The 283,567-nt window shown below is 48.4% G+C and overlaps 6 protein-coding genes across 10 annotated transcripts; 3 read left to right on the top strand and 3 right to left on the bottom strand.

Moving 5' to 3' along the window:
• Nucleotides 1–13,699: 13,699 nt before the first annotated feature.
• On the top strand, nucleotides 13,700–20,934 carry C1QTNF8 (C1q and TNF related 8). Its single transcript, XM_033074400.1, is given in 5 exon segments — nucleotides 13,700–13,761; nucleotides 13,763–13,875; nucleotides 13,878–14,029; nucleotides 18,296–18,533; nucleotides 20,272–20,934. Coding segments are annotated over 5 exon segments (1,113 nt in total). The 3' UTR covers nucleotides 20,820–20,934.
• A 5,408-nt stretch (nucleotides 20,935–26,342) lies between these two features.
• On the bottom strand, nucleotides 26,343–39,281 carry SSTR5 (somatostatin receptor 5). Of its 2 annotated transcripts, XM_033074602.1 has the most exons (3): nucleotides 39,183–39,281; nucleotides 38,695–38,980; nucleotides 26,343–30,199 (listed from the first exon to the last, which is right to left on the bottom strand). In XM_033074602.1, exon 3 carries the CDS (start codon nucleotides 30,124–30,126, stop codon nucleotides 29,023–29,025), a length of 1,104 nt encoding a protein of 367 aa, XP_032930493.1. In that variant the 5' UTR covers nucleotides 30,127–30,199; nucleotides 38,695–38,980; nucleotides 39,183–39,281; the 3' UTR covers nucleotides 26,343–29,022. The 2 variants fall into 2 exon arrangements, with proteins under 2 accessions (XP_032930493.1, XP_032930492.1); XM_033074601.1 differs by lacking the exons at nucleotides 38,695–38,980; nucleotides 39,183–39,281 and adding an exon at nucleotides 37,681–37,750.
• Nucleotides 39,282–48,638: 9,357 nt separating this feature from the next.
• On the bottom strand, nucleotides 48,639–56,117 carry TEKT4 (tektin 4). The gene is made up of 6 exons (XM_033074253.1): nucleotides 55,582–56,117; nucleotides 54,001–54,071; nucleotides 52,036–52,179; nucleotides 50,889–51,111; nucleotides 49,804–49,958; nucleotides 48,639–48,976 (listed from the first exon to the last, which is right to left on the bottom strand). The coding sequence occupies exons 1-6, from the start codon at nucleotides 56,098–56,100 to the stop codon at nucleotides 48,757–48,759; spliced, it is 1,332 nt and encodes a 443-aa protein (XP_032930144.1). The 5' UTR covers nucleotides 56,101–56,117; the 3' UTR covers nucleotides 48,639–48,756.
• Nucleotides 56,118–66,817: 10,700 nt separating this feature from the next.
• Nucleotides 66,818–223,578, top strand: CACNA1H (calcium voltage-gated channel subunit alpha1 H). 2 transcript variants are annotated; one of them, XM_033074183.1, is made up of 35 exons: nucleotides 66,818–67,170; nucleotides 67,438–67,745; nucleotides 113,890–114,001; nucleotides 114,288–114,421; nucleotides 118,080–118,177; nucleotides 121,176–121,335; nucleotides 129,045–129,357; nucleotides 139,125–139,217; nucleotides 141,190–141,964; nucleotides 146,580–146,995; nucleotides 171,888–172,039; nucleotides 173,260–173,445; nucleotides 174,664–174,781; nucleotides 176,227–176,382; nucleotides 179,647–179,737; nucleotides 181,887–182,095; nucleotides 184,102–184,536; nucleotides 185,191–185,291; nucleotides 185,616–185,739; nucleotides 185,859–185,927; nucleotides 186,037–186,221; nucleotides 187,961–188,087; nucleotides 188,422–188,547; nucleotides 189,571–189,660; nucleotides 190,334–190,547; nucleotides 199,861–200,012; nucleotides 202,178–202,287; nucleotides 202,785–202,918; nucleotides 203,656–203,726; nucleotides 209,250–209,328; nucleotides 211,064–211,185; nucleotides 211,753–212,067; nucleotides 215,999–216,182; nucleotides 220,022–220,146; nucleotides 220,836–223,578. In XM_033074183.1, exons 2-35 carry the CDS (start codon nucleotides 67,456–67,458, stop codon nucleotides 221,922–221,924), a joined length of 7,155 nt encoding a protein of 2,384 aa, XP_032930074.1. In that variant the 5' UTR covers nucleotides 66,818–67,170; nucleotides 67,438–67,455; the 3' UTR covers nucleotides 221,925–223,578. The 2 variants fall into 2 exon arrangements, with proteins under 2 accessions (XP_032930074.1, XP_042635714.1); XM_042779780.1 differs by lacking the exon at nucleotides 66,818–67,170 and having other exon boundaries at nucleotides 67,578–67,745; nucleotides 190,334–190,526.
• Nucleotides 223,579–229,743: 6,165 nt separating this feature from the next.
• Nucleotides 229,744–232,965, top strand: B9D1 (B9 domain containing 1). The gene is made up of 7 exons (XM_033074217.1): nucleotides 229,744–229,823; nucleotides 230,691–230,759; nucleotides 230,840–230,951; nucleotides 231,016–231,112; nucleotides 231,475–231,537; nucleotides 232,243–232,310; nucleotides 232,395–232,965. The coding sequence occupies exons 1-7, from the start codon at nucleotides 229,767–229,769 to the stop codon at nucleotides 232,520–232,522; spliced, it is 594 nt and encodes a 197-aa protein (XP_032930108.1). The 5' UTR covers nucleotides 229,744–229,766; the 3' UTR covers nucleotides 232,523–232,965.
• Nucleotides 232,966–239,974: 7,009 nt separating this feature from the next.
• On the bottom strand, nucleotides 239,975–278,998 carry EPN2 (epsin 2). Of its 3 annotated transcripts, none has more exons than XM_033073899.1 (9): nucleotides 278,899–278,998; nucleotides 258,772–259,545; nucleotides 250,331–250,443; nucleotides 248,980–249,072; nucleotides 248,553–248,715; nucleotides 245,933–246,106; nucleotides 244,361–244,453; nucleotides 243,397–243,612; nucleotides 239,975–241,625 (listed from the first exon to the last, which is right to left on the bottom strand). In XM_033073899.1, the coding sequence occupies exons 2-9, from the start codon at nucleotides 259,364–259,366 to the stop codon at nucleotides 241,306–241,308; spliced, it is 1,767 nt and encodes a 588-aa protein (XP_032929790.1). In that variant the 5' UTR covers nucleotides 259,367–259,545; nucleotides 278,899–278,998; the 3' UTR covers nucleotides 239,975–241,305. The 3 variants fall into 3 exon arrangements, with proteins under 3 accessions (XP_032929790.1, XP_032929791.1, XP_032929792.1); XM_033073900.1 differs by lacking the exon at nucleotides 278,899–278,998 and adding an exon at nucleotides 272,611–272,694; XM_033073901.1 differs by lacking the exon at nucleotides 244,361–244,453.
• Nucleotides 278,999–283,567: the final 4,569 nt, after the last annotated feature.

Here is a 283,567-nt window from a genome sequence, read left to right as displayed (position 1 = left end):
TTTTTCTTCCCCAATCAGCCTCTCCTGGATCGTCATTACATTCTGGAAGTTTGGGGTGTGCTGGTTTTCATCTCCAGCCCCAAAGTGTGGCTCATCTTCCTTCATTTCAAACCCAAAGCCAAACTTAGGGGAAAATTCCCTGTTTTTCCCTTTTTTTCCAGACATGCACAATGCATTCCCCCTGTGGAAAAACAACAACACATCTGGAGAGTGTTTTCCAATGTCCTCAGCTTCATATTTTTATGTGCCACACACTAAAAATCACTGAGGAGAGGAGGAAACCCATGAGAAATATTAAAAAAAAAAAAAAACACATTAAAAAAAATTCTACATATATTATATCTAAAATTATTATAGAAATGAAATGAAATGAAATGAAATTAAATTTTAAAATAAAATAAAATAAAATAAAATAAAATAAAATAAAATAAAATAAAATAAAATAAAATAAAGCAAAGCAGAGTTTCCATTTGGGAAGGATGGGAACCAGATCTTATGGAGGAGTTTGAAAAAGTTGTGATTTGTTGATTTATTCCTAATTTTTTTCCCAGGGGGTGTCCTCAGGGAAGAGGGGAAACATCTGGGAGCAAAGGGAATCAATGTTTTAGGCTGGGCTGAGGATCCTGGGGAAAAGCAGAGCTTGGATGTGCAGGGATTGGGATTTTTCCTGGTGGAAAGAGCCCTGTGTGTCTCTACCCCTGAGATTCCCAGTTTTATAGATCCTCTGGGAACGGATCTTGGGAAGATCTTGGTGATTTCAGAGGTCTTTAAACTTCAAAAATGTTTGGGAATTGTGTAGAAGGGCTTTGACACTCAAAATGTGTTTTTTGGATCCCTGGTGTCCCTGGAAGGGACGTTCTGGATGCACGTGGGCACAGATATCCCTCATTTTGGGACACTCCAAGCACCAAGGTGCCGTTCCATACGGAAAAACAATTCCTGAAGAGCCCAAACAAGCAATAAACTCCCAAAAAATGCTCTCAGTAAATAAATCGTGGTCCCAAATCTGTTGCTTCCTGCCCTTCCTTTCCGTGCCTCCCTTGATGAGCTGCACTTGGCAGGTCCAAAAGCACCTGAATTCCTTTATTGGCTCGTTCCAAGGGGATATAAAGCATTCCCAGGAACCAATGGGAAGAAGGATCCTAAAAGCCATGGTGACAGCTGCATTCCAAAGGCAGAGAGACAAAGGAATGGTAGAATAATCTGGAGTGAAATAAAGATTTTAATAGGAAAACGAAATCTTCGGAGAGTGAACATGATCCAAAGCAAACCAGACCTTTATTTGGGAATGTGGGAGAAGGAGGGGGAAAAAAAAATCCTCTCTTTTTTCCCCCCTAAAGCGAATTATTCCTCATGGAGCAGTTTCAGATCTGCTGCTAAATTATTAAACTCCTTCTCCGGGGAAAAGAGATCAAATAAACATCCAGCATTCCATGGTTTTTGTATTTCATAACCAAAGGAGGTTTGGGTGAGTGGAAAAGCAGCTTGGCTGTGGATAACCAGGCTATTGGAACAAAATCATCAGATGTTTGGGAATGCTGAGGAGATGTGAAGCCTTCAGGAAATCAACAGCTTAAAACAACAGAAAAAAAATCATTTTATTGGGATCTGGAGGCCAAGGTTTTCCCAGTGTGGAGGAAGTTGTGTCCCAGCACATTGGATGGAGGAGGTGGGGAGTTTGTCTGTGCTGGAGCCAGGTTGAAAGGGACAAAAAGATGGGAATGGATCTGGGATTGTGTCATGGATCAGAGCAGGTTTGGTTGGACATGAGGGAAGGAAGAGCCAGGGAAGGAGAGTCCAGCAGGAGCAGGATCCTCCAGACCAGCTGTGAGGGATGGGCTGGAAAATGCCCCCAGAACCAGGAGTGGGAGGAAAACCCTCTGGCATTCAGGGAGGGGAGATATTCCATGGATGGGAGATATTCCATGGATGGAGATATTCCATGGATGGAGATATTCCATGGATGGAGATATTCCATGGATTGGAGATATTCCATGGATAGGAGATATTCCATGGATGGAGATATTCCATGGATGGGAGATATTTCATGGATGGGAGATATTTAATTCATGGTTATGAGATGTTCCATGGATGGGAGATATTTAATTCATGGATTTGAGATATTCCATGGGTGGGAGATATTCCATGGATGGAGATATTCCATGGATAGGAGATATTCCATGGATGGAGAAATTCCATGGATAGGAGATATTCCATGAGTAGGAGATATATACCTCATAGATTGGAGATATTCCATGGATAGGAGATATTCCATGAGTAGGAGATATATACCTCATAGATTGGAGATATTCCATGGATAGGAGATATTCCATGGATGGAGATATTCTGTGGGTGGGAGATGAGATATTCCATGGATAGGAGATATTCCATGGATGGAGATATTCCATGGATAGGAGATATTTATCTCATAGATGGGAGAGATTCCATGGATAGGAGATATTCCATGGGTGGGAGATATCTGAGATCTCAGTCTTGGCCAGTTTTCCTTATCCAAAGCCATCCCAAAGCAGAGATTCCCAAGGAAAGGAACCTGATTTCACAATCCCAGCATTTCCTTCCTGATGGTTCAACCAGATCTGGGCAAATCCATGGGAATTTGGGGTTCTCTGGGTGCCTTCCTGAAGGAAAATACAATCCCATTGTATAAATTTGCTTTTTCAAAGAGGGTTTGGACGTTCAGCTGAATTTCCACCAGCAATTTTTCATGGATCTTGATGGAATCTACCCCAAAAATAATGGGAATGGAATGTGGGAATTTCTGGTTTTTCTCTTCAAACAGAGAATTTCATCCCTTCTGCTGGTCCAGAGGATCCATCAATCTGTATCTTTTTAGGGAAAAGTTTTTCCAAGCTGTCCACACTCCAGGATTTTATGGTTTTACTCTCAGGTGAGTCAGGGTCAGCCCCAGCACTTGGCCAATTTGGAATAAATTTTCCCACAAATTTCCCTTTCTCCTTTATTTTCCACGATCAGGAAATTCTCTTTTCATGGATATTCTGCCTGGAAAAGGAAAAACAAATGGAAGATCCATTGATATGGAAGGAATACTTGAGTTTAAGTTTTGGCTCCCCAAATATTGAGATAAAAATCGGAGAAATGGGATGGAAAAGGAAATTTTCCATGGCTCGTAGGCTGAGTCGAACAGATTGTGTGAAAAGTGCTGGGATGAAGCAGCGCTTTTCGATCTGGAATCAATCCTGGCAGGAAGTGGAAACATTTGCCATGGAGTGGGAAACAACACATGGTTGTTGCATTATATTTACCCAATAAATTTTTTTTTTTTTTTTTCATATAGGATTGGAAAAAAAAAAAACCAAAAAATGGTATTTAATAAAAGAAGGATGCTGGGAATGCTTTTCCAGTTAAACAGGCAGAGATGAGGAATATTTTTTTCCCATTTTCTCAGGATTTTAGCAGGTAGGGAATGATCCCTCCATGACGTGTTGGAAAAATAAACAAACCTTTTTGATTTTTGCCTGATGACGTCGAGGATGAATATTCCTGCAGTATTTCAGATTCCAAATCATTTTGTTCATGTGCAGGAGAGAGCCCCTGGCCACCTTGGAGCTGAACGCGCCAGGCTGGGGGAGCAGCGCTCGCGGAGCCGGGCTGGATTCCCGGCGTTGATTGCCACGTGCGTGGGATGTCACAGGAGGAGCGTGGGCAGGCAGCGATGGAAGCAGCGCTCCCACCTCCGCACGGCATTTCAGGAGGAATCAGACCCTGCCTGCGAGGAGCAGGGACGAGGGCTGGGGTTGTGTAACGGGGTGGAAGCGCAGGGGGTGGGAGGGGGGATGTGTCACCCCTGTCCCCACGCAGGTGAGGATCCTGCTGGGTCCACCTGGGGTGACAGATTCCCGTGGGATGTGGTCACGGCACAGGGCCCGGCTGGTGAGCTGTTCCCTGGTGCAGGGAGGTTTTCCGTGCAAACCTCGGGAATTGCCTGCATGAAGGTGCCTTTGGGAGCGCAAAGCGTGGCTGGAGCTCTCCTTCCCTGGGTGGGGGGACAGCTGAGGAGCCCACTTGTCCAGGAGTTTAGAACCCCAGAATCCCAGAATCCCAAAATCCCAGAATTCCCAGAATCCTCAGAATCCAAAAATCCCAGAATCCCAGAACCCCAGAATCCTCGGAATCCTCAGAACCCCAAAACACCAGTATCCCAGAACCCCAGAATCCCCAGAATCCTCAGAATTGCTAAATCCCAGAAGCCCAGAATCCTCAGAATCTCAGAATCCCAGAATCCTCAGAATTGCAGAATCCCAGATTCCCCAGAATCCCTGAGGTTGGAAAAGCCCTCCAAGGTCATCGAGTCCCAGCTGTGCCTGATCCTCACCTTGTCCCCAGCCCAGAGTGCTCAGTGCCACATCCAGGAATTCCTTGGGCACCTCCAGGGATGGGCACTCCAGACCTCCCTGGGTAATTCCAATGCCTGGGCACCCTTTCCATGGAGAAATTCCTGCTGATGTTCACCCTGCCCTCCCCTGGCCCAGCCTGAATCCTTGGATTTCTCAGATGTGTCAATGGGTGAGAACCCTGCCAGGTCCTTCACACCTGGAGGAATTTCCCAGGATGGGGACTGGGGAATGGAGGGGCTGTGGGTGACCTCTGGCACGGCCATGGGAATGTCAAAACCATCCAGTGCCACCCCTGCCATGGCAGGGACACCTTCCACTGTCCCAGGCTGCTCCAACCTGGCCTTGGACACTTCCAGGAATCTGTGCTAGGGCTTCCCCACCCTCCCAGGGAACAATTCCTGCCCAAAATCCCATCCAGCCCTGCCCTCTGGCAGTGTGACGCCATTCCCTGTGTCCTGTCCCTCCATCCCCTGTGCCCAGTCCCTCCCCAGCTCTCCTGGAGCCCCTTTAGTCCCTGGAAGTCTCCCTGGATCCTTCCCTTCTCCATCCCCATTTTCCCAGCCTGGCTCCAATCCTCCCATCCCCTTCCCAGCTCCCACAGGGCTCTCCAGGGGAGTCCATTTCCAGGGAAACAGCACCAACTCCTTCGTTTTTGCTGCTCTGAGCTGGTTTCCACAGAAACATTTCAAACTCTGAACCTGGAGGATTTTCCTCCCTCAGTTCTTATCCCATTCCTGCTGGGAATTATCCCAACCCAGAGCAGCTCAGACCTTCCCAGGTAAATCAGGCTGGGAAAAGGCTCAGGATTTAAACCAAGAGGATAATTGTGTTTATTCCTGATCATTTTTAACCTTTGCCTGTTGGAAAACCTCTCCGTGGTTGTCTGGGAAGGGAGAGACAACTGGAGAGCAGGAAAAAAACAACTTTCCTTTTCTCGGAGTGCCTGCAGCTGTCAGCTGAACCCATTCCTGCCCTCTCCAGAAGAACAGCTGGAGCAGCCAAAAATGGGATGCTGGGCATGAAGCAGAGCTCCTGCAGGGATCGTTTACAGCCAGCACCTCGCAGATGCCACTTCCGTTAAAAAACATAAACTGGGCAGGGAAAAAACACCCCACAGATGGAAAAATTATTTGCCTGACATTGGGAATTCTTGTTGTTACATGACCCCCGCCATGTGTTGCGCTGGAAAAGGCGGGAGGGGGAGAAAAGGGAAACTGGAGGAAGGAAAAATTCTCCGTGAATTCGCTTTTCACCTGTTGTCTCAGGCTGGGGTGTCTGGGGATGTCTGTGCTGGTGAGGGCACGATGGGGCCACGGGTTTGACTCCAAGGATTCTCTTCCCCAGAAATATTTCCAAAAGGATGGAAATTTCTCGCCAGCAATTGGATTTTTTTATTTGCTGGCTTGTGGAGCGATGAAATTGGGGGTTCTTCCCTAGAAAATCCCACTCCAGACTGACTTGGAGTGAAGGAAAATTTGATAATGGGCTCTGATGTGTTTGCTGCTGGTTATCCAGGGAATGTCTGGGTGGAAAATGGGAAGGGAAGGGAAGGGAAGGGAAGGGAAGGGAAGGGAAGGGAAGGGAAGGGAAGGGAAGGGAAGGGAAGGGAAGGGAAGGGAAGGGAAGGGAAGGGAAGGGAAGGGAAGGGAAGGGAAGGGAAGGGAAGGGAAGGGAAGGGAAGGGAAGGGAAGGGAAGGGAAGGGAAGGGAAGGGAAGGGAAGGGAAGGGAAGGGAAGGGAAGGGAAGGGAAGGGAAGGATGGAACAGAAATCCTGGCACAGAGCTGGGGTGAGGATGTGGGGAACCTGCATGGATGAAACATCAGGAAAATCTTGGATATCAGGGAAAGGTTCTGTGGTGGGGCCTGAGCAGGATTCCAGGTGATGGTCACATTCCCAAGGCTCCAGGAGCCTTTGGACATCGCTCTCAGGCACAGGCTGGGATTTTTGGGATGTCCTGGACAGGGCCAGGAGTTGGATTTGATTATTCCAATCCCTCCCAGCTCAGGATATTCTGTGATTCCATGAAAACATCCCTTCCACCTAAGGAATCATCAGCCCTTTTCCCTGCTGTGGAGAGATCCTTAAAATCTGGGGAGGTATCAATGTTATTTGTGAAGATATCAATATAATCTGTGAAAAAATTAAATGTAATTTGTGAATATGTCAATGTGATTTGGCAGGATATCAATATAATCTGTGAAAAAATTCAATGTAATTTGTGATTATATAAATGTGATTTGTAAAAATATCAATGCAATCTGTCAAAACATTAAATGTAATTTGTGAATATATCAATATGATTTGTGAAGATATTAGTATAATCTGTGAAGAAATTCAATGTAATTTTTGAATATGTCAATGTGATTTGGGAGGATTTGGGCTGGATTAGGGAGCTGTGGGGTCTCTTCAGACCTGCCCTAGTGTGACACAGGGCTTTCCAATTTCCCACAACATTCCAAAAACCCAGAAGCTCCCAAAATGTGCGTCCAAGACACCAGGATGAGGATGACAACCCTAGAACGGGGGAGACTTCCCTCACCTCCCCTTCCATCCACAGGAGCCTGGCATTAATCCCCACTCCAATTTGGGGTTTTCTGGATGGAAATTTTGCCATCACAGACCTGGATTCACTTCCCAGATCCCAGCTCTGCCCATCCCATCCCATCCCCAAATCCCATCCCATCCCATCCCTGTATCCCATCCCATCCCATCCCATCCCATCCCATCCCATCCCATCCCATCCCATCCCATCCTCCACAGGAATTCGGGAATCTGCACAGCCCCACATCCCCTCCCTGCAGAGCTTTGGGAGAAGGCAGCAAGTGCGAGGGAGGAGGGAACTTTTGCTTGGAACTTCATCCTCCCCATTAGGAGCGAGCGGGAAGCGTTTGCTGGGTGGGAGAATGTTCCCGGTGACAGGTCCTAAAATAATTGTGGAGGTGACATGAGTGAGCGACACCGGTAATGAGCGCGAGTTGGTGGAGCTGCCACCGTTCCCTGCACAGCTCTGTGGTCCCCAGGGAGGCTCTGCCGCCCCCACTGCGCCTAATTTAGGAGAAAATTTGGGAGTTCGGCTTCACCCTGAGCGGAGCCGCCGCGCTCCAACTTTTCCCGTTCCTCTGGTGAGGGATGAGCGTTAACCCTTGGCTGCTCGAGGGTTGGGGTTGGGTTTCCAGCTGGGTTTGAGCTCTCTGGGGATGGGAAACTCCGTGGTGACTCTTGCAGCGTCCCAAAAATTGTGCCTAAGTGTGGTGTCCTCACCCATGGGGATGATCCCAAAGGAGCTCACCCCTTTTTTAGCAGATTTGGGATCATTTCCAGCAAATGTCACTTCCAAAGGGATTTTTTTTGCTTGTGGTTTTCAGGCAGTTATTGGTAAAAATGTTGGGAAAAGGATTTAGGATTGCAAAGCTGATCCACAGGGCTGGAGTTCTGTCAGGATTTGGAGGTGTGCTTGTATACCCTGGATTTTTTTCCAGCTCTGGAAATCCAGATTAAATGCTTTGGGAGGGACAAATCCCTCTGGATTTGGAGCAGAGCTGGACCCCCTCTGTGAATAAATGGAATAAATATATGGAATAAATAAATGGAATAAATAAATGGAATAAATAAATTGAATAAATGGAGACCTTTAGGGGGTGATGGTTTAGTTTAGAGGTGGCACCTGATGATGGGCTGAGATGATCCCAACCTTATGCAGTCTGGGAATCTCCCAGATTTTGGGCTGTGGGTCCAAACTTAACCCTGGAGCCTTTGGGAAGCTCAGGATACCAAGGGATGATTTTGCTGCTTTATCACAGGAATTCAGCTCCCAGTTCCTCTTGTACCAAATCCAGCTGATCATTCCTGTTCCAAACCCATTCCATGGGATGTATTCCATTCCCTCTCCATATCCAAAATCTTCCCACCACACCACTCAAATCCCTGCCAAATCCCAATTTCTGCTGGGATTACTCCTATTCCAACCCCTCCAGAAGTATTAAAAACTTCCCAACATTATAATTCCGGATAATTTACAGTTTTCCTCTAAATTAATTTAGTCACTGATTTTCTGACCCTTTCCTTTTCATCTGGGAACGGAGAGAATTCCAAACTCCCTCCTGCTTTTCTTTCCTGCACGTTTCCTCCAGAGCATCCTAATTAACGCTCGTCAGCTTCAACGCCTCCGGATTATCACAAATGAGCGATGCCTCCCTAATTAATAACGTCTTAATCACGTTATCAACCTTTGCCATTGCCAGACAAGCTGCAGGGAGAGGATTCCTCGGTTTGGGAAGCTCTCCACGGGAATGATGGATGGTTTGGAATGGATCCCTGTGTGTTTGACACGTGTTCTGCCCGTGTTTATCCCAAACACCCCATTCCGAGATAACGTTATCAGCAAAGGCCTTATCAGGGCAGATTCCCTTCTTTTATCACCTGCTGGAGGTGGCAGGGTTAACACAGCTTGGGAATCCTTGGATTTGCTCCCCTTCACCTGGGATAACTGCAATTAATAATGTTGATTGTTTTCCTGCTGCAGATAAGGAGCGACATCCACACAGGGCTGGCGTCTCCAGGCCTCACATTCCAGAAGGGTTTCAGTGCAAATCTGGGAAATATTACAGATCTTTATTCCCCTCTAGTGGCACATCCACAAAAATCCAGCTGAACATCCAAACTGCCTCTTCCTCTGGGAGTTTTTTTACTGCTTTGCTTCCCAGTCCAAACATCCAGGTGATATCTGATTATTTAATTTGATTAATTGATATGTTCAGTGTGGGAGAGGCATTTCCAGCTGCCAATATTTCCAGGATGGGAATGGGGGTCTCAACCTGTCCTAGAAGAGATTCACCTGTCCCTCAGCACAGGATAAAATCAGGAATAATTTGGAGTTTGAGAAGAGGAATTGATGGGAAGACAAGATCTTGGGAGAATCAGCATCACTTGCATGGAAGGTGCTGGGAGAGCAACCCAAAAATGGGATGGGAAAATGGGATGGACGGGTTCCCAGGGAAGAATTTGTTAGAGGGAACCTATTCTGGGATTGAAGTGACTTTTTATCCTGCAGGAGAAGGAGGCTGAGCCCATCTGAGCCTCCACGTGGTGGGACTGGGAATATCCCAAAATATCCAACTGGGCCAGACTGGGTGGGTTCACCCTCTAAAGCAAACCTGGAAAATGAGAGAGATGTGGAAACCCAGCAGAGATGGGAGAGAGGGAACAACATCAGTGGGGAAATCCTGGGAAATGTAAAATATTCCTCTTATTTCAAGATTTTGTGGCAAATTTGGTCAGCTGCAGAATTCCCCAATTTTCACCTTTGGCTTTGATTCCTCCAGGAAAAGAGGGAAACTCATGGCACCTCAATTCTCTTGGGAAGAAAAACAAATAAAAATCCAATTTTTTAGCTCCAGGGTCAGCACCTGCTGAAGACTTACTTTAAAAAAATTCATAAAGGATGGAATTAACAGCAGAATTTCCTTTGGAATTGTTTTCCTAAAATACAAGAGTGGCCTCTAGTGGTGTCATCTCCTGAGTTGTCCTTTCCAGGATATGAGAACCGTGATTGGATTTATTAATTAGTAATAAATAATTAGTATCAGACTTAATAATTAGAAATAAAACATAATTAGAAAATTTAAGAACTCTTTTGGGAACTCAAGCCACTTTTCCCAGTAGTATTTCTGTTCCTTATTAATCCTGATCTTCTCAACCTTACAATAAAAATTAGACTAAAACTAGGAGAATTTTAAATTGGAGTTGTTTGGGACATTTGATACTCTTACAATGGGAGATAAAGTTAATCCTGAATATTTTAAAAAATCTATAAAGACTTTGGTTTGGGGTCTGGTTTGGGGACAGGTCTGGAGCTTGTTTTGGGGTTTGGTTTTTGTCTGGTTTGGGGTCTGGTTTAGGACTTGGTTTGGGGCCTGGTTTAGGGATTGGTTTAGGACGAGATTTGGAGTCTGGTTTATGGCCAGATTTGGGGCCAGGTTTGGGGGCAGGTTTAGGGCCTGGTTTGGGGTCAGGTTTGGGGCCTGGTTTATGTCCAGATTTGGGGCCAGGTTTGTGGTCAGGTTTAGGGCCAGGTTTGTGGTCAGTTTTGTGGCCATGTCCAAGGCCCAGTGCAGAGTTTCCATGTAGCACTTTCACGGCACAGAGTAAAATCCCTTTTTCCCAGGTTAAATCCACACATCCACATTTTGTCCCCTCAGGAACTCTCCGAGCCGGATTCTCCTTCACTCCCCGGTGACTTTTGGTTGCCACCTGATCAGACAAATAAATGGCTGAATAAATGATTTTAAAAAGCACTTTTGGGAGAGGTGACCAGCGCCAGCTCTCTCCAAAGCTGTGCCAATCACTCCGAGGGTTTATTTGGATTATTCCTGGATTATTTCCCTTTTTTTGCTGCCAACTTCAGCCCCTGCTTTGTGCAACTGCCTGGCAATTCTCAGGTCCATCAGGAAGGGAAATGATGATAAATAACTGTGCCAAAAGCAGACAATGATTTGAGCTGCTGTGAGGGTTTGGCTAAAGCAGCAAATCCAACAAATTCCCTTTGAAAATGGAGGGAAAAGGGCTGGGTGAGGATGGTATTTCCTGGCAAGGGTTTATCAGGAATAGACATCACACAAAAAGCATAATTTATTTCTAGTGAGAGTCCTTAAAACACAGGGGGGAAATGTGGGAAGAGGAGTTGCCTAGAAATCCATCCTAGATTTATAGAAATGTTTGGATCTGGCTTTAGGGGTTGAAAACTGGAAGTTTTCTTCCTTGAAGATGGATCTGGAGAAAGGAGAATCCAATGGTTATGCTGTGCTGTTCCTTGTTCATCACATGTTGCTGTGTCACAGGGAATGACTCTGCCCAAAACAGGGCACACCCAACCCAGCCACCTGCAGGAGAATCTGGGAATGATGGCAAAAATTTCCTGGGAATGATCGTCAAAATCTCCTGAGAATGATGGCAAAATCCTCCTGGGAATTATGGCAAAATCCTCCTGGGAATAATGGTAAAACCTGATTGGAGTTATGGAAAATCCCTCTGGGAATTATGGCCAAAACATCCTGGGAATGATGGCAAAAACTTCCTGGGATTTACAGCAAAAACCTCCTGGGAATTATGGCAAAATCCTGGGAAGATGGCAAAATCCTCCTGGGAATGATGGTAAAACCTGATTGGAGTTATGGAAAAATCCCTCTGGGAATTATGGCCAAAACCTCCTGGGAATGATGGCAAAAACTTCCTGGGATTTACAGCAAAAACCTCCTGGGATTTACAGCAAAAACCTCCTGGGAATGATGGCAAAATCCTGGGAATGATGGTCAAAACCTTCTGGGAATGATGGCAAAAACCTGATCAGAATTATGGCAAAAACCTGATTGGAATTATGGTAAAATCCCTCTGGGAATTATGGCAAAAACCTCCTGGGAATTACAGTAAAATCCCCCTGGCAATTATGGCAAAGCCCCCTGAGAATTATGGCAAAAATCCCTGGGAATGATGTCCAAAATTCCCTGGGAACGATGGTAAAAGCCGATTGGAATTACAGTAAAATATGATATGGGTTGGGAGGGACCTTGAACTCCTCCAGCTCCCACCCCAACATCCCAGGCATGAAGCACCCACAGCTTTTCTGGGAATCTGTGCCAGGACCTCCCCACCTCAGTGTAAAAACTTCTTAATATTCCACCTAAATAAACACATTTTTAGGTCAAACCTATTGTTGTCCTCTCAAGAATTCCTATTTTTGGAGCTTGGCTGCCCAGCAAGGACAAGCTGTGCCCTCCTCGAGCTCCTCCAGGCGTGTCCCAGCTCCTGTTCCTCGGGAGCAAAATGATCTTCCCTGACCTTCCAGCTCAAGCTGTTCCCACAAAAACAGGAGCTCCAGCTGCTCCACAAAATTCCCTTTTTGCGCTGAGCCTTGCAGTTGGTTTGGGAAATTTGCCCGGGAAAATCTCCTTCATGAGATCGACTCAACCTCCAGGATTCTTGGTCCTCTCAGGAATTTCAAACAGCAAAAAATGAAAGGCAAAATCCTGAGATTCTGTTCCCCTCAGGAATTTCAAATAGTAAAAAATTAAATATAAAATCCTTGGGTTCTTGGTCCTCTGAGGAATTTCAAATTGGAAAAAAAACGAAATAGGAAATCCTTGGACTCATAATCCTCTCAGGAATTTCAAATAACTAAAAATTGAAAATCCTTGGATTCTTGGTCTTTCCCGATTTTTTCAGCCTCTTCTCTCCTACTTGGATATTTTAATTCCCTCTTTTTTGAACTCCCTGTTTCTCTTTTTTTCTTGCTCTGACTTTTTGTCTTTTTTTTCTCCCACATGGATAAAATCCAAGCTCTACAAATCCGCTGTGTAAACACAAACATCCTTCCCTGAATGGGATTATTATTCCCAAAAAGCAAGCTGTCATTCCAGGAGGCAGAAATCCTGTTTATTCTGGAGACACCAGCCCTAAAATCCAGACTGAATTAAAAGCTCCTGTTTGGACCATTCCTGGACAGTCTGGGACCAGTTTTCCAGGTTTTCACACCCTCAAATTCTCTTTTTTTCTTCAGTGAAGTCTCTGTTTTCCTCTCAAAAAAAACAGTGGAGAGGAAAAATTAAAAATAAAATTAAATTGTATTGGGTTTTAGTGAAAATATTTCCATTATTAAAAACATTTTCCTTAGAAAACCTTTCTTTATAAACCAGCTTTATTTATAAGGATATTTTACTTTACTCCAATATCCCTTGTCAGCTGGGATGAAGATTTCTGAATCACAAATTGAATTTTATTTTTTTAATAAAAATAGAAAAATAAAAAGAAGAAGAAAAAGAGAAAAAGGAAAGGAAAGGAGAAAGGCAAATGAATGGGAAAAATAAATTCCAAGCCCAAAGTGACTTTAAATAAATCCCCAGAGTGCTTTTCCCAAGGAAGTGACCAAGAATAAAAAAGTGTAGGCACGAAAATGATGGAATTGTGGGATGGTTTGGGATGGGAGGGACGTTCAGGCTGACCCAGGGACAATTCCACCATCCCAGGCTGCTCCAAACCCAGCCTGGCCTGGGACACTCCCAGGGATCCAGGGGCAGCCTCAGCTTCTCTGGGAATTCCATTGCAGCCCCTCCCAGGGAAGAATTTCTTCCCAAATCCCATCCACATCTCCCCTCTTTCACCTCAAAGCCATTCCTGCTTTTCCAGCTCATGCACAAATCCCGGAGTTTTTATTGCAGCTTCTTTTTTTTTCCTTTTTTTCCTTTCTCCTGCTTAAAAAGATGCCGAAATGTCCCAAAGAAAAATTCTTTCCATATGATCCCAGCACTTTCCCTCTTGGCTCGAACTCTGGATGTGGTTTTGGGTTCTGTAGTGGCGTTTCTTTTTTTTTAAATCCCAATTTTTTTTCACTTTGTATTTCCATCCCTGGGAGAGGCCCTGCGGAATTCCAGACTGGCAGCGAATCCTGAGGAAACCAGAGCGGGACAAAGGCGCAGGAGCCCGGCACAAGTTGGTGCAAGCAAAGAAAAACGGGGGGAAAAAAAATTCCATTTGCCAAGGTTTCCTAAGGATCCAGCACGACTTTCCGTGTTTCTCTTGGATCCCAGCACGGAAAAACTGCAGCAGCAGCTGAGGAATAGGGAAATAAGGGAAGGAAAATCCAGGGATTCTGAGGGACGAGGTGAGTTACAGGGATCGGGATACAGGGATAAAGGGATAAAATCCCCTGTGGGATCACGGCATTCCCACCCTGCTGAGCAGGGAAAAGCAGGAATGAGAACTTCTGGAAGTGCTGGGCACGCTTGAATTTGTCCCAGTTCAAATTCCCCATCCCATTATCTTGGGATAAGGGATCCTGGTGTCCCTGGACACCCCAGGCCGGAGCTTTCCCAGCGGGATGCTGCTCCCGGTGGGATGGGGATGGACCCGATGTGGCCGCAGGACTCAGGGCAGGAAGGAGCCGTTCCTGGGAGTCTCTACAGGCGTGGAAAATTCCAGGGAATTGCGCTTCTCCAGCCCTTTGGAATGTGCTGCTCGCTCCGGGATGGGAGCGGCATCCAGGCGGGATCCCGGTGGGAAAATCCCACCCGAGATTTTGTCTGCAGGGACAACCCCGATTCGGCTTCTCGCTGAATTCCCAGCCCTGGCAAATCCCGGGAAAGCTGCTTTTCCATCGGGAAGGGTGAGGGAGGGATCAGGGGGGTTTGTCCTGCGGGAGAAGCTGCCCTGGGAATGACTTTTACTGTAATTCCTGCTGAATCACCGACTGGGCTGGCTCGGGAGCCGGGAATTCTGCCAGGGAGCCGCCCAGACTGGAGCAGAGACAATTCCAGGACACTGCAGGAGTCAGAGGTGTGGTAGGGACACGGAGGAGAGAGGGGAGAGCTGATCCCTTGGGAATCGGGATGATCCTCCCTGTCCCGGGGCAGGGTGGAACGCTGGGATAAAGGAAAAAAGGGAATCATGAATATCATCCTGCTCCCTGTCCATGCAAGGCAAGGTGGAATCTTGGGATAAAAAGAAGGAAAAAAGGGAAAAGTTGTTCCCTTGGGAATCATGATTATCCTTCTGCTAGAGCAGGGTGGAACCTTGGGAATTTGCAGGAATCCAGGAGCACGGGAATGTTTCCATTCAGGCACAGCCTCTCCTCCCTCAGTACCCCTATGGAATCGTGTTAAATCCATGGAATTGTGTTAAATCCATGGAACTGTGTTCAATCCATGGAGTTGTGTTCAATCCGTGGAGTTGTGTTCAATCCATGGAATTTTGTTAAATCCATGGAATTGTGCTCAATCCACAGAGTTGTGTTCAATCCACCCAATCCCCCAGGTGTGCAGGGATATTTCCTCATCTCTTCCCATTCCCAGTGAATTCCCAGTGAATTCCCAGCAGGTGAGCACCCCAGTGGTTGCTGCTCAGGGCTGGCTTCTCCCAGGATTGAGGAATTCAGGGAATCACCCCCACTGGAAATGAAAAAAGCACCAGAAAATTAAAAATGAACCGGATAATTGGAGAAGGAGCTGCAAATTCCCAGATAAATATTCACCCAGGCACTGCAAATCCAGCTGCAGCTCCACTCCTGGATGTCTCCAGGCAGGATCTCTCCATGCTGGATCTCTCCAGGCTGGATCCCGGCTTTCCCTCCTTCCCTGCCTCTCCCACAGCTCCAGCAGCACTTCCAGCCCCTCTTCTCCATCATCCCAGGGCTGGATAAACACCCGGACAGGGACATCGCTCATCCTCCAACCATGACAGGCTCTGGGAATTCCTAACCCACTTCCTTTTTGGGATGTAAACATTCCTGCCTGGGAGTTCTCAAACCACTTCTGCCCCAGACCAGCCCCTGAAGGATCTCCGGGATATTTTGTCCGACAGGAGCTGCCAGAGCTCAGCACCGGAATCCAGCAGCATTTTCCTTGGAAAACGCACAAACTCCTCCAGTGTTTTGGGCTTTTCCACAAGGAGCTGCCCACTAAGAAATTTTAGATCCTCCTGAGGGAGAAAATAAAACAAATTCTGGAGAAATCCTTTCCGAGAGGAAGCGCAGTGTCTGGAAAATCCAGCCCTGAGGATGCCTCGTTTCCTACTGCTCCCGACCCAAGGAGCTCCGGAGCCCTGAGAAGTTTGTGAGAAGATAAAAAAGGTAAAAAAGGCACAACTGGAATATTTCCCACATCTGGAATGGTGCTGAGCTTCGGGGCTGGTGCATCCGTGAGTTTTCCATCAAGGTTTTGGGTTGAGCTGTGGGGTTTTAATCAAGATTTGTCCTGAATTAAAAGGAGCAGTGCTTGGTGTTGTCCATGAATTTAAAGCAAGGATAGTAATGGATTTTTTTTTCCAAGTGAACCCTTAGGAATAACGGGAAGGAAAATATCAGCAGGAATTCAGAGCGTGGCTCAGGGAATCCTGGAATTTCTGAGGTTGGAAAAGCCCTCCAAGACCATCCTGGGCTGGTTTTTTTAGGAATTTCTGCCCATTTAATCTTCCTGTGTTTCCATTCCTGGTTGGAAACTCCAAGATGGCTTTAAAAACTAATGGAAATTGAAAAATATTTAATTCCATGGAATTCAAGGCATGAATGCTGATGGAAAAGGGGGATTGATCCCTCCTCCAGCTACTACTGGGATGAGGCACAATTACAAATCCAAAGGTATTTCCAGTTCTGATGGATTTCAGGAAAGAACATTCCCTGCTCTCAGAGGGGAAGTCATTATTTTCCTGATAATAAGGATTTCTTGGATTTCCTGGAAACTGGAAAGGTGTGACTGACACTTCCTGTGGAGCAGGGAAGAAAGGGAAAAATACATTTCCCAGGAATGCTGGTCCAATCCCATTCCTGACAGGTTTTTCCTCCTTTTTCCCTCCCAGGCTCATTGTATTCCCACGGAAGAAGCTCCAAGGTTGGAAGTTCTCCCTCCTCCCCTCCTTTACCTCAGGGTGTCCATGGAATGAAATCCATGAAATCCATGCAACTTGGATTTCCAATGAAATACATAAATCCTGGATTTCCAATGAAATCCATGAAATCAAACCCATGAATCCTGGATTTCCAATGAAATCCGTGAAATCAAATCTATGAGTTCTGGATTTCCAATGAAATCCATGAAATCCATGAATCCTGGATTTCCGATAAAATCCATGAAATCCATGAACCCTGCATTTCCAATGAAATCCATTAAATCAAACTCAATGAAATCCAGGCCATCCAACCCCGCCTTCCTGACCCATTCCAGGAATTCCAGCTGGTGGGAGAGGAGCCATTCCCAGCCTGGGGTCAGCCTGAGTCCATCTCACTAATTGGACTTTGGAGAAGATCCACGGAGGCATCGACCCAAGAAATCTGTCCTGGATGAGGCTCCACTGCAATCAGTGGAATGACACTAATTACACATGGAATGGGGATGAGTGGCCAATCTCCAGCTCCAATCCTTCCCTGGGAACAGGTCAGAGAGGAGCCAGAGAAAATTCCTCTTTTTTCTCCATCTGAGGCATTTTTTTCCCTGGATTTCTCCCAGTGTCCATCTCCAATCCCTCCCAGGAACAGGTGAAAAAGAAAGGAATTTTCTCTGGCCTGTTCCTGAGAGAGGATTGAGCTGAATCTGGGAGAAATCCATAGAAAAAATGCCTCAGATGGAGAAAAAAGGAGGATTTTTCACCCTGGATTTCTCCCAGTATCAGCTCAAATTTTCTTTAGGAACAGGTCAGTGAGAAATTCCTCTTTTTCCCCCACCTGAGAGATTTTCTCCCTGGATTTTTCCCAGCATCCAGAACCTTTGGAGCTCACCAGCAGCAGATGGAAAAAAAAAAAAATTCATTTGGAGAGCAAATCCCACTTTGGTCCAGTTTGGTGCTGCTCTTTGGGTTTCCATTCCACACACGGGAAAATCAAACTGGAAAATACACTCAGGAATTCAGATTGGAAGAGAATATGGGAATGGATAAAGCATGGAAAGAAGTCACCAGCAAGAGGCTGGTGGAGAGCATTTAAAGAGAGAGATGCTTTTGATTTCTTCTTGTTTTGTTTTTCTTCTGGGATCTTTCCTCCCCCAACAAAATCAGGATTGGGGTCTATATTTAAATAAATATTTTGCCCTTAATTTTGAATTTTTTTTTTATATTGACACACCAAACAAACCAGCAGGGCATCGCTTTTGTCTTTCCTCCAGACATTTTCCCTAGGGGTTGTTCCAAGAGCTTTTCCAGCAGAGCTTCTGCTCCCAGCAGGTTTTGTTTGGCTTGGGATTTTTTGTTCCCCCCAGTTCCTTTGTTGACCTGGTGTCTCTTGGCAGCTGTCACGGGTAACGCCAGCCAGGAATTGCCTTTTGGGAAACCGTTCCCACCCGGAGTCTCCCGGGATCCGTTAATCATTAACCCCAAGGAAAGCACTGGCCAGGTGGCCCTGATTGGGATCTCCCCGTTAATGGTTTGTGTTCCCTCTCCTCTCCAGCTGCTCCCGAGGATGAGCTCCGTGCTCCTGCTGCTCCTGCTGCTCCCGTTTTCCGCCGGGAATGCCGGATCCCAGCCGGAGCAGGCGCTGCCCAGGCGGCGCCTGTCGTGCGTCAGGTGCTGCGGGCCCTCGGAGCAGCCCGTGTCCATCCTGTCCCAAAGATCCGCCAGGATGAGCGGAGAGCCCCGATATTCCCTGCCCAAAATCCAGCCCACCATCGACATCACCATCCTCAAAGGTGGGTGCAACTCGTTCCCGGCCTGTTCCTCCTTTGGGCCTTTCCTGCGGTGAAATCCGGCAAAAAAATCAGAGCAAAGGGCAAAATGTGCCCAAAAGTGTCCAAAATAAGGGTGCCCAAAATGTGGTTGTACGTGAAGGTGACAAAAATAAGGTCAAGAGGTGCCCAAAATATGATTGTGCCCAAAGGTGTCTAAAATAAGGACAAGGGATACCCAAAACATGGTGGTGATCAAAGGTGCCCAAAAATGAGGTTAAAGGGTGCCCAAATGTGCCCCAAAAATGCCAAAACAAGGTCAAGGGGTACCCAAAGGTGTCCAAAATAAGGTCAAAGGGTGCCCATAAGTGCCCAAAATAAGGTCAAGAGTTGCCCAAAATGGGGAGGTGCCCAAATATGCCCCCAAAAAGGGCAAGGGGTGCCCAATATGTGGTTGTGCCCAAAATGTGCCCGAAATAAAATCAAGGGATCCTCAAAATGTGGTGTTGCTCAAACATGACCCAAAGTTAATTTTTCTGGGAATTGTGGAAGGTACTAATATCTGATCAATATTCCCAGATTATTCCTTCTGGAAATTGGGAAACTGCTGATATCTGATCAATATTCTTGGGTTAATCCTTCAGAAGAATGGGGGACTAGCGATATCTGACAGATATTCCCAAATTAATCATTCTGGGAATTGGGAAGCTGCTGATATCTGACCAATATTCCCAGGTTGGGCACACAATGCACCAGCAGTTCCTCCACTGCTCATCCCCGGGCCATTCCCGGGATCTGGGATTCCCACCCTCATGTCTGACACACTTTTTATTCATGTTTGACAAACTTTTCCCTCATGTTTTACACTTTTCCCTCATGTCTGACACACTTTTCCCTCACGTCTCACACCCTTTTCCCTCGTTTTACACTTTTCCCCTTATGTCTCACACACTTTTCCCTCATGTCTCACATAATTTCCCCTCATGTTTACCACCCTTTTCCCTCATGTTTTACACTTTTCCCTCACGTCTCACACACTTTTCCCTTTATGTCTCACACACTTTTCCCTCATGTCTCACACACTTTTCCCTCATGTCTCACACACTTTCCTCTTACATTTTAAACATTTTTCCCTCATGTCTCACACACTTTTCCCTCATGTTTGCCACCCTTTTCCCTCATGTTTGACACTTTTCCCCCATGTCTCACACCCTTTTCCCTCCTGTTTTACCCTTCCCCCCATGTCTCACACCCTTTTCCCTCATGTTTTATCCCCCCATGTCTCACACCCTTTCCCCCATGTCTCACACCCTTTCCCCCATGTCTCACACCCTTTTTCCCCATGTCTCACACCCTTTCCCCTCATGTTTCACATACTTTCCCCTCACGTTTTAAACACTTTTCCCTCATGTCTCACACCCTTTCCCCTCATGTCTCACACCCTTTTTCCCCATGTCTCACACACTTTTCCCTCATGTTTTATCCCCCCATGTCTCACACACTTTCCCCCCATGTCTCACACACTTTCCCCCGTCTCACACCCTTTTCCCTCTTGTTTTACCCTCTCCCCCCATGTCTCACACCCTTTTCCCTCATGTTTTACCCTTTCCCCCATGTCTCACACCCTTTTCCCTCATGTTTTATCCCCTCATGTCTCACACCCTTTCCCCTATGTCTCACACCCTTTCCCCCCCATGTCTCACACCCTTTTCCCTCATGTTTTATCCCCTCATGTCTCACACCCTTTTCCCCCACCCTGCAGGCGAGAAGGGCGAGATGGGCGAGCGGGGCCTGCCGGGGGCCGTGGGCCAGGCCGGGCAGCGCGGCCTGCGGGGCCCGAGCGGCCGCAAGGGCCAGAAGGGCCAGGCCGGGCCCCAGGGCCACTCCTGCAAACAACAATTCGCCGCCTTCTCCGTGGGCCGCCGCAAGCCCCAGCACAGCTCCGACTACTTCCAGCACGTCACCTTCGACACCGAGTTCGTCAACCTCTACCAGCACTTCAACATGTTCTCCGGCAAGTTCTTCTGCTACGTGCCGGGGGTTTATTACTTCAGCCTCAACGTGCACACCTGGAATTTCAAGGAGACCTACGTGCACCTGATGAGGAACGAGCAGCCCGTGGCCATCCTGTACGCCCAGCCCAGCGACAGGAGCATCATGCAGAGCCAGAGCCTGATGCTGGATCTGCAGGAAGGGGATGAGGTTTGGGTCCGCATGTTCAAGAGGGAGAGGGAAAATGCTGTTTACAGCGAGGAGTCGGATGTTTACATCATCTTCAATGGGTACCTGATCAAACCCGCGCTGGAGTAGGAGCTGCTCAGCTCCAGGGAGAAGCTTTGGGCCATCCAGCAGTGTCTTCCCTCTAGAAGTGCGTCCCTGATTCCATCTGGAATGGTTGTAGCTCCTGGAAGAGTTGTTTTTCCACATCGGCGTGGATCCAAGCTGTGCAAGAATTCCAGACGGTTCCCAGCTCCCTTTTTGGCCCCTCAGGAACATCCCTGGAGTTTTTCTGATTGACAGCAAAAATTTTCCTTCTTTCTCTGCATCTCCCATTCCATTTGGAATATTTGGAAGGATGGTTTTTCTACTCATTTATGGATGGAAGGGACTGTTCCAACTGCACAAGATTCCAGAAGGTTCCCAGTTCACATTTTGGCCCCTCAGGAACATCCCAGGAGTTTTTCTGATTGACAGCAAAAATTTTCCTTCTTTCTCTACATCTCCCATTCAATTTGGAATATTTGGAAGGATGGTTTTTCTACTCATTTATAGATAGAGGGGATTGTTCTAACTGCACAGGAATTCCAGAGGTTTTCCAACTCTGTGTATCCCTTCAAGAACATCCCTGAAGAGTTGCCAAGTCAGCAGCAAAAATTTTCCCTTTTTTCACTGCATCTTCCATTCCATTTGGAATATTTCCAGCCCCTGGAGGGGTGGTTTTCCACTTCTGTGTGGACAAAGGTGACTGTTCCACCTGCACAAAAATTCCAGAAGGTTCCCAACTCCCTGTGTAGCTCCTCAGGAACATCCCCAAAAATTTGCCAAGTTGGCAGCAAAATCTCCCTCTTTTGCTGTGCTTTGGAGAAGAAATTGTAATAATTAGAATATAATTATGATTAAATAATTATCCTCAAGGACCAGAGTGGTTAACCAGGTGCTAATTAAGGAATTTCATTATTCCTGCAAAAATCTTGGCTACTTAGAGCCTCCCCTTAGCAGCTTTTCCAGGGAAACAGAGCTTGGTACAACCACAAACTCCAGAGAAAAACTAATCCTGGGAATTTGGAATTTGCCAAGCTGGGATTTCAGGCTGTGCTCCCATCTGGACATTCCCATTTTGGAGCAACAACATTTCTGGGAAATGGAGAAAAAACTGGAAAGAAAAATGGTTTGGGCTTTTTTTGTTTGGTTGGTTGGTTTGTTTTTTGTTTAGGTTTTTTTGTTTGGGGTTTCTTTTGTTTTGTTTTTAGGGATTTAGGGTTTTTTTTCCCAGAAATTACCATCTTGGAGCTCCATCATTTCTGGAAAATGGAGGAAAAACTGGAGAGGACAAGGAGTTTTTCTTCAAGCAGTGGTTTTTAGGGGTTTGGGTTCTTTTCCTAAAAATTATGGTGCATGCAGCAAAACCCCATCATTTTATCCCATTCCTTTTTTAACTTTCTCCCACTCTCTCCTTTGCTTCCCAAACCTTTTGTACAAAGAATCCAGGGAAATTCTTGCCAGGAAAATGCTTCCATGGATCTCACCTCCCCCAGCTTTGGGAAAAGTAGCTGAAATAAAGATTTTGCTTTCAGTACCTGGGGGTGTTTCTCTTTTTTCCATAAGTTTTTCTGCATTCCCTAGCTAAAAGCACCACACTGACCCTGGAAAAGTCTCTGAGGAGGATCCAGATGCCTGAGAACCACCAGGAATCTCAACCTGCTGAGGGTTTTTTGGGAATTAATTGGAATCTCTAAAAGCTGACTGTCTGAAGATTTTCCCACTGCCACCTTTTAAAATCCCTTTTCCAGAGTTGGAATCCCTAAAATCCAATTTGAATCCCCTCTGCTCTGTGTTGTTCCTCTCCCTCTATCCCAGGAATGGTACAATCCCTCATTCCCATCTCCTCCCAGCCTATTTTGGGGATAAAGAGCCTGTCTGGGTGTGGTTTCAACCCTCTGGATGGATTTTTCTCAGGAATAACAACAGGCACTGGTGCCTTGGGCAAACTCTTCCCTTCCTCTCCAGGAGGAAACTTTGGATTTACAACAGGAACAGCCAGATAACATCGAGGCCGATAAGGAAACCAGGCAACAAATCAGGCTAATGGATTGCCTCTGGATGAGTGGAATGGGATTTAATGACTCTGGCGAGGATCTATCCGCTCCCAAGGACTGGGAGAAAATGCGGGAGATGGGAGGGGAAAGTGGGAAAACAAACAGAGAGCGCTTCCAAGCCAGGGAGCAATCCCGGCTAAAAGCTTGGATGGAGACTTTGGCCTCCCACACCCTCCCTGCAGGCTGGGAATGGTGATTCCCAAGTCAAGAATGAGTTGGGAATGGTGATCCCCAAACCCTGGACAGACTGGGATTGGTGATTCCCAAATCCAGGACAGGCTGGGAATGGTGATTCCCAAAGCCAGGAGAGTCTGGTAAGGGTAATTCCCAAACCCTGGACAGACTGGAAATGGTGATTCCCAAATCCAGGAGAGGATGGGAATGGTGATTCCCAAATCCAGGACAGATGGGAATGGTGATTCCCAAAACCAGGAGAGTCTGGTAATGGTGATTCCCAAAACCAGGAGAGTCTGGTAATGGTGATTCCCAAACCCTGGACAGATGGGAATGGTGATTCCCAAATCTGGGACAGGCTGGGAATGGTAATTCCCAAACCCTGGACAGACTGGGAATGGAGATTCCCAAACTCAGGAGAGGATGGGAATGGGGATTCTCAAACCCAGGAGAGTCTGGGAATGGTGATTCCCAAACCTGGGACAGGCTGGAAATGGTGATTCCCAAATCCAGGAGAGCATGGGAATGGTGATTCCCAGACCCTGGACAGACTAGGAATGATGATTCCCAAATCCAGGAGAGTCTGGGAGTGGTAATTCCCCAACCCTGGACAGACTGGGAATGGTGATTCCCAAATCCAGGAGAGCATGGGAATGGTGATTCCCAGACCCTGGACAGACTAGGAATGATGATTCCCAAATCCAGGAGAGTCTGGGAGTGGTAATTCCCCAACCCTGGACAGACTGGGAATGGTGATTCCCAAATCCAGGAGAGCATGGGAATGGTGATTCCCAAACCCTGGACAGACTAGGAATGATGATTCCCAAATCCAGGAGAGTCTGGGAGTGGTAATTCCCAAACCTGGGGCAGGCTGGGAATGGTGATTCCCAAATCCAGGAGAGGATGGGAATGGTGATTCCCAAATCCAGGACAGGTTGGGAATGGTGATTCCCAAACCCAGGACGGGTTGGGAACGGTGATTCCTAAACCCAGGACAATCTGGGAATCTCCATCCTACCCAGGATGAGCAGAGGGATTTGTCTGGGGGGGTTCCCTGTTCTTGCTCCTGTGCTCTGTTCCTGTAAATCCTCAGATTCCTCGTTCTCCTCCTGATTTTCTGGAGTGCTTTTATTTTTCCTGGCAAGATCCAGGTAGCAGCTCCCAGAAAAGCCAAATCCATGTGGTGCTGTCTGCCCTCAGCACCTTCTCCTTGCTTCATTTTGGGAGATTTCCTGTTCTCTCCCAGGTTTTCCAGTAAAAATCTCTGGGATTCTGATAGGGTAGGATCCTCCTGTGGGTAAAACTCTGGATTTGTGTCCTTGCAGGGCTGGATTTGGCCCCAGCAGAGATTGATCCCCTCAGGAATGGGCAAACAGGGAGGATGAGCCAGATCCCTGGGATGAGGAGGAATTTCTTCCCTGTTCCCAAACCCATGGATGTTTCCTGCCCAGCTGCATTTGTATTCCAGCCAAAAGCTGCTGCAGAAATTTGGGCACCCAACAATTCCTGCCAGACATTGGGAATGACAGCCTAATGCTATTTCCAGGGAAAATCACATTAAAATCAGCTCTCCAAGGAATTGCTTCGTCTCCTGATGGTTCTGGAAACAAATCCCTCTCTGCTGGCTCAGGGCTGGAATGCTGCAACCTCAGCCACCCCAAGCCCATTTCAGGAGTGAAATTCCACATGCAGGAAACGGAGGAATTGCCACTGGATTTGGGGTTTTGCTGATCCAAATCCCTATGAATTCCCAGGGAACCACTCCCTTTTTCCACACAAGGAAGAATCCAAAACAATTCCTCCACCAGATCATTTTTCCCTGTTGTTCTGTGTTTTCATCCCTTTTAAGGCAGAATCCTGGATTTTTCCAGCATTGAAAAGACACCTGGGCAGGGATGGGCTCAGTGATCCCGTGATTCCAGGGATGCAGATCCCTCCATTCCCATTTCCTGCCTCTCTCTGTGTGGCCCAGCTCAGCTCTGGCTTTTTATCAGACCACAAATCCACGGATCTGCTTTTCCCTCCCTGAAAACGTGCTGGAAAAATCCAAACCCCATTGAGTGCCATGAATTAATTCCTTGGAAATGCCTCTGATTGCTGTCAGGAGCCAGGCACAGACACGTCGGGAAATGAAATAATTCCAAGTGTGGGATGCGGGGCCATCAGCCCTGTCTGGCACCCGGCATATGGGGCTGGAATCTGTGCAAAAATGGGACAGGGTTGCAAACAGGATGCTCTCATTAATTCTGGGAATGCATAATTAATTAATTACCCTGCCCAGGGGAGCTGCTGTCACCACGGCTCCCGGAGCCAGCGCTTCTCCTCTGCTGAAGCAGGAATTGTGCACGGGATTTGTGTTTTCTGGTTCTAGGAATCAGGAATTGTGCACGGGATTTGTGTTTTCTGGCTATTGGAGTCAGGAATTGTGCACGGGATTCGTGTGTTCTGGCTCCTGGAATCGGGAATTGTGCACAGGATTTGTGTTTTCTGGCTCCTGGAATCGGGAATTGTGCATAGGATTTGTGCTGCCTGGGAGTGGGGTGAGCTGAGACATTCCAGGTGAGCCAGGGACTGGAGAGGGACAAAATATAAAATATAAATAAAATAAAATGAAATAAAATGATAATAATGTATAAACAGAATAGATTAATAAAATAAAATATAATAATAATAACATAGAATAGAATAGAATAGAATAGAATAGAATAGAACGTAAAATATAAAATATAAAAAAAAAATATAATAATAAAATAAAATAAAACAACATGGGAATAGATAACAGGATTGGAATCAGCTGCTCCTGCCTGGCTGCAGCTCCAGGAGCAGGGAAAGGCTCTGGGAACTGGGATTTCAGGTTTTGAGGAATGTTTGGATCCCAGGGATAATCCCATCCCTGGAGCCTCAGGGAGCAGAGAGCTCTGTTTAACTGGGAGTTAAAGAGGAAAACTTTCCTGTGTGCCCTGCTCTTACCCTAACACCAACCCCGTGATAAACCCCAGGACAAATTCCACCCTTCAGGAACATTCTTGGGTTTTTCCTCCCCTGGAGAGACCCCAAAGCCTGAGGATTCCGTGGTGACCCTACTGCAACCCAGGAATTTCCCACCTGGACTCTGCCCTTTGGAGTTCTGTCTCCTAATTCCACTTTTCCAAATTGAATCCATGATTTCCCCCTCAATTAAACCCATTTGTCATGGAATAAAAAGTGAATCCCTGAAGGAAACTGCTCCTGTATCCCAAGGGTTGCTAAAGGTTCCTTCATATCCTTTAGTATCCAGCAGCTGGAATTCCCTTTATCCCATGGATCTCATTGAATATTCACAGCTGGAGCCTCAAACAGAAACTCCTGTTTGTTTTTTTAATTTATTATTTTATTGAATTTTTATTTTATCCAAATGATTTTTCCACCTCCTGAAGCTCGGGTGGGCACCAAGCAAATTTTCCACAATCCTCCGGTGGGTGGATTTTTATTTCAGCAGAGCCAACATTTGGAATCCTTGGATGAATCAAAGGAAAAGCTGAATAAGCTGGAATATGGGAGGATTGTCTGTCGAGGTATTAAAAATGTCACTCAATGCCTGGGGCTGAGGGATTGGGGTTGGAATGTGTGAAAAAAGAAAAAAGGGATTTGGGGAGTGTCGGTGCTGTCTGGAGCTCCCTGGGAAGGGCTGACTGGGAGGACAGATTTTCCCAGGAATTTGTCAGTCTTTGTGGAAGGATGACATGTTTTGATGGAATGTGTGCAGGGACGTTGGCAGCTCAGCTGGCTCCTCAAAATTCCACTGCCAAGCTGCCAGGAAAAGCCCAGGGGTGGTGTTTGGGATGCAGGGAAAAGCCAGAGGAGCTTCCAAGGGCACAGAGAGGGTCTGAGATTTTTTAGGATGGGGATGGAATCCTGTGGAGTTGTGTGGAACTGAGATGATCTGCAGGAGATGCTCCCAGAAAAAAATTCCTTTGGGCAGGAAAAAGAAAAAAAAAACAAAACACAAACTCCTCCAAAGCATCAATTCCCCAGGGAGCTGCTGGAATTTTCCAGGGAACTGGGATGCTGAGAGTTTTGCTAAATTTACACCTTAAATAAGATGGATTGTAGCATCATCAGTGGGAATATTGGGTGGGCAGGCTGGGATTTCTGTTTTCTGGGAATTGAGATCCCAATCCTGACCTGGGGGAGTGGGAAAAGAGGTGGGATCAGTCTGGAGAGTGTGGAAAACAATGCCCAGGTTTATCCACCTGGATAATCTTCCCTTGGTTAATTCCAAGGATCTGATCCAATTCCATGGATTTGGGGAGAAATGCTCTTTGCTCTGCCCAAGCCAGGGTTTAAGTCCCTCCCAGAAATCTGAATTGATTAAAATCCTTTCTCTTTCCAAGGCAGATTTTCCTGCCCCAGCCTTGAGCTGTTCAGTCATTTCCTCTCCCTTTTGCCACCCAGGCAACTTCAGCAGTCAGGAGGGATTGAGCTGGGTTTAATTTCTGAAAACGCAGTTTTGAGTCCAGACTTGCACTCAGAGGGGATTGAGCCTGGTCTGGAAATGCAGTTTTGAGTTCAAACTTACACTCAGAGGGGATTGAGCTGAGTTTAATTTCTGGAAACACAGTTTTGAGTCCAGATTTACACTCAGAACCAAGGAATGGACACAAAATCTCCCCTGGACCCCACGGCCATCAGCACTGACATCACAATAACAGGTTACAATTTCATTAGAGGGAAGGTGGAAATGTCTCAGGTACATTGATTTCTTTCCGAAATGTTTTCCTCATCCTGGTTTTTTTATCCTTTCTGGCTGTGTTTGAAGGGTCCCTGACAGTTCTGGCTCCCTGGCATGAGTTAATGACAGGAAAACAAAGCAAAGGCAGCACCCAGCACATCAGAACCCATTCCCAGAGCAGTGCTGGCGCCTTTTTTGCATGAAACTCTGAAGAAATCTCATTTTCCTTTCAGAAATCCCCTTGAGGAATTCGCAGAGATCCCACCTGAGCTGTTTGCTGCTCAGAGCAGTGCAAAGCAGCCTTAAACCCAGCTTAACAAGGGAATTAGAGCTGGCTCAGTGTCTGTTTGCACCTCTGAGGGTAACAAAGCCTGGGAATCATTCCCTGGAGGACCCAAAATGGTCCCAAATGTCAGATCCAGAAGGACACCACGAAATCTTGGCAGTTCCAGCTGGGAAAAGCAGGGAAGAGCCCTCTGGGTGTATTTGGAGCTTCTGGAGCTCCACATTTTCCTTTTGCATGAACTGAGCTCTCCTTGATGTCCCCAAGTCCTCCAGGCCACTCTGCAGTGCCAGGCCATGCCCTCATTGGTGTCCCCAAGTCCTCAGGGGACACTGCAGTGCCAGGCCGTGCCCTCATTGATGTCCCCGAGTCCTCCAGGGGACACTGCACTGCCAGGCCATGCCCTTCCTGATGTCCCCAAATCCTCCAGGGGACACTGCAGTTCCAGGCCATGCCCTCATTGACGTCCCCAAGTCCTCCAGGCCACTCTGCAGTGCCAGACCATGCCTTTATTGATGTCCCCAAATCCTCCAGGGGACACTACAGTGCCAGACCATGCCTTTATTGATGTCCCCAAATCCTCCAGGCCACTCTGCAGTGCCAGGCCATGCCCTCATTGATGTCCCCAAATCCTCCAGGGGACACTGCAGTGCCAGGCCATGCCTTTATTGATGTCCCCAAGTCCTCCAGGCCACTCTGCAGTGCCAGGCCATGCCCTCATTGATGTCCCCAAATCCTCCAGGGGACACTGCAGTGCCAGGCCACACCTTTATTGATGTCCCCAAATCCTCCAGGGGACACTGCAGTGCCAGGCCATGCCCTCATTGATGTCCCCAAATCCTCCAGGGGACACTGCAGTGCCAGACCATGCCCTCATTGATGTCCCCAAGTCCTCCAGGGGACACTGCAGTGCCAGACCATGCCCTCATTGATGTCCCCAAGTCCTCCAGGGGACACTGCAGTGCCAGGCCATGCCTTTATTGATGTCCCCAAGTCCTCCAGGCCACTCTGCAGTGCCAGGCCATGCCCTCAGACCTTGCTGGTCTGCATGTGCCCGTTGAACTCCACGTTCCTCTGGGTCAGCATGGACTCCTGCAGGCGGCTGCTGTTCTCCTGCCTGTGCTCCACGGGGTCTCCATCCTCCGCTCCATCGCCCTTCCGCAGGCAGAGAACCTTCTGGAAGCTCTGCTTGAAGTTGTCGGAGAGGAAGCCGTAGAGGATGGGGTTGGCGCAGCTGTTGGCGTAGGACAGCACCACCATGAAGAAGTAGAGCCCCTCCAGGACGGGGTCTGCGGGCAGGATGAAGATCAGGTTGACGATGTTCATGGTGTAGAAGGGCAGCCAGCAGAACACGAAGACCACCACGATGATCACCACCATCCTGGTGACCTTGCGCTCCGACCTGCGGCGCCGCGTGGAGCCCACGCGGATCCCCGAGGACTTGACCTTGACCACGATGAGCAGGTAGCACAGGCAGATGACCAGCAAAGGGCCGAAGAAGCCCAGCGCCGAGGTGTAGATGATGAACGCCGCCGACCAGACGTTGACCGGCTCCGGCCAGTTCATGTTGCACGTCTGGAAATCCTCCTGCACGTCCGAGAAGATGATCACGGGCAGCACCACCAAGAAGGAGAAGGTCCAGACCGTGGCGCTGATGAGCTTGGCCACCCTGGGCCGTCTCCACTTGGTGGATTTGATGGGGTGCACCACGGCCAGGTAGCGATCCATGCTCATCACCGTCAGGCAGAAGATGCTGGTGAACTGATTGATGCCGTCCACGGTCATCACCAGGCGGCACAGGAAGGATCCGAAGGGCCAGTAGGAGATGGCGTTTTGGGTGGCCAGGAAGGGCAGCCCCAGCATGAAGAGCACGTCGGCCACGGCCAGGTTGAGGATGTAGATGTTGGTGACGGTTTTCATCTTGGCGTGGCGCAGCACCACGTAGATGACCAGGGCGTTGCCGCTGAGCCCCACGGCGCACACCAGCAGGTAGCAGATGGGAATGAGCACCTTGTGGATGTACGGGAACGGCGCCGGCTCCGCCAGCGTCCCGTTCTCCGTTGCGTTGGGCAGCACGGAGGAGTTCGCCTCGCCCGGCGTCCACTCCGGGCTGGGGAAGTACAAAGGATCCATGGTTTGGGGTTTCTTCTCTCTCCGTGGTTCTTCCCCTTCTTAAAAGAGATCAAACTTCGTGGGCATCTTGTTCCTAGGAGGAAAATTCAAAATATGAAAATTTAAAATCTCAAAAGTTGAAATGGTTGGGGTTTTTTTGGCTGTCCATAATTTTTTTTCCTCTTAAGAGAGATTAAACTTCAAGGGCATCTTGTTCCTAGGAGGAAAATTCAAAATAAAAAACCTCAAAATTTTAAAATTTGGAATGGTTGTTTTTCTTTTTTTTTTCTCTCCATGGTTTTCCCCTATTAAGAGAGCTCAAACTTCATGGCCATCTTGTTCCTAAAAGGAAAATTCAAAACACAAAACTCAACATTTCAAAATTTGAAATGGTTGGTTCTGGGTTTTTTTCTCTCCATTTTTTTTTCCTCTTAAGAGAAATCAAACTTCACGGGCATTGTGCTCTTAGAAGAAAAATTCAAAATACAGAATCTCAGAATTTCAAAATTTGAAATGGTTGGCTTTGTATTTTTTTCTCTCTGTGGTTTTTCCCCTCTTAAGAAAGACCAAACTTCACGGGCATCTTGTTCCTAAAAGAAAAATTCAAAATACAAAAATTTAAAAGTTCAAGGAAAAGAGAGGCAGGAAGAGTTACAATCACTTTTACAATCACTTCCATTTTCTCTTTTGTTCGGGATTTGGGGTTGAATTATTCAGCCAGGTATGGGATGGGATGGGATGGGATGGGATGGGATGGGATGGGATGGGATGGGATGGGATGGGATGGGATGGGATGGGATGGGATGGGATGGGATCAATTCCCAAGGAAGGAATTGCGCAATGGGAGGATCCCAGTGCTCATCCCAGCAGATCCCAGGCTTGGTTTCATTTTCCCAGAATCCAGGGCTGGGTGTAACTGTGATGGATTTTTCCCTGGAAGGGTGGGGAGGCTCTGGGATGGAATTCTGTGGCTGCCCCTGGATCCCTGGAAGTGTCCAAGGCTGGGATAGTGGAAGGTGTTGGGATTGGAACTGGGATCAAGGAAGGAAATAAAACTTTCCATAAAAATGGAAAACTCTTGGGAAAAAATCCCTGAGCTCCAAGACAGAAATGATCATGCCTGAGACCTTCCCCAGCAGGTCAGGGTGTGTGCACAGAGAAGGGAAGGAATAAACTCCTTTTTGTCATCCCTCAAAAGTATTTTTTGTGTTCCTGCAGCCTCTCTTCTCATCCTGAGCTGTTTTTTATCCCAAAAATCCCTTTTTTCCTGCAGGAAATCCAGGTTGCAGTGGGCAGCTCCAGGACAGCTGAGTACATTTGAAGGTGGAATAAATTTTACCAGCTATTCTGAAAAAGGTGGAAAATTTCCAACACCCCTTTCCCGTGGTCTGCTTGATTCCCAGGAATATTTTCCCATATTTTTGTCAGAGTGGGCTTCAAAGTAGGTGTTTACCAGGTGGAGAAACTTAGAAAAATAGAGATTTATATAAAAATGGAGATTTAAAGCACCAAATCCTGCTGAGGGTGGAAGAAGCACCCAGCAATTTCTGCTCCCATCACCTGATGATCAGATCCCCACAACAAGCCGGGGGTTTGGATGTGGAATGACAAACACCCAGCCCACAGGGCTGGAAAAACTCCTTGTCTCCAGGAGAAATCCACCTCCATGGGTGGCTGGGCTTTCTCCTGGGGTGAGAAAACCTGGGGGAGAGGAGGAGTCCCGGGAGGAATCACAAATGAGCCGAGCTGCTTTGGGGATGGCAGATGGGGAGTGGGTGTCTCACGTGGCTGGGAGGGGATTGGGAAATCGGGGGTGCAGGGAGAGCTGAGGGAGCTGCAGGAGCTCCAGGTCCTGAGGATGGGGCAGGAGGAGCTGCAGGTGCTGCTGGAAAATTTGGGGTTTAGGTGTTGGGAGCATCCCTGCGATTCCCAATGTCCCACTGCAGGCAGAGCTCAGCCAAGCTGTTTGAAAATTAAACAGGAGTGGGTCAGAGATTGGATAAAATAAAAAAAAAAAAAGAAAGGAAAACTACAGTGCTTGGATAAAACAACAAAGGGAAACTCCAGAGCTTAGATAAAATTAAAACAAAACAAAACAAGCTAAAAAAAAAATTTTAAAAAGTAAAAATAAAATTAAAAAAAAGAATAATATAAAAAGAGGAACACTCCAGAGCTTGGCTAAAATAAAAAAGGAAATTTCAGAGCTTGGATAAAATTTATAAATAAATTTTAAAAAAATAAAAAAAATTAAAAAGGAAAATTCCAGTGCTTGGATAAAATAACAAAGGGAAACTCCAGAGCTTGGATAAATCAAAAATTTTAAAAAAAATTTAAAAATAAATTAAAAAGGGGACACTCACTCCAGAGCTTGGATAAAATAGATAATAATAATAATAATAATAATAATAATAATAATAGTAATAAAAATTTTAAAAATAAAAAAAGGGGAAACTCCAGTGCTTGGATAAAATAACAAAGGAAAACTCCAGTGCTTGGGTAAAATAATAAATGAAAATCCAGTTCTGGCTAAAAAAGTGGATTTTTAAATCCTGATCTTCCACTCATTTTGAAACGCTGAGTTGCAGCAAATCTCAGGTTATTTATGGGGGAATTCTGAGAGAAGCCAAAGCTGGGACCCCTCAGTGTTGGCTGGAAATTCCCATTTGCTGCTGTGACCCCACGGGATCCCTGAAGGGGATGCAGGATGGGGCACCCAGGGTTTATAAACCCAAATCCACGGAGCTGCCTCCTTGGGAAGGTGCTGGGATCGGGAATGTTCTGCCCAGACAAGCTCAGCTTACCCAGGTTGGGCCCAAAACCCCAATTTTCCACCTGAGCATGGAAAAGGGAATGGAAAGAATCTGGAGCTCAGCAGGGAAGCTCAGGAGGGGCAGTCGTGGATGGCTCAGCCTCTAAAAAAAGGGAAAGGACACATTTTCCAAAGTCCCTTTTCCCACAGGGACATCCTTGGATTCACAACAACTTCAGTCCTGGGCCTTGGAAAGAGGAGCTCTTCCCTTTGGATAATTCCAATTTCTCCTCCTGTTTGCAGAGGGCTCCCCAGCCACCCATGGGCATTCCAGAGGATTTCCATGGAGAACTTGGGTGAGTTTTCCATGCACAGGTTCCCTCAGCAGCCAGACTTTTCCTGGAGTCAGGGACACTTTGTCACCTCAGGGGTTTGGGGCTCTTCCAAAACCTTGTGGGAATTTTCACCTTTCCCTGGGGATTGTACAACATTCCCTGTCATCCCCAGGGGGTTGGGAAGGGAATCCCAGAACCTTGGGATGGTTTGGGTGGGAAGGAACCTTCGAGCTCATCCATGGGCACCTCCCATTATCCCAAACTTCTCCAAGTGTCCAGGCTGGGTGTGGGGAACTCCAGGGATGTCCCAGTGCATTTCCCAAGGGAAAATCCATTTCCAAAGGCTCTGATGTGAAACCTTCCAACTCTTCCCTGCTGTTTCCAGCACCAGGGAGGATTTTCATCCATCTGGACCTTCCCCATTCCCAGAATTTGACATCCTAAAATCCCCCCCAAATCTCCAAACCAAGCCCAGATCCTCACCCTCACCCTTTTTCCTTGCAGCCACCAGAATTCCAGGATTTTTCCTGGAAAAACCAGCCCTGCCCAGCTGTAAATCCATGTTTTCCTGGCCTGGAAGAGCACAGGGAATTTCCCCCCCATCCAGGTGACAATTTGTCCCTCACCAGCACAGTTTGGTCTCAGCTCCTTCTGTCACCACGACCCTGAAACTCCACACAGGGTGATTAAAGATGATGATTAGAGGTAATTAAGACGTGCTGATTGATCCCTCATAGCTTTGTTTGGTGTTCTTAATTAAGGGATTAATAACGAACACGCCTCCAGGGGATTTCTTCTCATTCAGCTTTTTTTTCCCCCTTTGATTTCCAAGCCCCCACCATGGGATTGTCCATAAATTCTGGGTTTTCTGCTTAAAACTGAGGAGCAATCCCTGACAGAATTCCAAGTTTTAACAGAGCAGCATCCAGGAAAAAAATCAACATCCACAGCAGCTGAATTTATCTCTGTCCCTGCTTCCCCAAAAAAAATATTCAGGGAATAAATAGCAGAGGTGTTATGGTGTTAAAATTTCACATTTGTGCAAATTCCTAAATAAACCTGGCTGAAAAAAAAAACCCCAGAAATTAACAGAACAGCGACTGAAAAACCATCCCAAACCTAAGGAAAAACAAACGTCTAAAATTGCATTAAAATTTTTAATTGAAAATTAAAAATGCCCAAACAGATCAAGGCTGAAGTTTCCCCTGGCTCTGGTCACAGCAGGAAAATAAAAATAACTCGGTGGGGAGCATTGCATGAGAGTGAGGCGGGGATCAGGCAGGAATTGCTGCAGGAAACCTGATTTTCCAAGGCTGGATTGGATCCCTCTGCCTGTTTCCCCCTGGAATCATCACTCTCTCATCCCTGATAATTGCTGGGAATGGAATTACAGCACCAGGATGGCAGATTGCTGCTTCCAGCCACAGGATAATTGAGGATAACACACCCAACGGGAATCCAGGCTTTTCAAACAGTCTTGGGAGGAAAAAAAAAAATCGGGAGAACTCTCCAGGAATTGTCTCCCTGCAGCTGAGCTCCCATCCCGTGGAGCTGGCTGCAATAAATTCCTGGTTTTTAACAATTTTTCCCTTTTGGAGCTGAGCGTTCATCACCTGCTGCTTCCCCTGGGGCCTCATTGCTGGGATTTGGAGCAGGCAGGGAAGGGAGGGAGTTGGGGAGCTCTGGGATAACTCAAAAATCCCGGGAAATCTGGGTGGGAGCAGCAGGGAAATGCAGCATCACCCTGAGAGCTGCTCCAGCTCCTGAGCGATACAAATGTTCTGTTCCAGCCCAGCAGCTCCCACACAGCAGGGACACCTCGGTTTTCCCTTTCCCAGCCCCATCCCAGCACCTGGAGTTTAAAAAAAAAAATCGAAGGAATCAGCTCAGATTCTACCTTTGATGCTTCTCAGAGGGAATTTGTTGCCCCAAAAAAACAAAGGATGGATTTTTTTTCCCTGCTGAAAACCAAACTTTCTCACATGAAATTGCTCCTCTTCTTCCACTCTCTGAACTGGGACTAAACACTGATCAGCTGAATTCCAAGTTCAACAACTCCTTCCCACTTTTAACCCTAAAAAAATCTTTCAGAATTGTATTTTCACCTTGGCACCGCCTTGTTCTGCTCATGCCAGGGTTTCCCAGAGCACCTGGGAAGCTGCTCCTATTTTTAGGAGCAAACAGCTCATAAAACATCCCATCAAATATTTGCTGAATTCTTTTTTTTTCCTCCCCAAACCCGTTGAAGTCTTACTCAGGGATTACTCACTCGGGCTGAGCTACTCCTGCCACACCAACACTCGAGGAAAGCAAAAAGCTGCTGGCTTTGGTCCCAGGTTTAAACTGGGTTTGTGCCTGGATTTAAGATGGGTTTAGATCTGATTTAAGGTGGGTTTGGTCCCAAATTTAAGATGGGTTTGCTCCTAGCTTTAAACTGGGTTTGTGCCTGGATTTATAATGAGATTGGTTCCAGATTTAAGATGTGTTTAGTCCCAGATTTAAGGTGAATTTGGTCCCAGATTTAAACAAGGTTTGCACCTGGATTTAAGAAGAGTTTACTCCCAGATTTAAACTGCATTTACCCCGGATTTAATCTGGGTTTGCTCCTGGATTTAAACTGGGTTTACTCACTGATTTAAACTGGGTTTGCTCACTGATTTAAAATGGATTTGCTCCTGGATTTAAACTGGATTTGCTCCTGGATTTAATCTGGGTTTGGTCCCAGATTAAAACTGAGTTTGTTCCCAGATTTAAACTGGGTTTTCTCTCTGATTTAAACTGAATTTGGGCCCAGATTTAAACTGGGTGTGCTCCCAGATTTAAACTGAAATTGGTCCCAGATTCAAACCATGTTTGATCCCAGAATTAAACTGGGTGTGCTCCCAGATTTAAGCCACCCCAGGTGAGGTCTGGAGCTCCATCTCTGCTCTCCCGAACGCGGCTCCATCTCCAGCCCATCCCCAATCCCAGGGGTTTCCCCAAGGTTTCATTTCCTCCCTTCCTCTGTGAGATCCAAGGACAGGGATGCTCCAGAGGGGTGAGGAGCTGGAATTCCAGCTGGGGGAGAGCAGGAACAGCCCCAACCCAGCAGGGAAGGAGCTCAGGAACAGCAACTCCCAAAAAGGAGCCTCAGAGGGGGGAAATTCCAGGATTTGGGGTGCCTGGTTTGGATCCATCCCACCCCAGAACTGCAGCTCCACTGCAGCCACCGAGCCCTGGGGACTGTCCCCAGCACCTGGGGGACCCTCAGGCACCCTGGGAGCAGCTTTGGGTTTTCACCCGGGGGTCTCCTCCTCTCCAGAGCTACAAAAAGTCTCTGTCTGAGCCCAAACCACCCGAGCCCGGCTGTTCTTTTCTTGTTCTTCCATGCCAAGCTCCGGGCACCGGGGCTGGGAGCTGCAGGTACCCAGCCCAGCCCCATCCTCATCCCCCCGATGTCACCTTGACCCGACCCCCCCGATGTCACCTTGACCTTGCCATCCCTGCTCGCTGAGCCCCCTGGAGCACCTCCCAGCCCCTGCACGCCCTGCCGAGTTTGATCCCAGAGCTCTGATCGCTCCCTGAGCCCCATCCAGGGCTCTGCCACATCCCCGCGGTGCCCGCACCTCCCTCCCGCAGGTCCCTGTCGTGTCCCTTTCGTGTCCCTTCCGAGCTGCTCCTGCTCCAAACGCGCCATCATCCCACGGCCAGGAGCACTTCCACCCAGGATGGGGCACCCCAAACCCAAAGGGACCCTCCAGGGTATCCCCAGCCAGGACGGGTCACCCCATTGTCCGGAGGGTCCCCCCTCGCCATCCCCCCATCAGGATGGGGTCTCTCCTCTCTCCAGCCCCAAATTCCCCCTCAGAAGCGCAAATCCGGCGTCTCCACCAGCAGGACCGACGGCTCCGGTGCCTCCTTCAGCCCAGCGACCCCCACTCCTGTCCCGTCCGCATCCGCTCCGCAGCGATCGCTCCGGTTTCCCGTTCCCCGCATCCCGGCTCCATCCCGGCTCCTTTCCCGGCTCCATCCCGGTTCCTTTCCCAGCTCCGTTCCCCCTCCATCCCCGGCTCCATCCCGGCTCCATCCCCGGCTCCATCCCGGCTCCATCCCCGGCTCCATCCCGGCTCCTTTCCCGGCTCCTTTCCCGGTTCCATCCCAGCTCCATCCCGGCTCCATCCCCGGCTCCATCCCGGCTCCTTTCCCGGCTCCTTTCCCGGTTCCATCCCAGCTCCATCCCGGCTCCATCCCCGGCTCCATCCCGGCTCCTTTCCCGGCTCCTTTCCCGGTTCCATCCCAGCTCCATCCCGGCTCCATCCCGGCTCCATCCCGGCTCCTTTCCCCGCTCCATCCCGGTTCCATCCTGACTGCATCCCCGGCTCCATCCCGACTCCATCCCAGCTCCATCCCGGCTCCATCCCGGCTCCATCCCCGACTTCATCCCCGGCTCCTTTCCCGGCTCCTTTCCCGGTTCCATCCCCGGCTCCGTTCCCGGCTCCCGGCCATGGTTACCTGCGGCTCCAGGGCTGCTCTCCGGCTGGAGCAGGATCCTCCCTCTCCCGCAGCCGCTCCGGGAGCGCTCCCCGCGCTGTGGCCGCTCCCCCGGGAGGAGCGATGGGGCTCGGCGGGGCCGGGGGTGCCGCAGCCCTGGGGCCGCCCCCTGCTCGCCAACTTGGGCTGGAGCAGCCGCTGCGGGGAGCGGGAGCGCCGAGCAGCGATGCTGTGCCCGCCGGTGCCCCCGCGTGTCTGTGCCACCTGCTCGTGTCTGTGCCACCTGCTCGCCTTTGTGCCCCCTCCTCATCGCTGAGCTCCCTCCCCCCGTCTGTGCCGCCTCCCCGTGTCGCTGCGTCCCCTCTTCGTCCCCTTTTCCATATCTCTGTCCCATCCTCTGTTCCCCGCTTTCCATCCCTGTGTTCTCTCCCCAAGCTCGGGGATGTCCTGACCTGTTCTGTCCCCTTCTTATCTGTGTCCCTCTCCCCTGCCTCTGCCACACTCCCCATCCCTGTTCCCAAATCCCTGTTCCCATCCCTGTTCCTCATCCCTGTCCCTGTGCCCCCATCCTTGTTCCCCATCCCTGTCCCTATCCCTGTTCCCATCCCTGTTCCCCACCCCAGTCCCCCATCCCTGTCCCCAATCCCTATCCCCCATCCCTGTTCCCATCTCTGTTCCCCATCTCTGTCCCCCACTCCCATCCCATCCCATCCCATCCCATCCCATCCCATCCCATCCCATCCCATCCCATCCCATCCCATCCCATCCCATCCCATCCCATCCCATCCCATCCCATCCCATCCCTGTCCCTTAGCCCTGTCCCCAATCCCTGTTCCCATTCCCATCCCTGTTCCCATTCCCATCCCTGTCCCCAATCCCTGTCCCTCATCCCTGTTCCCATTCCCATCCCTGTCCCACATCCCTGTCCCCAATCCCTGTTCCCATTCCCATCCCTGTCCCCATTCCCATCCCTGTTCCCATTCCCATCCCTGTCCCCATTCCCTGTTCCCATTCCCATCCCCGGGCTCTCCTTACCCGGCCCCGGCGTTTGAGCCCCTCCAGGTGCGGGCTCCTCTCCTCATTCCCCCGGCTCCAGCTCCTGTCCAGCCCCGAGAAATCCTTCCAGATCCTCCCTCAGGATGGCAGCGAGCCCTTTCCCGACCCCAAACACCGCAGCCGAGCCCGGGCTCGGTCCGGGGCCAGCGGGAGGGCTCTGACACCCCCGAGGGCCAAGGTCGCGTCCAGCCTGTCCCTGCAGAGCGGGACCCATGTGCGGGGCTTTTCCTCCGGCTGGCTCCGAGTCAGCCCCCAAAATCGCTCCCTGGAGGGGAGATGAGGATCCAGGCTGAGAGGGGAGCTGGGTCCGATCCCTCTGAACTCCCTGGGCAGGGAGGGGACGAGGTGTTTGGGGTTTGGAGCGATTTGCGATGCAACAGGTGCGACAAAAGCGAGGCAGAGCTCTGCCCCCTCCTCCCCGCACCCTCCCTGTGCTGTCACCCATTCAAACACCGCTCAGACATCACCTCAAGTGTTTTCACCCCAATTTCTGGGCAGGCTGGGGGGCTCAGAGCAGCTCCGAGCTCCTTGTGGCAGCCCCGTCCTCATCAGCATGCACAGAGCATCGCGCTGGCAATAATGGATCTGCTCTTAATCCTCTGTTGAGGCTTTTCAATTAGAGCTGGGTGCTTGAGTCAGACGTGTGAACGAGGGGGAAAAAAAATAAAAAATTAAAAAAAAAAAAGCGAGGCAGAGCTGCTGCTGGCATGTCAGGCTGGAATTCAATCTGCTGATGTATTTATGGGCATGGGTTGCTAAATGCGAGCGAGACTCCAGCCTGCTCTCGCCATGACAATGGGGACAGTCATCCGATAAAAATAGAGTTGGGGATGATAAACAGCCCAGGAGAGGAGCAGGATCACCTGCTCACCAAACACACCCGGAAAATGCCCACAATTTATTGCCGGGCAGGGATCCCGCCGGGAACGGCAGCTTGAAGCCGAACGGGGTTAATTTAAGGAATTACCTTGATTTTATTAGAATTTATTGGCGTTTTATGCTAGGGAAAAAAACGTTGCTGGATAATCACGGTGGTGCCTGAGTTGCCCTGAAGAAAGCAGCGTTTTTCCTGTAAATAAAAAGGAAATAAAAGGAGTTTTACCGGGATCTGTGCTGGGAGATGGGCAGGATTGCCAGAACCTCTCCAGGCTGGTTAAACCCTTTACCCCACCGTGGGGGCTGGATGGAGGGAACACAAATGGGAGAACATCCCTGAAATCCTGAATTTTGTGCCTGATTCCCCTGGGCAGAGGGCAAAGAGCAGCTCCAGAAACCTCGGGATAAACACGGGAGGGAAAAGAACTCCTGGCGCCCGTGGGTGGCACAAAGAGTTTGGTGGCACGGGGGACAGCACCCCACAGGGGTGGGAGAGTTTCCTTCCTTTTAATGCATTGAATTTGAATTGAATTGAATTAATTTAATTTTTATTTTCATCTTTCTTTTTATTACAAGTAAAATTCCAAATTTCTTTTTTCTTTTTTTTTCTTTGCATATTTTGTGACACTTTTTATGTTGACACTGAGGGGAGGAAGGAGAGCTGAGATGGAGATAAAAGCCTCAAAATGAGGAGGGTTGGGTTGGTTCTGCTCTCTGTGGTGTGAGGGTGTGAGGATGAGGAGGGGCTGGAGCCTTCCTCACTGCCCAGAGCAGGGGGTGAGGATGAGAGGGGCTCAGTCCTGGTGTCCCTGGATCTCTCTGTCTGCCCCTGGGTGTCCCCAGGTGTCCCTGTCTGTCCCTGTCTGTCTGTCTTTTCCCAGTGGAGATTGGCATTAAGGAGGAATGAGAAGTGTGGAATCATCTCCAGAAAGAATTCCAGTTCAAACCTGGATGGAAATTCTGGAATTGAATCCTTGGGGCTGCACTGACTCTGATTAAGGACAGGAGGAATTAAATCCAGATCCCTTCAAACCTCAGACCAGCAGAGGAGCAGAAGGTGCTGGGGCTGCTCCCAGGTTTTGGAGCTGCTGCTCCAGAAATGGAAGGGAAGGATTTGACAGGGAATTTTCACATCCAGCAGAGGAACCAGGTCAAACCCAACAGGATCAGTGTGGAAATGCAGGAAAATCTGCAAAGCTTGGCCAGGCTGGGAAACAACGAAATAAAAACTGTCCCAAGTGGTGAGGGAGCAGCTTTATTAAAAAAAATAATCGAGTTGGAGGCTCTGGAAAAAAGGGAAACATTTCCAGGTTAAAAAGAGGGTTGGAGCTGGAGATTTGTCCAGTCCTCATTCCTACAAAATCTCCCAAAGTGCAGGATGGCCTTGGGAAGATTCCAATCCCAGACAGACAGAGAGAGAATTTCAGTCAATCTGAGACTCAATCCCAGCTCCTGGGACTCAATCCTAGCCTGGGACTCAATCCCATCTCCTGAGGAATTAAATCCCAGGTTGAGACTCAATCCCAGCTCCTGAGGGATTCAATCCCAGCTCTGAAAGGTCCAATCCCAGCTCCTGAGACTCCCAGCCTAAGAATCAATCCCAATCTGAGATTCAATCCCAGCCTGGGACTCAATCCCAGCTCCTGAGGAATTCAATCCCAGTCTGAGGTTCAATCCCAGCTCCTGAAATGTCCAATCCCAGTTCCTGAGACTCAATCCCAGCTCCTGGGACTCCATCCCAACCTGTGCCTGGAATTCCCACCATGTTTTCCTCTAAGGATTTTAAACGTTGATTTTTAACTTGACCATCCCAGAGAAAAAGGAGACGAACAGGATAAGAGCTCCGAATATTGCTGGGAAAATCATGGATCAGAGTGGAAATCAGCACTTGGAGCTTCCAAAGGCAGCTGGGATTTGGGCTCTGGTGAGCCCTGAGTTATTCCTGTTGCCATAGAAATAAATGGATGTGTTTGCTGCTGCTCCGAGCTCTGGAGAAATCCACACATCTCCATCCCCACCTCCAGCCATGGCCTTTGCTTCCCAGTTTTTCCCTCTCCCAGGAATTCCACCTGCAGCAGGAAGGGTTATTTTTATTTTTATTCTGTTTTTTAGAGCTTTGGGAGCTCACAGCACCTGAGCTCAGCTCCCAGCTGGGAACAACTCCGTGACATTCCCGGTTTGCAGCCCAAGGTTGTCCCTGAGAAATTTGGGAATTGCAGAGAGGCTGAGGAGGTTTCACCTCCCTTTGTTCTGCTCCTGAGGGAGGGAGGGAGGGAGGGAGGGAAATCAAGGCCTGTCAAAGCCTCTCCAAGGGGTGGGAATTCCATCTGCTGTCAAATGGGGAATTTGATATTCCCAAAGTGAGGAATTTCGTATTCCCAGTGCCCAACTGCTGGGAATTCTCCTGCTGGGAGTTCTGAGCTTGGTTTCCTTGGAGGAGGAAACCAAAGGTTGGATTCACCACCTGGAGGGAGCCTGGGCTTGGGATTTGCAGCTTGGCTGGAAAATTGTTTTTGTTTCCATGATTTCCCAGCTGTTCCCAACAGAGCAAAAACGGGGATGAGCAGAGGGATGGAGGGAAAGGCTGGGAGGGCTGGGAATGTTCAGGAGGAGCTTTGGGCTGAGCCTTAAGTGAGAGCTCAAAGCCAGGCCTAAAACAAGAATTAAATCCTTCTAGGATGGATGAACCTCTAGAAAAGAGCTTCTCTTATCTGTGACCCTTATCAGCTTTATTTTCCTGTTCCTTCAGCCTCACATGAGTTAAACTCAGACTCAAGCCTTAAATGAGAGCTCAAAGCCAGGCCTTAAACAAGAATTAAATCCCTTTTAGGATGGATGAGCCTCTGGATTAAGATTTATTTTATCTGTGACCCTTTTCACCTTTATTTTCCTGCTCCTCCAGCCTCACATGAGTTAAAGTCAGAGTCAAGCTTTAAACATGAATTTAATCCACTTTAGGATGGATGAGCCTCTACATTAAGATTCATCTTGTGCTCAACCCTTATCAGCTTTATTTTCCTGTTCCCTCAGCCTTACACAAGTTAAATGTAAAGCTGAGCTTTCAATGAGAGCTCAAAGTTAAGCCTAAACCAAGAATTAAATCCTTTTAGGATGGATGAACCTCTAGAAAAGGATTTCTCTTATCTGTGAGCCTCATCAGTTTTATTTTCCTGTTCCTCCAGCCTCACATGAGTTAAACTCAGAGTTGAGCCTTAAAAGAATGCTCAAAGGTCAAGCCTTAAACAAGAATTAAATTCACTTTGGGATGGATGAGCCTCTAGAAAAGGATTTTTCTGGTGTTCAACCCTTACCAGTTTTATTTTCCTGTTCCTCCACCTTTATCAGTTAAAGTTGAGCTTTAAATGAGAGCTCAAAACCAGGCCTAAAACACGAATTAAATCCATTAAGGGATGGATGAAACTGTAGAAAAGGATTTCTCTGATCTGGGACCCTCATCAGTTTTATTTTCTGTTCGAATTTCCCCCTGGGAGAGGACGGTTCCTGTTCTGCCGCTCTCCGTGGTGCTGAGCGCACCCAAATTCCATTTTTTTGGCCTCATTTTCCCTCCCAGCTCCCACTCCCAGCAGGAATTTATTCCAGGCCTGAATTCCTTGTTTTCCAATCCCCAGAATTTCTCAGGAAAAGCTGATCTTGGAGCACAGCAGTGCTTTGTTCCTGCTCCATTCCCACAAAAGCAACTTGAATCCCCATCGAATTTTTCCACTTCCAAACAAGTCCAGAACTTGTAATTGCTTCCAGTGAGTCATTCCCGGGTGGGATTGTTCCCTAAAAATCGTGGATTGTGGCTGAGGTGCCAAGCACCAGCACTGAAATGATTTTTCACACGAGGTTTGAATAAATCCATTCAAATTCCCGAGATCCTTGGGTTGCCCTCTCAGACAAAGCCGAACTGGAACTTGTGAAAAATCCAATTATTTCTGCAATTCCTCCTTTCCAGCACCTCCAAAACGTGCTGAAATTCCTGGAAAACATTTTCTACCCTGCCAGACTCGGAATCAAATGAAGGAAAGGGTTTGGAAGGGAAAGGGGCAGCCAGAATTCCCTGGAGCAAAAGATTCCTGCTTTTCTCCTCAGGAATTGCAAGTGTTGATTTGTGGGAATATTTTCAAATTGTAGAGGGAATCTCTGGTAAAATTTCCTTGAGGAGATAATGACACCCAGCTCTTATCAATTCCCATTTATGGAAATTTAAAAAAAAAATTAAAAAATATTTGTGGTTTTATCCCTAAATTGGAATTGGAATTATGGGAATATCAGCTTTTTCCTAATGACCCCTTCTGGATTGGGAAAGATCTGCTGGAAGAAAGAATTCCAGGAGCAAAACCCTCTCCTGCTTCTTCCCAGGGAACAATAAAGAAGATTTTTAATAATTTGGGATTTTTGATATTTTGGGAGGCTCTGCCTCTCCCATTCCAATTTTCAGGAGCCATCCTTGAAATCCTTAATGGAAATAAATAAGGATGGAATTCTCCAGCCAAATCCACTCCTGAGTACTAAAAATAACATTTCAATGCTTCCTTTTTTCCCCAAAAATAAGGTTTTATCCCACATTTTGGAATTGAGGGGAGATTAAAATAGAACCAGAGTGAAGGCCCAGCTCAGCCTCTGGAATCTTGTGGAATTTGCTCCACTCTGCTGGCAAATCCCAGAATTTCCCCTCGTGTGAAGGAGTTTGGGCTGAGTGGAAGAATTTTTAGGGGAAGAAAAAAAAAAAAGGGTTTTTTGGGGGATGGAAATAACCCTGCAGTGGCTGCAGGAAGGGAAAAAAATCAAGGAAGCTTCTGGATATTCCTGACTTAAATTCCAGAAAATAAAGCAAAATTAGGACTGGCTTGGTGCAAAATTTGGGAAATGAGGCAGGAATTCTGCCTTAGTTTTTTTCTGGAAAATGGTTGATCCCAAAGCTGCAGCTCCAAGATTCTCCTGGTTCTGGAGAAATTTGGGATGGAGAAGGCAAAGCAGGGATGTGGGTGAGGAAAATTCCAGGAATAAATCCTTTGCCACCTGCTGGAAAAATCTGCTGAAGCTTGCAAACACCGAGATATTTAAGGAAAACACCAGAAATTCCTGCCCTGCCTGCGTGGGAATCCTTGGGAAAGCTGGCAGCTCCTTCCTGCCCTTTTTTATGGGGTGGGAATTCCAAAATCTGTTCAAAAATGGCACCAAAATGAAATTCTCAGACTGTGGTTCCTCCCAAAAATGCTGGGATGAAATTCCTGAATTAGGAATCTCAGATGAGTCCTGCTGGGCAGCAAATCCTAATTCCAAGAGGAATTTTGGTCTTTTCCAAGGAAAACTCCTTCACTTCTCCAGAGCAGCAGCTGAGCTTGCAGAGCAGCAAAACCTGCTGGAATTTTATTCTGGATTTTTTAAATCCTGAGATCAAAAAAGAGTTGGAAAATCGGGGATTTACGGCTCAGTTGGAGAATTTTGGGACTGGAATTGCATCATCCCAGCTTTCCTTTTGCTTTTCCTGTTCCTGCAAATAGGAAATCCATTCCTAGGAATGGGGTGATGGAATTCCACTCCTAAAATTTTCCAACTGAGCCATAAATCAGTTGGGATTGGAAACTCCAAACCCTTCCCATTTCCCTGCTCCTGTTTTAATAAAATAAGAGGAAAGTTTGATTTATGAGTGAATTGCTCTCTAAAATTATCACAGAAATTCCAATCCCTTTGTCCCTTTCTTTTCTCCTCAGTTCCCAATCCCACTGGAGGGAAATGGGATCCCTGATTTCCTGCATTTCCCAGATTTGGGATCGTTTTCCCTCTGGCAAATCCCAGCAGGAAAACAGGAACACCGTGTTTACCTCCCTGGCGGATTTCTGCCCTTCCATTTTTATTCATTCCCAAATGAGGTTTAATTTATTCCCAGCTCCTGGTGTTTATTTAATTCCCTCCTTTTTCCACCTGTGGAATAGCTCCATCCCAGCAGATGGTCCCTGAAATTTGAGGATGGAGAAGGGAGAGGTTGGGGTGGGTTGGGAAGGTGAGGGCTTGACTGGAGCTGGGAAAGGGAAAATGGAAAATGGAAAAGGGAAAATGGAAAAGGAAGGGCAAAGGAAAAAGGGGGAAGGAAAGGGGAAAGGAGGAATGAGGAGAAAGGAAAAAGGAAAAAAAGGGGGAGGAGGAGAAAGGGGGAAAGGAGAGAAAGGGAAAAGGGGAAAAGGAGAAAAGGGGAAAAGGGGAAAAAGGGAGAAGAGGAAAAGGGAAGGGGAGATTCATGGATACAAAATTTGGGGTGAAGAGAAGCCCCACAACCCCATCCCAAAGCTGCTCACCCCTGGGGTTGTGCAGCTTTCCCAGCCCAGCTCCTCGCTGCTTTTCCGGAATTTTTAATTTCCCAGCTCCCAGCCTCCCTCTGTCCAGCCGATCCAGTCTGAAATAATTACCATAATCTGACAAATTGGCTCTGTTTTCCCAGGAATGAAACATTTCCACTGCAGACAAATGGGCCCTGCAGTTCCTCGGGAACATCCGTGCACAGCGAGCTCGGTGGAGCCTGGGCAATAATCTCATTTCTGCCTACTCTGCTTTTCATTCCATTTTCCCTGCAGAGCAATTATCCCCAGGAATTGAATCACAGGGACTGACACCGCAGCTCCCTGTGGGAAAAGTGGGAAAATAACCAGAGGGAAAGCAGGGAAATGGTTTGGGATGGAGGGGAGGGAATTCTCTCTGTGGAGCACAACTGCTCTGGGATCCTTCTCCAGCTCTTCCCAACATTTTCCTGCCCTTGGCACGGTGGGAATGAGGTGAGCTCCACCCCAGCAGAAGTGATGCTCCTAAAAACCAGAATTCTTGTGGTTTTTAAAGTCCTTTCCAACCCAAAACATTCGGATTTTACGAAAAAATGAAGCGGTTCCACCGGAATTTCCCAACCCTTCCCCCTTCAATTTTCAAACAGGCTGGGAATGAAATCTCTCTTATCAGCAGAGGGTGATAAATGTTTTGATAATTGATAAACATGTCAGAGTATTTGATGAATGTTGGGATATTTGATAAACGTGTCAGGATATTTGATAAATGTCGGGAAATTTGATAAACGTTGGGATATTTGATTAATGTGTTGGGATATTTGATTAATGTGTTGGGATATTTGATAAATCTGTTGGGATATTTGTTTAAATGTGTTGGGATGTTTGGATTGTTTTTTTCCCCAGCCCATTTTTTCACTTTTTATGGATTAGAGGCTGAGGTTTCCCACCCTGAGGTTTCCCTTTTTCCAAGTGCTGTTTGGAATCCTGGGAAAAGTGGGATAAAGGCTGCTCCAGGTTCTTCCCTTCAGTCATAATCCTATAAAATAAAATAATTCTATATTATAAATATATTTAGTGGCTTTAAACAAGAAGAGGGAAGGTTTAAATGGAATTTTGGAAAGGGATTCTGGGCTGGGATGGAATTCCCAGAGAAGCTGTGGCTGCCCCATCCCTGGAATGTTCAAGGTTTGGAAAAATCTGGGATGGTGGAAAATGTTGGAGTTGGAACTGGACGGGCTTTAGGGTCTTTTCCAACCCCAGTCATTCCAGGATTTTGGGATTTCACCTCAGGATCCAACATCCAGGTTATGAAAGGGAATCATGAGGAGAAATCCATGAAAATCCCCAAAGGAAAACCCAAACTCTTGGATCCCAAAGGACTGGCATTCCCAAAGGAATGGGGGCAGCTTTCAGCAGGAACAGCAATTCCTGGATAATCCTGAATTCCCATAACACAAAATCCCAGGAATTTCCATAGCACACCCCATTAATTGGCTCTGCAAATATCCCTGGCCAGGATTTTTTTGGTGGTTTTTTTGGTGGGAATTTTGCCTTTAAGGAATTTTTTTCCCCCCATGGAGCAGCAGCTTTGTAAAGGTTAAAAATCCCAGTAAAGCAGGAAATGATAAAATTTTGGTCTGGTCATTTAGGACACGTCACATATTCAACAAGTGCCCGATAATGGCCCGGTGGCATTTGCTGGGGGAGCTGCTGTGGATAATTGTGGATAAAATGATGGATAAAATGATGGATAAAATGATGGGTAACAGCTCATCCACAGGCTTTGCTTCCAGGGAAAAGCCAGAACACAGCACCAGCTCCATCCTGGTGCTGAAGGGGAAATTCAGGATTGCCTTCCCAAGCTGGTCAAATTTTCTTTTTTTTCCCCTTGAAAAAAAAAATTAAAATTAATTACCTTGAAGGTTAAAAATCCTTGGATTCATCTTAACAGGTGCCATGGATTGGGAGTGGTTTTCCAAAGGGTACATTGGAAAAATTTGTGGAAAATTTGAGTGTTTTTATTAACAATGTCTGAGCTGCTTTAATTCCTTGCTGAGGGCGATCCTCAGTTTTATTGCTCTCATTTCAAGCTATAAATATTTTATTTCCACCTGGATATTGTGATTATTCCTAATAAATGTTCACTCCTATTTCTTATTATTCTTAATAAATATTCACTCCTATTTAATTATTAGGATGGAATCCCCCAAAATAGGCACACATGCTATGGATACATTGCAGATGGGATAAATTGATTTTAAGGTGGTTTAAATTCTGCTTTTATGGGGGAAAGGAAAGGAAAGGAAAGGAAAGGAAAGGAAAGGAAAGGAAAGGAAAGGAAAGGAAAGGAAAGGAAAGGAAAGGAAAGGAAAGGAAAGGAAAGGAAAGGAAAGGAAAGGAAAGGAAAGGAAAGGAAAGGAAAGGAAAGGAAAGGAAAGGAAAGGAAAGGAAAGGAAAGGAAAGGAAAGGAAAGGAAAGGAAAGGAAAGGAAAGGAAAGGAAAGGAAAGGAAAGGAAAGGAAAGGAAAGGAAAGGAAAGGAAAGGAAAGGAAAGGAAAGGAAAGGAAAGGAAAGGAAAGGAAAGGAAAGGAAAGGAAAGGAAAGGAAAGGAAAGGAAAGGAAAGGAAAGGAAAGGAAAGGAAAGGAAAGGAAAGGAAAGGAAAGGAAAGGAAAGGAAAGGAAAGGAAAGGAAAGGAAAGGAAAGGAAAGGAAAGGAAAGGAAAGGAATTTTAACCCCAGTAGAAGAGAATTGAGTGAACGCAAACACTTAAATGTATAATTTCTCCATTTATTCCATATGAAAGCTCACAGATTTTTTTTCCACACTTGCCAACGGCTCAATAGAAAAGAAGGAATTGTGTTTTTCCCCAGGCTGAGTACAGAAATCACTGCTTGTAACTCGCCACCTCCAGGTCCACGGGGTAGCGAATGCGGTTGCTCATGCACTTCTGCCTGTCAATAAAAATGCTGTTGGCTTTCACGGCGATTTCCTTCTCCAGCTTCATCCTGGTCTCCTCCAAATTCTTCAGGTTCTGCTCTGATTCCATCAGTCTTCTCTTCAGGGCCTCCAGGAATACTGCCAGTTCTTCCACTTCGCTCACCAACCTGGAAGGAATTGGGTAAAGTCATGAGAAATCAGGGGATGGTGATGCAAGGGATTGGATTTGGGATAAAGATCAACTGTGGATTCCCAAATTCATCAGGTAAAGACCTCAGAGAAATCCAAGATTGGATTTGGGATAAAGATCAGTCTGGAAGGAATTGGGTTAAGTCATGAGAAATCAGAGGATGGTGATACAAGGGATTGGATTTGGGATGAAGATCAACTATGGATTCCCAAATTCATCAGGAAAAGACCTCAGAGAAATCCAAGTAAAGATTGGATTTGGGATAAAGACCAACTATGGATTCCCAAATTCAACAGGCAAAGACTTCGAAGAAATCCAAGAAAAGATTGGATTTGGGATAAAGATCAACTGCAGAATCAAAAATTTATCAGGAAAAGACCTCAGAAAAATCCAAGTAAAGATTGGATTTAGGATGAAGATCAGCCTGGAAGGAATTGGGTTAAGTCAAGAAAAAGCAGGGAATGGTGATCCAAGAGATTGGATTTGGGATGAAGATCAACTACAGAATCAAAAATTCATCAAGAGAAACCTCAGATAAATCAAAGTGAAGACTGGATTTGGGATAAAGATCAATCACAGATTCTGAAATTCATCCAGAGAAACCTCAGAAAAATCCAGGAAAAGATTGGATCAGCTACAGAATCAAAAAGTTATTTCTGACTTTGAATAAAAAAACTCAAAGTTGTGAGGTGAAAAAATGCTTAAATCTGCCCCAAACCACACTGGGACGGAACAGGAGCCTTGGAGGAGTTGATTAATTATCTAAGCTGGGGTTAATTCCTAAATTGGGTTTGGTTTAAGGACCTGAACTGGGGCTCATCCCTGCAGAGCTCGACGTTGGGCCTGAAGGATCTGTCGTAGAGCCGGGTCTGAGCCACTTTCAGGTAAGCTTCCTTGTCCCTGATGGCTTTTTTCAGGTTCACGATGTTGGCTTCCTCCTCCCCAATATCCTTCAGGATCTGCAGAGGAAATTCCAAGGCAAAAATAAAATTCAACTCATAAATACCATCCCCAAAAATATCTGTTCTTGGTTGTTGTACGTAAATTTTTTTGGTGGATAAACTCCAGAACTCCACAAATCCCAGAAATCCCAGAAATCCCCCAAATCCCAAATCCCACTTGCTCCAGGTGCTGCTCCAGGCACAGTTTGGCCTCGTCCAGCTGCTGGCAGTGGCTGCCGAAAGCCTCGCTGCCCACGGTTAATCCAACACAAAACTATTCAACCCCGACGCGCACTAAACCAATTTTTTTGGCGGATAAACTCCAGAATTCCACAAATCCTACAAATCCCAAATCCCACCTGCTCCAGGTGCTGCTCCAGGTGCACTTTAGCCTCATCCAGCGGCTGGCAGTGGTTGTCCAAAGCCTCATTGCCCACGGTTAATCCAACACAAAACTATTCAACCCCGACGCGGAATAAACCAATTTTTTTGGCGGATAAACTCCAGAACTCCATGAATCCCACAAATCCCACAAATCCCACAAATCCCACAAATCCCAAATCCCACCTGCTGCAGGTGCTGCTCCAGGTGCAGCTTGGCCTCATCCAGTTGCTGGCAGTGGTTGCCCAACACATCGTTGCTTGTGGTTAATCCAACACAAAACTATTCAACCCCGACACGGACTAAACCAATTTTTTTGGCAAAAAAATCCCAGAATTCCACAAATCCCACAAATCCCAAATCCCACCTGCTCCAGGTGCCACTCCAGGTGCAGCTTGGCCTCATCCAGCTGCTGGCAGTGGCTGTCCAAAGCCTCATTGCCCACGGTTAATCCAACACAAAACTATTCAACCCCGACGCAGACTAAACCAATTTCTTTTGGCGGATAAACTCCAGAACTCCACGAATCCCACAAATCCCACAAATCCCACAAATCCCAAATCCCACCTGCTGCAGGTGCTGCTCCAGGCGCAGCTTGGCCTCGTCCAGCTGCCGGCAGTGGCTGTCGAAGGCCTCGTTGCCCGCGGATCGCTGCATGCGCAGGTCCTCGGACGCGTCGTGGATGACGTTGTTGATCAGCGAGCGCAGCTGCACCGACGCCAGCTTCTCCTGCTGCGCCCTGGAGATGTTGTCGTGGCTGAATTCCGCCCAGGATTTCGGGGTGGAGGCGCTGCAAGAACGAGGGGCGGGAGCAAAATGGGAATTTTGTCTTTAAAAAGACATTTGTCAAGGTATTTCTGCCTTGTTTTGGTTTCTGGTTGGTTCAGGTGTTGGTTGTGGTCAGGATTTCTCGTGAGGAACAGGGTTGAATAAATTAGTAAAAGTCCTCTAATAAATTCATAAAAATTCTTCAAGAAATCAATAAAAATCGTTAAATAAATTCATAAAAATTCTTCAAGAAATCAATAAAAATCCTTAAATAAATTCATAAAAATTCTTCAATAAATCAATAAAAATCCTTAAATAAATTCATAAAAAATCTTCAATAAATTAATAAAAATCCTTAAATAAATTCGTAAAAATTCTTCAATAAATCAATAAAAATCTTCTAATAAAATCAATAAAAATCTTCTAATAAATCAATAAAAATCCTTATATAAATTCATTAAAATGGAATGCAGTGGAATGGAAGTGGGGATAGGATAGAATGGAATAGAATAAGAATAGAATAGAATAGAATAGAATAGAATAGAATAGAATAGAATAGAATAGAATAGAATAGAATAGAATAGAATAGAATAGAATAGAATAGAATAGAATAGAATAGAATAGAATAGAATAGAATAGAATAGAATAGAAATTGAATAGGAATAGGAATAGGAATAGGAATAAGAATATTTCTGTAATAGAATTCCCAGAAAATCTGTGGCTGCCCCATCCCTGGAAGAACCCAAGGATGGAGTTTTGAGCACCCTAGGATGGTGGAAGATGTTGAGGTTGGAATTGGATGAGTTGGAAATTCCAGGAACTTCCAACCCAAATACTCCATGTAGAACATCCAACACAACCACAGATCCAACTCAAAGCTCTTCCCATGGCCAATCCCAGCTGGGCTGGAGCGTTCCAGGCGTGCAGGATCCTGGGAAGGACTCACTTCTCCTCGAATTTGACGGAGCTGGGGTGGGACTGGACGTTGGTGCTGTCGGCGCAGTAGCTGATGCATTTATCGTCGATGTGATACGTCTCCACCTTATCTGACCAGTCCACCTCGCAGTTCTCCTTCTGGATCCGGTTGGATCTGGAAAATTGGGATCACAGCTCAGCAGGAAGTGAGAGAATTCCCAAGGCATCTCTGCTTGGGAAGGGCGGCTCCACCCTTTGTGTCCCGCTGGGAAACAAAACCGCGAAATTCTTGTGGGCGGGAAAATCCCAAACGTTCCTGGAGAAGAGCCTGATTGGGATGGGATTTGGGGGGAAATTCCAGTGTGAGGGTACCTAAAAGAAAAGCTTGATTTAGATGGAATACTGGGAAAAAATTCTGGTGTATTGGGAGAAAAATTCAGTATATTGGAAAAAAAAATCCCGCTTGAGAATGCCTGGAATAGAATCCTGATTTTGTGGAAATGTGGGAGAAAATTCCAGTGTGAGGATGCCTGGAATAGAATCCTGATTTTGTGGGAATATGGAAGAAAATTCCAGTGTGAGGGTACCTGGAATAGAATCCTGATTTTGTGGGAATGTGGGAGAAAATTCCAGTGTGAGGGTGCCTGGAAGTGGAGCCTGATTGAGATGGAATATTGGGAAAAAAATCCATGTGAGGGTTGTTGGAAAATGAGCTTGATTTTGACGGAATATTGAGGGAAATTCCAGTGTGACAGTGGTTGGAAGTGGAGCCTGATTTTATTGGAATATTGGGGGAAAATTCTGGTGTATTGGGAAAAAATTCCAGTGTGAGGGTGGTTGGAAAAGGAGATTGATTTTGTTGGAATACTGGGAAAACCTCCGATGTGACGGTGTCTGGAAGAGAATCCTGATTTTTTTGGAATATTGGGAAAATTTCCAATCTGAGGGTGAGGAGGCTCTGGAATGGAATTCCCAGAAAAGTTGTGGCTGCCTCTGGATCTCTGGAAGTGTCCAAGGCCAGGTTGGAGCAGCCTGGGATTGTGGAAGGTCTCTGCCCATGGAACTGCATCATCCTGAATGATATTCAGATTAAAATTGCTGCTTTGTTTTTAGTTAGAATTATTCAAAAAATTCCAAATTCCAAAGAGCCTGTGGGTTGTTATCAGCTGGCAACAGCAGGTGTCACTGTCAGCCAAGGAATTGGGAATTCTCCTGGAAAATGGGAATAAAATGGGTTTAAAATGAGACCAAAATGGGACTAAATGGGGATTAAAACTGGGCCAAAACGGGACCAAAATGGGGTTAAAATTGGGGTAAAATGGGATTAAAATGGGGCTAAATGGGGTAAAATAGGAATAAAGGGGCTAAATTTGGACTAAAAGGGGGCTAAAATTATAATAAAACAATTAAAACCCCCTAATTAAACTCATTAGGTTTCTTTCGTGTTCTAATTAATATAACAGAGCTACTTTGTATTAATTGGAATTTACAGCCTTTTTTAAAGAAACAAGATTTCTTTTATCAAGCAGAACAGAAGCAGATTAAAGGAATTTTTTAAACTAAAATATGAACTTTCCAGCAGTTCATTCCTTTATAATGGTGGAGTTTTAGGATACAGTAACACCATTCCAAAGGGTTTGTTTGAAATTCCAAGCAAATAATCCTTTGGAACTACAAGGAACACTCAGAAATTTCAGATTGAAAGTTCACACTGACATCTGCTGGCAAAAAAATTCCCTCTTGGAGCTCCTTTGATCCCAAAAATCCTTTTAATAACACAAAGATATTCCCAAGAAGAAATCCAGAGAATATTTCTATAGCATTGGAATTTAGTGCTGGGAAATAAATCCAGCACAGTTCTGGAAAGCAGGGAAATTGAAATCTAGTGAAAATCCAGAGGTTTTAATGGAATTTCCACAGTTCCTGGCCTGGCTGAGATCTGCAGCCACCTTTATCCCAGGAATTCTTTGGTAAAAAATCCTGGGAAATGTTTTACCTGATCTGGGTGGTAGCTTGGATGATCATTCTTTTCAGAAGATCCCGAATATCCCGGATCAGATCTGCTTCCTAAAGAAAAACAGGGAGAATTCCCTGGAATTTTTCTGCATCCAGAGCAGGAAACACAATCCTGAGGAGCAATTTGTGGCTAAATCTTTAAATTTCCTTAGCTGTTCTCACTTTGTTATGGTAAAAATTGGGATTTTGGAGTCACCACATCCTGGGAGGCTGAAAAATCTGGGAATTTTCTGGATTCCATGGGAAATCTGCTGTCCTATTATGGAAGGAAGATTCCCAGAGAAGTTGTGGCTGCTTCATCCCTGGAATGTCCAAGGTCAGGTTGGAAAAACCTGGGATAGTGGGACAGGGTGGGAATAGTGGGAATTGATGATTTTTGGGTGGGAATAGTGGGAATTGATGATTTTTGGGTGGGAATTGATGATTTTTAAGGTCCCATCCATCCCAAACCATTCCAGGATTCCATGATCCAATCAGATTAAATGGAATAAATTAATTCCTTGTTGAGTTTTGAGATAGGGAACATCCCCATGCCTGGAACCAGATTAATCAGGATTCACAGCGGCAGTGCCAGGAGTGTCACCAAAATGGAACAGTGCCAGGAGTGTCACTGAAAGGGAACAGTGCCAGGGGTGTCACCAAAAGGGAACAGTGCCAGAGGTGTCACCAAAAGGGAGCAGTGCCAGGGCAGCAATGCCAGGAGTGTCACTGACAGGGAAGCAGTGCCAGGAATGTCACCAAAATGGAACAGTGCCAGGAGTGTCACCAATAGAGCAGCACTGCCAGGAGTGTCACCATCACAGCAGCAGTGCCAGGAGTGTCACCAAAAGGGAGTAGTGCCAGGTTAGCAGTGGCAGGGACGTCACCAAAAGGAGAGCAGTGCCAGGAGTGTCACCAAAAGACGAACAGTGCCAGGAGTGTCACAGACACAGCAGCACTGCCAGAGGTGTCACCAAAAGGGGAACAGTGCCCAGAGTGTCACCATCACAGCAGCAGTGGCAGGGCAGCAGTGGCAGGGCTGTCACCAAAAGGGGAACAGTGCCAGGGATGTCACCAAAAGGAGAGCAGTGCCAGGGCAGCAGTGGCAGGGCTGTCACCACCACAGCAGGAGTGCCAGGGCTGTCACTGACAGGGTAGCAGTGCCACGGATGTCACCGACAGGGCAGCAGTGGCAGGGATGTCACCAAAAGGGGAACAGTGGCAGGGCAGCAGTGCAGGGCTGTCCCCACCACAGTAGAAATGGCAGGGATGTCCCCACCACAGCAGCAGTGCCAGGGATGTCACCAACAGGGCAGCAGTGGCAGGGATGTCACCAAAAGGGGAACAGTGCCAGGGGTGTCATCAATAGAACAGCAGTGCCAGGAGTGTCACCATCACAGCAGCAGTGGCAAGGCAGCAATGGCAGGGCTGTCCTCACCACAGCAGCAGTGCCAGGGATGTCACTGACACGGTAGCAGTGCCAAGGATGTCACCAATAGGAGAGCAGTGGCAGGGCAGCAGTGGCAGGGATGTCACCAAAAGCGGAACAGTGGCAGGGCTGTGCGCTCCAGGCCCTGCTCACCTTCAGCAGCTGCGTCTCCACCTCATCGATGACCAGGTCCGGGGGCTGCCGCCGCTCCCGGCACTCCAGGTTATCGATCACAACCGCGTAGGGCACCTCGGTGGCATCGAGCGCCCGCTCCAGCCGCAGCTTCTGCGCCGCCAGCAGGTTGGTCTCGGCGTCCAGCTCCATGATCTCCTTCTGCAGCTCCATCCTCCAGAACTGGATGTCCCCCAGGCGCTGGCTCAGGGTGCTTTTGGAGTATTCCTGGGCTCGCTGCGCGCTGGCGGCCGCTTGTTTGACCAGGTGCTTGGACTCGGCGCGGCCGCGCTCCGCCTCCGCGCTGGCCGTGATCGCGCTGTAGTAGACGCCCGCGTTGCGGCGGTGCCACTCGGGCAGCTGGTACTTGGCCGTGCGGAAGCCGGCCATGGCCATGCCGCAGCAGGAGCGCGGCCTGTCGCTGCGGACCACATCGCAGATCCTGGTGGGCAGCGGGCGGGCGGAGACGACCGGGGGCAGCGGCTCGTCGGGCTGCGCCATGGCGGAGCGTCCGCCGCTCCCCGCTCCCGCCTGAGCGTCCTCCCGTCACCGCGGCAACCAGCGACCAGGCGGGCCGGCGGCTTGATGGACAGCGGCATGCACCAATCAGAGAGAGGATCTGCCACGGGAGCGGCGCTGATTGGTGGGTCGGATTCCTGCGCCCGCCCCCCACGCGGCTCGTTGCCGTGGTGACGGCGGCTCGTTGCTATGGTGACGGGGAAAGGCGGGAAGGAGGTGTCATGGCGGCTGGGGATGCTCCCATGGAACAGTAGGAAGGATGTTGAACTTGGCCAGAGATGGAGGGTTTGGAGCACAAATCCTTCGAAGAACGGCTGAGAGAGCTGGGGGTGTTTCCCCTGGGAAAAAGGAGGCTCCGAGATGCCGGGATTTCATCCCAATTCCAGCCCCTCTGGTTTTTCCTGGAGCCCAGAAAGCCCCTGATGGTTTTAGGCCTCTCAGCCGAACCCATTTGTGCTCCTTGTTCTGCTTTTATTGCCAAATATTCGTTGTTGAGGCAACATCTATGACTCTGGTCCTGTCGAGGAAAAGGGAAAAGGGAAAATAAAGGGGAAAAGGGGGACAAGGAAGGAGGAGAAGAAAAGAGGAAAGACAGGGAAAGGGAAAATAAATCTTGGTTTGGATATCTGGCAGGAGATGTGAGATTTGATGAGATTTGTGGAAGTCTGTGCCTTGGGAAAGGTGCTTTTTCCAACTGGCAGAACTTTGGGATGAACCTGGTAGGTATGGGCAGAATTCCTGGAATTCCAGGTGGATTTTAAAGCATCTCCCATCCCACAGCATTCCTGCAGAGCTTGGGGCATCACTCCCACTTTGGAAAACCAGGAATGTACCAAAAAAACCCAGGATTTGGAAGAAATTATTGCTCAGATTCCGATTTCTCCCAACATCTCAGAGCTTCTGGGGAATTTTTGGGAAGGATTATGGATATCCCTGCTGGATTAGAACAGTGCTGGGAGAATTCGGCCTCCAATCCTGTTTTCTCTGGATTTTCCTCATGCTCTGGAGCTGATTATCTCTCGGGATAATCCTCCTTGGATGGCATGTACTCAATGCCACAAGCCACAGATTTTATCCCATCTTTTTCCACGGATCCCAGGGATTTGTTCTTCCCTGTGCCTGTGCAAGGTTTGGGAATGATCTGTGTGCTTGGGAATGTGTTCTGTGCATCCAAACAAAGCCTGGAACGCGACTAATCCCAGTTCTGTCTGGGTTTAAGGATAAATGGGATCTGCTGGAATTTCTGGGATTTACCCTGAAGTGCTGATGTCATTGATGTCATTCTTTCAGGGAAAAGAGGGATACGGGATTTTCTGGGAAGGGTGGATGAGGGATCCAAAAAGTGATCCCTGGGATAGCTCAGGGAAAGGAAGAAGAGCCCGTCCCGTCTTTCCCAGTTTTCCAGCCTAACAAAAGGGTCAGGGATGGATTGATTGTCCTGGGGAGGGGACAGGGACACACGTGTTCCCTTATCCCGGTATCCCCCCATCCAGGAATTCCCGTCCTCATCCCGGTGTTCCCATCCTCATCCTGGTATCCCTTCATCCCGGTATTCCTGTCCCTCATCCCGCTTTTCCTGTGCCTGTTCCCGCTGTTCCCGCATCCCTTATCCCATTTTCCCATGCTCATTCCCGTTTTTCCCGTGTCCCTCATGCCGCTTTTCCCCTGTCCCTTATCCCCATTTTCCTGTGCCTGTTCCCGCTTTTCCCGTGCCCATTCCCGCTTTTCCTGTGTCTCTCATCCCTCTTTTCACCTGTCCCTCATCCCGCTTTCCCCGTGTCTCTTATACCACTTTTCCCATGTCCATTCCTCCTTTTCCCATGTTCCTCATCCCTCTTTTCCCGTGCCCATTCCCGCTTTTCCCGTGCCCATTCCCTCTTTCCCCGTCCCCATTCCTGTTTTTCCCGTCCCCATTCCCGTTTTCCCGTGCCCATTCCCTCTTTCCCCGTGCCCATTCCGTTTTTCCCGTTCCCATTCCCGTTTTTCCCGTCCCCATTCCCACTTTTCCCGTCCCCATTCCCGTTTTTCCCGTCCCCATTCGCTCTTTCCCCGTCCCCATTCCCGTTTTTCCAGTGCCCATTCCCTCATTTCCCGTGCCCATTCCCGTTTTTCCCGTCCTATTCCCGTTTTTCCCGTGCCCATTCCCGTTTTTCCCGTGCCCATTCCCTCTTTTCCCGGCTCTCGCTCCTCCCCGTGCAGGAGCCGCTCGCCCACGCAGCTCCAATTCCCCGTCTGGAGCAGGGAAAAAAAACCTGGAGGATTTTCCAAGCCCAGAGAATGTTCCATCCTAGCCAGGGAATTCTTTGGATCAGCCGGATTTTGGAGGATGCAAAAATCCCTTTCCTTGGAAGCTGCAGCTCCGGACTGAGCCCCTGGAGCTGCTCCATGCATGGATGCCCCCGGAAAAAAAAAAACAAAAAACCTTTGGAATGATTTTCCTTAACCTTCCTTTCAGAAGGAAGGATTTCCAAATGAATTTAATTTGGGGGGCTGGAATTTTCCCTCTTCCCTTTCTTCCCTCTTTGCCTTCATTTCTTTGGATTAAATTCCTTATTTTCCACTCAGGGAACACTCCTTGTTTTCCAAAGCAAATCCTTATTTCAGGAGATGCCACACAGAAAAGCAGGAAGGGAACAGGAGCTTCCCTATAAAATATTCACCAGCTGAGCTGCGCTGGAGCCTCCAGAGGAATTTTGGGATCTGGGATAAGGAGGCTCTGCTGCTTTTCCCACATTTCCTCCTCCTGGCTCATCCTTTATTCATGTGTCCTTTCCGTGACTTCTCGGGATGGCTCCTCCTGAAGGAGCCTTTGATCTTTTTGTTCCTGAGCCAGGAAGGGAAAACACCCCAGGAAAATGGGAGAAGGGGAATTCCCTTCATGGAATTTGTTAGGATTGATGGGGTTTTAAGAGAAAACACCACTGGAAAAAAAATGGGAGAAGGGAATTCCCTTCACGGAATTTGTTGAGATTAATGGGATTTTAGGGAGCATCCCATTCCAGCCCTGCCATGGACAGGGAATTCTTTCATCCCAGCCTTTCATTGAGTGCTGGAGAACATTTTTATGGCAAAGAAGGAATTATTTTCCTGCCAGGATGTTCCAGAGCACAGGAGGAGCCTCCTGGAAAAGCTTTCCCATTCCAGGAGGAACCTGGAGGCTCCTGCTTGGATCATTCCCAGGATGGCTCATATTCCCTTTTTCCATCTTTTTTTTTTTTTAATCCAAAAATCCCTATTTTTTTGTGGGATTGACTCTGGAATGGTAGGGCTGGGATGATCCTGGAACGGTTTGGATTGGAAAGGGGTTTTAAAGCTCATCCCATTCCAACCCCAACACTTCCCATTATCCCAACCCTCATCCATCTTTTCCTTGGGCACTTCCAGGGATCCAGGAGCAGCCACAGCTTCTCATCCCAGCCAGGAATTCCTTCCCAAAAATCCTATCCATCCCTACCTCTGCATGTTGGAAGAAATTCCCTCTTTTCCTGTCATTCCATACCCTTGGGAATATTCCCTCTGCATTTTTCCTGGAAATTCCAATCCTTCCCACCGAGCTGAGGGGATTTTCCTGGAAAAAAAACCCAGCCTTAGGTGGTTTTATTCTTTTTTTTGGGTTTTGTTTTTTTGGGTTTTTTTGGGGTTTTTTTCTCTGCTGGGAATTCTCCACCCTTGGAATGGGAAGAGGGAAATCCAGGAGAATTCAAACCGAGGGAAAACCGGGATAAGGCGAGCGGAGAGTGGGAGAGATTCCAGCGGAGTGAGGTCAGCGGGAATCCTCGGCAGGAAAACCCGCCTGGTTCCCATGGAAACGCCCAGCCAGGATTTCACACTCCAGCAGCTCCAAGTCAGCATTCCATAAAAAAAAAAAAAAAAAAAAAATAAAGGGAAAAACCCAGGGAGGGAATCCTGAGGGAACCCCTCCAGCCATTTTATTTTCCCTTCATGGAATGCACAGATAAATAGGAATATTTGGGATTGGAGCACGATTCCAGGTGATTTTCCAACATTTCAGAGGGTTTGGAATTATTTTGTCGTGGGATAATCAGTGGCACAAGGAGCTCATTGGAAATTAAAGGAATTTTAAGGATAAATGAAAAAAAAAATCAGGAAAAAAGGGAACAGGAGGAGCTTGGAGGTCAAGAATCCATAAAAATCCGGATTTTCCTCTTGGGAAGAGATGGAATTGCAGGATTTGGGAGGAAAAAGGAATTTTAAGGAGGATTTTCCATCAACAGTGAGAGGTTGCCATGGGCAACTGGAATTTGGGAGGTTGGAATTTGGGAATTCCTGAGTGGAGCAGGGATTCCCTTCCAGCAGCAGAGGGAAAATCAGGGAATGCAGCTGGGAAATCCAATGGAAAAGAATAAAAAAGGCAAAATTCCCAAGTTTGAGCTGTTGTAGGATCCTGAAGGGTTGGAATTGAGGGAGGAAACAAAAAAGGGGTTTTCTGGGATGAAGTGGGATTAGTAGGAATGGGAATCAACAAAATTATTCCATGATTGAGCCTCGAAAATTCAAATAATCTGGATTTTTGGGGATGATTACCAAACTCCATTGGCAGCTCTGGGTTGGACAAATTTGGGAATTCCAAAGGAATTCATGGATTTACCATAAACCAGGAGTCATGATGAAACTGGATTGTTCCCATCCTGGAAGTTCCTGAGGGAATTTGGGGTGGAGGCCAGGCTGGACATTGGGAAGAGGAGGAGAACAAAGCAGAGAGAAGGAAAATTCCCGAATTTTGGGGTGGGAATGGGAAGAACCCCCCAGGCCCTGGCAGGAGCTCATTCCCAATTTCCTCAATCCCACAGGAATCCCATTATCCTGATTTCCCAGGGCTGGAATTCCCTCTGGGGAGGCTCCTCTCAGCCTCTGGATCCTTCCCAAAGATTTGTTCTTATCCAGGCTTTTAGAGCCAAAGCCAGGCTTTACAAAGCCAGGCTTTTAGAGACAAATCGAGCTTTCCAAAGCCAGCCCTTAGAGACAAATCCGGACTTTACAAAGCTGGGCTTTTAGAGCCAAAGCCAGAGCCCTTAGAGAAATCGATATTTCCAAAGCCAGGCCTTTAGAGACAAATCCGGGCTTTACTAAGCGAGGCCTTTAGAGACAAATCTGGGCCCTTAGAGACAAAGCCAGGCTTTACAAAGCCAGGCTTTTAGAGCCAAAGCCAAGCTTTAGAAATCTAGGCTTTGAGAGCCTAAGCCTGGCTTTTAGAGGCCTCCCATGAATATTTCAGGCCGGAGCAGGGCAGGGATGAGGTTGTGAGGATGGGAGATGCTCCACAGGGAATTTTCTGGAATCTTCCAGCTGGGTTTGCTGGGATGAGCTCGGATCCTCTGGGGTCTCCTTCCCTCAGGGCCTGGAGCAGCCAGGGAAACCTCTGGAATGGGAAATGTTTTGTCTTCTGGAGCTGGGATCAGATGTGATTTCATTCCCATTTGGGATGGAGGATCCCGGTTTTCCTGGGATTTTGTGGATTTATGAGGGAATTCCCAGCTCTGCAGCCCCTCAGGAAGCTCAGGATGTCCCTGGTGATCCCACAAATCCTGAGTGATCCCAAAAATCCAGAGTGATCCCACAGTGATCATAGAAACCCAGAGTGATCCCACAAATCCTGAGTGATCCCAAAAATCCAGAGTGATCCCACAGTGATCCCACAGTGATCCCACAAATCCAGGGTGATCCCACAGTGATCACAGAAACCCAGAGTGATCCCACAAATCCAGAGTGATCCCACAAATCCTGAGTTATCCCACAAATCCTGATCCATCCCACAAATCCAGAGTGATCCCACAGTAATCCCACAAATCCTGAGTGATCCAACAAAACCTGAGTTATCCCACAAATCCTGATCCATCCCACAAATCCAGAGTGTTCTCCCAAATCCAGAGCCATCCCAAACTGCTCCCACCCGGATTTAAAATATTCCCAATCCACTCCAGCGTGTCCTGCTGCTCCTTCCTTCCAGGATCATCAGATCCCAGCAGAGTTTGGGATGGGAAGGATTTTAAAGCTGATCCAATTCCATGGGAATTCCATAGGACACTTTTCCCCATCCCCAATTTCTCCAAGCCCCATCCAACCTTGGACACTCTCAGGGAATTGGGAAGACAAATTTTTTTTTGTGATTTAAGGAAAAAAATCCCAAATAAATCTATTTTTAGGGAGATTCCAAGAAGGGAATGGGATGAAGATGGAGCAGAATCCATATCCCAGGAATGCTGGAGATTCCCAGCTGGATTTATCCAACCCTGCTGCTGCTCTGGGATGGGAAATCCCAAAATCCTCAAATTTCAGGGACATAAACCATGGAAATGCTGAAAAAACAGGAGGGAAAAGGCTGGAAAAATGAGTGTTCCCTAAAAACATCACTTTTCCTTCTTTTATCCCACCTGGGGATAACAATTGGAGCATTTGGAAGCTGCCAGGGGAATAAAATTTGGGAATTCCAGACAATTCCAGAGTGGGATGGGCAGGACTGGAGAGGGAAATCTGGGAATGGGAGATTATTAAATATTTAACCCTCAATATTAGGGATATTTAAGATTATTTGGGAATATTAGGAATTTTCTCTCCATGTTTCCATGAGACCACAGTGGGGAAAGTAAGGAGCCAGAAATCCCAGGAAAAAGGAAGAAGAAACCCCAAGAATTCGAGTGGTCCTTGGAGCTGAGGCTGCATCTCTTCATTTCTATCCCAAAAAAAAAAAAAAAAAAATCCAGGATAACTTGGCCAAGAACGGAGTTCCCAGAGCTCTCACCTCATTTTTTGGGATCACCAAATCATTTGGGTTCATTTGACCCCTCCTGCTCCCGGTTTTTAGAGGTCAGATAAGGAGCTCATCTCAATTATCTGTGGAAAAGATGATTTCCCTTTTTTCTGGCTTCATTCCCTCCTTGTTATCCCAAAAAAAATCATCACCCAGGCCAGGAGGCCAAGGAATTTCCTGGATAACAACAAGAAATGAAATTACTTTATTCCCCCCTGGCCCAAGGAGGTGAATTCCTCCCTGAACTCATCCCTGAAGAGTATCAGGAATAAACTCCAACTTTTCCAAGGTTTTTCACCCGGCCCAAAGGTTCCCTGACCTCATTCCAGGCTAAAAATTCTGACTGGAGAAATGCTGAGCTTCCCAAAAAATAATCATGGCTGAGTTTCCAAAAAAATAATCACAGCTTGGAAGTGGAACTCTGGGACTTGGAGATGCTGACCTGAATTTTGGGAATGCAAAGTTTGGATGAGGGAAGGAACTTTGGAGGGAATGTTTAAGGAGTTGGTTATTTACAATATCCAAAATTCCCTTTAAAAATGGATTTCCTGGAAAACACCAGTGTTTTAAATTTCCCTCTACTGGTTTTCCACATTTCATGAAATTCCTGGAATGTTTTAGGATAAAGCTGATCCCACGTTGTTCCAAATCCTGGCCTTGGATTTTTCCAGGGATGAGGCATCCCAGCTTCTCTGGAAAACAGGGAATTAGAACCATTCCTGTCGTGTTCTCACAGTGATGGGATAAATCCCATCAATCCCAATTTTCCCTCATTTTTTTTCAGGGATAGGGTGGTACTGAGGGCTCTTGGAAACACAGAATTCCAGAGATTTGGATGAGCAGGATCCAGGAGCTCCCGCAGCATCCAAAGGAAATCCATGAGCTCATTCCCTGCTCCTGGAAGAGCAGAAGGAAATTCCCGTGAGGGTCACATCGTATCCAAAGATTTTCCCATGTTTTATCCTTGTTTTTCCCTGGAAAAGAGGCTGCCAGCAGAGGGCACGCGGTCTATGGAGATGGATCCTGCTCCCAGCTCTTCCCCAACCCTTCCCCAGGAGGACAAATGGAGGCAGGAAGCGACAATCCCAAGGTTGGGGAGGGTCGGGAATGGGGTCTGGGATCCCCCAGAACTTCCAGGAGTTTGGGATGTGATTAAGGACCATAAATCCCTGGTTGTTCCTTCCCAGGGATTTGGATCTGAGATCCCTCAGAACTTCCAGATATTTGGATTTTAAGGATCATAAATCCCTGGATGTTTCTTCCCAGGGATTTGGGATCCCTTAGAATTTCCAGGAGTTTGGGATGTATTCAAGGACCATAAATCCTTGGTTGTCCTTCCCAGGGATTTGGATTTGGGGTCCCTTAGAATTTCCAGAGTTTGGGATGTGTTCAAGGACCATCAAACCCTGGATGTTCTCTCCAGGGATTTGGGATCCCTCAGAACGTCCAGGTGCTTGGATTTTAGGATCATAAATCCCTGGCTGCTCCTTCCCACAAATCTCAGAACCTCCAGGAGTTTGGGATGTGATAAAGAATCATCAATCCCTGGCTGTTCACTCCCAGGCCAGGTGGGAATGCCATAAATCCCAATAAAAACCAGCAGAGCATTAAAGGAGCCGGGAGTGATCCATAAAAAATCATGGAAAGAGCTGGAAGTGACTCCCAGAGCAGGAGCAATCCTGGCTGTTGTTTCCTGGCACCTTTGGAACATGTTTTGTCCTTCCTGATCCATCCTCAGCCAGAACATTCCCTGCTCCATCCCAAACTTTAGCAGGGATGCAAATTCCCCTCTGGATGCGCTCCCTGATCTTGGATTTGACTTTGAGGCTGGAAGGGAAAAGCCAACAACAATTTCTGGGCTGGAAAAGGGATCGGGAGGCTCCACAGATCCCAAATTCAATTATTCCTCCTGAAACATCCTGAATTTATCCATCCCGACTTTTCCTGGATGCATCCTGGGCTGGATGAACTCCTCCAACACATCCCAGAGAAAGAATTTCAGGAATTAGCAGCAATTTCAACGAGTTTGTCCCCTCTGATTTGGGATTTGGGGAAGGGAAGTTCCGGGAAGGGGAAGGAAAATCCTCAGATTGCACTGGAAATTCCACAGTTTTCTCCCAGCTAATTAGGACAAATCCTAAATTCCAAAGGGAAGATGTGGCTGGGAGCTGGGGGAGCTCTTCTGGATTTTCCCACTCCAGCTCAGGGAATGACTTTAAGAGGGAAACGAGGAGGAGGAAAAAGGGAATAGCAATAAAATCCCTGCCTTTCCAGCGGGGTGTCAGGAGAGCAGGATACTCATGGGAGTGCTGAATCCATCCTCAAATCCAGCCCCAAATCCATCCCTGGAGCTGCCGTGGTTATGGAAAGGAGCCCCCACTTTCCTGGCATGAGGATTTATTCCATCCCATAATTCCTGAGGATCCTACAAGGAATTGGGAGGAGCTGGGCAGATCCTACTCTGTGTATTCCAGAGATAATTCCATTGGGTTGGAATTAATTAATTCCTTGGAATCAATGATTTTTTTTTTTCCACCTTCAACTATTCGAGGATGGCCCAAGCCCCGTCCTTGAACAATTCCAGGGATGTGGCCAGAGCAAAGATTCTCCTCATCATTCTGGAATTCTCTTTCCCAGAGCCAGAAATCCCAAAACCTTGGGAAATAATGTGGCTGAGACCCCCACATGAGCTGGAAACCTCAAACCCTCCAGAATTCCCACAAACTCACTCAGGTTTTCATGGAAACCATGGGCAGAGAGGGCAGGAAACAGAGGGAATTCAACCCCAGGGAAGGAATTCAAGAGGGATTCAACTGGAAGGAGATCCTGGTGATTCCCTTCCCTTCGGATTTTCCCATGTGCCTCATCCCAGTCCTTCATCCCACACCCCTCCCATCCCCGTGGCTTTCCCACAAGCAGCCCCTGCAGACGGGCTGGATCATCCTGAGGAATTTTTGGGAATATTTGGATTCCATCCTTGGATCCCGTTCCGCTCTCTCCTGCTTGGGGCTTTTCCCTTTGTGTCCCACACTGAAATCGCCACGCGCTGTTCATCCCGACCCGGAACGTCCCATAAAACCTCGGAATTGCCGCTGATCCCGGTTCTTTCGGAGCCCCATTAGACTCAGCTTTGAAAGCTCTCCTCCCAATCAATTCCCAGTTATTAACCGGGAAGAACATCGGGAGCTGCGTTTGCAAATGGAATGTGCTGCTGGAAAATGAACTCGGCTCCTTCAAACATTCCAGGGGACGGGATCCCATCCACTCCCGATGGAAATCCCATCCCCGCACCCCCCGGCCTGGCATCATTCACGGAATTCCAAGGAATTCCAAGGAATAAAACTTCCCCAGGGGAGTTGAAGGGCTGGAGTCTGCGAGGACTTTCCCTGAGTTGTTTCTTGGGATCCTTGGGAGTTAAACCCTGGAGCAGCTGAGCTGCGAGCTTAGAGCCGAGTTCAGTTATTAAACCGCTCCTACCGCCACCCTGGGCTCACATAGAGGATGGAGGAGCGCCGGGAGGGGGATCTCCCTTTTTTGGGCTCTTTCCCATTTTTTTGGGGCTCATCCCCTCCTTTTTTGGGCTCCATCCCCCCCTTTTCTTGCCTCCATCCCCCTTTTTTGGGGTGTGCATCCCCCCTTTTTTGGGATCCACCCCTCTCGGAGGTGCCGGAGCCGCGCAGCCCTGGCAGGATGGAGCGGCACCGAGCGCGGTCCAAACCCTGCGCGCCCGCCCGGGGATGCTTTGGGAGGGCTCGCACCTGGCTGTCCCCCACCCTTGGGTGCCCTCCCGTCCCCCAGCTCCGCTCGGAGCCCGAACAAAGGCGGGGGAGGGGGCGATGCGGGGTTGCCCCGGCTCCTCCCGGCGCCCGCCCCCGCCGCCGCCGCTCTCCCCTCCCCTCGCTCTCCCTCCTCCCCCGGTAAATCCGAAGTTTCCTGTTGGGCACGGGCGAAGCTCGGCGGAGCTGCCTCCTCCTCGCTGCTTGGGATTTACCGTCGGGAGAGGCTCGGGAAAGGCCCCCGCCACCTCCTCTTCCTCCTCCTCCTCCTCCTGCCTCTCCTCCTCCTCCTCTCCCCAGCCTTCCTCCATCCTCCATCCCCGCGGGCGGGCGCCGCACGCCGAGCCCCAACCCCTCCCTCCCCCCGCCCCTCCCCGCTGGATTTTGGGGGTGCCACCGTGCCCGTGGGGGGCTCGGCCACCCCCGGGAGCCGCGATTGTCGCCGGTCCCATGTGAGCTGCAAGGCACGGCTATGCCCCTGGGGACACCGCGCTCCGCCCGACTGAGGTAGGACACCCCCCGAGAATCCACCAGCCCCCAAAATCAAAACCCGGGAGGCTCCTCCGGGGGGTCCCCAAGGGTGGGGGACACCCCCAGCTCGCCGGGGGGGGGCGGGAGCGGCCGCGCCCGGGCGGAGGCTCGACCTCCCCCCGCCCGCCTTTGTTGTGGCTGGAGCGCCGGGACCCGGCGGAGCATCCCCGGGAGCAGCGGGCGAGCGGCGGGCGAGCAGCAGGGGAGGGGGCCCGGCCCTGACCCGCTGCCCTCGCCCCGCAGGTGCCGCTGGCCGCGACCATGAGCGCCGGCGAGAGCCGCGAGCCGCCGCGCCCGGCCGAGGTGCGGGTGCCCATCACGGCTCTGCCGGCGCCGCGCCGCCCCGCCGAGCAGCCGCCCGAGGATGCCGGCAGCGGCTCCGGCTCCGGCTCCGGCTCCAGCAGCGGCTCCCCCGGCCGTGAGCCGCCCGCCGAGCTGGGCTCCGAGGAGGAGGAGCAGGTGCCTTACCCGGCGCTGGCACCCACCGCCTTCTTCTGCCTCAAGCAAACCACCCGCCCGCGCAGCTGGTGCCTCAGGCTGGTCTGTAATCCATATCCTTTCCATCGCGACACCCCCCGGGACACCGCGACACCCCCCGGGACACCGCGACACCCCCCGGGACACCGCGAGTCCCCCCGTGGCCGGAGCATCCCGGCGGAGCTGCGCGTCCCCGCTGCCGGCAGCGCCCGGGGATGCCACGGAGCCGGCGGCGCGTCCTCGGCGTGTCCCCAAAGCCAGCTCCGAGAGGGGGACACAGCAGGGAGAGTGTCCCCAGTGTCCCCCCAGTGTCCCCCGTGGTGGGGACACGCCAAGGTCCCGCAGCGGCTCCGTGCGAGTGTGCGGGACGGGCAGGACGGAGCGGCTCGGGGGGTGCGGGAGCCGCGACCCCCCGAAATTCCCACCGGGGAAAAAAGAAAAAAAAAAATCCCTCAACTCCACTCGCGGCTCGCTGGGACGGGGAACATCGGAATTGCAAAGGCGACCTTGATTTTATTGGAATGCCGGGGGGGATCAGCCCCTCCGGTGTTTATATAAGAGCCGCGAGTGCACGGGAGCTTTCCCGACGTGGAAAAATGGAGCTGGAGTTGCTTTGGGAAAGGCACATTCCCGAAAAGTCCCCTCCGCTTTTGTTCTGCTGCAACTTGCAGGGAAGGAAGGGAACAGTGAATCCCTTCAATCCCCGCCGTTCCCGGTGTCCTTTCCCGGCTTTAGGAATGTTAAATAATCACCCAGCAGCGTTTTCCTCTGGCTCGTGACATCCAGGAGATGGAATTTTCCCCGGAATGCTGGGTGCGAGCGGGAGTTGTCGGGTTGTGCCGGGAATCTTTGGGAAGTGAGCTTTTAGCACGGGCATTGTGTGGAGAATTCCTGCTTTTCCCTGCCCCCCATCCCTGCCTGCCTCTCTCTCCCCGTTATTTATTAATTAACCCCATGATTTATTAATAAGCTGATTATTGATCTGCCTCAGCTCCCCACACAAACCCCTGGTTCTCCCCAGCCCTGCAGGAATTTCAGATTCCTCCCGGAATGCTGCCTCGGGCTGGGAACTGTGGGAATAATCCCAGGGAAAATCCCACAGTTTTTATGGATTTGGGGCTCCTTTTGTTCTGCACGAAATTTTGACTAACTTTGCTTTCTGTGATGATTCCCAAAACCACTCAGGGATTCATTAGGGGTTGGATTTAGTCGGGAAAAATCCTTTTCCCAATTTCTTTGCTCTGGAAAATGGAGCTCCTTGGCCCCAGCTGATGGCTTGGCTCTGCTTGCAGCAAAGCTGGGCTTAAATTCCTCTTCCTGAAGTGCTCCTTGCTGGTTAAACCAGGCCTAACATCACCAGAGCCATGCTGGGTTCTCATTCCAACATTCCCCAGAAGCTGGATGCTGGAAAAACGGGATTTGGGACAACTGCTGTTAGGATTTACAGCCCTGAGGGGAAAACCTGGATGTGAGAGGATGGAAAAGAGGAGTTGATGCTTAAATATTCCATGGAATGATAATTCCCTAAGAGAAATGGGATGGAGCTGGCCTTGGGAAGGGCACTGTGTTGTCACAGCCAAGAGTGAGTCAGGATGGATTTATTCCCTAATCCAGGTGCTCGTGTTGGAAAACTTTGGGAGTCTGTGGGAGGAAAAGTTTCCTTTGGATTTGGGGGGGTCTCTGGGTTTGGCATTCCCAAAATCTCCTCTGGCAGGATCAGAATTCCAGGCTTTTTGGGAGAGGGTTCAGGTGTGCTCAGACTGGGCTTGGATTTTCCCGTTGGGAATTCCCAGCAGAGCCTTTCCTGAACTTCCCCATCCGACAAAACATCAACTGGAAATGGGGATGGGTTGTAAACAGCAGAGCAGGAATTCCATAAAATTCCAGCATTTCAGAGCTGGTGTGCTTGGATGGCAGCAGAGTGAAACTCCTGAGGTGTCACAGGAGGGATGAGCTCCTTGCTGGGATTTATTCCCGTTTTCCCAGTCTCCATAATCAATCCTTCAATTAAATTTTTTGGGAAGAGCTGCTTGATGTTTTTGGAGTCTCCACAATCCAATCCTTTGATTAAATTGTTCAGGTTGGGATTTTTGGAGCCACCTCAGAGCAGGATCTGGGTGTGTTGGACCAGAGGCACCTGAAACTGGGAGCTTGGGAAAAAATTCCCTGGAGTGGGACATTTGGGAAGCAACTGGATGAGGGGATGGGAGAAGGAGCACAGCTGGAATTCCTGAGAGATTTTCCCAGAGGAAATTTCTGGCTGTGCGGGTTTGCATTCTCTTCCCCCCCTTCCCGAAGCACAAATCCATAAACCAGGAAAAAGAGTGTTGGGTTTTCCTTAGGATTTATGGAAGGGAGGGATGGGACTGGGAATGCCCCAAAATCCTCGGATCTTCCCGAGGTGCCCTCCTTTTTTGTTGTTTATTCCAGGGAAGTTGTCCTTGCTCCCACTGGGATTTTTTTTTTTTGGTGAGAAGAGGTAAAGATCTCCCTCCGTGCCCTCCAATTCCCAGATCCCTCTTTTCCCTGTGTTTGCTGCTTTGGGGAATTCTCCCCCTGTGAAATTCCAGCTGCAGGAATTTCCATCAGCTCCTCGGGATGATCCAGGAATGGGATCTGCCTTTGGATCAGGCACCCAAAATTCCCACTGTGCTTCCACCTAATAAATCCCATGGGAATCTCAATTTCCAGATATTTGTGGGAATCTCAGCTATCCCAGATCCCCCCTCTCCCTGCGTTTGCTGCTTTGGGAATTCTCCTCCTGTGAAATTCCAGCTCCAGGCTCCAATTTCCAGCAGCTCCAATCCCATGGGATGCTCCTGGAATGGAGCTGCCTTTGGATGAGGCACCCAAAATTCCAACTGTGCTTCCACCTAATAAATCCCATGGGAATCTCCCTTTCCAACCCAGATTTCCCAAGAACCTCGCAGCTATTTGCAGGAATCGGAGCCATCCCAGCCCTGTGGCCCAGAGCAGGTGGGAATCTCCCCCAAAAAAACGTGGGAAGGGGTCACTGGGAGGCTTTGGGGATGGCTAAAAAAAGCTGGAGCCGGGTTCTGGAGGGGACAGGTGGGGCAGGATCGGCTTTCGGAGCCGGGAGCATTCCCGGGAAACATTCCCAGCCGGAGGCATCAGCGGGAAAAGGGGATGGGGCAGGGGGAGGAGCTGCCCTGCAGGGTCTGAGCCCTCGGGAACAACCTGGAAAAACCATCCTGGGAACGATCCTGAGCTGCCTCCCCCTCTGCTCCCAGAGGTTTGTGCTGCTGCCGTGTTCCAGGTGGGAATTCTTGAGGAAAAGCGCTGGTTTTGGGGGGTGGGAGCATTAATGAGAGTGTTAATTCAATTAATCCCAGCAGGGACACTCTGGTGTCACTTTTGTGACAGTGGCATTCCCTGGATTTATTCCTGAATTTTCTGAGGGCAGGAATCTCTTCCCGAGCTCCAGGGTCACCTCCAATCCCAAATCCCACCCCAAAATCACAGATAACAACAAACAAAAAACCCAAACATCATTTCTGGGATCAAGCCCTGCTCCAAATGGGATTTTCCCTCAAACCCAGCTGGATTTTCCCTGCTGTGCTTTGAATATCTCATTTATTTATTTTTTTAAAAATCCACATAAAATTGGGAGCAAACTTCCTTATTTTCCTTCAGATTGCATCTCCTACATCTGTTTATTCCTGGAGGGCTGTGGGTGATGTTTTGTGCTGTTCCCATTTGGGAATTTGGGATTTGTCACCCCTCAGGGTCATTCCCTGACTTTTCCTGGAAATATTTGGGATTAGCAAGGAAGGGGTGAATCTCTGGGTGTCCTTGGGAGGGGTTGGAATCATCTCCCGGATTTTTGGGTCCTGGATGTGACCCTGGATGGGCTCTGATGTGGAGGAAAGCTTGGAATCCATCCCAGGACACTTCCAAGATATTTTCCCTCTGGAAAACTGGGAAAATGAGATGGAGGGATGGGAGGCACAGCACTGGGAATCTGCTCCCAAGCCTGGTTTAGCTGGGATCCCTTTATCCTAATCCATGTTTTATTGCCAGTGGATTCTGGATTATCCATCCCTGCATCCCCAAATCCAGGGGTTTTCCTGGAAAATAGGAATTCAGTGATTCCAGGGTGGTTTTGGAACTGCTTTTTCCTCTTCTCCTGATTTATTGTAAGTTTTTCTGGGCTGGATATTCCTGGGAAAATTGCCTCCAGTGCATCCCATTGGATTTTCCTGAAGATCTCTCATAATCTCTGGGAAATATCCTCAATTTATTCCCAATTCCAGGCTAATTTGAGAACAGTCTAATTCCCATTTTCCATTTATTTATGGACACGTGGATCCATGGAAATCCCAGACTCCACTTGACTTTTCCAGTTGCCTTCAGTTCCTCCCCTCACATTTGCTGGGAATCAACAAATCCCATTCCAGTTTGGAGTTTGGTTTGGAATTTTGGGATGTGGATTGAGTCCAGGTGTGTTTTCCAGCTTTCCAGGATGGCAAATTCCTTGGAAATGTGGAGCAGTGTATCCCAGGAGTTGATCTGAGACTCCAGCCCATCCCCAGGGATGGATTCAGGGCAGTGGGATCCCAAATTTTCCGTGGATATTTCCTGAATGACCAACCAGCTTCTCTGGGGTGTTTTGCTGGTTTTTAGGGAATTTTTTAGTGGAAAAATGGGATTAGATTGATTTAAAGTCACCTTTCCCTTGGCTTTGTGTTTGGGGGCTGGGGCTGATCCCTTGGGAGCCAAATCCTGACTTTTCCAAGCTCCAGGTGGGATAATTCCATTGGAACAACTGGGATGGTTCTTGTTTGCAGTGGAGAAACTGGGATTTCCTGGGATTTTCTCCCTGGTTTTGCATGGATTTGGGATTTGTTTTCCAATCCCTGCTGCAGCCAAGAATTCCTGCTGCCCACTCAGAGTTTTCCCCCCTGATTCCCAGTCTGGGATCTCCTCAGGCTGCTGGAAATTCAGGAGGAATCCCAGGGACGCCCATCCCAAGCCATCCAGGTGTGTTTTCCTTTAATCCCTCAGAATTCCATCCTCTGGAATTCTCTTCCAAGGCTGGAATTCCTCCCACAAGGAAAATTTTCCGAATATTTACACAGATGTTGGAAACTCGGATTTTGCTCTTAATTCTTAAAGCAGCAGCTGCTGCTTGGGGCAAATCCCTAAATCCCCAATCCCTAAATCTTTGGGATTTTTTAAGGAAAAGCCATTTCAGAGGGAATATTTTGCTGCCTGGGATAGGAGGGAAGTTACTCCAGGGTTATTCCATGATCCCACCCAGGAGTTAATTCCAGAACTTCCAATCCTTTTCCTTGAAGGGGAATCAGAAGGGGATGAGCTTTGTGTCCAGTGCTCTTCCCGACCTCCCTGGAAATCTGGGAATGGTCACTCTGGAGCAGTCTGGAAAACTTTGACAAAAAACAGCTGGAAAAGACAATTTTCCCTCTTTAATTCTGGGATAAAAATTCGGTCTGGGCTCTGCAGCAGGAGCAGGGATTTGGCAGCGGATGAAACGCTCGGCTCCGGGATCTTTGCAGGGACAGATGGGAATTGGGAGAGCTCACAATGCTCCCAGTATTTGGCTGTTTTTCCCTGGAATTCCAGAGGAGTGGGATGGCTTTGTGTGTGTGTGTGGGGGGATTCCAGCAGGGTCACTGCTCCCAGTCCCTTCCCTCCACCCTGGCAGGGAGGATTTGCCTGGATATGAAAAATCCCGGGAGATTTTGCTGGAAGCAGGAGGTGCAGTGTGGATTTTTGGGATATCAGCCCCATTCCCTGGGGATGGATGTGACAAGCAGGGATGTTTTGGGAGGAGCATCCTGTGGGATTTGTGTACAGCTCGTTGTACCCAAACTCTTTGATCCTCTGTTTGTTTGGATTTTCCTGCTGTCCCAGGAATTCCTGGGAGATTTGGGATGAGAACACGGCTGCATCTGTGGATTTCTGCTCCTGTCTCCGAGGATTTGGACAGGAGAAGGAACTGACACCTCCTTCACTGGGAATGACAGGGAGGGAAGGATGGGAGACAAAGCAAAATGTGGGATTTGGTGAATTCTTTGGGAATTCTTTGGGATTGAGCTCATTCCAAGGGCTGCCAGCTCAGGTGGGATGGGGCTGTTTAATCCCAGGGATCCCAAATCCATCTCCAGCTTCCCTTGGGACACAGCAAGGCAGGATAATCCCTGCTGGAATCACCTCAGGCCTGAGTTTAAGCCAGGCTTAACCCTGTGTTTCCTGAGACTTGGGAACAAGGAGTTGGGAATCAGGAAAACTTGGGAATCAGGGAGTTGGGAACAGGGAAACTTGGGAGTCAGGGAGAGTCAGGAACAGGGAGATTCAAGAATCAGGGAAACTTGGGAATCCAGGAAACTCAGGATCAAGGAGACTCAGGAATCAGGGAATCAGGAAACATGGAGGTTCAGGAAACAGGGAATTGGGAATTAGGGAGATTCAGGAATCAGGGAAACTTGGGAGTCAGGGAGAGTCAGGAACAGGGAGGTTCAGGAATCAGGGACACTCAGGAATCAGAGAAACTTGGGAATAGGGGAGTTGGGAATCAGGGAGACTCAGGAATCAGGGATTCAGGAACAGAGAGGTTCAAGAATCAGGGAGTTGGGAGCAGGGGGGTTCAGGGAATCACAGAGATTCAGGAATCAGGAACATTCAGGAATTAGGGACTCAGGAACAGGGGGGTTCAGGAATCAGGGAGATTTGGGAATTAGGAACATTCAGGAATTAGGGAGTCAGAAACAGGGGTATTCAGCAATTAGGGAAATTTGGGAATCAGGGACACTCAGGAATCAGGGAGTTGGGAACAGGGGGGTTCAGGGAATCACAGAGATTCAGGAATCAGGAACATTCAGGAATTAGGGACTCAGGAACAGGGGGGTTCAGGAATCAGGAACATTGAGGAATCAGGGATTTGGGAACAGGGGGATTCAGGAATCAGGGAGATTTGGGAATTAGGAACATTCAGGAATTAGGGAGTCAGGAACAGGGGTATTCAGCAATTAGGGAAATTTGGGAATCAGGGACACTCAGGAATCAGGGAGTTGGGAACAGGGGGGTTCAGGGAATCACAGAGATTCAGGAATCAGGAACATTCAGGAATTAGGGACTCAGGAACAGGGGGGTTCAGGAATCAGGAACATTGAGGAATCAGGGATTTGGGAACAGGGGGATTCAGGAATCAGGGAGATTTGGGAATTAGGAACATTCAGGAATTAGGGAGTCAGGAACAGTGGGGTTCAGCAATTAGGGAAATTTGGGAGTCAGGGACACTCAGGAATCAGGGAGTTGGGAACAGGGGGGTTCAGGGAATCACAGAGATTCAGGAATCAGGAACATTCAGGAATTAGGGACTCAGGAACAGGGGGGTTCAGGAATCAGGAATGTTCAGGAATTAGGGAGTCAGGAAGAGGGGGGTTCAGCAATTGGGGAAATTTGGGAATCAGGGAGTTGGGAACAGGGGGTTCAGGAATCAGGAACATTCAGGAATTAGGGACTCAGGAACAGGGGGGTTCAGGAATCAGGGAGATTCAGGAATCAGAGAAGTTCAGGAATCAGGAACATTCAGCAGTCAGGGATTTGGGAACAGGGCGGGTTCAGCAGCCAGGGAGATTTGGGAATCAGGGAAGCACCAAGGAACGCTCCCGGCCTGGCGGCGTGTGCTGATCCCGGCTCCTGCTGGATGTTCTCCAGGATTTCTGCACCTTCCCATGGCTCCTGGAGCGCTCCAGTGCCAACAATTCCTGCTGCCCCAGACATCCCTGGGATTCTGTCTGCCTGGGAATGCTGGACCAGAATCCCTAAAGAGGCTCCAGGGCCGGGGCTGCCAAGAGGGATGAGCTGGAGCTGGCTGCGCATCCCTGGGGCTGGATCCTCCGGAATTCTGGGATGTGCTGCCCTGTCCAGAGGCTTGGGAAGCCAAGAGCTTTTCCCAAAGTTCTGTTTTATCACCAGGAGCCTGTTCTGAGCTCCTTTAGTCTGGATGTTGGGAAAAACTTGGGTTTTCCATGGAAGTTCTTACTGATCCATAAATATTACCAGGAATGGGATCTCTCCAGGCTGGAAGAAACCTGGATAAGTGTGGAATTATCTGGGATAGCCTCAATGCTTGGGATTTTACATCCTGGCAGGTCCATGAATTTCCAGATGCTGTTTGCAGAGGGCAGGAATGCTGGAATTCCCACCAAAGGGGCTTTGGAATGGCTGGAATTGCTCCATCCCAGTTCCCAAACTGGTGGATCCTGGAATATTCCCCTCCACTGCCACTGTTAGACCCAAATCTTTTGGATCCGATCCAGGTATCCCAGATTTTCCAGCAATGCTTTTTGGGATCAGTGTTTGGGATCTGAGCAGTTTCCACCTTCCTTCCTGTTGTCCTGGAGCATCCATTTTATTCCAGAGCACTTCTGGATTCCCAGAAAATCCCTTTTTATCCCAGAGCATTCCTGGTGTTCCAGATTGGAGCATCCATTTTATTCCAGAGCATTTCTGGATTCCCAGGAAATCCCATTAATCCCAGAACATTCCCAGTGTCCCAGGAAATCCTTTTTTATCCAAGAGCATTCCAGGTGTTCTAGACCAGGCTCAGAGAGAAATCCCAATTATTACAAAACTGCTCTGGAACACTTCACATTCCAAGCATTGGAATTCCTTGATTTCTGTAGGAAAAATCCTAGGAGTGGAGTTGGGCTTAGCTCTGATTTGGGAGACTGAAGGTTTGGGAAAGGTTTTGGAATTCCAGAGTTTTAATTTGGAGGGAAAACCTGTGGAATAGGAGGAAAAGGAAGTGAGGAAAAGACTCTTTTCCAGCTGAGCTCAGCACAAATTCCGTGGATTGAATCCTGCCTGGAATTTTGCGGATTAAAGAGGCATAAAAGTGTGGAAGGGACAGAATTTCATGGGAATTTTATAATTTGGGGATGAAGCTTTGCTGTCCCTTCAACTCCAAGGTGAGAATGGAGAGAAGTTCAGCTGGGGCTGGAAAAATGGGAATATTTTAATATTTTAATATTCCCTGTGCTGCCTGATCCCAGAGTGTGGAATTTCCAGGGAATTTCCCTTCAGCAGCTCCCAACAGAATTCCACTCCCTCATTCCCAGGAATTTTGCTGTTAGATCAATATTTTCCACATTTTTAAAATCAAAACCCATTTCCTTCCCTGTCTTTTCCAAGTCAGATTCCCACCATTCCTCTCCCAGCTGAACTGGGATATCCACAGGAGAGCTGGATTTCCTGGAAAAACTGGATTTCCAGCAGGGCTTTGCATTTCCTGGGAATGCCAGGAGGGAATTCCAGAGCAGATTTTGGATCTCATCCTCCTCCATCTCCCTTTCCCCATCTTTTCCACATCCTGCTCCTCTTGGAACACCTTTCCCAACCCAGCTTTTTTAGGATGAGGGAATTCCCAGTTTGAATCCAGGGAGAACAAATTTATCCAAGGGTTGGATGAGGGAGGAGGGGAGAAAACCACGGAATTTTCTATTTTTTCTCAGTTTTCATGCAAAAATCTCTTTTTTCCCTTTGGGAGCAGCTCTCAGGCCACAAAAAAAAAAATGGAAATTATCCCTAAAATCCTCATTTTATTTGAAACCCCAGTTGGCAAAGGCGATTTGGGGACACGAGTGGGAATTTCATTCCCTGTGAAATTCCCGAAGGCTTTTCCACCCCACGCCCAGGAAAAGTTGTTTTGGGATTTTTTTTTTTTGGGATGGGGGGGGGAAGGAAAGGAGGAATTAATGAGCTTGGAACCGTTGCCATGGCAACCTGTTGCTAATGGATCTCTGGGGTTTCCTCTCCACCTCCAGCCGCGTTTCCTGGGAATATCATTCCCATGGCAACGGATGGCACCGATCCCTCCCGGGCCACCGCCTTGCAAGGGCACAAAAAGCTCCTTTCTCCATCATCAAGTTGGGAATTTTTAGTGGGAAAACAATTCCTGCTACTCCAGAGAGTTTGTTTTTTTTTTTTTTTAAATGCTTGCAGAAAAAATTTCCAACTTGATCCTGTTTGTTTGGGTTTTTTTTTTTTTTTTTTGGAGTTTTTCATCCCAAATCCAGCCCTCACCTCCCGTGTGCTGTTTGCTGCTTTTTTCTTTTCTTGCCCTTCCTTGGCCCTGGAATTTTGGGAGAAAAGCCCAGGAAAAGTGGGAATTTAGTGACAGGATAATGAGGTGGAAGGGTTGGAATTTGGGAGAAAAGCCCAGGAGGAGTGGGAATTTTGTGATGTGGAATACTGAGGTAGAAGGGGATCTCCTTGACCTTGGAATTTGGGAGAAAAGCCCAGGAAAAGTGGGAATTTAGTGACGGGATACTGAGGCACGAGGGGATTAATGGTCCCCTTGACCTTGGAATTTGGAGAAAAGCCCAGGAAAAGTGGGAATTTTGTGGCATGGGATAATGAGGCACAAGGGGATTATTGGTCCCCTTGACCTTGGAATTTGGGAGAAAAGCCCAGGAAAAGTGGGAATTTTGGGGCAGGATAATGAGGCACGAGGGGAACTCCTTGGAACTGCTCATTCCTTCGAAAATGAATTTGAAAATTCCTTTGAAAAATTCCCCTTCTCTTCCCTGCCTTGCCTTTGATTGATAAAGATTCCATCAAATTCCTTCCTCCCAGCCTGAGCTCTTCCCTCTTCCCAATCCAAATGGATTTGGATCCAAAAGGATTTCTTTGGATGAGCAGCACTCCGAGGAGCTGCTTTTCCAAGGAAAGTTGGGTCCATTTCCCTTTCAATCCAGGGAAAGTCACTGGGAGTCACATCCAAAGTTTTCCTGCCCCGTAGATTCCTTGTTTTTAAAAGGCTTCTGCCAATGGATGGCTTTGCTAGGGAGCCTGGAATGTTTGGATCTTAATTTGGATTGTTTCTCTCCAGACATCCTGGAATTTGAACACTTTCCCGACTTTTCCAGAGCCTTTCCAGAGGTTCTGGCTCGATCCACCCTGGAATCCCGGGAGGATCAGCACCATTCCAACAGCAGGAGAAATTTTAGAGATTTCCACCCCAATCCAATGATTCTTGCTCTTCCTTTTCCCAAAATTATTCCTGGAACTGCCCTCCCAGCCGACGTGGTCTCGCCGTTTTCCGTGTCCGTTCGGTGCCGGATTCCCTGGAGAGGAAAGGTTGGATTTGAGGGAGATTTATGGATTCTGGCAGCTTTTCCAAGGATGTTCCGGCATCCTTGACCTTGGAGAAGAAGCTGGGCAGCACTGCTGGTTCCCACTTGGCTCCTTGGCGTGAATTCCCAGCCTGTCAATCCCAAAATGCTGATGTTGGGGTTTTAGCGGAGCGTTAAAAATCCGGGATAATTACCTTGGAATTGGATCATTCCATGGGAGACGTTCACAGCTGCTCCTTCCTAATCCGAGGGGCTGATTTAGGCTTTATTCCCTATTTCCTCTCGGATTGTTTGAAGGGAAAATAAATTGACTCCATTAAAAAAAAAAAAAATATGGAATTCTTGCTTTTCCAGCAAATCTAGGCCGTGATTAAATCCTTCCATGATAAAAAAATCATTCCAATTATTGGAGAAGGAATTTTTTCCGACCGAAGCTTAAGCGGTCACCCTCAGCTAAATTCCACCTTTTATCAATTTAATTGGAAAACATTCATTCCATGAAATAATCTGGGAATGCTGGGAAGGAATCGCCAGTTGCCAGGACAACCCTTTTCTCCCTGGCTCCCTTTTTAATCCTTATTTTTCCTCCCCCCTTTCTTTCTCCAATGTCACTTTGGATCATATCATCCTGACAGGAAATTTCATTATTTGGGAATTCAGGCAGCCTGGATTGAAAGGCAGAGGGATTTTTGGGAAGATAATGGAATTTAGGGAGCTCTTCTTGTATCCGTGCCTGTCCTCTATGGAAGGTCACGAGGAGAAGTGGGAAGGACAGGGAAAGCTGGAAAATCAGGGAAAGCAAATGAGAGGCATCTCCTCCCTTATTCCAACACCTCATTCCAGAAGATTCCAGCTGGGAATGTCCTTGAATCCAAGTTGGATTTGTGACATGGGATCTGTGAGATCCATGGGATCCATGAACTCCATAGGATCCATGGGATTCATGAGCTCCTACTCAGCAAAATTCCAGTGGCAGAATGAGGGTGGCTCAAAGTTTGCCAGATCCAGGATTTTCCTGGAAAACCACTTTTCTTTCTTTCTCCTCCCCACTGAAATAATCGGGATTTCAGGTTGGGGTCAAATTTTGGTTCATGAAGAAGGAAATAATTCCAGAGGAAGTCATGGACATGAGGCTGGAGCTCACCTCGAAGGGAAGAGTTGGTGGCAGGTCTGGAATGGATTGGGCATTGGGAAAAGGAGCCCTGGCAAAATCCTGACAAAGATCCAAATCCAGATCAAATCCCAGAAATTCCTGGATTTGGTCATTCCAAGGAAACCCTTGGCTCACTGTCCCAACGTCCTGGGATGAGGCGTGGCTGTGTTGAAAATCCAAGGACAGGATTCCACGTGCTTTGCTGGGAAAAATGGGAAAATCTCTAGAATCAATCCAGGAATGCTGCAGCAGTGATTTCCTGGGAGATCATTTTGGAGTTGGATTTGGGGGCTGTTCCCACATTCCACAACTGTCCCACGAATTCCAGAGCACTGCCGGGTTGGATGTGCCAGATTTTGTAATTATTATAATTATTATTTTGGAATTTTGGGATTATGTGGAATTTTTGGGAATAGACACCCAACTTCAGAAGTTAGTCTGAAAAAGAAAATCCTCAAAAAGAAGGTTATTCCTCAAAAAGCTTGGATTACTTAGAATCCTCTGACTGGGAGCTCCAGAGTAAACCCATTCATTCCACCCCGCTCCTGATCCATTATTTATGGCCCAACGTTTGCCCTGGAAAACATCTCTGTGTGTTCCCTGCCAGAACCTTTGGATCCCGTGGGATTTTCCCTGTTTAATGAGTCCTGGGGGCGGGAAGAGGGGTCAGGACAGGGGGGGCTCTGAACGTCTCCGCTCCGGCTTTTTCCCGCTCTGGGTTGCTCCAGTTTTGTCGGAATTCTCCTCCCAGCCAGCGAGATCAAAGGAAAAAAGGAAAATAAATTCATGGAGCCACTTGTTGGGATTTCCCTTTGGAGACACCTAAATTGCAGCTTTGCTTTTCCATCTGCTAATTATCCATTGTTGGGTTTTTCCATTTAATTTGTTGGTTGTTCCCTTTTTTTTTTTTTTCTCTTTGAATCCATTTTTTTTTCTGGGAGCGCTTGCTTCTGTGGGAAGCTGATCTGTCCCATCCCAAGGATGCTCTGGAATGATTCCACATAGGATCATTCCCGTTTTTCTGCCCCCTCCCTCACCCTCATGGCTCTGGCTCCAATGGGATGATTTATTTTCCATTTGCCAAAGGATGGAATAATCCATATCCGTGTGCCTCAGGCTCTAATCCCCTTTTTTTTTTTTTTTTCCCCTGGGACGATTGCATTCCGTGTGGGAGGGGCTTTAAAGCTTTTTTTTTTTTTTTTTTTTTTCCCCTCTGAGATTTGGAATTAAAAACCAGGCTGGAAATGCAGAATGGAATATTTTGATTAAATTTGTCCTTTCCCCTTGACTTCACTTGAATTCCAGGTAAATCTGGGAATTGCTCCCTGCTCCCAAACATCCTTGGCCAAGGATCAAAAATCCATATTCCTAAAAAAATCAGATCCATCCCCTCCCATCCTGGAGAACTTTTTCCATGAACTGTGTGGATTCCAATTTCCATTTCCTGCTAATTTTGAGGGAATGAAGGTCAGGCTCCTTTTCCACACTAAATAGAGGGGGAAAAGAGGATTTAGAGGAATTAGGGGGGATATTCCCAGGATTCCTGATCCATTCCATGGGAATGTGGCAGTGCTGTTCCATCTGTGCCTTGTTGATTCCCAATAAATTGGGAATTGATCCCATTCCATGTCCCCAGTCCAATGTCACCCACCCCACACATCAGTGCCAAACATCCCAGGCAGCTTCCAGCCCTTCCCAGATGTGGATGTGGACTCCCAAAACTCTTTTTTAATCCATCTATTTAATGGAAAAATCCATAATTTTTAATTTTTAATCTCAATTTCCTCGCCAGAATTTGTGATTTTGGTGTTTTTCCTTTTTTCCTGGATTTTTATTGGATGCTCCATTCTCCCTGTGTGAAGCAGGAATGTTGGGATAAGGAAAATAGGAAATCCATGGATTTGGCTTGGCACAGGGACAGTGACCACACTAATTACTCTGTGGGGATAATTAAAATCTCCATGTGGGCGTGAGAAACAACAGAGCCAATCCCATCTGGGATCCTCTGGATCAACCTTCTCCCTTTCCAGCTGATCCTGGGCGTCAGGAGCAGATCCAGAACATTCCACCATCCTCATTTCATCTCAATTAATGGCATTTTATCCTGAAAACACTTCCAGGCTTTTAATGGGAAAATGAAAACAGATCCACAGATCCTCTGGGAATAACAGGGAATTGTCTGAAGGAATCAATGGGAGAAATTCAGGGATAACAGGGATGGGATTCTTGGAAAGGAATTTTGGGATGGTCATTGCAGGAAACTCTGCTGGAATCCAGGGATTTGGTTTTGCTGGGGGAGACTCATGGATGGGTGCTCCTTCAAGATTTTGGGAAGAGTAGGATGTGGAACAGGATCTGGGAATGTCCTTGGGAACAAAGGGACAGCAAGGAGGATTTAACAGAGATCCTGGGGAAATTCCTGTTCAATTCCCAAATCCTGGAATGGGTTGGGCTGGAAGGGACCTTGAAGCTCCTCCATTGCCATTCCATGGGCAGGGACAGCTCCCACTATCCCAGGGTGCTCCAAACTCCATCCTTGGATAATTCCAGGGATCCAGGGGCAACCACAGCTTCTCTGGGAATTCCATCCCAGCTGGGAATTCCTTCCCAAATCCATTGAAAACTCCTCTCTTCCAATTTAAGCCATTCCCACTTCCTGCGAGGGAGGAAACTTTTAAAGGGAAAAAAAAAAAAACCTCCAGGAATGTTTAAATTTTTCCCTCTTTGAGCAAAATTCCTCCAAGATCTGATAAATCCCAGATAAAACCACCCAAACCTTGGCCTTTCCCCGTGCTGGGCAGGACAGGAGCGGGGTTGGCTCCAAGGAAAATTTGGGAAAAGCGTGGAGATGTCAGGGCTGATGGAAGGGGAAAAATGCTCATAACCCTTCGGTGTTCCCGAGGTTTGTCAGGAAATCTTTCCTAACGACTTCACTCCGCTTCCCCAGCCGGAATTCCGATGGGGCTCGGAGGGAAGGACGTCGGAAAAGACGGATAACAGCGGGAATTCAGCCGGGACTCGGGCCAATTCTCCTCTGCAATCCAATTTCCACAGGCACAACGTGCCACTGGAAATGCCAGGGCTATTTCTGGATCTTGGGATCAAAGGGAAATGTAGAAAACTTTGGAATTTTGGCAGATTTCTCGGGATTTGGGAGGAGGGAGAAGTTGAGAATGGTCTGGAGGGGACTGGGGGACTCATCCAGCCTCATTCCCTGCCTGAGGAATCCCAAATCCTGCTCCTTCCTCGCCTTTTGTTCTCCCTGGGTCATCCATATATGGGGCTTTTCCAGGAGAAACCTCCCAGCAGGGCTCCAATCTAAACAGTGGCAGCATCCCAGGATTTCTGCAGCTCCCAGCTCCCGGAACAGCCTCCAGCTGGAATCAGGAGCCGCCGGGAATTCGGAATCCCGAGCAGTGCTTTTGTCACGTCAAACTCCCACCTGGAATTTGTTTGGAAGTCGCTGTGGCTTTGTTGGAAAGCTGAAAGGAGAAACTTCAGGAATGCAGGAGTTCCTGGGATTGGAGCTTTTTTAGTTTTTCCCATTTTTCCATTTTTTTTTTTGTGGTGCAAAGCTCCCACCTCTGGTAATTGATCTCCCCATGGATCCATGATTTGTGCAATCCTAAACCCGGAATTCCTGCTGGCAGAGCCAGATCCTGCATCCAGAATTCCCTGATTTCCTGGGGTTGGATCACAAAGGAAGAGCAATATTCCCTCTGCTCCATAGTGTGTGAGCAGGGAAGGGCTGATCCATGAGGAAAACTGGCACAGATTCCCAGAAAAACTGGGGGAAAAAATCCCTGGAATTGTCCAAGTCCTGGGATAGTGGGAAGTGCTGGGATTGGAGCTGGATGAGCTTTAAGGAATTAAAGAATTAGGGATCTGTGGCAGCATCCAAAACTTCCCAATTCAGTGGGATCATCCCCTGGACTGTGATGGTGGATTTGGGATAATTAGGATAATTAGGATTAAAAATTTGGGATAATTAGGGCAGGATTTGATCCTGGATATGTTGGTTTTGTATCCATGGATATCAGCTCCTAAGGGAGAGGAGGAAAAGTGGGAAAACCAAAACATTCCCATCCTTCCTGTCCCTGTTTTCCCAGGATGGAAACATCCCTCTCCAACCATAAATCCCAATGCCTGGGGGGAGTTTTTTCCCCTCTGGAAATGGAATATTGTGCCAGCATAACCTGGCAACCCACCCACACTGGAGCTGAGTTTTCCAATAATTATTGGATATTGGACTGGGAGCAGCTTCCTCTGCATCCCTGGGTATCGATCCCTGGAGTGTCCCAGGAAATGCAGGGAAGGAAATGGGAATTGGCATTTCCCAGGGATAACAATGGCATCATTTCCTCTGGAGCAATGGGAAAACCAGGCTGATCCATCAGGGCTGGCTGGCACTGGAGAATTCCTGGGATCACAGAATGGTTGAAGGTGATTTTGTTCCAACCCCAACACTTCCCACTGTCCCAGGGTGCTCCAAGTGTCCAACCTGGCTTGGGTAATTCCAGGGATGAGGCAGCCACAGATTTTCTGGGAATTTGGGGTGTCACCACCCTCCCAGAGAGGAATTTTTTCCCAATATTCTATCTAAACTTTCCCCCTGGCACAGAAGCCCCATCCCATTCCCTGGAACTGCAGCATCCCATTCTCCAGGACCTCAGATCCCTTCCCAAATCCTTCTGAGATCCCAGTAATTCACTGCTTAAAACAATTTGGGAATTTCATCCCAGAGTTCAATTTCAGTCAAATTCCCATTTTCAGGAATTTTCTGGCTCGTTTGGAGAATGTAAAACATCTTAAAATCCAATTTTATTGACTCATCGTGCAAACCTGATTTTGGGAAAAACTGGAATTTTGGAATTTGGGAGGGATCCTTTGGGCTCATTCCAGGCTGGCTCCTGTCTCCCATGGGATGATGGTGCTGAGGATTTTGGGAATATTTGGGTTTGGATGCTCTGGAAATCCCCACTGCAGAACATGAGGAGCTGTTTGCAGTTTGGTATTGGAGCTTCCAACTGATCCTGGTTTTTCTTGGGGAAGCCAATTTCTTTTGGAATTGGATTCAGTTGGGTTTAAACGTCGGTAAAAGTCAAATTTTGGCTGTGGTGATGCTGGATTTGGATTTGGATTTTTCCTGGAAAATCCCTGAAAACAATGTGTGGTGTGGGATTTCTGCTTTTCCACGCTGCTGTCTCCATGAAATCCCAGAAAATCTCTTTGTCACTGCTCCTCTGTGACACTTCCACCCGATTTTTCCTTTCCCTTCATCCTTCCATCCCCTCTCCCCCCTTTCCCTGCTCCACTTTTCCCAGGAGTTCAACCTCTGGTCACAGCCAGGTCAGAGCAGGATTGAAACGAGGCCAGGCTTTGTCCCAGTTGGAAAAAAACAGGAATATTTTTGCTCTTGGAAAACATTCCCGATGTCACTTTGTGTTAGACACAACATTCCTGGTGTTTGCTGGAAAATCAGGGATTTCTGTGTTTTCTAAGGGAAATCAGGTGCTCAGGAATTTCTCCTCTGCTGCTTTTCCTGGTTATTTTTCCTGGGAGAAGGGATGGGATTGCTGGGAATGGGAGAGTTTGAAAAATGTTGGGACTGGAGGATTTGGCCACCCCCAAAATCCTGCTTTATTCCCACTGGGATTTGGGAATCACCTAAAATCCCATGGGATTTAAGGCTGGGCAGGGGGAATGGAGAGGGGAAAAGCATGGAATGGTTGGGATCAGCATAACCTGGGCTGCTCAGACCTTTGGGGACATCCCAGGGATCCCAAATCCCCCTTTCCCCATGGAGCACAGGCTGGGAATGCAGCTCTGCCAAGGGGTGCTGCTGCACCTTCCAGAATCCCACCCCAAAATCCAGAATTCCAGCCTGGGATTTCCCTGGATTTGTTGTTTCCAGCACATCCAGAGGGGTTGGAAAAGAGCAGAAAAATTCCTTTGATTCCCAAATCCAGGCCTGGATTCCCAGTTCCTCCAGGGATCTTTAGGAGGGAGCAGCAGGGCAGGACCAGGACAATTCCATAATTTCCACGATCCAAGGTTTCTTTGGGAATATTTTGGTGATAATTAATCCCCATTCCCAGCGTTTCCAGACTCTCCAGGAGTTGTTGGATCTGGGGAATTTCTCTCCAGCTGCTCCAGCCATAAATATGGAATTTGTGTCAGCTTTATCCCTTTGGATTGGTATCCAGAGGAGGGAAAATGCCTGATCCAGCATTTTTGTCCCAGATAAAAAATCCCAAAGCCAGCGATTTTTGGATGTCAGGACATCCTTTGATGTCCAAGGCTGTCATTTGGATCTCCTCTGGTTCTCCTTTCCCAGTGGAAAGAAAATGCTGGAAAAAATAAATTTTTTTATCAGAGAATTTTCTCTCAGAGAATTAAAAAAAAAATTAAAAAAATTCTGGGAATTTTGAGAATTGGATTTGAGGAATGTCCATGTCCCATCACTGGGAATATTGGGATGCACTGGGGCACTGTGGAATCCCTGGAAGTGGAGGGAGCAACAAATTCTTTCTTTTTCCTCCTGCACAGCTTAGAAGTGGTGAAGGAAGGAATTGGAAAAAGGGAGGAAAATCCAGATGAGAGCTCTGTTCATTCCCAAGCCACAAAATTCTGGAAAACAGGGACTTACAAGGCAGCACTTGGAAGGTTGTGCTGATCCCAACCATTCCATGCTTTTTCCCCTCTCCATTCCCCCTGCCCAGCCTTAAATCCCATGGGATTTTAGCAGATTCCCAAATCCCAGTGGGAATAAAGCAGGATTTTGGTGGTGGCCAAATCCTCGTGTCCCAACATGTTTCAAACTCTCCCTGATGGGAAAAGCTCTTCCTAAGCCTGCAGAGCACCTGGATTTGGGGTGGGATGGGATTTTGGGATGGGATGGGATGGGATGGGATCAATGGGATGGGATGGGATCAATGGGATTGGATGGGATTTTGGGATGGAATGGGATCAATGGGATTGGATGGGATTTTGGGATGGGATTTTAGGATTTTGGGATGGCATAATGGGATGGGATCAATGGGATCAATGGGATGGGATAATGGGATGGGATGGGATGAGATAATGGAATGGGATTTTGGGATGGGATGGGATCAATGGCATGGGATAATGGGATGGGATTTGGGGATTTTGTGATTTTGGGATTTTGGGATGGGATCAATGGGATCAATGGGATAGGATGGGATAATGGAATGGATAATGGGATTGGATAATGGGATGTAAATCCCAAGGGATCCATGCCTTGCCTCAGGGGGAGCAGCACCCTTTGGAACCGAGGATTTCTCCTCCTCCCAGCCATTCCCACCCTCTGGCTCAGCCTGGAGCCTCTGGAATTGTCCCAGGCTCAGAAATCCGAGCGGGCTCTTTAATCCTTGGCTGCACCAGGGAAAATCTCAAGGTCACAGCGAGGGTTTGGTTCCCCCCCTGCTCCTGGAATCTTTCCTTTTATGTGGGAAGTGTCGGGATGGCTCCAGGCCAGCTGCTGGTGTCCCTGTCCCCTCCTCCATCCCGGGAATCGCCGCTCCATGGGTGTCCCCAGAGGAATGTGCTGCAGGGGGGGATGAGCAGAGCCAGCCCAGGGTGCTCAGCTCTGTTTTATACAGAGATAAAAACTTTCTAGAAGACAGATTTTATAAAATTAGGCTTGATTATTTTAGCTGAGTTAATAGCTAACCTATTAAGTTCCCATAAGAAAAAGATTCTAAGAATGAAAATCAGTTTACATAACAATCTATTCTTGTAAGAAAAACAGTTTGCACCTCCAAAAATAAAAAAAATATATCCTGAAAATTCATGTTAAAAAAATATAAACTCTTTAAAAAGAGAAGATTTTAATAAAACATACACACTAGCTATTAACTAACCAATAAACTAAATTTTAGTAGATTGTTACCTAATTAAATCGAACACAGTACCTTCTAATATTCCTATAAATATAAGCTATGTAAATAAAAATTCAGCTTTTCTACATTAAAAAAACCCCAAATATCTCAACCATCTCCATATTCCAACACAACTCCCTTTTCCCATGACTTGGAAAATCTTGGGAGAGGCTGGAATTCTGCAATCCCATCCCAGGGGAAAACGTGGAGCGTGAGCAGAGCGGGAATGCTCGGCAGCCGAGGGCTGGGCAGGCTCAGAGCCCTGTCCTGAGGAGCATCCCAAACCCCCAGAGCTGATTCCAGGGAAGGGACAGGGGCAGGGACAGCTGCACTGGGGACAGGAGCCGCAGGAATGTGGCGCTGAGCTCCTGCTGGGAATGCCAGGCCCAGCCCAGCGGGATTCCCACCGGCCACACCCCAGCGTGGGACTGGGAGCAGCTGGATCCCAACCCCCTGGGCTGGGAATTCCTGCCTGGGAAGGAGCAGAGGAATTTGGGGTGTCACCACCTTCCCAGAGAGGAATTTTTTCACAATATTCCATCTAAACTTTCTCTCTAGCCCCATCCATATTCCCTGGACATGCAGCATCCCATTCTCCAGAACCTCGGATCCCTTCCCAAATCCTCCTGAGCCCCTGCTGGGGTTTCCCCTTTGAGCCTTTTTGGGGTCTCTGTTGGGCAGGGCCGTGGCCACCTCTGGATCCAGAATGTTGTTCCATAGGGAATGTTGTTATTATTCCATAGGGAATGTTGTTTTTCCATAGGGAATTATATTGTTATTCCATAGGGAATGTTTTTGTTATTCCACAAGGAATGTTGTTTTTCCATAGGGAATGTTGTTATTATTCCATAGGGAATGTTGGTTTTTTCATAGGGAATGATGCTGTTCCACAGGGAATGTTGTTTTTCCATAGGGAATGTTGTTGTTGTTCCATAGGGAATGTTGTTATTATTCCATAGGGAATGTTGGTTTTTTCATAGGGAATGATGTTGTTCCACAGGGAATGTTGTTTTTCCATAGGGAATATTGTTGTTCCATAGGGAATGTTGTTTTTTCCATAGGGAATACTGTTTTTCCTTAGGGAATGCTATTATTATTCCATAGGGAATGTTGTTCCATAGAGAATGTTGTTGTTCCATAAAGAATGTTGTTGTTTTTCCACAGGGAATGTTGTTATTATTCCATAGGGAATGTTGCTATTCCATTGGGAATGTTGGTTTTGTTCCATAGGGAATGATGTTCCATAGGGAATGTTGTTGTTATTCCACAGGGAATGTTGTTTTTCCACAGGGAATGTTGTTATTCCATAGGAAATGTTTTTGTTATTCCACAGGGAATGTTGTTATTCCATAGGGAATGTTGTTGTTCCACAGGGAATGTTGTTGTTATTCCACAGGGAATATTGTTTTTCTACAGGGAATGTTGTTATTCCATAGGGATCGATGCTGAGGCTGCTGTTGCAGTTTGCTCCCCGCTCCCATTTTCCCACCTGTGTTTTTCCACACCTTGGAGCCAGGATTTGCTGCTGAGCTTGGCTGGGGATGAGAACGACGGGAGCTCCGTCGGGAATCCTGGGACAGGCCCAGGCCCAGCTGTGCCGGCGATTCCCAACATCTGGCCTGGCCCAACAGAATCCCCTTGGGATGGGAAACTCCCACCCCTGGTGGTTCCTTCTTGAGCATTTTCCACTTCTGGATGTGGCTCTGGGCTGACAGGGTGGGATCAGAGATCCTGGAGGGCTTTTCCAACCCGAATAATTCCGGGATTTTATGGAAAGCACTGCTGGAGGTGTTTCAGTCCCTGTGTGCTCTGGGCTTTGCAGCAATCCCAATTTTTTTTTTTTTCTGGTGATATCCAGTAGCCAGCAGGTTTCATCCCCAGCCAATCTTCCCTCTGGATCTTGCAGAATCTCTCCTTCAGCCCGAATTCCAAATAAACATTGCCATGTTTGGAAATCTCCCTGCTGGGCCCCCCCTTCCTCCCGGCAGGAACTTTGGCTGGAGGGTGACTCATCACAATCCCTTCCCAAGCAGCAGAAATTCCCAAGGGAGCTGGGATCAGCCTTTGGATACCACAGAATCCCAGCCATTCCCACCCCTTTGGCCTCCAGATGGATTTTTCCCGTTTTCCCCCCATTTTTGGATTTTCTTGGCCGGTCAAAGCTCCTCTGGCAGCACCCTGGATGTGCCAATCCAAGGGGTGATCCCAAGTTTGGAAATGTCTTTTCCCACCTAAACCCTTCCCAAGGCTCATCCAGGCTGGGTTCATCCCTCTTTCATTCATTTTAATGGAAAAATCCACTTTTCTTGGAATCCTGCTGAGCAGGGGCTTGGAGAGGTGGCTGAGAATAACAATTAGTGCAGGTCGTTATTAGCCTGGCTCGTTAATTAAGTAATTAATTAATGCGCTGTAAATTACACTTAGATGAGGGCTAACCTTCGAGGTGTAATTAGAAGGGTGCAGTAATTATCCAGGCTGGGCTGGAGGGGAGAATTCCCAATCCAGGTTGGGATCCAAAGCTGCCTTTGGCAATCCACAGGGGACAGAATCGCTCAAATCCATTCTCAAAATTCCCGGTTTTCCAAAAATGGGAGAGGTGGAGGGATGGTGAAGCAGCAGTGATGAAGGCAAGGTGGATTTTTGGGATTTTGGGAAGGAATTCCTCCCTGGGAGGGTGGCTGCTCCTGATCCATGGGAGTGTCCAAGGCTGCTGTTCCATCCTTTTGGGTTGGGGTTTTCCTTAATCTGGGAATGCTGGGATGAGTCTGGCTTGCTCCTTTGGACACTTCCATGAAGTCCCAGAGGATTTGGGGGTTCCCTAAATCGTGGGGTGTTATGGAATCACAGAGCCATGGGATGTTTTGGGTGGGAAGGGACCTTGAGGCTCCTCCATTCCCATTCCATGGCAGGGACACCTCCCACATTTCCAGGCTGCTCCAAGCCCATCCAACCTGGCCTTGGACATTCCAGGGATCCAGGAGCAGCCACAGCTTCTCTGGGAATTCCATCCCAGCTCCTCCTCACTTTCACAGGGAAGAATTCCTTCCTCAAATCCAATTTAAATCTATTTATTCCCTCCTGTCCCCACCCTGGTAAAAGTCTCTTCCCATCATCCCCCCCCCCAGCTCCAAATCCATGATTTTGGAATATTCCTCACCAGAGCTGCCTCAGCAGGGGCTGCCAGGAGCTCCCATCCCTTTTATCCATGGCTATTCCTGGAAAACATGATTTTCCAAGGCTGGGGAGCTGCATTTGGGCAGTTCCTTTAAATAACCCTGATGAAAAAGCGTTATCCATGCAAAGGCCATCTGTTCCCTGTGCTCCCAGAGCAGCTCCTCCCTCCTCCCAGCATTCCCAAAGTTTCCAGCTCAGCCTCTCCTCCACCTGTCCCACCCATCCCAAAGTTTTTTATGTGCCCCAAATCCAGCTCTCCTTGGAGGAAAGGTTGGATCTGCACCTGAAGTGTTTCTCTTGGAATTCCTTAATGATTTCTTCCCATGTACTTTTTTCTCTCCAGCATTCCCAAAGTTTCCATTTAGGCTCTGCTACCTGTCCCAACCATCCAAGCCCTTCCAGGACATTTTTTCCCAGTTTTATGTGCCCAAAATCCAGCTCTCCTTGGAGGAAAGGCTGGATCTTCACCTGAAGTGCTTCTCATGAATTCCTTCCTCGTCCCACATGGCTCTGGAGGATCAGTTCACCTTCTGTGTTCCCAGATTGTGCAGGACAATGTTCCCACATCCTTCCTTCCCTCCAGCATTCCCAAAATTTCCATTTAGGCTTTCCCACCCATCCCACCTATCCAAGCTCTTCCAGGCCATTTTTTCCCAGTTTTATGTGCCTTTGGAGCAAAGATCACTCTCAAAGTTCCAGGAGCTGCTTCCCTTTGGGCTGGGCTGGAGCACTGGGACCAGTTAACCTTAACCAGGGCAGGCACAGGAAAGGTTGGGAAATAATTCTGTTGGAATGTTTGGATTCGGAGGGCTGACATTAGAGAGAGTAAATGTCACAGGGAGTTTAAACAAGGCAGCAGCTCTTGGAGGGCCACGTTTTCCTCTGGTGGATTGGGCTGCAAAGCAGAATTTCTAAGCAGGGTTTGTGTTCCCATTTGGAATTCTGGCCGTGATCCTGCTGCTCCTTTCCTCCCCTTCAGTCCAACTTTTCTTTGGATCTCATTTGTGTTTTCCCAGCTTTTTCCACCTTGCTGTGTCGGCTGGATCCCTCTCCAATGCGTTTTCCACTGATCCCACCAATCTGGATTTTGTGGAGTATTCCAAGGTCTCCAGAGCACATGGAATGGCTCGTTGAGGATGAGCTGGAAATGGAAATTCCCATTTTTGGGGCAGGCATCATTCCCTCTCCCTAAGGGACAGGCTGGGATTGGGATTGGGGTTGGGATTGGGATTGGAATTGGAATTGGGATTGTCCTGGGCAGGACCAGGAGTGAGATTTGCAGATCCCTGGGATCTCAGGAAATTCCCTGATTCTCACTGGGAGCAAAGAGCTGGAGCTGCAAGTCTTGGCAAAGTGCTGGCAGGGAATTTATGGAATGTGCAGACACTGGAAATCCATTAATATTTCTGGGAAAAGGAAGGGGTGGTGTGTGGGGACATGGGGAGGGGCTGAAGGTGCTGCTGGATGAGCTGTGACCGTCGGATAAACCACGGTCCTTGTCTGATAACCCATTCCTGGTGGGCTCCATGGCGTGATTTGGGATGAGAGAAGGATTGGCCTTGGAATAACCAGATCCAGTGGAAGGTTGGATCCAGATGGGATAAAAATCCCTGTCCAAAGCTGGAGCTGATCCAAACCACAACGGATTTTCAGGTGGTGCTTTTTGGGACAGGGTTGTTTTTCCAAGGGTTTTGTGTTGAGATTCCCTGAGGAATTTGAGGAATTAAATTTTGCACACGCTTCCCACCCCACCAGATGGATTCTCCATCCTCTGGCCTTTCCTGCAGGATCTGGGATGAGTCTTCTCCACCTGGTTTTAGCACAGAAGGGGAAATTTGGGCGGCATCAAGAGGAGACCACGGGGGTGGGAAGGGTTATCCCAGCAGGAACAGCCCCATCCCAGCATCCCATCACCCCTGGCTGCTTCCAGAGCCTGTGTTATCCTGGGATAACAGCACACCAGTCCAGCCAGTCCAACCAGTCCCTGAATTGGCTTCTCCCAGCTTAGGATTTGGGGGGATCAATACTCCAGGATTAGGATCCATCCTCTAGGATTAGGATCCATCCTCCAGGACCAGGATCCATCCTCCAGGATTAGGATCCATCCCCCAGGAGCAGGATCCATCCTCCAGCATTAGGATCAATACTCCAGGACTAGGATCCACCCTCCAGGATTAGGATCCATCCCCCAGGAGCAGGACCCAGCCCCCAGGAGCCGGATTCCCACTCCCAGCTCATCTTGCAGGGCTTCCCCGCTCCGTGGCTCCCATCCTCCATCCCTGCTCCCAGCAATTACTCAGCTGTTTCTCAGCTGTTCCCTGGAGCAGCAGGGATGAGAAGGCAGCAGAGATATTGCTCCCAGGGTTTCTTTCCCATATTTTATGGCTGGGATAAGCTGCTCCCGAGCCCTTGGAACAGCTGTGGGTCGGCAGAGCCGCGTGCCGGGCGTGGCAGCGCCGGCTCCAAGGGCTCCAGGTGCTGCTTTATGATCCCTGCTCCCTGCTCCTCGTGCTTGTGGGGCACTGACTGCCAGGATTTTCCAAACGAGCCTTTTGGGAGCTGTAGGACTGGGAAAACAGGACTGATTCCTCAGGTTCTGATCCTGACAATCCTCATGTTCCCTGGCAGTGTTGGTTTTCCTGCTGGGTTTTTCCCGATGCTGATGGATCACCTGCTTCCCTCCCTCGCTCTCTTCCATCTCCTGGGATTTGTTTGAAATCCTGTGGATTTGTTTTGATGGGATTTCCTGGTTTTCCGTGGTTCAGGGCATCCTGGCCATGCACTCACAGATCCTGCAGCTCCCACAGCCCAACTTTGGCTTTTCCTGACCAAAAGTTGAGAGAATCCTTTCCCCTGAGCTTTTCCAAACCCTGCAAGCTCCTCATCCTCTGGGATAAATCCGTGGCACAGAGGAGGAGAAGCCTGAGCAGGCTTGTTGGTGAAGAATTGCCATCCCGAATTTCCAGAGCTTGGCAAAATTCAAGCAAAACCTTCCCTGTCCCCTTCTGATATTCCGACTCCTTCTCATTTTCCAAACCCGATATTCCACAGAAAATCCCTTTGCACCCCACATCCTGCTCATCCCTCCCTGTGCCAGGCTGGAGCAGAAAGGAGAATCCAAGAGGGGAATCCAAGAGGGAGAAGCCCAGGATCCCAGAGCTGTTTTTGGGATGCTCGGAGCGCCGGGATCACCCCGAGGATGCTCAGGTGCAGCTCCCACCCACGCAGGACCCGCGCAGTCTCGCCCACATTCCCGGGTTGCCCTTTCCAACGTGGCAGCTGCCAGGACCTTGGGAAGCGCCTGAGCAGCGTTCCCTTGGCAACAGCGAGCTGGGAATGGCAAGGTGTGTGGGAGAAACACCAAACCCCTCATCCGGCCACTCCATCACGGGGACAGCCCCATCCCCAAGGATTTGTCCTGGTTTTATTCATGGTCAGGGGGTATTTTTAGCTGTGACACGTCCCAGGGATCAAATCTCCACCAGGATCAGGAATTCGCAGGGGGGAACCCTTGGGATTTACCCTGTAAGTGAAACCTGGCCCCGGCTGCCAGGGATGAGCTTGGGTTCCCCCGGCTGCTGCTCCGGCTGAACTCGGGGTTACCTCCAGCATTCCCCATCCCCAGGAATGACTGACACAGCAGGAAAAATGCCAAAGGTTTTCCAGCAAAGCGGGGAACAAATGAACTTGGGCTGGCTGCAGCTCCCTGCCAGCTCTGCTCTTCCTTCTCCTCCTCAATTTATTAATTTGTCCATCTGCTCCCAGGGAAGGTTTTTCTTCCCTTTCTCCATCCAGGAAAGCAGAGGGGGGAAAAAAGGAGCTGGGGAAGGAATCTAGGCCATCCCATTGTGGCTCTGTCTGGGGCTTAAATCCATCGAGCTGGGCTTGTTTGAAAGGGCCCATTTCTGTCTCAGGCTCGCTCGTTTGATTTTATTTGGATTTTCCTTTGTTCACTCAGCTGGAACAGGCGGGCGCAGAGGGAGGGGAAAGCAGAGGATTCCAATAATGGGCTTTTGGCAGCAAGTTGGGCATAAAACAGCTTTATTTGGGATTGTGGTCTTTTTTTTTTTTTTTTTTTTTTTTATTTTGCAGCAGATGAAAGGAACTCGTGGAGGGGCCGGGGTAGGGGCTGGTGATCCCCAGGCTGTGTTGTGTGAGTGTGTCCCACCCCTAGAGTTGGGAATTATTGGGAATTCCTGTCCCTTTCTACTGGGAATTATTGGGAATCCCTGTCCCTTTCTGCTGGGAATTATTTGGAATCCCTGTCCCTTTTCTGTTGGAATCCCTGTCCCTTTCTGTTGGGAATTATTTGGAATCCCTGTTCCTTTTTCCTGGGAATTTTTTTTAATCCCTGTCCCTTTCTGTTGGGAATTATTGGGAATCCCTGTCCCTTTTCTGTTGGGAATCCCTTTCCCTTTCTCTTGGGAATCATTGGGAATCTGTTGGTGATTGATCCTCAATGCATCCACCCCACTCCTGTGCCTGCTGCCCCCAGGGCACCCCAAATCCTGGGATAAACACAGCAGCAAGGTCAATCCTGGGCTGGGCTGGGTTGGAAGGGATCTGAAGGATCATCCAGACCCAGCTTGGAATCTTGTTCCCACTGTGGGATTTGGCTCCCAGCTGGAAGCCACCTGGACCTGGCTTTTCCCCCAGGGAGTTTCCTTTGGGTTTTGCTTCCTGCAAATCCACATTTTGCTGGTTTGGTGCTGTTTCCGTTCCCTGCTGATGGAAATCTCCTGTCTGCTCATTTTAATCATGTCAGGAGCCCGAAACTTCCCAGATCCCCGGGTGGGATTTTGGGATGTGTGTGCTGTGGGATCAGAGAATGGTTTGGGTTGGGAGGGAGTTTAGGGATCATCTCATGCCATGGGCAGGGACCATTCCCACTATCCCACGTTGTTCCATGGCCTTGGATCCATCCAGCAGGAACAGCCTCAGTTCCACCCCTCCCCTGACATTCCTGGTGGCTCTGGATGGGCTTTAAGGTCCCTTCCAACCCATTCCAGGATCCTGGGAAGCAAAGCTTTGCTGTCTGATAACTGCTCATCCCCAAGCAGCAGCCAGGGTGGGATTTGGATAAACTGAGCTTAGCCTGATGGGCTCAAGCCTAAACCCTTGTGCACGTGCTGAGAGCTCGGCTGAACTTCGGAGCGAGCAGGCACCGGAACGGTTTTGGGAGGAATCATCCCAAATGTCGAGCTGATCTCCAAATCCTGGTGGGAGTAAATGTCACTGGGATGGCTGAGCCTGTGCCAGCCGTGGGGGGAGTTTGGGAAAGGCTGGTGCTGGCTGGAGCAGCTCCAGCAGGCAGCAGGAGGAGGGGAACTCCGAGGATCCCATGGAAAGCAGCATTCCCGGGATGGGGACAGTGACAGAGCCACAGCTCGGGGCTCTCCAAGGGGTTCCTCCTTTTTGTGGTGTGGAACCACCTTTGGAAAGCTGGGATCTGGAACTGCAAACTCTGGGGAGCTTTTGGAGGAGATCTCTGAAGGGTGGGGAGTTTGGAGCCTTTGTTTTTCCAACCCTTTGGATTTGGAGCAGCCAATTCCTCGGAGCGACGTCCACACAAGGCGTGGATGGGGAAGTGCTGGATCCAAAGTTAAAATTCCCTCTGAGAGGCAGGAGTTGGATTCCTTGTGATGGTTTTAAACTCAAAGAGGGAAGGTTTGGATTGGATCTTGGGAAGGAATTCCTGGCTAGGAGGATGGGGAGGCCCTGGCACAGATTCCCAGAGAAGCTGTGGATCCCTGGAAGTGTCCAAGGCCGGGCTGGACAGGGCTTGGAGCACCCTGGGATTAGAACTGGATGAGCTTTAAAGCCTTCCCCTCACTGCTTTTTTATGGGAATTCTCTCCCTGGACATCCCTTACCTCCCCCTCAGCAGGGACAGCTCTTCCCAAATCCCAGGAGGGCTCTGAAGGAGCCTCCTCAGCATTCCCTGCATGGTGCTGGTGGCAGGAATGGCCTGGGGCTGCCTGGTGCTGCCTGCACTGCTCATCCCTGGGAGCAGCAGCTCCCAAAGTTCCCAGAGCAGCCCCAGCTCCAGGCAGGAGCAGCTCCAGCTCCGTGCTCAGAGCAGATGGAAGGAGCAGCATTTCCCTCCCACGCTCCTCCCCAGGAGCCCCTTTGGAGCGATGACATTTTTCCTTTAACCCCCTGATATTTTTCCGGGACCTGAACGAGCAGCCCACACACGAGGATGGTTTTTTTTTTTTTCCTTTCCTCCTTTCCTTTTCTTTTCTGTCTCTGCCTGGATTCAGGGGAAGGGATGCTCTGAGTGTTTCAGTTTGGATAAGCAGGAAAAGCCAACCTGGATGAATTCCTCATTAATTGGAATTCCAGGAAAAGATGAGAGATGAGGGGAGATCATTTTGGTGCTGGACATCACCTTCCCAAATCCCTCAGCATCCTCAAGCTCCCCTTTCCCAGGGAGCATCCCAAGGGATGAAGGATTCCATTTCCCCAGACTTCCCAGAGTGTAACTTTCCATGGAAGAGGAATATCCCTGGAAGTATTTAAACTTCTCCTGCTTATCCCTCGCTCACTAAGTCCCAAATCTCGTTAAATCCCAAGCTTTGGAGCAATGGTTTAATGTCTTAAGCCTTGACCTAAATTACCTGCTCTGTGTCCCAGGATTAGGAATGCTCTGCATTGGGAAGGGTCCTCTCCTCCTCCAGCTTTCCCATGTTCCAAACAGTTCTGCAATTGCTTTAAAGTGCATTTGGGAGCAGCAATTGGACTTTTCCTGATTGGAAGGCTTTTTTTTTTTGTAAGCAGATCGGGAGGGTTGGAGTCAGGCTTTAAAAGCCTTATTCATCCCTAATCCCGAATAATTCCGTCTCCGTGGCTTTTAACGTGATTAAATCAGGGCAGGCTGTGACGACACCCGGCAATTCCGCTTCCCAAAGAATATTGGATTTACCCCGGAGCGAGGCTGCCGGGCCACGGAACCGGGAGGAATTTGGTGCTTGGATTGGGCAGCCCCGAGTTCCAGGTGCTCTGGAATTCCAGGGTGGGAAAGCAGAGCCTTTTCCCCTCGGTTCCCTGTCTGTATTCCCTGCTTGTGCTGCTCTCCACATCCCAGAATTTCCTCGTGTGGAGCTTTGTTGATGGGTGGGATGGAAGCTGGGGTGGGGTCACCCAGATTGTCAGGGCCAGGGATTTGTCTGTCACCAAAATTGTTGGAATTGCATCCCCCTGGAGTTGCATCTCCCTGGAATTGCATCCTCCTGGAATTGCATCCCCCTGGAATTCCATCCCCTTGGAGTTGCATCCCACTGGAATTGCATCCTCCCTAGAATTGCATCCCCCTAGAATTGCATCCCATTGGAAATTGCATCTCCCTGGAGTTGCATCCCACTGGAATTGCATCCCACTGGAATTGCATCCCCCTGGAACTGCATCCCCCTGGAATTGCATCCCCTTGGAATTCCATCCCCCTGGAGCTGCACCCCTCTGGAACTGCATCCCCCTAGAATTGCATCCCCTTGGAATTGCATTTCCCTGGAACTGCATCCCCCCAGAATTCCATCCCCCTGGAATTCCATCCCCTTGGAATTGCATTCCCCTGGAGTTGCATCGCCCTAGAATTACATCCTCCTGGAATTGCAGCCCCCTGGAATTCCATCCCCTTAGAATTGCATCCCCCTGGAATTCCATCCCCTTGGATTTGCATCCCACTGGAACTTCATCCCTCCATCCCCCTCCTGCAGGTGCTCCCCTGTGAACCCCCAGGAATAATTCCCTGTGTATCCCAGTTCCTTGGTGTGGATAATCCTGGGCAGGAGCTTTCCAGAGGGTGCTCTGGGATAAAACAGCTCCGAGGTGCTGAGCCCCAGGGATGTGCCAGAATCCTGGGAGCACAGCAGGGAAAGGAAATCCTTGGGAAAAATGGGTTATTTAATTGTATCCCTGTGTCAGAGCTCCCAGTCAGTCACAATTCCCAGACCAGGAAAGCCCCAAGCCAGAATTCCCTGTTGGGGAGAGGCAATCCCAGGATGGGGTTTATGTCCAGAAATTCCCATTGCTCTGATACATTCCCAAAGCTCTGCAAGTCCAAATTCCTCATGGATGTAAAAACGTGTCATTTTCCAGGTCTTTTTTTTCCCCCAATCCCAAAAATCCTTTAAAAAAAAAAAAAAAAAAAAAAAGGGAGAGAGATTGAATGAATTGAATGGGATCAGGACTCAGCATTCCCAAAACTCCCAGGAACTTTGGGAAGGGACACACAACTCCCAAAGTGTCTCAGTGTTGTCACAGCTGCCACCAGCTCCCAAAATTTAAGCTGGGATGGATTTTTTTGAGCCAGGGTGTGCTCCATGTGGTTTTTTTGGAGTCTGGAAAGAGGGAGAACAGCTCAGAATTCCTCATTTCAGGCACAGCAGATTCCCACAGGGTTTAGTTTAAGAGTTTAAGCCTGGCTTTACTCTTTCAAATTATTTCTTCCCTGGCCATCCCACAGCAGCCACATCTCCTTTGGCACCACTTTCCCCAAAATCAAAATATTCCCTCTCCACTGTGGCCTCCATCCGAGATTTAATGTGCAGGGACCATTTGTGAGGGGAAAAAAACTTGGATTTTCCCTTGATTTTTCCTTCATTTTTAATCCTTCAAAGGGCTGTTTAGTCCTGATTCAAAGGGCCCTCGTGCTTCTGTGTTTTGGGGAAGATGCAAGTTTGTCGTGGCAAAACAGCTGCGAGGAGATGTGAAAATGGAATAAATGTGGGAACAGAGTAAATGGAGAACAGAGTAAATGGAGAACAGAGTAAATGGAGAACAGAATAAATGGGAGAACAGAATAAATCAGGAGCTGGAGAAAGGAAGGAGAGGGATGCTTTTATCTGTTCCAACACTGTCCCCAAATGTCCCCATTTTCTGTCACTCTCAGCTCCTTTCAGATCTGCCAGATGGGGACGTGGCACTGCAGGGATGAGGAGAGATAAGGCAGTGGGACTTGGTTAATTATTAATATTAATTAATTCCCAAAGAATCGATGGGAGCTGTGGAAGGCTCTGAACATCAGGGGGCAAAGCTCAGCTTTTGTCCCCATATTTAAAATTCTCTCATCTGGTGATTTAGGCTCGTCCTAAAAGCAAACTGCAAAACTCGAGTTTTACTGAGAGCTCGAGCTGCTTTTGGAATTTTCAGGGCAACAAATCCCTGGGAGGGGGAAAAGCTCTGAGCCAAAATTCCAAAATTCCCTTTCCATGGTGCAGCCACGTCCTCCCAGCACCTCCTTGCCAGGATTTGGGGACAAGCAGCTCCAGCCTGGTGGGGAGGAGATCTCCAGTTTGTCCTCCTGCTGCCCTTCCCTCCCTGCAGCATTTCTGGAAGCACAGGCAATATTTGGGTTTAATTGGAATCTCCCCTGAAGAAACCATCCCCAGAAAAGATGGAAAAGGGAGATCTGTGGGTACTGCACAGGAGATGGGAGCTGGATCTGGATCTGGATCTGCCCTTGCTGTCCCTGCTCTGCTGCAAACACAATTCCATCAAATCCTCATTTCCTTCCCGTCCCGCTGCTCTGATGGAGCTGGAACAGGAATTTGCACAGATAATGGAGATTTGGAGGGATAAGGAGGATTTGGAGGCAGCTCTGCCTCCTCTCTGAAGGGAGGGATGCTCCTCTCAGCATTCCCAGGAATCCCTTCCCAATTTGGGAATATTTTCACTGTGCTGGTGCAAAACCCCAAATGGGAACATTTGTCACCCTCGTCCTTCCAGGAGCAGAGCTGGAAACAGGGAAGCAGGAATTCCCACCTGAGCCTGGGCTGGATGGGAGAAATCCCAAAAATCCAGTGCAGGGAGGGGTTTGGAGTCTGGGCTTTTGTCTGATTTGTTATCAGGGGATTTCAAGGCATTCCCAGAATCCCAGAATGGGTTGGGAGGGATAAAAAATCATCCAGTGCCACCTGAACCAGGGCAGGGACACCTCCCACGCTCCAACCCAGCCTTGGACATTGCAGGGATGGAGCAGCCCCAACCTCTCCAGCCACATTTATCCCAGAATCCCATAAAATCCCATTCCAACAAACCCCAGCCACCAGGCTTAGGCGCTGCTTTGCCAAAAATCCTCAATTTTGGGAGGTGCTGTCCCAATTTGGGAGCATCTCCTTCCTCACACCCCCAAATCCAGGCTCCCCTACAAACCCAGCTGGACCCATAAACATTTGGGAAAACGAGGAAATCCATCAGCAGCCGCTTTGTTTCCCTGTTTGCACATGCAGGATTTGTGGAACAGGAGCAGGAGCAGCCCCGGGTGCTCCATCACAGGCGCTAATTGAGTGTCACCGCTTTTTTATTCCCGGTTTTTATTCCCATTATTCATCAGGCAGAGGGAGAAGAGGAGCTGACAGGCAGGCAGGGCAGAGCCAGAGCCTGGCAGTGCCCGGGGCCAGCGTGGGTGGCACCTCCTGAGCTGGCACAGGACACCCAGGGGACACCCAGGGGACACCCAGGGACTCCACAGCAGCACTGGGGACTGGCCCCATCCATATTTTCCAAAGGTTTCTTGGGAAACAAAAAGCAAATTTCCAAATTTAGCTCCGCTGCGATTAACGGGTTCTAATCCTCCAGGGAGTGTTTTTTTCCTTGCTGGGTTTTAATTTTCCCTTCCAAGTTAAATTATTCATCCATGTGCTTTGGAGCTGGAGAATCCAATGAATTTCCAGCTTTTGCCACCTTTTTTTTTCCCCATTTTCCCCCCAAATCCCTTTTCCCATCCCCATACAACCCCCTGGAAATGGTTTTTCTTCCTGTATTTTTTTTTCTTTCTAATTCAGTCAATTCCTCCACATGTCTTAGAGTTGGAACATCCAATGAACTTCCAGCCTTTGCCGACTTTTCTTTTCCCATTTTTCCCCCAAATCCTTTTTCCCATCCCTGTACAACCCCCCAGAAATGGATTTCTTTTCCTGGTTTGGTTTTTTTTTTCCTTCTAATTCAATTGATTCCTCCACATATCTTAGAGCTGGAGCATCCAAAGAACTTCCAGCCTTTTCCACCTTTTCCTTTCCCATTTTTTCCCCAAATCCCTTTTTCCATCCCTGTACAACCCCCTGGAAATGGGTTTTTCTTTCTGTTTGTTTTTTTTTTTCCCTTCCAAGTCCCTCTATTCCTCCATGTGTTTTAGAGCTGGAGAATCCAATGAACTTCCAGCCTTTGCCACCTTTTCCTTTCCCATTTTTCCTCCCAAATCCCTTTTCCCCATCCCTGTACAGCCCCCCTGGCTGTGCTTCTGTGGGATCTCTGCCTCCCAGAGATCATTTGAGGCAAGAAAGGCCCAATTAACTGCACATTCCAGCCCTCAACTAATTGAGAAGGGAATTGAGGGCTATTTTTACTCAGTCTGGAGACAGCAAAATATTTTCTTCGCTGGGGGAAGTTGTTTGGCTCAGTCAGAGAGGGACAATCCAGAAAATTCCAGCTGGGGAGCATCGGGTCACGGCAGGGATCCAGGGATTCAGGGGTGCCAGGATTGGAGTTACAGCTACTGCAACATCCTGGGTGGGAAAAAGGGGATTTGGGATTTAACTCACAGCTGGAAAAAGCACTGGCAAATTCCCAAGGAGGGCTGAGGGGTTTCTGCTGCTTGCAGCTGGATCTGAGGGATTTTTTTGGGGAAGAATTCTGGATTTCCTGGTGCTGGTGATGCTGTTATTGTAGGGTTTGGGATTTTGCTGCTGGATTCGTGGTGGGAATTTGGTTTCTGGATCCCATGGGGGAGGACTGGGCTGACAAATCCAAGGCCTGGACGGGCTTGGAAAAACCTGGGAATAGTGGAAGTTGTGGAAGGGGGTGGCACTGGATGAGTTCTTCCAACCCAAACCATCCTGGAATTCTCTGAGCTGGGGCTGAGCCCCTGGGGATGTGCAGGGGATGGGGAGGTTCCTGCTGGCCAAACTGGGATTTGGAAACAGGGAGAAGTGAGATCCTGCTGTTCACACCAGGACAGGAGGGGTCTGTGGCCGTTCCCACCTCGTCCAGGGCTTGGATCAGGACAGGGAATGTCCTGGGGAAGGTTGGGTTTGGTGTTGGATGCAGTGGGAGAGATTGGGATTGTCTTGTTCCATCCCACATCTCTGGAGCCAGAGCCAGGCTGGAATATCCAACCCCAAATCTGTGGGGACAGCAGTGAGCTCAAAACCCCAGTGAGGGCAGGGTCTGTGTTCTTTAGGGCTGCAATTAATGAATTTGGGGCTCCTCAGGGTTTCCAGAGCTCCCAGAAAATCCCAGAGGAGCCACGGAAAAGTTCCAAAGAACCTGAAGTGAGCCAAGGTCTGCACATCCAAATGGGGAAATCCAGATTTTGGGAAAATCCAGGCTGGAGAAACCCAGATTTGGGAGAATTCAGGCTGGGGAAATCCAGATTTGGGGAGAATCCAGACTGGGGAAATCCAGATTTTGGGAGATTCCAGGCTGGGGAAATTCAGATTTTGGGAAAATCCAGACTGGGGAAATCCAGATTTGGGGAGAATCCAGACTGGGGAAATCCAGATTTTGGGAGAATCCAGGCTGGGGAAATTCAGATTTTGGGAAAATCCAGACTGGGGAAATTCAGATTTTGGGAGAATCCAGGCTCAGGAAATCCAAATTTGGGGTGAATCGAGGCTGGGGAAATCCAGATTTGGGAGAATCCAGGCTGGGGAAAGCTCCTGGGGCAGCTCCAGCACTCGGGGCTGGAGGTGTTGGGAATTCCCTTGAGGAAAACTCAGGTGCTGTCTCTGCCACCAGCTCCAAACCTGTGATCCCTGCAGCTCAAACCTCCTGGAATTAACTCAAGGAAACAGGATGAGGTGTTCCCTGGATTTATTAATGACTGGAACGCGGGGTATTGTGTCGGAATTAAATCCCTGAGACGTGTTCTCCCCGAGGAGCAGCACAAAGCCTTCCCAAGGATTGCCCTGGCAGCTTCATCCTGCTGTCTGCTCGGATTTTCCCCAGCCTGGCTGTGCTTGGAAATGAATTTATACCTGACTTATGTTCGGATTTATATCTGAGAAAAGGAGCTTGGCACAGACAGCTCCAAAAAGTTCAGCCTGAGGTGGGAATTGCTGATTGGAGCTCGTGTTTGTTGCTGGCTGTGCTCAGCCCCGAGCTCTGGCAGTCCTGGGATTCCTTCAGCTTTGATTCCAAGCCTTGTTTTAGCTCTGCTCTGTTACTGAGAGGGGAAAAAAAATGATTTGGGTTTTTCTTCCTGCACACAGAATTCCCCAATTCCAGCTGAGAGCTTGGAGTGATTCCCCCTCAGAAATCTCCCCCAGAGGTGTTTTTTAGAAGGGGGAAATGGAGATAACAAAATCAGAAATTGAGAAATTCAGGTTCATCTCTGGTGGGCCAGCAGTTCCTGTCCTTCTCTGCTTCCTGGGAATTCCTCTCCTGCTCCATCACATCCTCCCCTCCTGCTGCTCCATCCTCACCTTCCATTCCCAGCCCTGCCCGCTCTAAACCTGGGCGAAATCCGCAGCTGAACGTTGGTTTGAGTGCTCTGCTGGATTTGGGCCAGCTCTGGTTGGATTTGCAGATGTGCTTGAGCCAGGACTAAACCCTAAATGCCATCACTCAGGGTTGCAGCTCAGCATTAAAATATCCATCAGTGCTCAGAGCAAAAATCTGCTCCTGCAGCACCCTCAGGATGCAAACACAGGGAGATGGGACAAAGCCCCAGGATTTCCATCCTGATTTAAAGCCTGGCTCATCCAGGCCTGGCTGGGACCTGTTGCTGTCCAGGGCAAACATTTCTGAATTTTATAACTGTTTGTAAATGATGTTTTGGGGTTTTTTTTCCCCAATTTCAGACACCAAGCTGTGATTCCTCACTAAGGAAACACCCCCAGCTCTCTGCAGCTCCCTGAGCCTCCTGCTAATGAACAGGGCATTAATTAGTGGCAGGGCCTTAACTGGCAGGAGGAGGGAGAAGTTATTCCCAAATTCCTGCTGGATTCACCTCTTTTTTCTTTGCTCATCCCCTGCTCTGCTCCTCCTGTGCTGTTTGTGGCAGCACCTGCCAGGGACAGGATCCTCCTGCCAGGGAATCCTGGTGATTCTGAGGGATCTGAGGTAGGAGAAAAGGGGAAAAAGGGGACAAAAGGGATTTTTGTTTCCTCTTTTCAGCTCCCACTCCTCACTCCTCGTGTGGCACCACAGCCTGCCTTGTTTGGGTTGCAAACGCTGCAGGGGGAGATTTTCAGGAGCTTGCTTTTGTTGCTGTGTGAAAAGAAAAAAAGGGGGAAAAAAAAAAAAAAGGCAGCCCAACAACTTTCCCATTAATTATTCCCATTAATCCCGAGCTGTAGGAGTCTTTTGTTTGGTGGGTTTGTTTACAAAACCTCGTGGAGCTGAGCTCTGGGAGAACTTCCCTTGGAATGAACGCTGCAGTGGAGCTCGGATCCGCTCCAGGATTTTTGGGGAGGATCTGGAGAATCCCAGCCTGGAGTGGGAATGGATGGGGCTGGGGCAGGGAGCAGCCCCTGTTGCTGCTCCTGGGGAGGATTTTAGATGGGAAAAAGGAGCCTGGGGTGATGGATGGAGTGTGTTGGGCACAGATATTTGGGAATTGTGGTGCAGGGAAGCTGGGAAGGAAATCCCATCTCCAGCAGCATTTTTTATCCCAGATTCCCCCCTCAGTTTGGGCTCCTGAGCCTCCTTGGTGGGATGTGCATCCCTCTTTCCCAGCTGGCTTTTCCTGGAGCTGCTTTCCAGCTGCAAACCTGGAAGTCTGGGCTGGAAACTGCTCGGCTGAGCCTGAAAAATCAGCTGGGAATTGGCTACTGTCCCTCAGCTCCAGAGGGGTGGCCAGCACTCCTTCCTCCCTGCCAGCTGCACCTGGACTGGGATCCTGCTGCTCCTTCTGGGGATGTTCCAGCTGGAGTTGGAGGCAGAGACAGCACAGGAGGAATCCAGGCAGGATTCCTGGACACCCAGGACAGCTCTGGGGGCACAGGAGGCTGCAAAAGGCACTTCAGGGATTTTCCTTCTTCCCACTGTGACATCCTGAGCCCAGAGCTGCTGGGGATCTGTCTGGAGGTGGGGCAGGATCCCAGGAGGGCCAGAAGCATTCCCAGAGGGGAATTTGGGGATGTCCAGGGAGCCCAAATGCTGCTGGAGGGACAGCAGAGGGATGGGGAGTTAAATCCAGAGTTAAATCCAGAGTTAAATCCAGAGTTAAATCCAGCAGTGATCCAGGCACAGCTGGGCTGGAGGAGCCTGGCTGGATGCTCTGTATCCCAGAACCTCCAGAGCTTTGGGATAAAACCATCCCAACACTGTCACCCTCTAGCAGTTTATCCTTCATCCACTTGGAATTTATTTACTTACTTGTTTTTCCAAGTCACTGGGAATCTATTTATTTATTTATTTATTTATTTAGCCTTCCAACCCACTTGGACTTTATTTATTTATTTATTCATTCATTCATTCATTTATTTATTTATTTATTTATACGATCCACTGGGAATTGATTGATTTCTTTATCTTTCCAATCCACTTGGAATTTATTCAATTATTTATTTATTTATCCACTTGGAATTTTTTTTTTTTTTCCTGACAACCTGCATGGAATTGATTGATTTATTTATTTGTCCTTCCAATCCACTTGGAGTCCATTTATTTATTTATTTATTTGTTTGTTTGTTTATTCATTCATTCATTTATCCTTCCAATCTACTTGGAATTTATTTATTCATTTATTTATTTATTTATTTACTTACTTACTTACTTATTTATCCTTCCAATCCACTGGGAATTTATCTATTTATTTATTTATTTATTTATTTATTTATTTACTTATTTATTTATCTATCCATCTATCCTTCCAACCCACTTGGAATTGATTGATTGACTGATTTATCCTTCCCATCCACTTGGAATAGATTTATTTATTTATTTTAAATTTTTTTCTATTTATTTATTTATTTATTTATGAGGAGAGGAGAGGGAGAGGGAGAGGGAGAGGGAGAGGGAGAGGGAGAGGAGAGCTCAGGGTGAGGAGCACTGTGACTCAGAGCCTGTCTGGGATCCCACAGCAGCCGGGAGTTCCCAGAAAAGCCACCCCGTGTGTGGGAATGTGTTTGTGTTGGGATCGAGCTGCTGCAGCTCAGGGATGTGTCACAGCTCCTGATTCAGCCACCCCAAACCCCGGCAGGAGGGAGAACCCGGGAATCCCTGGGACTCAGAGCGCCGGGATTTTCACCTTGGGATAAATGCATAATAACCCTTTCCCCTCCTTTTTCCGTCCCTTTTTCTTCCTTTTTTCAATCCCTTTTCCCTCCTTTTTCAATCCCATTTTCCTCCTTTTTTTCCCATCCCTTTTCGCCTCCTTTTTCCATCCCTTCTCTCCACTTTTTTCATCCATTTTTTCCCCTTTATTTCTCCTTTTTCCCCCATTTCCCCCCCTTTTCCCCCCTTTTCCCTCCTTTTCCCTTTTTATCCCCCTTTTCCTTTTTCCTGCTTTTCCCCTTTTTCATCTCTTTCCCCCCTTTTTTATCCCCTCCCCCTTTTTTCCCTCCTTCCTCACTTCCTCCTCCTTCCCCACTTCCCCCCTTTTTCCCCACTTTCCCCCCTCTTTTCCCTTTTTCCCCCCCTTTTCCCTTTTTCCCCCTTTCCCTTTTTTCCCCTTTTCCCTTCCCAAATTCCCACCCATCCCACTGGGATGTTCTGGAATTCCCAGAATTTTTGTGTGTGTTTATTCCATGCATCCCTCACACCTCAAACCACCCAAACTCAAACTTCCCTCGGCCACTCCTCCCATTCAAAATTTGCTTTTCCTTGGAACCAAACTGGCATTTAGAGCTTTGGGATTTTCCTCAGCCTCAGGATAGATCCATAATAACCAGGATCCGTCAAATCCCAGGGGTTAAAATCATGGGTTAAGTCTCCAAAATCCCCTGAGTGGCTTAAAAATAATAAGATTATGGGAAAACAGTGCTGAGATCTTGCTTCTGTTCAGCTCCTGGGTGTCAGTTTGTGGCTCCAGCCTCTCTCCAATGTGGAATGAGAATTTGGGAATTTTTAAGCAAAGCTGCTCCCTCTGGAGCACCTGGGAAATTTGGGAATTGTATCCTTCATTTCATGGGATGAAAACCCTGGATTTATCATAGTGGTGGTGCCATCCCAGATTTTTTTATTTTATTTTATTTTTTTGCTGTGTTTATTGCAGGAATATTTGTAGGATTTGGGAGAGGGATGGTGCAGATCCATAATAACCAGGATCCCACCAAATCCACTGGAAGATATCAGGTTAAAATCCCCTGAATGGCTTAAAAATAATAAGATTATGGGAAAAACAGTGCTGAGATCTTGCTTCTGTTCAGGCTTGTGGCTCCAGCCTCTCTCCAGGGTGGAATGATAATTTGGGAATTTTTAAACAAAGCTGCTCCCTGGGAATTTGAGCAGAATCCTTCTCTCCAAGGCACAGGATGAATTTGTGACATCTCAAAATTTCCTTTTTGCTGTGTTTATTGCAGGAATATTTGTAGGTTTTGAGGGATGAGTGGTGGTGATGATTTTCATGAAAACAAGGAAGGAACTGCTGGAGTTCTGAGCTGGACCCACATCCCAGGAGGTTCCACTGTTTTATTTGGAGTTGGGAAGTGTCTGGAACAAAGGGAAAAATCAGGGATGAGCCCTGGTCTGTACTGAGGGAATCCATAAAGGAATTTGAGGATGGAGCTTCCAGCCAAGCCAGGCTGGGAATTTTTCTCCCATTTTTCAATGAAAGAGAAATTCGAAATTTTAAATAAAAATCCTGACCTCCAGAGCAGGAAATCTCAGCATTGCAGGGATGTGGAAGGGTTGAACAAAGAAGCTGGGGAGAGAAACTCTCAGAAAAACTGGAAGTGGATCCCTGGAAGTGTCCAGGGCCAGGGCTTGGGATAGTGGGAAGTGTTTAAAACTTGAACTGGAAGAGCTTTAAAAATTCCAACCAATTCCATGCTGTGAACAGGAACGCTCTGAAATAAATTTATATAATTTATATAATTTATATAAAGTTATTTTCAGAGCGTTCCTGTTCCTGGGAGGGTTTCACAGCACAGAATTGGTTGGAAATTTTAAAACTCATCCAGTTCAGCAGGAGTAGAAGCAGGAGCAGCGCAGTTTTGTCCTCTTAGGCAGAGCTGGGGCTTCCATCCCTGTGGGAATCCCCAAAAAAAGAGAAATAGTTTTGTTGTCAGGGGGTGTCATTCTAACCGAGTGCTGTTGGGGTTGTGGTGATGGAACAAAGCAGCTCAGGATGATAAATTCATTTTCTGCACTGTTCTCCCAACCTGAGAACACAGTCTTCAGTTCCAGATGTTACTTGGGCTCGTTGTTTTAAGGGGTTTTAACTCCAAATTGTGTCCCAGTGTCCTTTGCACCCCTTCATTTGCATATGGATCGATGACATCACCCCCCCTTCCAGGCGCCATTTCAGGGGAGCAGCAGCAGCGTTACCCAATGGAAGGGAAAGGGCACAGAGGTGACAACTGGGGACAAAACCAGAGTGAGGCCAATAATTCAACATTAACAATTAACATGGAAACCGAACAAACTGAGGAACTCGACACTCTCCACTTTCCTGCCTAAAACGTGGGAAACTCCTCCAGCACATCCTTGATTTCCAACCTTTTCTCAAACCTCAAGGTCTGGCAGCTGAGCTGGGCTGAGGCATCTTCAAACCCTTCATCCTCCATCCCTGCTCAGGGATCCCACAAATCCCACATCAAACTGGCAGGGAGATTCTTGTGAAAAACACGTTTTACTGTTTTGGTAAAATGTAAAAGGTTTAATTAAAAAATAACAGGAGACACACATAAAGCAAAGAGTAAAATAATTGGCTGTTTGGTAAGTTGTTAAGACACACAATTGCTTTGGAAATGCTTTTTAAAATACATTTTACAATACATTAACTTGTATATTTATAGTTTTTATGTATAGTTTAATTTTTTTTGAGAATTATTTAGCATGGTTATTTTTTGGGTTTGCTTTTTTAGAGCATGCGTGTTTTTTGGTTTGTGGTTTTAAATTTTTTTAAATTATTTTTTAATTTTGGGTGGTGTTTTTGGCTTTTTGCAGCTGGTGAGTGTTGATAATTGTTGTGTTAGCTGCAGGGTTTTTACTACACATTTATGGGTTGTTATTTTAATTAAGTGGGTGGTTTAAGCATCCTATCTTTAAAAAACGTGTGTTTAACTTTGGCTATTAGAAAAAAAACTTGTATTTATACAGAAAAGCAATTTTAACATTATACATATAGCATTTATTCCAGTAGTTGTGAAAAGCCAGCAATATGTCATGCACTTAGAACATTGTCCAGGAGCAGCAGGGACGGAGCTGGCACCAACATTTGGGGGCGTTTTGTGACTTTTAAACCCGGGACTAAACCCCAGCCTAATCTCAGCTGTGGATCCCTCAGAGAAACCCAGAAGGGGATCTGGGAATTTGAGATCCTTCCCTGGAATTCCTGCCTGGGCAATGCTCCCCTTTAGGATCTTCCCCTTCCCCAGGATTTGGGATGTTGCCATGGGAACTGCCGAGTTCCCGCTTTTTAGGCGCGGTTTTAGGGGATTTGTGGGAGCATCCCCAAGGATGTTCTGTGGGAATTCCCTCTCCAGTCACATCCTTGTTCTTTCTGCTGCTCCAGGACTTTTTTTTCCACCTTTTCCTCCTTTTTTTTTTTTTCCTCCCATCCTACCAGAATCAGAATTTTCATTTTTGATGGATATTCCGAGCTGTTCCAGGCTCCCTAATCCCAGCATCACCCCCCACCCAGGGGATTTTCTGGGACATCTCCATGCTGGAAAAGCAGAAATCAGGAGTTCAATCCCACTTTTTGGGGCTAGGAAAGGGCTGAAGGAACTGAAATTCCCTGGGATTTTCCTCCACCTTTCTAGACTTTTCTTCAAAGGCACCACAACTTTACCCTTCCCCCCTTTTTTTTCCCTCCCTTTTTTCTCTCCCCCTTTTTTTTCCTTCCCCTTTGTTTCCCTCCCCCCTTTTTTTCTCCCCCTTTTCTTTTCTCCCCCCTTCCCCCCTTTTTTTCCCAGCTCTTTTTTTTCTCCCCCTTTTTTTCCCTCCCCTTTTTTCCTCCCTTTTTTCTCCCCATTTTTTCTTTCTTTTTTCTTCCTTTTTTCCCTCCCCCTTTCTTTTTTCTCCCCCTTTTTTTCTCCCCCTTTTTTCCCTCCCCTTTATTTTCTCCCCCTTGTATTTTCCTCTCCCCCTTATTTTCCCTCTTCCTCTTATTTTTCCTCTCCCCCTTTTTTCCTCCCCCTTTTTCCCTTTCCCCCTCATCCATAAGCACAAAGCTCTGTCAGAACCTTCCTTTTTCTCTTGGAAAAATCCAAACAACTCCTCCTCTGCCATCCTAAAATTTGGGCTCACAGGGATGGGGACCTGCCTGGTTTTAAGGAATTTAAGATCTGATTTCAACTCCAGGCACAATTCTTCTCCTGCTGGTGATTATTTAGCCATAAAAACACTTTTAGATCACTTAGAAGATGGAAAAAAAGGAATTTTTTGGGGGTGGGATGAGCAGAGCACCTGATCAAAGGTGCAGGGAGCTGCACAGAGCCTTTGAACTGTTCCAAATCCACAGGCTCTGATTTTTGGGACTTTAAAGAGAAAAAAAAATCTGCAACTATAATAAAGGAAATTTATGCAACTGCAGCTGCAGGAGCTTTGTTTGCAGGGAATTTCACGTGGATCCCATCACTCCATGGGAATATTGGGAATGGGATCTGGCTGTGCTTGAGGATTTTGGGTAGGATTTGGGTGTTGGGTTTGTGGGGTTGGATTATCCCAGTCAGGGAAAAGCTCCTAAAGATGGGAAAAATCAGGGAGAAATCATGGAAAGGAGGGAGAAATTAAACCAACCTTGGAATTTCAGTGGAAAAATCCTGTCAGGAGCTTCTGCTTCACTCCTGGGGTGACTGGGATTTTATTTCATTTATTTCTCAGATTTCCTACATTTATTTCCATTTTAGACAAGTGGGTTTCCAAGTCTGCCCCGTTGGTTCCCAGCTCTGAGGTGCTTCCAGTTTTAAATTTAATTTAATTTAATTTAATTAATTTTTATTAAATTAAATTATTTTTAATATATTCAATTGATTTTTTAATAAATTTAATCAATTTTCCAATTAAAGCCCCTCTAAAGCAAGAACTGGGCTGGGATCAGATTTTAGGGAAGTGCAAGATTTCACCCCACTGATTTTTGCCTTTTTCTTTTTCTACCTGGATAAATAAGAACGTGCAAAACCAGTTTGAGACTGAAGCCCTGATCTGCTGCAATAAATTTTATCCTGAAGGGATAAAATCCCAGATAAAATATTCCTAAGGAATCAACATGGAAGGGTTTTTATTCAGCTTCCCAAAGCGAATTATCTGCTTCTGAAATTCTGCAGTTATCAGAAATAATTCAGTGTCTGTGCCTCCCCCAGGTGTGGGTTTGGAAGCACAAAGGTTTATTCACATCCAGATGTTTCCAATTACTTTCCCCAGGAACAGTCCTCTCGTTCCTGCTTCATTTGTGGAATTATTCTGTGTTTTTGTGGGATTTTTAATTGTCCTGCCAGCAGCAAACAGCAACTTTGGGCCCATTTTGCACTGATGCAAATCACCACTTCCTACTCAGATCAATTAATTACGGGTTAATGGAGCACTAGCGGATCCTGTAAGGAATATTGGGGAATTTTGGAGACTGGAGAGTTCACCTGGGAGCCTTTTCCTTCTTTTTCATGCCTCAGGATCCTGCACCCCAAACATTCCCATCCTTGGCCCCACAGCTTGGCTCTGCTTTGTCTCTGTCAGGATGGGAAATCTGACGTTCCTTGGGATGTGGGAATGGGGCTGGAATGAGAGAAACTCATTCCCATCAGGATCTCAGAGTGGAATCTGACATTCTTTGGAATTTGGGAATGGGGTTGGAATGAGAGAATCTCATTCCCACAGGGATCTTAGAGTGGAATCTGTCATTCTTTGGGATTTGGGAATGGGGCTGGAATGAGAGAATCTCATTCCCACCAGGATATGGATCTTCTGGAATCTGTTATTCCTTGAGATGTAGAAATGGGATTGGAATGAGAGAACCTCATTCCCACAGGGATCTCAGAGTGGAATCTGTCATTCTTTGGGATTTGGGAACGAGGCTGGAATGAGAGAATCTCATTCCCATCAGGATGTGGATGTTGTGGAATCTGTTATTCCTTGAGATGTGGGAATGGGGTTGGAATGAGAGAATCTCATTCCCACCAGGATGTGGATCTCAGAGTGGAATTTGTCATTCCTTGAGATGTAGGGAATGAGAGAACTTCATTCTCATCAGGATCTCAGAGCGGAATGTCTCCCTTCCTGAGATGTGGGAATGGGATTGGAATAAGAGAACCTCATTCCTACTGGGATATGGATCTTGTTCAATCTGATATTCCTTGAGATGTGGGAATGGGACTGGAATAAGAGAACCTCATTCCCACCAGGATGTGGATCTCAGATTGGAATCTGTCCCTTTCTGAGGTGTTGGAATGAGAGAACCTCATTCCCACCAGGATCTCAGATTGGAATCTGTCCCTTCCTTGAGATACGGGAATGAGACAACCCCATTCCCATCAGGGTGTGGATCTTGTGGAATCTGTCCCTTCCTGAGGTGTGGGATGGGGCTGGAATGAGAGAACCCCATTCCCACAACTCCAGATGGAAACAAGGAGAGCAGGACTGGAGCAAGGAACTGGGCACAGCTCTGGCTGGTGGTGCCCTGGAGCTGCTTTCCTGCTGTGGGGTGAATTCCCTGCTGGAACTGGGGATTTGGAGCTGGGAATACCCCAGGGAAGGGGTTGGGGTGGGAGGAGGCTCTGGGTGTGTCCCCTCCCGAAGCTGTGCTGTCCTTAACCCGCTGGCACCTGGTTCGAGCACGTGAGCATGCTGGTGATCCTGCTCAACTGCGTCACCCTGGGCATGTTCCAGCCCTGCGAGGACGTGGAGTGCCAGTCGGAGCGCTGCACCATCCTGGAGGTGAGGAACCAGGTCCCAAAACCTGGGAGTGTGGGGTTTGTGGGGTGGCTGCTCTGGGATTTGTGGAGTGGATGCTCTGGGATTTGTGGGAATGGAGGGGTGGGGATGCCTTTGTGGGATTTGTTGGATCCATTTGTGGGGTGGCTGCTCTGGGATTTATGGGTGGAGTTTGCAGGTGGCACTTTGGTGACAGGAGCATGGAATGTCCCCGTGGTGGGAGCACTCAGGTCTCTCCTCCCCCTGAGCAGGGCAGGACTGACTGAAATCCTCTTTTCCTGCTCTCCAGGCATTTGATGACTTCATCTTCGCCTTCTTTGCCGTGGAAATGGTGATCAAGATGGTGGCCCTGGGCATCTTTGGGCAGAAGTGTTACCTTGGGGACACCTGGAACCGCCTGGACTTCTTCATTGTCATGGCAGGGTCAGTGCCAGCTCATCCCTTATCCTGGGAGCAGGAGAATCCCAGGGAGCCAAATCTTCCTGGCAGGGTTGGGAGGCAGAATCTCCCAGATCTGATTTTTTTGATCCTCACCCTAAAAGCACGCTGGGTTTGGGGGTGGGTTGTGAATACCAGGCAGAGCTGTGGGGGGGTTTGGAGCAATCCTTTGATCCTAACACATCCTGAGCTGATCCACAGCATCCCAGTGCTCCAAAATATAATTTTTATAAAACCAGTTCAGCCCCACTCCTGCCACCAGCAGAGTGAGGCAGGGCTGGGGCAAACAGAAGAACCCAAAAACCCCGTGAAGGAGGTTGAAATCTCAGTGGGAAAAGCTGGCTGGGAGTTCACCCAAATTCCAAACTCCTCCTGGTTTACAACTCAATTCCATCTCCCCCAGCTGCTGGTTTGTGCAGGATGTGTTAATAAACAGCTCCAAGGATGATCCTGCTGCTTTTGACACCACTTCCCTCACCCCCACGGGGAATAACTGAGTGGAGTAAAAGCTTGGCAAAGCTCAAACTTTTTTTTTTTTTCTCCCCTTCCAATAAATAAATAGCTTTGGGAAGCCCAGGCTCTCCTACCTGCTCAGTACATCCTGGGAAGGGGTGGAAAGCTTTAATTACAGCCTGACTTCTGAATTCCTGCGTTCCTAATGACCAGCCTGGGGTTAATTAAAACATCCTTGGAATATGTTGGGGCGTTTTTCCCTTTCCATTAATGCTGTGCCATCTCCCCTGCACTAATGGGGTTTTGTTGTGCTCGGTGTTGTTTGTCTGGAATACAATTAGGAACGGTTTTAGTGCTCTGAATAAAACATGAGCTCTCCTGAGCGGAGCTTCCTTGGAACTCGGGTGCAGTTCCAGCCCGAGAAGGAGCAACAGGGACAGCAAAAAAAAAAAAAAAACAACCTTATTATTAATTATTTTTTCCTTAATTATGTTTTCCCATAAAGCTGCTGCAGTGTTTAAGGGAGGAGTGGCAGGGGAAGAGCAGGGAAAACTCGGGATCAGGAGTTTGATCAAGGAGCTGAGGGGGTTTTTACACACTGGATAGTGAGGGCAAGCAGAAAATCCTCAACTCCTCAGAAATCCCCAAAACCCAGGACTGGGGGGACCCATGGAGCTGCAGGACTGAGCCTTCTCTCATCCTCAGGGGCAGGAATTTTGCTGTTGGAATGAGGGGCAAAGTGGCTGGGGAGGCCATTTGGGAGTTCCCCAAGGTTCTTCCACCCCATCCATGGCTGGAATATATTTGAGGAGGATGAAAACAGCAGGAGACCCCTCTGCAGGGATGGCATCACTCAGGCTGGAGATGAGGAGAAGGAAAATCCCTTCCCAGGCTGGTCCTGGGCTGTCTCCAGACAGTTTGAGTGGAGTTCAGCCATACCTGGGATATCCATTCCCACCTTCCCAGGTGGTTTGTGGATTTGAGCCACACCTGGGATATCCATTCCCACCTGCCCAGGGTTTTGGGTGAATTTCAGTCATACCTGGGATATGAATTCCCTCTTTCCCAGGTGGTTTGGGTGGATTTCAGTCATACCTGGGATATCCATTCCCACCTGCCCAGGTGGTTTGGGTGGATTTGAGCCATAGCTGGGATATGAATTCCCACCTGCCCAGGTGGTTTGGGTGGATTTGAGCCATAGCTGGGATATGAATTCCCACCTTCCCAGGGTTTTGGGTGGATTTGAGCCATACCTGGGATATCCATTCCCACCTGCCCAGGTGGTTTTGTGGATTTGAGCCATACCTGGGATATGAATTCCCATCTTCCCAGGTGGTTTTGTGGATTTGAGCCATACCTGGGATATGAATTCCCACCTTCCCAGGTGGTTTTGTGGATTTCAGCCCCACCTGGGATATGATTTCCCATCTCTCCAAAGAGAGGCTGGAGCTGGGAGTCACCCTGCTGGAGGAGAAGCTGTTCCAAGGGTTGGGATTCACCTCTCACCACCCCCCTTCAATCCAGCTCCTAAACCTAGAGCTGTTTTTAGCAGGGAACTCAGCACTGGAATAACAAAGCTGCTGTTTCCAGACAGGGGATGGATGTGCTGAAGTTATTCCGAGTTTTTTTTGTGGTAAGAAGGGAAACAAGTGATCGGCAGAGCTTCGTCTGCCCCGTTCTTTGCCTCAGCAGCAGCTCCAAAGGGAGCAGAGGAACTACAAAATAAACACAGCTCCTGCCTCCAGCACAGATCTGTCTGTGTCTGAAGTTCCTTCCAGCTCCCAGAGTCCTTTCATGTTTTCCCTGCCTGAGAAATGTTCCCTGGAACGTTTCAAGCCCCGTGGAACTCGTGGCCTCCCCGTCTGTCCCAGAGCTGAGTTGAAAGCGTTTCCCCAGGGGCAGGGATGTTCAGGAGAGCTGGAACTGAGAGGATCCAGCCCCTGGAGACATTCCAGGACTGGATTTGACAGCTGAAGGTTTGGAGCTGTTGATGGCTCAAGACATCCCAAAGATTTTTGTTTTTCAGGGTAGGGAATCGCCCACTGAGTGCCAACCCAGCCAAAATTCTCAGCTCCAGCAGGTTTCTGTGGGGACATTTCCAAGGGATTCCGGATTTACAACTTGGCATCCTGACCTTGCAGGTTCCCAGGATATGATTTGGATTTGACAGCTGAAGGTTTGGAAGCTTTTGATGGCACAAAACATCCCAAAGCTTTGTGTTTTTCGGGGTAGGGAATCACCTACCAAGTGCCAATCCATCCCAAATTCCCAGCTCCAACAGGTTTCTGTAGGGATTTCCAAGGGATTTGGGATTTAGAGATGGGATGTAAGGACACAACCCCACATTTGGCATCCTGGTGCATCCAGTCCCTGGAGATCTTGCAGGATTGGATTTAGATTTGGAGTTGTTGATGGCACAAGACATCCCAAAGTTTTGTGCCTCTCATTTTCCAGCGTAGGGAATCACCTACTGAGTGCCAACCCTGCCAAAATGTTTAGGGGGAATGAGAAGAAAATGTTCTTTATTCTTAATGATCAACTGGAAAGCAAATTACTTGTGCATTTTTGTTGGTTTGGGTCTTCAGGTTTGATCATGGGAGAAGAGAAAAGCTGGGATGCAGCTCCTTGTCCTGGAGAGTCAGGGAATCATGGAATGGGTTGGGTTGGGTTGGGTTGGAAAGACCATAAAGATCTCATGGGCAGGGACACCTCCCACCATCCCAGGCTGCTCCAAGCCCTGTCCAGCCTGGCCTTGGACACTTCAGGGATCCAGGGGCAGCCTCAGCTGCTCTGAGAATCTGTGCCAGAGCCTCCCCACCCTCCCTCAGGAATTCCTTCCCAATCTCCCATCTGAATTTCCAATCTTTCACTGTGAACCCCTTGTCCCATCACCACGATTCCTGCTGGAGTTTCCCTCTCCAGCTTCCTTCCCATCCTGGAAGGAAAATCCTCCTTTCCAAAGTGTTCCTTGTGCCAGCAAAGGCTGGGAAGGACCTTAAAGCTCATCCCACTCCTGCCATGAGCAGGGATGATTTCCAGGTTGCTCCAAACCTCTTCCATCCCGGCCTTGGATGCTTCCAGAACGAGTTGGAAGCACAGAATGGATGGATCTGCAATCCCTGGCCTTGCAGGCAGTGAATTTTCCCTGGCTGAGCACCCCATGCTGAGTGCTGTGCTGTTTTCCCTGCAGGATGATGGAATATTCCCTGGATGGACACAACGTGAGCCTCTCCGCCATCCGCACCGTGCGCGTGCTGCGGCCCCTGCGCGCCATCAACAGGGTCCCAAGTGAGTGACAGAGCTGGGGAAACTGGGAGAGACTGGGAATTACACCACCCAAACTGGGAGAGATTGGGAATCACACCACCCAAACTGGGAGAGCTTGGGAATCACCCCACTCGAACTGGGAGAGCTTGGGAATCACCCAACTGAAACTGGGAGAACTTGGGAACCACCCCATCCAAATTGGAAAAGTTTGGGAATAAATCCCATTCAAACTGGGAGAGCTTGGGAATCACCCAAACTGGGAGAGCTTGGGAATCACCCAACTCAAACTGGGAGAGCTTGGGAATCACCCAAACTGGGAGAGTTTGGGAATAAATCCCACTCAAACTGGGAGACCTTGGGAATAAATTCCCACTCAAACTGGGAGAGCTTGGGAATAAATTCCCACTCAAACTGGGAGAGCTTGGGAATAAATCCCACTCAAACTGGGAAAGTTTGGGAATAAATCCCACTCAAACTGGGAGAGCTTGGGAATAAATTCTCACTCAAACTGGGAAAACTGGGGAATAAATCCCATTCAAACTGGGAAAGTTTGGGAATCACCCCACTCAAACTGGGAGAGGTTGGGGATAAACCCCATTCAAACTGGGAGAGTTGGGAATCGCCCCACCCAAACTGGGAGAGCTTGGGAATCACCCCACACAAACTGGGAGAGCTGGGGAATCACCCCACACAAACTGGGAGAGCTTGGGAATAAATTCCCACTCAAACTGGGAAAACTGGGGAATAACCCCCACTCAAACTGGGAAAGTTTGGGAATAAATCCCACTCAAACTGGGAGAGCTTGGGAATCACCCCACTCAAACTGGGAAAGCTTGGGAATAACCCCCACTCAAACTGGGAAAACTGGGAATCCTTGGGAATAACTTCCCCTCACAGCTGGATTTCTGAGCTCAATCTGGGAAAACTGGAAAACCATGGGAATAAACCCCCATTCAGTCTGGGAAAACTGGAAATCCTTGTGAATAAACCCCCACTCAGTCTGGGAAAACTGGAAATCCTTGGGAATAACTTCCCCCTTTCCCCACACTTGGATTTCTGAGCTCACCCTAAGAAAACTGGAAATCCTTGGCAATAAACCCCACTCTGATTTCTGAGCTCAGTCTGGGAAAACTGGAAATCCTTGGGAATACCCCCCCACACCTGGCTGTGTGCAGCTAATCAGAAGAAATTAATTTAATTTTTAATGGCGAGTTAGGGATGATCATTATCATAATCGGGGCCAGCAAAGGGCAGGGAGCAGGGAATTGACCCTCAGAGCTCTTTCCTGAGGTTTTTGTGACTTTCCAAAGGAAAACAACTCTCTGGTGGTGCAAAGTAAACAGTGTTCCTCCAAAAGGTCACTTCCAAGAGGGATCTCCTTGCCCTGCTGGGTTTGTTTTCCCTCCTCAGCCACTCTCAAAGTCTTTCCAGGACTTTGTGTTCGGGATTAGCAGCTCAGGAGCCTCCCTTGCTGCTAAACCCCCATGGAGGGTTTGCTCCATGTGAAACAAAATTGGGATCATCCTCGATAGGAAGTTCAAGTGGCTCCTAAATCCATTTTCAAGTGGCTTCAGCTGCTTGGCTTCTAAATCCAATTTTAAATCCGAGCCACCGCGTTGGGATAATTCCCTGCTGGAATCAGCCAGCTGCTGCAAGGTGCTCGTGGCACAGCAATTCCATTTCCAGCCCAAATCCACTCCCATCATTGTATTGGAAATCATAGGGATCCTGGCAATTTAAAAAAATATAAATTTAAAAACAAAAAAAGGATTTTTTTTTGTTCTTTTGGAGTGAGCCAGCCCCACATCCTGCCTGGATCCAGCACAGCCAGGGAACAGATGGATGTTTACACCCAGCAGCCTCAGAAATTTCTCTCAGGGCTCTCAATTCCACAGGATTTTTTTTTTTTTTTCTGGGAAACAAGGAATGAAATCAGTAAATTCTGCAGTGAGGTCCTTAGTTAAAAACAAGACAAAAAAAAAAAAAAGACAAAGAGAGGCCAAAAAGGGCGGTGGAACCCTTTGGAGCTTTGTTTTGTTTTGTTGCCAGGGTTTTGCAAAGCACAACACAGTTTCCCTCTGGAATTTGGGGCTCCAGGGAATTTTCCCTCTGGGATTTGGGGCTCCAGGGAATTTTCCCCCTGGAATTTGGGGTTCTGGGGAAGTTTCCCTTTGAGATTTAGATCTCCAGGGAATTCCCCTCTGGAATTTGGGGTTCCAGGGAATTTCCCTCAGGAATTTGGGGCTCCAGGCAAGATTTCCTCAGGAATTTGGGGTTCCAGGCAAGTTTCCCTCAGGAATTTGAGGTTCCAGGGAAGTTTCTGTTGGAATTTGGGGGCTTTTGTTGGGAATAACCACCAGGAATTCCAACCCCTCCATTGGGAATAAACACACCAGGAATTCCAACTCCCATTGGAAATAACCACCAGGAATTCCAACCCTTGTTGGGAATAACCACCAAGAATTCCAATTCTGATTGGGAATATCCACCAGGAATACACACCATCATTGGGAATATCCACCAGGAATTCCAACCTCCATTGGGAATATCCACCAGGAATTCCAACCCTTATTGGGAACAACCACCAGGAATTCCAACCTCCACTGGGAATAACCACCAGGAATTTTGGGATAGAGGGGGCTCCCACCCCACCCCAGGCTCCGTGGATTTTAGGGGAACAATTTCTGTGAGCCACCAGAGGAGTCTGCAGTGTTTACAAATCCAAGTTTGAGCAATTCCTCCGGAGGCTGACGATTCCTGGGAGTTTTTTTCCCAGGCAAGAATTGTCCTGCAGTCCGTGTGTCCTTGAATGCTGCAGAAAACCCCTGGAAATCCCATCCTGGACCCACCCTCTGGAGATTTCTCTTTGTTCCCATTTCCTGCCGAGCTTTTGGCATCTGCACCTCCCTTTTCAGCCTCAGGGATTTGGGGGAAAACGCCACATCCCAATTTTTCTGCACATCCAGGGTGGGAATGGGGATTCCTGCCCGTGCTGAGGTGGTTTTCCCTTCTCCCCCAGGTATGAGGATCCTGGTCACGCTGCTGCTGGACACTCTGCCTATGTTAGGCAACGTCCTCCTCCTCTGCTTCTTCGTCTTCTTCATCTTTGGGATCGTGGGGGTGCAGCTCTGGGCAGGGCTGCTGAGGAACAGGTGCTTCCTAGACAGGAATTTTGCCATGTAAGTACAGCAAAAGGAGAAATTCTCCACCTTTTTCTTCCTTTTTTTTTTTTATTCCTCCACTTTTCATTTTTCTTCCTTTTCCAGCAGGGGGATTTTTCTGTCCCCTGCTGGAAAAATCCCAGCACTCAGCAGGGCTCTGGGTCCTGCTGGGAACTTTTTGTCTGGAAAAATAAAATCCCATTTGTCAGCAATTTCCTGAGGGGTTGGAGCAGCTCTTTTGTGGATTCCTGCTGCACCTGAAGGACGAGGAGGGAGTGGGATGGATTAACTCTGCCTGACATCCCTGATCTGGGAGCTGGAGGATTTAGAACAAATTCCAAACAGTTCAGGTCACCGAGCACACCCCAACCCCTGGCAGGGGCTGATGAGCTGGAGATGCTGCTGAAACCCAGAGATAAAAAAATCCTTGTCAGGGTTTAGAGATAAGAAACTCGATGTGAGAAGCGTTAAAATCATTTGGGCACAGCTCTGAGTGTGGGACAGGCTTTGGGGCTGGAATCATGGAATTGTTAAGGCTGGAAAACACCTCCATGATCATCAACCCCAACTTTAAAGAGGAAAATTTTCATTTTGGTTCTTCCAGGCTGGGTGGAGCAGCCCCTCTGATAATAAACCTTCATTAATAAACCTTCATTAATGAAACTTCATTAATAAACCTGCTGAGCCTCACCTGGACCCCCCAGCCCTGCCCAAGGAATCAATTTAAGCCCAGCTCAGGCTCTTAGTCCTGGTTTGGGCTGTGCTGCTGGTGGTTGTCTTTGCTCCTGAGCTCCCTGGATCAGTCCTGGATCAATCCTGGATCAATCCTGGATCAGTCCTGGCTCATCCTTTGGACCCTGCTGGGATCAGAGTGGGATTGTGGAGGTGCTGCTGGAGCTGGGGTGGCTCAGCCCAGGTTTTGGGGCATCCCTGAGCTGGGGCTGTGGTGTCCCTGTCCCTTCCCAGGGTTAGGACACACCTGAGCACCCCCAGCACAACACCAGGATAAAAACCAAGCGCAGCCAGCACAGAAAAAAAAGGGATTTTCCTGGAAAAAGCCTTGCAAAGGCTCCTGTCAGAGATGTCAGTGGCTGCGAGGTGAGGAAATGCCCCAGCCCAGCTCTCAGGGCAGCTCCAGCTCTGCGAGAGGAGATGGAGCCTGTAATTACATCTCGGGGTAATCATCTGCTGTCTGCGCTGGGATTGTCTGCGAGACAGGCAGGGATCATCCCTCAGCCCCTGCTCTGCCTCCCACTGCTCGCCCTGGGGCTCCCCCAGCCTTTCCCTGCTCTGCTGCCATTCATTCATCCCAGCAGAGTGGAAAATCAATGATGCTGCCCTGGCTGGGATTCCACTCCCAACTCCTCTGTACCCCCAACTGGAACCTGGGCTCACCAAACCCCAAATCTGCCATTCCCAACGCCAAATCTACCATTCCCAACCCCAAATCTGCCATTGCCAGCCCCAAATCTGCCATTGCCAGCCCCAAATCTGCCATTCCCAACCCCAAATCTACCATTCCCAACCCCAAATCTGCCACTCCCAACCCCAAATCTGCCATTCCCAACCCCAAATCTACCATTCCCAACCCCAAATCTACCATTCCCAACCCCAAATCTGCCATTCCCAACCCCAAATCTGCCATTGCCAACCCCAAATCTGCCACTCCCAACCCCAAATCTACCATTCCCAACCCCAAATCTGCCATTGCCAACCCCAAATCTGCCATTCCCAACCCCAAACCTGCTGCTCCAGCCCTGCTTGGGTGGCCCCGTTGCTGTAATTAACTCCAGCCAGCCCCTCTCTCTCTCTTTCTCTCCGAGTCAGGTTTTTAAACGCTCTGTGATTTTCTGCAAAGTGGAGCTTTCAAGATGAACCACAGGGGAAGCCTCGCTAAGCACAGACATTAAGCAGCAGTTATGTAATGGCCATTAGCAGCATCAAAGGCCTCGCAGGATTTTCTTATCAGGGCTTGCTCCTTGTCAGGGAGGGTTTGGGATGAGCTGGGTTTGTCTGGGATCTTCTCCTTCCCTCTGGGATGGGTTCTACCCCCCTACAGCAGCTGGGAGAGGTGAATTTGGTGAATTTGGGAAGCTCTGCCCATCTGTGGTTTATTGTGGTGGAAGTTGCTGAATTCCAGAGGAATTTGGGGGAAGGGGGACAGGAATATTCCAGTTTCCAGCTCAGTCTCCATGGGATTCGCTGGTGCCTTCACCCCAAGTGCTGCTGCTGGGTTGAGCTCTTGGTATTAATTTTAGACCTGAAAAACTCAGCAAAGATCCAGTCCCTGCACTTCAGCCATCCCAGGCTTCTTGGAGCTCACTCAGGAAGTTTTAGGGTTGGAAGATTTTCTTATCATTTGCTCCTTGTCAGGGAGGGTTTGGGATGAGCTGGGTTTGTCTGGGGTCTTCTCCTTCCCTCTGGGATGGGTTCTACCCCCCTACAGCATTTGGGAGAGGTGAACTTGGTGAATTTGGTGAATTTGGGAAGCTCTGCCCATCTGTGGTTTATTGTGATGGAAGTTGCTGAATTCCAGAGGAATCTGGGGAAAAGGGGTGTCCATGGGACAGGAATATTCCAGTTTCCAGCTCAGTGTCCATGGGGTTCTCTGGTGCTGGGTTGAGCTCTTGGTATTAATTTTAGACCTGAGAAACCCAGCAAAGATCCAATCCCTGCACTTCAGCCATCCCAGGAGCTCACTGGGGAAGTTTTAGGGTTGGAAGATTTTCTTATCAGGGCTTGCTCCTTGTCAGGGAGGGTTTGGGATGAGCTGTGTTTGTCTGGGATCTTCTCCTTCCCTCTGGATGGGTTCTACCCCCCTAGAGCAGCTGGGAGAGGTGAACTTGGGAAGCTCTGCCCATCTGTGGTTTATTGTGATGGAAGTTGCTGAATTCCAGAGGAATTTGGGGAAAGGGGGACAGGAATATTCCAGTTTCCAGCTCAGTGTCCATGGGATTTGCTGGTGCTGGGTTGAGCTCTGGGCATTAATTTTAGACCTGAGAAACCCAGCAAAGATCCAGTCCCTGCACTTCAGCCATCCCAGGAGCTCACTGAGGAAGTTTTAGGTTTGTAGGATTTTCTTATCAGGGTTTGCTCCTTGTCAGGGAGGGTTTGGGATGAGCTGGGTTTGTCTGGGATCTTCTCCTTCCCTCTGGGATGGGTTCTACCCCCCTACAGCAGCTGGGAGAGGTGAACTTGGTGAATTTGGGAAGCTCTGCCCATCTGTGGTTTATTGTGGTGGAAGTTGCTGAATTCCAGAGGAATTTGGGGGAAAATGGGTGTCCATGGGACAGGAATATTCCAGTTTCCAGCTCAGTGTCCATGGGATTCGCTGGTGCTGGGTTGAGCTCTTGGCATTAATTTTAGACCTGAAAAACTCAGCAAAGATCCAGTCCCTGCACTTCAGCCATCCCAGGCTTCTTGGAGCTCACTCAGGAAGTTTTAGGGTTGGAAGATTTTCTTATCATTTGCTCCTTGTCAGGGAGGGTTTGGGATAAGCTGTGTTTGTCTGGGATCTTCTCCTTCCCTCTGGGATGGGTTCTACCCCCCTACAGCATTTGGGAGAGGTGAATTTGGGAAGCTCTGCCCATCTGTGGTTTATTGTGGTGGAAGTTGCTGAATTCCAGAGGAATTTGGGGAAAGGGGGACAGGAATATTCCAGTTTCCAGCTCAGTGTCCATGGGGTTCTCTGGTGCCTTCACCCCGAGTGCTGCTGCTGGGTTGAGCTCTTGGTATTAATTTTAGACCTGAGAAACCCAGCAAAGATCCAATCCCTGCACTTCAGCCATCCCAGGAGCTCACTGAGGAAGTTTTAGGGTTGTAGGATTTTCTTATCAGGGTTTGCTCCTTGTCAGGGAGGGTTTGGGATGAGCTGGGTTTGTCTGGGATCTTCTCCTTCCCTCTGGGATGGGTTCTACCCCCCTACAGCAGCTGGGAGAGGTGGACTTGGTGAATTTGGGAAGCTCTGCCCATCTGTGGTTTATTGTGGTGGAATCTGCTGAATTCCAGAAGAATTTGGGGGAAGGGGGACAGGAATATTCCAGTTTCCAGCTCAGTGTCCATGGGATTCGCTGGTGCTGGGTTGAGCTCTGGCATTAATTTTAGACCTGAGAAACCCAGCAAAGATCCAGTCCCTGCACTTCAGCCATCCCAGGAGCTCACTGGGGAAGTTTTAGGGAATCCAGATGGAACTATTCCCGTTTTTTAAAATAATTTCTGACTCATTCTCTCAACCCAGGCGTCAGGGCATGGTTCACCCCTGCAGCACTCGTTAACACACCAGCAGCAAATTGTAAAGAGGAAAAAAAAAAGGCATGGAATGACCTGGAAAACACTTCAGGGTTACATCTTCCTGCCTTTGGGCAGATCATGGAATCCTGGAATGGGGTGGAAAGGACCCTAAAGGTTCTCTCAGGGACACCTTCCCCTATCCCAGGCTGCCTCAAGCAGATCCAGGGATGGGAAATCCAGAATTGCTCAGGACACAGAGGTTTCAGGGGGCTGGGAAGGGCTCAGATCCTGGCTCTGATTTCCTTCCTGGAGAGAGGGAAAACCTGAATTATTGGAGGGTCTCCCCTTGGTGCTGCTGCCAAACCCTCCCAGCTGAAAACAAAAACTGCTTTAAACAGAGGATCTGGACAAAATCCAGGGGCCAGCAAGGCAGGGTCCTAACCCCAAATTTTGTGGATGAAAGGAGGTGTAAGTGAGCTCCCCAACAGCTGCTTCAAATCCAGCTTTGCCCTGCTGTGCTCTGCCCCGAGCTTCCTGCGCCTTCAGCTTTTCCAGAGGCATCAGATGGAAGGGCTGACTTTGATTTTTGCCATCATTCTTCTTTCCCCATGGAAACCTTTTCTTTTCAATCCCCCTTGAAAGCTGCCAGCTCCGAGTACAGCGACTATTTTTAAGTGGAGAGCATTGTGAGAGAAATTTGGGGACTTTTTTTTGGAGGTGCATTGGGATTTTCTGCTTTTCTCTCTGTGTCTCTGAGAGCTGTGCTGTTACAGGGCTGGGATGAGGTTATTTGAGGATTTTTAGTCGAGATTCTGGAGGAATTTGCTGGGTTGTGGCAGGAGTGGGTTGGAATTGGGGCTTTGCTCGTTGGGACATGGGAGGATTTCTCTCTTCCCAAATGATCCTTCCAAACCTGGGATGGCTGGGACAGGATGGGCTGTGAGGGAGCTGGAAGAGAAATCCCCCCAGGGATTTTTTTTGGTGGGAAGGAGGAAGATTTGGAGCACTGGGATGGGAAGGACAAGCAGAACCAGCATCTCCTGGGTGACATTTCCAGGATGTTTTCCCTTCCCACCCTCCTGAGGTGGGGAGTGAAGGGATTCCCTGGTGGGAATGAAGGAATGGGGTCAGCCCAGCCTGTCTGGGCTCCTCTCCTGCCTCTGCTGGGATCCAGAGCAGCTTTTTCCACCCGGGAGCTTTTCAAGGAGCTGGGAAGCAGGGGAGGGAGGGAGCTGTGAAGTGCTCGGTGTGTGTGTGATGGGAGGGCTCAGCCTGGATTCACCCGCTGCTGCTGTGCCTCTGGAGAGGCTCAGGCACTCGGGATTTCTCTGGAGGTGTTTAATTGCTGCTCCTGGTTTTGCTCAGCAGGATTCCCTCGGAGAGCAGGGAATTCATCCTGCTGAGCTCCTGCCACCTCCTCCTTTCCTCCCCTGAGCTGGGGCAGGATGTGCCCAGCGCTGTTCCAGAGGCTGGGATGTTTGCAGGGGCAATTGTGTTAATTAGTGGCTTGTTTTTAATTTTTTTTTTTTATTTTTTTTTTTTTTAATGTAGAGTTAGGATTAAAAGCACGAAGGAGACTAATTTCTCATGTTCAGGCTTGTTGTTTATTAAATTTTATCTAAAGTTCAGAGAATTCTGCAACACTTCCAGCTACCAACTAAAAGTGAGCAAAATGGAGGCAAATTCAGCTGGTTACAAGGTTTTTTAAAACTAAACAGTCCAATAAGGAACTAATACCTATATATTTATTTTTTTTACTCAATAATCAAACTCCTGTGACCTGCAGTGCAGCACTGCCTGTCCAACCACAAACTACTGCCTGAAATCATGAAGAAGGCAGAGACAACACCCAAAAGCCTTGATTTTTGTCTCATTATGATATTTTAAAAATTTCAAATTCCAAACCCTTCACCGTGTGAAATTGCATTTCCATTCTGGAGGTGTGAGATGTGCCAGGAGGAGCTGCTGAACACAATTCCCAGCCCAAAATTCCCAATTTTGGAGATGTGCTCCTCTTCCCTTCCCATTCCTGCAGCTGATGAGCCCTCCACACCCATCTCAGCTCATTTGGAAAAGGGACCAGAACCAAATTCCCCCGAGGGCTGATTTCCCTCAGCTCTGCCCTGCAGCAATTGTTCTCTCCTCAAAGTGCAGCTGCAGCGATTCCTGCTCAGCTCCAGGGTTTTGGGGGGAGCAATTCCAAGTAATTGTCTGGAATAACATTTGTTAAAGCCAAATCTGTTCACCAGATAGGGAGATAAAAATAGAGCTGTCCTGGCTGGAAGAATTACCTGGTTATCTTCTGCCCACATCTTTTCCAATGTGTGGTGTCCTCTCCCTTATCTTAGGGAGCAGCTGAGGTCCCTGGAGCTTGGAAAATGGGATAAAGTTGGCTCTGGAGCATTGCAGCTCCTCAGCTGGAGCCCTGAGTGCTGCAGGTTCCCAGAAAATGCCAGATTGGGGACACAGCTCAGGGAAAAAAAGCAGCTCCTTCCCATCAATTTTTTCTCATGGAAGTCCAGAGGGAGTGGGAGATGCTGGGTCAGCTCAACCCCTCACCAGAGGTGTCCTGAGGGGCAAATTCATTGGGAAGCTGCTCTGCCACCAGAAAAGTTCTCTTCAAATCCAAGAGAGCCCAAAAGCTCCCTGGATTTTGGGGAAGAACCTGGGATTTTCTCTCCATCCCCTCTCATTTCATGCTTTGTTTGGTGAAACTCAGGCTGATCTTCACCAGATCAGGATTTGATTTTAGGGGCTGGAATTTTCATGGGATTTGCTGAAGGGATCACAACCAGCACCTTTTCCTGCTGCTGAAATCAGGGGTGAACCTGTCAGGAGAAATAATCCACAAACACCAGAGGTTTATGGCCAAAAAGGAGACAGAGGAGTCCTGTAATTTTATTCCAATAAAGGGAGAGGCCATGGGGCATCCCCTGGGATCTCTCAGATTTTTGGGGCATCCCCTGGGATCTCTCAGATTTTTGGGGCATCCCCTGAGATCTCTCAGATTTTTGGGGCATCCCCTGGGATCTCTCAGATTTTTGGAGGACTCACCTCCTTTTATCCCAATTTCCCTGCCACATTTCCTTCTCTCTTTCCCCACTGGCTGAGAGGCACAGACTTCTGATACCTGAGATTCCCCTCTAATGTCCAACACTCCGTTTTCATTTTTAATTCTTACAGAATTCATGATTTCCCCCGCTGCTTCTTTCATCTTCCAATATCCAATTTCATTTCTCAGCAAACCTACAGTTTGTTTATATAAAATACCTTTTTATTTATTTTTTATTCATCAATCAGTAGAATCCATCCCATTGTTTTTTTCACCTCTCAGTGCTGGTTTTATCCACCCACAACAAAGACAAATCCAACATTCCTCTCCAACCTTTTATATTTTTTTCCAGGATGTACAACCTGACTTTCCTCCACCTCTACACAATAAAGACAAATCCAACATTCCTCTCCAACCTTTTATAATTTTTTCCCCTTTTTTCCAGGACGTACAACCTGACTTTCCTCCACCCCTACTACCGGCCGGACGAGGGGGAGGAGAATCCCTTCATCTGCTCCTCCCACCGCGAGAACGGGATGCAGAGATGCTCCAACATCCCCAGCAGGAAGGAATCCAGGCTGGAGTGCACCCTGAGCATGGATTCATACAGCCCCAGCCTGGGTGGCCCCGAGCCCAGCAGGAATTCCTGCATCAACTGGAACCAGTACTACAACGTCTGCATGGCGGGGGAGCTCAACCCCCACAACGGGGCCATCAACTTTGACAACATTGGATATGCCTGGATTGCTATTTTTCAGGTAGGGTTCTCCCTAAGATGGGATTTTCCCCATTTTTCCTGGGTTTTTTCCCATTTTTTCCCCATTTCTCCCCAGTTTTGTTCCATCTTTTTCCCATTTTTTTCCATTTTTTCCCCTTTTTTTCCCATTTTCTCCCATTTTTTTCATTTTCTTCCCATTTTTCCCATTTATTCCCATTTTTTCCCATTCTTTCCCATTTTCCCCCATTTTTCCCCTTTTTTCCCATTTGTTCCCATTTTTTTCCATTTTTTCCCCAATTTTTTCCCATTTTCTCCCATTTTTTTCAATTTTTTCCCATTTTTCCCATTTTTTTCCATTTTTCCCCATTTTTCCCCATTTATTCCCATTTTTTCCCATTCTTTCCTATTTCCCCCATTTTTTTCTCATTTTTTTCCCATTTTTTTCCATTTATTCCCATTTTTTTCCCATTTTTCCCATTTTCCCCCATTTTTTTCTCGTTTTTTCCCCACCTCGTTCCTTTTCACAAGGAAAGGACATTGAGGAGGACAGGAGCTTCTCCAGAGCCTCCTGCTGCCTTTTCCCTCCCTGAACCATTTTCCAGGCTGCAAATTTCCCTCCCATCTCCACTTGATCCTTACAAAGCCCAGTTTAACTCAGGAAGGACCCCCAGCCCAGGAGAGGTTTCAGCTGATTTGAGCCTTACAAAGCCCAGTTTAACTCAGGAAGGACCCCAGCCCCAGGAGAGGTTTCAGCTGATTTAATCCTTACAAAGCTCAGTTTAACTCAGGAAGGACCCCAGCCCCAGGAGAGGTTTCCAAAGCTCAGTTTAACTCAGGAAGGACCCCCAGCCCCAGGAGAGGTTTCCAAAGCTCAGTTTAACTCAGGAAGGACCCCAGCCCCAGGAGAGGTTTCAGCTGGTTCCTTTGGGCAGGACAATGTCTGGCACTGCTGGATCTCAGATGGTTTTGGCAGCTGCCAGGAGGTTGATGATTCCATTTCATGCTGCTCAGGCCATCCAAAGCCCCCAGAGGATTTCCAGCCAAAATCTCTTCCCACGTGTTTATTCCTGTTGGAATTTTAGGAGCTGGGAATGATTTAATTCCAGGTGAAGAGGCAGCAAGGTGCTGGCTCAACCTGGATGTGGGAAGAGGAAATGATCAGTGCAGGAGGTGAGGCCCTAAATCCAAACAATTGCAGGAAGCAGAGAACATTGAGCACATAAATCCAGGGAATAAATCCATGGAATTGTGCTCTCATCCCTCCTGATAGCAGGAGCTGGACAGCACCAGGTCAGCACTTGGCTGAGGGCCCCAAGGCAGCGGTGCACAAAGTCCAAGTGATGGATTTGGGAACTCTGGAGCTTCCCTGGGGATTGCTGTTGAGTTACTGGGCTGGTTTTGAGCCATTATTCTGCAGGAGAACAAACCCAGGGCACTTTGCAGGAGCTGGGATGTGCAGAGGGCTGCAATCAGGGAATGTGGGGATCTGGGCAAGCTCAGAGGGCTGGGGGACAGAGATCCCTCAGGATTTATCCCAAATGAGCTGGGAATTTTGGGTTGTTCAGCCTGGCAGAGAGAGGGGTGACCTTGGGGAGGGGAGAGGCTGCTGGAAAGGGTCTGGAGGGTCAGGACAGAGGGGAACAGCTTCCCACTGCCAGGTGATGGATCAGGGGAGGATGGAGGGGTCTGGAAGGGGCTGGATCATGCCTGGAAGTGTCCAGGAGCACCCTGGAGCAGGGCAGGTGTCCCTGCTGATAACAGGGGAGATGTCCCTGCTGAAAACAGGGTGGGACTGGATGGGCTCCAGGGTCCCTTCCCACCCAACCCTTCATGATTCCATGACCTGGTGTGCTTTAGGAGCTGTCAGAATGGAGAGGGGTGAAATGAGCCCCACAGGGAGGATCCAGAAGGAATTTCCAAGCCAGGAGTTTCCAAGGGCACAGCTCAGACCACAAATAAACCAAACCAAAAGCAGAGTTTGCAGAAAGCTCTGAAGATTTCCACCCCAGAACCTCCAGCAAACGCTGCCCCAAGGATGGGTGAGCTCTTCCTGCTGCCAGAACTGGGATTTTAAAATTTCTTTGACCCTGAATTTCCCAGAGCCAGGACAGGTGACAGCAGGAAAACAGGGAAATGTGCTGTCAGCATTCCAAGGAGAAGTCAGAGAACCTGGTGCAAATTAAAAAAAAATTAAAAATAACAAAGGGAATGGCTGCATCCCTGAGTGCTGTAAAGGATGATAATTCCTTATGTAATCCTGCAAATGATTCATGTTTTGCTTCCCCTCATTTGTTGTGCAAGAGGCTAATTCGTGTCTGTATTTGTTACAAAGGCACGTTCTGTGGCAAATTAGGTGAACTAATTAGCTTATTACAGACTAAATGAAAGGAGATGGAACCTAAATTAACTGTGAGGTTTGGCCTGATATGAAGATCCCTTTATTGCACATGAATTCCAGCCCCAACAACCCGAGCAGTAATTACAGGTATTGTTGTCACACAGATGATGAATTACCCACCTCAACAAAGTCCAATTTAATTGGAATTTCTGACAGTCCCAGTGCAGCAACCAAAACCTTCCTGACCAACCTCCCTGCCCCACAGCCTCGGGGTGGCCAGGCCTGAGTGCAGAAATCCTGATAAAAAAATGAAAAATAAAAAAATGGATTGGGAAGCTGAAAGTTTGGGAAGAAGAGAAACTTTGAGAGGATGATTTCATAAAGGATTTGTAGGAAAGCAAGGCCTGGACTCACACCTCGCTCCAGGGGTGATGCTTCTGGCAAAAATTAAAGGAAAAATCAATGCCAGGCAGATCCAGAATGGTTTTCCAAAGGTGCTGTTAATCCCCTTGCTTGTCTCTGCTCTCCCACTTCCAGGGGTCCTGCAGATTTTGGGAAAGAGCCAAAAAGCCAAAAGGAAAAGCTCTGAGTTTTCCAGCTGTGCCCAAAGTCATTTTGGGGCTGTGTTTTCAGGACCAATTTGGGATTTGGGACCAAAAGGACTTTTTTTTTTTTTTATTTTCCTCCAATGGTTCAGCCTTTAAATTGGAGATCTGTGTCAACAACGCTTCTCTGTGCTGAATTTGGCAAGAAAAGAATTTTGGAGCTTTTCATTCCCACTGCTTGGAGATGATGCTTTGTCACTCAACTCAAATCTGTTTTGGATCACCGAAAATATTTCCCTGGAAATGACGGGGTTGGAGCTCTGTTGCTGTTGCTTTTTTTAATTTGGTCAGCCAAATAAACAGCACTTGCTGCATCTGAAGAGCTCTCAGGCTGAATACCCCAGCTAAAAATACCCAGCAGCTCGGAGCGTGCTTCCAAGAGGGATTTGTTGCCTTTGGAAAAAAAAAAAATCTTCATTTTGAAGGTTGGGAGGAATTGTCTGGTGCAGGGCAGGGCATAGAGAACACCCTGGTGCCAGGAGTGGTCCCAGAACCTGTGGGGGTGTTGGATGGAATTAAAACCTCCTGTAGATGAAGTTTGGACTTGCAGATTCACTTTTGGGAGAGTTTAATGCAACCTCAGTGATGGATTCTTGTGTTTGGAGTGGGAAGAGGGGTCCTGCAGCAGGCCTGGCCTAAAGTGGAGTTTAGTCAGGAGAGGAACAGCAACAACTGATCCAAGGGAAGGGCTGGAGCTGGGTCAGGTTGGATTTTAGGGAAAGGTTTTTCCCCCAGAGGCTGGAATAACTGCCCAGGGAATGGTGACATTCCCAAAGCTCCAGGAGTGTTTGGACAGCTCTGCCAGGGATTGCTGGGCTGTCAGGGCTGAGCTCTGCTCCTTCCAGCTCAGGATATTCCCAAAATCCACAATTCCCACAGGGGAATAACACCTTGCTCCCATTTCCCCAATCTGTGATTGTTCCCCTGAAGATGCAGCTCCTCCCTCCTGGTCCCTGTGCACCCTGATCCTCCTGGAGATGATTTGGAATCAGTTGGAAAATCCTGTTGTAAAATCCCCTCAGCTGGATCAAAGATCTCAGCCTGGCTTTGCTCCCCCTTCACCTCCCAGCTTGGCTCTGCCAGAAATTTGGGATTTCTGGGGCTCTCTGTGCTGGTGCTGAACACTTCAATCCCTTCCCTTTGCCAAGGATTTTTTACACAAACCTCACAAATCATCATCCCAGCAGGTCAAACCTCAGGAATAGGGGCTGGGATGGGGTTTGTTGGAGCAGCAGAGTGAAATCAGGGAGGTTTTGCTGTTGGATAAACCTTGCATTTAGTGTGAAACAACACCTCACCTTCCCTTTGGAGCCAGGCTGGGATTTGGGCTGGTTTTGGTCCCAGAGCTACAATTCCACGAAGTTTTGGGTGACAGCAGCATCACTGACCTGTCTGACTTCACCCCACACTTCATTTCCATTTTACTCCTCAAAACCCACCAAGAACTGCCAGGAATTGCATTTATGGGAACAGATTTGACAAGTCAGGAACCCAAGACATGGAAAAAAAGCTCAATTTTCTGTTTTTCCCATCATTTAGGGCCCCTTTTCAGAGCAGGTTCCTGCTTTGCAAGGCTCAGTTTATAAATGACAAACCGAGCAAGGCCTCGATGTGGAAGGAAAAGCATCTGTTCAAAGGATGTTGCTCAATGTAATAAACCTGTTTTTCTGGCCACAGAGGTTCCTTAACGAGATGTTTCGGGAGGAAATAATTAAAATTGTGACGTTGGCTTCAAAAATAGGGATTTGATTATCAGCCAAGCCCGCTCTGCCTGTGGAATATTCCCTGGAATATTCTCTGGGCAGTGCTCAGGAGCCAAATCCACGTTGCCCAAGAGGGTGGAATTCAGATAAGAGGCTTTCAGAAACGGAGGCTAAAGGCCTTATAAAACTTCCCTGAGGCCATCAGGGTAATTAATAGCCCTCACAATTTATGGCACTGGATCCCATCTTGATAAGTTTGATGAAAATAAAATATCCAAAAGCCTCGCAGCAGGGCCAGGGGAATCAGGAGATAAAAAGTAAATGACCCCAAATGTTCACAGCCGTGCTCAGAGTTGCTGTTGGGCTCAGGATAATTGATTTGGATGCAGATAATTCCCATTTTTTTCCCCCCAAAGGACTCAATTTAGGCTGAAGAAAAGGTGGCTGAGTGCAAATTAGAGATGTCAGTCAAGATGAAGACTTCAAGTGTGGGTTTCTCTGGATTTCCAGAGCATCTCCAACCTCAGCCACGCACTGAGCTCAGCCAGCAGCTGCACTCCTGGAATCAGAAGGAATTTCTGGTTGCCAGAGCTGTGTTTTATCAGGATTTTAATAAGGGAGAGGCGCTGGCTTTGGGAAGCTGTCACTCCAAATGAAGTTTGTTCAAGTAATCAGAGCAGGGAGATCTTGCCATGAGACAGCTCGGGGCTGCAGCTCTGTGTGCTCGGGGTTCTGATCCTCCCAGCTCGCTGCACACGATGATTTTCCACCCTCCCCTCCACTCATGGTGACACCTCGAGGTGGCTTTGGAGCTCTGGCACCAGCCCTTGGTGCTTTCTAACAGCCCTTGACTAATTGAAGTTGGGAGCGTGAACGAGTTTTTTCTCCCCCCGGATGATTCTTTTTGCTCTTTGTTATCTGACACTGAAGCAAAAAAAAAAAAAAATGTCCTGCTCTCGAGTCAGCTGCAGCCAAGGACTTGCAAAAATGTTGGCAGAGCTCAAAGGGAAGAGGGTTTATGATGAAAACTTCTTGACACAGTAAAAGAAATCGTTCTGTGCAACCTCTGCGGTGACCCCAGAAAAAGCAATGTAAACCTGCTGCCTCCCTGCGAGCACTGAGGAGGTCTGAGTTAATTGCCAGCATCTTTAATCTCCATTTCCCTCGTGATTTTCACTCTGGAGTTTTAGATTGACTCTGATTAGCTTGCCTAGAAGATCTGATTCTGTCCCCAATTACTCTCCTATAAATCAGACGAGCATCTTTATTACAGCTGATGAAATTACTGTGGCATGAGCGGAGCAGGGGGATGAGAATCAGCGAAGACCTAAGAAAATGAAATCTGATTGGGTTTTGTCCACTCTCATCCTGCCCCTGTGAGTGTTGAAGGGAAGGATCAGTGCAATCCAAACCTGTCTGTGTGCTCACCTGAGGGAGTTTTCTCTTAGAAGGAAGAGAGGATTGGACAAAACTCAGAGATTCACTGGTATTAATGGGAGAGAAATGATTTATCCCAGCCTTGGGGAAGGGGTAAAGAACTGGAGGAGCAGGGAAGGGCTTGAGCATCACCCAGGAGCTGGGTGGGGTGTGAGGACACCTCTGTTCTCCTGGCAAGGCAGAAATGTTTTCCCCAGGCACCTCCTGTGCCCCAGGTGTGGAGCAGGAGCAGCACCTCCAGCACCACCCTGCCAATCATCTTAATTGAATCTCCCAGCTCTGGCCCCGCAGCTGCTGATTTTCTTGTGCCTTGCACATCTTCCCCATCACAGCAGAATTAGGAGCGAGTTCTCACCCTCTTATCTCGCTGATAAATAATTGTGGGTTGCTGGTGGGAGGCTCTGAACTGGAGCCCTTGGAGAGGCTCTTTAATGGGGCTCTGTGTGAGCAGGCAGGGCTCGAGCAGGGTTTAATTACTGAGAGGGGATTGTGAGATTGGGAAGCACAGGAAGGTGCTCCAGGGCTTTGGGAGACGGGGCAGTTAAGTGGATTAATCGGAGTGGGGATGAAGGGAGGAGAAAAGTCCTTTCTCTCAGTGGAATAAGCAAAGCAGTGCTGAAAAAACATCCCTGTGCTCCTGGGGGAGCAGGGAGAGCTGCTGGCCTTCCCTCCATGGAATCCCACAGGGGTTTGGGCTGGGAAAAACCCATCCCAGTCTGGACAGGGACACCTTCCACCCCACCCCAGGATGCTCCAAACCCATCCAGCCCAGCCTGGAACCCTCCCAAGATCAAAACGTGCAGGTGCCCCTCTTTGGGTTCCAAAAGCTGATAAAGGCTTTAAAGGGGGTTCCTAAAGCAGCTCTTGGCAAATCCTGCTGCTCTGGTTCCCATTTCCACCAGGGCCTCTCTGGGGATGTGCAGGGAGCTCTTGGATTGGGGGAAATGACCTCAGAAAGTCCTTGGGAGTGCTTGAAATCCTTGGGGGAAGCCCAGCCCTTGCAGGTGGCTCTGCATGTGCTGCCCTGCATTTCCCCACAGCTCTGGGATTAAAAACCTCTTTTCCAGGAGGGCTGCAGCAGGAATCCTCCCCTGGGAGGCCAGGAATGAATCTCCCAACCCGAGGGATTCATTTTGTCGAGCACAAGGACAAACCCCAGAGGTCTCCTTGTCCCTCCTGCTTTACAAGCCAGCAGCAAACAACACAAATTCCAGTTACACCTGGAATATTCAGAGAGCTGGATGAGCATTTTCACCCTCCAAAGGAGGAATGGGGGTGTTGATTAATTCTTGTGGGAAATGCTGCCTCACAAAAATACCCTCCAAGGGTTGGCTGGCCCTCAGTGTCAAGCCCTCAGGTGACTCTTTTTTTATTTTTTTTTTTTATTCTCTTGTTTAATGGGTTTAATCCATTAGATTTGAGGATTTCCAGCTAAATCCAAATCCAGCATAGAGGTGCATCCCCTATTCTTGGGGTCTCTGGGCTGGTTTTTCATCCCTCAGTGGCTGGAGAATGTTCTGTGCATGCAGAGGGAACCTGGACAGCACAAGGGAAACAATTCCTGGGTGAGAGGCAGAGATTTGGTGTCAAAATCTTTGGTGTCACCTCCTGAGGATCCCTTTGTTCCCCTGACCCTACAAAGGCCTCCCAGACGAGGGAGCTGCCCCACAAGGACTTTGTTCTCTATAAATGTGCTCAGGGAGAGGCAGGAAGGGTTTGATTGCTTGGCTGCTCCTCGTGGGTGAACACCCAGGCAGCTTAACCCCTTCCCCTGGTGGGAATAACAGGGAAAAATGGGGATAAAACCTGCCTTGGGTTAATAAAGAATCCTCTGGGGTTTTGTTAAACCCACTTGTGGCAGGACAAGGGGCAGTGGTTTAAAGCTGGGCAGGGTTAGAAGGGATTTTGGGGAGAAATTCTTCCCTGTGAGGGTGGGGAGAGGCTGGAATGAAATTCCCAGAGGAGCTGTGGAGTGTCCCAGGCCAGGCTGGACAGGGCTTGGAGCCACCTGGGGTGGTGGGAGGTGTCCCTGTGGGAGGTGTCCCTGCCCTGGCAGGGCTGGCATGGATCAGCTTTAAGGTCCTTTCCAACATTAAACACCGTGGAATTCTGGAATTGTGGCAAGCAGAGCTTTGCTGAGTGCTCAGTGAGGGTGGGATGTGGAAGAAGAGCTGCTGGATGTGAGCAGGAGCAGCAGGGTGGGAGCAGTTGGTGGAAGCAGCCAAACGTGTCAGACCCGATTCCTGCGAGCCTGTAACAGCCCTGGCACCTGCAAACAGCTGCAAAGACAAATTTCAAAATTCAGATTTCACAAAAGATCTTCTCCTTTAACAGCCCTGGCACCTGAACAGCCACAGAGACAAAATGCAAAATTCAGATTTCACAAAAGATCTCCTCCTTTAATAGCCCTGGCACCTGCAAACAGCTCCAGAGACAAATTCCAAAATTCAGATTTCACAAAAGATCTCCTCCTTTAACAGCCCTGGCACCTGCAAACGGCTGCAGAGACAAATTCCAAAATTCAGATTTCACAAAAGATCTCCTCCTTGAGCCTGGCTGGTTTGAGCTGTGCTGCCTCCTCACCCAGTGAGGGTGAACCTCCACCAGGTTCCACATGGGAAGACGCTTGAAAAACTTGCTGGGAAAACATCAGCACTCTGAATTTAGGGTGAGAAATCCCAAAGAGGCAGCGTTTCCCTTCCAGCAGCCCTGAGCAGCTCTGTGGGTTCTGATCCATATCCAGGAGTTTAAATCATCCAGGGAATTTATGGATTCATGCCTGACTTCCCTGCAAGGTTTTGTTTTATTTTATTTAGGGGTTTGTGGAGCAGCTTTTGGGGCCACAGCACAAAGGAAATCCCCTACACCCACCAGGTCTGAGCCTTCTCTTCCCACAGCAATTCCTTCCCTGGTTTAAATCAGAATTTATGTCACTAAAACTGGGGGCAGGAGCAGTTGTGGGGTCTGTGGGATTTGCCAAAACCTCCCAGGCTCACAGGAGGTGCTGAGAGGGGAACATCCCTGGGAGTGAGCTCAGACAGGAGCTGGGATTCTGATGGGAATTGGAATTCCAGGGTGGAATTTCAGCTCTAGTAGCAAGCCAGCACTGGAAGTTTGGGGTGTTTTATCTAAATAAAAAGTGTAAATTACGTGGCAGAGCTGGCTTTGCTCTGCACACAGCCTGGGTGGTGTTAATTAAACCCTCAGCTGCTTTTTTTAGTGGAGGGAAGGCTGAGAAAACGAGCCTTAAATCAAGTCTACATTTAATTAAAGCCTCTCTTCCATTCAGATGCTCTCCCACTATGATAGTGGTGGTGCAGTTGGAATGCTGAGCCAGGAGGAATCACAAGGAGATTGGGTTTGCAGGAACAAAAATGAAGTTTAAAATGTGGGAATTTTCTGGGTTGCATTATAAATCCAGCAGCTTTAGGTAAAACTCCAGTTCTCTACAGTGAAAGGGTTTTTTGGGGGTTATAATCCCTCCTTGGGATTTCTTTGCTTCAGAACTTGTGGTTTATTTGAATAAAATGGTTTTAATTGTACCAGATTGCTGTAGGAACCTCAGGAAAGTCCTTTGGCCACACATTCCTTCTCTCCCAGAGTTCTGGATGGATCCCAAGAGTTTCTGTGCAGGGATGGGTACCTGGCACTGTGGGAAATTGATATTTAATAACTTTTTGGGTGACTTTTGTCCTCACACTCTTTTTTCTCTGTCTCCCTGCAGGTGATAACCCTGGAAGGATGGGTGGACATCATGTATTACGTGATGGATGCACACTCTTTTTACAATTTTATATATTTTATATTGCTTATCATAGTAAGTATGACCTGGAGATTCTCCTGTTCCTTGTCCTTGGGGGATGAAGTTGTTCCCTGTTTTTTGGGAACAGCCAGGCAGGATTCAGGATTTTCCCTCCCTCTTGCCCTCCAGCTCTTGGTCTTGTCACCTGGATGTGTCTGTGCCAAAAAATCAGGGCTTTTCCTCCTTTAACCTCCTCAGAGGGAGCCTCATTTCTTTGGAGAGCCCTCAAACTCTGAATTTCACCTGGAACCCTTTAAATAATAATAATTCTCATAGCAGCAGTGCACCTCTCTGAGCTCTCACATTCCCAAAAATCAAATTATCACCCACTGGAGGTGCTGGGGGTTGTCTCCAGAAGTTCCCAGTCCATCTCCTTTGGTTTTCCAAAGGGCACAAACTCCTCCAGGAAGTGGAAAAGTGGAATATTTAAGGCAGGAGGGGAAAGCAGCACGAAGATTTCAGGCAGGACATGGGATGGAGGTGTTTAAAAGTGATTTTGTGACTGGCCAGTCCTTACAGGTCGCCCTGTCCTTGTCAGGATGGGTCAGAGCAGCTCCCAGCAGCAATGAGAAAACCTGGCTGAGAGCAGGGTGAGAGTGCCCTGGGGCAGCCAGGGATTCCTGCAGCAATGAGCCATGAGCAGAGATTCAGCTCCACTCCACTGAGCTGCTCCCTCCAAGTGCATCCACGTGGAAAATCCGTGTGGTGGCTCCTGTCCAGCTCTCCTGGAGCTGGGAAAGGCACCTTTGCTGCTTCTCTGGAGAGCAGAACACCACAAACCATCCCCACAAGCTTCCCTGAGCATTCCCAGGCAGTTCCAGATGAAATCCATCCATGCCCAGGGCTGGCTCTGAGAGTGGCACCACCCTTTTCACCCTCCCTTTTCACCCTCCCTTTTCCCCTCAGGGTGAAGTTCCCTGCTGGCAATATTTGACATTTCCATTTGGCTGATTTAGGAACCTGGGTGGTGAAAAATCCCTTTGTGGGCTCCACAGCTGAGGGGAGGATGCAGCTTTAGGTGTTGTCCTTGGGACTTCACTTTGAGAATTTGGTGTTCCCCAAGAGCAAATCAGCTCACCCAGACACCAAATCAGCCCCTCAGGAGCACTGAGTGTCCTGCAGATGCTTTTCTGTGTCAGGGAGTCTCAGGAGCACAAGGTCACAGACCCATGGGCCCTGACTGTACCCCCAAAATGATTTCACATCTTTTGGGGTGTGAAATGAATGGAGAAGAGAAGAGGATGTTTCAAACCAGCCCAAATTGGACTTGAAATCATCTTTCCCTGCAGATTGGCCAAATTTCAGTAAATTTCTTCATTGAAAGAGTGATTGGGCACTGGAATCCTCTGCCCAGGAAGGGGCTGGAGTCACCATGCCTGGATGTGTTCAAAAAGCACTGGATGTGACACTCAGTGCTGGGGTTAATTGATGAGGAGATGTTGGGAAATGGGCTGGACTCCATGGTCTCAAAGCTCTTTCCCAGGCTGTGAATGTCCAAAGCACTGCTGTGCTAGAAATGAGGAGAGGAGGATTTATTTATTTGTCTATCTATCTTTCCAACCCACTTGGAATTGATTGATTGATTGACTGATTTGTCCTTCCGATCCACTTGGAATGAATTTATTTATTTATTTATTTATTTATCCTTCCGACCCCCTCGGAACCTCCCAAAGATTCAGCCCCAGCCAGGAACCCAGAGATTCACAGCTGCCACTGTGGATTCATCCCCAAATTCCATTCTCCACCTTTTGTGGGGCAGCTCCTGGAGGGAGAGGGGAGAGGGGAGAAGGAGAAGGAGAAGGAGAAGGAGAAGGAGGCTGTTGCTAAAATAATTGATGGTGGTTCAGAGCACATTCAGCAGCTCAGGCACACACTGACAGCACATTTGGCGAGCAGACCCCGGGATTTGGCACGCTTGGAAATCCCAGGGTTGCTCTGAAGTGCTGAGGAGCTTCCCTGCTGACTCCTTGCCCTGCTTGCTCCCCAGGTTGGCTCTTTCTTCATGATTAACCTGTGCCTGGTGGTGATTGCCACCCAGTTTTCGGAGACCAAGCAGCGGGAGAACCAGCTGATGCAGGAGCAGCGGGCGCGCTACCTGTCCAACGACAGCACCATCGCCAGCTTCTCGGAGCCGGGCAGCTGCTACGAGGAGCTGCTCAAGTACATCTCCCACATCTTCAGGAAGGTGAAGAGAAGGACAATCCGCCTCTACAACAACTGGCAGAGCAAACGCCGGAAAAAAGTCAACCCCAACAGCGGCGGCGGGCAGAGCCAGCGGAGCAGGAGGCGAATCACCTCCATCCACCACCTGATCCACCACCACCACCACCACCACCACCACCACTACCACATCAGCAACGGGAGCCCGCGGGGGCCCCGCGGCAGCCCCGAGCTCTGCGAGCTGGAGCTGCAGGTGATGAAGCCGGGCCGGCAGCTGATGCTGCCCCCGCCGGGCTCGCCCAGGCCGCCGGGCCCGGCCGAGGCCGCGCAGGCCGTGCACAGCATCTACCACGCCGACTGCCACGTGGAGGGGCCTCCCGGCGCCTGCAAGGCCTCCGGGGGTTCTGTGGGTGGCAAACTGGCCGGGCTGGGTGGCCACAGCAGCATGAACTACCCCACCATCCTGCCCTCCCCCGGCGGCAAGGGCGGCTCCCTGCCCAAAGCCAAGAGGAACGGCAATTCTCCGGTGGCCGTGGTGAACAGCCCTGGGAATTTGGGGCTGGATTCCTACGGGAAGCTGCAGCAGTTGGTGGGAGAGCATGGTAAGGCCAACCAAGCAGGTTTTTTTCTTCTTTTTTTGGGGTTTTTTTTTGTTTAGGGTAACTGGGTTAGCGTCTAATGGCGGCCCTGTGGGGTGGTGAGGGTTGGGATGGTTGTGAGCGTGCTGAATCCACAATCCTTGGATTTCCCATCATGGATGGTCCAGGGCTCTTTGCTGCGGTTACAAAATCAGGATTGGAGCTCTCGTGTGCTTTGTGGTGTCCTGGAGGTGCTCCCACTCTTGGCACACCTGCAGGGACTGCAGGGAGCCCCCAGGGCTGGGAGGTGCTGCCCTGAGCAGGATGAGCAGGTGGGAGCTGCGGGAGAAGCGCGAGATAAAGCAAACTCAGACATTTGAAACAGGCAGGCACCGCAAGAACTCGAAGCAGACACTTCCAGTTCTGCTCTGATGGGTCCTGGAGCCTCTGCATTTCTTTTTGGCAAGGAGGAGCAGCAGGTTCAGCGCTCAGAGGACGTGTGGAGGGCAGGACAGGAGCAGAGATGAAATCTCAAGCTTTCCCTGTGTGCAGAAGAAATGTGAGGCTGAGTTCTCCTCCAGATTTGGGGCTCCATTCAACCTGGGGAGCATTTTGGGGAACTGTTTTAGTGCCTCTGTCCCATCTTCTCTGCACAGATGCAGCCACCCCAGCACAGTCAGTGAGGTTTTATCTCCCCTCACATATAAATCACCCACTGGAGCAGTGATTACATGCAACACTTGGATTTCTATTTTATAAAATGTTTTTCCAGTCCTCGTGGCTGGAGCTAAAAGCTGCAAAATACTCTTAAGCCCTCCAACAGTGAAAAGTCACAAAGATCCAGCTTCTATTTTTTAATCTCTTTAAGCCAAACTCGTCATTTGGGTTTTTTTTCAATGCCTGTGTTTTCCAAAACTGTTTATTTGCGTCTGCATGGACACAAATATTTACCCTGGTGATGGATGTGCTGAAAAAATACCAAGTCTGGACTGGGGAGGAGGGGGGGAGCATAGGAAAGGTTACTTGACAGAGAGGTTGGGTGGCTTGCCTTTGTTAATTTTTGTTGTTTTTAAGGACCACACAAAAGGGTAAAAGTGGATTGTTTATAGAAACTGCCTCGGGCAGACGCTTCCGAACGCTCGGGAGCTTGGCACGGGGGGCAAGGTTACTGCCAAACAGTTCTGTTGTTCAGCAAGGACTTTTTATAAATCACTGCTTCATCCTTAGCTGAGTAAATTAATGAAGGTTTTTAGGAGAATGCGTTTTTACCTTGAGATAAAAAGGCAGGCTCTGCAGAAGGCTGGAATTGGGAAAGAAAGGAGCAGGAGAGCTGTTGAAGTCAGAGTTTGGATCCTCCTGCTTGCTGCTGGGGTCCTTTTTAGGAGAAGAAAGGCCCAAATCTCAGTCCCAGCTGTGACATCCCCGAGCCAATTCAGTGATTTAGGAGATCTTCCCTTAGCCTGGGGTGGTTCTTTGAAAGCTGGGATTAGATTGAGTTGTCATTAATAATGCAATTACAGTGTCCTCTTTCCACAGAGGGATTTCAGCCCAGAGGATGCCAAAATGCTTTAAACAAATCTCCTGGAATTGTTTTGTCTCTTGCAGAAGTGTGCTCACAGCTGGGAAGGGCTGGAAGGTGGGGAGAGGCTGCTCAACCATCCCCCTGGGCTGGGAAGGGATTCAGGGCAGACCTGGAGACCCTGCCCAGCTCTTCCCTTCCATGGATCTGGCTCTTTCCAGGCCCTTCTTCCCACTCAGCCACTCCTGCAGGGCTGAGTCAGGGTCATCCAGGAGTCCTGGATGTGATTTCCAGGAGTGCTGGAGGTGACTTTGAGGAGTTCTGGGTGTGACTTCCAGGAATTATGGGTGTGACTTCCATGTGTTCTGGATGTGACTTCCCGGAGTGCTGGAGGTGACTTTGAGGAGTTCTGCCTGTGACTTCCAGGTGTGCTGGAGGTGACTTTGAGGAGCTCTGGATGTGACTTCCAGGAGTTTTGGAGGTGACTTTGAGGAGTTCTGGATGTGACTTCCAGGCTTTGGGACGATCTTTAAGTGCCAGGGTGGAGCTCTGCCAGGCACAGCCCCCAATTCCCGTTTCTCCATCCCTAAAACTCAGCAAAGCAGCAGTGAGGAAGAACCCCAAGCTCTCCCTCAGCCTTTTTGCAGGGAACAAAGAGCTTTGAATTCTCTCTCTCCTCTCCCAAGTCAACCAGCAGAGCAAGACTTGTGCAAGGAGAGCACAGAAGTGATAACTGAGAGCTTTAAGGAGCACTCACAGCCCGGGCTCCCCCAGCCCCAGCTGGAGGCAAGGTTGGTGTCTGCTGGGAAGGATGCAGTGGTGGGAGAGAGCATTCTCCTGCCTCTTTTGTTGTGGATTTGAAGAGCTCTGAGTACAGCCTGTTCCCCGTGCTGCCGTGCCCTGCAATGCTGGAGGTTATTTTAGCAGGCAGCCAAGGAGACTCTGGTATTTTGAAGACATCTGCGGCGCCAGGGCTTCCCATATCGTTTTTAACACTTTGATAGCATTGAAAGCCATCTGGCAAACCCCCTCCCTGTGCTGCTCCTGGGGCTGGGCTGAACTTTCCCCCCTTGGCTCAGTCCTGAGCAGGGACAGCGAGCAAGGGGCAAAAATCCCCAAAGCTCACGGCGGCCGTGACGCAGCCCCGTCCCCCAAGGCCCTTCTGAAGGCCACTGATATCCCTGTGACATTCAGGCAAGGAAAACGTGTTCTGACTCTTGTCACATCCCAGTTTCCCAGCTTGGTTTGGTGCTGTGGCTGGGATCAGCATTCCTGCTGGGCGAGCTCCAAGCTCCAGGGCTCAGAGCCAGGAGCAGTCGCTGCTTTTAGCCTGGGCTCCCCAAAACTGATCCAAGTGGTCGCCATCCTCACCTCCAGACAGGGACCACGTGGATGTGGCACTTCTGGCTATGGTTTCATGGTGCTTGGTGAGCTTAGAGGTTTTTTCCATGGTTCTGTGAGAGGGGGAAATTATTCCTTTGCCTTACATCCCTGAATCTCAAGGAATTGATGCTTAAGTGGCATTTTGTGGGAAGGATCCCGTGCTCATGCTGCCATTAATATCTAGTTTCTAAATATAAGGACACTGAGAATAAATTCCTAAATATGATGAAACTTAAGGATTGGATTCCTAAATATGAGGAAATAAAATCTGTGTGCTGTTCCACCCCAATCATCCCCGTTCCTCTTGTCCCTGTCCTTCCATTCCCTGGCTCCAGGACAACCAGCATTTCTCCTCACACCACAAAACACGTGTTTGATTTTAAACCCCCCTGTGCCTCAGGGAGTGAATCCACCTGAGCTTTATTAAAGGCTGAAGGAGACTGAGGGGACTCTGTGACTCTCTGAGCTGTGATCCGTGGTCTGCAGCCTCCTTTGGTCCCTTCTCCCTCTCCCTGCTCATTAGGAACTAAATGGCAGCAGTGGCTAAATCGGGTGGAACAGCTTGAGAGCGCTCAGAGATCATTAATGATGGGAGCCTGCTCAGGAATAATCAGGAATAATGGGAAGGGAGGGATAGGCTGGTCACTCTTCCCTCAGCCCAGGACACAAAATGAGGGCCACGCTCCATGGAGGCCCCATGGAGGGGGTACAGGGTGGGAAAAGGGACAGAGAGGGGACATGAGGCCAAACCAGAGCTGCTTGGGAAGATGGATGGATGGATGGATGGATGGATGGATGGATGGATGGATGGATGGATGGATGGATGGATGGATGGATGATGGTTGGATGGATTTTTAGGGCCTGGAGAATAAATCCTGTGAGGAGCAGTTGTGGGGGCTCAGCCTGGAGGAAAGGAGGCTTGGGGGGACCTTGTGGCTCTGCACAACTCCCTGACAGGAAGGGACAGCCAGGGAACAGCAGGACAAAGGGGAACAGCCTCACGCTGGCTCATGGTGGCTCTCAGTGGTGTCTTGCAGTGGCTCATGGCCCACGGTGGCCCTTGGTGTGTGGTGGCTCTCATGGTGGCTCTCGGTGTCTGATGGCTCTCAGTGCTGTCTCTTGGTGTCTTGTGGTGGCTCTCAGTGCATGGTGACCCTCAGCACTGTCTCTCGGTGGCTCATGGTGGCTCTTGGTGTCCCTCAGTGTCCCTCAGTTTCTGTCAGTGTCCCTTGATGTCTCTGAGTGTCCCTCAATGTCCCTCAGTCTCTCACAGTGTCCCTCAGTGTCCCTCGGTGTCCCTCAGTGTCTCTGAGTGTCTCTCAGTCCCTCAATGTCCCCCAGTGTCCCTCAGTGTCCCTCAGTGTCTCTGAGTGTCCGTCAGTGTCTCTGAGTGTCCCTCAATGTCCCCCAGTGTCCCCCAGTGTCCCCCAGTCTCTCCCAGTGTCCCCCAGTGTCCCCCAGTGTCTTTCAATGTCCCTCAGTCTCTCCCAGTGTCCCTCAATGTCCCCCAGTGCCCCCCAGTGTCCCTCAATGTCCCCCAGTGTCCCCCAGTGTCCCTCGGTGTCTCTGAGTGTCCCTCGATGTCCCTTAGTGTCCCTCAGTGTCTCTGAGTGTCCCTCAGTGTCCCTCAATGTCCCTCAGTCTCTCTCAGTGTCTCTGAGTGTTCCTCGATGTCTCTGAGTGTCCCCCAGTGTCCCCCAGTGTCCCCCAGTGTCCCTCACTGCCCTCTCCCCGCAGGTCTCCGCCGCACCCCCAGCCGCGTGTCGGGGCTGAGCGCGGCCGGGGCCCTGCCCAGCCCCGCTGGCCCCGGGCTGAGCTGTGAGCTGCAGGACTGTCCCTTCTGTGCCAGCCTCCTGGACGACCCCGACTTCGCCCTCAGCGACTCCGACAGCAACGGCGACTCCGACAGCAACGGCGTCTACGAGTTCACGCAGGACCTGCGGCACGGCGACCACCGCGACCAGCTCCAGCAGCAGCGCGCCAGGAGGAGGAGGAGGAAGAAGAAGGCCAAGGAGAGGAACAAGGTGGTGAAGCTGTGGAAGACGTTCGGCACCAAGCTCAGGAGGATCGTGGAGAGCAAATATTTCAACCGCGGGATCATGATCGCCATCCTCATCAACACCCTGAGCATGGGCATCGAGTACCACGAGCAGGTGAGTGAGGTTTGGGGGGTCCTCAGGGTTTGGGGGCTCCTGGAGGGGGCTGGGGGTGATGGGAGGAGGAACAGGGATTTTTGGTGTTGGAAATGGGGCTGAAGATGTTCCCATGAGGAGCAGGAGAAGCATTTGGGGTGTGCAGAGCTGGAATGTTGGATGTGTCTGCTCAGTTGGCCAGGAATTATTGATCCCAACTTTTTTTGATCCCAACTTTTTTTGATCCCAACTTTTTTTGATACCAGCTTTTTTTTATACCAACTTTTTTTGATATCAACTTTTTTTTGATACCAACTTTTTTTGATGCCAACTTTTTTTGATATCAACTTTTTTGATATCAACTTTTTTTATACCAACTTTTTTGATATCAACATTTTTGGTATCAACTTTTGTGATATCAACTTTTTTTGATATCAACTTTTTTTTTAATTTTTGTGGTGGAAATACCTTTGGTCTGATGGTTGTGCTGGAGATAACCCAAGCAGAAATTTCTTCTTTGATCTGGATCTTCAAGTAAGACTTAAACTATCAGGCAATACTAAAAGCAACAAAGAAAAATAAATTATTGCATCCCTAAAGGCTCCAAACCCTTTAATTTGCTCTCACGGGGTGTGAGTAGGATTTTGCTGAAGTGTTTGGAGGGAGGGAAGAGGAATGGTGCCGTTCTTCCCAGTGCTGGGATGGCAGGAAGAGGTGCTGGAGCTGAGGACAGCTGGGACTGAGACATGGGAGCATCTCCACTTGGTCACCCTGGCAAAGTTCTGTTCTTCTGGACGTTGCTTTAGTGGAAAAATTGGGGATTTTCCGCTGTTTTCTTGAGTGTGCTTGGGAATTTCTTGTCCTCTCTGTGTCAGGTGCAGGGAACACATCCCAACAAAGCCAGGATCTGTTTTTGTAGGATCAAAGGCATCCAGTGCTCCCCCCAAAACCTTCCCTGCAGGGTCATGACCAGGTCAGGGTTATTTTTAAAGCTGCTTCTCCTCCCCTCCATGGTCTGTCCATTGGGGAATGAGGAGGAAAGGCAGAGCAGTGGAATCCACCCAAAGGTGCTGCAGCTCCTTCTCCATCATTTCCCAGGATTAAGCACTGCCAGGACCATGACAAACAACCCTCTGGAGTGCTGCTACTTCTGTGCTTTAACCACCCCCTTATTTTAGGCTGAGACTTATTTTCTTTCCCAAAAAAAAAGAAAAACCAAAACCCAGGACTCAGCTAAAACCACCTCAGCCATGCAACGACAAATCAGAATTACAGCAAAGTGTCCAAATCCAGCAGGGATTGAGCTGTCCCTGTCAGCTCCCTGTCGAATCCTGCTCAATTGTTCCACAAGAAGTTCTAAAATTGGGAAATACACCTTGTCAGTGCCTTCTGAACAGGCCATTCATCCCTCATTTCTGCATGGATACTCCTTTGTCAGGCGGATACAGCTTTGTCAGCCCTTGGAATCTGCCGTGATGGGAGCTGGGGGAAAACCTGAGGCAGGCAGCAGGGAGAAAATCCAGGGATCACATGGAGTGTGTCCCCAATCAGTCCCATAAAGGCAGATTGGGATAATTACAGCCTTGCTGCTAACAAAGGAGAGCTGTAGCTGGCTGGCTTTTATTGGATTTTACCTTGTAAAAGCTTGGCTTTAGGGCATCTCAAAGCCAGTGGCAATAAAGATTCCGAAGCTTTTTTGGCTGAGGAGAGTCAGATTCCTGCCAGCTCTGCTTGCAGGCACTGCCCAATAAAAAGGGAGGAATTTGGAAGTGAAACCTGGAAAAGTTCTTCCACGTGCCCAGGCACGGGGATAATGAAGCGTGGAGTGTCAGAGCCCAAACTGGTGACACCTCACCCCAGCAGAGTCCCAGGGGACAAGAAAAAAAACGGCTCTGGGCTCCCAGATTTGGCACAAAAATTTGTGGGCAAAGTGGGGTGATTGGGGAACCCCCCTCGTGTGAGAATTGGCTGTAAGGCTCGGGTGGGGCTGGAGGAAATGTCTGGGCAACGTGTCCCAGAGCTGCAGGGCAGTGTTGGAGGGAGACTGGCTCTGTTTGGGACCATGATCCTGACAGGAAAACCGGTGGGATCTCAATTTTCTGGGTGCCCAGAGTATTCCAGGGGGAAGTCCTGAGCCTCTCCAGGCTGTATCCAGGTGTGGGTGTTGCCAGTGTTGTCTTCTCCACACTCCCAAATCCCCAAGTTCAGAGGATTTAGGAGCTGCTCTGGGTCTCTCCTTTGTTTTTCTTGCTCCCACCACGCTGTTCCATGTTACTCCAAGAGCAGTTTTTAGGGAATTTGGGAAGTCTGTGCTCTGTGCCAGCTGGGCCCTGAGTCCCTGCAAAACACAACCACAGAATCCTGGAATGGTTTGGAATTTTAATTTTTAAAGTTCATCCAGTTCTAACACTTTGGCATGGGCAGGGACACCTTCCACTATCCCAGGTTGCTCCAAACTCCTTCCAGTTTGGCTTTGGACACTTCCAGGGATGGGACATCCACAACTTTTCTAGGAAACCTGTCCCACCAACACTTCCCACCATTTATTCAGAGTGAAACAGTTTCAGAGCTTCTCTGCTCTTGATTTTGACCACGTTTTTTAGGCCATTGTCTGGTTGTGTCAAACTGCAAACAAACCAGAGCAGCAGCCCCGGGAAATCCCATCCCAAACCTCACAGGGAAATTCCCAATCCCTTTTATCAAATTTATTCGTGGCTTCTTGCTTTTTTTCCCCCTCCAACTTCTCCATAGTCACTAGTGGCCTTGCAGACAGATGGACACAGAAAATAGATTTTTCTCGGAGCTGCTCAGAGCCCTGTGTGTGTGTGGGAAGGGTGGGGGGCTCTGCAGGGTGGGGAGGGAGGTGCAGCAGGGCTGGTGCTGCTGCTGTCGCTCCCCTCAGCCTGGGACACGCAGAGCTCTGCTGAGAAGTCTCACGGAGCCCTCTTGAGGCAGTGGAGCATCATTGTCCAGCTCTTGAGGATGAGGGAATCGTGGCTGGAAGGTGCCAGGCTGGAGGTAAAACCCACCAGGTTTCTGGGATTTGTCTTTTAGGAATTACAGAACATCCAGAGTTCGGAGGAACCCACAGGGATCAGCCAGTCCTGCACAGACACCCCAATAATCCCACCCAGGGCATCCCTGGAAATGCTGGCCAAACACTCCTGGAGCTCTGGAATGTCACCATGGCCAGCACCCTCTGGGGAAGAACCTTTCCCTAAAATCCAGCCTGAATCCCTCCTGTGAGAGCTCCATCCCAATCCCTGGATGCTGGCACGGGGAGCAGGGATTGGGAGGAGCTGAGGCTGTGCTGCCTCCAAAGACAGCCCTGTGCTCATCCAAATCATCCACAGAACTTCAGTCTGTTTTTATGGGAATGTGAAATTCCCACCTGGCTGCTCACCTGCCCAAATGGCACCACCCCCTTCAGAGCACGGAGCTTGGGTGGAGTCATGGAATCATGGAATGCTTTAGGTTGGAAGGGATTTAAAACATCATCATCATCATCATCATCTCATTCCCCCCCAGCCACGGGCAGGGACACCTTCCACAATCACAGGCTGCTCCAATCCTCATCCAGCCTGGCCTTGGACACTCCCAGGGGCAGCCACAGCTTCTCTGGAATCTGCTGCAGAGTCTCTTCCTGACACAGATTCCAAACCATCGCTCCAACCCGTGCCATTCCCTGGGGGATGCTGTGGGGAAGGTGAGGCGATGCCAGAGCTGCTCTGCAGAGCTGACCCTGCTTTTCTCACCTTGGTGGCAGCAGGAGACCCTGGCAGCTGCTGATGGGAAGCATTTCCTTGGCATTCCAGGTGCTGGGAGCAGTCAGATCGTGCCTGAAGGATCTGACAGGGTTCTGAAGGGTTCACAGCCAGCTCCACCTGGGAATTCAGAGGTTCCAGGGTGCTGCTCATTAGCAGCTTGGATTTCAAAGGTTAATTCCCTGCTATGGAGTCCCTGGTTTATTGGAGTTTTTTTCCCCTCCTGTGCAGTGTTTATTTATTAATTTATTAATTTATTAATTTATTAATTTATTAGTCCGTCCATCCCCAGCACAACGAGCGCTCCCACGGCTGAGGAGAGCCAAGTACAAAGCAGGAGGCGAACCTTGCATTAATCTCCCAGGCAATTTCAGAACATTGGATGAGTTTTGTTCTGCATTCATTGCAGCTGACAACTCTCCAGAGGATCTGAGAATGTGCCACGGCACTGCAGCACTGAGCAGGGAACAGGGCACTCCAAAGGCATCACCTTTGGGATGCTGGGCTGGGATACCTGCCACAGGGATCCTATTCCAGCATCTTTCTGCCACAGAAAAACGATTCCTTTTTGCCCCAGAGTAGCATCACTGAGTGCTCTGAGGAAATAATCAGCCTGCCTGCATTCCCAGCCCTGTGGCTCTCCAGGAGAAGGACAGAGCCCTTCATTTGCCCAGGGGAATGCTGGAGTTATCCCTGCAGAGGAAAACGATCCACGAGCCCCCCTCTTGGCTTCCCAGAAGAATTCTCTGAAGGAGCTGTTGATACTTGTAATGATTCCACATAAAAGGCTCCATTTACATCAAATGGCACTAGAAACGTCTTTTTTATATTCTCTCCTCAGCAGAGAAGTACAAATTAGTATTTGTTCCAAGCTATTGCTGTTCAAAGAGCTTTTAATTGCTTTTCTGATCCCTCATCCGTGGCGTGTTTCGTTGGGAGCAGCTCGGAGCTGACCTTGAGGGGCACCCAGTGGTCCGTGGCTTGTCAGAGGGAGAGGAGTGTTGGTTTTGAGTAGAACATTTTATTATTCTGGAGTCAGAGTCCTTCTGTGTGAGTGAAGGTAGCGCTCGCTTCAGCGGTGACGTCCTGTTCCAGCGTTTGCCAATTTTGGCTTGAAAAATTGGTTTGGCATGGGAAGCTCAGCACTTACTCAGAAAGCAGAGCAGAATTTTTTCAGCAGTGTTTGAAGCAAATTGCTGAAATTCCTTTTGAGTTGCGAGTCAATAAAATATTACCCTGAGCTGAGACTCGCGCTTTCAGCTGGCAAAACTTGCTCTCTCTTCCAGATTTTTTTTGCAGGATCCGATTTTAAACTCACACAGTGGCAGGATTTGAGGAAAACTGATTCCCCCAGCCCAGCCTGGGTGTGAAAATCCAGCCCAGTGTGTTTGTGGTTGTTGTGTAAATGGTGTGAGACCCGTCCTGCCCCAGGAGTGCTGGGGGTTGTTTTTGGGCTGTGCCAGCTGCACTCCGAGCTCTCCCTCCCCTGCTCCCTCTCCAAGGTCCCAGCAGGGAGAGGACAACTCTCCAAGCCTTGGTTGGATCAGTGAACACACCAGTGATGGAAATCCGGCTTTTTCCACAACTTGTGGATAACCTGAGTTGTGTCTCCACCTCAGGGAAGGGCTTTTCCTGGGGGACTTTGGGAAGAAAGGGATGTTCTCATCTTCTGTGCCCCAAGATGTTATTGCACATCCAGGCCCTCCTTCTGTCAGGTCAGCACCAGCTTGGGGATCCCCCTGAGCAGAGCCAGAGATTTCCAGCTGACAGATTCATTCCCAGCTCAGGGGGAATCAGGGATCAGAGGCAGGACAGGAGGAGGTGGTGGCAGGGAAAATCCAGGTGTCCTGGCTCGCTGTTGGATCATTGTCATGGATAAACCACACAGAGCCTCCTCTCTCCCCCTTTTCTCCAATTTAATGGCTCCTCCCCTGCTCTGTTTTCCTTCTCTTGGAATATTTTTTTTTACTATATAAGGGAAAGAGATCCCAGAGATCCTTCTATTCCTGGGCTTTGGAGCAGGCAGGAGCAGCACCTCAGCAGGGCAGGGCTGAGGTCATAACTCACCCAGTGCTGGCACAGCCAGAGCCCTGGGGGCTTCCAGCCAGGGCTGCTCCCTCTGGAAGTGCCCATGAGCCATGGCAATCCTGGATATTCCCTCTGGAGCTGTTTCCCTCAGCCTGCAGTGCTTGCTTCCCCTCACTTGGTTGTTCTGTCTGGTGAGGGATTGGGATTTAAATCCAGGTGACAGTGACAGCTTTGCCTGCTGCCTGCAGACTGGGGATGTGCTCAGTCCCAGATGTGCTTTTCCCATCCTGATCCCACACAAACCCCACTCCAAACCCCTGGGGTGGCAGCTGGTGGCTGTGCCAGGTTGTTTGAGTTTCAGCTCAAGGTAAAACAAACCCAGTCCAGCCTCCAGAATGAGAGCAGAGTGCTGCTGGCAGCTGCATCCCAGCAGGAAAGTGTGTAAATCCCAGCAGGAATGGGTGTAAATCCCAGAATCCCAACAGGAATGTGTGCAAATCCCAGAATCCCAGCAGGAAAGTGTGCAAATCCCAGAATCCCAGAAGGAAAGTGTGCAAATCCCAGAATCCCAGAAGGAAAGTGTGCAAATCCCAGAATCCCAGCAGGAATTGGTGTAAATATCAGCATCCCAGCAGGAATGTGTGCAAATCCCATTTCCACAGTGCCTGGTGCTGGGGCTGTGGCTCTGATGTGCTCCAGGTTGGGTGTTTTGTGCAGAGGGACACAGGGATGGACACAGGGATGGACACAGGGATTGACAGATGGACACAGGGCTGGGGTGGCTTCCACAGCCTCAGAGCAGGGTTTTGTTAAGCCTGGCCTTTCTGCTGCCAGCCAGATCTGTGCTTTTCATCTGGGACTGGGTTTGGGAGTTCTCTGGGGGCTTTGAGCAGCAGAGCAAATCCGTGTTCCAGCCCCTCAGTGGGGTGGTGACAAGGGGAGAGTTCCAGGAGCAGCTCCTGCCATCAGGGACCCCAGAGATGTCACCGTGCCCCAGCAGCTCCCAGGTGCCTCCAGGAAAAGCAGGGAGAGCAGACAGGGAATTGTGAAAGGCTGAGGCACAAACATTTTGGCACCTCAGGAAGCAAGGAGTGGTTTGGATTGACACAGACGGGGTGGAACTGCTGGTGAAGCATCAGCTGAGGATGTTTCTGCTTCCATCTTTTGTTGCCTGGGATTTTTGGTTCCCTGAGACAAGGATTGCAGTGTGCTGTGTGCCAGCCAGGTGTGTCAGGTGGGATTTTAGGAATATTTCCTTTCTGGAGGAGTGGTTAGACACTGGAAGGGGCTGCCCAGGGCAGTGGTGGGGTCACCATCCCTGGAAATGTTGGGAAAATCAGTGGATGTGGCATTTCATGATGTGGTGTTTTGATGATCTTAAAAATCTTTTCCAATTTTAGTGACTTTATTGCAAGTAATGATAAAATTGGGAATGGGAACAGAGCCTGGCACGTCTGAAGCAGATTTAACTGAGAAGAACCCTGTGAAGGCACAGAAAGAGCAGCCAGGTGTGGATTAAAGATGCTCAGGGTGGCAATGCAGCTCCTTCCCCCATTCCCCACTGCTGCCAGGTTTTCCCCAGGATTCTCCACCCAGGATAGTGAGATGTCCCAGAATTATGAATGGAGTTGAGAATGTCACCTTGAAAGCTCCTTCTGGGCTTTGTGTTCCAAGATGGGGATGCTTTTTTAGGAGTTGCTGATGTGAGAGGAGCGAGACTCTTGGAAATGAGGGAGCTTTGGCATCCCTGCTCACATTCTTTTTCAAGCTCTATTTTTGTTTGCACTGTCTGGTTTACAGCCCTAAAGACAGCCTGACTCCCAATTTGGGAAAAACGCTGTGCACAGGCCTCAGAGCATCAGTGCAAAGCTTTTTTAGAGCAGGGAGGATGGGCCAGGAGACCACTTTCCCAGGAGTTTTCACTCCTGCCTGATCCCTGTCCAGATTAACATCTCCTTTCTCCTTGTCCTTGTCCTGCTCTCAGACAATCCTGGAAGTTGTGACTGTAGTGAAAAAGAGAAAACATCCAAAGAGAAAACATCCAAAAAAATAAAAAAAAATAGTTAATTTTATATACTCCAGAGGGAATTGGCTTTGCTGCAGACAGATGGATCCTGTAATTCCCTGTCTCTCCACATGCCTATACATGGATTGCTCTGTGCTTCCCAGTTTTTTTTGGACTGGGGTGCTGGCAGCTCCCAGAACTGCACCTGGAGCACAAATCCCTGCCCCTCTATTCCCCAGGCACATCAGGCAGGAATTTCCCAGCTCTGAGCCACCTCAAATCCAGTCAATAGCCGGGAATAAATCAAACATCAGGGAGAGAATGAGCTAATGGGGCAGAATCATCATTTCCCTTCATTCCTGCAGGGTTCAGGGGCAAAACACCCACCCTGAGAGCATGGTTTGTCCGGGTCACTGCTGCTGGGAGGACAAAGAGTTGAAAGTCGTTTGTGGAGATGATTTTGAGGCAGAGAGGCAGAGAAGAGCGTGGGTTGCTGGGCAATTATCTCCTCACAGTGACCTGTGTGTGCTGCAGAGCCCTCCCTGGGGCTGCAGCTCCGGGAGCTGCCAGCAGCACAGATCAGCAGCTGGGATGGCTCTGGAGAGAGCTCCTGGTGCTGCTGGCAAATCCCAGTGCCACCAGTGCCACCAGTGCCACCAGTGCCACCAGTGCCACCAGTGCCAGAGGGGCTGGGCTGCACAGCCACAAATCCCAGTTTGTGCTGGGAAGTGCCAGAAATCCCAGTTTGTGTTTCTGAGTGTCAGAAATCCCAGTTTGTGTTTTGAGTGTCAGAAATCCCAGTTTGTGCTGGGAAATGCTATAAATCCCAGTTTGTGCCTCTGAGTGTCAGAAATCCCAGTTTGTGTTTCTGAGTGCCACAAATCCCAGTTTGTGTTTTGAGTCAGAAATCCCAGTTTGTTCCATGGAGAACCAGAAATCCCAGTTTGTGTTTCTGAGTGCCACAAATCCCAGTTTGTGACAGGGAGTGCCACAAATCCCAGTTTGTGTTTCTGAGTGTCAGAAATCCCAGTTTGTGTTTCTGAGTGTCAGAAATCCCAGTTTGTGACAGAGAGTACCAGAAATCCCAGTTTATACTGGGCAGTGCCAGAAATCCCAGTTTGAGCCAGGCAGTGTCAGAAATCCCAGTTTGTGTTTCTGAGTGCAACAAATCCCAGTTTGTGCTGGGCAGTGCCACAAATCCCAGTTTGTGACAGGGAGTGCCACAAATCCCAGTTTGTGTTTTGAGTCAGAAATCCCAGTTTGTTCCATGGAGAACAGAAATCCCAGTTTGTCCCTCTGCCTGGCACAAACTGGGATTTCTGGCACTTCCCAGCACAAACTGGGATTTTAAAGATCTTTCAAAGCTAAACACTCTAATTAAAAACTAACACTTATTATTTATACTTTTGACCCAATAACCAAACTCCTGTGTCCTGTAATGCAGCACTGACTGTCCAACCAAAAACTGGAATTAGGAACAAAAAGAAGGAATAAAAAGGACGAAAGAGAGAACACCCAAAAACCTCCATCTTGTCCCATACCTATTCTAAATCCCCAATAGATATTCTATATTCTATATTCTATATTCTATTCTATATTCTATATTCTGTATTCTATATTCTATATTCTATATTCTATATTCTATATTCTATATTGCAATATGTATTATAATATATATTATATAATGTATATTATATTATGTATTATATTTTGTATTTTATATATTTATATTCTCAAAACCCCAAACTCCAAACCCTTCACCTGTGACACCTCTGTTCAGCTACACACCCATGATTTTCACCCAAAATTTGGAAGTCTGCTCCCAGTCAGTTTTCTCCTGTGGAGCAGTGTCAGCAAGCACAGAAAATGCAAAATTTCCTCTTTTCTGGGTTCCAGCCCCTGCCTGCAGTGGGGATGTTCCTCATCCTTCCCTTCCAGCTTTTCCCTGTTCCTGAGCCTGGAGCTGTTGATGGACAGGCAGCTCACACTCCCAGGCAGGTAATGAGGGAAGGAAACCAAGCACTGGATGTTTCCCATCCTTGCACAAATCCTTTTGTATTTCAGAAATTATTTGAAAGCTGTGGATTTCCTCCCACTCCTTTTTTTTTTCTTTTTTTTTTTTTTCCCTCTCCTCCTCGCTCGCCTCTCAGGGTTTCATCCATATTTGATTTTTTAAACTCTGACAGGAAACCTGAGCGCTGGATTTATGGCTGCAGCTGTCACTCCTCTGCAAGCAGGCAGGGAAATGAAGGTTAACAAGTTTGGGCTCAAGGGAGAGCTTGTAAAACAGCCCTGCAGAAGGTTTTGTGTCATCACACCCGCCTGAAGAACTGATCTTTGCCCAGCTTTCCCAGCCCAGGGTTATTTATCATCATCTGCAGTGAATACTTTTCTAATTGTGTATCTTTGTTGGGAACTCTCAAAACCCAAAATCCAATTCTTTCCCTTTTTTTGCTGCAGAGGGAAATGCAGCCTGGGGAGCCTGGGGGATTGGTTTGATGGTTAAAAAATCAGAATGGCACTGCTGCAGCCATATGTTCAAATCCCAGGGGTGAGCACTCACCAGGAGGCACAGCATGCTCCAGAACATTTCTGGTGTGTTCTGCAGATGTCCCAATTCCTGTGGCTGTCCCCCAGTGTCCCCTGCCAGGCTGGCACTGTCCCCTCACTCCCCTCACTGAAGTGTGATGTCCTGGCTGGGTGATTTTGCTGAAATGAGGCAAAATAGCTTCTGGCTTTTGTTTAAAGGAGGAATTTGGCCTGGAAAGTATCAAATCTACTCGGGAATGGGGTGATTGGAGTAGAAGGACTTGTTAGAGCGTGTGGCTGTGTGTCTTCAGGGTCACTGCACTCTGCTGTATGATGTGTGAAGTTTTGTCCATGGATTTTCCATGCCTCAGCCAGCCAGGAGAGAGGAAACTCCTCGGGATCTGCAGCGCCCTGGGACCAGGGAAGGGCTGGAGCTGAGCCAGGGAGGGTCAGGTTGGATTTTAGGGAAAGGTTTTTTATCCCCAGAGGGTGCTGGGCAGTGCCCAGGGAATGGTGACACTGCCCAGGCAGCCAGAGCTGCAGGGATGCCCAGGTTGGGATTGTTGGGGTGTCTGTGCAGGACTGGCTGATCCCTGGGGTCCTTTCCAGTCAGGACATTCATGATTCCATAATTCTGTGAGGGGAGCCCAACTGGGACCAGCCAAACTGGGACCAGCCAAACTGGGACCAGCCAAACTGGGGCCAGTTAAACTGGGACCAGCCAAACTGGGACCAACCCAACTGGGACCAGCCAAACTGAGACCAGCCAGACTGGGACCAGCTAAACTGGGACCAGCCAGACTGGGACCAGCTAAACTGGGACCAGCCAAACTGGGACCAGCTAAACTGGGACCAGCTAAACTTGGACCAGCCCAACTGGGACCAGCTAAACTGAGACCAGCCAAACTGGGACCAGCTAAACTGGGACCAGTCAAACTGAGACCAGCTAAACTGAGACCAGCTAAACTGGGACCAGCCAAACTGGGACCAGCCCAACTGGGACCAGCTAAACTGGGACCAGCCAAACTGAGACCAGCCAAACTGGGACCAGCCAAACTGGGACCAGCCTAACTGGAACCAGCTAAACTGGGACCAGCCAAACTGGGACCAGCTAAACTGGGACCAGCTAAACTGGGACCAGCCTAACTGGAACCAGCTAAACTGGGACCAGCCAAACTGGGACCAGCCAGACTGGGACCAGCCAGACTGGGACCAGCTAAACTGTGACCAGCCAAACTGAGACCAGCTAAACTGGGACCAGCCAAACTGAGACCAGCCAAACTGGGACCAGCCAAACTGGGACCAGCTAAACTGAGACCAGCTAAACTGGGACCAGCCCAACTGGGACCAGCTAAACTGGGACCAGCCAAACTGGGACCAGCTAAACTGGGACCAGCCCAACTGAGACCAGCTAAAGTGAGACCAGCCAAACTGGGACCAGTTAAACTGGGACCAGCCAAATTGGGACCAGCTCAACTGGGACCAGCCAAACTGGGACCAGCCAGACTGGGACCAGCCAGACTGGGACCAGCTAAACTGGAACCAGCAAAACTGGGACCAGCCAGACTGGGACCAGTTCCCGGCTCAGAGGCAGGGGGTGCCCAATTCCCTCCCTCTCTCCTCTCTCCCAGCCTTTGCTGCTCTCCCAAATTTTTGCTGTTCCCAGCTCTGCACCCCAAAGGGTTCAGGTTTTTAACATCTCCATGGAAAGCACTTTGGGGTTGTGGATTGGATTTGAGAAGGAGCTCAGGGGATGATTCAGTGGGATCAGGTTTCACAGGAGTCGCTCCAGCCATTAAAAGTTGGGGAAGGAAGCGGTGGAAGCTCTCAAAGGCAGAGACAGAACAATTTCCTGCCATGTGAGCTCAGGATGAGGCTTTTATGACAACACAAACTTTATCTGGAGGTGGTTTGGAGGGAGACAGGCTCAGATCTGACTCTGCCACACAAATCTGGATGAACTCCTCACCTGGGAGGAAACTGCAAAGCTGCTTTTTGATGTGCCAGCTACTCCTGCACCTTGTTAACACATCTGTCTCTCAGCGTGACCTCCCTTAAAGGGTTTAAACGCTGATAGATTAATTTCCTTTTGATGTCTGGCCTAATGAAGTGCTGGGCATCCTCTGCTTCATTTTCTAGTTGGTGGATTGAGGCTGAGGAGCAGCCAGGATTGGAGCTGGGCTGAGGGAAAGGTTAATTCAGGCTGGAGCTGAGGATGCTTCCCTGGCTCTGCACAGCCACCTGAGGCAACTCCTGGCTGGGGCTGAGCTCCAATAAAAGCCATCATTAGGCAGGGAAGGAGGAAATTCCGTGCTGTGCTCAGCTGTGCAGAGGTCAGGGTGCTTCAGCAGCACCACCAGCCCGTGGTCACCAAGGCAATGACAACTGATTGCCATGGAAACCCTGCCACCTCCTCCAGCCTGGCTTGCAGGAAATAATTGCTTGAGATCCGCTGTGGATGCCACAAATAAATAAAATCATCTGGCAGCTTTGCAGCGTGGTCTGCCTGCTTTGGGAGCCCACCAGGAGAATTTCCATCAGGTTTTTGGGAGATTCCTCGGGGGTTTGATGTTTGCACAGGTTGGTGGTGGAGCTTTAGGAGTTTATTGAAGCCACCAGGCAGGAGCTGCAATCTAAATTCTCTGACTCCCACTCTCAAATTCCACCTGGTGCTGCCCATTCCACCCCTGCCTGGAGGGTTTGGGTGAGTTTGGCTTTTTCCTGGGAGCAGGAGGTGGCTCCAGGCCCTGGGGTTTGGAGCAGCTCTGGTTCTGTGCTCTGTGCCTGCAGAGCCACAGCAGGGCTGGGAAAAACCAGGAAAAAAAATCCCACTTGATTGGGGCGTGGAAGAGAGAAAGTTGCACAGGAAATAATCTCAGAATTTGGGAGGGAAGGGACCTTGACAGGGATTTTTGTTCCAGCAGCCCAGGGTGCTTCAAGCCTTGTCCAGCCTGGCCTTGGACACTCCCAGGGCTCCAGGGAATCCTCTGAAATCTTTGTTTTGTTCATTTTTCAGAGCTGACATCTCCTCCCCAGCTGGATGTGGGATGTGGCAGAGGGGTTGGATCCCTGGGAATCTCAGGATGATTGGAGAGGTGTTGTTATTAATTAGCAGAGGGTAATTATTGTTCATTTGCCCAGCTCACCAAGGCTGAACTAAAGACCCCCAAAACCAAACTCACTCACACCTGCCTGGGGAGAGTCTCAGATGTTCCCCAACCTCATAGAAACAGTGAATTGCAATAATTTTAATTAGTGCTGCAGTTATTAGGGCTAACCCAGCTGAATTTCATTATTTTAGCAGTGATTTTGTGCTGTTATATCAAATTAGAACTACTCATTTTTATTTTTTCCTGTATCATTTTTGTTCCCATAACCATAAAACCACTCTGAAATCCAGGGCATGTTTGGAGGTGAGGCACCCTTCCTGCAAAAGGAATGAGAAAAATCTGATGGAAAGTCACCTCCTCACTTTGAAGTCCTGTTTTCCAGACTTTTTTTTAGTTCTTCTCCCAATGTTAGGAATAAACATGGCAAGAGAAGCACAGTGCAAAGTCAGCACGGTGATTTCTGGGAATATGGGTGGTGGTTTCATAGAATTTCATTTTATTGGGGGTTTTATAAGCCAGAAGGTGAAAATGTGGGAGCACTGGGCCATCTCCTGAATCTGAAATCAAGAAATTCTGCCAGGTGCAAATCTGGATAGAATTCTGGGATACAAACAGGAGCAGGATTTGCTGAGCTCTCCTGCTGCTCCTGCTCCCAGTTGGGAAATCCAGCTTTTCACTCAGTGCAGTGTCCAGGTGATCCAGCTGTGCTGAAGGGCAGCTCTGCCTGGAATTCCTTCCTGAGCTCTGCCTGGAATTCTTTCCTGACTTCTGCCTGGAATTCCTTCCTGACCTGTGCTTGGAATTCCTTCCTGACTTCTGCTTGGAATTTCTTCACCTCTGGTGTCCTTCCCTTCACCTTGGGATTCTTTCCTGATCTTTGGAGTGCTTCCTTCTGCTTGGAATTCCTTTCTACTCTCTGCTTGGAATTCCTTCCTTTCCTCCACTTTGAAATTCCTTCCCAACCTCTGGTGTCCTTCCCTGCTTTGGAATTCCTTCCTGACCTCTGCCTTGGAATTCCTCCCTGACCTCTGGTGTCCTTTCCTCTGCCTGGAATTCCTTTCTTCCCTCTGGTGTCCTTTTCTCCACCTTGGAATTCCTTCCCAACCTCTGGTGTCCTTCCCTGCCCCAGCAGAACAAGCTGCTCTCGTCTCAGGGAGCAGGAGGGATGTCAGTGCTTCTTGTTGTTGTTGTTATTTTTAAATTCCTCTGGCACAAATGGTCTGCACCTTCTCCTGAGGGCCATGGAGAGCTCTGCTCCTTGCTGGAGCTGTGCCAGGGGAGGTTTGGGTTGGATTTTAGGGAAAAGTTCTTCCCTGAGGGTGTTGGGCACTGGAGCAGCTCCCCATGGAATGGGTTTGGACACCACAGGGGTGCACAGGGAGGGATTTCTGCAGTGTCTGAGCAGGGCAGGAGCTGGACTCTGCTCCTTGTGTGTCCCTCCCAGCTCAGGGCATTCCATGGTTCCACAATTCCCAAACTAAAATGGAGCAGGAGCTCCTGGGGAGAGGCTCATCCCCAGTGCCAGCTGCTCATGCTGGAGGCTGCTGGCAGACACAGCCTCTGCTTTTGTACCTTTTTGTCTTTTTGCTTTCCCTCTCTGATCCTGGTGGATGGGCTTTAATTGCTGCTTTAGTCTGGTGCTGGTGGCTAAAAGGAGGGATCAATAATTCACTGGAAAGAACAGCGTGGAGCTCCAAGGTTCCCATCTGCCTGCTTTGGCTGAGGGCTGCAGCACCCTGGGCTCTCACAGCTCTGTGTTTTCCGGGACAAAAAGGAGCTGGGGATGATTGCTGGGGTTGCTCTGGCTTTGCTGGGAAGCTGAATTTCCCCTGGATTTGTTCTCCTGGCTCCGTGTTTGATCTGAGCACGGAGGAGCTGCTGCCTGGCTCACAGCTGTGGGTTTGCAGAGGATCATTTCTGTCTTATTAAACCTTGGGATCTTCAGCAGTTTGGGAGCTTTTCTCTCTTTTGGGGCTGTATCAAGTGGTTTATTGGTTTATAAAAGGGCTGGAGGTTCCTCCAGCTGTGCTGCCCCACTGGATGTCCCTGAATTTCATCAGGAAAATATGAGTTACCCACCCTGGGAATGACTTGGATCCTGAGATCCAGTGTCACAAAAATCACAATAAATAGAGCTCAGCTCAGCTGCTCCATCCTCAGGCTCTAAGGCAGGATCAAGTGTTCCCATGTCAGGGTGCTCAGAGCTTTCCTGGCACTCAGAAGGTGAACAGCCCTGGTTAATTGGGATTAACTGGAATTGGGGTTGTTCAGCCTGGAGAAGAGGATTTGGGGTGAGTGAATTGTGGCCTTTCAGTGCCTGAAGGGAATCTGCCAGAAAGATGGAGAGAGATTCTTTACAAGGGCCTGGAGTGCCAGGACAGGGAGAAGAGCTCCAGGGACAGATGGGATATCGGGAAAGAATTCCTCCCAGAGCAGCTGTGGCTGCCCCTGGAGCCCTGCAAGTGTCCCAGGCCGGGTTGGACAGGCTGGGAGCAGCCTGGGACAGGGGAGGGTGTCCCAGGAAGGTGGCACTGGATGGGCTTTGAGGTCCCTTCAACCCAAACCGTTCTGGGATTCAACTTCCCAAAGGAAAACCCGTGAAGAACTCCCTGTGCCCAAACGAGTCACACCTCCAGCTTTCCTCCTGCTGCCCTCCAACATTTTCATTTCCTCCCTCTATTCTAAAACCCTTGAACCTTTTCAAATCTCTCCCAGCCTGCTCCCATCTCTTCACATCCCACTTGGGCACTCAGAGGTCGGGTCCAGCCGCTGGCTCCCATTTTGTTCTTTCAAGAATTACCCTCTCCTTGAACTCATTTCCCACTCCAGCTCCTCTCCTGGGCTGCACAGATGACTAAGCTGAGCTCATTTTCCAGCACAGACCAAACTCCAGCCCATGTTCCCTCCCCAGCAGCCCCTGCTGTGTTCCCCTGATGCGTTTCATCTCCCCATGCCCGCGGATCACCAAAGTGCATTTTTCAAAGGGACTCTCCAGAAAGCTCTGTTAGCAGGGGATGAGTAATGGCTTGACAAACCAGATTTAAGTGGCCCCTTCTGAATCATCTTGGCAGTAATAGGGGGAGTGTGTCCATTTTTTGATTAAATATTTCCAGTGCCATTAACTCGGCCGAAGTAAACAGCTTCTATTGGGTTTGCTAATGACAACCCAAAGGTCTTTGATCCCGGTGTTTCAGAGAGCCAGGAGCTGGAAAAAGATCATGGAATCATTGCTAAAGTGTCATAAAAAAGCTGGGCAATGGTTCTGTACTCTCTCTGTGTGCGTGTCCTGCCCCCTTCAGTGGATTTGGTGCCACCTGTGATGGGTGCCCAGAACCTCTGGGCAGCTGTGGGGTGTGGCTGGAGGGTTTTTCCCAAAAAAATCCATAATTAACTTTCATTTCTTGTGCAGATTCCTTCAGGCAGGGTCTCTCTGTAGCATGTTCCATGGGTTTTGTGTGCATCCCAGTCTTAAATGTTCCAGCTCTTCATATCCCAAGACTCAGTTCACACCTAAAAGGAAAAAGTAGAGCCTCGTTCTTCTTTCTAATTAATGAGATTTGAGCTATCTTCAGCCTAAATATAAAAACATATGTATTAATATATTTAAAAAGGGACCATAAATCAGTAGGAATACTGCATTATATTTAAAAAATTAATTCTTTGTGGTTAACCAGCCAAATAAAGCTGATTTCAGGCATTGTGCTGATGATTTTGGGGCCATTAATTATTGACTTCAGCGCAGAGCGTGGTCGAGAGCAGCCTTGCAGTGGGCAGGAGCTGTGTGGATAGAATTCCTTGTGTGAATGTAATTTTTTTATGGCCAGGGAGAAGCCAAATTTCTTGGATGAGAGTCAGGCCAGGCCCTGCCCCGAGCTGTCCCACAGATCCACTGGTGCTCCTCAGCATATGGATGGGAATGATTCAGGCTGGATGAATTCCCTGGATTTTGGCCAGAGGTTTTTAAAGGAGCCAAGGCCATGCAGGGTGGGATGGCAGAGGAGAGAAACCTGCTCCTATTTCCAGGGAAAAGGCTCCAGTACCAGGTTCTGGAAATTTGGGGAGAGGCCAGAGCATCTCCTGGTGGCTCCTCCTGAGGGTGATCCCTGCAGCCAGCCCAGGAGACATTCCCTGGCCTCAGCATTCCCAAATTCCCCTTTTTCCTGACAGTGGGACCAGTGTGCAGAGTCCAGTTCTTCCAGCTGCTCCTGGGGCTTTGCTGGAGACAATCCCTGCTTGTTTGGAGAGCTGGCTCCTTCCTGCTGTGCCTTCTTATTTAATAACTGAACCTGAGCACTTCTGGCCTGCTTTGGGGCATTGCTTTAGAGGGTTTGGTTGGGTTTTTTCTCATTTTAGGGCTTATTTTTGAGCCATCTGTCGCTCCAAGTGATCCTCCATCCGGATGTAATCCAGCTGATTGCCCTGCTTTTCCAAACAGTTCTGCTGATAACATTTCAGGCTGCCCAGGCCCCGTCCTCCAGAGGCTGCAGGAGGCAGCACTTGATCTAATCCTGCTTGGCATTTATGTCACTGGAAATGAAATTGCATTTTGCTGAATGAAACTGAGAAATGGGAAAGTAATACTGCAAATATGTTGTGCCACGTGGGACCCCGTGCCTGGGAAGCTTCTGAAGGAAGTTGATTATCCCAGAGAACAAACTCAGCTCTGGGGCCCTTCCTGCAGGACAGGGAGATGTGGAATCCAGGGATTCTTCTGGAGAAAACACCCCCAGCCTGGAGACAGAATCCTGGGGTTGGAAGGGACCTTAAAGCCCATCCAGTGTCACCCCCAGGGTCACCTCCCACCATCCCAGGATGCTCCAAGCCCTGTCCAGCCTGGCCTTGGACACTTCAGGGATCCAGGGGAATTCTGTGCCAGGGCCTCCCAGGGAACAATTCTTCCCAATCTCCAAACCTGAGCTTGAAGGACTGGCACAAAAATCCTGGGGGGTGTCTGAATTTGGAATCTGGTCCCTGCTGGGGAAGCTGAACTCTGCAGGTTTGGGGTTTTAGTTCTTCCTCCACACCTCAGTGTCCTGCTGGCAGCTCCAGGAAGGAGCAGAGTTTTGCATCTGGGTATGGAATCATTAACCATGGAGCAGAGACTTAAAAGGAATTCTGCAGAGCATTAGGAGATCAAGCAGGTCAATTGAAAGGAGGAAAAATTACCATCAGTTATCTTCAATTAAATTGTTATCGCTCCACATGAAGGATCCCATTTAGAGGGAGGCATAAAACCTGAGAGAGGAGGTGACTGAGAGAATAAATTCCCCATTTTTCATTGCAAACCCAGAGAGGGAACATCCATCAGCAGGCACAAGGAGGAGATCTCTTTTTCCTTCTGTTTCCAGCCTTCTTTGAAGCAGAGCCCATTTGGAAATCTCTCAGTGAAACTTTCTTTTTTTTTTTTTTTTTCAGTGGAAAGCACAAAGTCCTTGAAGCCACAACTTTTAGGAGAGGCTTTAATAACAGAGAAACCCTTGTTGAGCGGGACTTGTGCTTCTGAGAGGTTGTGGTTGTATCTGGCTGTTAAATTTGGGGCAATGGCACCCCCAAAATAGCAAATATCTCAATTTCCAGAGCTGGGATATCCTGCTTCAAGTTCCTGATCCCTTTCCAAGGCCAGAGAGCAGAAATAACTTTGAACTGTGCTCACGAGCCTGGGAAAACACCACCCCAAACCCTTTTATTTTCTAAGGAAGTTCTACCACAAAAAGGAAGGCAATTCCTGTGGTCTGGATGGTCTAAACCAGCCTGAAGTTGATTTTCAGACACGAAGATTCCAATCTTGTAGTAAATAAACTTCATCCAAATGGTTTACAGGGGAGATCTTTTCAGAGGCAGGATTGAACAGCCCACTTGTGCTATTCCTGAGGTTTTTTTGGGTTTGATTTTTGAAAGGCAGGGAATGCAGAGGAGGGAGCAGCCAGGTCTTCGATTGCTCGGGGGTTTCTGCTTGTTTGCTTTGCTGGGTTGTTTACTCACCTCAGAAATATCAGAATTGCTCCGTTTGATCTTTGACAAGCAAAGGAGGAGAGAAAAATAAAGGTCAGAGCAGAGCCTTCATCTTTGCTGGGGTGTCACTTACATCCCCTGCCAGCTCTGCTTCCTGGAAGTCCCTGGAAAAGGAGATTTTCCCTGCTCCAGAGGAGTGACAGAGCTGGAAATCAAACCCCAGAGTGTCCCTTCTGTTGTAACTGAGTTTTGGGAGATGTCACAGCTTCCCTCCTTCCCTCTTTCTCGTCCTGGGAATGCTCAGATTTTTCCCTGTGAGGCTGGAGAGACCCTGGCACAGATTCCCAGAGAAGCTGGGGATTTTTGGAAGTGTCCCAGGCCAGGTTGGACAGGGCTTGGATCAACCTGGGATCGTGGAAGGTGTCCCCAGGTGGGACTGGATAATCCATAAAGTCCCTGGATTCCTTCTCCTCTCTCTGCATTCTCTGTGGGGTTTAATTCCTGCAGACAGGTGAACTCAAAACCTGCTAATTGGAGAATTATAATTGCCCAAAAACGAGGCGAGGGGAGGAAACACAGAGTGCCCAGGAGGCAGGCAGGGATTGACAGATCATTATTGTGCCTGGTCAGAGCCTCTGGGGCTGAACTGCAACATCTAAAGCAGAAAAGCCAAGATAAACAAGAGCTGCAAGTCCCATTGACAGCTTTAGGCTCGGGACTAAGAGAGAAAAAACAACCCGAGTGCAAAGGATGTTTATGAGACTCAATGTTCCCGCTTTGTTTACTGCTCCTCGGGGCTCTGCCACTCTCAGCTCTGAAAAGTTGAGCTGCTTTGGAGGGGATTTCTGAAGGAAAACACATTTTTTTGGACTCTGGAAACTTCCCTGGTCTTCACAGGAAGGAGCTGGTGTGGAAGAGCCTTTTTCTGCACTGTGAGGGATGCAGGGGTGATTATTATTTCTCTCAAGTTTCAGAGCAAAAAGGTGTCCAGTTGTCCTGCTGGGACTGAGCCTAAATTATGTAAAACAGCAGCTGGTGGATGCAGCAATCAAAGGAGGTGAGGGAGAAGGTGGGTGAGAGCAAAAAGAGGCACAAAGAGATCCCAGTCCTTGGAGAACTGCAGGAATTCAGGTGCACAAAGAGAATCCAATCCCACCCCTTCATTCTCTGCTTGGATAATTTGACCATGATGATTTTCTCTTTTATTGGATTCCGTGGTTCTGGGGTCCCTGCTAGAACCACAAGTGGCAGATTCTCAGCAAGGGCTTCCGAGGTTTTCAGACCTAAACTATTTAGGAGAGGATTTTTTTGGTCTGTTTATCTGAACTTGGAATGAACTGTTTGAGGTTTGTCCCTAATAAAAGCGTAGTTTGGAATGGCTGGAATATTCTGCAGCATAAATATGGCCTTGGAAATGGGCAGAGGGGGAATGTGTTTTGCTTGCAGTCAAAGCTTGCTCGTATTTAAACTCAAGGATGCTGAAATCCTCCAAACTGATCCCACACAGTTCCTTCCTTTGAATAGTGGGCAACTTAATCCTGCAAACCCAAGGATTATTTAAATCTGAATTTCTAAAGTTTAGACTCAAATCTGAATTTTTTGAGCATTCCCTGGGATCTGGGGGTTTAACCATTCTACTCTTATTTTTGGTGGCAGTTTCCAGCATGGCCATTCCCATTGCAGCCTCCACATCCACACTGGGGGATGCTCATGCCAGCATTGCCAATCTTCTCCCATCTCCTGGGTGATTCCTGAGCATTTGGGATCCTCCTGCCATTCCACATGGTCGCTTTTTGGCTCTGAAATCCTGGACTGGTGTAAAGGTCAATAATTGCAGCAGGAAAAGATCCCCAAAGCTGCTGGGGGGTCGTACTCTCCCTCTTTGTTCCTGGAAAAGGAATTTTTTCCTGATGCAGCTTGGAGCCTAATGGTGGGCAGGTATTTTCCCTTCCAGAGATGTCGAGGTTTTGGAAAAAATTGGCAAAAAGCAAAAACCTCCACTTTAGAGCAACTCTCCTGGAATCGCCTCCAAGCTTTGTTACACATCCCAACCCGAGCTGCATTTCATGACAGAACCACTGCTTGAGCCAAAAGCCTGAAGTTCCCAGTTCTGAGAAGGTCAAAACGAGACATTGCAGCAATTTCAAAGTCTTGTTGCAATTTCGTTTTCTCCCAGCCAGAAACTTGGACGAAAATAATCCTCGCCGTGAAAAGCTTTGTTTTCAGAAAATCGACCATTTGTTTCACCCGGAGAAAAAGACTCCTGGTAAAAAAAAAAAAAAAAAAAAAAATCCTGCTCTTTGATTTGGACAAAAAACAACAGTGGCTCCTAGTGGCTGACTCCAGGGGATGGCCAAATCCATCCTGAGTGTCCCTTCCTTGACCCTTCTCGTGGATCTTTGCGGGAAATTTGTGCTGCGAGCCACGACCCGTTTCAGAAGGCGTAAAAATATCCCGGCTTCCCAGGCTGCTGGTGGTGTCAGGAGAAGGTAATTACACTGGAGCATTGGATGTGTGCCCCATCTGCTCCTCAGCACCCACTCCAACAATCCCCAAGCTCCCAGCAGAGCTTGGCTGATGTTCAGAGCCATCCGTCCTTGTCGGTGCCCGGCGGGTCCTGCCCGGCGTCCCAGCAGGATCCTGCTCCAACATCCCGGCTCCCAGCCGGCCCTGTCATCACATCGGTGCTGCCTGGCTCTGTGCACCATCCCCAAAGGATAATGGAGATCCCTGAGGTGAGATTTTGCAGTGTCAGCCTTTCCCAGGCGTCCTGCCGCGCTCCGAGCTGCTGGATCAGCTCCTGGGCACAGCTGCTGACGTTCCAGGCCACCTCCTTGTCCTCTGCTGTCCCTTGTCCCTCGTGGCCTCTCTCCCCTGCCTGACAGATCGCTGCGGATTTTCTCCTGGATTTCAGCAGGAAGCAAAAGTCACGGCGCTGGAGACAAAGCAAAAAGGGCACAAATCGTCAAAGGAAATTGGGAAATAAATTCGGGATTGGCTCGGTGCTCCACTGGAGAATCTTGGGTTTGCCGAAGAAAACTCAGGATTTTAGGGAATAGCAATGTGCAAATTCCTTCTGTTTGCCTCAGGGTGTTTTGGGGTTGTTCAGCTTTTCAGACTTTTTTGGTGATGACTCTCAGATCATTTTATCATGTTGGACTTGATGATCTTTGAAGTCTTTTCCAGCCTTAGCAATTCTGTGCTTCTCTATCCACATCATTCCAGGATTAGGGATTTTGAGGTGATCACCAGGAAGCCCAATTTTCATTATAAAATTCTAAATTTTAGCAGCATCAAGGGGAATTTGGAGAGACCCACACTATGTTTGCCTTTAGTGCACGAGGCTGCTGCTCTGTGGGAGAGGACGAGGTTCTGGGAATAGCAGTGGGCAGGATTTCCATGTTTCCCAGGAAAAAAGTACTGGGAAACAGCAGGAAAAACAGAACAACCCCAGCAAGCTGCAGATTCCTGTCAAAAAATGATGGTGGCTTCTTCCCCAAGATAATCAGCAAGAGGATGAGAGGAAATGGCCTCGAGCTGTGCCAGGGGAGGCTCAGCTTGGACATCAGCAGGAATTTCTTCATGGAAGGGGTGCTGGAATTGCCCAGGGAGGTTTGGAGTGCCCATCCCTGGAGGTGTCCAAGGAATTCCGGGATGAGGCACTCAGAGCTTTGGTGACAAAGTGGGGTTCAGGCCCAGCTTGAACCCGATGGTCCTGGAGGTCTTTTCCAACCTCGGTGATCCTGGGATTCTGTGTGATCCCTGCTGATGATTGCCATTAATTTCCCAGCCTCAGCCTGCCACCACCACCCTGTTCCAGCAGCTCTGTGTCTGTGCCTGCAGGGATTCAAGACCTTAATGAGTTGTTTTGCTCCTTGTCAAGAATTCCCTCGTCCAACCCTGCCTTGGGGGACCCTGAACGTGCCAGGTCCTGACAAAGAGCTCGGGGACGCTGCCAGCACCGTGTCCTGTCACCACTGTGGCTTGGAGAGGGACAGCCTGGGAGCCTGCAGGGCTATTTTAGGATTAGTCTCTGTTGAGAGCTGCTTGAATTCCATCCCAGAGCAGCCTTGAGCCTCTGATGAAGTTTTTTTTTTCCCTCTCCCCAGGTTGTTTTGGCGTTGTGAGGGAAAGGAGTAGGATGGATGGGCTGAGGTGAGGGAATCAGGCCCTGGCTGGAGAGGGAAGAACTGAATTTCCCAGTCCTTCTCCTGGTATCCCATGGCAATTCGAGTTTATGGATTAGAACCAGGAGCTCTGAGTGCTCTTCCCCCCCCCGGATAAATGGTTGAGCAGCAGACAGACGATTGCAGGGAGTAATTTAGCAGTGAATGATGGCTCATTAGCAGCCCACGGGCTGGAGGGGATGTGTGGGCTCTTCCCGAATCCCTTAACCCTTTTACCTCTCCTTCCACTGCCAAGGGTTGGATTTGCTGAGTGTGGAGTTGAGTGTGATGGTTTTACACCTATAGAACCCCAAACAGTGCAACAACATCCCCAAAAACCTGCCAGCTTTTACCCTCCTAATGAGGGATGGGGAATAAAGGAAATTATTATCAGTCCAGGAGATGAGTCAGATATGAAAATCACACCTTTTCCCAGACAATGTTATTACACTGAGGAAAAGGAAATGAAAAAGACTCATTTTCCCTCACAAAGGAGCAGCCTGGAACTAGAAATGCTCATTGTAGAGCTGGGTGCTGTTGGAAGGAGCAGCCCCAGTGAGTGAGGAAATCGATCCCACCTCTTCCCATTTTCCCTCCACATTTGGGAGCCTGGGCAGGCTTTGCTGCACTTCCCAGGAAAGGAATGGAATGGCTGGAAACAAGGTTGGAGCCCGAGGGAATGTGGTGCTAGGATAGAGGAGGGGCATGGAAAAATCTTGGATTTCAGCTCCATTAAAATCTTGTACACCCAGAGAAACTCAGAGATCCTGAACACAGTCCTGGCACTCAGGGCCTTGCTGCTGTCACTTAAAATCTGCTGGTTTGAGGAAAGATCATTTGGGGGGATGATTCTCAAAGGGAGACAAGTACCTCAGGAGATATAAAACTATTGATCCCACTGACTTTAAGTGGATTTTTTTTTCTCTAATACTCTTTAGAAACGTCTGGAAGAAAAATACTTTGTTTTAATGAATAGAGCTGTGATATTCCTATATCCAAACCAGTGTTCTTGGTTTGGATGTAGCAGCATCCACAGAGTTCTGCAGGAGTCAGTGCAGTGAGAACAGAGTGATCCATGTGAATCCAGGCAGATTCCAACCTGGATAATTCCATCTTGGAACAGCGAGCAAATCCTCTCCATTGCTTAGCTTGGATTATTTTGGGTTGGTTTGGAGTTTTTCTCCAGGCTGCTCCAGAACTGGGATCCTGTGATCCCAGGGGTTATACAAACTCCTGGAGGTTTATCTGCTGTTCCCTCACACATTTCTTTTTCTCCATGGCTTTCCATCAGGAACACAAATCCCTGCAGAGGAACATTCTTTCCCATTTTCTCTGACCACGCTGCTTTTCTGCCCATAGCCAGACGAGCTGACCAACGCCCTGGAGATCAGCAACATCGTCTTCACCAGCATGTTTGCCCTGGAGATGCTCCTGAAGCTCCTGGCCTTCGGAATCTTTGGCTACATCAAGAACCCCTACAACATCTTTGATGGGATCATCGTGGTCATCAGGTCACTGCTGCTCCTCGTTGGGGAGTGGGGCAGGGGTCAGGGATGGAGAGGGAAATCGAGGTTGGATGTTAGGATAAGGTTTTTTACTGAAATAGTGATCAAGCACTGGAATTGTCTGCCTGGAGAGGTGGTGGAGTCACCATCCCTGGATGTGTTTAAAAAAAGATTGGATGTGGCACTGGTGCCGTGGTTCAGCTGGTGAGGAGGTGTTGAGGCATGAGTTGGACTCGATGATCTTAAAGGTTTCTTCCAGCCTGGTGATTCTGTGAGTCCATGTGTTAGTGCAGGGCTGGGATGTGCTGTAATTGTGTTGGGCTTTTGGATTCCTGTCCTTGGGAGAGCTGTCCAAAGTAAACCAACCTGGCAGATGGAGAGGAAAATCTATTTATGCCCCACGTCTGGCACTGGGGTGGGTTTTCCACTGAAGTGCAGCATGGCTGGTCCTGGGAAAGGGGTCCTGGGAGTGTCCATATCCCAGCAGTGCCCCTCTCCCAAATTATCCCAGTTCTGCTGGAATTGGGCAAGCAGGAGGGGAAGGGAGGGCCCTGTTCCTCTGTGCTCCCCAGGGCACACTGTCTCAGCCTAAACTGGGGTGCCCCAGCCACTCCAGCACTGGGATCCTTTCTGATCACCCCTCAATCAGAAATCTGGGGCAAAGAATTCCAGGGACACAGAGATGTGAACCAGGAGAGTGCCCTTGGCACATCCCTTTTAACCAGACAGGGTTCAAGGTTCTGAACAAAGTTCATTCTGTGGCCTGATCAAAACAACCCCCCAAAAACATCCCTATGGATGTTCTAAAGGGAGATAAACACCTCAAGAGAGAGAAAACTATTGATCCTACTGGCTTGAAGTGTTTTTTTTGTTCCCCTAATTCTCTTAAGAGAGGCTGGAAGAAAAATGCTTTGTTTTAATGAGCAGAGCTGTGCTGATATTCCTATATCATAGGAATCCACATTCCTGGGGCAAAATTGTGATCCACATTCCTGTAGTGGTGCAGACATGGAGAACCCCAGGACAAAAAGGGAATTAAGGAGGGAATTCATCCCAAAACCAATAAAGGAGATGAGTTGCGCCACAAGAGGCGCGACCACGCAGCTGCAGAATAAAACTGCTTATCCAGGAATGGGAAAAGAGCAGGAAAAGGGGGGAATTCCTGGTGGGCAGCAGCTCCCAGGGAGCAGAGCTGGCGGTCCCAGCGCTGTCCCATGTCCCTGCAGTGTCTGGGAGATCATTGGGCAGTCGGACGGGGGCCTGTCCGTGCTGCGAACCTTCCGCCTGCTCCGCGTGCTGAAGCTCGTGCGCTTCATGCCCGCCCTGCGCCGCCAGCTCGTGGTGCTCATGAAGACCATGGACAACGTGGCCACCTTCTGCATGCTGCTCATGCTCTTCATCTTCATCTTCAGGTATTTCCTCGCCTGGCAGCCCCTCCTCAAGGCGTTGTGGGGATAGGGACGCGCCTCTGTCTTGGTTTGAAAGGCGGGTGTCTGCTAAGGAAGGCAGAAGCCTCTGTTGAAATGGAGAATTTAAACCCCCTCCCTCTAAATTAATATAATTTTGAAATTAAGGAGCTTTCAGGCAAAGATGTGGGAATAGGAATAACGGTTCTTTACTAGGGAAATTAAAATGAAAATGCAGTAATACAAAAACAAAACCAAAAAACACAGACAGTGTCAGAATCCAACCTGACACCCTGTCAGTCAGGCAGGGTGTTGGCAGCAGTCCCATCCCATGGTGGCTGCATCCTCCTGCAGTGACAGATGTGGCTCAGCTGGAGCAGTGCTCCTGTACAAGGTGCAGTTTCCTTCCAGAGCTCCAGGGATGATGTGGAAGGGTCTGGTTTTCCCCTGGGATCCAGTGGGAAAGGCTGCTCTGATGTTCCAAATCTCAGGTTTTATCTGGGTAGGAAATGTTTGGCTCCTCCCCTGGGTGGAGCATCTCCCCATGGGATGATGGAATTTTATCAGCCATGCCCTGGGATCCATGGCCATGAACAGGAGAGATCTCCTGGAGGGAGGATGGGCTGTGAGAGATAAAGAACACTGCCCCAGCTGGTTTATAACAGATAATCCATTAACAGGAGAGATCCCACAGAGATCAGGATCACTGCCCCACCTGGTGACAAAATCCAGACTTTTGGTCACATCCTGTTGCACCTAAGACAAACACCCATGTGGGGAGAGTGCTCACAGTGGAATATTTATCCCTTTCCAGACTGGTTTTCATGGAATACCATCATTCCAGAGGTGAATGAAGGATGCAAATGGGCAATAATTGCCCCTCAGGGGCTCCTGGACTGTGCCTGTCACTGTCTGGACCATACTGGTGTTGGATTTGGGATGGAGGTTGGGCAGATTCCAGGAGTTTTGTCTGTTTGACCCTCTAACGCCCCTCAGGATCCTCTGCTTGGAAACCATGGAGCTGCCAACAGGGTTTGTCATTTTTCCAGACAAAGTAGAACCTTGATTTTCCTTCAGTGCAGACAACTGGAATGAAATGTGAGGCAGGAGAACCGAATTGCAAGGTCAAAAAAACCCAAGGGGAGTAGGAAAATATCCATAAAACCCTGCAATCCTCCCATTTCACCCAGGTGGTTTTTCCATCTCCCTCTCTCCCCACTCCAGCATCCTTGGCATGCACCTTTTTGGATGCAAGTTCAGCCTGAAAACCGACACAGGAGACACAGTTCCAGACAGGAAGAATTTTGATACCTTACTTTGGGCCATTGTGACCGTGTTCCAGGTAAGCTCTGCGTCCTCAGGGATGTTTTGAGGGGGAACATGAGGAGTTTTTATTCTACAAAACTCTTCTGGAAGGTGTCAGAGATGTTGTTTCTGGGTCTAAAAGCCCTGATGGAGAAGAAATCTGCTCAGAATCAGCACTGTCCATATCTCTTATCACTAAAAGGAGGGCATCCACTCTTATTTTCCTTTTTTGCTGCCCATTCTGCTCCTGCTCTGCACATCTCTGTCTCCTTCACTGCCCCAAAAATTCCCTTTTGCAAACAATTCCGTGTAACTGGGAGTGAAAAACTCCCTCACAAATCACAGCTGGTGCTGGGGAAGCCTTGATATAAAAAGTTGTGTTTCCTCTGCAGCCAAGTTCTGGTTTGTGCCTGGAATTCCTGGCAGGTTCCAAACAGAGCAATCAGCTGCTGGTTCAAGGATATTTTCACTATAAAGATTAGACTTTCGTGTTTCAAAGCTCAAGCTTTAGAATCTGAGTGCAACAAGTGTAAATAAAGTTTCTAAAGGCAGAATAGCATCACTCGAGGTGGAATCCAGTCCAGAGCCTTCACTGGGGATATAAATATAAATATATCACTGAGGATATAAACTCTTACAAAGGAAAAAGGACAAATCAGCCCCAGCCTCGAGAGCTTCCCATTTTTCCCTTCCCAACACACGGATTGCTGCGTTTGTCCTCCCAATCCCTTGGGAAATGCAGCTGGCACAGAGCACAGAGGCTCAGTCCTGTGTCCCAGGAAGGTTATTGAGCAGCATGACTCAGTGCAGCACTCCTGTCCCCAAAGCCACCTTGGTTCAGGGGTTTGAGGCCATTTTCACTGCGGGAATTAATGTGGAGCATGAGCCTGCCATCCATTTTTCTGAAGCCTCCAGGATTTTTGAAGCTGGAGAGTGGAAATCCCTGAGGAAGATTCCCCAGAGCAAAGCTTTGCTTTTTACCCAGTGATGGGTATTTTTTTTACAGGGAAGGAAACAACTTCCCTGAGGTTGTGGAGCCACCCAATGTCATTTATCTCATTAAATATCCCATCCCTTACCCTTCCCTTCAGCTCCAGCTGCCTTCTGAAGAGCAGCCTGGAAGGAGACAAGATCTGTGGCCTCAGGTCTGTTATCTCCTGATGGTTATCAAAGGAGGCAACACCTCCAGGAAATAATGGGATCAGGACAGTGCATCCTTCACTTTGGGATATCTTGGATCTAAATTGTCCTTTCTGGGCAGGGAGGGAGGTTTGGCCAGCAGAGGTGCAAAGATCTAAATAAAGGGAAATTTCCCCAACATGATCTGGACTCACACACAAAGAACCAAACAAAGGCAACTCCTGCTGCCTCATCCCACAGGACCTGGCAGTGCTTTGCTCAGGAAAGGTCAGGAGAGGGGGGATTTCAGCAGGATTTCAGTGCAGGAGGAGCTGAGGCTCTTGCCCATCCCTTTCCCTGCAGATCCTCACGCAGGAGGACTGGAACGTGGTGCTGTACAACGGGATGGCCTCCACCTCCTCCTGGGCCGCCCTCTACTTCGTGGCCCTGATGACCTTTGGCAATTACGTGCTCTTCAACCTGCTGGTGGCCATCCTGGTGGAAGGATTCCAGGCAGAGGTGAGGGGGAGAGAGCTGGCACACTCATATGTGGGTAATCCATGCCAGGGGAAACATCCACCCATGCAGTCAGCCCCAAATTTAAAATTAAAGGGTGCAGGTGAGCTGGGCTGGGCACACAAAGCTCTTCTGGATCAATCTTTGCAGCCTTAAATTTAAATTTCAGTTTAAGGGGTGTAAATTATCTGTGCTGGGCACATGAAGCTCTTCTGGATCAATCTTTGCAGCCATAAATTTCAATTTAAGGGGTGCACACTATCTGTTCTAGGCACATGAAGCTCTTCTAGATCAATCTTTGCATCCCTAAATTTAAATTTCAGTTTAAAGGGTGTAAATTATCTGTGCTAGGCACATGAGGCTCTTCTAGATCAATCTTATCAGCTCTAAATTTAAATTTCAATTTAAGGGATGCACATTATCTGTGCTGGGCACACAAAGCTCTTCTGGGTCAATCTTTACAGCCCCAAATTTAAATTTCAGTTTAAGGGGTGCACATTATCTGTTCTAGGCACATGAAGCTCTTCTAGATCAATCTTTGCAGCCCTAAATTTAAATCTCAATTTAAGGGGTGTAAATTATCTGTGCTGGGCACATGAAGCTTTTCTGGATCAATCTTTGCATCCCTAAATTTAAAATTAAGGGGTGCAAATTATCTGTGTTGATACATGAAACTCTTCTGGATCAATCCTTACAGCCCTAAATTTAAATTTCAATGTAAGGGGTGCACATTATTTGTGCTGAGCAAATTAATCTCTTCTGGATGAATCTTTGCAGCTCTAAATTTAAAATTAAGGAGTACAAATGATCTGTGTTGAGCACATGAAGCTCTTCTAGATCAATCTTATCAACCCTAAATTTAAATTTCAGTTTAAGGGGTGCACATTATCTGTGTTGGGCACATGAAGCTCTTCTGGATGAATCTTTGCAGTTAAAGCCTGCTGGATGTGGAATGGGAATTAAGGGACTGAGACTTTGATCTTTTACACAGTCTGCTGTGTGATTTAGAAGAAATAATTTAGGATTAATTTTACTCACCAAATCTCTCATGGTTTGTGTTTCTATGAGGTGGAACTCAGGCTTTCAATACATCCAAAAGTTTTACTAAAATCCAAAAAGATTCAATCAACTGGCTGCCCTGGATAAGGGGTGGTTGCCTTGTCCTGGAAGGAAATCAGGGATGCTGAGCAGGATTTTCCCCCCATGGAGCCTGTGCACAACTCTCTATTTCGTGATTCCACACATTCCAGACCTGGCTCTGAGTCCTGTCCTTTCCTCAGGACTCTGTCCCTTCTGCAGTATTTAAGTCCAGGAGCACAGCTGTTCAAAAGCTGTTTCCAGGCTCCTGATATTAAATTCTCAGATCTTTCAGATGGTGTTCTCTGCTCACAGAGATCTTTTCAGGGAGCAGCTCCCGTTCCTGCCCTGCCCTCTGGGAGGTTGAAGCTGGTGCTGATGTGAAGCCAGAGCTGGGCAGAGCTCTCTGAGTGCCTGATTGCCCCTCCAGACAGGCTGTGGTTTCCCTGCTCAGCCGTAATGGCTCCTTTCACGACTTAAATGTGTGTAATCTGCTTTTTCTGGGTTATTCACCCCAATTCCAGCAACCACAGGCGTGGCATTTGCAGGGCACATTTTGCTCTGCACTCCCATTTGTTATCAATGCTGACCTCAGACCTGTGGGCTGCTCACTTGTGTGGGGAGAGGCATTTACACAAATCCCTTCTCAGCTGCCAGGGCTCCTCTCAAACCTTGCACTGAGAAATCAAGGAATCCTGGAATGGGTTGGAAGGGACTTTAAAGTTCTGCTTCCAGCCCCCTGCCATGGGCAGGCAACTTTCCACCAAACTTTGGTTGCTCTGGCTGCAAACCAAAGACGAATTCTCAGCAGAGCTGGGTTTGCTTTTGTCACCCCTGGCTCTGCTGCTGTGCTGGGAATGGAGCAGAATTCTTGTTTTGACCTCTTTGCCCTCTGACAGAGGCTGTTCTGAGCAGTCACAGGAGTCACTGAGGAGAATTTCTCCTCCATTTGCTCAGGTGTTTTTTATTTATCCAGAGAGGGACTCCTGGGAGATGCGTGCAGCCGAGAGCTTCTGCAAGGACACTCAAAAATGTCCTGTGAATCACAGCACTGCCTGATCCCAGCTCCTGATCCGCCTCTGGAGCAAGTTTGCCAGGAATTTTCCTAGAAGAGAACAGACTTAAATGGCCACAAACCCATTTTTAGTACATTTGTGCTTACTACAAGTAGCCAGATTTCAAACAGGGCCATAATTGCATATTTGTGCTTACACCATTCCCATGTCATGTTGAAATCTCCCCCAGAGCTGCTGTGGGAGAGCAGGCAAACCTTCCAAAATTGTGCAGATCTTTCATCTGCTCTGCACTGGTGTTTCTGCTCTGAAACAAAGATGGATCAGGGAGCTCGAGCCTTTCCCTCATCCTGGCTGCAGCACTTTGCAATAAATCACAGCAAAATGAAGTTCATTGCCACTTCAGCACCGTGTCTCTGGGAACTGGGGGGATTTGTTCAGGCACCAGGCAAGGAGCTGTGCTCCTATTCCTGGGATCAGCTCTTTAATCCAGCAGTTTGCCATCAATCTGCACAGATTTCTGCAGTCCTGGGCAGTCCAGCCTGCTGACACTCTGCTGGAATCCCTCCCCCAGCAAGGAGAACCTGAGGGTCAGCCTGTCCCAGGATGATCATTTCTGCTTGCAGATTTGTACAAAAGGGAAAATGAGCTGGACTTCCAGGAGGAAAGGCAGGGTGAGGGTGGCTGTTCCCTGTCCTGAGATGCTGCCAGGCAAACTGGCCTCATTCCCTCTGCCTCAGGTTGCCAAGAGATTTCCCAAAACAATCTGTTCCCATCCAGCATGGAGAAAGCAAAGCAGGGCTTCCAGATCTAAGTCAATTTTAAAGTGCTGTCAAACACAGAATTAAAACCCTCTGGCATCCTTTGACATCAAACCCTGAGTTCTTTCAGCTGGAGGGAGCAGACAAGGAGCCCCAGCATGGCAGGTTTTCAGTCATTCCTGCAATTCCAGCTGCTCTGTGCTGTGTTTTCCCCTGGGATTTGCTGTTCCAGGAGCCTGGAGCAGTGTAGGAAGCACAGCAGCATGGCAGGGACATGGTGACAACCACAGCATCGTCCTTTCTGTCCAAAGGAGTGAAAACAGGGAAAGGAACCTCCCAGGGGAGCAGAGGTAGCTCTGAGCTGCTGAGGAATCCTAACGAGCTGGGTCTGCTAATTCCCCTCCTCCTCTCTGCAGGGAGATGCCAACAGGTCAGACACAGATGAGGACAAGACATCTGCCAACTTCGAGGACGAGTTTGAGAAGCTGAAAGACCTGAGAGCAACAGGTGGGGTTTTGTGGCTGCATTTTCCTGGGAGTCTGGGAGCTGCAGCTCTGCTCCCACTGTGGAAGAATCCAGTTTATCTGGCAATTAATGGGATTGCAAAGTCACCAGAGCAGCTCTGCAAAGTGTAGGGGATGCTAAATGAGCACTGATATTTCCTTTAGACAGATGTTTTTCTAATTTCAGCGTCCCCAAGAATTTTTAGCTGTGTCTCCTCCTTCCTGCTGCACCATTAGCACAGAGTGCTTTGCTGACAGCAATGTTCTCACCCCACTTCTCGGCAGCTTTTCCAATCAATCTTGTTCTCATCTGTTCCTTTTGGTTTCCCACACAAAATGCATTTGGGTGAGGTTTGATGGATGGAAAATGTTGCTGCTCATTTGTGTTCCAGGAGGGTCTGGCAGATTTGAGGGAATGCCCACACTGCTCTGGTGTACCAAAAACATGGAATTGGAGGTGACAGCCTTCACTTTGCAGCCAGAGGGGTGACAAAAAGGGATCACACAATTTAACAGTGAATGATGGCAAACAGGAGCCACTTCAGTTCCTGCTTCCTTTGATTCCCTGTTAGGATCTCTCCAAATTTTCCTGAACCAGGATTTGTTTCAGCCAAGGAAATGCTGATTGAGGAGAGCAGATGAGGAAGGGGCAGGATCATTTATTGGAAAGGCTGAGGCAGAGCTGGATCACAGGGAGGTGATGGAGCTGCTCAGGCTGGAGGTGAAGCAGCAAATCCCCAACACCAAGAGGTCAAACACCCCTTGGAAATGATTGGGAAGGAGCTCACGGAGCAAATCTGCACCAGCTTCAGATGAGGAGGGATTTCTGGGGGATATAAAAACTGTCACCTCTGCTCAGGTGACACTGAGATAGAGCTGAACGTGCTCCAAGTCCAGGAGTGATGGTGTCCAGGGACCAGCTGGTGACTCAACAGCAAAAAGGTTTCAGCAATTCCAGTGCAGAGCTCTTGGTGTGTGACACACTCGGGGGCAGCAGGGATGTGTGTGGCAGAGTAGCAAATTTTACCTGAAATTTCCACCCTCAAGGTGAATGCCAGTGTCCCCATGGATTTCTGGGGTGCAGGTCAGGGATTTGTGCACAAACCAGCAGCAGAACAGATCCAATTAAAGCAGATTTTATTGCAAGAGCCCCCAGTGGAACAAACAGAGCAGGGGTAAGGTCCTGGCTTGGATTTCTCCCTGCAGACCTGAGCTGCTTCCCTTCTGATCCTTCCCCCTCCAAAAGGTTGATTCTGAAATATCAATTGATTTCTGATAGGGAACCAGAGCCCACTCAGGCCAGTAAAACAGGACTTAGTTCAGCTCTAGTCTGGGGTTTAAAACCAGCCTTTGGTTCTATCACAGGACTGCACAGGGCTGGAGGTGCTGGGTCCGGTTTGGTTCAGTGCAAATATTTGGTTTTGCATCCTGTTCTTGCCATACAGCTAAAATAGCTGATTTTTGGGATTGTCACAGTGCTGTGCCATCAGGTTTCTGTTGTGGGTGGGTAAAAGCAACTTCCATTTCCTGTCTCCAATGTTTGCTGAGTGCCTCCCCATGTGTGAACTTCAGGCACATCACAAAATCCTAAAAATCCCTGTGCAGCTCTGGGTGACACAGATAGGAGGTGAAATCCTAGGTGGAATTCAGCCTGGAAATTCTCTGCCAGCCCCAAAACTCCAATACCACTCTCTAAATCCCAGGGAACAGAGAGCAAAACTTCCTGGAAGTGCTCAAGGCTCCAGGGGCTTGGACAAACTAGTGGGGATGGGATGGGATGGGATGGGATGGGATGGGATGGGATGGGATGGGATGGGATGGGATGGGATGGGATGGGATGGGATGGGATGGGATGGGATGGGATGGGATGGGATGGGATGGGATGGGATGGGATGGGATGGGATGGGATGGGATGGGATGGGATGGGATGGGATGGGATGATCTTCAAGGTCCTTCCAAGCCATTCCATAATTCCATGATTCCTTTGGAGAGCACTGAGTTCCCCAAGGCCCTTTAGGATGTCTTGGCGTTCTCCTGACGCCTTTCAACACCGTGGGAGGATCTCACTGCCCACAGCTCCACTCAGCAGAGCTCCTGGAGGTCCCCATCAGCAGTGTCCCCTCACCTGGTGTCCTCTGTCCCCCTGCATGCAGAGATGAAGATGTACTCGCTGGCTGTCACCCCCAACGGGCACCTGGAGGGCAGGGGGGCCATGCCCCCGCCCATCATCATGCGCACGGCGGCCACCCCGATGCCCACCCCAAAGTGCTCCCCACACCTGGACTCCCTGCACGCCCTCGGGGACTCGAGGAGAGGCAGCAACGCCTCGCTGGACCCCACGGGCTACGACCAGAAGTCCTTGGTAGGTTCTTGTGGCCAACAATTCCCCTCAGTGACACAGAGCGCGGGGTGGATCCACCAGGATCGAGGGGATGGCTCACATAGGGGTTGATCCCACAAGTTTGGTGTGATCAGCAGGGGCTGAGCTCAGCTTAGGGTCGTGTGAGACATTTGGGATGATGGAGAATGAAAAGGAGGGTGATGGAGGTGGGAATGTGTAGAAAGGCAGGAGGGGAACAGAGCTGGGCAGGGCAGTGACAGCAGAACAGCCAAGGACAGTGAGTCCATGGGAAGGGAAAACTGGGATGTACCAGAAGGAGCAGGAGCCTTTCCCAGCCACACCAGCCGTTTGGGATGTCTTGGAGAAGCTGCCAGGTGTTCTGTGAGGGTGAGACCTGCTCCCCCCTGGTGTTTTAGGGTTGGATCTTGAATTTACATTGTGTCACGGGGATGAAGCATTTTCCCTCGAGCTCTGGTTACGGTCCTGCAGCCCCGTTGGAAATCAGGGAGCAAGGGATGAGGGGGTTTGGGATGAGGAGATGGCATGAGCTGATCTTCAAGGTCCCTTCCAAGCCAAACCATTCTGTAATTCCATGACTCCTTTGGAAGGCACTGAGCTCCCCAAGGCCCCTGAAGGGGTTGTGCCATTCACCTGATGCCAGGATTGCACCAGGACGTGGCTGGAGCTGCTGCTGTGGCAGCTCTGAGCACACAGCCAGCAGAGGCAGCAGGCACAGTGGATTTGTGCTGCTGTTCATCCATCCCACCCCTCTGCTCCCTAACTGCGAGATCATGTTCAAATCAAGGCAGCAGACCGTGAAGGCACCTCACAGCCACCACCCCCCTTGCTAAGCTGCTTAGTCAACCTCATGCCTTTGAAAAGAAAACAGAGCTGACTGCTGTTTGCCTTGGGCTTTCATGGCTTTGAGAGTGCTGGAGAGGGATGTTCATCCTTCCAATCCCTTCTCAGGGAGCGTGGCAGAGCCAGCAGCCAGAGGCAGATCAAGCAGGCAGGGGAGAGCTGGCCAGCATGAGGAGGAGGAGGAAGAGGAGGAGGAGGAGGTGGAAGGCAGTTTGCCTCGGTTTTGAAGCCATGGAGGGAAAAGGGAGTTTTACTCCTGGCTTTTCTGTGCTGACCTTAAGCTCTCTCATCCTGGGAATTGCCTGGTACCTGAAATTTGAGGAGGAGAAACATTCACTCCACTTCCTCACACAGCAAATGGAAGGAAAGTAATGGGAATAGGGGCATAATTCCCAGCAGGCTCTTGGGTGGCTCAGGTTCCCTTTGGAAGGAAATTGTGAGCTGAAACCACCTGAGTGTGAGCTCAGCAAAATGCCACTTACTGACAACTTTGGGTTCATTTTTATGGAGAGTTGGTGATGCCAGAATTCAAGCTGACACCCCGTCAGGCAGGGTGTTGGCAGCAGTCCCATCCCATGGTGGCTGCATCCTCCTGCAGTGACAGATGTGGCTCAGTTGGAGCAGTGCTCCTGTACAAGGTGAAGTTTCCTCTGAAGGCCCAGTGATGATGTGGAAGGGTCTGGTTTTCCTCTGGGATCCAGTGGGAAAGGCTGCTCTGATGTTCCAAATCTCAGATTTTATCAGGGTAGGAAATGTTTGGCTCCTCCCCCTGGGTGGAGCATCTCCCCATGGGATGATGGAATTTTATCAGCCATGCACTGGGATCCATGGCCATGAACAGGAGAGATCTCCTGGAGGGAGGATGGGCTGTGAAGGATAAAGAACACTGCCCCAGCTGGTTTATAACAGATAATCCATTAACAGGAGATATCTCCCACAGAGATCAGGATCACTGCCCCAGCTGGTTTAACAGAGGGTGATAGAATCCACACTTTTGGTCACATCCCATACTGCAACACAAGATAGGTAGAAACAAAACAAGTAGAAACAAAGTAAAAAGTAGAAACAAAAAAGAAAAAAAAACAAAGTAGAAACAGAACAGAAACACATCATGGATAGAGATCTTTGGGGACCTCTAAATCTAATCCCACACCTTCCCTTCCCAGTCCAGCCTCCGCAGCTCCCCCTGCGCCAACTGGGGCACCAGCAGCAACTGGGGCAGCCGCCGCTCGAGCTGGAACAGCCTGGGCAGGGCGCCGAGCCTCAAGAAGAAGAACCAGTCGGGAGAGCGGGAATCGCTGCTGTCGGGAGAGGGGAAAGGCAGCACGGACGACGACTCGGACGACGCCAAGTCCAGCACGCTCAGCCGGCCCTCGCTGCCGCGCCGGGAGGAATCCCTGGATTACCGCGGCTCCCAGGAGCTGCCCGAGCTGCTCCGGGTGCCCTCGGTGCGCCAGCTCGGGCTCGGCCCCGCCGCTCTGCTGCCCGCCGAGTTCCACGACTGCAACGGCAAGATGGGCCACGGCCCCGGCGCCGAGTTCTTCCTCAGGGTGGATGGCCACAAGGAGGACACCCTGGACTATGAGGATGACATGGATGATGTGAGTGCTTGTGGGAGTTTTTGGGGGAATTCGTGGTTTGAGTGGTTTTTAACATCCCTGAAAGGATGGATGGGAATGCGTTACGGCCTCGAGGTTGGGAATGGCAGTCCTGAGCTGAGGGATGGGCCTTTACTTCCTCAAAGATCCCTTTTGTGGGCTGTGACATGAAGTGGTGGCCCAGGAGGTAAAACTTCCTATTTTTCCAAAAATGCCTCATTTCTGAGCCGATCAGAATTGTCCTCCTAGCCCAGGATGCCTCCAAAAATGAGCTGCAGACACAAGAGGTGAATGGCTTTACCCACAGGAGCTGCTTGGTGTTCAGGAAAGCTTGAAAGCCTAAAGAGAAATGTTTTCCACTTGACTTTTTGGTTGCTTGAGGCCTTTTTGGGTTTGGCAGCACAACTCTGTATCTCAAAATGATGCCTTCCCAGAAGTCTTGCTTTGCCCTGTCCATCTCTTCCCTTTTTCCACCCCTTTCCTCCTTATTTTCTTGAACAAATGTGACAATGCCACCACAGCTCTGTCCCAAAAGCTGTGAATGCCCACAATGAAAAGCCATTTACTGCCCCCTCCTTCCACAAAAACACTGTGAAAGTTGAAGAGGCAGGAAAATAAAAAAGAGGAAGAAAAGGTGTTCCTTCTTTTTTCATCCAGAGTTATTGCTACCGGATCCGCAAAGCCCTGGAGCCCTACCAACCCCGGTGGTGCAAGACTCACGAGGACTGGTCCCTCTACTTGTTTTCCCCCCAGAACAGGTAAGAAATTCCAGTGAATTTCCAGCCCAGCAGGTGTTTGAGGCAATGGAATATTGCGTTCCTAGCCAATCTCCCCTTGAGAAAAATCCTTCAGAGTTTCACAAATCCAGTTCCCGATTTTCAAGTGAAGTTTTCAGTTCGGTGTGGGCAGAACTGTGTGGTTCACCCCATGGCTGTCAGTGGTTTAGCCAGCATTAGTAATAATTAATAATTAATGATAATCAAGCCTGTGGAGATGCTGCCTCACCACCTGGGCTGGTTTTGGGGAGGAGCCTGTTCCTGACCCAAACTTCTGAAGGATCTGTTGTCCCCACCTTCCTCCAGGTTCCGAATGATGTGCCAGAAGGTCATTGCCCACAAAATGTTTGACCACGTGGTGCTGGTCTTTATCTTCCTCAACTGCATCACCATAGCTCTGGAGAGACCAGACATCGACCCCCTGAGCACGGTGAGAGGCATTTCCTTCCTCCACTCCCCCAGCCACATCTTCATCTCCTTAGGGCCAGACCCTGCAAGATAAATGTTGGGTTTCTAACTCGTCTCTCTTTGTTGTTCTGTGTTTTCCAGGAAAGGATATTTCTAAGTGTCTCTAATTACATCTTCACTGCCATTTTCGTGGCTGAAATGATGGTTAAGGTAATTAGAGCTTCATCCCATGGCCCAGAGCAAATTCTGGCAAAGACCAGACCGTGCCAGGGTTAGGATCCAGGTGAAGATTTCAATGTCTCCCTTCTCCTGGCTGCAGGTGGTAGCTCTGGGCTTTTTCTCCGGGGAGAACACGTACCTGCAGAGCAGCTGGAACATCCTGGATGGAGTCCTGGTCTTTGTATCCATCATTGACATCATTGTGTCCATGGCATCAGCAGGAGGAGCCAAAATCCTGGGAGTCCTTCGTGTGCTGAGACTTCTGCGCACCCTGAGACCGCTGCGGTACGCGCTGATAAATCACAGAGTTTGGGAAATGCACGAGGTCATGCTTAATAACACCAAAAAACTGAAATACAACACGGGTAGGAACATCTTTGGGGAGCTCTAAACTCGGTGAGAAACTGTTTGGAAACGGTGAAATGAATTCCAATTCATCTTCTGCAGCTCGGATGCGCACGGCGGGAGTTGGGAGTGAGAGGTGTTGTCGTAATCCAGAGCGAGGGCAGCCAGAGCCTCCTCCACACTGCAATTATATCAGCCCTTCCCAATCACACAGCCTCACAGGCATTCCCCAGCAAAGAGGGATTTGCAGTTGAGCAGGTGCTGATGAGGATTTGATAAGCTCCAGCATCCTTCCCTGTTCTCCTGACCCTGCCAAACATCCCTGCAAAAAAACTCCTCCCTCAGCCAGGCACAGGAGGGCAGAGCTTCCAGTGTTTGACAGCAGGAGCAAAGATCATTTGGATTTTGGTTATGATCACACAATAATGCTTGAGGGGTGGGATTTGGATCAGCTCCTGTCCTGCTTGGCAAGAAACAGGAGCCTCCAAAAACCTGGAAACTTTCTGGGACAAAGCCGTGCTTGTGAGAGTGATAGGAAGAGGGAATCTTTTAGACCACAAGAACAGCAGCTCTTTGTGCTCCCTGTCACCTTAGTGACAAGGAAATCAGTGTTTGTGGCTGCTCACTGTGGCACCAGGGTCCCCTGGCAGTGCTGGCTCCCCAGGACACCCCGGACAAGTCACCCTGTGTGACCCACAGAGCTGGGGACAGAACTCAGAGCACAGGCAGTTCACGAGGAAAGGGAAGGGGGAAAGAGGGAATTGGTCTTTGAGAATAACTAGGCCAGGTCCTATGAATAGAAAGGAATTCATCACCTCTCACCACGGCCTCACTGAGCACAGGATGGCTCCAGGGACCATTCCTAACACTTTGGAGGTGCAGTTCACTCTCCACACAATTTCTCTCAAACAAGACCCTCTGGAAAAGCTGCAGCACAAAACTCTTTTCTCTGTGCTTGGCAGGCACAAGGCATCATTATCCATGGGAGCTGCAAGGACTCACCCTCTACAAGCCCATCCTAAAAACCAACTTGGATGTTTTTCAGGCAAAAACTCCCACCTGGCCCTTCCCAGGAAAGCTTGGCTTGGGCTGGTTCCACATCCCCAGGGCAGGGCAGTGCATCCTCCTCCAGGACAGCAACTCCTGCTCCTCCTAAGCCCCAAAACCTGCCTCAGAGCACAGCAGGAATCTGCTTCCCTGTGGGATTGACCCTTTGGCTGTGGAGCTGTGGATCACAGGCTCCTGTAAGCAAAGAGCCAGTGCAGGAACTAATTAGGGAACAAATTGGAATGGCTCTGTTTGGAAAGTTGTCATGGCCACTAGTGCAGAAAAAGCAGCAGATGTGCTCTCCAGGCCCACTGGGAAGCTGCTCACGTGTTGTGGGAGGAAGGAGGATCCTGCCTGTGCCCCTGTGCTGGGATCAGAGCCCTTGGAGGGGTGACACTCCTCAGTGAGGTACAAACACCCCACAGGAACCCTGTGATGCTCTGCTCAGTGTCCCCTCCTCACTCTGCCCAGCTGTCTGAGTTCCATCTGAAGTGTCTGGGAATGTTCTGGTTGTCTGAAAAAAATCCCTGCCTGCAGGTAGAGGAGGGTCAGGCTCAGACAGCAGAGAAGCAGCACGGTGATAACAGGACATGGATAAAAATCAAAAGTTTTGTTGTCTTTTTTTTTTCCAGAGTCATCAGCAGAGCCCCAGGTCTGAAGCTGGTGGTGGAAACCTTGATCTCCTCCTTGAGGCCTATTGGGAATATTGTTCTCATCTGCTGTGCTTTCTTCATTATCTTTGGGATTTTAGGGGTCCAGGTAGAGTATTTCCCTCCCCTGTAAGTGACTGCTGCAAAAGAGAAGCTGCTTTTCTCACCCACTGGGTTGAGGTGGAAATAATGAGCTGAAATGCCTCCAAAAGAAGATTTCAGTTGAGGAAGAAAAGCCAGGCTTTAGGAGAAATGATCCAGGGTGGGGCTGGCAGCAGCTCCCAGCAAGGATCTCAGGATTAGGAGAACAGACAGACCTCCCTGATGAACTCTACTAAAGGAATGAAAGATAAATCAGAGAACAGACTTTTCAAAGCTGCTTTTTGTTGTTGTTCCCTATTTTTTTTTAAATTTTTTTTTTAAATTTGTGTTCTCAAATGCAGCTTTTTAAAGGCAAGTTCTACTACTGTGATGGCCCTGATGTCAAAAACATCACCACGAAGGCAGACTGCACCAACGCTCACTACAGATGGGTCCGGAGGAAATACAACTTCGACAATTTGGGGCAGGTAAAGTCCTCCCTGCAGGGATTTTCTGTGCCAGCTTTTCATGGATGAACACTAGAAATGGGTGGCTTCATAGGAAATTTCCAAAATTGATGCTGCAGTCATCCATCAGTGGGTTAATGTTTGCACTTGATCTTTGAGGCTTTTTCCATCCTTGGTAATTCTGTGACTTTATCTGGAAATCTCTGAATGTGTAAAAATGGATCAGATCAACTCCTGAGCTCTTAATACAGTTGTACAATTCCTTGGGTTTTGGAGTGTTATCCTAAACTTTAAGTGTCCCTTTCTTGCTGTTCTGTTTGCAGTGAAGGAAATAATGTGCTTTATAGTGGCTGAAAAGCAGGCCAGGCCATAGGAGGGGTTGGGAGTTCTTTCTCTGGGGACTGAAAGACAAGACCAGCTGTAAAGGGTGCTGTTTGCACCACTTAATTAGTGCCTTGTCTGAAGTTTCTTCTGTCTTCACTCAGAGTCAGGATTAAAAACACGAAGGACACGAATTTTCTCGTGTTCAGGCTTGGTTGTTTATTAAATCTTATCTAAAAGTACAGAGAGTTCTGCAACACTTCCAGCTACCAACTAAAAGTGAGCAAAATGGAGGTGAATTCAGCTGGTTACAAGGTTTTTTTAAAGCTAAACAGTGCAATAGAGAATTAACACCTATATTATTTATACTTTTGACCCAATAACCAAAGTCCTGTGACCCTCAGTGCAGCACTGTCCTACCAGAAACTGCTGCCTGAAATTGTGAAGCAGAAGGAAGGACAGAAAGGAGGCAACGCCCAAAATCCTCCATCTTGTCCCATACCTATTACTACAGTATAAAAATCTCAAATTCCAAACCCTTCACCATGTGAAATCTCACACTTCTATTTAACTCCACACCTGTGATTTTAACTCCATCACTCAAATTCTCCAAAGCCTCAGGTCAAAAATGTTCTCCAGGGGGTCAGTGCCAGAAAACACAGAAAACTCAAAAACCCAAGGTTTGTGGGATCCAACAACCAACCTCTTGTGTCCCTTTTCCAGGCCCTGATGTCCCTGTTTGTGCTCTCCTCCAAGGATGGCTGGGTGAACATCATGTATGATGGGCTGGACGCCGTGGGCATTGACCAGCAGGTACCTGCAGAGCCCAGCTCTGCTCCCCTCTCCAGCCCCAGCCCTGCTTTTTGAAAATCACAGGAAGGAGCAGAGCTCCTCCAGGTCCTGATTGAGCTGCTTCCATTTTTTGGAGTTGGGCTGCTTCCCATGTAGGACAAGCTCTGACGTGTCCTACATCAGAGGATGCAGAAGGGATTGGAATGAGGCTACTTGAGGATGGGAAACCAGCAGGAATGTTGTGGAAAAGGCACTCAGTGTGTGAGTTTTGTGGCATTTTCTGTGGGAAGTCGAGTCTCGCACGAGTAGGACCCACCCAGAGCCACAGAAACGCTTTGGACATCATTTCCCCCACTTCTGAGGATCTGCTGACAACTGAGAAACATTAAGCAGGAGCCCACATCTGAAAAATTAAAAATCTGGAGCCTATCTTTAGCCAAAACAATCTTGCTGGTGGGATGCTCATCCACTGAGATTTATCCGAAGCTGTATGAGACAAATGCCAAAATAATTAAATCCTGTAAGGCAGTTTTGGGTGGGTTTTACACCAAACAGTAAAATTTTAGTCAGTGAGAAGGTGAGATGAAAACACTTCTGGAAAAACCTCCTCCCAGTCCTCTCCTCCTCCCCACACTTGTTGCACCAAAAAAAAAACCTGACTTAACCCACCTCAAACCGCTTCTCCCTCCCCCAGCCCGTCCAGAACCACAACCCTTGGATGCTGCTCTACTTCATCTCCTTCCTGCTCATCGTCAGCTTCTTCGTGCTCAACATGTTCGTGGGGGTGGTGGTGGAGAACTTCCACAAGTGCCGGCAGCACCAGGAGGCGGAGGAGGCGCGGCGCCGCGAGGAGAAGCGGCTGCGGCGCCTGGAGAAAAAGCGCAGGAGTAAGGAGATGTACCTGTCTGGTCGGTAGAGTGCCTTACAAACCAAAATCTTTCTGAGCCCTGCCTGCTCCCAAAGCAAGATTTCCTTTTTTGTGGGTTTTTTTGGTGGTTTTTTTGGGTTTTTTCGTTGCGGTTCAGGAGGTTGCGTTGCTTCGTTGCCTCTTTGGCGGTGCCGTAAGGCTCGGGTTGGTGACAGCTTGGGGATTGTCACCTGCTCACCTGGCTGGGGAGAAAACCCTCCTCCAGCAGAGCCCTCTGTGTCCCAAGCACTGAGGGACACAGGGGTGAAGAGCTTCCCTGCTTCCCCCGTGCCTTAACGCACCGCCTGCGGGTGAGGATGGGTCGGTGGGGTTGCATTTGGGATTTCTTCCCCCAGCCACAGCAGAGGTGATGCTGTTTGGGATGATGGAGCATGGCCCCGCATGCCACACTCACTGCATGGGGGCATGGACAGAGCCACGGCCTGGGGACACCAGGGGAGCCTGGGGTGGGACTGCACTTCCCAAAAATTCCTCTTGGGAAGATGTCCGTGGCAAGAGATGCTCGTCCCATTCCAGGCTGGGACTCAGTCCTGGGACTCGTTTTGTCCTTGGAACGCTGGCCAGGAGCAGGGCCATTAGCCAAAAGAGGCCTTGAGCCAAAATGGGTCTAACAGGGACCATCAAACCCCAAAAACTCAGGAGCCTGTGCTCCTTTCCTGCCCCAAACCTGTTCATCCCCCTGCCCTGGGCAGGCTGCACCTGGGACAGCCCAGCCCCGAGGGGGAATTCCCAGGAACGCTGCCAGGAGAGCAGCTCCAGCCTTCCCAGGGCTTCAGTGAGTAGGGGGAGCCTGCCAGGCATTTTTGAGCAGTGAGCAAACCTGGCTTGGCCCCTGAGATAAAAGCTGAGCTTAGTCAGGGGTAAGGCTGAGCTTTTCTGGCCCTGTTTGCTCACAGCAGGGCTGTGGCTCTGCCTGGCTCTGTCATCTCCTGGAAGGAGAATTTCTTGTGTCCCACACATCAACCATGGATTATCTATGCTTTTTTCCAGTTTTCCAGGCACAGGCTGTGCTGGGAGGAACCCCATCCCATTCCCTGCATCCCTCCAGCCCCTCTCCTGCTCCTCTGGTGCTCCTTGTTAGAGCCAGGGGACACCTCAGCACTAAGTGGTGCCACTCTTGTCCCCACAGGACCTTAATGACACCACAGGGAGGGCCAAGCCCGTTTGATTTTAGCCAGTTGTGAGTTCAGTGCCTGGCTCAAAATGAAATCCAGCTCAGACACTGAGTCTCTCCAGAGATTTCCAAGAGTTCAAATGCAATTTCCTTCCCCTTTTCCCATTTTGCTTTGTGAGTCTGAGGGTGGAAATACTGAAGGCAGCATTTCCAGCACAGGGAGGAGAATCAGTTTTAGGGTCCCAGGAGTCCTCCTTGCACAGCTTCTACCCCAATGTGCTGACCTAAAAGGCATTCAGGTAAACTCAGAGTTTATATGAAATTAAAAATAATAAAAAAAATAAAGGCAATTTTAACCATCCTTAGAGAAAACAGGGGCACAGGTATGGAGGTACAGCTCAGTTCCTGATTAGGAAATAAATCTTATTAAAGCCTGGCTGTGACTGCAGAGCTCAGACACCAGGAAGAGCCAGTCCCTGTCAGAGTGATGGACACTGTGACATTGTCCCTCTCTATCCTCCACCCCCAAGGAGCTGTTTCAGAGCAGCCATTGCACAGATGAAGGTTGTGACATTTCATGGAGAGCACACAGGGAGGAGGACAGATTTCTGGAAGGGGATCAAGCCAATAGAGCAGCTGAGGAATGAGACATTTGGCCATGTGCTGGGCTTCCAGAAGGTTCCCTGGAACTGTCTGGCTCTACCTGGAAGGACAGCCTGGCATCCTTGGAACCCAAATATCTGCTGCACATTTGGGAAATCACTGCTTCCATTTCAAGGGATTATTTTTTTTTTTTTCAGTTGGGAGGGGTTTGAACCTCCTGGGTGATTTAGGTGACAATGGATTTGATGTAAAAAAAACCTGGTGGCAGACTCAGAAAGATGTGAGCTGTGGCTGTGGGCAGTGTGTGTGTGCTCGTGGAGCTGTGGGATGTGCATGGTGACAGCAGCTGGCAGCTTCCTCTGCTTCCATGTGTCCCTTCCACCGCTTCCATGTGTCCCAGCACTCTGTGTCACCCTGGGGAGCAGCAGGAGGGAGCCTGGTCACCCCAGGGAGAGGAGGAAAATTTGTGTTTTAACAGGAGGAAAATGCAGCCTAGGTCACAAATGCACCCTCTGGGCTCGCTGTGTGCCTGGCACCTTGTCTGTGTGTCCTGTCCCTTGTCTGTGCTGTCCCCTGGGGATTGAGGGCTGGGGGATCTGTCCCTGCCTGCACACACAGAAATGCACCACGGAGCTGGGGCAGGCTGGGCTTGGGGCTGGGAATGGGTTAAACCTGAGCTGGGTGTTCTGGGTGCCAGGCCCAGCTGGATCCAGGATTTGGAACCTGGCAGAGGGATTGCTCCATGGAACACAGCTCTGGGAATGGGTTAAACTTCAGCTGGATGATCCTGGGTACCAATCCCAACTGGATCCAGGATTTGGGACCTGGCAGACGGATTGTTCCTGGGACACAGCCCTGGGAATGGATTAAAGCTCAGCTGGGTGATCCTGGGTGCCAATCCCAGCTGGATCCAGGATTTGGTGTCTGGGAACCCAGCAGAGGGATTGCTGTGTGGAAAATACAGTTCTGGGAATGGTTCTGGGTGCCCATCCCAGGCTGGATTCAGGATTTGGGACCTGGCAGAGGGATTGTTCCTGGGACACAGCCCTGGAATGGGTTAAACCTCAGTTGGGTGATCCTGGGTACCAATCCCAGGCTGGATCCAAGATTTGGGACCTGGCAGAGGGATTGTTCCTGGGACACAGCCCTGGAATGGGTTAAACCTCAGCTGGGTGATCTGGGTCCCAGGATTTGATTCCCAGGCTGGATCCAGAATTTGGAATCTGGCAGAGGGATTGTTCCTGGGACACAGCTCTGGGAATGGTTCTGGGTGCCAATCCAGGCTGGATCCAGGATTTGGGGCCTGGCAGAGGGATTGCTCCATGGAGGACACAGCCCTGCAGCAGGACCCAGCTTCTTCTCAGCTGGGATGGGGAATCATCACCTCCTTTGGGGGGATTTTTCAGGGAAGGTCCCTCTGAGCCCAATTCTCTGCTGGCACCGCCTCAGATCTTTCCAAAACATTTCTTCTTTCCCATCTGAGGGATTGGCAGCAGGATCACTGTGCTCAAGGAGAGCAGAGGGCAGGGGGTGAGGACACTGAGAAATGCATTTGATGTGGTTTTAAAAGGCAGAACTGCTCAGTGAACTTTTTTTTATGTGAAAAGAAAAGAAAAAAATTCAAGATAAACCAGAATATTTTTCCTGACACTGTCCCTGCTCCATCCATTATATCCAAGTGTAATTTAACAATCCTGCTGCTCTCAGCCTTTTAATGAGCTTCTCAGAAGACACAGACCAAGCCAGCCCCCCCAGATTGAAGGTTTTGATTAAAAGCACGTGGATCAGCTTGATCTGCTCTGCCTGTGGGATCCAGGGCCAGCCCAGCCCTCCTGGATCTGCTGTCAGCTCTGGACACTTCAAAGGCTGCAGGAGGGTCTGGGTGACACTGGGGGCTGAAATCAGAGCAGGAAAAGCAGGAAAAGCTGGAAATCACAGCTGCAGCTGGGAGCTGAGAGCCTTTCAGTACTGTCCCTTTGGGAAGACCCCAAAAACTGAGAATTCAGAAATAATTTATTCCTGATTTCAGCTCTGTGAGAGGAGAGTGGCCACAAATCTGTTCCACTGAGGCTTTTCCCACCAAAGCTGGGAATTTTAAGCAAGTTTTAAGCCCCAGCAGTGGCTGCAAACCTTTCTCTAGAGGGTGGCACATGGTGATATTTCAATTTAATTTCTCTCTGTCCCCAGCAGAATCACTTGAGCTGGAGCTCCAGCTTTGGGTGCTGCATCCCTGAGTGTTCAGAGTTTCCAAGCAGGGAATTCTCAAACCCTGCTGCTGGTATTTTTTGTTTTTTTCCAGGCAGCTGCAGGTACAGAGCTGCTCTGTTCCAGGCATGAATAACCCCATTAGGGCTTTCTAATGTTTCATGCAGAGCATTGTAATGGAGGAGCTGGAGCTGGGAATTGTAATGCCAGCTAAAAATGCTTTTAAGCCAGGGGACGGGGCTTCATTAATTTCCATGTCAGCAGAACCACAAGCAAAGTTAAAATACTCTGCAGAGAGGTGAGATTCAAGTGTTAGGCAGCATCTAAAAGCAGGGGGAGGAAAGGCTGGGATTTTCCTTTTTTCACCTGTTTGATGGTTTCTTTTTTCCCCTCCTGCATTTCCACCAGTTCAAACCAGCACTGAAGGGAAACTCGTGTGTGTTTGATGGAGAGAGAGCATTTACAGAGCAGGGAGTGCCAGGACAAGGGGAATGGATTCCCACTGCCACAGGGGAAGGAATTCCTCCCTGGGAGGGTGGAAAAGGGCTGGGATGGAATTCCCAGAGCAGCTGTGGCTGCCCCTGGATCCCTGGAAATGTCCAAGGCCAGGCTGGGACAGTGGAAAGGTCCCTTCCAACCCAAACCATTCCAAGGTGACAGAAATCTTCTGGGAGTCTCATCCCAAAAACCATTTTTCCAGAGACCCCAAGGCACAGGCTGTGTTTGGTCTGCTGGGATTAACAATGGATCTGGTGTCCCCTGGTGTCCCCTGTGTCCACACCCCATGGAGCAGTGTCCTCCTCATCCAGGTTCTCCTGCAGATCCCACGGCTCTGGCTGTGCCAGCAGTGGTTGGGGTGTGTGCAGTGAACCCTCAGCACAATTTGGGGACTTAAAATTCCCTCCAAGAGTTAAAACAGTGACCTGAGAGGAGCCCAGAGCTCTCTGCTGTGCTGTTCACAGAGCTGAAACTCCCTGCAGGGATTGGCAGTGGCCAGAGCTGAGGCTCTGGAGCTCAGGAACGTTCCCCCCATCCTGCCAGGGCTGTGTGGGGCTGCTGTGCCACTGCTCCCACCCCACTGCAACCCCTCTGCCTTCCTGGGATCACTGATCCAGCCCTGGCTGCTGGCACAGCCCTGGGCACAGCCCTGGGCACACCCCTGGGTACATCCCTGGGCACATCCCAGTTCCTCAGGCGCATCCCAGCTCTCTCTGGGCACATTCCTGGGCACATCCTGACTCCTGGACACATCCCAGCCCTCCTTGGGCACATCAGCTCCCTCTGGGCACATCCCAGCTCTTTCTGAGCACATTCCTGGGGACATCCTGGCTCCTGGGCACATCCCAGCTCTCCCTGGGCACACCCCAGCTCTCCCTGGGCACACCCCAGCTCTCTCTGAGCACATCCCAGCTCACTCTGGGCACATCCCAGCTCTTTCTGAGCACATTCCTGGGGACATCATGGCTCCTGGGCACATCCCAGCTCTCTCTGGGCACATCCCATCCCTCCCTGGGCACATCCCAGCCCTCCTTGGGCACATCCCAGCTCCCTCTGAGCACACCCCAGCTCACTCTGGGCACATCCTAGCTCTCTCTGAGCACATCCCAGCTCTCTCTGGGCACATTCCATCCCTCCCTGGGCACACTCCAGCTCACTCTGGGCACATCCCATCCCTCCCTGGGCACACCCCAGCTCTCTCTGAGCACACCCCAGCTCTCTCTGGGCACACCCCAGCTCTCTCTGAGCACACCCCAGCTCTCTCTGAGCACACCCCAGCTCCCTCTGGGCACACCCCAGCTCACTCTGAGCACACCCCAGCTCTCCCTGGGCACATTCCATCCCTCACTGGGCACACCCCAGCTCTCTCTGGGCACACCCCAGCTCCCTCTGCCAGCCTGGCACGGGCAGCATCTCCTGCAGTGGACGTTGCATGGGGTCCCTGTGAGCATGGCCCTGCTGCATGTGGTTATTGTCCCCTCTGTCACCTCATCCCTGCTGACCTTGGATGTTTTCCCCCTGTGGGAGTTTCCTTTCCTGTCCCTTACTCTGCCTGTGGGTTTTGTGTGTGCATCCTGAAGGAGCAGGCTTCTCCTGGAGCTCCCTGGGGTTAAGCCTGTCCTAAGTGATCCCAGCAGGGATTTGGGCAGGCCTGGGCAGTGCTGAGCCCCCTCTGTGCTCAGAGCCACCTTTGGCTCTGGCTGTTCCTCCTTGGTTTTTTCCTCTCCAGCCCATGGACACAAGGAGCTGCCAGGGAATTTAGGAGGATTTCAGCTCAGGGAAATGTCTTCTTGTGATTGTCCTTTAATTAATTGGTAAAACAGAATAATACAGAATAAACACTTGATCTTTGGCTGAATTGTGAAGAAATCACAATTGGGCAGGTGAGGGGAGGTTAAACCACTTGCAGCCTCTTTTCTTTATGTGCTGCCAACCCATCCCTGCTCATTAATCAACCTGGAATCCATTAATCAACCATTCATCATTAATAAATAGTCCCTTAATATAACATTTAACTATTAAGGGTATTCTCAGACCTCCCAAGGAGTTATTTTCACTCCCAAGAAGACATTTCCCTAAAAGTTTTTTTTTTAAAAAAGAACAAGGATGTTGTAATCCTGAAAACACATGAAAGCACATTGTACAGGCTGAAATAAATATTATACTGCAATGTTTTTATTATTATTTTTCAGGCAGGCTGAGCTCAGTAGCAGAAACAGCCCCAGCAGTCCAAGATGACTCGTAGGATTAAGGCACATGAAAGCAACAGGAAAAAAAATTGTATTCAAAAACAGCTCTGGCTACTTTCATCTTGTTTTTCCACACCCCTTAGCAGGGAGAAAAAAAAAAGCTTTGGTGACCCTGGTCAGAAGGAAATGTTTTTCAAATGCCTCCACTGTACTTTTAACTACCAGGAAAAAAAACTGTAGTTGAAAGAGAGCTGCAGATCCTGTTTCCCTTTATCCAATTAATTTTAAGGTTTTGGATTCTGATCTGGCATCAGTTGCACCAAAAATAAAAAAATAAAAACCTCCCACATTTCAAGAGTCATCTGAAAGGTATTAGCAGGATGAGAGGAGTGGGAGATGGATTTCAGGATTGTCTCTGAACTGATTTCCTTCCTTATTTTCAAGGTGAAGTAACTTTTTCTGAGCTCTTCATGCACTTAGAGCTGAATTTGATGAAATATTTGCAAAATCCCTTCTCTGTGAAGAACAATCCCGCTCTGACTCGGTGTGACCTCAGTGTCTCTTCCACTTGTAAAATGCCCAGAAATGCTTGGCCCCGTGTAAACTCAGGATATTTACATTCTGAAGATTGGGAGGAATTTGGCAGTGCCCACAGCCACCCTGTGGCCACCCTTCATTGCAGAGACACACGCAGTAAATGCAGCCCTGGAAAACTCCCAGGAATTTGGTCACAGCCAGAAATTTCCATGTTTCAAAGAGAAAATAAAAAGAGGAATCACGACCAGAGGCAGAGATATAAAATTCATGGGAATGGTTTTAGGTGCAGCCATGCCCTGAGCCCTAGATCTGTTTATTTATAAATATAAATATAAATTTATATTTCTTCTTCCAGAGGAGCTTGTGCTGGTTGTCCTGGCAGAGCCAAGCGCTTTGTGGCTGTGTCCTGTGTGCTCCCATCCCTCAGGAATGCTCTGCTGCTTTTCCTTAAGCCTTCTGAACTCCCCAAAAACCTTCTGGAGCTCGGGGCTCCTTCTCCCACCTGGAATATTCCTGCAGCACTGGGAGAGATGAGTCCTGCCCTGAGCTTTGCCCTCAGCTGCAGCTGGAGCTTGGCTGGGTTTGGAGCTTTTCCCTCTGCTTTGGGTCCCGTGTCCATCCTGCTCCTGCCCTGCCTGCTTCCCATTCCACCAGGGGATTGGGGCACAGAGGGAAGGACCCGGCTGGCACCAGAGCTTGCTCAGCCCAAAATCCCCAAAATCCCCAAAATCCCCAAAATCACTGTCGTGGGAGGCAGGATCACACAGGGATCACTCAGGGATCACTCAGGGATCTCACAATGATCCTTCAAGGATCATTCAAGGATCAGTCAGGGATCACTCAGGAATCATTCAGGAATTACACAGAGATCACCCATGGATCACTCAGGGATTACTCAGGAATCACTCAGGAATTACACAGAGATCACCCATGGATCACTCAGGAATTACTCAGGGATCACACAGGGATCACTCAGGGTTCACACATGGATGATTCAGGAATCACACAGGGATCACACAGAGATTATTTAGGAATCACACAGGGATCACTCAGGAATCGTTCAGGAATTACTCAGTAATTATTTAGGGATCACTCAGGGATCATTCAGGAATTACACAGGAATTACTCAGGGATTACTCAGGAATCATTTAGGGGTCATTCAGGGATCAATCAGAGATCACTGAGGGATCACACAGGGATCATTCAGAGATCATTCAGAGAACACTCTGGAATCATTCAGGGATCACTCAGGGATCACCCAGGGATCACACAGGGATCACACAGGGATCACTCAGAGATCACTCAGTGATTACTCAGGGATCATTCATAGATCACTCTGGAATCATTCAGAGTTCAGACAGGGATCACTCAGGGATCATTCAGAAATCACTGAGGGATCACCCAGGGATAATTCAGGGATCACACAGAGAACACTCTGGAATCACTCAGGATTCACCCAGGGATCACACAGGGATCACTGAGAGATCACTCTGGAATTATTCAGGGTTCAGACAGGGATCATTCAGGGATCACTGAGGGATCACACAGGGATCATTCAGGGATCACTCAGAGAATACTCTGGAATCATTCAGGAATCATTCAGGGATCACTCAGAGGTCACACAGGGATCACACAGGGATCACTCAGAGATCACTCTGGAGTTATTCAGGGTTCAGACAGGGATCATTCAGGGATAACTCAGGGATCACTCAGGGATCACACAGGGATCACTCATGGATCACTCAGGGATCACTCAGTGATTACTCAGGGATCATTCATAGATCACTCTGGAATCATTCAGGGTTCAGACAGGGATCACTCAGGGATCACTCAGGGATCATTCAGAGGTCACTGAGGGATCACCCAGAGATCACTCAGAGAATACTCTGGAATCACTCAGGGATCACACAGGGATCACTCAGAGATCACTCTGGGATCATTCAGGGTTCAGACAGGGATCACTCAGGGATCATTCAGAGATCACTGAGGCTTCACCCAGGGATCACTCAGGGATCACTCAGCCCTTCCCATGGTTTGCCCAACTCCTCTCTCACCCATGTCCAGGTGGGAGGTGACCTGCACACCCTGTGCTGGTGTCCCCCATCCCTGCAGCCCCTGGGCTCACTGCTGTCCCCGTGTCCCCACAGAAGCCCAGCGCAGACCCTACTACGCCGACTACTCCCCGGCCAGGAGATACATCCACAGCCTGTGCACCAGCCACTACCTCGACCTCTTCATCACCTTCATCATCGGCGTCAACGTCATCACCATGTCCATGGAGCACTACAACCAGCCCAAGGTACGAGCTGCACCCCAAGCATGAATTGCAATTAGAAAATGGAGAGGTGGGAAAGTTATAAATTGGTATAAATTGATATATCAGCCACTCTGGGTGATGTCACAGGCCCAGCACAGCTCCTCTGGGAGAACTTTGCCCACAGGGCCATTCCCAGTGATGCCTTTTTGGCTTTTATATTTTCCATCTATTTGTGATCCTGCAATTCTTTAGTGCATAACTCTAAATTCCATGTACAGTGTGAGCTGATGCTCTCTCATTTGGGGCAGACACAACAATTCCTCTCCAGGTTGGGAATCTAGGACACCTCACTACCTCAGGCTCTGAGAGATGGCAACAGAAATGAGTTTGGGGGAGCAAATTTGGGGTCAATGACTTCATTACCTGGAGCTGTAATTGGCAGATTAACCCCAATATGCAAATGGACCAAACATAAAAGTGTGAAAACCTGTGACCCATCATCCATTCTTGGGTGTAGCTTGTTCTGCTCTAAATGTACCTGAGGGCTCTTCAATGCATAGAAAAACATTTTATCCCCTTCATTTTGTATTTAGGCAGTTCCAAAAAGGCATCACCAGTTCTTGGGCAGCCTCAGCATTCTGATCCCTGCTTTGGGTAAAAAAAACCCAAATGGAGAGTGAATTAAGCTTTTTCTCAATCCAAACATTTCCATCTCAAACCTGACTGAGCCTCACATTGGAAAAGAGTCTGGAGTTTTAGAACATTCCATTAACAGATATAAACTCGGAGTTACGGCGTGCAGAGCATTTCTTTCCTCACTGAATTTCGAATAAACCAATTTAAAAGTACAATCCTCCCTTTTTTAATGTATTATAAAATCACTCTCCCCTCAGAACACCTTTGACATAAATCAAAGGGGCAGATATATCAATTCATAAATTTTCCATCTATAAATTTTCCACTTTGTAATCATTTATGAAGCTCTGGCTCAGCATTTACTTTTCTGTGGTAACCTGAAAGTGGTGTGTGTGTGGCTGTGTGTGTTTGACACCAGGGTAATTCCTTTGTTTCCCATGAAAATGTTGTTTATCCAGATTTGGTTTTATTTACGCTTGGTTTATGTTCACTTAGCACAGAGTCGTAAATCCAAATGCAAACGATCACAAACCATGCGAGAAGTCAGGCTCAGGTTTTGGATGGAACAGGAAATTATCCCGTGGTTTTTAAGCTGCCATTTTATTTTAGGTACTGGATCAAAAATAGGGATTGTTGCCAAAGAAACTTCCAGCTCTCATTCCCCAAAATCAAGGGCATGGCCATGCCCTGGTGACCTCGCTGTGTGCAGGGTCAGCAAAGCCAGGCATCCCACAGAGGGAACAAAAAGCTTTCCTGTGCCCTGGGCTTTCCTGCAGCCTCCTCTCTTGCATTTATTTCCAATTTGATCTGCTTTGATGCTCACAATTCCCATTTTTTATTGAAAATTCAGAGTCCTGTGCTACACTGAACTAAATTCCCCTTCCCTCCCTCCTATCCCCCCATCCCTCCCCACCCCAAAAGCTGCTTCCCCCACCCCCAGCTTTCTATTTTAAGGCCCCACAAGATTCCTTTGCTATTGTTGGCCCCCAGCTCCAATGAAATCCATTATAAACACTCATCATCCTCAAGTGTAAACACTGTGGATTCCTGACTTCCGAGAGCGGCTCCGCGGAGAGCGGGAACGTTGCACCAAATATGGACACGCTTTGCCCAGCTCTGGAGATGTCCCATTTTTCAACAAGGAAAGGTTTCATCCATCTCCAAGCTTTATTTATTTTTCCCTGAGCTTTTTAAGCAAAGCCTTTGTCCCGAGGGCTGGGATCAGGCAATGATCCATCGAGGCTTTTCTGCTCCCCAGGGCTGGGCAGTTCAGAGCAAGGAATCTTCAGGAGATGGGGAAGGGGGCGAATTTTTTCCTGTCTGAACAATTTGTACACTGAGCTTCAACCTGACATTTTTAGCAGAACTAATCTTAGTGCTTTGGAGGGTTTGGTTTGACTCAGGGGCTAAGCCTTTATTTGAGTTCTGCTGGGTGATTTAGTGAGCTCTGCCTGCCTTTACAACTTTATCCCTGATATTTCTATGCTTCCCTCACCCTGTCCCTGCCAGTCCCTCCAAGGGGGTCTAGGAAGGAATAACTGGGCTGGCCTAACTGGGATCTCTCTTTGCAGTCCCTGGATGAAGCCCTCAAGTATTGCAACTACGTGTTCACCATCGTCTTTGTGTTCGAGGCGCTGCTGAAGTTGGTGGCCTTTGGTTTCCGGAGGTTTTTTAAGGACAGGTGAGAGCATTGTGAACCCCTGTGGATTTGGGATTCAGGGCTGGATTGACCCAGTTTCAGAGCCAGGAAGAGCCCAGGGATGGCTCTCTGTGGGTGCAAACTTTGTTGTGTAAGAACTAAAAATCCTAAGAACTGCTGTGCTTTGCAGGGAGAAATCTCCCAAAATTCCAATTGCATCTTTTCCTCCAGAACTTCCCTCTCCACCAGACCTGACTAGCTCAGCTTAGAGATCAGAAACACTTCCCAGTCAGCTCCCAGTCACTCCCAGATTTTGTGGCTCATAGGATGTCTGAGCTGGTTTTGTACCACCTAAAAACCACAGGCCCAGATGAGAATGAGGAGTCACATTTGGGATTTGCTGCTGCCTGTTATTAGCATAATTAATTGGATTATCCATGTGCCATTTGGATTATCCATGTGCCATTTGGATTATCCATGTTGTAATTTGGATTATCCATGTTGTAATTTGGATTTTTGTGTCCTGCCTCTGCCTGCAGGTGGAACCAGCTGGACCTGGCCATAGTTCTGCTGTCCATTGTGGGGATCACGCTGGAGGAGATCGAGATGAACGCTGCCCTCCCCATCAACCCCACCATCATCCGCATCATGAGGGTGCTCAGGATAGCCAGAGGTGTGTCCTGCACCCTTGGGACATTTTCCTGCACCCTTGGGACATTTTCCTGCACCCTTGGGACATTTGTCCTTCCAGCCCTGCTGCTTCATTTCCAGAGGGGAATATGGAATGGGCAGCTCAGAGACCAGCTGGGGGTTCCATGGGGTTTTCCAGTGGTCTCTGAGGTTGGGTTGATTCCAGCTGGGATCACAGAGCTTTTATCCTGGTCCAGAGCAGAGGGGAAGTGATGGCAGTCAGGGATTGGGAAAATATTCTTCAATAATGAGGTGCCTCCCATTTTCCTGCCTGGGCATGTTGGAGTTCTTGTAGGTTTTTTTGTCCATTTTCATTGAATTCCAGGATGGTTTGGGTTGGAAGGGACCTTAAATCTCATCCCTGCCATGGGCAGGGACACCTCCCACCATCCCAGGCTGCTCCAAACCCATCCAACCTGGCCTTGGACACTCCCAGGGATCCAGGGGCAGCCACAGCTTCTCTGGGAATTTGATTTCAGCCTCTCCCCACCCTCCCAGGGAGGAATTCCTTCCCCCCATCCCACAAGCCTGCCCTGTAGCAGTGGGAATCCATCCCCTTGGGACTGACAGTGACGTTTGGGGTGCAGAGAACTCCCCTGTGTATAAACAACAAAAACAGAGATTTAAACCCTCCCTGCAAGACCTGAACCTCGAATTCCTTCCTGGATTTTCCCTGCACATCCCCCAGCCCTGCTGAGCAGGATTTGCTCCTCATTTCAGTGCTGAAACTGCTGAAAATGGCCACGGGCATGAGAGCTCTGCTGGACACGGTGGTGCAAGCCCTGCCCCAGGTAAGCCCCCAAAATTCCTCCTTGCCCATGGGAACAGAAGTGCCTTGGGGGCCTGGGGACATCTCTGTGTTTGGTGGCCTCCAGAAGCCACCTGGGGAGGGTCTCAGCTTTCTCCAGGCTTGGGAGCAGAGTTTTGCACGGCTCATCCTGGAGTGGGTGTGATGGGAGAACCAAAAGGATGGGAGAAGAGTTCCCAGAGAGCCAATTCCTGCAGGCAGAGCCCAGATTTCACTGGGAGGTTTGGGAAACTCCAGCAGGGACAGGGAAGGATGTTGGAGGAAGCTTCCAGCTCAGGAGTGAAGCAGGAACAACCACAATTATTGACAGAGGTGCTGCAGCCTTGGAAAGGCAAACTGGGGAGATGCTGCTGAGGGTAAAAATCCTGATTTGGGGTCACCAATGACCAAATTCTGAGCTGCAAGAGAAACAACAACACTTCCAGACTGAGGGAATTTTATAGGTTCCTGCAAGTGTTCATTCCCTGGGATTGCTTTGTTATGGATCTGAGAAAAGAAGGAAAGAAACATTTTGCTGGCTTTCAGAATTCCAGAGTGTTTGGATTTTTTGTTTTTATTTTATTTTATTTTATCCTTTTTAAGGTGTGTTCTGCTGGTTTGTGGGTGTGCTGTGTGAACTCTGATGTGTCTGGAGTTAACTCAGACCCCTGCCCATCCCAATTCCCTGGATCCCAGGAGCAGCCAGGGGCAGACCCCCTGTGGGAATCTCCTCCAGTGGCCACAAAAGGATCAGAAACAAATAAGGAATTACCCAAAAACACCTCTGGGACTCAGTTCCTACATAGAAAGCAACCCATGATCTATTCCAAGAGAAAACTCTCTTTAAAAAAAAAAAAAAAAAAAGGGATTTCTTTTTCATCACTGCCATGAAGATGTTTCTACCTTTGGCATCCAGATTTCCTGAAGGATTTCGGCTGAGGCTGAAGCAGGGATTTACCAACCTGAGCCCTGGGCTGGCATTTGGAGAAATCCTTGGATTTGTGTCTGTTTTTCCAATTGACAGAGCACTGTCACCACAGACCATGTTTTCTCTCCCTCCTTGTTTTCTGTCCCTCCCCCAGACAATAGGGTGGCTCCAGGCCAGGCTTTTGCTTTCCTTGGGGTGTTCTTGCAGTTTGCATTCCCAGCAAGGTCTCTTGTCAAGGGAAAACCCCAGGGATATTCCCAGCAGATAAATAAATGCCCCTTTGGCCTGCAGTGAAGCTCAGAAAACGAGAAGGGAATTTTAGGAAGAGCTCTCTGACAACCATCACTCTTCATAAAGCTGCAGCTTTCATTTCCAAGGCAGGCCATGAGTTCCTACCCTAATTAAATTAGCATCCTAAAGCCACAGCTGGAAAATCCTCATAGAATGTGGTTTCTAAGTGACAAAAAAAAAAAAGCTAATTTAATGTTTATTCATTCAGGTTTGGGGGGAAGTTCTTTGTCTGCTGTGTGGAGAATTCCCATTTATGGAACTGTCACTGCGTTTTTGGGGGGTGATTTTCATCAGCTTTGGATTTGGTTTTTATTCAGCAATTTGAGTAACACTTGGAGAAGCAATTATCCCCAAATTTGGAGGAATGTAGCATTTTGATCCAAGGCTGTCACAGGATTAATCTCCTCTTTTGGGATTTCAGTCTGAGCTTGAGCTGCTCTGTTCAGTGTTCCTGCCCTGCTCCCTGTGTGGTAACCTCTGTCTGCCAGAGACATCCTCCTCCACCTGACCTGGGGAAAAATGAGATGGAGGAAAGGAAAAAAAAAATGAGGAGAGGCCACAGAGACAGAAAAAATGGTCAGGGAATGATCTGCCCACCTTCTCCATGTCCTCTCAGCCCCAGGAAAAAAGAAAAAAAAACAGCTCCTGGTTCTTGTTTTAAGGATTCAGTGTCAGGGAATCACTCCTCCCCTGTTGATGGAATACATTCATGTTTACTCTTCCTATTTAAAAAAAAAAATCTGGTGAGTTTAGTCTGAATTAGCCAAGTTCATTTTTTCACTGGATGCAATTTTGCCTTTTTTTTTTTTTTTTTTTGGTAGCTTCTCCTTTTCAGAGCAATGGTAGATAAAATACTCTCTGGTCTGGTGAACAGCAGAGCAGTGAACTCCTTTAATCTCTCGATGTGGAGCAGCTTTTCAAGACCTGCTTCAAGTGTTTTCCTCTTCTTTCTGAGCTGCTGCTCGTTAGGGCTCCATAATTAATCACCCCCTCATCCATCACTGAGCATTTCCTTGCTCCTGCATCTGGTGGCTGCAGGGTTTGGAAGCCAAGGCTGCTCTCCAAGGCTCCTGTTCGATGGTTTTCCTTTAGTCCTTTGCCCAATCCCAGCTTTCCAAAGTCCAGCTCATCAGATTTGGGTTCCAATGTTCCTGCTGGGCTGCCCCAGCTTTTCCTGCAGTCCAGCCCAGTTCCCACCCTGAAGAAATAAGATGTGGAATTCCCTATCAGGAGATCTGGATTGTTGTCTCACTTGATCTGTGCAGGGCACATTAATTCCCTGCAGGCTGGACAAGACTCCTCTGTGTCCTCAGAAGTTTGGAACTCAGGGCCAGGAAAAATCCAGGAACTCCTCTCCAGCAGAGCCCTGAAGGGCAGGAGCTGAATTTGCTCCTGTCCAGGAGTTTATCTCCTCTTGGTGCTGTAATTCTGGTTTATCTCAATCTGAGCTCTGGCAGCAGCTGGGAGACAAAAACAACAACCTGGAGAGCCTGGAGAGGCACAGGGATGTGAACTCAGGGAGCAGGAATGGGAGTGATGGATTTGGGGGGGTGTGGGCTGTGCTGCAATGATACAGAATCCCAAAAAATCCTGGGGCTGAGCTCCATGGGGCTGAGGGGACACAGAAACGGGACCTTTTCCGCCCTCCAAGGTTCTGGCTCTCCACCAGTCCTGGAATTCTCACAGATTCTCTGTTTTCCAGGCAGATGTGTCCAGTTTCTGCTGGGCTGGTGCATAAATCAGGCTGTGCTTCCCCAGTGCCAGGATTGCTGGAGAGGGATGGGAGGGAGATGGGGAGGACTCATGGCCTTGGAAAGGCTTGGCAGGAGTTTTAATCTGATGAGGAATTGCTCTGGACAGGCATCCCAGGGAGCTGAGTGCATCAACAATGGATGTTGATGGGAGCAGGAGGAGGCACAGGGGGAAGTGGCTTCACCTGAGGGCAGCAGGAAACCCAAATTCCATCAGAGCAGCTGGGGTGTGCAGAGGGGAGCCCTTCCCTTGAGCTGAGGAGCTCATTGCAGGGTTTTTGCAGTGGAAAGGCACAGATCCAGCTGGGATGCACTGGGACAGGCTGCAGCCCCTCCTGGAGGCTCTCCCTGCTCCTCTGGGTGCCATCCCTGCTCCTCTGGGTGCCATGGGGACAATGCCAATGTCCCCACAGCATCCCAGGGCTGCCAGCCAGCATTCCAGAAGGAGAATCACATCTCCAGCTCTTGAGGCTTCTCTGAGGTCCTCAGGGCACCAAGAATTATCTCCAAAACATTCTTCATCTGTGCTTCTCTCCCTGCAGTCCACAGCCCCCCTTGGCACTGGATTCCAAGGAAATGATGGACAGCCCCTGGCTGCCAGGGAGAGGCAAAATCTGGAGTTTTCTGTGCCCAAGTTTAGGGGAGCTGGGTGGATAACAGAGCTGTTCAGAGCCAGAACCACTTCTCAGGGCCTGCTGGGGCTGCCAGAGCTGAGGCTGCTGCCAGAGCTGGATTCCTGCTCCTGGTGGAGCATCCCAGCCTGTGGAGAAAAGCTCCTGCCCCCTCCCATTCCCTCCAGCAGCGTGATTCACTCACCATCTTCTCCTTGTCTGCTCTCAGTGGATCTCAGAGTGCTCTGGAGACATCAATTACAGATCCCTGAGGGAATTCCAGAGGGGAATTGGAGTTCCAGGAGGGGAATGACTCACAGGGTCCCAGGCACACACACAGGCTGTGCTCAGCCCTGCCCCAGCTCCTGCTCCTGGCACAGCTCCTTCTCCTTCTCCTTCTCCTTCTCCTTCTCCTTCTCCTTCTCCTTCTCCTTCTCCTTCTCCTCCTCCTCCTCTTTCCCTCTCCCCTCCTTTGAAATCCAGACAATATTTTTCACTGATAACCTGGCACTAACTCCCACGTCACCCTCAATTCTTTGGGATTCCATCAATGCCCTAAGTTTGCAGGCTGATTTTTCAGGCATCAAAATGCTCAGGCTGCTCAGAGCAAAACCCAATGCCCTCTTCTGTTCCCTCAACCTCGAGAGTTTGTTTATCACTTTTATTTTAATTCCCTGTAATTATTTGCTCGTTTGCCTCCCCAGCAGTGTGTGTGGTGTGTTTGTGCTTGTGCTCATTTCTAATGGCTCCCAAACCATCAGTGGTCCAGCAGACAGGAGTAGGAAAAGCTATTCCAGAAGGCAGCAGAGGCAGATGAAATAACCCAGCCCAGCCATCCACATCCCTGTTTTATCTTTATTATTCCCTGGAGGATGGTAATAATGTTAGGGAAATTGCAGAGCCAGTTTAGGCTTTATAGCAATTACAGCCTGCACTGGGTGATTGGACTATTCCCATTTCTTTAATATAAAAAATCCCTTCTTTCATCAGCAAGGGCTGTGTTAATTTTATAATGACAGATCTCACACTGATAAACTTTCTGATTAAATTAAGTACAGTCAAAATAAAAATTAAAAAAAAAAAAAAGAAAAAACCAAACCTGTGGCTGTGCCATCTCAGAGAAGAAAACTCTCCCAAACTCAGAGCTCACTGCCTCAGAGACCAGGAATCTGCCTGGATCACCTCCTGGTTCTTTGGTTTTTAGGGCTAAAATCCCTCTGGTGGTGCTGAGAAGTCACTTTATCCCAGTTAGGAGAGATTGAAGTGGCAGCAGAGATAAATGTGAGCAGCTCCTGGCAGGTGGGAGCGGGTCAGGGCACTCTGCCCTTCGTGTTCTCAGCCTGAATCACCAAAAATCTGCTCCAGGAGTCTGTGCTGGGTTGGAATCCAGCAGGGAGAGCTGTGATCCCGGTGGTGTGGGGAGTTTTGTGATGTTTTCACATCACCCTTCAGCAGCCCTAGGGGGTTGGAACAGCCCCAGCAGCACCTGGAGCTGACAGTGTTGGTGTCTGGGATTTTCCTGTGGGACACCAAAAGCTAAAATCTGGGAAGTTCTTGAGAAGAAAAGGAAAAAGCTCAGGGAGTTCTCCTCTGCCTGGAGCACTGCAGGCCCTCCATGGCAGTGAAACATTTGGAAATCAGCTCCTCCTGTGGCTGCTCCTGTCTCAGAGTCCCAAGAAGGGAAAGGAAACCCCAAAACCCAAAGCAGAGCCCAGGTCCCAGATGAGTGGAGGGTGATGGAGAAGCTGCTGCTTTCCCCAGGGACATTTCTGCTCCTTCTCCCCACAAAAACCCCCCAGACCCCTTAAAGCAGAGCTCTGAGGGGGAGCAGGCTGGAATTGGGAAAGCTGATTTGTCCCTGCTTTGCTGGTGTTGAAAATGTGATGGAGTGATTTCATTCATGACCTCGACTTGCCTGACCCTTCTTCTGCTTTCTCCCTGTGTAGGTAGGGAACCTTGGCCTACTTTTTATGCTCCTGTTTTTTATCTATGCTGCCCTGGGAGTGGAATTGTTTGGCAAGCTGGGTGAGTAATGGGGCTGAGGCCGCTCGCTCCATCCGGTTGGTGTTTATTTGGTATCTGGCTGCTTCCTCTTCTCTCCCTCTCCCTCATTCTTGGGCCTTCCTCAGCTTCACACTCATGTGCTGAGGATGGAAGCTTTCTGTGGATCTCAGGGTCACAGCTGACACACGAGGATGGAACCCAGAACTTCTCTAACACACGCACACACACGTTTAGGGCTTTGTCCAACCACCCTTGGCTGCAGAGGAACTCTTTGCTGTTTAAACATCATTGCCCAGCATGGATTTGTTCAAGTTTGCTACTGGAGACGAGTCTGCAGAGCTGGATGGGGGTCAGGTTCCTGCTGGAGGGATGCCACCATAAACATGTCCCTGCTCAGAGCTTCCCCCACACCCCATCAGCTCCCTGCACTTGGCTGCCGCTGCTCCTGCAGCTCCCAGGGCTGGTCTGTGCCGCGCTCTCAGCATCTCCTTCCCCTCCCTGCATCCATCAGGAGCCACCCAGTGCTCCCTGCCTGGCCAGCATTAATTAATCCTCCAGTCTGAGGATACTGGAGCTGCTCAGGAATGTGCCCATCACTAAAATCAGAGCAAACTCGATCTTGCCCAGCCTGGAAAATGCTGTTGGAAGGAGCTGTGTCTGTATCCTCAACATTTCCATCCCAATTAGAGCTCCAGGAGCACCAGAAGGGCCCTTCCTGAGCAGAGTTTATGGCTCTCATTAATCCCCTTTATGAGCCCAGCCCTCTGCTCAGATTACAAGTGCCTGAGAGCAGAATAATTCTTTCAACCAAAACCAAATTATTTTTCAGTCTCCTACAAATTCCGGGGGAAAGAATTAGTTCTGCACCCACCCTGAGTGAAACAGTGTGGGTTTCTATTCCAGCCTGGAGTTATGGGGGTATTTGTTCACTCACAGAGGTGAAAAATGGCTCTGCTGGTGTTTCCACACTCAGCTGGGCAATGCCGCCCAGGGAACCCCACTGGGGCAGGGCTCTGCTTCCCAGCCCCATTTAATGGGAATTTTCTCTCCTTTTTCCTGGTCAGTCCACACCAGCCACAAGAACCATCAGCCCTCTCTCCCCCAGGACTGGTCATTTGTGGGTTTTTCTTGGATTTTTTGTTGTTTTTCCTTCCAATTTATCTCAGAATAATTACCTAAGACTGAAATGCCCAACCAAGAGCCGTTGCTGCCTGTCCTAATGGATATTTAACGAGGCTGTGTTTTATGGGAAGATGGATATTTCATATGTTCAATTTGCATTCATTAGGCTATTAATTCTCAGGGGGAAAATGTCAAATTGCTCCACTTTATCTCAGTGAAAATATCCCTCGTGGTGGATGTAAAAAATCATCAAGGCAACGACACAAGCAACAGGAGAACAAACAAAGGAGGCTGGAGAGCAGGAGTAAAGGAAATCATAAGATCATGGAATCATGGAAGGGTTTGGGTTAAAAAGGATTTTAAAGCCATGACAGGGACACCTTCCACCAGCCCAGGTTGCTCTAAATCCCATCCTTGGATGTTTCCAGGGATGAAAATTCCACCAGCAGCATTTCCACACCTGCTGCTGTCCTGTCCCAGCTGAAATCCCCTTCCCCTCCCTCCCTGTTCCTCCTGAGCAGGACATCACCCCCCAAAGCCATGGGGCAGCTCAGGGTGCCATCCCCAGCTGTGGGGCTGCTGTGGATAACCCAGGGTGCCTTGGCTGATGTGCTGCTCCTTCCCTGCCCCACAGATTGCAGCGATGAGAATCCCTGCGAGGGGCTGAGCCGCCACGCCACCTTCACCAACTTCGGCATGGCCTTCCTCACCCTCTTCAGGGTGTCCACAGGGGACAACTGGAACGGCATCATGAAGGTGTGTGGGGATTTCCTCTGCTGGGAGAGCTCTAGGGGCGGTTTTCAAATGGATTTAGGGTGAAAACAAAAGTGGTTTCTCTTTAAAAATCAAAATGAGGCTTCCTGATGTGCTTTCAAGCAGAGGTTTGTCCTAAGTCTCAGCCAGCCTGAAGGTTTGTTCCTGGATGTAATATTTAAGGGAAATGATTCCAGGAATAAGCATTTTGGGAATGCTTAGGAATAAGTGTTTGGGATGTATCATGGGATCACAGGATCATGGAATGGTTTGGGTTGGAAGGGACCTTAAAGCTCATCCAGTTCCACTCCCTGCCATGGGTAGGGACACTTTCCACCGTCCCAGGTTGCTCCATGCTCTGTCCAACCCATCCTGGAACACTCCAGGGATGGGAAATCCAAAACTGGGCCACCCATTCCCCTTCTCTGTAGGCGCCGTAATTCACAATCTCTCTTCTCTCTCTCCCAATCTTCTCTCCCCTGTTTCAGTTGTTGGTGTTCTTTTGGTGTTCCTGCACCTGGAGCCCCAGAAGAGCCTCACTAATGCCTGCCCTGTCCCTCCCTGCTGCAGGACACGCTGCGGGAGTGCACTCGGGAGGACAAGCACTGCCTCACCTACCTGCCCGTCATCTCCCCCGTCTACTTCGTCACCTTCGTCCTCATCGCCCAGTTCGTCCTGGTCAACGTGGTGGTGGCAGTGCTGATGAAGCACCTGGAGGAGAGCAACAAGGAGGCCAAGGAGGACGCTGAGATGGATGCTGAGATCGAGCTGGAGATGTCCAGAGGAGCCAGCGCCGGCGGCGGCAGCAGGAGCGGGGTGGTGGCCGCGGAGAGCCGGGAGCTGCACGGGAACCAGGAGCACAGCAAGGGGAAGCACCAAGCCCTGGTGAGAGCCTGCACACAGCTGGGGTGGGGAGGGGATGGATCCCACCAGCCTGACCAGCAGATCCACACAGAGCCACAGGGATGGGAGACAAGGAGCTGTCCCAGCAGGGATGTCACCTCCAGCCCACAGCCTGGGCCAGCTCCCAGGGCTCCTGCAGGTGGAAGGTGCTGGAAATGTTATCCTGGCCAGAATTCCACGGGAGGGTTGAAAGTCCATCTCTCCACTTCATTCTCAGGTTGTGGATTTGAAGTTCAGAGCCATAAAAGCCACAGGTCCCTATCCTGCTGTCCCAGCCAGTCCTTGTCATTTTTCAGGGCAGCAGGACCAACCTGAGTGATCCCAAAAAACCTGGGAATGCTGGCACTGGGAGCCCTGGCATGGGATGGGACAAATTCCCTTCACATGGGCACTGCTCAGGTTCTGTTTTACCCCAGTTTGGGATTTCCAGAGGACCCTGCAGCCATCCAGGGCTGGTGTAACCCTGCAGCTCCTCTCTGCTTAGGACATGCAGGACTTGGGAGGCTGGAGGTTCCTGGGTTGATTTTCCAGACACTGATTCCTATCAGTCCTCCAGGAAAACAATCAGAAGTGCAGGGGGAAGGAGGGTGTGAGATAATTGTCTCATCCCATGTCAGCAGCCTGTGATTAAGAGTGAACATGGAATTGCTCTGTCACCACGATCACAAATAAATCTACCGCGAAATCAGTGGGGGCTTGGAGATTAAATTACATTAAATTAGATTTTTGTGAAATCCATCAGACTCCATTAGGGCGAGGAAGAAGATTTGGTTACACAGCAATGGGGAATTGACTATTTGAATGTTGTTCCTGACAGACATTCCTGCAGGGAAATGCACAGGTTGCTTTTCTGAGCCCCTTTTCCACGGGCTGGGATTGCAAACAGTGCATTGTCCTTGGGTTTTCCTCATCTTCCAATGCTTCCCAAGGACATCAGGAGCCAGGCAGAGCCTCTTTTAACCCTGCAGGTGTTGAGGTTCCTGCCCCCAGGCTGAGGTGGCTGATGTCCCACACCTGTCCCTTCACAGCCACAACCTTTCCAGCCTCTCTCCTTTCCAGCTGGGAAATCCCAGGGGAATCAGCCCTGTGTGGGATAGGAGTGAAATCCTCTTTTTTAGCCCCTAAAATGTGCATTTGGTGTGCAGGGTGATGTGTGAGCAGTGTGTTAAACCCAGAGCTGCAGGCAGAGTTTTTGTTCATGGAGAAGACAGTGTCAGGTTTGATTTTATTGTTGTTGTAAGAATTTTTTATGATACTGAGGAAAATGAGCCAGTGGGGGGATCAGCACCTCAGGCTTCCAGCAGTCCCCAGAGCTGGGGATTCAGGAGATGCTCCAGGGAGATTCCCAGCAAACCAGAAGAGCTTCAGCCCCCTCTGCTCAGTCCCTCCCCATCACCCCACATGCCCAGGTTTGTGATTCCCAGGGTATGGGATCAGGCTCTGGAGTGCAGCAGGTGTTTCCCAGCAAGCAGGAGGAGCAGCAGTGATGTCTCCAAACCACCCTCACTGTCCAGAGCAGCTCTCCAGGTGGGAGCCAACAAATTTCCCGTCCCTGGTTCATATTTCAAGCACTTATTTCATTTGAAATATCCCCACGTCCCTAATTCAGTCAGGCCTCAACAGCTGAACCCTTAAAAACTGAAGTGGCTGATGTCAAGAAGGGCTTTCTGTTCATTTGTTCCAGCCAAAGACAAGCTGAGCTTTAGGAGCCAAATCCTGAGATCCTTCTGTTCGAGTGCTGAGACCTTTTGTTCTCAGCGTGGCTCCAGGCTGTGAAGGAGCCCCAGGCTGCCCCCAGCTCAGGTGGGGATGAGCTGATGGAGCTGGGATGGCCAAGGACCAACTGGCAGTGGCTGCTGGGGCTTTAATCCATCAGCTGAGAGCCCTGGGTGGCTCCTGGGCACAGCCACACTTGGCAGAGCTGGATGGCAACGAGCTGTGAACACCTGCTGGCCCCCCTTCCCAGCCAAACTCCACAGGGTGAAGCATGGAGTAATTCATCCTGGGGTGTGCATCTTCAGGGAGCTGAGGAAAGACATTTATAATCCAGAAATATGAGGAAAAAAACCAGATTTAACCAGATCCTTGGTGAGCTCCAAACCTGAGGGATCTCAGGGACAGGTTTTGCTGGCAGAGAGGGAAAACAGCCCGGCAGAGCAAAGCAAAATACATTTAATTTAAGACATGCAGCTGGGAAAATGTTTTCCATCAGTCACTGGGAGGCTGACGTTAAAGGAAAACCAGAGGGATTAGCTGTGGTTTAGATAAAAGGGTAACTTGGGAGGGGAATGTGTCCAGCCAGGCTGCAGGGGCTCCTGCTCCCCCCAACACTTGGCCAAGTCGTGGCATCACCTCCCAGCAGCACCTCAGGGACATCATTTGTGTCCCTAAAGCTCAGGATTTGCTGAGTGGCTTTAAGGTTTGTGGTGTGCTCTGTGTGGGCACTTCCAACCAGACGCACGTCAGTGACAACAAAGAAAATTCCCTTTTCTACCCCCAGGCAGGCTCCACACCCCCACCCTCATTTTCCCTGGTTTTTCCTTTCTCTCTGTGTGTCCAAGAGTTGACTTTGGATAAAAAGTTGAATTTTTAGTTCTGGGTCATTGATGCCTCCCTTTATTCCAGCCCCTCAGTGTCACTTTGCTGTCCTGCATCACCACAGCTGCAGGCTCTGGGTGAGACACCTGCACAAGGTTTGGAAGCAAAAAAGAGAAGGAATTCCCCCATGTCCTGGTTTGGAGGACAGGTGCCTGCTAAGAAAAGAAGGAGCCTCTGTTTAAAATGGAGAATGTAAACCCCCTCCCTCCAAATTATTATAATTTTGAAATTAAGGGGCTCTCAGGCAAAGATATGGGAACAGGAGTAACAGTTCTTTAGCAGGAAAATTAAAATAGAAATACAGCACTACAAAGAACAAACCCAAAACACTGCCAGAGTCAGAATCCAAGCTGACACCCAATAAATGGTGGCTGCATCCTCCTGCAGTGACAGATGTGGCTCAGCTGGAGCAGTGCTCCTGTACAAGGTGCAGTTTCCTCCCAAGCTCCAGTGATGATGTGGAAGGGTCTGGTTTTCCTCTGGCATCCAGTGGCTGCTCTGATGTTCCAAATCTCAGATTTTATCTGGGTAGGAAATGCTTGGCTCCTCCCCCTGGGTGGAGCATCTCCCCATGGGATGATGGAATTTATCAGCCATGCCCTGGGATCCATGGCCATGAACAGCAGAGATCTCCTGGAGGGAGGATGGGCTGTGAAAGATAAAGAACACTGCCCCAGCTGGTTTATAACAGATAATCCATTAACAGGAGATATCTCACAGAGATCAGGATCACTGCCCCACCTGGTTTATAAAATATGGCATTAACAGGAGAGATCTCCTGAAGGGAGGATGGGCTGTGAAAGATAAAGAACACTGCCCCACCTGGTTTTTAACAGCTGTCCCATTAACAGGAGATATCTCTCATGCAGATCAGGATCACTGCCCCATCTGGTTTAACAGATAATCCATTAACAGGAGATATCTCCATGGAGCTAAAGATACCTGCCCCACCTGGTTTATAAAATATTTCCCATTAACAGGAGAGATCTCCTGGAGGGAGGATGGGCTGTGAAAGATAAAGATCCCTGCCCCAGCTGGTTTATAACAGATAATCCATGAACAGGAGATATCCCACAGAGATCAGGATCACTGCTCACCTGGTTTATAACAGATAATCCATGAACAGGAGATATCTCCCACAGAGATCAGGATCACTGCCCCACCTGGTTTATAACAGATAATCCATTGACATGAGATATCTCCAGGATCACTGCCCCACCTGGTTTAACAGATGATGATAGAATACAAACCTTCGGTCACATCCTGTACTGCAACCCAAGCCACCCCACAAATTCCCTTTCTCGTTGCTCTGCAGGGCAGTGCAGCCTCCCTGAGGCCCCAGGATCCCCAGAACCTGCTGACAGTCCGCAAGATCTCCGTGTCCCGGATGCATTCCCTGCCCAACGACAGCTACATGTTCCGGCCCGTCACCCCAGCCAAGGCGCCGCTGCCCCTGCACGAGGTGGAGATGGAAACCTACCCCTGCAAAGCCCCAAGAGGTACCAGCCCTGCAGATCCCCCTCCTCTCAGGCAAAGTTTTGGGTTCCTCACCACAAGAAGGATGGAGAGTGTCCAGGGATGAGGGTGGAGCAGCTTGGGGGGCTCAGCCTGCAGGAAAGGAGGCTCAGGGGGAAAGTTCTCACTCTGCACAACTCCCTGACTGGAGGGTGCAGGGTGAGGCTCTGCTCCCAGGGATTAGGGCCAGGATGAGAGGAAACAGCCTCAATTTCTGCCAGGGGAGGTTTGGATTGGATATCAGGGAAAATTCCTTCACTGGGAGAGTGTTCAGGCATCAGAACAGGCTCCCAGGGCAGTGCTGGGGTCACCATCCCTGGAAAGGTTCAAAAAACCCGGATCTGGCATTGGGGACTTGATTTAGTGCTGGCCTTGGCAGTGCTGGATTAATGAATTAATGGATTCATTGGGATCTGTGGTCTTTCCCAATCTTTCCCAATCCATGAGTGCACCAGGGGGGTTCAGTGGGGAGCAACCAACCCAAGCTTGGCCTGAGAGGGTTTGTTCCCATTTAATTCCAGCAGCACAACAGGGGTTTCCCATTCTGCATAATTCCACATTTCCATCACTGTTGGAACTCTGGTCACTGAGAATTTCAGACTTTCTGTGCTAACAGACACTGACCCCCAGAAGAACACTGCATTTAACCTGAAGCCATGGGAAAGGCTTCCAAAATTGAATAATAGAACCAAAATTACAAGTGTGTAGTTTAAATGGACGTGTGTAATATCACACAGTGAAAAATTTAAAGTTTTAAAATATAGTAATATATAGATAAAACAAGATACAAGTTTCAGAACGGAAGTTTGTCCTTTTTCACTTTTTTCTTCACAAGTCTAAGTAGTGCTTTGTAATTAAATAGAAAAGTCTGCATTACAAGCCATCACTTTCCCAGGAGCAAGCTGGGGGCTGAGATGTCTGGGGGAAGTGAGGCTCCCAAGCACAGGTACAGGTTTTAACTGAGGAAAAGGAGCTGTGCATTCCCTCTGGCTCCTGCCTGCAGATCAATAACATCCCCAGGAATAAAAGCTGGAGCTGGGATTGCTTCCAGCACAATTCCTCATTTCAGGCAGGCTGCAGCCTCAGGGCAGTGCCTTTCAGCACCACACATCGAGTTCAGAGCTGCAGGAGTTTCTTTGGGAGTAGAAAGATTTAAAAGCCACTCTCTGATTCTTCCCAAGCCTGGCCTTGTAATGAATGTCATGGGGAGACCCCATGGAGAGACCCCACAATCTGGGAATCATTTGGGGGGGAATTCATCCCCTGCATCCGAGCACATTCCCCTGAAAATGCCTTTCTGTCTCTTTTGTGAGCTGCTCTGAAGGGGAATGGATGTGAAACACAATCTCTGCCTCCCTAAAAGCACACTGCCCCTGGAGTGGCTCCCCAGAACTTTCCCCAGCCTGGATTCCTTTGATTTGAGATGCAAGAACTGCTCAGTGGGTTTGCACACCCTGATTTGCTCTGATTTCCTTGCAAGAAGGAACTCTGTGTTTGTTCAGACTCTCTGGGAGCCAGGCCATGTTCTCTGCTCAGTGTTTATTATTATTTCACCTGCAAATTCCTCATGAAGGAAAGAAAACAGAGGCTGAGTTTCACAGGCTGCCTCCTGGGGCTGCTTTTCATCCCTGGAGTAGCTGTAAAGCAGGATTTATAATCCATATAAAACTGCTGGGATGTTGGCAGGGGTGGGCAGAACCCACCAAGAATTCTCTGATGTTCCCTAAATTTCTCTCCAAGAGCACTTGAAGGGATGGATGTGATGGATGTGACTTTTTTTACCTGGTGGCAAAACCAGCAGCACCCCAAGCTGTGCTGCTCCTGAGCTGCCCAAACTCTGCTTCAAGTCACAGATCCATAAATTCTAACCAAATAAAACTGAGCCCATGGAGATTCCCATGAGCATCTGTGTTTCAGGATGTCTGATCTTCTCCCAGCACTCCACCGACCACACAGTGAAAATTTTGTGGGATGAGCAGATCTCAGGATATTTTGGTTCTAGATGCAGTTTGCTGATTTCCTAGAAAAATAAGAGAAAAAAATATCCAGCTCCAGAGATCTTCAGTGCTCCTGAGCATCCAGTTTGGAGGGGGTTTGGGTTTCCTAAATGAGAACTCGATGGAAAGTTTCCAACAGGAGGAAATTCCAACTGAGGACAGGGAGTAGAGCATCGGGTCTGGATTTTATGACCATGTTTGTGACAGTTTTTATGTCAGAGTTTTTTCTGCATCATAAAAAGCATTTTATAAAGCCTGGAATAGCACATGAACAGCACAGGCTCAGCCTGGAACTCTGGGTCTAAGAGAGCCCCAAAAAAACTGGGGAGAAGCAGGATGGGGGTGGGAATTCCTTCTGTGGTGTTCTGGAGAAAAAATCCAAAAGAAAAATTATTAAACACTCATTTTTCTTTGTCCCCACCAACAAATCTGTCTGAAATGCAACTGTGATGTGTCTGGATGGCTTTTGTCAGGGGTTCAAGTTCCCTGACCCCTGGGTGAGATCTCTTGGAGTGATGGATAAGGGTGTTTTTAACATGGAGCTGGGCAGCACTGCAGGAACAGACGCTGGCTTTCAAACTAATGAGGACAATAAATCCTGCAGCCAGAAAACCAGAGGAGCAGGAGATCTTTCAAACAACTCCCAAGTGCTGTAAAGCAGCACCAGGGATGGGCTGGGGAGGAGGAATGGCCTTCAGAGGCAGCCTGGGAGGCTTTGGGAAGGAAAGATTCCAGCCTGTCCACAGTTCAGAGCACTGGGAGCTGCTCCTGCTCATGCTGAGCCCTGGGGACAGCCCCTGGTGATGGCTGGGCTGTGGTGGCCCTGGGGCTGCAGAAGTTGTAGAATATCCTGAGTTAGAAGGGACCCACGAGGATCAGAGCCCTGCACAGCATCTGTGACTTCCCTGCCATCCCTGCTGAAGCAGCAGACAGGACAAGGGACAAGGCTTTTAATCCCAAAGGGATTCAATCCCCCAAAGGGATTAAAATCCCAAAGGTTTATGCTGAGGTTTGGAATTCCAGCCAACCCCAACAGGATTTTTCCTTCTTCCTCCTGTGTTTTCTCCCCTCTTTGAGGGTTTGATCTCACACCTCGAGATCCCCCAGGCCAAGTGTCACAATCTGCCCAGAAAGTCATGATGCTTTGTTTGAGCCCAGGGTGCAAAAGACAAACAGCAAGAGGACTAAAGTTTATCCAGCAGCAAGCAGCAATGCAGTTTGTGTGCCAGCAACTCAGTTTTGCAAGAGAGGGGAGAGAGAGGTAAAGGAAACGAAGTAAAAGGAGAGAGAGAGAGAGAGAAAAGGAGTGATGGGGAATAGCTGCCAACAGATGGGACAATGTCCTAGGGGTCTCCAGCCAACAGACTCGTCCTCTGTCCGTGGGAACAAAGAGATCTCAAAGTCTCTTCAGAAAGTCACCATTTTACAGTCCTTCTCCAAGGCCTCTGGCCAAAAGGTGGGGAGGTTTATGGACTATTGTGTGTGGAGATTATTGAACAGGTGCAGGACAGAACCTAGAGCCAGTGCCATGGCAGGAGCAAACTGTGGCCAGCAGAGCAGTCCTATGGCAATCAGAGCAATCCCATGGCAATCAGAGAAGTCCCTTGGCCAGCAGAGCAGTCCCATGGCAATCAGAACAGTCCCGTGGCCAGCAGAGCAGTCCCTTAGAAGCAGAGCAATCCCATGGCAATCAGAGCATCCCCCTGGGCCGGGCCAGCCCCTGTCCTAGCTGGGGCTCTCAGGGAATGCAGGTCTCAGTCTCTATGAGGCTGTGAGGCCGAGCAGGGGGTGTCACACCCAGCCATGCCCTGTCTGTCCCGCCCTAGGCTCCGTCACCTCCGTCCGCTCGCAGCCCGTGGGCAGCTCCTGGCTCCGGGTGCCCCCCGAGGGGCGGCAGCGCTGGAGGGCCCCGAGCACCCCCCGAGCTCCCAGCAAATCCCTCTGCAGACAGGTGAGTGTGACGCTCTTTTTGGTCCCTGGTGGTATTTACCAGGACCAGAGAGTGATAATATAATTTAACCATCTCTCAGAAAGCTTGACTTCATCTTTACCATCACCTTCACCCTTCACCTCCACCTTCAACTCTATCTTCACCTTCATCTTCGCCTTCATCTTCACCATCACCATCACCAATAACCATCACCTTCACCTCCATCTTCACCTTCATCTTCACCTTCATCTTCACCTTCACCATCATCATGACCAATCACCGTCACCTTCACCTTCATCTTCACCTTCACCTCCACCTTACCTCCACCTTCACCTTCATCTTCACCATCACCTTCACCTTCACCTCCACCTTTACCTTGACCTTCACCCTTCACCTCCACCTTCATCTTCACCTCCACCTTCACCTTCATCTTCACCTTCACCATCACCAATCACCAATCACCATCACCTTCACCTCCATCTTCATCTTCACCTTCACCCTCACCTCCACCAAGGGCTCCCAGGCCAGGCTGGATGGGTTTGGAGCAGCCTGGCCTGGTGGAAGGTGCCCATGGCAGGGTGTGGAAGGAGATGAGCTTTGAGACCCCTTCCAACACAACGTGGTTCTGTGATTCTGTGTCCATCACTGGAGGAGCTGCTGCCCAGCACATCCCCAGGTTCTCACCCCGTTTCTCTCTCCTGCCCTTCCAGGAGGCCGTGCGGACGGACTCGGTGGACGGGCAGGCTCCGGAGCACAAAGACAACCTGCAAGCAGAGCCTGGAGAGCCCCAACCATCGGCACAGCAGCCCCAGAGCACCCTGACCCCCAGCCCTCTCCCTTCCCCGCTCCCAACCACCCCTCCACACTCCCCTCCATCCTCCCCACACCGACCCCTTGGCCCACGCAAGCACTCGTGTGGCCACCACGGCATTCCCAGCCGGCCCCCCAGCCCCAGCAGCCCCTCCAGCGCCGAGGGCTGCCCGGGCGAGCCCTCAGACCTGGCTGATGAGGAGGTTCGGCACATCAACAGCTCGGCCAAAGACTGGGCAGAGGAGCACTCGGACCCCGGCAGCCGCTCCACGTCGCCCTTCACCTCCCCGGCCCCGTCCCCCGTGCCCCTCAAGAACTGCAGCACAAGCAGCCTCTCCCGCAAGGAGAAGGACTTGAAGAAGTTCTACAGCACCGACGCCAAGGGCTTCCTCAGCAAGCCCAACTGGGCCGACGAGCAGCGGCGGCACTCCATCGAGATCTGCCCCTCCGGCGGCGCGTCGGACTGCGGCTTCCAGGAGCCCACCGAGGACAAGCAGCGGCCCCTCGGCCACGTGCAGCCGGAGGCCGACTACATCCACGGAGCCCGGAGGAAGAAGAAGATGAGCCCGCCCTGCATTTCTATAGATCCTCCCATGGAGGACGACGGCGCGGCGGCCCCGCGCACCAAACCCTCCGAGAACACGCTGCTGCGGAGGAGAACCCCGTCCTGCGAGTTCCCACCGTACCGAGAACCCCTGGAGCTCCCGGAGAGCCAGCCCCCGTGCCGTGGGGAGCACCTGAGCATCCCCAACTTCTCCTTCGAGCAGCTGGACGGCGGCTCCTTGAGCAGCCTCTCGGAGCTGCTGGACAGCGGCCAGTCCACGCCGGCCTCCGTGGACTCGCGGTCGGACGCGGAGCTGAAAAAGACGGAGCACTTAAAAACTCAGCGGGGCAACGGCGAGAGGAGCAAAGAGCAGCTGGGCACTGCCAAGCAGGACTTGGGCCCCGTGACTGTCGCCACAGAAGGAGGCACGGATGACCCAGTATAGCTGCTGGGATGGGGGACAGGGGGGTCTCAAGGGCTTTGTCACCAATTTGGGGGTTCCAAAGCGAGGGGACCGAGGCCGTCACCGGGGCCGTCCCCTCCCTGCGGGCACTCGTTGGGAAGCGCTGTGGGAGTTTGCAAAAAAAGAAAAAAAATCACACACACACACACGTGAGAAAAAAAATGAGAAAGAAACCAAACGAACGGCTGGAGGAAATTGGGGATGGGTTTTTTTGGGGGGATTTGGCAAGAGGTTTTGGGGTTTCTTTTCTAAGAGTTGATGCAGGGGTGGCTTCGTTCCTCCCACCCTGCTCCGTGGCCTCAATCACATTGATTCGGGTCCGAGGTGGTGGTGGTTGGGATCTGGGGGAATCTCTTGGGGTTTTGTTGTTTTGTTTTTTGGTTTTTTGTTTTTTTAATTTTATTTTAAAGATGCTCAACTTTTCCTGAGGCACCTTTTCAAGCGTTACGCTGGAGTGCCTGGGAGCTGGACATTGTCTGTATATCAGCAGTTCTATAAATAAAAATTCTGTATTTGTGAGCTACAAAACGAGGAAACAACAACAAAAGAAAACCTGGGAGAAAAAACAAACCAGACCCACAAAAACTCTCTCTTCATAATGCACATATTTTTATAGAGAAACAGAGATGCTGTTTTTTGCATTACATGGGTGGTGTTTCCTTGGGTTTTCTGTGGAATTAATTATTCCAGCCATTCATTTTCCAAATGTTTCTCCTCTTTCCTCACTTCCCTTCCTTCCCTTCCCTCCACCATCACCCCACCAGCTTCTTCTCACAGCTGATGCTTCTGACGTCTCGCTCATTTTCTTTTGTACTTTAGAGGTTGTCCTAATTGCAGACAAAAAACCAAATCACTACTGAATTGTAGCCAGTGCAATAATAATAAGTTATTCATTCTTCTTGTGTGTCCAACTGTCCTGTTGCTTTTTTCCCCCCTTTTTTTTTTAACTGAAATTCAGGTTAAACGTCGCAATAATCTGAACTAACGTGCACAAAGACGGTTTCTTGCGTTACAAAGAGAAAAGACTAATGAAAAAAAAGGAAAAAAAAAACCTACATTTACAGAGAGACTAAAAAAACAAACTGAACAAATAAATGGTAAATTATTTAAGAAATGTATTTTGTTTACTGCAGTTCTAAGTAAATTATTGATACAGTGTGTAAAGGTGTAAAGAGCTGTCGTAGGTGATGTTCTCTGTGAGCATTTAAGGTGATGATTTGTCCTCCTCGTGGCAGAACAACTCCAACCCCTCCGGGCAGTTTCACTCCCTGTCCCTCCCTCCCCATCCCTGCACACATTCCCTTCCCAAGGCCCTTCCAGAAGCCTCTAGAGGAATCCAGGTCACCTTTTACCACCACTTTGGGGGGTGTTTTTTGCAGCTTTTGGGGTTGATTTTCCTTTTTTACCCCCCTTCCCCAGCCCTCCTGCAGGCCCCGTGTCCGTGGCCGGGGGAAATCGGAGCAGGAAGGAGCCCAGGACACCCAGGGGGGAATGAACCCATCCAGTCCTTTCCGTTTGGTTCCTTCCGTGCCGCCTCATATTTATGCCTTCACATTTATCTTCTGTTATCGATGCATCCATTACTCCAAAAGGAAATGTATCTTGTTTCACATCTATTAAACTGTATAAACTGGAAGCGTGGCCTCCCTTTGTGCCGCAGCGGGGGCAGCCCGGGCGTCCCTCCTGCTCCCTGAAAAATCTGCTCAACCTCTCCAAGCTGCAGCTCCCACCAGGTGAGAACCATCCCTGCTGGAGCTGGAGGCTTCTCCCAGCTCCCCCTGAGCTCAGAGAATCCCTCACCTCACCCAGGAGTCTCCATATGTTGATCCTGCTGCTTCCGAGGAGCACCTGCGCCGCCGTAATTAAGAGTCATTTAGAATTATTGTAAATAATGATTCCGTCTCGGTGGGATAGCGAGGAATTCCAGAAAAGAGCCACAAAATCCGTGATTAACCGCGCTTTGGGGAGGATGGCAAACTCCTTTTGCTGCAGGTTGAGGAGGGGAGGTGAATCCCTCTGCTCCTGCCTGGAGGCGTGGGGGATGCTCTGGGGTGTCCCTCAGGGGGACACTCAGGGTGTCATTCACTGCTGGGATTATTCAGCTTTGCTGGAAAAGGGCTGAATTCCCTTCTGGCCCTGGGCCTGAATTCCCTTCACGTTTAAAATCCTCTCACCACGGGTTGGTGGCTGATGGTGGTGATGGAGAGGGGGGTGTAGAAGAACTTGGAAGGGCTTGAGGCAATGGTAGGGTTGGGAATGAGTTGGGATGTTTGCTCCTGGTTCTGGCTCTGCTCAGCCTTCCCAAAGCCCTTCCCAAATCCCAAAACCCCATCCATGAGCCTGCAGGAACATCCAGGCAGCGTGGGGAGAATCGAGCTCCAGCTGAATTTTCCAAGAGCAGAGAGTGACCGTGGATTGCTCCCTGGTGCCTCTTTCGGGGACGTTCACCTGGATTTGCAGGTGCAAAACCCCCACAGCTGCATCCCCAAACCTGGCCAGGACCAGAGAAACTATTTAATATCAGCCAGTGTTAATTTTGTTGATTAAATCTCTGCAGCATTAAGCAATTTCCCCCTGGACTGTCTGCAAGCCTTGCTTAAGATCGGAAGTGAAAAGCACGGAGTAAATGCAAGTCATGATTATTTAATTGGATCGATTTCTATTTTGCATTTTTAATGGCCATTCAGTCCTGTCCATTTATCAACCAGACTCTGCCCCACCACTTTCCATCCCAGCAAAGCCACAGCCCGCAGGGACGGGCGCTGTGTCCATCTGGGCTGGCCCAGAGCCACCTCAGCACCCTTTGAGGAGCAGGAATCAAACAGGGATTTAAAAACCATCATGCTGAGGGAGGAAACCATCACAGGGGCTCTGCTTCAAGGGTAAATCTCAGATGGCATCGATCTGAAATTCTCTTTGTCGTGCTGGGGAAGGAAAAAATGCTTTCAAAAATACCAACCACCAAATCTGACGCCATCCTGGGTGCAATTAGCCCCAACCTTAATCTGTCAGAGCTGTGAGATCATACAGGTTGCATGAATGCTAATAAGCATTTGATATTTGTACAAGCTTTCTGGGGATGAATAATTCAATTGACTTCATCCATTAAATTTCCCCTATTAAGTTTTCAAGCCGTGGCTGGGTTTTAATGGCTGGGGCCACCTCATCCTCCAGACGAGGGGGCTTAATTAGGAATTTTAGCACACCCTGACAGAGCCACAGGGGCTGAAATCTCTGTGGCTCTTTGGGTTTTGAGCAGCTCGTGTCTCTCTGCTGGAACCCTGCTGATCCCCTGGAATGACTCCAGCTCACACCAGGTGGGTGCTCCATCCTCTTCCAGCATTGTGGTGCTGCCACAGGCTGGATTTTAACCCTTTCCATGGGCTCAGCCCCTCGCTGGGGGCTGGGAAGGAGCTGCTTGGGATGAGGGATGTGCAGTGGCACTGCTGCACCCCCTGGATTTTGGCACCACTCCGTGATTCTGTGGGTCACTTCCAACTCAGGATATTCTATAATTCCATGATTCCCTGGCATTCACTGATGCAGAGACATCAGCAGGAGTGTCCCATACCCAGCTTGGGCTGCTCCTCATGCCAGGACCCCTCACTCGTGTCCCTCCCTGGAGGTCAGTGTTGGGTTGGCTTTTTCCAGCTGTGGAAGTTGGGCTATCCAGTGAAAAATAAATCTGTTCACTATGAAAGGGAGAAAATGCCAAACACCCTCATTAAGTCACACCACAGGGAAGAACCAGAATAATGATTTCAATATTTGATTGAAGTCCCCTGGAGCAGCTTACTCTGATTGTGCTTTGCCCCACGTGGAGGCACAAGCTGCCGAGGGCCTGTGGCCACGTCTGCAGGGTCTGCTGGATGCATGGAAAACAGCATTCCCACCTGAGTTATTCCCAAAAAATGCAGTCACCACTGGACAACAAGCAGGAGGGCTCCATGGCTGGCAGGAGAAGGAGCTTGTTTACCCTCCCCTCTTCTCCCAGCTTTTATTCCTTATGTCCTTATCAAATCCTGCTGGGCACCATCTCCCCAGGTCTTCCTCACTCTCTCCACTCCCTGCCTCTGTGTCAATTTATTCTGACCGGCTCATTAATTAGTTTTGCTCATTAACCAAAAGAAATCTCACCAATGATAACGAGTTCCAATACCAATTAATTCTTCAGGGAAGACCAAGCACTTCACAGCTCCTTGGCAGCGACAGCGTCCGAACCCAGCAGGGGCTGGTGGCCACATGGACACAGGGATCATCCCTGGAAGTGTCCAAGGACAGGCTGGACAGCAAGCTGGGATGGTGGAAGGTGTCCTTGCCCATGGCAGGGGGTGGAATGGGATGAGCTTTAAGGTCCTTTCCAACATAAACCACTCTGGGATTCAGCCACGTTACACAAAACCCACCTGGCCTCACCCCGGTGCCTCCCCACCACACTCAGTTTCCAGGTAAATACTCCAGCAGGAATTACAGCAGGGATATCCCCCTGTGTGTGTGCTGCTGTGAGACCCCACTGCTTTCCTGTTTGATTTGAGCAGCAGGAGCAAAAGGCAGGGAAGACAAAGGGCAGGGAAGCTCCCTGCAGCCTCCTGGCAGGCAGGGATGAGTCAGTGCTGTGCAAACAACTCTAAAAATACAAACGCTTTATTGCGGATTAATGACACCATCAAACGAATTTCACTGGCCATTTACCAGGTGTTGATCATAAATATTTTGGGATTTGAAATAAACTTTTGTGCTGTGCCACTGTGGTGTTGTTTGTGTCTCTCCCACCTTGCCTGGATCAGCCCCTGGGGCTTGAGCAGGTAATGGAGACAAAGGAGCTGCTCCTGCTCCCTCCCTGCAGCACGGGCTGGCTCTTCCCACTCTGTTTTCCAGGGATCTGCTGCTCCTACTGCAATTGCAGAGCTGGGGAGGTGGGCAGGAGATAAATCCCACAGGGATCCCCTGCAGCCTGGCAGCTCTGCCCAGGAGGAGGAGAGGCCCTACTGCTCTCCCCAGGGTTCATGCAGAGGCAATTCCAGGGGAAATTCCAGCTCACCCAACTCTCCAGCATCCCTGGGAGCCTCTGGTCCTGCAGCCAGGCAGGTCACAGTGCCTGGGTTTGATTCCAAAGCTCCCAGTGACAGAGCTCCCAGCAGTTTGGATTTTTCCAGTCTCCTGGCTGGAATGAAGCAAACAGAATTCCCTCAGCTGTTTGACACATCTCCAACACATAGGTCAGTGCTTCAGGGACGCTGGGAATGGCTCTCCAGGAGCTGGGATCCAACCTGGAAAGGTGACAAGTCAGGGATCAGCAGGAGTGTGTCCTTCCTCCCTGTGAGGATGAGGATGACTGTGACTCCAAACACCCCACGGAGGATTCCCATGAACCCCACCACTAATCACAGGGCTGGGACAAATCCTGGAGGAGAGGAGGATGTTTTAAATGGCCAGGAGAAACAGCAGCCTCACTAAATAACACCATGGGGTCACCATCATCCACAAACCTTCATCATGCTTGGAAATCCAACTCTCTGATGGAACATTAATTAAGTTTTCCAGCATGATAAAACCACTTCCTTGCTTGGGATTTCACTCTGCTGACAAAGATTAAAAATACAGCTAATTAAAACAAGGCTGGTGTGAGAAGAGGGGAAGAATAAAAGCTCTTGTTATGGCTGGGAGGGGACAGAGCCCTTCCAGATGCAGGTACAGATGAGTCAGGGCTGCTGAATAAACCCCCTGCTGTCTCTGTGCCATGGGGAAAGTCTCCTAGTGCTGGGAGAACTCCTCCAGCAGCTGCACATCACCTGCCAGGCAACAAAAATGTCCTGAAACTGGCTCCAAGGTAGCTGGTAGCCAAGTGCAGTGTTAATTAAACAGCCTCACTAGCTGCTCCAGACAGCTGCTCCAGAGCTGCTCCACTTCCCCCACACCCCTGATCATTTTCAGTTCAAATGAATTCTTTTCCCTGAAGCATTTCTGAAGGGCTGTGGAGAAAGGACAACATTTCAGGCATTCCCTACCATTACTCTTGCTTTCCTGTCTCATTCTCTCTTGGCCAAATTCGTTTGGCCTGAAAAACCGAGTTGAAATAGTTATTGACAGAGAACACATCTAAGGAAATGTGGAAGGGCTTCCTCCACTCCTCCCACCCTTCCCCAGAGGGTCTGGCAGCAATGAACCACCCCAAAAATTCCTCACAGAGAGGGGAACGTGGCCAGGGATGTGGAAAGGAGGAGAAGGGATGGAGCAGAGAGAGGGTGGCCAGGCTGGGGAGTGTCCATGGCGCTGACATGTGTGTGTGTGGGCAGCAAATTTCCTGCACAGCCACGGTCCTGATGGGCCAGCACTGTGTCACCAGTCCAGAACTGTCCCAGCACCGTGTCACCCATGAGAGGAATGACGAATTTCTCTTTACAAGCAAGCTGTGGGTCTGCTGGTAGATAAAACCAGCACTGAGAGATGAAAGAATCGATGGGAAGGATTCTACTGATTGATGAGTGGAGAAAGATATTTGCCTTACAAACAAACTGTAGGTTTGCTGATAAATGAAATTGGATATTGAAAGATGAAAGAAGCAGTGGAGGGAAACCATGAATTCTGTAAGAATTAAAAATTAAAAGGGAGGGTTGTACATTAGACAGGAATCTCAGGTATCAGAAGTCTGTGCCTCTCAGCCAGTGGGGAAAGAGAGAAGGAAATGTGGCAGGGAAATTGGGATAAAAGGAGGTGAGTCCTCCAAAAATCTGAGAGATCCCAGGGGAATGCCCCAAAAATCTGAGAGATCCCAGGGGAATGCCCCAAAAATCTGAGAGATCCCAGGGGATGCCCCAAAAATCTGAGCGATCCCAGGGGAATGCCCCAAAAATCTGAGCGATCTCAGGGGAATGGCCCAAAAATCTGAGAGATCCCAGGGGATGTCCCATGGCCTCTCCCTTTATTTGAATAAAGTAGAAGGACTCCTCTGTCTCCTGTTTGGACATGAACCTCTGGTGTTTGTGGATGAATTTTCCTGGCACCCAGAGCTGTCCCATCATCTCATGGGACACCATGAGCAGATTTCAGCAGCTCCAGCTCAGCACCTTCACCCTCCTAATTCACACACCCAACTCATCCTTTCCTTTTAATTACAGGGTGTTAATCAAAGCAGCCCCGTGCTGTTCCCACCCACAGCCGGTATGAGGGCATTCTCCTGATATCCGTAATTAAAAATCGCCGTGCTGGGGGCATGGAGAGCCCCTCTCCTCACGGCCGACCCTCTGCACGGCACAAACGCCACCATTTCCCTCGTTCTCCTGCTTTCTCCTCCTTTTTCTCTGGCCCTTGCCCGGCAGCATCATCTAGCGGCCACGGCCTCCACACATGGAACGGAGGGATGGGGAATATCCCGGCCTGGAGCCATCCCGGCCTGGAGCCATCCCGGCCCATCCCGGAGTGCCCCAACAGCCCAAAAACCGGGCCCTGAGCCTCCCTCAGAGCCTGGCCCTGAGCTGTGGGGCCGTGCCCACCCCCTGCGCACGCCGAGTCTGCGGTTGAGGTTGCTTTAGGCTGATATTAAATAATAATATTAATTAATAAAGTTCTGGGCACGTGGCGGTGCGAGGATAACGGGGCAGCGCCGGGCGGGCTCAGCGGCTGAGGGGAGCGGGGAGGATCTGCCCGGGAACCCCCGTGCTGGGGGTACCGGGGATGCCGTGGATGGGGTGACCGCGTTTTGGGCGATTTTGGGGCGATTTTGGGCGATTTTGGAGCAATTGAGCCGCGAAGCGAAGCGCGGAGCCGAGGCAGTTTGTCCGCTGCGCCGCCCCGTCCGTCGCCACGGCAACCGGCGCGGCCGCCATGGCGGCGCCCAGCGTGTTCCTGCTGGCCGTGAGCGGCGAGATCGAGAGCGGCGAGGTGCGGGGGGCGCGGGGACACCGCGACAAACACAGCGGGACAGCACGGAGGGGTGGGGGCATCGCCCGGGCCCGGTTTGGTCTCGGTGCTGCGATCGAGAGCGGGATGAGAGCTGTCCTGTCTGAGCCTGGCCGGCCTCAGCCCCTAAACCCGACCCGTCCTCATCCCCTTAACCCTGCACACCCTCAGCCATAAACCAAACCTGTCCTCATCTCCCTTAACCGTGCACACCCTCAGCCATAAACCCAACCTGTCCTCATCCCCTCAACCCTGCACACCCTCAGCCATAAACCAAACCTGTCCTCATCTCCCTCAACCCTGCACATCCTCAGCTTCTAAACCAAACCTGTCCTCATCCCCCTTAACCCTGCACACCCTCAGCCTCACGCTTCATCCCCCTTAACCCATCCCAGCCTCAGCCTCCCATAACGCTGCCTGCCTTCATTCCCCTTAACCCAACCCTGCTTTAGTCCCTCCTGAACTCAGTCTGGCCTCATCCCCCTAATCCACCTCAGCTTCAGCCTTTTAACCCATCCCAGCCTCATCCCCCAAACCCATCCCAGCCTCATTCCCCAAACCCATCCCAATGTCAGCCTTTTAACCCATCCCAGTCTCATTCCCCAAACCCATCCCAATCTCATTCCCCAAACCCATCCCAGTCTCATTCCCCAAACCCATCCCAATCTCAGCCTTTGAACCCATCCATCCCAGCCCTCCAAACCCAGCCCATCTGTCCCAGTCTCGCTGGCACAGGCTGCCCTTATCCCCCTGACTCGGGCAGATCCTCACCCCCAGAAATTCCCAGTGAATTCTCAGTGAATTCCCAGTTAACTCCCAGTTAACCCTGTCTCTGTCTCTCCCCCACAGTTCCCAGGATTTGATGATCTCTACTGCAAGTTCTCCTTTGTCTACGGCCAGGACTGGGTCCCCACGGCGGTACAGCCCCTGTCCCCACCCTGTCCCCACCCTGTCCCCAGGCTCAGCCCAGCCCCAGGCTCACCCCACATTCCCTGCAGGGTCTGGAGGAAGGAATCTCCCAGATCACCTCCAAGAGCAGCGTCTTGCCCACCACGCTGGTCTGGAACTTGCCCATCGACATCACCTTCAAGAGCACCAACCCTTTTGGCTGTGAGTGCTGGGGGGAGGGTCCTGCCCTGCTGCCAAAGCCCCTCTGACCCCCCTTTCCTTGCAGGGCCACAGATTGTGCTCAGTGTTTATGGGCCTGACTTCTTTGGCCATGATGTGGTCAGAGGTTATGGAGCTGTCCACGTGCCCTTCGTGCCGGGCAGGTGAGTGCCAGCCTGACCTGCAGGGCTCACACACATCCTTGGCCAGTTATTCTCTTGTTGCAGAAAGAAAAAAGCTCCCAAAAATCTCCTCATCGTGTCAGTTCACAAAAATTTTCTAGCAGTTCTCTTTCATAATCAAAGAGGTTTTGGTAATCCTGTAAAACCCAAACTGGCCTGGGAAAAACCCAAATATGAAGCTCAGTTCCTCACACAATAAATTCTCATTCCCACCACTGGGAATGGAGGGAGATCCTGTCCCTGTTTCCTTTCTGTGTGAAGGATGGAATTCTTTGCCTTCATAAATATAAAACTCCTGTTTTTTATTCATCCCTGAGGTTCTGGGGGGCTCCTCTTTGTTCCAGGCACAAAAGAACCATTGCTATGTTCGTCCCAGAGTCCACCTCGAGGCTGCAGCAGCTCACAAGGTAAGAATTCATCACTTTAATTCACTGAGGAATGAATTTCCCTCCTGTCCTTAGCCACAAAGGAATTTGCAGCCACTCAGTGGTGTGCCAGAACCAGTTTTGTGTTTTGTAGGTAAAAATTTCATTTTCAGGTGTCTGGGTCTTTTGAAAAGCTTTTGTAAACATATTAACAATAATTAATTAATATTTATAACAATTAATATAATATATAATTAAATTTTTATAATGTGTAAATTATAATTTAATTAATATGTTATGTTAATACATAATAATGTATTAATTAATGTATTAATACATGTTAATTACCTGCTGACTGCACTTAATTAGTGCCTGAATCTTCTTGGGGCTGTTTTGGAAGGACAGCCACAGGAAGAGCAAAACACATGAAAAAACAATTCCCATTCTACAATTTTTAAAGAAATTCGAGATCTCCAGGCCTCTGTGGTTCTCTGGATGATCAAGAGGAATTTTTCAACCACATCTTTGCCACAGAAAGATTCTTATAGCTCAGGAAAAAAAAAAACAACTGGATTAAACAAAATCTGTATGTAACCAGTTGCATTTTTTTTTCCTGAAGGCCAAACTTACCTTTGAGTGAAGCAGATCAATAAAAAGAAGCAGGTTTGAGGGTCTCACTGATGTTTCTCTCATGGCCTGGATCAATCTCAGCCCCCAGTCCCTGATTTTGGTGTTTTCTCCTCCCAGCTGGTTCACGGGGAGACGCCCGGAGTTCACCGACCCCAAGGTGGTGGCGCAGGGAGAGGGGAGGGAAGGTGAGTCCTGGCAGCTCCAAAAACAGCTCCACAACCCATCCCAACCCTTCCTTTAACCAAACTCATCCCCTGCTCCCCTGCCAGTGACCAGGGTGCGCTCCCAGGGCTTTGTGACCGTTTGCTTCAACGTGATGACCAAGGATCTGCACAAGCTGGGCTATGACGTGGGCTCTGCCCAGGGGCCTGGCCCACAGGGGTTCCACAGCTTCTGAACTGCCCAGGACCTGCCCAAAGCTCCTTCTGGGGAAAGGAGGAGCTGCTTCAACTCAATCATCCCAAACAACACCAGCCCAGGAGGATTTGGGAAAATACCAAGCTCTCAGTAAGGGTGAAGTATTGTGGGAATTTATAACATTCAGTGTTTGTAGGGGTCAGGCTGTCTCAGAGCATGGCCTGTAAGAAAATATTTTTATAGCAGCCTTTTGCACACTTTTTTATAGAATTAATGACACTAATCAATGACATTAAAGTTTCGAGCTGTAGCAGTTTCCCTGCAGTTAAAACTTTCCCAGCCCAGTTTTTTTTTAGTGATTTTTTTTTTGTATTTGTCTTGCAAATGAGGAATTGAAATTATTGCACCTCCCAAAAATAGTTCTGTGAAATGCACCCCCCTTTTAACTCTTTTAGGCTGAATAAACTCTGTTGTATCAATAGATTCCTTTGTCTTTCTGCTGATAAATTTATATATTTGTGCCAGGATGTTTTTAAGCTCTAAATCATCCAAGCTCTGCTAGACTTAAAGGTGGAAGATGAAGAGAAGTGTTTCAATGCAGTGATTAATTGCTGAGTCATTTTCCAATTGAATTTTGGGCATGTAACAAATCCCAGGAGAACAGCACCTCCCCAAAAGGGAACTCCCAAGACTTCCAAGTGTAGAAATCCCGGGGATGAACCACAAATCCTCCAAGACACAGCTCACCCAGACTCCCAGGATGGATTGTTCTTACACACTGTGGGATGGAATAAATTTAATTTCTGAAAACATGAAGTGGTCACTGGAACATTGCTGGGAGCAGCAGCAGCTTTTATACAACATAGAAATATTTTTCCAAACGTTTTTAGGGATCATTTTTCATCTCCTGCCTTGTTTTTGTTGACTCCACACTTCCAGGGGAGTTGTTTTGGTAATTTGTAATCTCTGAACCGAATCACATTGGAATCCAAATTCAGAAGCATTTCCTGTTGGCTCAGAGCAGACTTGAGGAATTTTGTTTCTTTGTCAGGAGTTTGGGAAGCAGTCAGCTCCAGCAGCAGGATAAATATCTGTGCTTGAAAGGCTTGGGAGGCAAACCCCAAACCCCCAATTTCCCCTGGAGCAGCTCCTGCCCAAATTCCAACTGCAACAAAGCTGCACAAGCAGCCCCAGGAGCCTGGCAGAGCCCAGAGCTGCTGCCCACGGGGATTTATTCACAGCCAGCTCATCCTGCTGCTCCAAACCCCTGAATTCCTCCTGTTCCAGAGGAGCTGTTGGGTGTTTAACCTGAGCCAGCTTCCCCTGACACAGAGAGGGGAGGTTAAAAACAACAAAAAGCAAAAATGCTGAACTCCACCAAACAGGATTAAAGGCACCTTGAGGTATTTGAGCTGCTCTCTAAGCAGATCCCACTGATACCTGAATTATTGGGCTTTTTTGCCTATTTTCTCTGGGTTTAGTTGAATTTTGGGGGTTTGGGGCTCCTCAATGGCTTGAGCACATCTAAAAGCTTCACTTTCCTTCCTCAAGGGTTGGGCAAGTTTCCTTACAAAGTTTCCTGTGGCTGATTTTTGGAATCAGCATTCCCCAAGCCCAGTGCCATTCCTTGGATCCAAGGGGCAGCTCTTGATATCCCTCAGAAACTTCTCCCATTTTTTCTTGCTACTTCCTTTATCATTTCCTGCTTGAAATCTTTGCTCCTCAGGTGTGGCAGAGCGTTGGCACCTGGGGACAATCTCTGAACGAAGATGGACAGGGAACAGTGACAAGGAAGGGATTTAGGATCCCTGATTGTTCATGGAAGTTAAACCCTAGAGGAACCAGTGCCAAATCCCAGAAAAAGGCAGCAGCAGGGGCTCAGGGTGATTTCCTCTTGGCACACCCTGCTCCTTTCCTGGTTAATCATTCTCCCTTCCCTGCACTGAAATTCCCAATCCCACAAGAGCAGCACGAGGCTCTCAGCTGCAGCTCTGCTTCCTTCCCCTGAAATCTCTCCCTGAAATTGCTCATTATCCTCCAAATTCCAGTTGGGCAGGGAAAAAATTCTTCCTGGAGACAAGTTCTGACATAGGAGAGCCTGGGAGATGTTTGGGGTCTCTGCAGCTCTCCTGGAGAAGCTTTGGATTCTCTCCACGGGAGTTTTGCTGCTTTAACCCAGGGAGGGAGAGAGCCAAGGACAGGGACTGCCCAGCAGCTCGGGCATCAAACCTTCCAGGAAAAGGAAAATCATTCAGCAATCCTTAGGAATTGCTATTTACCGCCCTTCCTACCGAACCACGAACGGCAGCAGCAGCTCCTGCCCTCTCGTGGCTGTTCCCAACCTTTAGGAAAACGTTGGAAGTGATTAATAACAATTAACTCTGAATTTTTTTCCCTTTCTTCTTTGGAATCGCTCTGTGCTGGCTGCCCTGGCACTGCCCCTTGTCCCCAGAGCAGGGGAAACTCCCCCGGGGCTGAGCCAGGGATCTGAGCATCCACCAGCTCTGCCCCGAGGCTGCTTTACACCAGGGAGTGATTTCCATCTGAAAATGAGATGGATTCAAGCTGACAGCAGCTTCTCCCCAGCAGCAGTGTCGGGGTGGGAGCAGATCTGTGAAATGCTCCAAAGGGAAATTTTAAAAAAAAAAAGGAAAAAAATCGAGTATCAAGCACAGAGCAAGAAGAAAATCGGGGGTTTAGCTCCAATTCTTGACAGGTTTGTGGTGTTTGCTCCCATTGAAGGTTCAGGATAAAGGCCCTGGATCCACAGGGGGTCACAGGACAGGACAGCTGGGGTGGGAGCAGTGGCAGAGCTGGGCTGGCACGTGGAGCATCCCCTGTTCCTGGGGACATCCAGATGTGGGGGAGCAGCAGGAACCCCCCTGGGCCTCTCCCCTCGGGGCTGGCAGCAGCTGGATGGGCTGGTGGCCTTGGAGAGCCCCCCAGGACATCTCCAGGTGTCCCTCAGATCCCAGCTCCCCCTGAGGGCACTGGGAACCCCAAACCAGCCAGCCCAAGGTCCAAGCAGCACATCTGGAGCAGCCACACTTTGGGATGCTTTCCAGGCCACACAACCCCAGCAGGAGCCCAGTGAAGAGCTGGGCAAAGGCCACCCCAACCCCACCCCTGTCCCCTCTCAATTCCCCCCTCAGGGTGCAAAGGGGATCCCTGAGAGGTTTTTCCATCAGCTCAGGAATCCTCTGGGAGGAAAACATGGATGAGCTCAAACCCCAAGTTCTGAGACACTCGTGGATATTTGCAAACCCAGGAGCCAAAAACTCCCAAACCTGCAGCTCCCACCTGGCTCAGAGCTCCCAGCAGCCCCCAGTGCTCCTGACTGGGGAGCACAGGACAGCACAAACCCCTCAGAACTCCTCCTTTGGGGCATGGAAAGCAGGGCTGAGCCCCCGGGAGGGAGGGAGGGAATAACACAAGCTGCATTCCCAGCAGGATCTGAGGGATCCAGCCTCGTCCTTCAGAGGGAAGAGCAGCAGAAGCTGCTGAAGGCATCTATTTTTGGCTCCCTATTCAGGCCAGGATATTTAAGTACCCAAATTCACCTCAGAGAATATCATCACTCCATTTAGTGCCAGACTTGCTGATGAAGATATTAAAAAAGCAGAAAAAAACCCCCACCACCATCACCCAAAACAACCCCAAGCAGCCCACGGACTCCAGAGCTGCTTCAGCACAGCAGAATTGGCTCCCTGGAGCTTGGAAAATCCCTGGATTTCATTCCATGGCCAGGAAAAACCCTTTAGGATGAACACAGACCCGATTTTTACAGGTTCCAGGGAAAGAAAGGACACAAAGGTGTCTGATGGTTTTTCATTGCAGGCGTTACTCGAGGTGGTTCCCCAATTCTGGGCAGAATTCCAGGAGGGTTGGAAGAGGATGGGTGGGATCAGGAGGGTTCAGGGTGGATGGGTGGGATCAGAGGAGGGTTCAGGGTGGGATCAGGAGGGTTTAGGGTGGATGGGTGGCCCAGCCCTTCCCTCACAGTTCCATGAAAAGCAGCAGAAGCTGCAGAGCTGCACCCTCAGCCCAGCACAGAGCAACTCAAACCTCAGCAAAATCTTCACAACGGCAGCGTGGGCGAGGGGAAGCCAAAAGATAAATCCTTATCCAGAATCCTTTTCCTCTGCAGAACAGGAAAGGAAGAGGAAATGTGGGATGGGGGAGCAGCTCTGCAAGGTCAGCAAAACCTCAGCCACGGCTGGGACAGCTCAGGCTCCCCTGGCTCACACAGCCACCAGAACCCTCCAGAACCTTCCAGAACCCTGAATAATCCTCCAGAACCCTGAACAATCCTCTAGAATCGTTCAGAACCCACCAGAACCCTGTGGAATAGATCAGGGTCAGCTTCCAGTCTGAGCTATTCCCACATCTTCCATACAGCAAGAGGATTTAACTTAAAATGTGCAATTCGAAAAGGCAGGAGGAGAATCAGACTCCCAGGAATGGTTTGGGTTGGGAGGGACCTTGAAGCCCATCCAGTCCCAACCTCAACCCCTTCCCCTGCCCCAGGGTGCTCCAAGCCCTGTCCAGCCTGGCCCTGGACACTCCCACAGCTCCTCCAGGGAATCTGGAGCATTTTTGGGGGCAGCAGCTTCCCCCAGCACCCCCAGCTGAAACCAAACCAGAGACTTTTCTCCCCAAAGCTGCTTTTCCCACAGTCACATCTCCAGCCCCACCACAGCTCCAGCATTAATTAGTGATCATTGATTAGTGATCAGCCTGATTGGCAGCAAAGTGCACAGGGAAGCTGGAGGGGCTCTGGAGAGGCAGCTCTTGCTGCTGCCTGCTAATGAAGTGCCCTTCAATTAAAGCAGCCAGAATTAGAAGCCTGAATCACTTCCAAGCTGGAAGCAGGAGCCCTGCCACGGGATCTGTGGGACAGAGCCAAGGCTGAGTTACAGAAATGGGAGGTGAGGAGTGCCCAGGTTCTGTCCCAGCTCCCCAGCCCTCCTTCCAGAGCCACCTTCCCCCAATTCCTGCCTGGAAATCACAAATCCAGCAAGGCACCGCTCCGAGCTCCCTCCGTGGGGCTGCTCCTGTTCCAGGGGTTTAAAGAAGGAATTCAGTCACCTGCACCACAACAAATCTTCATTTTTATTGAGTCAGTAAGGGCTCAGCTGAGCCTGATTTCAGTGAGCCACAGAAACCCTCCTCTCTCCCAGCCAGAGCAGCCTGTCCTGGGCTGCATCCAAGGAATCCACAGCATCCCTCCTGCCACAAACCTTCCAGCAGCTCACCCCAAAGCCATCAGCAGCTTCCTGCAAAACTCCTCCAGGCAGGGCTGGGGTGGGAATGGGGTAACAAACACCACGCAGAAGCTTGGAAAAAGCAACACAGCTGGAATAGAAGCAATACAATTTTAATTCTGACCAGTCACCTCCAAACCCCTCGTCTTTCCACTGTTCTGATGGCATCATTTAAATATCACAGCTGTGACATCTCTTTTTTTTTTTTTGGGGGGGGGGGGAGAGAAAAAAAAAATGACACAAAGATACAGACATTATGATACAATAGTACAAATGATAAATTATTTATACAGTAAATAATGGCAATAGTCAGCACAAATCCAGAAAAAGCAGCCGGCTCCCGGGATTCTGAGAAGTTTGGGAAATATTGGAACACTTGGAAAGGAAGAGTTGTGTGAGATTCTGCTGGGGAAAAGCAATCTCCTCTTTCTCCTGTGCAATATTCAGGCATAGAGCACACCTCAAACAGGAACAGAAAAGGGGCACAGGGGGAACCAGAGCTGTCTTGGCTACAGGACTTCCCAAAAACTGCAACCACACAACCCACAGGGCTCCCCTTCCTGCTCCCTCCATGGAGCTGAGCTTCTCTAGAGCATCAAACTGAATAAATAACTGAGCTTATCTGGGGGGAATTATGCCAAGGAGTGTGTGTTAATTTTTATTTTTTTTTAATAAGATATTTAACACTTTTCTTTTTGGTCAATCTGACCAGTAAGGCTATTTTGGGGTATTAATGTTTTTAAAATTTTAAAAAAAGGTAAAAAAAAGCACTTTGAATATTTGCAAAGTGAGAAAAAGGAGGGAAAAATGGAGAAATGGGGCAGAGGGGATGTGAGGGGACACACAAACATCCTCCAGGAATGTGGGAGGGCCAGGAGGGAGGGAGGACTATCCTGGAGAGCAGGAAAATCCTCACAGAATGAGCTGGGGCCATTCAGAGCATCCCCAGGACAGTGACCCCCCTGTGTCACCCCCTGGGTCACAGCCCAGCCCAGCAACATCGACCAAACCAGCTCCTTCTCCTCCTAAACTCAGCTCCTGCCACAAACCCTGTGCCAGGCTGGGATCTGAGCTTGGTTAGTCTCAGCCTAAAGATTTCCAGCTCCAGAAATCCTCAGGGAGCCTCCTGGGGGTTTGCTGAGCCATAAATGTCTCTGTTTAATAGAAAAGGGATAAAGTTCTGGGGTGGGAGGAAAAGCAACAATTTGCCATTCAACAGCTTCATTAAGCCAGGGCTCCCTCCCAGAGGCAGAGCTTCAGCAATTCCTGGTGCTGCAGATTGTTTCAGCACTTTCAATATTTCTTATCAACCTCATCTTTACTCTAAACCCAGGACTCTGGGCTGGACAGACTGAGGGACAAACACCTCGAGTGACCTTGATCAAATCCAAGTGGGAAAAGAACCCTGGGGGAATCTTGTCACAGATCAGCTGGAAACTTCCCTCCCATCACAAGAATCACACCCTTCCTGCTCTGCACTTCTCAATAACTTCAACAACAACAGAAAAACTCTTTTTCCTTGCTCTGAAAGGCAACAGGAATGGGGTTTGGTTTTGTTTTTAAAGGCAGGCTGGGTGTGGGCAGCAATCCTCTTCCCTCCTCTATACAAACAAGGATTGGGAATCCTCCTTGCCAGTTCCAGAGGTTCCAACATCTGCACAGGAATTCACACACTGAGTGTTCTGCACAGCTCCAGGCTGGGCTTGTGTCCCTGAATCTGTCTGATCATCCTTGAGCCTCCCCTTCCCACATGGATCCCACTCCTTCCATGGGATCCAGCCCCTCTCTGGCCCCACCACAACAAAACTCTGGCAAATTCTGTTCTCCCCCTCTTAAATGAAGGAAAGGCCACCAAGTCAGTCCAGAGGTGCCCAGCAGGCAGGAAAATTCCCTTTCCATGGATTTTTGGGAGAGCAGAGCTCAGCCCTGCTGGGATTTGGGCTCCAGCAGAACTCCTGAGCATGGTGAAGAGTCCATGAAAATTCATTAAAAAGGGATAATTCAGCTCCCAGGGGAGGGCTGGACATGGAAGCAGTGATCCTACAGGGTGCACCTTCCAACAGGAAAAATCAGTGGATAAAATGGAACAATCAATCAGGATTTTTAACAGCTCCACAAGTTTTACAAGGAAAAGAAAACCAAAGAGCCTCTCTTGGGATCTTCATCAAGGCTAAAAGTCTGTCCAGTCTGGGGGTTGGGAAACAGGAACAAATCAAGGGAAAGGCGACTTTAGTGTTTTTTCTTTTTAATGTAGTCTTAAATCATGTTATGCTCAAATTCAATCCATCTAAAAATAATTAGTCACGAGGATTTGCTTTTGATTTGCATTATGAATACTTCATTTAAAAGTAAATATTTTAGTGTTAATCTTCCCTTTTAAACTCTCTTTACAGAAACAAAGAGCGAAAACCATAAATAAGAGGGCATTAAAACCATAAAAATGACATTTGCCAATATCTTAATTTTTCAGCCAGACTTGATAAATCTATCAAAACCAGACAGTTAAATAAGAACCACATTATAAAAATTAGCAAAAAAAGGACTATTAGGTAACTCTGCAAACTCAAAATATGAAACTGTACTAAACAAAATATGTGCAAAAGTATACAAGAGTAACTGCATATAGCAAGGTTAAGCCTGAATTAGTTTTAAAGCTTGCCCCGGTGAAACTGAATCCAAAGTTGTCCCACTGTATTTCTTTTTTTTTTTCTCCTTTTCTTGGTTTTTTCCATTTTTTTTTTTCCTTTCAGCTCACATTGTAAGTCAAATAAAAACAAAATACACATGAAAAAACTTCCAAACGAAGCTGGTACTGGACAAGCACAGAGCAGGACACTCACTCAGCACGAGTGCAGCCACTCACAGAGAGTTCCAGGAGTCCTTAGAGTAGTGTAGGAATTCAACACTGCACACGACAGCACGACTCGAGCATGGTCTTGGGTGTTTGTCTGGGGTTTGTGGTGTTTTCCTTGCTGTTGGCAGTCACACCTCAGAGATACCAAAGCAGTGCGAGTTTGCAATGTTTAATGCATAAAAACCAAGCCCCCCTGGGTCTCTTCTAAGAGTAAGGACTATGGGTGAACCAACAGTCTAGAACTGTGTGTAGTTATGTGCAAAACATTCACTAGCACTCGGAATCTCAGGGCTATCTTACGGGCAGAGGAAGTGACAGATGCAGGGGAAGAGTAAATTCAGGAATCCAGCACATGATCTGACATCTACAAAATAGCCAAGGGAGTTTTTCCACCGCTTCTCTCCCTAGAAAGTGTGTTTGAAATGATTACCAAAGTAACAAAAAATGGGCAGGATCTAACTTTGGTGAAAAGTCTGAACATTTCACATGATGCTCAACAAGCCAAAGTAAGGTACCATCTGTAGCAAAGACTAGATTTAGATTAACTGGTAAGTAGAGACAACTCTTCAAAGATCATTACTGTAAACTGCAAATCTACTTCCAAGTCTCTCACACACCGTTCAGTCCACACAGGCCACGTTCGTTTCGCTGGAAAGACTTCAGCCTGGAAACACTAGGAAAAGAAAAGTTCCTTTAATTGGGTCTTTATAGGAGGAAAGGGTTAGTTGTATTTGCAGCCTGGGAGGCTGCAGGCGGCATTCCTGTACTGTGCAGAGCTTGGGGCATTGATCCTGCAATGCTCAGCCCCTGGCCCATCCTGATGGTGCCCATGGGGGGCAGCGGGGCCATGCCCACGGGCACGGGGGCCATGGAAGACAGAGGTATGGGCTCCATGCTCAGCGGGGGCACGGCGCTGAACGAGGGGCTGCTCCCCAGCACGGGGCTGGCTCTCATCTGGTTCAGGGTCAGTGGCTGAGGCTGGTTCACCTGGAAGGGGTTGATTGGAGTCGCTGTGGTAGCGGCGCCTGCGGGGGAGAGAAGGGAGAGAGAGAGAGAGAGAGGCACTGCCATCAACAGAGGGGTGTGGAATCATCTCACCCTGCCAAACAACACTCCCCATCCTCAAAACGCCCTGTGCAAGGTGTTTTGGGGGAAAATTATATATGTTCATTTTTAATTTTTTTTTTACAAGATATTTAACGCTTTTCTTTTTGGTCAAGTTGGACAGTAAGGCTGTTTTGGGCTACTAAGGTTTTAAAGATTAAAAAAGGGAAAAAAAAAAGCACTTTGAATATTTGCAAAGTGAGAAAAAGAAGGAGAAGAGGGGGAAATGGAGAAACTGGTCTGTCCTCCAGCAAAGCAGAGTCTGCTCCCTTGAACCAGCCAATGGCTCCAACCCCTCACTGCCCAACAGCTCCCTGACTGCACTCAGAGCTTCCCAATCTGGTCACCTACAAAAGCCCCAACCACGACATCCACATCACTGATTTGATTTTTTAAAATGCAATTTTGCAGGCTCTCTGTGCTCCTTCACTGCAGAGAGTGAGTTTACATCTGATACTGGGATGAAATCCTTCCCTGGGAGGGTGGGGAGGATTCCCAGAGGAGCTCCTGGATTTCTCTAAGTGTCCAAGGCCAGGCTGGATGGGGCTTGGAGCAGCCTGGGCTAGTGGGAGGTGTTTCAAGGTTTTTAAGGTCCCTTCCAAACCATGCTGGGATTCTGTGATTTGTACATCAGCTCCAAGCTCTCAGCAGCCACCTCCATTTTCATGTTTCTGGCACCGAGCTCGGACAAGAATTCCCAAAGTAAACAACTTGTTTCCGAATTACAGCGGTGCTGAAAAAGCAGAGCACAACTTTCCCAGCCTTTGAGGTTCCCTGGATTGCTGCCAGCCCTGCAAATTCCTTTTACTCTACAAGCCCAGGATTATTTGGATGGCCCAGTGACCCCTCACAAAGTTTTTGTAGTACCCGGGAAGGGCAGATACACAGATTTCCTCTCTCCCCCTGCTCACTGCCAAGGCTGCTCAGAATCCCTGCTTTTCTCCTACTCAAGGATTTTAATAAATTCACTTTTTCTTCCATTGGAAGAGTGATGAAAATAAATACTGACAGAGGATTTCCAAGTGTTTCACCCTGTGAACACCACAGGAAAACATCAGTGCAAATTCAGCTTTTAAAAAACACATCTGCCACATGTTTGGTGTCACCATTTCAGTTTGCTCTAAGCAAGGGCTCATTTCAGGCCCAGACTGCATGACAACTGCAACAGCCTTTTTTTTTTTTTTTCCCAAAATACACAGAGAATGTGTTTTCAGATCAAAACTGGCTCACTGTGCCAGCCTTAGACAGACTAAGCAGCAGCTCACGGAATCACCCTGCAGTTTGCTCTCTGGGACTCAGGCTGCAGTCAGAGATCTGTGCCTGCTGCAGCCCCAGGAAAAGGGCAATTCCAAATTTCTTCCACCATTACCTTCCCAAGGCAATCTTACCTGTTTTGACAAAATTCAGCTGAAGTTCAGCCATTTTGAACAACCCCAAACTTTCTAACTCACAGAATTCTGAGTGAGGGGAACTGGAATAAAGTTCAGCTGCAGACCAAGAGCAGAGACTTTTTGTTTTCAGGGACTGTCACTGTGCTGGGTGATGCCTCACTCAGACCCTCCTGCTCTTGCTCATGATCTGCTGGCTGAAGTAACCAAGAAAACCAAGCCCAAATCACCCATCTTTAACGCCAGCAGAGTTTTCCTGCAGGAAAGCTCAAACAGAAATGTGAAGGATTGTGCAGAAACCAACCTGGTGCCAAGAATGGGTTCAGAGAAGTAACAGGCTGTGGTGGCTTAGACACCAAAGAATCCAGGTTCACCAGGGCAGCATTGGGGCCCAGGAAGGACTCTGGGGTTTTCCTGGCCGTGCTTTGTTTGCCTGATGTCCCACTCGAGTGCTGGGACTCAAAGAGATCAGGACTCGTGGTACCGCTGTGCTGAGATGGCAGAGTGGAACCTGATTCAGCTGCAACACAAAGGACACACAAAACTGCTGGTTAATGCACAGAGCCAGGCTCAGGGAGCCTCCAGTGTGTGAGAGCAGAAGTGCTTTGTGCTAAGTTTGTTAGTTTGCTCAGTGTTTGAGGCTGTTACACCCTCTCAGCATGCAAGCAGGTCAGGGTTCTTTAGCAGAGCGTGAAGAAGCTACAGTCAGAGTTGCAGTGCTCTACTGATGGAATTCCCACAGCTTTGCTGCTCCAGGTGGGACTCACAGGCTCCAAGGAACAGATTCTCCAAAGCCTTGGCCCTACACCACTGCTGTGCCCTTCCTAGCTGGATTCCACCCAGGGTTTTCTTCTCAAAAAGCTCAGCTGTGCTTCAGGCAGAACCATCCTGAGAGCACAGCACCCACAGGCTCTGGCAGTTTTCATTTACTGACCACTGACCAGAGAAAAAATACATTCAGAGTATTCACAGAAGGTATTTTCTCATCTTCCTACTGGAATTTACACATTGGAAATTAAGAAGTCCAACAAATTTCTGGGTCAATGCAGCCAAAGGTCCCAGGGTGCAATTCCATGGATTACAAAAGGCCCATTCCCCACGAGTTCATGCACAGGCCAAAATCTGAACAAGGAGCTTTTACTGCTGCATCATCATTTCCTTCCCTTTGTGAAAGCTGATTTTTTTTTTGTCCAATAAAACTGAAGAACAGAGACATTTGTTGCTGTGACTGTCACCCAACTGACACATGCTAAGAATTTGATTCGTACCTGGCTTTTTGGAAGTTCGAAGTGTGTCAAATTCAGAAAAATCATCTTTAACTGTACCATTCAAATTACTGAAGAGGTCAAAAGATGTACTTCCTGTTCAAAACAACAAGACAGCCCTGTCATTAACACATCTTCAGTTGCATCACACAGCTGATCCTCCTGGAAGCAATTCCTAACCCATTCCTGCTACCAAGAAGCCACCACAGGTTTCAGGGCAGCAGCTGGGAGGGCTCCCACTCTGAGCCAGGAGCTGGGAGGAGGAGAATGTCACAGAATTGTCCTTTTTGACAATGCAACAACTAAATCAGAGCAGTTTTGGATCAGTGGAGGGCACACCTGAGCATGCTGGGGTTTGGTTGATTGAGTGTCTGCATTAGAGACAAGCAGATCTTGCTGTGGAAGGAGAGAACAGAAATGGATTTACAGCCTCAACTATCAAGTGTTAATCAGCCCTCGAGGAAAACACCACCAGTGATGATTTCACTTCTGCTTGCCAAGTGGAAAGGAGGAGGAATGCCAGAGCAAAGTTGTGGAATGGCAAAGCCCCGTTAGCTGAAGCAGCAGCACTCATCCAGAGCCTGCAGTCAATGAAACATCACCACTCCCAAACGTGGACACACTCTTACCTCAAACTGGAGGCAGAAAAACCACACCTAAATCATCAGCAATCACACTCCTGAGCAGCTTTAAGGTTTGTGTGGGTATTTTTTAATTAGCTGAAATGTTTTCTTAATTTACTTTTAACCTTCAACACGTTTCAAGCAAGAAGAGCACAAGATGACAAACCCCAAGAGAAGGAGTGAAAATTGAATATAAAAACAATATTTATCAAGAACAAAGAGCCACCATAGCTAAAGGCTCATTTCACAGTGCTCCAGTTATTGCCCTTTGCCCAGGGAAAAGCTGCTTAGACAACTTTTTGCAGCACTCATTTTCCTTTGTCTGTTGTGTACTGGGATGAGTGACAAGTTGAAAATGCATTTTGGATGCTTTTAGCAACGGTGCCAATATGAAAATTCCAGGTATTAACACTCATCAAGGTTGCATTAGTTACAGAGCATGAACAGATAATTACAGCAGCACCTTTAGCAGGGCTCAGGGAAGGTTTCACACCCTCAGTCTGAAGGAACAAACCTTCATTTGCACCTCTAAAAGTCTCCTCCGAGCTGCTCAACCTGTCAATCTACATCTGCAGACACATCCATCTGCAGAGCTATTTATCATGAGGGAAGGTGAAATTAGAGTATCATTCATTGCCAGAAATTAAGTCCTTGTCTAATTAAAGATAAAACCCAAGAGCAGCAGCAGTCCCAAGTGCTCAGCAGGCAGCCACAAACACCAGCAGGAGACGTAGAAGGGACAGAGCACAAAGCAGCACCACAAATCCAGAGCTGGAAGTCCCAATAATTACATTTAAATTTCTTTTTCCTGCTGGTTATTACAAATCCCTTTTATTTTGAAGACCAGTTCTGCCAACTGTTCAGCTGCTTTGAACCACACAATGCAAGAAAATCACTTGGACTTGTCCTGATTACTGAAATAAGATGGATATGGGATGAGACCGTTGCTCACCAGAAGTAGAGAGAGGTTTGTTTGCAGGTGCTGATCCCCAAGGATCCACAGAAGGTTTTGCTGCAGTAGAAGATGGCTGAGCAGGAGCCCAAGGATCCACATTTTTGGCCAGAGGCTGAGCTGTGGATCCTGCTGGTGCTGCCCAGGGGTCAACAGAAGCAGCTGGTTTGGCACCTGCAAGGAGAACCAGCAGGGAGAGAGGTGAGTGCAGCTCCCTTTGGGAAGTTTTCCTTGGGGATTGATCCCCCCCAGAGCCTTCACTCCCAATCCATCAATCCATGCTGAAATGGCAGCAGCAGCTCAGCACCAGCAACTCCCAGCATTTCTCTGAACAACAACAGCACCAGGAAATTCTGGGCAAGGCAGAGGGAAAAAAAAAAAAAAAACAATTCCCCTCTCTGAACCTGGATACAAATACCTGCAGCTCCAAGAGAAAATAAACCTGCCTTTGTTCCTGCCAGTGCCACCACAAGTGACAGTCCCTGGCTGGAGGTGACCCAAATCACAGGGGCTATTTATGAGCTCAGGAAAGGGAGTTTATAAAAAGCCCAAAGGTAAAAGGTGGGAGATGCACAACATTAACCCTTGGACAAAGACATCTGCAAGCTTCAAAGGGAATGTTTTCCAACTCTTTTAACCACGCTGCTGTTTTATAAAAATACAATCAGCTTCCCTGAGCCAGCTGTGCTTTTTTATTCCCATTTCTAAGCACTCCTGACACACATCTAAGCTTCCCACTGATACCCCTTTATTTTTTTTTTAACCCAATGCCTGTTCAGGGTTCTCATTTTTACTGGAAGATGCTGACAACTCTTCATTCCTACAAATCCAACCACCAAAGGTTTAATTCCCAAATGAGGATTTTATAACCCAAGAGGGCAGGACAGAATCACCCACATGCAGCAACTCTCACCTTTAATATCCTGTGGGTTTCAAGTTACAAGTGAGAATTATTTTAGCTTCTAAAACTCCCCCTAGCATCCCAAAATTCCTGTAAATCAACTGAATGCTGCACACAGTGGCACCAATTCCAGCTGGAATTTTGGGTTTTGTTTCAGCAGCAGCCACGTGGTCGCTGCAGCTCCGGAGCAGGAAATGCCAGAACTCTCCAAGGAAGGCCCATGATTCCCACACCAGTGCTTCCATTTCCTTTATGTGCCCCCAGTGCTGAGTTAGGAGCAAGGCCACACTCATGACAGCATTTCCCATCAAACAGCAGCTTCCCAAAAAATCCTTTTTGTTCTTAAAGGGAGCATCCAAAATGAGAGCACTTGGAAAATCCCATCCTGGAGTTTCCATCAGCTCCACTGAAACACCACAGCACTGGCAGGATTTGGGGAATGCAGTTCCAACAATCATTTATTTACCAGCAAATTCCTCAATTTGTATCTTTGAGACTAGCCCAGCAGAGTTGTGCTGTGTGTAAGGAAGTTGGGCAGCACTGAGGAAATGTAGGCTGGGACTGGTACAAGGAAAATCCTGTCAAGGGGGACACATCACACAGGAGAGCTGAGGAAAATGGATTTTGGTTGCTTTTAGCCATGGAAAAATAAACTGAATGGTCTTAGGGCCCAAAATCTGGGTTTTTTCTCAGCTCTTATCACCAAAAATGCAGGTGAGATTTGGAATGATGACCTGGCAGTTGGCCCAGGAGCTTTTATGGTGCCTTCAATGCCATCATGAGCAGGGGAAAAATCCCCAAATAAAACATTTCATTATTAAACTTCCAATTTTTCATCAGGAATCTGATGGTGGTGTGTGGAATGCAAATGGTTTTGAAGCACTTAAGAGCAGAGGTTGTAGAATCACCAGCCTGAAGCAGAACTGACAGAACAAAGCTGTCAATGTTCATGGAAAAGCTTCTGTTTGCACAGAAAGCCCTTTAAAAAAGTCAAAAATTCCAATAAAAACACGGATCCAGTTCCAAGTGTAACACTGCCAGGAACCATCCACTTCCTTATCAAAGGAGGAACTCCTTGGACAGGCTGTGGCTGACCCAGACACCACACAGAAAAAAAACCCACAAAAATTTGGCTTAGTTGCTCTTTAAAATGTGAAACACTGCATCTTTCCCTTCAGAAATATTCCACAGATTTAGCATCAAAATCCTATGGAACAGTAAAGACTTTAAATGGTAACCTGAATTTTTTTACCTGCTATAAAAATCTTATTTAGGTAATTTAATCCTTTTGGTTCTGACCATACACAAACACATCCCAGGACGTGTTTCTTCTTGTTGATTGCTTCTCTAGGAGCAATTAAGGATGTGATAATTCAGACTGATGGCCTTCCTAAGCTCAGCACCCTGCCTAAATATCAGATTAAATTCTGGGAATAGTCTGAAGCCATGGCACTGGACACAAGCAGCAGTGAGACAAGTTTTGCTGACAACAGAAATGCCACTCTCCTCTTCCTTAGGATTCAAACTGCACCCACAAAAATTCAACTACTTAAAAAAAAATTCAAATTTATTATTAAAATGCAACTGCCACTGGCTTCTGCTTACGTGGAATGAATGAAAATGGACTCATACACAAACTGGACATTGAGGAATTTGGAAATGCTCGAGGTTAAGAAGCAAAACCTGTAAAACCCCTTGCTCCTGACAGTGTTCTCTTACCAAATGATTGCCAGGGGTCAGAGGCAGGGGCTGCAGCCGTGGATCCTCCCCAGGGATCCGCCTGGTTGGCAGCAGCAGCAGCAGGAGGTCCCCAGGGCTCGCTCTTGGCCGGGGCCGGGGCCGAGGAGGGCAGGGCATCCATCAGGTCCAGCAGAGTGGTGTGCTGAGGGCAGGAAAAAGCTGAGCTTTACTCAAGAGCATTGCCAGGCTGAAGTACAAACCCATGAGAGTGAAGAAGCAATTTTTATTATTTTATTTTTTTTTCCTGCATTGACTAGTTCCATATTTAACCCGCGTGGAAGAAGCTTTAAGCTACACAACAAAGCAAACCCAAAAGCATAAAAGAGCTCAGTATTAAGCTAAGTTTGTGTTACTGTATTTCAGCTTTTGGCAGCATAACCGGGAATTTCTTAGGCGAAGGCACTACCTCCTTCTTTTTGGGAATTTTAATTGTGTCTCTGCGACTCTCCTCCAGAGCCATCTGTAATCTCAGATCATCTCCGCGTCTGAGGCGCTCCTCCTGCAAAGGAAATCAACACTGGTGATAGAAAATGAGCCTGCTCTGAGCTGCTGCTCCCTGCCACCCTGTGCTCCACAGGGGGATGGTGTGGGGCTGGAATTGTCACAGAGCACAAACGAGGGAAAGGAATTTTCTGCGATTCTTGCCTCAGGAGCACCCCGACCCTGTGGTTTGCTGGTTGGGATTTACCCTGGTGGTGTTTTATTCTTCCCAAAATTCGAGCAGCATAATGCTTTTTCAGCATTCAAATCACTGCTGAGGATTGTAGGGAGCTAAACTTAAATTTCTCTGGCTTTTGTTCACTTCCCTCCACGCTGGTGCAAGATCCACCAAGGGAATCAAGTCTTGCCAAGTCCATGTGTAATTTGAAGGTTTAAACATCTGTAACTACAATGTTTATGCCACACTCAACTCCTTTAAACATCTTTGCTTGCATCATGTCTCTCAGAAGTTGACTAATCCCCCAGCTTGTCATTTTTGAAGCTACTTCAAATGCTTAGATTCTGATTTATATTTTTGTTCCCTTTATTGCCCAATAATGATGAAGTTTACTGGGTGATAGTTTCCCTTTCCAAGCACTCATGCTAAACATACAGCTGGATACTGAACTGTCACAGGAAGCCTCTAAAATATTACAAGCACTCAGCATGGCTTGGGTTTTCACTCAGAGCTGAGATTTGACTTTGTTATATATTAAAATATATTAAAATGTAGCCATTTTATCCAAATTGACTTCAAATTCAGAATGAAGCTCCTAAGAATTAGCACAGTACCATAAGCCAGGTGATAAATTAGGAGTTAATTTCCTTTAAAGCAAGTTTTTTTTATATATTCTGGTACTTTGTGTCAGGTCACCCTCCTGTTCCAGAAACTCCCACCAAACGAACAGACCGCTCCAAATTCCACAGGAATCACAATCCACTGACATTAATGAAGCTTTTCAGGACCAGTCATGTTTTCAGCTCTTCCTAACTGAAAAAACATCTTCAGTAATGTGATGATTAACATCCTCCACACCAAGTCTTCTCACAAAGTGACTGTCATCTTCCACTAGTCTCAACAGCTCGGAGGCTGAAGTTACTTTAAAAAGAGATTTAAAGAATAAAAATAACAATAATAAAAAAACCCCACACACACCTGCAACAAAACCAAGCTGCCACTGAAAATAATAATTTAAATTAAAAAAACCAAACAAACCAGGTTGAAATCTGAACTTTCCAAGCATGGACAACTTTGGAAAACCTACACGGGCACCGACCTGCTCCGCCACCTCCCGGCTCATGGCCAGCGCCAGCTGCAGCTGCAGCTCCTCCTCCCCGCTGGTCTGGGGCCGTGCCTGCTCCAGCTCTGAGGACACTCGAGGGGATGTGGCTGTTGGGAGACAAAACACAGCAGTTTCAGCACAGAAAACAGCAAAAAAAAAGGGTCAGGTTTGCTTCTTGCATTTTATTTTCTCGTTTTCGGTCGCAAAGCTCCCTCGCGGTCAAGAGATGAAGGGTGAGGGATAATTGAGCTCCCACCCCATCCATCCATCCATCCATCCATCCATCCATCCATCCATCCATCCATCCATCCATCCATCCATCCATCCCATAAATCCCATCCCATCTTCTCAAACCATCCTGGAGCACAGGGGAAAAAGGATGTGGGCACAACCCAAAGTAACACCAGGACGTGTGAGAGTTCAGCTGTTTTAAAGGAAAATATCCTGGAAAACAGAAATTTTTTTAGGGGGTTTTGATATCAAGAAGTACCCCCAGCTCATGCTGGATATAGTCTGAGTGTATCAGAGCTCCTGACTTTAAAATGTACAGAGTTTATTGTTGGAAGAAATATTGGTGGGTATTTCTTACATCTTCCAGTGTCAGTAAGAATCTGCTGGGACTGGGCCAACATCAGGGTAAAACTGGATACCACCCACTTTTCTGTAAAATAATACAGTCTTAATGGCAAGATAAAGAACTATTCTTAACTGCTGAGCAGGCCTGGGGATAAACAAACCAGCTATTCAGACTCCAAAGTGACACAAATACAGGAGCAGCCTCTGCTGAAGGAGGCTTTGGGAAATGGGGTGGGGGTGTGGCTTGGTTGGGGTTTTTTGGGGGGGATTTCCTCCTCAAGAACAGCTAAAATTCACAATTTCTCAACCATTTTTAATGTTTTCACTCCAGGAGCACGTGAAATTCCCATCCCACACCACCAGCAGGTTTAGCACTCTACAGCAATTAAACATTTTGTGCTCACTCCCTCTCTCAAGACAATTCTTTAGCATCTAAATCATTAACACAGGAATTTTATCTCACTTTGGCAAGGAAGTTTGTATTTAGTGGCTAGAGTGATGATTAGTTTGGCAAAATATATCCTGACATTTAATATATTTAATTGAATGTTTCAAACCACCGTGTCAAGCTCAAAGAAATCCAAATTTCTCCCTACCAGGTCAGCTGGGCATGTGAAAACCAGATTGCCAAACTCAGTTTGAAAATCACTTTTTCAATCACTACTTTAATCCTCCAAACATTTCCCAGTCCTGTCTCTCCCTCCTTAAGTTTCAGGATAAATGACATCACAAAACAAGTGGAACTTTTTCATCCAGCAGGCCAGAAGAAAGGGGACTCTCCATGAACAAGGAATGACCTTTTCTCCTTCCACCACACCCCATCTGCTTCTAAAGCAGATTAATTAAATTAATTTCTCACCCACAATGATTCTCCCACCTTGTGCTGATCCTGAAGCTCTCAAGCCAACCTCACTTCAATTAAGATGCTGCTCATAGCTCAATTCTATTACTTCTTCAAACTTTCTCACATAAAATAATTAAATTTAGCCTGGTTGATGAGTACTTGCTGCTCCAACAGTCACTGCCAGGCTCTCCAATATTTTATATTAAAAATATGATGATTAAAGCATGTGATAATTCCCAGCCACTCACCTAATACAGATAAGAAATTAGCACTAATTCTAATCATTCTAATCCAAATAGATGATTTTAAACCAGGATGGAGATGGAAACACTTCCCTCTGGAGCCCAGAGAATGTTTCTGTTTATCTTTGCCAGAAGAACATTGAGCAGTTTATGGCTGTTAAAAACCTCAAAGAGCAGAGAGAGAAAAATTATTTCAGATTAAGGGACAAGATATAAAAACTGGCCATGAATAGATTTGAGATCCAGATGGAGAAGAGCAGTTTTGCAGCCAGGGATTAGAGAAGGAAAAGAATCCTAACTGGTTTAAAAGCAGAGCTGGGACAAATGGGACAGCAGCAGAGTCACCTGAGAACAGATGGCACCTGGGCTAGGGGCAGGAGCAACCTTCTGCTCTGCTGGGCTTTTAATGGGGGGAAAAAGGGATTTCCTGCATTTCCTGCATTCCAGCTTTTCCATCTCTGCATCCCACAAGAAGCTGATGGCAGAATGACATTAAAATTAAAATGATGTAAAATGGGTTCAATTCTCTTCCTCCCAATCCCCACACAAAGGACTTGCTGAATGCACTGCCCAGTGCATTCCTGCCTGGAAAAGCTGGAAAAAGCTGGGATTGCATCCCACTCTGAGCCTTTCCCTGGCTCCCCACTCCCAGCTGAGCATGGGAAGGGCCTGGCTTGGCTTGAGCTCCCAGCAGCTCCAGGATCCCCACACAGATAACACAGGCTCACACACACATTATTCACACATTATTCCTTCTCACTTTCAGGCTTTCCAGCAATCCATTCTACTTGCTTTCATTAACTCTAAAAGGTATTTCCAGGAGAAAATGTCCATTTGAAGTTCTTGGGCCTCAATAAAAAAACAAACTCTAGGAATGTTGCTGTTTCCCATCTAAGCCTCTGCAGTGTTATAAAACCATCCACATTAAAGAGCTTTTAAAAAAAAGAGATTAAGGGAAATTCAAAACACTGTTCTTGGGAGCAACCTGACAAGTTTTATCTGAGATTCCCTTCCACAGGGGCCTGATCCTGCTCTAAGGTCAGAATTGCCAGGATCCAGCAGAGGGTTGTGGCCTTAGGAACAGGATGGTGCCACACAAAGCATCCCTCATCCCCAGCACATGACATTTAACTCAATGTTTATGTAAGATGGGACTCCACAGATCAATCCTGACCTGCTGAGCTCTGCTCTGCTGGGAATTTGGAGATCCCAGTCCCTCCAGGCTGCCCAGGAGCAAATTTCTGGGAATCTGTTGCTGCAGGGAGCACTGGGCTGGCTGCTCAAGGAAATCATCTGGAGCTGAGTTAATCACCAAAGCAGGATTCTGCTGCACCATCTGTGCCTGGCCAGGCCAGCTCCCAGACACAGACTATTGATAATTTCCTATATTTTGGCTCTATTAAAAGGCCTCTGTAGCTGGTTATAGATCTGGCTGAGTGAAAGTGAAATACAGGACACAGAGAGCAGAGCCTGCATTAATAATGAAAATCAGAATGTATTTTCATTCACAATCCTGTGCTTGGGTTTTGGGGCTGATTTTGTTGTTTCTGGGGATTTTTCTTTAGTGTCAGGCTTTCTATGCAGGTGGAATTCTGAAGAACAGAATTCAGCTCTCAGTCATTTGTTCAGAAGGAAAAGCTGTTTCCTTACTCACTCAAGTGAACCCACAAAGGTGGGCAAAACCAAAAGTGACCTGAAAAACTGAAATAATATCAAGGTAAGGACTCAGAAACCAACAGCAATTCACTTGGGAAGCAGGCAGAGCCCCCACCTGTCAGTGTCCAGTGAAATAAAGATGATTCCACTCAAATAAAGATGGGATAATTTTAAACAGCCAAATGATGGAAAGGCAAGTGCAAGCTGTTTAATGTAGAAGGAATTGTGTAATCCACCTTTCCCTGGGGAATGCAGGAATCTTGCAGGTACAAGGACAGAGTTGGTAACACTGATGGTTGTGACAAGGTGGAGCTGCTCAGCTTTCCTGCAGGATTCTGATTGCACTGAGCAGACTGAGAGCTTCAGAAATTCATTTACCACTCAACAAATCCTTCAGGTTTGTTTTGTTGGGAGCATTTTCCTCTCAGGTGATCCCTGCACCCGTGGGAATGGACCCAGTTGGATAATTCAGTGTCACTACAAAGTCTGGATACACCAGTGGCACCTCCCACCTTCACTCTCAGCACCAGAAAAATAAATGTATGATGAGAGGGTTTAATCAAGCTGTCAAATGACATCTGACAGCAGTCTGCCACATTCCCTCAACACCTCAAACTCCAGGAATTCTGCACACTGCTCAGCCAGACTCACTGCTGGGTGATACTCCCCACATTCCCTGACTAAGGGCAGGGATGAGTTCCAACCTGCAGAGATGCAGAACACATTATTAAAGAAATAATGATTAAATAAACCCAAACCCTTTAAAATAGGAGTGTTCTGAATGGAGAAGCTGTGGCTGTCACATCCCTGGAATGTTCAAGGCTGGAGCAACCTGGAAGGAAGTGTCTCAGAGCAGGAGGGTGGGACAAGATTCAAGGTCTCTTCCAACCCAAACCATTCTGGATTTCATAAATTTCCTATTGTGTCAAACCCAAAAAAACAATTCCTCTGAATTATTTTCTACTCCAAGCAAAAGAGGAGACAAAACTGAAACAGATGAGTGAACACAAACTTGCTGAAGCTTCACAAAACTGGGATCTAAATAACGAGTCAATGTGAATAATCACTGGAAATATTAAACCCATTCATTCAGCTACAGCAAATTGCTCCCAGAATTTTTCCAGGTTCAGGTTAAAGATTTGGCATTTCCTAAGATCCATAAAAGCCCTTCCCAGGGCATCCTTCAGCATCTCCTCTCCAGCCTCAGTAAAGTTGGTTTTAAAACATCACCAGTGTTTGCCAGGCTGGGAGCAGCATCCCAGCTCAGGCTTAAGAGGTCTAAATTAAGAACATCCTACTTTTCCTCGTGCAGCCATAAATCCAGAATCCTATTTAAGTGGTCACTGGCAGCAGGAGATGAAACAAGGCCAGGAACAAGAGGCTGAAGTTTTTGAAACTGGGTGACAAATGTCAGCAAAAACCCAATTATTCAGACCCAGAGGCAGATAAGGAGTGAGGAACTATGCTCCAGAAGATTTTAAATCTCCAGCTTCCTATCCCTTCCTCTCCCCAGCTGGTTTGATTTCAGCACCACACAAGAAGGATTTCCTTAAGGTGAAAATAAAAACTGGTATCAGATTTGATGCAACTGTACAGAATTGGTACATTTTTCAAAATAAATAAAAATTACTACATTTTTGTCATGGAATATTTAATATAATTATAATATAATATAAGGCTCCTAATCTGAGCATTAATTGTTTAAAGAGGGAAGATAAAGCCAATTGCTCGGTATGTCAGAAATTGCTGACAAGATGGAGCTTGGGAGGAGCTTTATTTTTGCTTTTGAGTATCTCTCTTGGCTTCCATTTTCAGGTTATGAGACTGGGTAGAAAAAAAAAATCCCAAAATACTTTTACAATTCACACACCATAATGTGCTCCCTGGAATTATCCAAGCACTGAGATCTTCAGGGCCAACAAATCCATTCAGGGGAAGCTTTGGGGGAAAGGATTTATTAAAAACGATCAGGTTGCACCAATTCATTTTTGTACAGTTTCTAAAGGATGTTTAGAGATGAAATGAAAATATTCACAAGGAAACAGGGAAAAACAATATCCTTATTTGCCTGCAGCAGTGAGGGATGATTGGACATCAATCAAGAGATCCTTTTCCATCTTGAATTCTCTACACTACACAGGGTATCAATATTGCTTTATTTTGTTACAAAGGATCAATCTGGGACACAAAACCCAGCAATGCTTTAAGAAAACACCTCGTGGCTCAACGTGGAGCAAAAAATCCAATTTGTTCCCATGCAAACCTGCAGAAGTTGGGAAGCTGGAGAAGGAATCTGAAGCAGAGTTCAGTCCAGTGCTGCCTTTTCTCAACAAACTTGACCCAAAAATGCTTCAATGATTTAACCAAAAATTTCACTTTTATTCCCTGAAAGGAGAGGGCAGAGACCCCTCACACCAGCCCAGTATCCAGCACCTACTGAAGTTGCCCTGCAGGAACCACCAAACCCTTTCAGCTCTTTTTTTTTTCTGCAAGAAGGCACTAAAAATGAGATTTTATAACCAACAAAATTCTCCAAGCAAGGGGAATGAATCCTGCAACCCCCACCCATCGTGCCCAGAGGAGCAGGAGTAAAGTGTGCTGCCAGAAAGCACTGAGGGATGGAACATTTCCTGTTGGCAAAAAGGCCCTGCCACTCTCCCAAATTTTATTTCTATTTTCTTGTTAAGCTGAACATTCAGCAAAGAGGGTGGCTGGGCATTTTGAAGGGGTAAATCTCATGTTGTAGATGGAAAATCTAAATGTCTCTGATCTCTTCTTCAAAGGCTCAGAGCAATGAAAGAGAATTCTGCCAGAACATACTAGAGCAGCAACAGCATCTTAGGGATGTTCTAAGGGGAGTATTTCCCAGGAGTGAAGCAGAATTTCATTCCTTTTACAGATTTTTTTTTCTGAATCCAGATTTTCAGCACAAAAGAAGGGTATAATTTAAAAAAAAAAAAAAGAACACACGATGGATACAATCTCTTTCACTTTAAATAATGAAAAGCATCTTTTCCATCAAATTTAGCAGGCACAGGAATAACCCTACATTTATGTAACAGATTAAATGTCTGGATTTTAATAAAACTCCCTCCTTGTTTCCTGGGATAAAGCTCTTCCCAGTTTCCCAATATCAGAAGGACTTAGCACAGCTGTTCTGGAAGGTGCTGGATTGCTTTTGCTCCACTCAATTAAGCCAGACAAGAAACACATTAAAACCCCAAAATAGACAAAGTGACAGCCACCTGGATTCTTGCTGATCCACAGTGAAAAAAAATCAAATCCAGGAGAGTTTGAACAGAGGAGGAGGGAGGAGAAAAAAAGCCTGAAATTTCTAAAGCTTCTTAGGGGGTGAGGGAAAAAAAAAAAAAAGCTTAAGGAATCTTTACCTCCAAAGCAATCCTGCCACAGGACACACAGAGGGAAGTGGGAGCAGTAAATCCACACTTGGAATATTGAGGGAACAGCCAAACTCTGCTGCTTCTGCCATCAAAATTCCTAAAGCAGCCGAGGAACAATTGAGGAACACGCCCTGCATTGCTCAGCCCTGCTGGGAGGAACAGTTTGGAGCCTCTGGTTGCATTTAAGATTCCAAACAATAGTTCCAGGCATTAATTAAAGTTGGGACTGGTGGGGGAATAACCCTGTGAAAGCCAAGGTGTGCTCAATCACTTATTTCAGCCCACCAGCCCAAGTTAAAATCAGTATTTCAAGCCATCTCTAAATTAAGAATTTTTGTTGTAGTCAACAACAATCTAGAGATTTGAGTGGGAAAATGTTGTTATTATTGAGGTGACAATATGTGAGTTTTTCTTTAAAATTCACAGTGCTCAAGCATGGTTATTATAGAAAAAAATACAAAATATAGAAAATGGTTATTACAGACAAATTAAGATGTTTGCTACCATACTTCTAATTAAAAGCCAAGATCAAAAATTCTCATAGCTGGAAACCTTCACTCACATTTTTTGTACCCTCTATCCTAAAAATATTTCCTTTTGGAAATAGTTTTTTGTGCTTGCCTCCAGAGCTTTTAATAGAGATTTTCTCCATCCCAGTTTGATTTTCCTAGCTATCTCCTCCTGCAAATGTCAGCAGGGCTGACCCCACTCATGGATTTATGATTTAAGAAGCACCTGGGGAGCCAGGACATGACAAACTTCAGATTCCTAAAGCTGGTGCTCAGTGGTTCCTGCACCCAGACTCAGTCACAGCCCTCCACAGACTCTGAACATTCATTTAAAGAAAAGATTTCCCTTCAGAATTAGACCACAACCACTGACATTCCAGCCAAAGCAGCTTTCATCAGATCATTACTTACATTAAGGAGGATTTAGTGCCAAATCAGGCTTCTTCCTGACATGACAGGGAGTCCCACCAAGCAGTGGTGGAAAGAATTTGTTCTTCCCACATCACTGTATTCATTTTTTTAAGAATGAAGTATAGTATTTAGTATTTAGTACAGACTCACACACCAAATACTGAAAATATAAATATTTAAATGCAGATCCAAAGCATTCCTCCTCCAAGAACTGCTGAGTAAGCAATAAAGGAATTAAACAGCAGCATTGTTGCCAAAGTACAAGAGGAGCAGCATAAAGTAGCAAAATGATCCAGGAAATATTCTGTATTTTTATTTATTCTTAATCCAAGACCAGGTTGGATGAATCTGGAGCAACCTGGATAGTGGAAGGTGTCACTGCCCATGGCACGAGGGTGGAATGAGATCATGAAATTAAATTTAAATTCCCTCCCAACCCAAACCATCCCATGATTCCTCTCTGAACAAAAAGAACACATCTTCAAGCACTCCTTTAAAACCCAGAAACAAACAGAAAAAGCCCTTCACACCCTCCCCATCACACCAAACATGATCACAAGAGCAGCCTGGCAGCGCTACCTTTGGAACTGACAGTAAACAAGGGCTAAAATCGATTTCCATCACCACACACATCCCCTCCAAAGCAAATATTTACCCAGGCATCTGCAGAGACATCAAGAGCAGGGAGCAGATCCCCAGAGCTCCCAGATCCCCTTGCAGGCAGCATTTGCACTCTCACTGCAGCAGCACCTCTCCAAAGCAAAGCACCGACACTGCAGGATGAGTTTGTACTTACAGCCATGGTAGGACGCTGGGGATCCTCCAGACTTGCCATACTCCTGCTCTGAGTAGCTGGTGGACAGGTTGGGCTGGCTGGAGCCTCGGCCAAAGGTGATCTGGTTGCTGCCCACCCCGGTGGCCACCTGAGCCATGCGTTCTTTGGTCTTCAGGGCTTGGGCCCTCTCTGTCTTGAGGCGCTCGTCGTCCTTCAGCAGGGACACCAGCTGCTTGGATTTCTCCCTCACGTTGATGCCCTGGTCTTTCCCGTCTCGATCGATGTACTGAAAATCTTTCAATGTCTGGATAGCAAAAATATTCTCTTTACATTGCTGGGCCACCCTCTCAGAGCCAGTTTTAATCAGGTAATCTAAGAGAGTGAGGGCCTTGTAGACGTGTCGCCAGTTCTTGCCGTGGTCGTTCAGTCGTTTCCAGATCATGCTCATAATTTCAGAAAAGGCCACAACATTGTAGGTCAGATCTGCTATTTCAGTCATCAACGAACTGGAAGGACCCCAGGGGTCGTTGGAGGTCGCTTCCCGAACTTTGATTTCGGCCTCTGAGTAATTGTTCACACTGTTCTTCATCTGCCGTCTGATAGACGAAGTCGTCATTTTTATTTCCCTTTTTACCGAGCCAGATTCCAGAACACAAACAGCAAAGGGCTAAATCTGCTCTTCCAGGAACGTTTCTGAAGTGCGAAGGCTCCGTAGCAGTGGCGTGTTTGTGACACGTTCCGCTACAATCATTTCCTCTCCTCAAGAGAATGACACGAGAAAATGAAAATCATGACCTGAGCGGGGAGAGAAAACAAAGCAGGTTAGTGGGGTCTGATTGTTCTGCACAGCCACACTTGGGAGAAATTTTCCTAGATTGGTTTTTTCCTCCTTGAATTTCTTCTGATTTTGAAAACAACTCAGTTCTCCTCACGAGTCACATTCAACGTTTCAGATTGAAACAAAAGCAAGGAGACAATCACGCTGATACAAACGTGAACCAGAAACAAAGTCCAACCTGGAGACTTTGTTTCCAAAGCAAAACCTACCTAGAACTTTTAATTACAGAAATTTCAGAGCTCAGAGGAGAAATTCCATGTTCAGTAGGAATCTGCATCCAGAGAGAACAAGCAAACTTTCTAAAAATCAACCATGTCTGAAACTTTGGGGAAGTTTAAAACCCTCTCAGTCTCAGGGCAGAAATCCTGTGGCCCAACACACTCCAACTCAAGGTGACCTTTTCATGATAAGCAGATTAGAAGGAATTTTTTTCCCCCCCCAAATGCATTTACTTTGTTCATTTGACAACACTCAGCAGACCCACGCTTTCTGCTCTGTGTCTTCCCCACAGCACCAAAGAATTTTTAATTCTGTGAGAATGGAATTGTAAAGCCAAAATGAGTGGCAGGAAAAGGCAAGGACAAGCTGTGGAGCTGGAAAGCTGTGTCAGTTCTTTAGTTAAGGTCACTGTTTCAAGTAAACAGAGGCCTATTAAGCTTTGGAATAAATTACTTGAGCAAAGTGGCAGATTGGCCAGAGCAGCCCTGAGAGCCACCAGTGGCACCAACACTGAGCAGGACTGGTCACACTCACTACTCCAGATGTCCTTTAATGTTCCTCCAAACTCCCAAGAACCAACCCCATCCCCTACAGAGACACTGCACACAAGGAAAGCACACATCATTGTTATCATTCTTCAAATTATTACAGTGCCATTTGGAATGGAAGCAGAATTCAGTGCCAGCACAGGTCTGTAATGGCTTTTTTTTCAGCATAAAGACAAATTCCCTTCCTTGGAAACCTTTCTGGGCAGGTTAAACTACCTGCCAGTTATTTATTTAATCTTCTTCCACTAAAGTTGATTTTTGGCAGAATAAAAACCTCTTATGACATGATGGAAGATTAACTTTGAGTGAGGCCAACACTAAACTTCAGGTAAACTGCATCCCCCTGGTGCTGTCCCCAATATTTAGAACCAGCTGTAGCAGAGGAGGTGGCTAACAGCAATAAAAATAACAAGGGGCATCTCCTGGGACATTTAAATTGAAAATGTTGATCCTACACAAATATTCTGGAATTTTGCTCACCTGCCCCTGTGATCCCTCTCCAATGCCTGACTTGTAAAAGGTGAGGAAACAATAAAAACTAAACAGAAAAAGTACAAGGTACATCTTATTTAAACAATTTCTTTTTGCCAGGAATGGGTTAAGACAAGCTTCCCAGCAAAGCTGAAACCAGTTTGCAGGGATCTGGAAGGTGACACTGAACTGGGAGCAGGCTGCAGGCAGGAGCTCCAGCAGCTGCAGGCAGCACAGGATCCAAGTGCCAGGGGAATCATGGACACAATCCTGGTGATTACACAGATCCCAGAGCAGAAGAATCCAATCCCCCTATAAAAACTGAGCTGTTTCAAGCAGAAAAGCAGTGAATACCATGAAAAATCAAACCCAGGAGAACTACAAAACCCTCTAAACCAGTTGGATAAAAACCCAGCAGGCCTGACATCCATCCTCAGACACAAATCTTTGTGCAAAGAGCACGACAAAGAACTTTATATTCCCTTGTATCATCAGCATGGGCACACTGGGCCCTCCCAGCCCCTCTGGAAGCCACCTGAGCTCCCTGTGTCACCTCTGCAGCTACAACCAGTGACCACACTCCACTAACAACTCCTTCAGATTTTTCTGGCAAAGAAAACATCACTTTGGGCTTCTTATGTCCCTCATGGTTTACAGGAATTGGCCAAGTCCTTCTGAAATTCAGGCTGCTTAGAAGATTCTCTGTATTTCCATCATCCCTGTGGTCCTTCCCTGCATGGATTACACTCCCATTTCTTGGGGTGCACACAATTCCCAGCACTCTGCATTACAGATTTGGCAGCAAAAATTTGTATCACAAACAAAAAAGTTTGTATCACAACACAATCATTTACTGCTTAGCACTTCCCATTTACCAAATACTTCCTAAAATTCCGTGTGATTTTGGGAGCTGCATTTCTACTTCATCCCTCAGCAGGTGTCAATCTTTCATCATTCCTTTCAACTCAAGATTAATATCAAATTTGACTAATTTGCTTCAATTTGGCCACCTTATAATTTGAGGCCAATCTGCTACAGGGAATATTTGCAGGACACTTGGCTGGGAAGAGCCCTTCCCTGTGAGAACCAACATTTATTCCTAACCCCATTTCCTGGCTTTTAACTGCAAATCTGTGAAAAACATTCTTGCCTTATGAAAATTTTATTTCTTTCAAGGCCAGGGATGAGAGGCCTTCCCAAAATCTTTTTACAAGTACAGAAGCAAGTGCTCACCTGTGTGTATCTCCCCAGCCAAAGACAAGTTTGATTACTTTACAACTTCAAAAATCATTTTAATACCTCACATGTAAAAATCCCTGAAGAATTCACCACCCTCACAACACAAGACTGCTTCCCTTTTCTCTCTCCTGCACCAAATTCAGCCTTTTTTACACAACAGCACAGGAAAAAAATAAAAATATCAAAGTCTCCTAAGCTTTGCTGCGTGGCAGATCGCAAGGCAAGTAAGAACAACCCAACTCTGGCTCACTTTTGGAGCTGATTAAATGCAACCCAAAGCTGTCAAGGTCTAAAAAAACAGAGCAAAGAGTTTTCATTCCCTCCCAGTTACACCCCACTGGGAAAGCAGGCACTTGGTTTTGGAGAAGAAACCAAAGGAAGAACTCCAAACTGGAACTTGGAAAAACAGCCCCAGAGCAAACACAGGAGAGAACACACTGGATTAAGAGAAACCAGTAATTTATACTCTTTCAGGAAATTAAATATTTCACTTGCTGTTCTGTAACAGACTCCAAACCCATCAATCCATCAACACTGAGTGATTCTTCACTTTCATATCTTCAAGCCCTGAAAACCAAGGCCTTTAATGAGAGAAACATTAAGGTTTGTTTTTTCCTTTTCTTGATGGACATGTTTTCATCTTACTCCACTTATTCCAAAGTCCTGAAGCACCACAACAATCTCTTTTATCATTAAACACATCAAAAAGCCAAATACCCCAACTGCATTAAAGTGAGGAACTGTTTCTAACACATGATCAAATTCTTAGACAGAAAGTTTGATTTTTCTTCCCCAGAGATCTCAGTGAATTAACTTCTCACAACAAACCACAAGGAAGCACAATGCACTTGCAACTTCAGCAAAAATGGGAGTTTGCATTTTTCACAGCAGAGTTGCAAAGAAAGCAGAAAGTGAGAGCAGTTGATTAAAGCTGTTCCTGGTTAGCAGGAAAAAGGTTTGAGCAGATTTCTGGGCAAGTTAAACAGTTTGGGTTTGGGGAGCATTCCTCATTTTCACTCTTGATCCCTCTACAAGGTTGCCTCCCTTTTCTCTCTTGCACCAAATCCAGCCATTTCTCTGCACCAAATTCAGCCATCTTCTCTCATTTTGAAGTATCCTGACATTTCCAAATGGCAAAGCAAACAGATTGCAGACAAGGTGAAGCTCACCTGTTCAACACCCCTATTTTCCCTATTCCAGCACTTTCACTACACAAATAATGAATTCCTCTGGTGCTTTGCTACACACAACCTGCAGACAGAAGGAATTCTTGCCTCAACTCCTCATCTCTCACAAGAGATGAAGCTCAGTGAATGAAATCTGCAGGAGGAAGCATCTTTAACTTGCTGAGACTGACACAGAACCAAGGCCAAGCCACAGAGTCCTTCAGAAACTCAGTTCAAAGAAAACAGCCCCACAAATCCACCTATGGGCACCTTTCAGCAGAATCCATTCACACCTCTGGAATGTAAAACTCCAACCAGGATTTGTCTGCACTGATAAAATGCCCTTCATATCAGCCTGGAGGTAAATATCTGCACAGCCCAGCTAAGCATGCACAGGAAATGTAAGAAAAGCCTTTAATATCAAGTGTGAAAATTAACATTAAACATCAGCAGTTCATCAGACATTTGCATAAAATTTTAATTAACAGTATTACAGGCAACATATATCCTGAGATTAGACATTTACTGTAAGTCACATGCATGAAAAGTGAGGTTTGGAAAATAGTTATTAATTCAGACAGGCTGTGATCTGAATTTACAGAGAGAAATCTGAATAAAAATATCCCTCTCCTCTCAGGTGGGAATACACACACACCCCCAGAGATGTCAGGCTGGAATGGCAGAGGCAGGTGATGCTCAGGGGTTTATTCCAGCAGAAATTGGGGAATTCTGCAAAGATCAGGATCCCCCAGACCTGCACACACAACCCCAATCCCAATAAAAGTCAGCTCCTATTTAGGGTAAAGGAAAAGATTCTCACTGCCTGACACTAAATTCACATTCTGGGTTTTCTGGGATAGCTCCTTGTGTTTAAATCCAAGCCCACTGTGTTTTAGGAAGTCTCATTTTCCACAAACAGCTCAGAAATCAGAAAAAACCTGAGCACAAATCTTTATACAAAAATCAGGACTATAATGCAGAAAAAAACCCATTTTCTTATACCAAACCCACACTGCTAGATTTTCAAACTTAACTAATTCTCTGATTTTTTTTTTTTTCCTCTCTTCATAAATTATTCCCAGAGAACAACTGGCTGACCAGAGGGTATCATTACCCTGCCTATGATCCAATATTCAACTGCAATCCAAACACTGTTCCCAAAACCAAACAGGAAAAGGGGCAACTGTGCTTCGTGGCCACTTGGAGGAGAGGACTGAGAGAAGACACTTGGCACTGCACAGAAAAACCAACAAGCAGAACACTTATTAGCTCTCTTTTGCTATTCTACAGCAGAGAAAACAGCAATTCATGGGAATAAAACAGCAAAATGAAGAGCCTGAAATTCCCATCAATGCCCTTCCTCAACCTTCAAAATTATTTAGGAAACCAGTTACAAATACAGATTGGCAGAGGGGCTGGAGAACAGGGTTAACTCCAGAGGAAAGGTTTCATTTCCATTTTTCACAGCTTAAATGCTTGTCTTCTTCAGTGTAATTTCTGAGGAGAGGAAATGGTTCAAAATTCAAAGTTTTGGAAGCTTTCCACTCCCTTTTACAAATGAGAGAACAAGGTCAGCTTTCACAGACAGCAGGTGGCCAAATTATTTCTTTATTTAAAGAGTTAATGCTGAAAGATAATTCTCCTTCGAATTTATGCATATTCATGAGTGCCAAGGTTTGATTCTGCACTGGTTTTACAGCCCTCACTGAGGGAAAGCAGCTCCAGCCTGAGCAGACTTTCAGCAATAAATGAGATTTATGGACACAAATCTGGTTCTGTTTTCTCCTTAGCACCTTTTCCTACCCCTTGTCTCCTGAAATTCCCAGGATTTCAGTTTCATGGGGAACTCATTTCTCAGATTGCATAGGAAGGGGAGTGAAGAGCAAATCCCTGACCTGCCTGACACAGCAGCACCACCTGACACTGTCCTTTTGGGGACCTGCCAGGCCACAGGTGCTGGGGCTTTGTTACCCCCAGCTCCATTTGTGGGGTTTTGTTACCCCCTGCTCAATTTGTGGGGTTTTGTTATCCCCAGCTCCATTTGTGGGGTTTTTTCACTCCCAGCTCCATTTACAGGGTTTTGTCACCCCCCCCAGCTCCATTTGCGGGGTTTTGTCACTCCCAGCTCCATTTGCGGGGTTTTGTCACCCCCAGCTCCATTTGAGGGGCTTTGTCAACCCCCAGATCCACCATCAGTCTTTGTGGGGCTCTGTCACTCCCTGCTCCATTTGTGGGGTTTTGTCCTACCTAGCTGCACCAGCCTCTGTGGGGTTTTGCCACCCCAACTCCATCTGTGGGACTTTGTTATCCCCAGATCCATTTTTGGGGTTTTGCCACCCCCAGCTCCATTTGTGGGGTTTTGTCACTCCCAGCTCCATTTGTGGGGTTTTGTCACCCCCAGCTCCATTTGTGGGGTTTTTTCACCTCTACCTCTATTTATGGGGTTTTGTCACCCCCAGCTCCAGCAGCCTTTGTGGGGTTTTGTCACCCCCAGCTCCAGCAGCCTTTGTGGGGTTTTGTCACCCCCAGCTCCAGCAGCCTTTGCAGCTGGAATTGCTTGCCAGGGTGGCTGTGAATGTGCCCTGCCAGACCTGCAGATCACCACTCACGACCCAAATCCGACCTGCACCGGGATCTAATTTTAGGATTACGAGCTTTGACAACAGCTCTTTAAAAATAACACATTCCTCCTTGTACAGCCAGGTCAAGTGTCACCCAGGGTGCCACCTGCACTGTGGGCACCTCTCAGTTCATTCCCCATGCAGGTGTGCAGTGAACATCAGAATATTGCAGAATTACAGAGCAGTGTGAGGTCAGGCCATTAGCACTGAACCAGAAATGCCAAATGCAAATTAATCCAACAGGGCAGTGAAAATACCTCCCCAAACTCCTCAAAGGAATTTGTTTCTCTGGGGATTACCTGCTTCAACAAAAGCATTTCATCTGTTTTTTCACAAATTGAGTAGAAAAAAAAATTAGCCCAATGTGTGTTTTGACTGAAAGGTAATAATCTGAAATAAATTCATTTTACTAAGTATACTTGAATTGTATTTTTAACTGAATTAGGGGCAGTAGGAGACACTACTCTCCTTTCATATTTTCCTTTTGGAAGGGAAGAGGATATCCAATATCCTTGCCAGAGGATGTGCCTTAGAATCTATTATTAATTAGAAAAGCCCAGCCTTGTCACTTGGCTGTTATGGGGTGACAGCACCTGCTCAGGCCCTCACAAATCAGCCTGGACACAGGAAAAAATACCAGACCACAAAATGCCAGAACTGTAATTTCTCAAATTCACATTTGCATCAGAATCCATATTTTGGGAATGTATTTTGGGAAGATACCTGCTACTTCAAATCACCCAATGATTTCATGAACTCCACTTGATTTTGCACTTTTATTAATATGAAGCAGACGTCACCAAGTGCAGTTTCTCCCATCCTCCTACACACACCAGACATGAAACCACATTAATACACTCAGTAGGCCAGAGGCAAATGCTCACCATGACAAAGATCAGGGGGAAAAACAGTTTAACTCTCCATGGAACTACTGGCAGAAGCTGAAGGATTAATACTTTTATTTTATGACACGGATTTCTAAGGAAAAGGATTGTTCAAGAAGCACAAGATGCCAAGAAATACCTGTCCATGCATCCAAATGTTATTTTTTTACATTTAATTAAGTGTGCTGCCTGCCAGCACAAACTACAAGCAAAGAAAACAGAGATTGATTTAATATCCCACTTACATTCATCAATATCCATTCATGGCATAAAATTTCAAGTGCCTTCCCTCACAGCCACCAAAATTTTGCACAATCATCTTGAAAAGTCAGCACAGTATTTTCATTCAAACTATCAGAGCTGGTAACAACATCAGATTGCTTTAAACCTCAGAAATTCAGGTACATGAGTTGTCTGCTCATGAGATTGGAGTTCAGGGGAAAATCCTTCCCTGGGAGGGTTGGGAGGATTCCCAGAGCAGCTCCTGGATCTCTGGAAGTGTCCAAGGACAGGTTGGACACCTGCAGCAGCCTGGGAATGTGGAAAGTGCCCCTGCCATGGCAGGGGGTGGGATTGGATGAGTTTTAATGTCCCAACCCATTCTGGGATTCTGTGAATAAATTGTTTTAAGACTGCAGAGTAAGAAACACATCCCAAAATGTGGCTCTGGCCAAAGCCCAGGGTTGCAGAGCAGGATTTGCTGCCCCAGTCAGGCTCAGAGAAGTGAGGATGGGATTCAGCACACAGGGCAGGGAGGGCTGGAGCTGCTCACAAACATCACCCAACCAATTCATGCCAAGGTCACTGTAACTGCTGCAATAAACACCCCAAACAAGGGGAGTACCAGTTATTCACTGGGCAGAAGCTGCACCTGGGAAGCTCAAACTGGAGCTGAGGTTGATGGTTCAGATCTGGGACTTGCTTGAGCAGGTGACTGTGCAAGGACAGCGAACAAGGAGCTCTGGGAAATCTCCTTTTCCTGCCTAGGGACACAGCAATTCCATGCTGAAGAGGCCACAGAGAAGGAGGGAATTTGGTCCTTATGGAATTATCACATTTAATAAAATTACATTTCATAAAATCTTAGCCCTGCCCTTGTCCCACCCCTTCAACACCAAATGTTCAGCTTTCCCTCTGACTCCTCCCTATCTCTCCTATCATATCACAGTGTACACACCACAGTTCCCAAAATCCTTCCCAAACCAACCCTCCTCCTCTCCCTCTTCCTTTCAGACCTGTCTAACGTGTCCAGCACCACCACCCTGGCAGGAGCAATTCCAGAGGAGAGGTCCCAGCTGTGCCACAGCAACCTGGATCAACCCAGGGAACAGAACTCAAGAATATTGAATAATACAAAAATAATTTCCTTTGGTCAACTTCTGTGGTGCCCCAGTTCTGATTCTGAGCTGTATTTTTAAGTTTAGCTTTGATGGAAGTGAATCACTGAAAGATTTTTTTTTAAAGTATGAGCACATCTGACATAAGGATTTTGCCTCATTTTGCTGCTTCAAACTTTTCAATTCCTTCATTCATGCACAAAAAAAGTGATCCTTGCTCAATAACGAAAATATTTGTTATTATTTTATTATTATTTTGTTGATTTTTGTGGAAATTATGAAAAAAAAAATCCAGTTTGGAAATGCCATATTCTCCTATGCAGATATACAGAAATTTTCAGCTGTCAGCATTAACAATTCCTCAAATTTTCTGACTCCATCCTCCAGCAGTAAAATTCTACCTACTCTTTTATCTATTCTGGATATTTAGACTGAAAATTATTTGAGTGGGAGGCAGCTTGTTCATTTCAAAGAGGATGACAAAGACTTGTTACTCAAAAGCATCTGTGCCTGTTCCTTCATTAAAGGTCATTTTCTTCCACTCAGCTCTGGCAGGGGAACATCTCCCTACCCCCTCAGCTTTGACATCCTGCAAACAGCAACTGGATCATGTCCTTGGGACTCCAGGTATCTCCTAAGGAATCCACATGGAGAGAGCTGTGTTTGTAAAGCAGCTGGTTGGGATATTCTGAATAAAATGCAATAAATGCTTTGTGGAGCACAGCTCCTCCCAGAGCTGCCTGGTGATTATTGTTCTGACCATTGTTTCATGCAAGTCATTAAAAACATTCTCTCATTAGATTTAGAAGCAGAACATGAAAGTGGTTTGAAAACTCACCCACACCATTTTCTCTCTTTTTTTTTTTTTTACAATCCACCTAGCCCAAATGCACAGAAGAAATTCTAGCCCATTAACATCCATCAGAGAGCAGTAATGAATTCATCAATATTGCTCCAATCCGTGGGCACGGATCGTGCTGAATCATTTGGTAACTACATCTGCAGCAGGAAGGCTCACACAACCCTCCCCACCCTGCCAGCACTCCCTGGAGAAGGAAAAATGAATGTATTGAGATGTTCCTGTGCTCTGTTATCCCTCTGGATGGGGTTGGTGGTGCCTCTCCACATCAGGATTCCCACAGCCATCAAATCCTGCCTGGAGCTGCTCCCCCTGGACGTGTCCCTGCTTTGCCAAGCCACCTGCAGGCTTGCAAGGAGCTTTCAGTGCTTCTCCTTTCTAAAAAAATCACACAAGGATTTGGTTTTTCCCTGCTTTTTTAATGTGCAATGCAAGTATGTCAAGCCTTAAATTGAGTATTTCATTTGCAAAGAAAAAAAAACCCAACAAAAACCCCTCCACACAGGTTACTGCAATCATGCTGAACTGTGATTTTATTTTGTGTCTTTTTACAGAGCTAATGGAGGGACAAACTTCTTCCTCCAGCAAGAAGTTTTCCTAACAGTCAAAGTTCTATGCATTAAAAAAAGCTAAAAGCTACCAAAATCAGCCAGTCTTAAAAGAAAATAATTATCAAGTAACATGGAAGTTAAGCTGCCAGAAAAAAAACCCCATACCTGTGCTGCAGTAACAACAGTATTAAGTTACTGTTTCTCACAACAAAGGAAAAGGAATCTATTCTTGAAAACAAAAATAAACCAGCCTTAATGACATAAACAAAATTATCCTTAAATGTAGATTGCACTGCTGTGCCTGCTTTGCCTTGCCCAGGGATGCCAAGGCTGGGGGGCTCTGCAGTTTTCCACCTCTCTGAATCCCTTCCTTGTGTTTACACTCTGAGTTCTAATGGCATCTCTAATTAACCCCAGGAATAAACAGGGGTTTGTTAAGGGAGCTCTCAGAAAGCAAGAGGAGCTGATCAAGGTCTCAGCAGCTCTGCTGCCTTAACCCAGAGATGGCTCAGAACATACACACATGTGTCCTGCACATCCTCAACTCCCACGGCTTCGCTCAATTAATACTATTAAATCTTTAATGCTTGCCTTCAAAGGCTTTTTTTTAATTTTTAATAGCTCTCATAGGTGAGCACGAATGTTTTAAGTCTTTCTGCTATATTTTAAATAAACTCCTCTTTTCTTGCCACTTTGATGTTTGCCTTTCTGACAAACCTCTGCTCTGTGAAGCTGCTGCGACTTTGTTTTGTGTGCAAGGATGACATTACAAGCTCCAAAAGATATGTTAATCACCGAGCTGGAATCTGGGATTTTTTAATTCCTCTCACCTGCCCTCTGGCTGGGAGTTGGCACCAGAACAGCTTTCATCAAAACAATGAAACCCAGAAGGAGAGAAGAGGCAACTGGAGGGAGGGGGCTCTGATTTGCATCTGTTTAGCATGGAAGCGGCAGGCGGGGCTAAATTCCCTTTTACTCCGCGTTCCCATGAAGGGAGAGAATGCCAAAGTCACCGTATTTTATTTAAATAGTTAAAATAGGAGTTTTGACAAAAGACTGGACAAGCTGGATGGAAGAATAAGCCTTGTGGCATCTGAAGGCACATCCGTTTCTCACGTTTGATGGGCACTGAATTTTTTAATTCTCTCCTTCTCTCACTCCAATTACCTTGAGACCCCTCCTCACCCTGCCCTGCCCCTTTTCCAAATTTTGAATTTTTGAGACAAGAGACAAAGTTTTGACAGCACATTTCAGGCCTTTCTATAAAGCATAAACTACTACAAGAAACGAAAAGGAGAAAAAAACCAAAAACAGCACAGGCTTCCCTCCTCCTTTAAAGTTTATTTTTCTTCTCAATAAGAAAAAGAAAACCCTTCTTAAAATAAACTAAAAATCAGCATTTCCAGGGACAGGAAAAGGCACTATAGTATTATATACACTATCCAAGCTGACACAAAAAAGAAGAGATTAAAGCCTGGCTGGAAGCCAAGGCATCCAGACACAATTTTTGCACAGAGAACAAAAGTGTTCCTGCATTCAGGATGTTGGAGCGTGTTTCCTGTACTCACACCTGAAAGCAAACAGCACTAAAAACCAGGCATCAACAGGTCCTTCACACCCTGCTTGATCCAGAGCATCTCCTGCAGAACAGACCCCCCCATAAAGAAAATTAAAAACAGAATCATAAAGACAAATTCCCAAACTTTCCTGCTGTTCTTCCCTCCTCAACATCTCAGCAGAGCACTCCCCAAAATCCCAAATCTCCAGCCATACAACACATCCTGACTTTTAAAGATGATGTAAATACTCCTGGAGGCATCCTCTGGTGGTATTAGGATGAAATTAAATATACACAGCCACTCCTGCTTGGCAGGCAGACACCAAAATGGCAATTGCAGCACTTCAGTGTGTTTAAAGCAGCAAAAGGAGATTATTCACTAGGTAGTCAAACGTAAAAAAGAGCCAGACACTGCAGTCTGTCCCAGAGCCTCACAAAGGGGGCAGCGATTTGTAAATTTTAAACACAACACTTAAGCAGTTTTGTAGCCTAAAAACCCTTTGATGATTTACCTCAGTGCTTCTCTGCAACAAACCAGCTGAAAAGTGATTCTGCTTGTGCTCGAGCTTTTCGACTTCAGCTCCTCGACAAGAATTCTGAAAGCCACGTCCAACCAATTATAAACAGTCCTGTACTTTACTTCCTTATTAAAGCTTCCCAAGAGAACCAGTAAACATATAAACATAAATATCTTTCAGAGGAGTCACCCAAGTACCAATAAAATCTTCAGAAAGCAGCTGCTTTGCTGAAAAGTATGAGAAACCATGGGCTGCATAATCATAGCCTGGTGCAAGGACAGTCCTGCTGTTCTTCTGCCTTTAAAATATACATAAACTGGAAAGATTCTCAAAAAATTACACTATTAAATATTGATTTCTGAGCTGCATTTGCATACTCCTAACAAGAGTAATGTGTGTCACCTATGCTGTTTATCTAAAAAACATTCCAGCAGAGGCATTATCTTGACTTTCTGAGAAACTCTTCTAAATTGGTAGACAAAGTTTAACTTCATGAACTCTGCTCAACAACAGCAGCAAAATATAGTAACACTTCTCATAGGTAATAAGCATTCCATCCTAAAAGAAAAAAAAAATCATCACTGCCAGCAGCAGAGCACTGCAAGAAGCAATCAAACCTCTGCAATAAGACAGGATGGGCTCAGAAGGCAAATATTTCATTAGAGAACACAACAGAGGGGAGTTTGTGCTTTCCAGTGGTCATCAGAGAAAGAGGTTTTCACCAAATAATTAAATACCTGGCCAGGGGCATTTTAAGACGCACCAGATCTTCCCTGAATCTGAATATTGAGGGTAATGCCTGATCAGGAACCTCTGACCAGCAATGGCACAAAACAGGAGGTTTTTTCTCTGATTAATTCAGTGAATAATTTAAAAATATTAAAGTTCTGTTTTTCAAATGACAATTGAAGCGCTTTCCATGCGCAGAGCACACAGTGCCTGACCATGCACCACAGAACAGGCATGTTAAAACAGCTCTGCAGATAAGGATTAATGCATGATCTTCAATTCTGCCTGATTTCATAGGTTAGAGCAAACATCTCTGCCTTACTGCTGTTGTCACAAGCCTCATCCCTGTCCAAACAGAGCTGAAAGTCAGGAGAAAAGCAGCTTCAGCAGCAATTGGGTCAACCGATTTGGCTGAAGAAATCCTCATCACTAAAAAGAAAGAAATAAATAAAAATCAGAATGACAAAACTGAGGTGATGCTCGGGGTCAGCAGCACACACGAGGAACCTCCTGGGAACAGAATTCCTACCTAGAGGGAAACTTTTGTGCCTCAGGGATTCTTTTGTGCTGCCATCTCAGGGGAGGAAGTCACCTTTCAAAATACTTTCTTTGGTCTCTCCCTGAGGAATAGCAGAACTTTCTGTATGAGTTGTTTCAGTGGGGTTTGTCCCCACAAAGGTTTTACTTGTGAACTGCACACAGCTCTTACACCAGGAGTAATTTACTCATGAGATTACTCCCAGTGCACTCAGAAGAACTGTGTGAGAAAGAAGGAGCTTTGCCAACCTAAAGATTGCACAATCGGGGGGAGAAAAAAAAGGTACAAACCAGGGAGGGGGATAAATTACAACTGACAAAAACTACAATCAAGAAATAGCTGGTGACAGATTGTTATTTAAGTACAAGGAAGTGATTTAAACAGGAGCAGTTGTAATAAGATTATACGATTCTCTATTAAGATTCTTAAAATGTCTTTGTTCTAGCAAAGCTCTGAAAAGACCATTGCCCTTGCAAAGGTTCAGAAACTACTAAATTGATGTTAAGTCTAGAAATTAATATGATTTGGGAGAATAAAGATAAAAATGTGAAAGAACATCCCAGACATCATTAGTCCCACCACCTATGCTGGTATTTTTCCTAGCAGGGGTACCAGTGTGTTGTAGCATTTCTTGGTGGCAAAACTCAAACCCAACAAACAAAAGCAGGGAATTTGCTGTGCCTGGGTTTCTGCTTTTAAATAATGAAAACTCCCTGGCTGATTTTAGAAACCATCAGATTATGTAAGTGACATCTCCAGAAGGGCAGGGAAGTCTCTGTGAGGTTATACTGGAGAGAGATTAAATCATTGTCTGGCTGCTGAATTTCAGCCATGACCCCCAGACTCCATCATGTATTTTAAGCAATCAGTTCTAAAACTACAGCCCCCAAAACTGGACATAACTCCTGCAATACTGAAAGCAAACAAGGCAAGGGAGTCCTCAGACTTCTATCTGGCAGGGTGAACATAAAACATCTCTAACTAAGGTGTCTGCCATGGTTTTAAACTAATGAGCAGCTTTGAACTTTCAAAAAAAAATTATTACTTAATTTGTACAAGTATTGTTGACTGAGTGCTGCATTCTGAGAAACAAACAGCCTCAAAGAGCCAGGTGTGTCCCAAGCCTGCAGAAGCAGCACAGAGGCCTTCTCCTGCCTGGGTCACTCTCCAAACTCATCCTGAACCTCATGACCAGGTAGGATTTATTATATGGTGACATGAAAGGCTCAGGCACTGCAGACAACGTGGCCAAAACAGCTCTGGGAGGAAGAGGCAGGAGCAGGGTGGAAGGAGAGGCAGGAACAGGAATAGGGTTGGAAGGCAAGGCAGGAGAAGGGTGGAAGGAGAGGCAGGAACAGGGACAGGGTGGAAGGAGAGGCAGGAACAGAGTGGAAGGAGAGGCAGGAATAGGGATGGGGGAAGGAGAGGTAGGGAACAGGGACAGGGTGGAAGGAGAGGCAGGAATATGAGTAGGGTGGAAGGAGACGGCAGGAGCAGGGGACAGGAGTAACAGGAGCAGGGTGGGAAGGAGAGGCAGGAACAGGAACTGGTGGAAGGAGAGGCAGGAATAGGATGGGGGAAGGAGAAGCAGGAGCAGGGACAGAGTGGAAGGAGAGGCAGGAACAGGGACAGGATGGAAGGAGAGGCAGGAACAGGGTGGGAGGAGAGGCAGGAACAGGGATGAGGTGGAAGGAGAGGCAGGAACAGGGATGAGGTGGAAGGAGAGGCAGGAACAGGGATAGGATGGAAGGAGAGACAGGAATAGGGACAGGGTGGAAGGAGAGGCAGGAACAGGGATAGGATGGAAGGAGAGGCAGGAGCAGGGATAGGATGGAAGGAGAGGCAGAACAGGAATAGGGTTGGAAGGAAACTGCAGAGGTCTCATGCACAAATTTCAGCTAATTACTCGAGACAGCTCAGGGAGCTCCACTTGAAAACAATTCCTTGAAAACAATTCCTATGGATCACAACAAAAAACAAGAGTGTGTCTGAGATTCCTCCAAACCTCCCCCAGCCAACCTCCAGCATAAAGCACAGCCCAGAAGGAGCCTCCAGGGCGGAGCTGCACCCAGGCCTGGGCTGGGACTGGTTTTTACCCAGTCCCAGAGCAGAGGCAGCTGCACTCCCACTGCCAGCGGGGGACCTGTCCGAGCCTGAGCTGCTGCTACTCCACCTGCACCGAGCTGGATTTTGCAAGCCAAGGCACAGGAGGCGTGAACAGCCCAGCCTGACCTTGAACACAAGCTCGAGGCACTGGTTAGAGGCATTTATGTTAACAGCCCTGGGTGATAGGAAACAGAGAAACACACTATTAACAATTAATGCAACACAGAGTATGGCTCTGAGATCAATTCCATTTTTGTTACAGTACCAGAAAAATGAGCTGAAAATTATCTGTAGAGAAGAAAAGCATCTCACTAGCATAATAAGTCAAGTTATATTTCCATATAAAAAGGCACCAGTAGTGAATTACAAACCGAATTCTGCAGATATCTCCAGTGCTACCAACAAACACAAAGTATTTCTATACTGATTTTTTTACTCAGTATCATCATTCATACAAAACACCACTGTTAGATATTTACATAGAATTTAATCTTGGTAACTTCAGTCACTCTCCTTAAACTCTGCCTACAACCACTGGTTACCTACACAAAGCACCACAGAACCTTCTGACCCAGCTACTTTGCCTTTATCAACACTCTGGGAGCAGCATCATAAATTAAGCAAACCCCAAATTCGGAAACCAGAGACAAACTGTTATTTGTAAATGATAAATAAAGAAATACCAGTTTTCCTGAGCTTTCCACCTGCTGCCTCCACCCACCGAGAGGCTCAGCCCAACAGCCACTGAGTTCCAGATCCATCCTGAAGCCCACAGCCTCTGAATTCACTCTCACATTCAACCATCCTGAATTCTTTCTCATGCAGAACAGCAAAGGCAGTAACAACCAGCTAACTGATTAACTCAGACTTTTTAGGGTCTGTTATTCAGCACAGTGTACCAAACCTGGAGCACAACCAACGCCAGCAGACCTACAATCAACCCCAGCAGGTTTTTATTCCAGAGGACAGCAATCCATGTTGCTCTCCTCCATGGAGTCTCCTGCCTTCTTAATGAGCAGCCAGGCTAGTGAGACACACAAAAACCTGCTGTTCTTTGAAGCACTTAAGCCAGCAGGATGCTGGTACGTTTCGATATTTTCCCTGCACAGATCAGAGCGAGGTGAAGTGGGAAAAGAACATTACAGGCGTTCCTACAAAGCAGGCACATTTCATTTCTATTAGCAACATCCCAAGGGACGCTTTAGCACTCTGCAAATATGGCCCTGGAAGACTGGGAAGTTGCTTCCTGAGTACCAGTCATTAAAGAGAGATATTAGAGTAACTTATATTCTTCTACACCAAGCAGAAGCCAGAGTCATTTCCCCATCCTACGTATGAGACCTAAGAAAGCAGATCAGGAACATCATAACTACTCTTTAATGGTATTTCCCCTACACTGATTATCATTTAATGATTTCTCTCTCTAAAGAAGGAAAAAAAAAAACAACCACAGAAACAAAAACCCCTGATTTCTCTATCAAGAGGGACTATCAGCATTTTTATAAAGCAACACATTGGCCTTTGGCATTTCCCAGCAGTGATCCAGATTTGAGGCTTCTTAAAAGCTCCAAGTTTTAAAGCAATCAAATGGCTGAACAGCTGGACCAAAACTAGCATGATTAACCAGTTATGTAAATAATGATGTGGTCAGTGCAAGCTGAATTCATTTCTGCTGCCTGCATTTATCTGGACATCAGATGTTTGTGAGACTCTTCATTCAATGTGACCTGCAGGAATAATGGGAGTGAAAATAAACATGAACATCACCAGCCAGGCTACCTGACAGTCAGGATCTCTGCTGTGGTCCTTCCAAAACCATCAGGTAACTCATAAACAGCACTTTTTAAACCCAAATATTACCCACACTGCTTAGCTTCTACCTAGGGAACAAGTCAGCTACTTTTCCTCATGAGACAAGTCCATGGAGAGATGGAGAGAGAGTAGAGAGAGATGATTATTTACAAGGGCTTGGAGGGACAGGCCAAGGGAGAACAGCTTCCCACTGCCAGAGGACAGGGTTAGATGGGATATTGGGAAGGAATTCCTGGCTGGGAGGGTGGGGAGGCCCTGGCACAGAATTCCCAGAGAAGCTGTGGCTGCCCCTGGATCCCTGAAGTGGTTCAAGGCTGGGTTGGATGGGGCCTGGAAAAACCTGGGATATGGAAATTGTCCCTGCCACAGCAGGGGTGGGACTGGATGAGCTTTGAGCTTCCAAACCATTCTGGGATTCAAAGATCCTGTGAGTGCTACATCCCATTTCTTAAAGGCTGATATAATAATTTCATTCCTCAGCAAATGTAAAAGTCGAGCTGCTGTGTCAGAGGAGTGGTTGTGACACAGAGGTGATGTTAGAGTTACCTCATGGAATCAAGGAAGTTACAATCAGCACCCCCAAGTCAAACTTCCTCAAATGGAACCCACAATCAATTTGGCCTTATCAGAATTCGCCTTCAGGAATGCACACTCATGGGTCACTTGTGCTTGATAATTTTGATAACACAGTTAAATATTTAATATGGGGTAAGATTATCTCTGACATTCTGTCGAGCTAGTGTACCATTACTTTGAGCTTATAAAGGAAAATTTATCCAAAGTTTTGATTCTTCCCAACAAAACTCAACACCTGAGTTTGTTCAAAAATAACACACCTGAGAATCAGCCAAGACAAACATATTTAGAAGTAACTCCTGAACAAGCCTGCATTTTGCTAAAGATACCATAACAATATATTTCTATTTCTAATTTAAAAACATCATTCCTCCCAGATGTCACACCCCAACAATACAATTCCCTATGACCTTGTGTCTCACGAAACACAGCAACACACGGAATTATGCAAGAGTTCTGTATTACCATAAAACACTTATTCCAGAGAATAATAAAACTTAATCTCGTGGCCTGATTTGCATTTTGAACTCAGTCAAGTCAGACTCTACAGCCCCATAACATCTGCAACAGCTTCACAATCCCAACAAGTTCTTTAGGCCTCCTGTTGAAAATGGATGAGCATGTAGATAATTCAGGTTTTCTTAATAGATGAGAAAAAGAAACCTGACCAATTGCTGTAAATTTAAAATCTCACTTGGCTTTTCAGATCAGTGTCGATACTCGAGAAGGGGGAAGGGGGAAGCATTACACACCCATAAAACTGAGACCAAACGCTACCAGTTTTAAAGCCTTAGAGCTTTAAACCTTAGCATGAATATTTTAACATTTACATTAAAGCCTTACGGCTTTAAAATATGGGGACGTCCATTGTGGGCAGCCTGTGATAATTACTGTTTCAATATATTTCACAGCAATAATGTAATACAGCTCGCTGACTACCCAACCCTAATCTGTAGCATCACAGGTACTGCAGGTAAAAATTGTTTAAAAAATAAATATATATAAGTATGTATCAGTGTAAATATATAGAAGGGAGAGAGAGAATATCAAAGAAAATCACAGAATTATTAGGGTCGAAAGGGACCTCTGGAGATCATCTAGTCAACCCCCCCTAGATAAAACAGACCCTTACAAATTATTAAAAAGCATTCATACACATCGATATGACTGAAAATACACACAAAACAACCCTCAGCGCCGCCACGATGGAGCTGAACCAGCGCCGGGGCGGGGTCGGGCAGCGCGGACCGGAAGCTCCCCCCCACAGCCCCAGCCCCAGCCCCAGCGAGCCCCCCGAGCCCGCAGGCCCCGCCATCCCCCGCAGCCCCGGGAGGCCCCATCGGCAACCAGGCCCCGATTGGAGCCGCGGGGGCCCGGCCCGGCCCCGCCGCCGCCCGCCCAGCCACCCACCGGCGACAACAAAGGCCACCGCGGCCCCGCGCCCTCCCCGCGGGGACCCCCGGGGGCCCTTCCCGCGCCACCCCGCGCTCCGCCGAGCGGCAAGGCGGGGTTGCCCGCCCGTTCCTTTCCCCCCCATCCCCACCCGCAGTCCCGCAGCCCCGCGGGAGCCGCGCTGACCTGCGGGCGCGGGGCGGGCGCGGTGTGCCGGTGTCCCGGTGCCCGGCGGCCGCGGCTGCGCTTGACACCCACACGCACCATCCAACATGGCGGCGGCGGCCGCGGGGAGGCGGCGGAGGAGGCGGAACCGGCGGCCGCGCGCGGCCCCGAGGCGCGGCCGCGCTGAGGGCGGGGGGGACGGGGAGCTGCCCGTCCCCTCCTTCCTGCCTTTTCCCCTCCTTCCCTCGCCTTTTCCCTTCTCTCTGCTTCTTCTCTCCCTCCCTCCCTGCTGCGCGGCTCCTCGCTGCCAGGCCCGGCGCCGGTGAGGAGCGAGGTTGGTTCGGAGGGAAGGAGAGCGCCCTGGGGAGCGCCCTCACAGCTCGCAGAGCCCAGGGATTCCTCAAAAACCTGGGTGAAATAATAATAAAACAAGTCTCATTACAAAATAATCGCATTTATGGGTCAGGGGAGCGCTTTTGAGAGGTTCTGGGGTTGGTTCGGATGGAAGGAGAGCGCCCTGGGGAGCCCTCAGAGCTCGGGGAGCCCTCAGAGCTCACAGAGCCCAGGGGTTCCTCAAAAACCGGGGTGAAATAATAATAATAATAATAATAATAATAATAATAATAATAATAATAATAATAATAATAATAAAGTCTCGTTACAAAATAATCGCATTTATGGGTCAGAGAGTGCTTTAGAGAGGGTTCTGGGGTTGGTTCGGATGGAAGGAGAGCGCCTTGGGGAGCCCTCAGTGCTCACAGAGCCCAGGAGGAGCTGGTTTCAGGGCTAGAGATCCGCCAAAATCCAAAAATACAAAATAATAACGAAATAACCGCATTTGTGGGTCAGGGTACACTTTAAAGCAGGTCTGGGGCTGCCTTTGATGGAAGGAGAAGGTTTGGGGAGCACATCCCCCTCCACACCCCCAGGACACACTGACTCCAGGGTGGGTACCCCCCAAAAACCGAGGTCCAGTGTGGGCTGGCAGCCCCCAAAGCAGAATCACAGAATTAATTAAAGACATGAAATCATCAAGTCCAAGTTGTGGCCAAACACCCCTTGTCAATGAGACTGTGTCACCCAGTGCCACATCCAGCCTTTCCTTAAACAGGGACAGTGACTCCACCACATCCTTGGGCAGCCCATTCCAATATTTAATCACTCCAGTATTTAATCACTCTTTCTATGAGAAAATTCCTCCCCGATGTTCAAACTGAACCTCCCATTACCTCACACTGCAGAGGACTACACTTTCCCCCCTCCCACTGAAGATGCCAACATAAAATAAGCACATTTATAGCTAAGGGGACACTTTATGGACACTTTTGTGCAGTGGGGGATGAAGGGGGGCTCAGCAGGGACACGGAGGTGGCAGGAGGAGCCGGATGGTCTGGGTGGGTCAGAGCACCACGTCCTTCCCCTCGGGATAATGACTAAACCTGGAGGAGGTTACTGGTCCCATTGTAGTCCTCCCTGAATATATTTGTTCCCATCTTAAAACCCTGAGACAATTCAAGGAAACGGGACGTGGCTGCTCAGAGACGGTCGGGATTGGTGTGGGCCAGGGGAGAACTGGATAGCAAGCTCTGCTTGGATCACTGCTGGCACAGGGCAGTGCTGCTGGTTATTTAAAACCCAAATTCCTGAGCAATCGTGCCTTACAAAAGCATAGGAAAAACAGAAATGTGGAGCAAAATCCAGTTTGTGAGTCACTGCTTTTAAGTGAAAGGAAGGTCAGGCTGAGCGCTGCAAACTTCATCAAATCCTGGAACAGTTTGGGAAGGGACCTTAAAAATCATCTCATTTTAAACCCTGGGACAACTCCCACTATCCCAGGTTGCTCCAAGACCTGTCCAACCTGGCCTTGGAAACTTCCAGGGATGGAATATCCACCACTTACAGCCCAGCCCTTCCTCCCATAGAGCCACTATAAAATCTACCACAGATCTGAGGTTTAAATACAGAAGAAGAGAGGACTGCAGTGAAACAGCGAGTGAGCTGCACTAAAAGCAACTTGTTTAGAAATGCTGCACATTCCAATGCCTTGAACACCATCTGGGAGCTGGGAAACTCTGAATCTTCTGCAGCAAGCTGTGATTCTGGCTTAGCTGTTAACCTTGAGCTAGGCAGGATTAAATTCTGGGTGAAAAAAATACGGGATCAGCACACATCTGATGGTATCAGCAGGAGCTGAAAGAATATTTCCCTCTTTTCTTTGCAAGAAAACAGCAATGATGGAAACCCAATGTTTGTGTGCACGTTCATTAATCCTAATGGTCAGGTGCTGACAGCTCTAAAGGAGGAGAAGAAAGCTCTTGTGTTAAAATAAAATGGGAAGAACAAGATTGTTCCTGCTGCCTTCTCTCCTGCCTGTGTTCTTTCCAGATCTGGGCAGACAGCTCTCCAGAGCAGGAGGCAGCTTCCTCTCCATTCCCAGCTCCATCCCAGGTGTCTGTCTACATCATTAAGTGTGCAAATCAGCAAACCCAGCAAAAACCTCCTGCAGCTGACACACTTCCACCAAAAGAACTGTTTCCTATCAACCAGATCAAACCCCTTAGTGCGAGTAAAACAAGCCAGCAAGCAAAATCACTTATTTTTTGATTATTGTATCCTTGTTAATGCTTTAAACTGCAGTGTTCCTGCTACCCTGGGCAGGCACAGGAGTGGTAGAGCTGCAGCAGCAGAGTTTTGCCCAAGCTGCACAAGGATGTTCCCTCCTGGTTGCCTCGTGGCAGTGAGTTTTACACCTCTTGTTTCACATCAGCAACAGGAGGTCACTGGGTTTATCCTGTGATTTAAAGCCAGGAGCTGATGTAGAACACTTCCCCCTGCCCCATCCCTCTCTGGAACAGACTGTACCTGGATATTGACCCCAGCCATCTCTGATCCTTCCCAGCACACATTTCAGCCGTGTTGGCAGAACCAGAGTCCAAGGCCGTGAGCTGGGCACCAGGAGCTGTGGCACCACCCTGATAACCAGCAGAGCAATCCACAGAGAAGGCAGCTCACACACTCCCAGGACATCCTTGGAATATGGAAGGAGCATCAAATCCTGCACAGGACAACACCAAAAATCACCTTTCACTAGACCAGGTTTCCCAGAGAAGCTGCCACATCCCTGGAAGTGTCCAAGGCCAGGCTGGATGGGGCTTGCAGCAACCTGGGATAGTGAGAGGCATCCTTGCCCATGTCAGGGGTGGAACTGGAGGGTTTTTGAGATCCCTTCCAACCCAAACTGTTCTGTGATTCTATAAATTCCACCCTGTTCCTGATGCCATGACCATTCCTTGGGGAGCCTGTTCAGTGCCCCAGCACCCTCTGGATGAAAAACTTTTTCATCATAACCTAAACTTTCCTGTCACAGCTTCACACCGTGACCTCGGGTCCTATCACCGGTCACCAGAGACGAGCTGGTGGCAGAGGGCCACCTCTGAGAGTGGGAGTGGAGGGAACTTTTGCAAGGCAAGGAGCAGGAGGATAAGGAGCAGGAGGATAAGGAGTGGGATGTCTGGAATGCAGGAGGCTCTCCCAGAGACGATGAGGAAGGCACATCCTCCCCCAGCTGCCCTCCCAGCTAACCTAGGGAAGAGCAGCTGCCAGGGAGCCCCAGGAGGGCCTGTTCCACAGCCATGATGGGAATATCGCCCACATGGGGCTGAGCACAGCACTAATTAGCTAATGAGTTTGTTCCAAACGTCTGGCCACGGCGCGAGGGACAACAGGAGCAGCGCTTTGAAAAGCCCCGAACGGTGACAAGTGCATTTGTCTCTTGTCGCTGACCCCAGCCCTGCATTAACAAATAGGTCACAAACAACAGTGCTTTGCAGTGATCTAATCCTCCAGCCATATGTCGGCTGCCCGAAAAAACACCGCACGCAGAACGCCCCAAAGCTCTGCAGAAATCCCGAGGAAAACTCCATAAATATATCCCTGCCGTTTGAAATTTGATTTCCTCACTCTATTGTTCCTCATTTCCTGAGAGCTGGCTTGGTGGATCACATTTTCTGCTTCTGTCTCCAGTGCTTGTAAGCAAACAAGACTGAATCTCATTATCCTGATGCATGGCCCTGGCTGCGTGCAATCCGATCTCTAAATCACAGTCATTTTGCTCCATTACTGATTTTCCTTCCCACTCCTAACCCGCAGGTCCTTCAGAGGAATCGATGCAGAAATAGAGACGAGCATCACCTAATGAAGGTGTGTTTAATGTTCAGCCTGGATTAAAGAGCCAAGTGAGAAACTGCCTGGTGTCTCAGGAGGTTGGGCACCCTCCACTCCAGCGGCAGCTGGAGCTTCCCAGCCTTCCACATGCTTCCACATGGGGTAAATGGGGACTTCAGTCCCTCAGAGCCCAATTTGGGAAATCTGCTAATTAAATAGTCTGGGCAAACACAATCATCATTGTCCTTAGAGCCAAAGCAGCGAGATGTTTCTCAACAAGCACAGACCCTCCCCGGAATTTTCTGAGCTGTCTGCGTGTTGCTGACAGTTATAGAGAATATATTCAGATTATACAACTTGATGTTCACCCCGGGTTATTCTCTCCTGGATTCATGAATATTTCATTGGAATATGCAAAGTCTGAGTTACAGTCTTGTCTGCTTCAATTAGACACACGGATCCACGGGGTCTGCAGCCCTACCACGCTCCCAGGGTTTGTCTACAAGACGGGGAGAACCAAAATAAG

Source organism: Catharus ustulatus, chromosome 16 (assembly GCF_009819885.2).
Source record: "Catharus ustulatus isolate bCatUst1 chromosome 16, bCatUst1.pri.v2, whole genome shotgun sequence".
NCBI classification, from domain to species: domain Eukaryota; kingdom Metazoa; phylum Chordata; class Aves; order Passeriformes; family Turdidae; genus Catharus; species Catharus ustulatus.
Note: the sequence above shows the minus strand (reverse complement) of the source record. Positions and strands in the feature narration are given on the sequence as shown.

Bases quoted from the DNA above. Each gene is read 5' to 3' on its own strand.
- SSTR5 (XM_033074602.1), bottom strand. From the start codon at position 30,126: ATGGATCCTTTGTACTTCCCCAGCCCGGAGTGGACGCCGGGCGAGGCG.
- TEKT4 (XM_033074253.1), bottom strand. From the start codon at position 56,100: ATGGCGCAGCCCGACGAGCCGCTGCCCCCGGTCGTCTCCGCCCGCCCG. The intron at 52,180-54,000 runs GTAAAACATTTC...CCAATTTTCCAG, and splicing joins CAAGCTACCACCCAGATCAG to ATCCAACCGGATCCAGAAGG. The intron at 49,959-50,888 runs GTGGGATTTGGG...TTTCCTCTGCAG, and splicing joins TGGAGCAGCACCTGCAGCAG to ATCCTGAAGGATATTGGGGA.
- CACNA1H (XM_033074183.1), top strand. From the start codon at position 67,456: ATGAGCGCCGGCGAGAGCCGCGAGCCGCCGCGCCCGGCCGAGGTGCGG. The intron at 129,358-139,124 runs GTAGGGTTCTCC...GTCTCCCTGCAG, and splicing joins CCTGGATTGCTATTTTTCAG to GTGATAACCCTGGAAGGATG. The intron at 139,218-141,189 runs GTAAGTATGACC...CTTGCTCCCCAG, and splicing joins ATTTTATATTGCTTATCATA to GTTGGCTCTTTCTTCATGAT.
- B9D1 (XM_033074217.1), top strand. From the start codon at position 229,767: ATGGCGGCGCCCAGCGTGTTCCTGCTGGCCGTGAGCGGCGAGATCGAG. The intron at 230,952-231,015 runs GTGAGTGCTGGG...CTTTCCTTGCAG, and splicing joins GAGCACCAACCCTTTTGGCT to GGCCACAGATTGTGCTCAGT. The intron at 231,113-231,474 runs GTGAGTGCCAGC...TCTTTGTTCCAG, and splicing joins GTGCCCTTCGTGCCGGGCAG to GCACAAAAGAACCATTGCTA.
- EPN2 (XM_033073899.1), bottom strand. From the start codon at position 259,366: ATGACGACTTCGTCTATCAGACGGCAGATGAAGAACAGTGTGAACAAT. The intron at 249,073-250,330 runs GTCGGTGCCCGT...TTTCCTTTGCAG, and splicing joins GCCGGGAGGTGGCGGAGCAG to GAGGAGCGCCTCAGACGCGG. The intron at 248,716-248,979 runs GTAGTGCCTTCG...TCCTGCCCTCAG, and splicing joins AAATTCCCAAAAAGAAGGAG to CACACCACTCTGCTGGACCT.